Genomic DNA, 288358 nt, shown 5'->3' on the forward strand with positions numbered 1-288358 from the left:
CCCCTATTGTCCTTGATTGATCAGCATAAAATTACAGAACACTAGAACTGAATCCAGCCATGGTATTTTAGACAGGAAAACTAACAATACGATGAATTTGCATTCCCAAACAATTCTCAACTAAAATGTTAGAGGGAGGTGGTCTCAGCATTGGATGAAAAGCAAACTGAACCAGAGCATTTCTCATCACATTTAAAAAATAGCAAAGGCCCAGTGCAGTGACCATGCAATTTCCACAGGTATTGCAAACCACCCAAAAGCACATGCCATCTAACAATAAGTCACTTTACTAAAGAATAAATCTTTCACGTTGCAAGGCTGGTATCTGGGAACAAATCAGACTAGTTATAGAGAGCAAACCATCTGCTTAGCAATGCCAACTCGACTCACCTGTGTTTCCTCTTTGCTACCACTTACATGCTCCTTAAGGGTCTAATGAGATCCCTTAGTTTTCCCAGTTCTGTAGTACTGCTTCGTACAGAATGCTGCACACTTCAGTGATACACACAAACGTGGGGATTTGCTGCCAAAAAGCACATCCTGAACATGCTATCGTTCAGCCCCATTGATCGTCTCTTGCCAAAGTAAAATTACACAGCCACATCGTCACCCCGTTAGTATTCATCCTGACCCATCCCTCAATCCATATGGGAGACTTGCAGTGATTGTCTCCTGATGACCTTCCCTTACCAACATTCTTTTAATTCTATTAATTGGCGCTGGCTTTTTTTGTGTGTTGGTGCGGGAGGCGGGGACAGGTGGGAGGGAACTCAAGTTTTCCTTCACATCAGATTTAAATAACCCTGTAGGCTCATGGCAGCTATCCCCCAACCCATTCTTCACCAAGTCCAGGCCCTTGATAGGAAACAGTCTAAAGGACAAAATGTATGCACTTAAGGGTCAGAGAGCCCTGCGTGAAAATCCTAGCTACGTCACCAACTGGGTAACCACACGTTACTCAAACTCTCCAAGCCCCAGTTAGCTTCCTTATCATTAACAACCATGGGAATAGAAATAAATACTTCTCTGGGTTGTCATGAGAGCTAGTGAGAAAACACATGTGCCCAACACATGGTAAATATCTGATCAATAATACTTTGATTTCCCTTTATCTTCAAAACCTAATTCAATATACAAACTCTCTGGAAAGCACTGCTAATCCAATCCCTGGTTCTAATCATTCTATCATGCTATCCCCTCAGCATTAACAGCAGTCTGCTCCCTTTTATATTAACACACTTTTTCTAAAACATCACATGGGAACTATAGTGCAAATCAAACAAAATTTTAAATGCACTAGATGGGGAATTTCCTGGCAGCCCCAGTGGCTAGAATTCAATGCTTTTACTGCCAGGGCTGAGGTTCGGTCCCTGGTCAGGAAACTAAGATCCCACAAGCCATGCAGCGCAGCTAAAAGATAAAATGCACTGGGAAAGTCCAAAGTTGACTCTCTTTCTCTGATTCATTCACTAAAGGTGACTCTTAATAGGGGGAAAAAAAGATGATCCCCTAATGTATTTGCTTTGAGAACTTAAGTTATTTCCCAGGTGTGTTTGAAGAAGGGTTCTTGGCCAATCAATCCTTTGGAGTTTTTGAAATATTGCTTTGCAGGTATCTTGCAAGGGCATTTGCTCTCTGTTTCAGGTGGGCCTCCCCAAGGGCACAGCCACAGCTTTCCCCTATATGCCCAGATAGCGTCTAATACATGCTAGACACTAGGCAGGTGGTAAACAATGATAAAAAGACTTCCTTGCTGAAAAACAATTTGCCTCAAATGGTGGGGGGGTGGGGGCAAAGGTGAGGGTCAGGGAGTCTCTAAAATGATCTGCTCAGGAAGCTCAAGATCAGCAGCTCAAACAGGTCCAGGGCTTTGTGTCAGAAATCACTGTGTTACAGTAATATGTGGAACTCTGCACTGCCAAGAGAAAAGGGAGGCTACTTCTGAAAGTCCTGAATAACTCGCTGTATTCCAAGACTCGGTGGAGAGGCCACAGTTTCAGGACATTTATTCACTCTAAATGGAGAAATCTAAAATGATCTGAAGGGAGAGAGAGGCTGACCTACGGTGTTCCCCTATTTCTATGAAGTAATAGAAACAGCAAGAATGAAGTCCACTTACCCGCATGAATTTCATGGCAACAAGACGGAATCCCTTTTGTTCAAAACGCTTGATTATTTCTCCCATGAGGCCTCGCTGGACTCCATCGGGCTTGATGGCAATGAAGGTGCGCTCGCTGCTGGCCATGGTCCTGGGGATAGGCAGGTGGAGGGATGAAGCAACACTGAATATCCTGCCTACCTCATTATCCTTCTCAAGCAGATTATCCCACAAAGCTGCTTTAAATCTGTGACATCAATTCCAGGACTCTCTAGTAAAAACCTAATTCCACCTCAGTCCCCCCATCTATGAATTAATATCCCGGAGTGGAGAAGGGTCGAAAAGCCGGGGTTATAATTCATTTGATTGAATAAGCTTCTGTTAAGTCATATCAAGTGGATGTGACTGCCAGTTCACCCTCAATCTGGACCCAGGCGATCAGAGGCTCCTCACTCCCTCCCCTGTCCTTGGAATATACACTCTGTACACTGTTCCCATAGCAGGAGCCATTCAAGGATGCAGCTTTGAGAGAGGTAAGGTGTTACTGAGACCATCTGCACAGAACATGTGACTGAACCCAGTTAAGGCCTCTATATGATTTAAGATTCTGCTGGGTGGGTACAATGCAATCAGCCAAGATAAGCCTCATGTGTATGTTCCCTGTCTTATTAAAACTGCCACCTTCCAACCTAGAGTGGTCTGCCTCTTTGGTCTCTCCTTGCCCTCTACTCTCAGGGCCAATTTGTGAACTAATAATTGGGGAACCAGCCAAGACACTGAAGAAATGGGCCTTGAGAAAGAAGCATCCCTAGAGGAACTCCAAGCTGAATATCTACCTCTATGTGGGGAAGGTGGCCTGTATGTCTGATGCTTGTGGACCACTACAGGAGAACAGGGATGCCCCGGAAACCCTGGCTACTTTAACATGTTTGTTAGAGAAACTACACAGGCAACAATGAAGAGAAATGAATGGTTGCCACAGCGGGCAAGCCACTGGCCCCAGATGCACCAGAGGCTGAAGCTTGAGTTAGCTGGAAGAAGTGCTGAAGTCAGAGAAGAACATGCAGGTATCCACTGCTCTGCCAGCTCTGGGGCTGGGAGACAAGGTAAAAGAGCAGGCTGATAAGTTGGAGACCTTAGCTTTTATGTAGCAAAGCTAGGAGGGCACAAGCTGCTGCAGATTAACGTCCAAGTGCTGTGACAAAGCCTGATTAGCGCACTAAGAGACAGAATCCTCGGGAAAGTGAGAAGCACAAAGGGGAGGATGTTGTAGTGATTGACAGTGAAACAGATGAAGCACTCGACGTTGTCCAACCTCTAATACAAAGAAAAATTTTAATCAGTAATTACCCTAGACTTATGGAAATAGAGAAATACACCCCAAAACTTCTAAGAGAAAACTTGCATTCTTTCTCTGTCTCTTGAAATTGTAAATCTTACCATGTGTTTGAAATGTAAATATCACAGGAGATAATTAAAACATTGCCCACAGATTGAAGAAAGAGGGTGGGGAGGGGTGTGAAAACACAGTCTGCTATAGGACCGCCCTCCCACAAAATCTAGTCTTCAGTGTCCATCAAAGACAAGTACAAAAAAAAACCTTGTTGGCCACGCTGTGAGGTTTGAGTGATCTTACTTCTCCAACCAGAGACTGAACTCGTGCCCCCTGCAATGGAAGCATGGGGTCCTAACCACTGTACCGCCAGGAAATTCCCAAATTTTTAAAGTCTTCTCTACAAATATTAGTAAAAGGCTTTAGCCATGTGAGTGGATACCGGATTCATGGCTCAAGTTTTGGAGAGACAGCTATGGATTCTTTTATATCACATATATATATATATATATATATATATATATATATAGGTGATATATATATATTTCTATGGATTCTTTGTGTCTGTCTGTATTTCATATGTCTATGGATATATGATATATATATAGGTGATATATATATATTTCTATCTCCAGAGAGTATTGTCAAAATCAATTTGTAAAAAAGCTCTATTTAGTTGGCCTAAAGAAAAATAAGCTTTGATATCAATAGTGTACTTATGAAAGCTGAAACAACTTTCACGTGCTCAAAGGACAAAGTTTTGTTGGACTACTGGTCTGTTCCTTACAGGATTGTGAGAGGCTTTTCTTTACCTTTTGAGTAACTTGCCTAGAAAAAGATTCTGTGTTTTATCAAAATTTCTTGTGCTTCATGTTATCTTTCTCAGGTCTTTGATTCACAAACATTTTTTTTTTTTTTGCCTTTGATGGAAGCTGAGGACTAGATTTTGTGTGAGGGGGGGTCCTCTAGCAGACTGTTTCCACACCCCTCCCCACCCTCTTTCTTCAATCTGCGGGCAATGTTTTAGTTATCTCCTGTGATATTTACATTTCAAACACGTGGTAAGATTTACAATTTCAAGAGAGAAAGAATGAAAGTTTTGGAGTTTTGGGGTGTATTTCTCTATGAGTCTTCTCTATTAAAAGGGCTAAGTTTGGGTTGTTTTGTTTTTTTATCAATTATGTAACTTTCTGTATTTGCCTTTGGAGTCTTTGTAACTTAAGTTAAATAGAAAACTATTAATTCACAGGGACCTAAGATCCTATTTAATCGTGTTTTAAAACCTTTTGGTATTTTTGATAAGCTCTCCAAAAATTTATTCCTAAATAAAAGTTTTGTTGACCTAGAACTAACTCTCGGATTTTCCAGAGAACCTCTAGAACAATTCAAAAGATATATTCTCTTTCCTTATAAAAGAGAGATATTAAACTGATTAGCCTATTTAATATACTAAATTATATGGGAAACATTATCAAATAAGTGATGTTAAACTTTCTTTGGGGTATATTTGTATGAAATTTCTAAAAATCTGCTATGTCTTGGTATAATGTTATCAACTATAATTTGTAAATGTGTATCCAAAAAAAATCACATTTTCTTATCAATTGAATTACAATGAACTCTCATAAGATCTTTGCTACTACTAAGTCACTTCAGTCGTGTCCGACTCTGTGCGACCCCATAGACGGCAGCCCACCAGGCTCCCCCGTCCCTGGGATTCTCCAGGCAAGAACACTGGAGTGGGTTGCCATTTCCTTCTCCAATGCATGAAAGTGAAAAGTGAAAGTGAAGTTGCTCAGTCGTGTCCAACTTCGCGACCCCATGGACTGCAGCCCACCAGGCTCCTCCATCCATGGGATTTTCCAGGCAAGAGTACTGGAGTGGGTTGCCGTTGCCTTCTCCGATAAGATCTTTAGCTATAGCCATTTAAAAGGTTTTTTTTGTCATTTACAGTCATTGTTTTACTCTGATGATTTGCAAAACTGTTCCTGCAAAAGTGTTTCATCTTGGACTTCCCCGGTGGTCCAACGGTGAGGAAGCCGCCTGCCAGTGTAGGGCACACAGGTTCGATCCCTGGTCCGGATTCCATATGCCACAGGCAACTGAGCCTGCGCACCACAACTACTGATCCCACGAGTCACAAGTACTGAGCCCAGGTACCGCAACTACAGAGCCTGCATACCCTAGAGCCTATGCTCCAAAGAGAGGTCACTGCCATGCAAAGCTCAAGCACCACAACTAGAATAGCCTCCACTCACTGCAACTAGAGAAAGCCTGCACGCAGAAATGAAGACCTGGTACAGCGAGAAAGAAATTATTATTTTTTTTAATGTGCTTCAACTTCAAGGAGATTTATGGAATACTTTTTACAAGCATAAGTCACTGATAACTGAGATCAATTTGCCTTCATGTGAGAGAGGCAGAAATGGATATTTCAAGGACTTCCCCATGGCTACCTGCACAACCCCACATGCCAAAGGGTGATAGCCCAAGGCTTGTCCCTGTTTCCTTTCCCCACTTCGATAAAACAGGTCCATTACATCAATGATATGATAATGTTAACAAGTGATGACTTGCCCCTGCTGTGGGACACTCTGCAGGCTTTGTTGGAACATCCATGAGGGAGAAGGTGGGCAGTGCATTCACAGAAAATTCAAGGCCCAGACACCTTGGTAAAGTTTTTGGCAGTCCTTTGGTCACATAAATTGTCCCAGAAGTTGTCACTGTTAAGGTACAAGCTTATCCAACCCCTAAGAACGTGAAACAGGTACAAGGCTTTGTAGGAACTGGGGGGTTTTGGAGGACTTTTATTCCCCACCTGGCACAGTGCCTCCATCCCTTATATCACCTGGTAAAGACAAGGCATACGTGGGACTGGGGATTACAGCAGCAGTCTTATTAGAGCAGCAGATTATTTTGCCTTTGAGATGGAAAAGAATACCAGTGAGGCAAATTAAAGCTCTGGGCACTTCCCAAGCTGGGCTACCATTTGAGTTAGATGTACCTATAATTCCGGAAGGTCTGAGTTGGGCACTGTGGCAGAGAAGGAGAGTACCCCTAGGATTTTGGTTCCAGCTCTGGAAGAGAGCAGAAACCCAATACACCCCACAAAGCAACAGCTTCTAACACTGTACACAATGCTCCTCTGGGCAGAGCTTCTCACAAAGGAACAGCACATCATGGAAAGAACTTCCCTTCCTTTGAAGGGGTTGTTAAGAATAAGTTCCATCTACCCTCCTCTGAGTGAACTCCGGGAGTTGGACAGGGAGGCCTCTGATGGACAGGGAGGCCTGGCATGCTGTGATTCATGGGGTCGCAAAGAGTCGGACGCAACTGAGCGACTGAACCAAACTGAACCCACCTTCGCCATGGCTCAAACCCTCACAATGACTAAATGACCTGTCCATTTGTAGCAGATGAGCACCCTACCACCAGTCCACTGTCTCTAGAAATGTGGGCGCTTTAGGCCCTATCCCTGGAGGAGGAAATGGCAACCCACTTCAGTATTCTTGCCTGGAGAATCCCATGGACAGAGCCACCATCTTGGTTCCCTCCATTGGCCTGGAGGACATTAAAACATACAGACAGACCCTTACTCAGTTCATCCAGCAAGTCTTAAATGACTTGTGCAAAGCCCATCTTAACCGAATACTAAAATAATCTTTAATGAGAAAAGCTGTCCTCTAAAACAGAATAGCCTTGGACATTATTACTGCCTCTTAAGGGGACTTAGTAAATCAATGGTTCAAATTATGGGGCTCTTGATGGAGAAAAGTGTTATTTATTTTGAGAATCATCTAAATCTGTCTTTTCTCTTGCACGTGCCTTTATATTGTTGCTGTGGCATCTGCCTCCACTGCAGTCAGATAGCTGCCAAACAAGCCACCTCCACGTGGCAGAACCACTTGCTGACTTCTCAGGGCACACTTCTGACCCTGCAGAAGGAGAGGGGGTGAGACTGTAAGGGCTGGTCACAAGGGATGGAGTATTGGAGGAGGTTTTGACCATCAGTTGACACTCCAGCTGATCCCAGCAATTGCAAGCTCCTCACCCCCACCCCTGTCCTTGGGATTTACACTCTGCCTACTGTCCTCACACTAGGGGCTGATCCAAGGACAGCAGCCTTGAGAGAGTCAGGGGTTGTTGAGGCCATCTGAACTGAACCACGTGACTGTACCTAGTTAAGGCCTCTATATATAATTTTAAAATTCTGGTGGACAAGAGCAGAGATCTACTCATCTTGCAGCCACCCAAGATAGGCCTCAGACTCTGTTGCTCATTACACCTGCCACATACCAATCTGAGTGGCTGGCCTTTCTTTTGCCTTCCTTTCCTTCTGTGTACAGGAGCCAGTTTTCAAACTAACACAGTATTGTGTACCCAATACTGTGGCAGAACTAAGGCAGGAGATTTTTAAAAAGACACTATCTTTCTTAACTATCCAGATGAGGGAAACCACAGTGATAATGTAAAGAGCAGTCTGAAATGGGGTTTGACCTACTGCCACAGTCATGGTTTTAGACCTAGAAGGGGTATTAGAGATTCTTTCATTACAATCTCCTTTTACAGAGCACCAGAATGAGGACCAAAATCCAGATCACCCAACCCTATGCAACTTATGCTATGTCATGAGACATAAAGCATATTCTGACCAATAAATGGTGGATTGTGGGAACACTAAAACCATGAGTAATATCTGACATGGGACATCACGCTGGAAGGAAGCCTAGAGAGAACCGATTCTAGACTTTTCCTTTTACAGAGAAGACTGGGCTTAGAAACTGATCCTTCTCCACAAGATGAGAAAGGAGTCCTTTTATCTTGAAAGACAATCCCTCTGGCAATTTCTGGCTCTCTCTTCCTGTACTTTAGTTACCTCTTATTACAGCACTGTAACAATATATTTGAATTTTCTGTTTATCTGTCTTTCCACTGGCCTGCTGCATCTATACAGGGATGGTTTACTTCTGTGTCTGTCCTACTACCTAGCCACAGGGCCTAGCACTCGATAAGAGCAGAGAAAATCTCTTAAATGATAATCACCCTGCACCTCCAAGAAAAAAAGACAAAGCCCCAAAACTGGTGGAGAACTCCTAGTGGAAGCTTAAGGTAAGCACCGCTTCCCCAGGAGAAAATGGGACTAAAGCGCCACAAACAGTCCCTAAGGACATACACCGACACACCCAGCTGTCATTCATTCTGTGTGTACGTGTAGGTGCGTGCTCAGTCGTGTCCCACTCTTTGCGACCCTGTGGATTTTAATCCGCCAGGCTCCCCTGTCCATGGGATTTTCCAGACAAGAGTACCAGAGTGAGTCATTTATTGCTGCCCAGAAACAGGACACAACCGCTACAGTCGCGGAAAGGCAGCCACTGGCAAAGATAAGTCCACGTGGCGTTGGACGTGAGCTGACAGGTTTGGACCAGTAGTCGGGCGCTTCCCTCCGATCCGATCCCCCGGCCAGCTCTCTAAGCAGAACAAGTCCCACCTCTTCACCTCCTCCTTCCCAGACTCCACTCGTTTCCCTTTTCTCTCAGGAGCCCGAACTCTTCTTACCAGCCCTCCTGCTACCTGGCCTTCAACACCGTCTGCGGCCGCCAGCACCGGAAACGCGCCCAGGTCCTCCAGGTTCCTGGCACCCACCCGCGCGGAACGCTTCTGCCTAGATCGGCTGCAGGAGGGCCCGTTTTGCTGCACACCGCTCGCCTACGCTTCCTCCTGACAGTCCGGCGTCGTTCTAGGGAGCAGCTGCTAGTCTTGTTTTTCCCTGCACTTCCGGCAAGCCACCTTCCGCCATTTTAAAAGTTTTATTTTTTTCGTTAAGATTCTTTGATTCACTTTCTTTTTTCTCGACCAAATTGGCTCCCGAGAGGTGGCGCTCACGCGAAGTCTGAAGAGCTTCTGACCTAGAAGTAGACCGCAGCCCTGTTTTTACATTTACTCGTTCTTTCCAGCCAAGCACATTTACTTATCCAAGTAGCGTCTGTGTACCAGGCGCTGTTTCAGGGTCTGGGGTATGGCAGTAAGTTTTCTTGAAGCTGGCGATGGGATTGAGAATGGGGATAAACAATAAACAAATGAGCAAATTCGTATGCAATATATTATGTAAATGCTGTTTTTAAAAGCAGGATTGAGGGGAAGGTTGAGAAGTGAATCCGCCTGCCAGTGCAGGGGACAATGGTTTGATTCCTGGTTCAGGAAGATTTCCCCATGCCAGGAGCAACTAAGACTGGGTGAGCCGCAACTGTTGAGCCCGCCCACTGCAACTACTGAAGTCCATCCACACAGCTAGAGGCCACTGTTCCACAATAAGAGAATCTACCGCAATGAGAACCCCGGGCCCCACAACTAGAGAGTAGTTCCCCTTGATGCAACTGCAGAAAACCCAGGCAAAGCAACAAAGACCCAGCACAGCCAGAACTTAATTTTTTTTTTTTTTTAAGTAGCATGGAAGAGGTCAGATTTCTAAAACACATGCATACAAGCACACACATACACAGAACATCCTAGGAAGATCTGGTAAAACATTTAAATCCAAAAGACACAGGAATAAAAGTTTCCCAGTAGAAGGCCTTTATTTAAAAACAGAATTCTGAAGATATTTTTATCAAGCCAGCTTTATAATTTAACTTCATGTAGGATAAAAGAGTTTCCTCATTTTTAGGGCATGATTTTCTTTAATTTCCAATTAAGTAAATGCTTATAAGTTGTGTATGTACATTAGCCTGACTGGAGTATTAGATGTTTGGCAATTTATTGTTTGTTTTTTCTTTAAACCTTTATTTCTCATTCTGAAGTCGGTTTGTCAAACTAAAATTGCTAGTGATGATCGTGTATTGAGCCAATGCTCTCAATATATTGAGCCAAGCTTGAGAGCTTGACTCCTCTAGGTTTGACCCCAGAGTTGTTTGAGTCCTGTCTTACGTGTCTTGGGTTCTCCCGGTGGCACATAAGTCTACCATGGGTGATCAGATTGCAGAATTGCCGGTTCCGTTGGTTTTTATTTTGTATTGGAGTATAGCCGATTAACAATGTTGTTGTGATAGTCTCAGGTGAACAGCAAAGGGACTCAGCCATACATACACATGTATGGATTCTCTCGAAGTCCCCCTACCATCCAGGTAGGCACATAACACCGAGTAGAGTTCCATGTGCTATACAATAGTCCCTGTTGGTATCCGTTTTCAATAGTGTGTGCATGACCTTCAGAAGTCTCTAACTTTCCCGGCCCCCTGGCATCCATAAATTTATTTTCCAAATCTGTGCATCTCTTACTGTTTGTAAGTAAGTTCAGTTGTATCATTTCTTTTTAGATTCCAAATATAAGGGATGTTATACAATATTTCTCCTCTGTCTGATTTACTTCGCTCAGTATGACAATCTCTAGGTACATCTATGTTGCTGCAAATGGCATTATTTCATTCTTTTAATGGCTGAGTCATTTTCCATTGCATATACATACCACATGTCTTGGGGCTTCCTGGGTGGCCTGAGTGGTAAAGAACCCGCATACCAGTGCAGGAGACGTAAGAGATACAGGTTCCATCCCTAGGTCAGGAAGATTGCCTGGAGAAGGAAATGGCAACCCACTCCAGTATTCTCACCTGGAGAATCTCATGGACAGAGGAGCCTACCGGCTACAGTCCATGGGGTCACAAAGAGTCAGACACGACTGAAACAGCATGCGCTCATGCACACAATCCATTTTCTATCGACGGACATTTAGGTTGCTTCCGTGTCTCAGCTACTGTAAGCTGTGTTGCAATGAACATTGGGGTGCATGTATCTTTTCAGCTCATCTTTTTCTCTGGATATATGCCCAGGAATGGGATTACAGGGTCACATGGTAGCTCTGTTTTTAGTTTTTTAAGGAACCTCTATACTATTCTCCATAGTGGCTCTACCAATTTACATCCCCACCAACAATGTAGGAGGGTTCCCTTCTCTCCACACCCTCTCCAGCATTTGTTGTTTGTGGATTTTTTTGGTAACAGCCATTCTGACTAGGAATAGCTAGTGTGAGGTGATAGCTTATTGTAGTTTTGACTTGCATTTCTCTAATAACTAGTGAGGTTGAACATCTTAGTGACGTTTAACACTTTTTCGAACATCTGTTTTTCAAAATGAACATCTATTGGCCGTCTGTATTTTCTCTTTGGAGAAATGTCTATTCAGGTCCTCTGCCCATTTTTCGAGTGGGTTTTTTGGTTTGATGCTGTTAAGCATCATAAGGTGTTTGTAAGTTTTGGAGACTAATCTCTTACCGGTCACATCATTTGCAGATAGTTTCTCCCCATCTATGGGTTGTCCTTTCGTTTTGCTTCCTTTGCTGTGCAAAAGTTTTTGGATTTAAGTAGATTCCATTTGTTTATTTTTGTTTTTACTTCCATTATTCTGGGAGATGGATTGAAAAAGATGTTGCTGTGATTTATGTAGAGAGTGTTCTGCCTGTTTTTCTCTAGGAGTTTTATAGTTTCTGGCCTCACATATAGATCTTTAATCCATTTTGAGTTTGTTTTTGTGTATGGAGTTAAAGAATGATCTAATTTCACTTTTCTATGTGTGATCTAATTTCATTTTTTCCAGTTTTCCCAGCACCATTTGTTGAAGAGATTGTTTTTCCAACATTGTGCAGTCTTGCCTCCTTTGTCATAGATTAGTTGACCGTAGGTGCATGGGCTTATTTATGGGTTTTCTATCCTATTCCATGGATCTATATTTCTATTTTTGTGTCAGTACCATACTGTTTTGATGACTGTAGTATAGATATGACTGTAGTATAGCTTTGTGTTATAGTCTGAAGTCAGGGAGCCTGATTCTCCAGCTCCATTTTTCTTTTTCAAGATTGCTTTGGCTATTTGAGGTCTTTCCTGTCTCCATACAAATCTTCAGATTTTTGTTGTTGTTGTTCCAGTTCTGTGAAAAAATACCATTAGTAATCTGATAGGGATTGCACTGAATTTCTAACACAAATTCAGGGTATCTACCTGAAATGCAGGAGACCCGGATTCAATCCCTGGATCTGGAAGATCCCCAGGAGAAGAGAAGGGCCACCCACTCCAGTATTCTTGCCTGGAGAATTCCATGGACAGAGGAGCCTGGCAGGCTACAGTCCATGGGGTTGCAAAGAGCCAGACATGACCGAGTGACTAACACTTTCACTTTCACTTTAGATAGTATAGTCATTTTGCCAATATTGATTCTTCCAATCCACAAATACAGTATATCTTTGCATCAGTTTATGTCTTCTTTGATTTCTTTCATCAACAGCTTATAGTTTTTGGAGTACAGGTCTTTTGTCATCTTGAGTTGGCTTATTCCTAGATATTTTAGTTTAGTTTTTGATGTGATGGTAAATTGAATTGCTTCTTAAATTTCTCTTTGTGGACTTTCATTTTTAATGTATAGAAATGCAACAAATTTTTGTGTATTAATTTTGTATCACAGAATGACCATCTCTTATTTGTGTCCCCAGTTGAGCATATAATTAATTAATGAGTGGCTTTCCTTATAGGTACAGCTGCCTGAGATGAAGGCTTGCATTTACCACTTCAGCAAGTTTCTCAGTCACCTGAGAAAATCGTTGTGGGCCATGAGGAAAGAGTCCCTTCTTCAGAGCTCAGAAGCTCTCATAAAGTTTCAGGTTTGTTTGTTTGTTTTCAGTAACTCTATCAAGGTGCCCAGTTCAAGGAAAAATTACAAGCCAGTCTTTCCCATAGTAACTCAGTCCCGCCTTACTCAGTATTTAACTGAGCAAAATCTTTCCAGTCCTTAAGCTGAGGATTCAGTTTAGTTCAGTTGCTCAGTCATGTCCAACTCTGCAACCCCATGAATCGCAGCATGCCAGGCCTCCCTGTCCATCACCAACTCCCGGAATTCACTCAGATTCACGTCCATCGAGTCAGTGATGCCATCCAGCCATCTCATCTTCTGTCATCCCCTTCTCCTCCTGCCCCCAATCCCTCCCAGCATCAAAGTTTTTTCCAATGAGTCAACTCTTCGCATGAGGTGGCCAAAGTAACCTGAGGATAACCACTTAGTATCTAATTGAGTTTTCCTAGTGTCTTTTACATTGAGGGTAACCTACTCAATGGGTTGTTGTTCAAAGTTGTTAAGTCATGTCTTGACTGTTTGTGACCCTATGGACCGCAGCACACCAGCCCTCCCTGTCTCTCACCATCTCCCAGAGTTCGCCGACATTCATGTCCATTGAATCCAGCCATCTCATCCTCTGCCACCTTCTTCTCCTTTGCCTTCAGTCTTTCCCAGCATCAGGGTCTTTTCCAACGAGTCAGCTGTTCTCATCAGGTGGCCGAAGTATTGGGGTTTCCGTTTCAGCATCAGTCCTTCCAATGAGTATTCAGGGGAGATTTCCCCTAGGAGTGACTGGTTTGATCTCCTTGCTGTCCTAGGGACTCTCAAGAGTCTTCTCTAGTCTTTACTTGATGCATAAACTGAGCAAAATCTTCCCAACCTTTCAACTGAGGATAACCCAGGTACTTCTTGAAATTAAGTTTCAAGAATAGCCTATTCCCCTATCAAATAAAATTTAGTATTATCATCCAATGACAGAAGATCCTAGAACCAGGAAAGACTCACCTAAATTCATCTGGACTCCCTGTGGAGGCAGATGGGCACAAGAGGTCTCTGCTGGTACCAAGGTTCCACATACTTGTAGAATTCAGGCAAAGAAGAGGAATCTGCTCTGGTCTCTTTGTGGTCACCATAACTGTAAACAACCAAAGAAAAAATCCACAACCTAAAGTTGAGAGCTACATTTTATTTGGTGGGGATTTGTAGGACTCTAAGCCCAGGAGGCAGCATCTCAAATAACCCTAAGAGAACTGCTCCAAGGAAGTAAGGAGAGTGTCAGGTTATATAGAAGTTTTGCAACAAAGGGCAGGTAGTCTGAACATCAAAAAACATCAAAAGATTTGTAAATTAAGAAGATCATATATCACTGCATGGTGACTGCAGCCATGAAATCAAAAGACGCTTACTCCTTGGAAGAAAAGTGATGACCAACCTAGATAGTATATTCAAAAGCAGAGACATTACTTTGCTGACTAAGGTCCGTCTAGTCAAGGCTATGGTTTCTCCTGCGGTCATGTATGGATGTGAGAGTTGGACTGTGAAGAAGGCTGAGCGCCGAAGAATTGATGCTTTTGAACCGTGGTGTTGGAGAAGACTCTTGAGGGTCCCTTGGACTGCAAGGAGATCCAACCAGTCCACTCTGAAGGAGATCAGCCCTGGGATTTCTTTGGAGGGAATGATGCTAAAGCTGAAGCTCCAGTACTTTGGCCATCTCATGCGAAGAGCTGACTCATTGGAAAAGACTCTGATGCTGGGAGAGATTGGGGGCAGGAGGAGAAGGGGACGACCGAGGATGAGATGGCTGGATGGCATCACGGACTCGATGGACGTGAGTCTGAGTGAACTCCGGGAGATGGTGATGGACAGGGAGGCCCGGCGTGCTGCGATTCATGGGGTCGCAGAGTCAGACATGACTGAGCAACTGAACTGAACTGATATGTCCCTAGTTAAGGCATTTAGCTCTTTTCTGTATATGGGATGATACTAGAGTCTGGGTTCACAGAAATCATTACTTTGATATGCACTTCAACTATCTGGGGCCAGTATCTTGTGTTTTCACATACCAAGTTTTCTCAGGGCTCACCAGCTCACAATTGAGGGCTGCAATCGCCGATGACTGTGACATCCTTGTTTACTGATATGGCAGGTAGAGTTTCTCAAAACTCTACCTAAACCTCCACCTAAACCTCCCACCTTAAATGAAAAGTCACTCCAAATGGATCATAAATTTGTAAGTGTAAAAATATGTGAACAAAAAAAAGGGTTGGGGGGAATGTTGCCTGCCATTTCAGTAAACAAAGACTGTTGGCTGTCATCAAACCATTAACCATTGTAACCTCTCTAGTGGTGCACCATGAAGGGAAATCAAGAGAAAAACAGGATACTGGCCCTAGATAGTTAAGATGTATACCAAAGGAATAATTTTAGTGAAACTGCTTTTTTCCCCTCAATGCATCTCTTTTTTGTGATTATGAGTAATTTTTTTAAATGTTGATTTATTTTAATTAATAAGGACTGTGTTAATTTCTGCTGTACAGCGAAGTGATTCAGTTATATATGTATATATATTCATTTTCATCCTCTTTTCCATTATGTTTTGTCATAGGATATAGAATACAGTCTTCTGTGCTATACAGTAGGACCTTGTTAGTTATCCATCCTATAAATAATAATTTGCATCTGCTGATCCCAAACTCCCAGTCCTTCCCTCCTCCAACCTCCTCCCCCTTAGGAACCATAAGCCTGATTTCTAAAATTGATTAGCAGTAATCTTTTGATGCTTTTGAACTGTGGTGTTGGAGAAGACTCTTGAGAGTCCCTTTGACTTCAGGGAGATCCAACCAGTCTATCCTAAAGGAAATCAGTCCTGAATATTCTTTGGAAAGACTGATGTTGAAGTTGAAACTCCAATACTTTGGCCACCTGATTCGAAGAACTGACTCACTGGAAAAGACCCTGATGCTTGGAAAGATAGAAGGTGGGAGGAGAAGGGGATGACAGAGGATGAGATGGTTGGATGGCATCACCAACTCAATGGACAAGTGTTTGAGTAAGCTCTGGGAGTTGGTGATGGACAGGGAGGCCGGGCATGCTACAGTCCATGGGGTGGCAAAGAGTCAGACACAATTGAGCAACTGAACTGAATCTTTTGATGTTCTACTAACCTTTTTTTTTTTTTTTTAATAGCAAAAACTATATATTCTGACCTTTCCCTTACCTCTTTGGATCAGTTCCTCAGAGTTATCTGAGAGACTGTTTCCCAGCCTCAGTAAGGTCATTAAATAAACCTTAATTCATAAGTTTTAGGCTGTGTGTTTCTTTTAACTATAAAAAGCTTAGAAAAACAACATGGTAAAACATCTTTAGGACCAATGGCCAGGCAGAGTTTTCAGAATGGCCACCAAAAGCACCATCCATATAAGGAAAACACTGATAAATTGGATCTTATTGTTGCAGGTATGGGAACCCCTTCCTGTGCCCAAGAGTAGGCCTTTGTCTAACATTCAGAAATGAATTGTCCAAGGAAACACATAGGCTAACAAAGCAAGAGACTATTGGGAAGGTTTGCCCAGGTGGAGAGCAGCAGGGTAAGGGAAGCCAAGAGAACTGCTCTGCCGCGTGGCTTACAGTCTCAGTTTTATGGTGATGGGATTAGTTTCTAGGCTGTCTCTGGTTGGTCGTTTTGACTCAGGGTCCTTCCTGATAGCACACACATCACTTAGCCAAGATGGCTTCCAGCGAGAAGGATTCTGGGAGGACATATGGACTGGTTTCTCCTGTCTCTTTTTGACCTTTCCTGAATTCTTCCAGTTGGTGATGGCTTGTTAGTTCTGTGTTCCTTACGAGGATCCTCCTGTCGTAAAATTACTCATACAAATGGCTACTGTGGTGCCTGGCCAGGGTGGGCAGTTTCAGTCAGTGTTTGCCCTAACATTATAAAAATTAAAATCTTTGGCTCTTCAAAAGACCCTGAGGAGAGGGTAAAAACACAAGCTAGAGGGTTGTGCTATGTTTAGTTGCTCAGTCATGTCTGACTTTTTGTGACCCCATGGACTGCAGCCCGCCAGGCTCCTCTGTGCATGAGGATTCTCCAGGCAAGAATACTGGAGTGCGTTGCCATGCCCTCCTCCAAGGGATCTTCCCAACCCAGGGATTGAACCCAGGTCTCCCACATTTCGGGTAGATTCTTTACCAGCTGAGACACCAGGGAAACCCAAGAATACTGGAGTGGGTAGCCTATCCCTTCTCCAGGGGATCTTCCTGACCCAGGAATCAAACTGGGGTCTCCTGCATTGCAGGTGGATTCTTTACCAGCTGAGCTACCAGGGAAGACAGAGGGTGGGAAAAAATATTTGCAAGCCACATATCCAACACAGCCCTTATATCTAGATTATACAGAGAATTCTTACAACTAAACTGTTAAAAAAAAGATCAATTAGAGAATGAGCAAAAATAAGAAATAGACATTTCTCTTAAAGAATATACAGATAACAAATAAGCAACTGAAAAGATATTCATCATTAGCCATTAGGAAAATGTAAAAATCACAATAAGGACTTCCCTGGTAACCCAGTGATTAAGAATCTTCCTGCCAATACAGGGGACACGGAGTCCATCCGTGGTCTGGGAAGATTTCACATGCCATGGGGCAACCAAGCCCATGGACCACAACTACTGAACCCTGCATACCTAGCTCCACAATGAGAGGAGCCACCTCTATGAGAAGCCCATGCTCTCCACAACTGGAGAAGTACTCAACAAGGCAGACCCAGTGCAGCTAAAGACAAACAAATAAATAAAATTAGTTAAAAATTATAATGAGATATCGCTAAACACCTATGATGATGGCTAAAATTTTTGAAAAATAGTGATGGCATCCCACTCCAGTACTCTTGCCTGGAAAAACCCATGGACGGAAAAGCCTGGTAGGCCACAGTCCATGGAGTCTCAAAGAGTCGGACATGACTGAGCAACCTCACTTTCACTTTTCACTTTCATGCATTGGAGAAGGAAATGGCAACCCACTCCAGTGTTCTTGCCTGGAGAATCCCAGGGATGGGGGAGCCTGGTGGGCTGCTATCTATGGAGCCGCACAGAGTCAGACATGACTGAAGCGACTTAGCAGTAGCAGTGAAAATACCAAATACTCTCAAAGAGGTAGAGGAACTGTATCTACTCATATACATTGCTGGTAGGAGTGTAAAGTGGTACAGCTACTCTGGAAAAATTTGGCAGTTTCTTATAAATCTAAGCATATGCTTACTGTGTGATCCAGCAATCGCACTCTTGGGTGTTTATCCCAGAGAAAGTGATTTATGTTCTGTTCACACAAAAACTTGTACACAAATTATAGTGTAAGCAGATAAGGTAGGGGGTCCCCAGAGAAAGAGACCTAGCGATGGTGTTTTTGACTTTAAGAGAAGCCATTTACTTTGTGATCAAAGTCTGGCCACAAGGCTTGCCCTTGAAGAGGGCTCAGTAATTACGGATTCTGAAGGAACTAAAGAATGCCGGAACAAAGAGAAAGCAATCAAGAAGCAATAGTTTATTAATAAAAGAACCCTAGATCCTGAAGGGACATGCATAACAATGTAATGCATATCTTTGAGTTCAGCAGGAACTAAGGCCCCCACCCTTGTGGAGGATGGCTATAGGCTGAGATCCCAGACTGGTCAGAACCTAAGGACTAATAATATTGACATATTCTGAACCTCATGACTTCAGTTAACAAAAGCTTGAACTCTGTCAACCTTTGTCCCAAATCTAAGCTAAATTCTCTGTTCAAGCCCCTTCATGAAGATACATGTACCCTTAGCTTAAAGCTTTCCCAATTTTGCTGTTGGGAGACACTGTTTGGGGAAATATCCTTGGTGTTATCCTTACTAGCTGTAAGTGATAAATTCTTCCTTCTCCCACACTTTGGCTTGGATGTGTCCTTTTGCTTGACACTCACAAAGAGATGAATCCAGTTTTTTAGTAAAAATAGAAGCTTTTTTTTATAATAGCCCCAAACTGGAATCAACCCAAATGTCCATGATTCACTTTGCTGTACATCTAACACTAACACAACATTGTGAACCAATTACACTCCAGTAAAAATTAAGAGACAACAACCCCCACCCCAAGTACAGAGCACTATGTGAGTGTGAAGTCGCTCAGTCACGTCCAGCTCTTTGCGACCCCGTGGACTGTAGCCTAGCAGGCTCCTCCATCCATCGGATTTTCCAGGCAAGAGTACTGGAGTGGGTTGCCATTTCCTTCTCCAATGGAACACTCCGTTCAGTTCAGTTCAGTCGCTCAGTCGTGTCCAACTCTTCGTGACCCCATGAATTGCAGCACGCCAGGCCTCCCTGTCCATCACCAACTCCCGGAGTTCACTCAAACTCACATCCATCGAGTTGGTGATGCCATCCAGCCATCTCATCCTCGGTCATCCCCTTCTCCTCCTACCCCCAATCCCTCCCAGCATCACTCAACAATAAAAAAAGAAACTGCTGATACATGCCATAACTTGGGCAGATCTCAAGAGAATTATGCTGATTAAAAAAAGCAAGTCACAAAAAAAATTACTTTCTATATTGTTGCATTTATATAAGATTCTTGCTGGTTTTCAATTTTATTTTTTTGGCAATATCACACGGCATGCAGGATTTTAGTCCCCTGAGCAGGGATCAAATCCATGTTTCCTGCCTTGGAAGCATTGGTCTTAACCACTGGACTGCCAGGGAAGTCTCTCTTGTTTTTATTTTTTAGTATTCTTTTTAATTTTTATTTATTTATTTTATTTTTGGCCATGCTGGGTCTTTGTCGCTTTACACAGGCTTTCTGCAGTTGCACTGAGCAGGGACTACTCTTCATCCCTGCACGTGGGCTTCTCATTGCAGTGGCTTCTCTTGTTGTGGAGCACAGGTTGTAGGCACATGGGCTTCAGTAGTTGCAACACACAGGCTCAGTAGTTGAGGTACATGGGCTTAGTTCCTCCTTGGCTTGTGAAATCTTGCCAGACCAGTGATTGAACCCGTGTCCCTGCATCGGCAGGTGAATTCTTATTTACTGCACAACATTCTTGAAATAATAAAATTATAGAGATAAAGAATAGATTAGTGATTGCCAGGAATTAGTGACTAGAGAAAGGGCAGGGTACATCCTAAAAGGGTAGCAGAAGGGAATTGTGTGGTAATGGAATTGTTCTGTATATTGATTGTGGAGTGGAGACAGTTACATGAATCTACACATGTAATAAGGTTGCACAGAAGCATACACATACCAAAAAAATTAGTGCATGTAAAATGATGAGATTCGAATAAATTCTGTGGATTATATCTATGTCAATTTCAATATTGTAGTTTAGTTATACAAGATGTTACCATTCGAGGCACTGGATGAAGGATACATGGGCTTCTTCATACCTTTTTTATTTTTATTTTTGCAACTTCCCATGAGTCTAAAATTCCAAAATTAAAAAAATTTCTAAACAGAATCAGAAAAACTGATTGAGGGCTTCCCTGGTGGTCCAGTGGTTAAGAACCTGCCTTGTCATGCAAGGGACACCGGTTCCATCCCTGGTTTGGGAGTATCCCACATGCAGCAGAGCAACGAAGCCCATGTGCCACAACTACTGAAGCTCACACACCTCAACGGAGAGTCGCCCGCATTCACCGCAGCTAGACAAAAGCCTGTGTGCAGCAGTAAAGACCCACCGCAGCCAAAAAATAAAGCATAAATAAATAAACCTTTTAAGAAAACAAAAACTAATTGAGACTCTAGTAGTAGTCTAAGTGGGAGATGATGGTGGTTTGCAATGGGTGGTGACGAAAGAAATGTAGTTAGTTACAGGGTATGTATTTAAGGTTGAACCTGAAATAGGAGGGCAGGGGGCAAGGCACAACCCATAAAGAATGACATAGCTATTGACAATACAACATAAACTGGTTTGAACCAACTAGGCCCAAGATAGAGGAAGACTGGATTCCAGTAGACCTTGAGCCTTATTATATGCTCATTGAAATGCATTTGTATGCTAACGGACTCACCTGAAGGCACCATGACAGTTGAAGGCCAACTATTAAAGACCAAAAGTGACCAGTGGCTCAATTCCTAGACATCCTGCCTCTTCCCCAAAATAGTTGGAATAATACTCTCAGCTGGCCCATTAAAAACTTGGTAACCACCCTGTATTTCCAGGCTGTGCCCATCTTTTGAGATAGACTGCATTTTGTCTATTAAATGTGTATCTCCCAGGGTGTCTCACCTTCTGAGGGGCCCACACTCTGTCTATGGAGTGAGCATCTCCCTAAATAAACCTGCCTTCTCACTTGATTCTCAAGGCAGAGGGTCCTTGCCTGTGTGCTTATATCTCTCACAAGCATCCTATATTAATACATCTACTTATTGCTTATCACTTTGCCTCTCACTGAATTTCTTCTGTGTTAAGACATAAAGAATCTGAGCTTCAGTAAGTCCTGACACCAGGTGAGTGATTTTAATTAAAAGACAGTGGGTTCAAGGGACTTCCTTGTGGATCAGTGATTAAGAATTCGTGCTTCCAGTGCAGAGGGCACAGATTCGATCCCTGGTCAGGGAACTAAGATTCTGCACGATGTGTGGTGCAGCCAAAAAATAGAAAAAGACAGTGAGTCCAAGTCTGAATCTGAGTTCAAGTCCCAATCTGAGTTTTGGCTGAGTTCAAGTCCCATATGAACTGGGTGGTTTCAAGCCTATACCTAAATCTTGCTGATGGATAGGATGTGGGGCAGAGAGAAGAAAAAAGAGTTGTTGACTGACTGCTAGTTTTCTTTTCTTCTTTTTTTGTAGAAAGTGAAAGTTGCTCAGTAGGGTCCCACTCTTTGCAACCCCAAGGACTATACAGTCCACGGAATTCTCCAGGCAAGAATACTGGAGTGGGTAACCTTTCTCTCGTCCAGAGGATATTCCCAGCCCAGGGATTGAACCCAGGTCTCCCACATTGCAGGCAGATTCTTTAACAGCTGAGCCAGAAGGAAGCCCAAGAATACTGGAGTGGGTAGCCTTTCCCTTCTCCAGCAGATCTTCCCAACCCAGGAATTGAGCTGGGGTCTCCTGCATTGCAGGTGGATTCTTTAACAACTGAGCCATCATTATCAGCTCAATAGAGTTCTATATAAAGCACCTTTTTAATGTTTGGAGTCCACTCTACTAATACTTCTAAAATATCTGTGTACAAATTAATCACTGGGAATTTGTTAAAATGCAAATTCTGACTCAGTAAATTCTGGGATGGATTCTGAGAATCTGAGGATTCCATGCTATTGATTGGTAGACTGCAAGACCATGTCTTAGAGTTAAGTTCTTTTAACTTGATGATTTAAACTTTATTGGGTGGGGAGGCTCTTGCCCAGGCAAATACTGGAGAAGGGAGATGGGCAATAGAAAACAGGACGGTCTCATCTCTTCCTCAAAGCCATTCTAGTTACATGATTCACCTTAATTTTCCTTTCCTAACTTTACACAAAACCCTCCATGCTTCCATACATAAATGTTTCTGCAAACCAAATCAGAAAAAAAATACGAATTTAAAGATGAAAGTAATCTTAACTGGCAAATGCACCAATACTGTCTCCAGAAACCCTATCTACGGGTTTCAGTGTCTGCTTGAAACCTCCAAGAATGGGGAATTCACTATCTCAGACATTAGATCACTGGCTTTTCACCCACTCCTTGATAAAATCTGCCAATCAAATATATTCATCTCCCAAAATAATAATAGCAGTAATGTTTAGTGAATTGTACTAACGATATCAACTACTGTGAAAAGAGAAAGTGGGGTCACTAGACTGCTTTGATAGAGTAAAGGTTTTATAGAAGAAGTAGGATTTGTGTACACAAAAAGAAGATAGTAACTAGATAAGTTTGTAGGTACTAAGAGATTAGGAAAGCAGCAAAGAGTAAAGGTATAAGAGAAAAGCAGAAAATGTTTGAGAAACTGATTAGACATTCTTAATAAAGTGCTACAGTACAGTCGGGGATAGAACCACCAAGATTAGAGACAAATTTTAAATGCTAGGTTAAGTTAGGACCTTCGGCTATAATTAGTGGAAACCCACTGAAGCTTGGGGATAGGATAATAACATGAGAAATATCTTAATAGTCTATAACAACAACCAAAAAAAACCTATCAAGGCTGATAGGGATAGAATAGGATAGTTACACAGGTGGTTGTAGAAGTCCCAGTAGAAGATTATAGATAGAGAGGGAAACCTAGGAAAATCTGGGAGACCACTGTAAGTTAATGATCGCTCAAGAAAGCTATGGGAATTCTGTGGAATGAAGCAGGCTTACTTAACTATAAAGCACAAGATATACCTCAGGTCATTAAGTGAAAGAAAAATATTACCACCCTTCTGCTGATTTGAATAGGTGCGTGACAGTCCTAGTTTGACCCTGTAGGGTCAGACACTCTCCTGTCAGATACAAAAGCAGGAGCTAGTGATGTAAGCCTGCTGCTGCTGCTGCTGCTAAGTCGCTTCAGTGTCCGACTCTGTGCGACCCCATAGACGGCAGCCCACCAGGCTCCCCCGTCCCTGGGATTCTCCAGGCAAGAACACTGGAGTGGGTTGCCATTTCCGTCTCCAATGCATGAAAGTGAAAAGTGAAAGTGAAGTCACTCAGTGGTATCCGACTCCCCATGGACTGTAGCCTACCAGGCTCCCAGGCTCCCCCGTCCCTGGGATTCTCCAGGCAAGAACACTGGAGTGGGGTGCCATTTTCTTCTCCAATGCATGAAGGTGAAAAGAGAAAGTGAAGTCGTTCAGTAGTGTCTGACTCTTAGCTACCCCATGGACTGTAGCCTACCAGGCTCCTCCGTCCATGGGATTTTCCAGGCAAGAGTACTGGAGTGGGATGCCACTGCCTGACATCTACTCAAAGAATGAGGAAGAAGGTGTATTTTCCCCTTCCTCACTTTCCTTTGATTATAAAAATGTAGCCCACTTAATCCAGAGGGCAGAGCCCCCTCACCTGCCTGCTTACACCTCTCCCAAGTGTCCTATATTAATAAATCTACCTCTTGCCTATCACTTAGCCTCTCACTGAATTTCTTCTGTGCTGAGGCACAAAGAACCTGAGCCTCAGTAAGCCCAGACATCAGGTGAGTGATTCTAATTAGAAGACTGTGGGTTCAAGTCCCAATCTGAGATGGATGGTTTCAGTTCCATTCATTCACTTCCAGTTCAGTTCAGTCGCTCAGTCGTGTCCGACTCTTTGCAACCCCATGAATTGCAGTACGTCAGGCCTCCCTGTCCATCCCCAACTCCCGGAGTTCACCCAAACTCACGTCCATTGAGTTGGTGATGCCATCCAGCCATCTCATCCTCTGTTGTCCCCTTCTCCTCCTGCCCCTAATCCCTTCCAGCATCAGAGTCTTTTCCAATGAGTCAACTCTACAAAGATACAGATAGATCAGAAGAGATGATTCAAAATTACCCTGGTATGTAGGAAGGGCTATGTTTTAGACAGTAAAGAATCTAGCTAAAATTTGGAAGAGCAAGAAGCTGGAAGAAAAGAAACTCATTATTAGGATGCTGACATCATCAATAATCAAGGTATAAGGATTAACGTGGTAAAAGGAATGTTTATAACAGAATTTCTAGGATAAACTGACAGGAATTGATCAGATATAACTGAAAAAGCGAGAGAGGACCTGTTTAATAGTGATGATAGTGCTAAGGAGCATGGCTCTGTTTTTAAAAATGTGAGGTAGTTTTTTTTTTTTTATTTTGGCTGGGCTGGGACGTCGTTGTGGCATGAACTTCTCTAATTATGGCAGGCAGGCTTAGTTGCTCTGCAGCATGTGGGATCTTAGTTCCTCAACCAAAGATTGAACCCTGCATTGGAAGGCAGATTCTTAACTGTTGGAGCACTAGGGAAGTCCTGTCAGGGTGATTCTTGACTCAGTCGCTTATTAATTATATGAACTTGCAGAAGTTATCCAATATCACTAACCCTCAGTTTCTATATTTGATAAACCATCATAAGACTGTTTGGGGTATAAAGTAATTCAATAAAAGTTTAACACACTGTCTGGCACATAGTAAATAATAAATGTCAGCTTTTTTTTAAATATAGCTATGGGTGACAAAATTATTACACCTAAGGAACTGTGACAATAATGATATTAACAGAAATAGGGAAGACCAGAGGGAGTCAGCTAGAGGAAGATGAGTTTGATGTAATGACAAATCTGATGGAGAGGAATGCAAGAGAGAAAATATGGAGTGATCAACTGAGGACGTTTATCTGGGGTTCAGAAGAGATGCTAGGTCTAGGGAGAAACATGTAGAAATTATTTGCATAAAAGTGATCTGTAAGTCTACAAAATATTTACGAAGGGGCAATATTTACCATTCATTTAGTACACAGAAGTGAATAATGACCAATGTTTATTGAAAGCTTGCCAAGTACAAAGTGCTTTACTTACAGTAATTTTTAAAATCTGAACAACCCCTTAATAATATACATACTACTATTATCCTCAATCTATTTTTTTTTAATCTCCGTTTTTTGTTTTTTTTTTTTAAATTAAAGAATCCTGGGACTTCCCTGGTGGTTCAGTGGTTAAGAACCCTCTTTGCAATTCAGGAGATGCGGGTTTGATCCCTGGTAGGGGAAATAAGATCCCACATGCCTCAGAGCAACTAAGCCTGCATTTTGCAAATACTGAGCCCCCGTACTTCAGAGCCCTCATAGCACAACTAGAAAGTCTGTGCACTGAAAAAAAAAAAAATCCCTCGTACTGCAAGTAAGACCCAATGCAGCCAAATAAATAAGTATTAAAAAAGAAAAAAAGAATCCTAATGACTTGAGGTAGATGATGCTTTTGTCAGATAATGAAGCAATTAGGTGAAAGCAGAGACAGTACATTGCTGACTAAGGTCTGTCTAGTCAAGGCTATGGTTTTTCCAGTAGTCATGTATGGATGTGAGAGTTGGACTGTGAAGAAGGCTGAGCGGCGAAGAATTGATGCTTTTGAACCGTGGTGTTGGAGAAGACTCTTGAGAGTCCCTTGGACTGCAAGGAGATCCAACCAGTCCATTCTGAAGGAGATCAACCCTGGGATTTCTTTGGAAGGAATGATGCTCAAGCTGAAACTCCAGTACTTTGGCCACCTCATGCGAAGAGTTGACTCATTGGAAAAGACTCTGATGCTGGGAGGGATTGGGGGCAGGAAGAGAAGGGGACAACCAAGGATGAGATGGCTGGATGGCATCATGGACTTGATGGACGTGAGTCTGGATGAACTCCAGGAGATGGTGATGGACAGGGAGGCCTGGCGTGCTGCGATTCATGGGGTTGCAAAGAGTCGGACACGACTGAGCGACTGAACTGAACTGAATATATAAATAACAAAACTGAAGGAAAGAAAGCACTGATTTGAAATTTTCTTCTATGTTCAGATGGAAAATTAAGAAAACTTCCAATTCAAAGTTCTAGGCACAACATTCAGGTATGTCACATGGTGGACTTGCTTCTTCAACTGGAGATGAATTCAGCAGCCAGTTCTAAGAATCCACACTTTAACAAACAGTAAGCTACAAAATGATTGTTGGGAATTTCCTGATGGTTCAGTGATTATGTCAGGGGAAGCACACTGACTGAAACTGCTCGCCCTGGCCAGGCACCATAGTAACCATTTATGTGAGTTATTTTACGACAGGAGGTCCTGGTAAGGAACATGGAACTAACAAGTCATCACCAACCGCAAGAGTTCAGGAAAGGTCAAAAGGAGACACCACGTGTCCAACCACCTCCGAGAATCCTTCTTGCTGGCATCCATCTTGGCTGAGCAAAGCATGCACCACCAGGGGAAGGACTCTGAGTCAGAATGATTGGTGAAAGACAACCTGAAAACTAACCCCATTAACACAAAACCCGAGACTATGAACCACAAGGCAGAGCAGTTCTCCCAGGTTCCTTTACCTTCCTGCTCTCCGCCAGATGCCCCTTCCCAATAAAGTCTCTTGCTTTGTCAGCACCTGTGTCTCCTCAGACAATTCATTTCTGAGTGTTAGACAAAAGACTCCCTTTCAGGCCCTGGAAGGGGTACCGCTTCCTGCAACAGTTAGGACTCTGTGCTTCCACTGCAGTGGGCATGGGTTTGATCCCTGCTTGGGGAACTAAGATCCTGAAAGCCACATGGTGCAGCAAATTAAAAAAAAAAAATTATCCCCATGAAGAAGATAGTGATTGAATTTGATTTTTGCAGCGTGGCTCCATCCCCAAAGTTCAGGCTTTGGAGTCCTAAAGTCTTCTTTAGCATTTAACTAGTTCATTATTGATGGAAGAGGCTGGGACTATCTCTCTACAAGTAAACTGACCTTTGTCATAAATCACTTTTATAATGAGAGAGAAGCTAGATCATGTTGCCATGTCTCCCCATTCACCAAATCTTCCTGGGTGATGCAGAATTTATTCCCACGTGGGCAGGGGTAGAAGTACACCTCTGAGTTGTTTACATGTTGGAAGTCCTTGATCTCCACCTCATCATGAAACACTGCCATCATCACTGGGGCCATAGAGGTCTGCCACTTCTGTCGTCCTACCCAGGCCAAGGCCAGTCCCCATGTCCCCAACCAGGCAGGCCTATTTGTATTCTTCAGGTGAGGAAACTGAGGTCCATGGGGCTTGGGTAACTTGCTCAAGTTTAGATAGCTAAAAGAGGTAGAACCAGAATTTAAACTAATTCATGCAGTGTCGGAGCCTGGGCCGTAAACCACATATGTGCTGCTTCACTCTGCAAAAAGTTATATTCCTGGTCTCACTTCCATGGAGGGAATCACTGTGGGGTGCAGAGAAATCATTATTCTAAACCAATACTCTTAAAACTGTGGAAAGAATAGAATTGACTTAGGTCATGATTGACTTGTTATTAATGATTTAAGGAATCAGAACAACTAATGCATCATGCCTGTGTATGAAAAACAGAAAGACATCTGGGAATGCAGGGCAAAAAGAGAACATTCATAACAATATGTGGAAATGGGCCCCCAGGGCATCTTCACTGTCTGTAAGCAAGAATGAAATATGAACCCTCCCACCTTTGACTCCAGAGTCAAACTACAAATCAAACAGCAGGATCATTTGGTGAGGGTAACTGCCTGTTGCACAAAAACTATACACAGATCATCTGTCTGGCTCTAGCTACAGAGTGTGGAAGGGAAAACTACCTCCTCAGTCTTCTGAGTGATACCCTGATCACTGAGGGAGGGAGAGGGAGGGTTTTTCGGGACACCTGCATGATTTGCTGGTTGGGGAAGGAATCACTCCTCACATAGTCTGGTCCAGCAACCATATAAAAAGGGCACTATTCTAATTCCTATTTTACAGGTGGGGAAACAGAGACACAGGAATGTTAAATAACTTACCCAAGAATGCAAAACTAGTAAGTAGTAGAGCTGGGCTGTGAATCCATCTTACTCTTACTCCAGAACTCACATGCTTAACTACCATGCTATACCACATAGAATATGATGTCTTCAGAAATCACAGACTTCTCTGGACCAGTGAGACCTTAAGGTCCACAACCCAACCCAAATTACACCAGTCATCTTTGTTCTATTCAACTATATTGCCTGCTTTTGACATCCCTGAATTTTCTGCTCTTGCCTCTGAACAATAACACTAATATCACTGATCTTGTCTCCATAAACTCCTCAATACCATTTATTTTTACATTCTCTTACCACTCTCCTCTTGTCTCCACTTTGTTTCTTTCTTTTTCTCTTGTCTTCAAGTTTTAAACTTGGTATAATAAAGGTAATAGGTATATTAAAGCCTTTCGCAAAAAAAAGGACTTTGCCTATAATAGTCCATCCACTTGCCTTAACCCTGATAGTCTTTCAGGATAAAACTCTCTGGGGAAAGGATTATGTTCCTTCCAGTCCATCGACCAGAATTAGTCAAATGACCCTGCCTAACTCTAAAAGAACCCCATGAACAGTATGGAAAAGCAAAAAGATAGGACACTAAAGGTTGAACTCCCCAGGTTGGTGGGTGCCCAATATGCTACTGGAGATTAGGGAAGAAATAACTCCAGAAAGAATGAAGAGACAGAGCCAAAGCAAAAACAACACCCAGTTGTGGATGGGACTGGTGATAGAAGCAAGGTCCAATGCTGTAAAGAGCAATATTGCATAGGAACCTGGAAGGTTAGGTCCATGAATCAAGGCAAATTGGAAATGGTCAAATAGGAGATGACAAGAGTGAACGTTAACATTTTAGGAATCAGTGAACTAAAATGGACTGGAATGGGTGAATTTAACTCAGATGACCATTATATCTACTACTGTGGGTAAGAATTCCTAAGAAGAAATGGAGTAGCCATCATAACAAAAGAGTCCAGAATACAGTACTTGGATGAAATCTCAAAAATGACAGAATGATCTCTGTTCATTTCCAAGGCAAACCATTCAATATCATGGTAATCCAAGTCTATGCCCCAACCAGCAACACTGAAGAAGCTGAAGCTGAACGGTCCTATGAAGACCTACAAGACCTTCTAGAACTAACATAAAAAAAAAGATGTCCTTTTCATTATAGGGGACTGGAATGCAAAAGTAGGAAGTCAAGAAATGCCTGGAGTAACAGGCAAATTTAGCCTTGGACTACAGAATGCAGCAGGGCAAAGGCTAATAGAGTTTTGCCAAGAGAAGGCACTGGTCAGAGCAAACATCCTCTTCCAACAACATAAGACAAGACTCTACACATGGACATCACCAGATGGTCAATACCAAAATCAGATTAGTTATATTCTTTGCAGCCAAAGATGGAGAAGCTCCATACAGTCAGCAAGAACAAGATGGGGAGCTGCCTGTGGCTCAAATCATGAACTCTTTATTGCCAAATTCAGACTTAAATTGAAGAAAGTAGGAAAACCACTAGACCATCAAGTATGACCTAAATCAAATCCCTTACGATTATACAGTGGAAGTGAGAAATAGATTTAAGGGACTAAATCTGATAGACACAGTGCCTGATGAACTATGGATGGAGGTTTATGACATTGTACAGGAGACAGGGACAAGACCATCCCCAAGAAAAAGAAATGCAAAAAAGCAAAATGGTTTTCTGAGGGGGCCTTACAAATAGCTGTGAAAAAAAGAGAAGTGAAAAGCAAAGGAGAAAAGGAAACATACCTAGTTGAGTGCAGAGTTCCAAAGAATAGCAAGGAGAGATAAGAAAACCTTCCTCAGTGATTAGTGCAAGGAAATAGAGGAAAACAATAGAATGGGAAAGATTAGAGATCTCTTCAAGAAAATTAGAGATACCAAGGGAACATTTCATGCAAAGACGGGCACACTAAAGGACAGAAATGGTGCGGACCTAACAGAAGCAGAAGAGATTAAGAAGGGGTGGCAAGAATACACAGAAGAACTATTCAAAAAAACATCTTCATGATCCAGATAATCACGATGGTGTGATCACTCACCTAGAGCCAGACATCCTGGAATGTGAAGTCAAGTGGGCCTTAGGAAGCATCACTATGAACAAAGATAGTGGAGGTGATGGAATTCCAGTTGAGCTATTTCAAATCCTAAAAGATGATACTGTGAAAGTGCTTCACTCAACACGCCAGTGAATTTGGAAAGTGCAGCAGTGGCCACAGGACTGGAAAAGGGCAGTTTTCATTCCAATCTCAAAGAAAGGCAATGCCAAAGAATGCTCAAACTATCGCACAATTGCACTCATCTCACATGCTAGCAGAGTAATGCTCTAAATTCTCTAAGCCAGGCTTCAACAATACGTGAACTGTGAATTCTAGATGTTCAAGCTGGTTTTAGAAAAGACAGAGGAACCAGAGATCAAATTGCTAACATCCACTGGATCATCAATAAAGCAAGAGAGTTCCAGAAAAACATCTATTTCTGCTTTATTGACTTTGCCAAAGCCTTTGACTTTGTGGATCACCACAAACAGTGGAAAATTCTGAAAGAGATGGGAATACCAGATCACCTGATCTGCCTCTTGAGAAATCTGCATACAGGTCAGGAAGCAACAGTTAGAACTGGACATGGAACAACAGACTGGTTCCAAATCGGGAAAGGAGTACATCAAGGCTGTATATTGTCACCCTGCTTATTTAACTTCTATGCAGAGTACATCATTAGAAACGCTGGGCTGGATGAAGCACAAGCTGGAATCAAGATTGCCAGGAGAAATATCAATAACCTCAGATACGTAGATGACACCTCCCTTATGGCAGAAAGGGAAGAACTAAAGAGCCTCTTGATGAAAGTGAAAGAGGAGAGTTAAAAGTCAGCTTAAATCTCAATATTCAGAAAACTAAGATCATGGCATCTGGTTCTATCACTTCATGGCAAATAGATGGGGAAACAGTGGAGACAGTGGCAGACTTTATTTTTTTTTTTTTTGGCTCCAAAATCACTGCAGATGGTGACTGCAGCCGTGAAATTAAAAGACGCTTACTCCTTGGAAGAAAAGTTATGCTCTTTCCGCCATCTTTCCGTGCCGCCATAATGGTGCACATGAATGTTCTGGCTGATGCTCTCAAGAGTATCAACAATGCCGAGAAGAGAGGCAAACGCCAGGTCCTTATTAGGCCATGCTCCAAAGTCATCGTCAGGTTTCTAACAGTGATGATGAAGCATGGTTACATTGGCGAATTTGAAATCATTGATGATCACAGGGCTGGGAAAATTGTTGTGAACCTCACAGGCAGGCTAAATAAGTGTGGAGTGATCAGCCCCAGATTTGATGTACAACTCAAAGATCTAGAAAAATGGCAGAATAACCTGCTCCCATCCCGTCAGTTTGGTTTCATTGTACTGACAACCTCAGCTGGCATCATGGACCATGAAGAAGCAAGACGAAAACATACAGGAGGGAAAATCCTTGGATTCTTTTTCTAGGGATGTAATACATACAAATAAAATGCCTCAGAGGAAAAAAAAAAAAAAAAAAGAAAAGTTATGACCAACCTAGCTGAGAGAGTGAAAACACTCAAGTCGTGTCCGGCTCTTGGTTACCCCTTGGACTGTAGCCCATGAGGCTCTCCTCTGTCCATTGGATTCTCCAGGCAAGAATAGTGGAGTGGGTTGCCTTTCCCTTCTCCAGACCAACCTAGACAGTATATTAAAAAACAGAGACATTACTTTGCCAACAAAGGTCTGTCTAGTCAAGGCTATGGTTTTCCAGTAGTCATGTATGGATGTGAGAGTTGGACTATAAAGAAAGCTGAGCACTGAACAATTGATGCTTTTGAACTGTGGTGTTGAAGAAGACTCTTGAGAATCCCTTGGACTCCAAGGACATCCAACCAATCCATCCTAAAGGACATCAGTCCTGAATATTCATTGGAAGGACTGAAGTTGAAGCTGAAACTCCAATACTTTGGCCACCTGATGTGAAGAACTGACTCATTTGAAAAGACCCTGATGCTGGGAAAGACTGAAGCAGGAGAAGGGGAAGGCAGAGGATGAGATGGCTGGATGGCATCACTGACTCAATGGACATGAGTTTGAGTAAACCCTGGGAGTTGGTGATGGACAGGGAGCCCTGGCATGCTGTAGTCCATGGGGTCACAGAGTCGGACAGGACTGAGAGACTGAACTGAACTGAACTCTGAGGGACACAGGAAAAGGAGGATCACAGGGCATTCTATGAGCTGGAAATATCTTTGCTTTCTTATTATTGTATCGTATATGCAATCTTGTCTCTTTCCCAGTCTAGTCACAGCCCATTCACTTGTACCTTCTACCTCTAAATTCACTGCTACTGCTACTGCTAAGTCACTTCAGTTGTGTCCGACTCTGTGCGACCCCATAGACGGCAGCCCACCAGGCTCCCCTGTCCCTGGGATTCTCCAGGCAAAAACGCTGGAGTGGGTTGCCAATTCCTTCTCTGATGCATGAAAGTGAAGTCGCTCAGTTGTGTCTGACTGTTCGTGACCCTCTGGACTGGGGCCTACCAGGCTTCTCTGCCCGTGGGATTTTCCAGGCAAGAGTACTGGAGCGGGGTACCATCGCCTTCTCTGAATATGCTATCTAGGTTGGTCATAACTTTTCTTCCAAGGAGTAGGCGTCTTTTAATTTCACGGCTGCAGTCACCATCTGCAGTGATTTTTGACCCCCCCAAAATAAAGTCTGACACTGTTTCCACTGTTTTCCCATCTATTTGCCATGAAGTGATGGGACCAGATGCCATGATCTTCATTTTCTGAATGTTGAGCTTTAAGCCAACTTTTCACTCTCTTCTTTCACTTTCATCAAGAGGCTTTTTAGTTCCTCTTCACTTTCTGCCATAAGGGTGGTGTCATCTGCATATCTGAGGTTATTGATATTTCTCCTGGCAATCTTGATTCCAGCTTGTGCTTCTTCCAGCCCAGCGTTTCTCATGATGTCCTCTGCGTAGAAGTTAAATAAGCAGGGTGACAATATACAGCTTTGACATACTCCTTTTCCTATTTGGAAACATAACTTTGCCTAATTCCTCAATTGTAAAATGAGGGAATTGGACTCCATTCTACTCTAAGGGACATCCAGTGTTGAAATCTCATGTCCAAAGAAATGATTTTCTCACCAGGAATGTCCAGCACTGTGGCAGAAGGAAAGACTCTCTGGTGCCCCATGAGTCATACGTATTAAATTGAAGTGAACAAATGAGCATCTGTTGACTGTTTCTGATGTGTAAAGCTGTCAACTGGCAATAGTTACTATGCTTAGGTTTTCAAATGGCTCTGTTGCCTTTACTAAAAATAAGCCACTGGTATTAGGGCTGAGTCATCTTCATGCATGAATATGTGGAAGAAAAAAGTGACAAAGGTTATAAAGGAACCATGGGTTATTTCCCTTCCAACCAGACACCACACCTTGTCCCCACCCAGCCCCACTTTTTTTGTTTTAGTTCAGATAAGCTGTATACTTTAAATAGAGAACATATTTAACAGTACGTTGTATTTCAGTACGTTGTTGTTCATATCCTGTTCACTGCTTGTAGATTAAGCTTTTCCTTTAGAGTCGGGGTATGTACTTCTCTGAGGAGTAGAGGTTGATGTTAACATTTGCAACTATTCTTTACAGTATACAAAGTGATTACATATACAGAATTTCTCTTGAATAGTCAGCCACTGGCTGGTGATGTGGCAACTTGAGGATAGGTATCAGGCATCCTCTCCAGGTAGTAAAATCTTATGGGACAGGACAGTCTGGGCAAAATGGTAAAGTAATTTTGCCTTGTTTTAAGGTGGTGTTTCTCTTTAGGCTTTGGGGATTGTCTCTCACCTTCTAGGATCTCCATTCCCTCCATCCCTGTGGCTGGGGCCCTAATTCTGCTTTGTACTCAAAGCTTCACTCTGTCAGCCTTATTCTCCTAGCTGTAAAATGGGAGGAAAGTTGGAGGAGTGAACCACTGAAGTTCTTTCTTAATCTAGCTTCTTTTCCCAAGTATGCCTTTCTAAGAAGCAGTAAAAAAAAATTCCAAAATTATATCAGGCTTCTTTCTCTTACCCAATAAAATTCTCATTCCCTCAGGGTTGCTGATTTCAACTAGTTATTTGGTAGAAAACTGTTGACTAAGCAAAATATAAAGGGTGAATATTGAATCATGAGTTTCCTAGGAGTATTGTCCACAAACAAGACTTAACTACGTTCATAAATTAATGACCTCGAATGGTTTGTCCAGCTACTGATGCCCAGCAGTGCCCTGTGGAACTCCTGGGCATTGGAGGTCTTTTGCCCCCCATTTCTTTTAGGTGAGACTCCAGCCTCCACAACCTGAGTTCCAAAGGGCAGAACAGTTACTAATGAAAGGAGGAGCAGCCAGGAAATAACCTGAAGCAAGATTAAAGGTGCCAGAGAGGCTCAACCACCTAAGACCCTGCACACATCCTAATCTTGTCAACAACACTGCCCTTTTGAAACTTGGCAGAAGAAAAAAGAATACAAGACTGTTACTGCCTTGATTCTTGTCAGGTAGTCCTGGCTGACTATACAACCTCTTGCTACTCACCAGGGAGGGGGGCACAGTTCTGGAGGTGCTAACCTACGTGTTCCCCCTTTACCTGGCAAAGTAATAAAGCCACTCTTTCCTTCTCCCCCCAAACTCTTTATTTCTGTATTTCTGTTTGGCATTGGTGCACAGACAGCCAATTTTGGCAACACTACCATCTTTCTTTGAGATCCAGTCCAGAAGCACCTAAAACTAAAAATATTTTAAATGGACTTACTATTTTACTTTAAAAAGCTCTTTGTTGGCAGCTGCTCACCTGAGTCTGCCTGCTCTCCCCGTGACAGTGTACTATTGAAACAGGAGGGAAGGGGTCAGGGCGCAGCATTTGAAAGTCTGAGGACACAACTTAAACTGACTAGAACCAAATAAGTCCAAGAGGCAGATGAGCCAACTTCCACTAGACCTTGATTCTCAGCGTATACTCACTGTAACACTTCAACAAACTAAACAACACACCCACAGGTGCCGTGACAGTTCTGAGATTGACCATAGAGACCGAAAAGTGTGTAGTGGCCCAATTCCTGGAAATCTCTACCCCTTCTCCAAAATAGTTGGAATAATCCTCCCAGTCATTAACCTATCAAATTACTCACCCCATAAAAACTAACCATGCAATATTTCAGGGTCACTCTTGCCTTCTCCAATGGCCCACACTTTGTGGAGTGTTTTTCTCTCAATAAATCCACTTCTTACCTATTATTTTGTCTCTCACTGAATTCTTTCTGTGCTGAGACATAAAGACTCTAAGTCTCAGTATGTCCAGACAGCACGTGTGTGACCTCAGTTAAAGACTGTGGCTTTTGGCTGGGTTTCAGTCCTGGCCTCATAGGTTCAGGTCCCAGTATGAGGGACATGGTTTCACTATGTCTTAATAAATCCTTGCCTTGCTTTCTTGAGGAGGGGGGAGAAAAACTACTTTCCTTCCTGAATTAACTTTGTTTTTGGCTTCACAAGGTGGCTTGTGGGTTGTTGATTCCTGTCCAAAGGCTGAGCCAGGGCCCCTGGCAGTAAAGGGCCCATGCCCTAACCACTGGACCACCAGGGAATTCCCCTGAATTAACTCTCTTGATTGGTGGTGCTATCATTTACCCATGTGTCCAAACCAGAAACCTGTGGGTCTCTTTCTGTCATCCTCTAAAACTACCAAGTTCTGTCCGTTGGATTTCTCAAGTATTTTTCACATCCATAACGTTGTCATTACCTTAACGTAAAGGATGGGGAGGCAGGGAAGCAGATTAGGCAGATAAAAATGGAATGCAAAGAGCAAGATCTAAGTAAGGCTGAAACCATTCACCTCAGTTTGAGACTTGAACCCATGTACCTGGGACCTGAACTTGGCCAAAACCCTGCTTGGGATTTGAACTCATAAGGCTGGGACTCGAAACTAGCCAAAATCAACAGTCTTCCAACTGAGATCACACTCTTGTTTTCAGGACTTAATGAAGCTCAGGTTCTTGATGTTTCATCATAAAAAGAATTCAGTGAGAGACAAACTGATAGATTTATTTAGCGAGAAACACATTCCACAGACAAAGTGTGGGCTGTCTCATAATCCAGGAGTGACCTTGGGAGAAACATATTCCACAGACAAGAGTATGAGCCATCACAAACGGTTGAGTGCAGCCTCAAAATGTGGTTTGGTTAGCTTTTATGGGCTGGGTAATTTCATAAGCTAATGAGTGGGAGGGTTATTCCAACTATTTGGGGGAATGGGCAGAGATTTCCATGAATTGGGCTACTGTCCACTTTTTGGTCTTTGATGGTTAGCCTTGGAACTGTAATGGTGCCTCTGGGTGTGTCTTTTAGCTTGCTGATGAGTTACAGTGAGTATATACTGAATATTAAGGTCTAGTTGAAATCAATTTGTCTGCCATCTTGGACCTACTTGATTCTAGTCAGGTTATGTTTTGTCCTCGGGCTATGTCATTCTTTCCAAGTTGTGCCCTGCTCCCTTCCCTCCTGTTTCATGCACCAAGTACATGCAGCAAGACATTAGTCTGGCAAGCCAGACAAAGTTCTTGACTCCTGCCCATGGCACTTTACCTCCACCACCACCTTTTAACATATTAGTAGCCTAGCCTGCAGGGCTCCCAGAATGTAGAGAGAGTACCTCTGCTCACTATTAAGATTTAACTTGAAGTTGAAATGGAGAAAGAATATATGGGAAAAGGCCTCACTTTTCACACTGAAAAATTGGTAGGATGGAGACACTGAGCACAGGAATAAGGAGAATAAAACTATCAGATATGCATCCACATTTTTGGAAGTCCAGGCTTTGTCCCACGGAGTAGAAGTGTAGAATAAATGAAAATAACATTCAGGGCTCTACCCTTCTCTTATCTGGGGCTCAGGATGAAGCCACCTTGAAGACCACATCATATCAAGCTAGCCACAAGTACATCAAGTTGTCTATGTTGTGGATTTGGGCAGTGGGAAGCTCAGTGGTTTAGCTTTCTTAGCCTGGGAACTTGGGGTGCGGGTAGACAGTAGAGCAGGTAGCTCTGAGGTAAGGACCACAGGCAAGGCTACCATCACTGCCAAACCTCAGAGACATCTCAGTAACATCAGAGTCAAAGAAGCTCAAGTTACATGGGGCTGCTGCTGCTGCTAAGTCGCTTCAGTCATGTCCGGCTCTGTGCGACCTCATAGACGGCAGCCCACCAGGCTCCCCCGTCCCTGGGATTCTCCAGGCAAGAACACTGGAGTGGGTTGCCATTTCCTTCTCCAATGCATGAAAGTGAAAAGTGAAAGTGAAGTCGCTCAGTTGTGTCCAACTCTTCGAGACCCCATGGACTGCAGCCTACCAGGCTCCTCCGTCCATGGGATTTTCCAGACTACTCCCTCAAATTTGAAAACCTCAGGAGAAATCGTGTCCCGTTGGGGAGGGATTGGGGACCCCACACACCACAGCTCCTCCCTTGCATAAAGCCCAGACACCAAATCTAAAAAACTTCCTTGTGGTCATTGCACATTCTGGGGGAGACACCGTGCTGTGGGCAAAGAGCTGCCCAGAGAGGTGGCGGGGTCGGGGCCGAGGTGGCCGCGTGAGGTGTCCTGTGAGAGGACAGGACATGGGGAGTGATATCAAAAGAATGGACTCTGAGTTCTAGGAGCTCAAAACTCAACTTTTTTGGCTGCATCACACTGGATGCGGGATCTTAGGGCGTCAACCAGGGATGGAACCGACACTGCCTGCAGTGGAAGGGCAGAGTCTTAACCGCTGGACCACCAGGGAAGTCCCTCAAAGCTTCACCTCTGCAGGCCAGCTGGATATCTAGAGACTAGGCAAGTGAGGAACACTGCTTAGAGACTGGAAGACAATGAGTGATGTTCGCTTCATGGATCCAAAGACCCCATTCACCTGTATCCACCTTTATCAAGTGGCCAAAGAAAGATTTCTCTCCCATAATCTAAATACTCTAAAGGGGAAGATCAAGAAAGGGAGACGTTAGCTGAAAAGACTCATCATTTTTATCCAAGAGAGACTGCACATGACCTAAAGGAACTGATTCAATAATCCATTTAGACTGCGCTTTCCTTTGAACTTGGTCTGTTCTACCAGTGAGATTTCAGGAAGTAGGCCAGATCAGGTTTAGACAAACAAATAAATCATTTTTCTCTGCTTATCTGAATCTGTGAGTTAACCCCCAATCCGAACCTCTGCTGAGATTACTTTCCCTTTGGCAAAATCCTCCAGGAGGCCTTCACCTAAATAACCTCCAAACAGAGATAACTATTCTTTTCTCTTTACCATCGCACTTCATACGTATTTAGATTGTTGCACTTGCATAGCATTTAACCCTTCTAATGCTTCTGAGGCCTGCCTCCGTCACTAGTTGCTTGTCTTGGGGGAAAATATTGTGCCTGATTCATCTTTATCTTGGCCTGGCACCTTCAACTTGGGCTTCATACAGGACTAGTATCTGCTGCTGCTCCTGCTGCTAAGTCGCTTCAGTCGTGTCTGACTCTGTGTGACCCACATAGACGGTAGCTCACCAGGCTCCCCTGTCCCTGGGATTCTCCAGGCAAGAACACTGGAGTGGGTTGCCATTTCCTTCTCCAATGCATGAAAGTGAAAAGTGAAAGTGAAGTCATTCAGTCGTGTCTGACTCTTCGAGACCCAATGGACTGCAGCCTACCAGGCTCCTCTGTCCATGGGATTTTCCAGGCAAGAGTACTGGAGTGGGTTGCCATTTTCTTCTCTGGACTAGTATCTAACAGGCAACAAATCTGGTTAAATTGTATTGAGTTCTTAAAGATGGTGGATTATAGGTATGATGTTTTGGGTCATTGAGACCTTCCTCCAAAATATATACATGAACTGGTATTCAGAAAAATTAGATGATTTTCTTCTCATCTCCATTCCTTTCCCAGTGAAAGGAATGACTGTTAAGTAAAAATGTGTCAAAATTCATTTTTAATCTAGAATGGACTAACAGTGTTATCCCAGTGAAATCTCCTTAAACTCGTTTGGAAATGGGCTCTGAGTTTCTCTGATGTTTCCTAAAATTCTAATGTATACCGTTCTCATCTGTTTACTTAGGAGACTCAAGTGAGGGAGTGGGGGAACAAAACTCAAGTTTGTGGCTTGAGAGTCTCACTGGGTGCCTACTTGCTCCAGACAAAGCAAGTTCCCTTGCACTCGACTCTTCTACACGGACAATGATTTCCTGGATTACCTTACAGATTGTTGAATGTTAACTATGTGATATCATTAAAGTGGAATTTGTTGGGTGGTTTTACATTTCTTTGTGCTTTTCTGTATTTAGCAAATTTTCTATAGTGAGTATATATTTTGTCTGTAATTGGGGGGAAAAACCCAACTAACCCGCTGTTTTGAAAACATGTCTTTTATTCCTAGAGTGAACTTCAGCTATAAAAAGAATACTGAGAGGTGGGCGATGGGCCTCCTCTTCCACCAACCCAAGTCAGAAGGAGGTGGAGAGAAAATAGACCTAAATACAAATATGACTAACATAACTTGGTCCCATTTAAAACAGTCTCATATAATGGGACGGAGAAGGCAATGGCACCCCACTCCAGTACTCTTGCCTGGAAAATCCCATGGACAGAGGAGCCTGGTGGGCTGCAGTCCATGAGGTCTCGAAGAGTCGGACACGACTGAATGACTTCACTTTCACTTTTCACTTTCATGCATTGGAGAAAGAAATGGCAACCCACTCCAGTGTTCTTGCCTGGAGAATCCCAGGGACAGGGGAGCCTGGTGGGCTGCCATCTATGAGGTCGCACAGAGTTGGACCCGACTGAAGTGACTTAGCAGCAGCAGCAGCAGCATATAATGGGATTCTTGCTTCAGCCTTATGTTTAGCCTTCTCATTTTAGAGGGAATTTATGGCAGTCCGGTACTATAAGAGAATAGGCCTTCTTGCAACTTTAACCTGGATAGATTTAGCCATCTAATCCTGACACCTTAAAAGGCCATCAGGGGATTTCCCTGGTGGTCCAGAGGTTAAGACTGTACTCCCAAAGCAGGGGGCCTGGGTTCCATCTCTGATCAGGGAGCTAGATCCCAGTGCAGCCAAAAAAAGAAAAAACAGCAAATAAATAAATAAAAGGCTTTCGAAGGAAAAACTGAGGGCTCAGAAAAATTCTCTGGCACTTTCAACAGCCTGAATTCCATAGTTGGACTGCCTCACTGAGCACATTCTAGTTTATAAGGGGTGATAAATCGTGTCATTTCACACTACCATAGGTAGAGGGTCTTGTGCGCTAGGAGCCCTCTTTTCTTTTCCTCTTTCAGGGACCGACTCTCCCCATGTGGGAAAATGTAGTTTGTGAAACCAGAGAAATTGATTCACATAGAAATAACTGTAAAAGTTCTTTAAGGCCAGACAAACAACAAGACTAGCAATTTCAGTCTTCCAGTGATTACAGTAATTAAGCTTCGGAAGAAACTCCTCCCTTCCTTCCCCAGTCAACCCCACCCCCCGCCCCTGCTGCTCCCATTACTGTCCTCACTATTTGTGCAAGGCCAAAGAATTCCAAAAATGGAATTTCCTTCCTTTTAGGAACCAAAAGTAAACATTTGCTCTAAATCCACAACATAACCTGTTTTCCTGAATGACTAGTGGTCTTTAACAGTAATCTCAGCCTGTGGTGTTAGAGGTGGGAGCTGGGAATTTTTCCAGGTGGTTGAGAATAGAAAATAGTATTATCACCTACAAAATTAGGAGTTGACTAAAGGGACTCAATCTTAAGGCCCTCTCTCCTGTCTTTCATTCCCACCTACAAACCAGAATCATAGGACTTAACTGCAAGAAATCTTTCTAGTTTCTATAATACACCTCTTCATACAGATGAAGAAGTTGAGGCTCACAGTTCTTAACAGTCCTTATCTCAGCCACTGGCACCCAGTAGGTACTCAGTGACTATTAGCTTTGTGTGCGTGTTTAAGTGTTTATTTATATGACTGCATCAGGAATCTTTCATCGTGGTGCGCTAACTCTCTAGTTGTGGCAAGCGGGCTCAGTAGCTGCAGCTGCTGCTGCTGCTGCTAAGTCGCTTCAGTCGTGCCTGACTCTTTGCGACCCCATAGATGGCAGCCCACCAGGCTCCCCTGTCCCTGGGATTCTCCAGGCAAGAACACTGGAGTGGGGTGCCATTTCCTTCTCCAGCAGCTGTAGCAGGCGGTCTTAGTTTCGGCACAGTGCGTGGAATCTTAGTTCCTTCACCAGGGATTGAACTCTGCATCCCCTGCATTTCCAGGTAGATTCTTTTTTTTTTTAATCGCCAAAATGGTTTTGTTTTGGACACTGACAACATGCACAACAATGCAACTGTATCATTACTTTGTTTGGTTTCCTTAAGTATTACTTAAGTATGCATTAAAAATACATGTTTACATTTAAGAAATGTAATACATTAAAGTCCTCTGTAAACAGAACTCCTTCTCAATATATTTTCCTGCTTTGTTTCATACATAAATAACATAATCTACAAAGTTATAAATAAAACTATTAACTCTTATGACCTAAAAGTGTATACAAATTTTGGAGCTTGACAAGAGTGTGTTCTTTCTGATTTTATATAAGTAACAACATGCAGTATTTGCAGTGTTTTTGAATCATATAGATAACTTAAAATCAAAACCTTCATTGTCTCCAAACTGCTCTCCCTACAACAGATGTTCAGTGTACTTGGTAAAGATGCCACCATTCAAAAGTCAACGTGGTCAAAAGACTAGATTTTTAAAATAGAACAGTAGATTGCCATTAAATATTATTAAGCCTTATTAAAATCACTTTAGTTTGTTTGAAGAACAAAATATGCTACCAAAGAGTATATGCTTGTACTATCATTTAACTGGAAAGCTAACACAATCTTAAAAAATCAGATTCAATTTGTAGTAGTCTTGGGAAAAAATCGTTCATGGAGATTCTGTTAGAGGAACAGAAACGATATTATCCTAAGTTTTCTAAACTTTATTTTGAACCATCACTTCAGTTAGTTAAAACTTACAGGGTAAAAATTATGACGCACAAAAATGATCTTAGAAAGGCATATTCAGAATTCCTGATGCAGAAAACATGATTATTTTTTGTTTAATGACTGGAAATCTTTATTCCTTCAGAAAATAGTAACATTATTTATTGAATGTCACCACCTGTTTGGTGATTTACTAGATAACCACTCAAGGTATTTTATTAAGTAAGCACTCAAATTATTTTTATTTAACAAAAGTAAAAAGACTTTTCATGTTGGAATTGTTTCATTGTGAATTAAAAACCTAGAAAAACATTCTCAATTAATATTTTCCCTAAATTTAAATGAATCAAATGACAAATAATACTAAGCTAAGCTCTGTCATTACCTTTAAAAATCTAAGTTTTCTAAAAGTTTTACTTTTTAATCAATATTAATATGATCTGGGTCACACTATTAACTGCCACTCAAACTTTATGTTTAAAAAAAGAAATATTCTTTGTTAAAGAGCAGATTAACAACACGGTTTCCATGTTCTTATAAAAAACAAGATTCTGATATGCATAATATATCTAAATCAAAAACCCACACATGGTAGTGGAAATTCTGTCAACTTTCAGCCTAATACAACATAAATCCACAGTAATTTTGCTTCAACAATTCAAAATTTAAGTTTATAATGGAAATGTCAACAAGTCTTAACTACAACATTACTGCTGATGGGTTCCACTATAGTTCACCCAGGCACAGCAGATGTGCACATCTGATGGACTGCTTAGAAAATTAAAGCTATCAGAGCTATAAATTAGGAATACATAAATATGAACACAGCAATGCCAAAGGATTAGAGCGGTTAAAGCAAAAAAAAAAAAAAAAAAAGATGTGATGTAAACACAACTGATAGTTTTCTCTGTGAGCCACTTTCCACTGATTTATAAAGCTATGGTTTTATAATTCTTTTAAAAAGGACAATGTTTCCACATTGCTCCATGCAGTGATTTCATTGTTAGTCATATGTTCTTGACTACAATGCAATCTTCAATCCTCTTACACAGCTTGACATAGCCCATCAGGATTTCTTCAGAAAGTCAGCTTGTCATACTTTCAGCAGCCTTTAGGGCTTCTGTGGCCTTGCGAATTTCCTTAATAACTGATGATACAGCTTCTGGGTTAATTCCTTGTTCACAAAGCTGCACACATATAGACAGAGTTTCCGTATCTAATCTAGTATCCAAAACTCTTGAAATCTCAAGTAGGATGCATTCAGATTCACTGCTGCTGCTGCCGCCGACCCAGCACCATGGCTCCTAGTCATAGCGAGGGCCGAGCGAGGCGGGTGAAGGGCCTGACCTGGAACTTCCATGTGGATTCTTAACCACTAACTTTTTTGTTTCTGGCCTAAGTTCTTCAAAACGACCAGTCCATACTAAGAGTATAAGATTCCCAATTTAAAAACTGTTTTCTTTCCACTTTGTCACACTAAATTACATAATTCTATTGGGTTAGAATAAAGTTATTATAGCCATAAATTTCATTTAGTTTTAACAACTTTATTGAAATACAATTCACACACTATATAATTAAACTGGTCTTCCCTGGCGGTTCATCGGTAAAGAACATGCCTGAAATGCAGGAGCCGCAGGACACACTGGTTTGATTGCTGGGTCTGGAAGATCCCCTGGAGGACAGTATGGCAACCCACTCCAATATTGTTGCCTGGAGAATCCCATGGACAGATGAGCCTGATGGGCTACAGTCCATGGGGTTGCAAAAAGTCAGACACAACTGAAGCGAATTAGCACCCATGCACATAAATAATTAAACCATTTACAGTGTACAATTCAATGACTTAATTCAGAGTATTAGTATACTGTCCATATTATATTAGTATAGAAAGTGAAAAAAAAGTGAAAGTTGCTCAGTCATGTCCAACTCTGACTCCATGGACTATATAGTCCATGGAATTCTCCAGGCCAGAATACTGGAGTGGGTAGCCTTTCCCTTCTCCAGGGGATCTTCCCAACCCAGGGATCAAACCCAGGTCTCCCGCATTGCAGGCGGATTCTTTACCAGCTGAGCCAATAATATATATAATTAGTATCATAATATAGTATATCAGTATATTATCTATCACCATAATCAATTTTAGAACATTTTCATTAGGCCCAAAAGAAACCCATCCCCTTTAGCATTCGCTCTTATTTTCCCTTGTTCCACCAGCCAGCCTGAGGCAACCACCGACCTTTCATGTGGTCCTTTGTGAATGGCTTCTTTTTCTTAGAATATTTTCAAGGTTCAATACTTCCATGTTGTAATATGTACTTAATTTCTTTTTGTTGTTGAATAATAAATATTTAATTATATGCATATATAATATTTTAATTCAAGAATCGATAGATATTTGGCAGAATGTTGTTTCAAACAAATGTGATCACTGAGCTAGCAGAAGCTTAAAATTAGTTCATATACATGTGCGTGCTAAATCGCTTCAGTCCTGTCCAACTCTCCACAACATTACAGGCTGTAGCCTACCAGGCTCCTCTGTTCATGGGATTCTCCAGGCAAGAATACTGGAGTGGGTTGCCACTTCCTTCTCCAGGGGATCTTCCTGACCAGGGATTGAACCTGTGTCTGTTTCCTGCATTGGCGGTGGGTTCTTTACCACTAGCGCCATCTGGGAAGCAATATATAAATATATATCTCATATATTTCTATGTTGAATTTATACTTCAGCACACTTACTATTAAGACTTTGCTATAATCTTAGACCTGAATATCAGTTTTTTCCCTCTAAAGTTTCTGATGTGTATGATAGTGTGGAAAGACAAAATAAAGTCTTGCCCTAAGTTTTTCTGCTCCTCGGACTTCTAGGAAAACAGAGGCATATATATATAGGCGTATACATATATACATATATATGTGTGTATATATATATATATAGAGAGAGAGAGAGAGAGAGAGAGACATAAATATAGGTGCCCAAGTAAGAGTCCTTAGGAGAGAAAAAAGAAAAGAAAAAACAGATCCAGAGAAGATTAGTTCCTGGTTTTTAAATGCGAGCTTTAGAAAAGAAAGGGCAGTTGGGGCACATATCCAACTAGCTGATCGGCAAATCTAAGACCTACACATATACACAAACAATAAGAGGTGACTGCTTGGTGAGGGTGCGAAAGGGGGACAGTACAGGCCACAAATTCAATCACGTGTGTCCTTGTAAGGCTAAGTTTTGCACCTCCTTACTGCTTTTGTGGGTCTCTGGTTGGGTACAGATTGGGAGACTTTGGAGAACTAGTTCGTACGTACAGAACTTGAATTTGTAAATACCAAATTGAGAGTTTTTATGATCCTGGGAGGTAGCTGATTCCCCAGTGAACCATTCTTTACTCAAATCTTGCCTTCCCAGGCCCTATTCTTACAGGATTTGAGGTGACAGTACTCTTCCGTCACCTGCTGTGGAGATCACGGGCTTTGGGGTGTATTTTCTGCCCTATTTGTTCCTGGTCAGAACACCAGGAAGTGATCCTTGACTCATCCCGCCCGAGGTTTGGGTGTTGTCATTCCCCACACGTGATTTTCTACCAGCCGGCGAGAGACCTCACGTACCACCAGACTTACTCATCCTAGTGACTCCACCTCTTTCCTCCTCTACTCTCCACCCCACGTTAGCCTGTCCTGCTGAGAGATTAGAGGAAAGGAGGGTGCTTGGAGCCAGGAAATTCCACTCTCCCAAGTAGTCCGTGAGGAGAGAAACTAGTGTTTGGGAAAGTGCAAGATTATGGAGTTTGTTTTACACTTCTCCAGGATGCTTTGCACGTTCTCTGTTTAAGGCTAACCTTACTGTCTTAACCCCAAATAATTCCTTCCTATTCAAGACCACCTTATTACTGAGGCGGACCTTGTCCCCGTTAAGGTTGCTTTCCCTTTCCCTGTGTTCCACTACTCTGAGTCCGGAATTCTCAAATTCTTAGAACTGCTTTGAGCCCCTGATCGGCCTCCTTCCCGTTCTAGCCGCGTGACCTTGAGTGAACCATTAACTTCTCCAGGCCTACTTTCCGCGTCTGTGAAACGAAGGCCAAAACGTCTACCGCACCAAGCCTGTGACGAGGCCCAAATACGAAAGCCCTTTGTGCGCTGTAAAAACTAATAAAATGTTAGCTATTCTGGATTCTAAGCACTCTTCCAGAAACCCTTGGTTTCCTTTGGGGCTCGGCCCGCAAATCGCGCCTGGGGTGGGTACTTCTCACCACCCTCCTATCGCAGTCTTTCCCATTGGCTTACACGACGTCCGCGCGGCGCCCAGTATTGACGCAACGCCGCCTCCGCTGGCGCAGGGTGCTGCATTGGCCCCGCCCCCGACCGCGCCTGGCCTCCTGCGGGGTCCCGCCCTACGGGCTGACACGGGCGGATCCCGCCCCTTCAGTGACGTGTGGCGCGCGCAGCCCGGCCGCCCCGGCAGTTGGTGCAGCGGCGGTTGGGCTGAATACGCTCGCTTCACCCCTCCCCTCCTCCGGCTCGGGCCCCCACCCCGCCGGGCCCAGCCCCAGCTCCAGCCGCAGCGGCCCCGTCCCGTGCGGGCCCGTGTCGCCCCCTCAGCCGGAGACGCCCCCGGCCGGCGGGCAGCCCGCCACCATGGAGCTGGAGGACGGTGTGGTGTACCAGGAGGAGCCCGGCGGCTCCGGGGCCGTGATGTCGGAGCGGGTGTCCGGCCTGGCCGGCTCCATCTACCGCGAGTTCGAGCGGCTCATCGGGCGCTACGACGAGGAGGTGGTCAAGGAGCTGATGCCACTGGTGGTAGCCGTGCTGGAGAACCTGGACTCGGTGTTCGCGCAGGACCAAGAGCACCAGGTGGAGCTGGAGCTGCTCCGGGACGACAACGAGCAGCTCATCACCCAGTACGAGCGAGAGAAGGCGCTGCGCAAGCACGCAGAGGAGGTGAGGCCGGCCAGAGGGGAGGGTGAGGGCCGGGCCCGAGGGCCGGGGGGTCGCGCTCCGTCTCGGAGAGGAGGCGCGCCGGCCTCCTTGGGGCAGGCCTCAGTCCGAGGCTCGTCGGAATGAGCCTGGCGGCCGAGAGGCCCCAGTACCCCCGGCCAGCATTGGACGCCCAGGGAGATGGGTGAGTGAGTGTCTTGGAGAAGAGAGTGAGATGGGGGAAGAAGGCCTGGGGAGGAAGCCACAGCCTGGCCTGAGGGCACCTGGGGTTGGCTGAGAGCGGTATTTTAGGGTATCTGCCTGCTCTTGTAGTTTAGGGAAGTTTCCGACCACCGTGGGGGTAGTCAGACGGCGTTTCAAACTTTTACCTTGGGGTGGTGGGTGGAGCGCCTTTAAACAACTGTCCTGGATATGTAACTTCCGCTGGTTCCAGTACCTTTCCTGGGGGTTGCTGCTTTGGGAAGTTTGATATCTTCCTCTTTCGGTCTGTTTCTTGATATTTTAACCCTACTGAGGAAGTTTTATTTTATGTGTTACGTGCGTTGGTTGAGACTTTGTCGACACTTAGATGTATGGGAATACTCTGTAAATATGGAGAGTATACAATTTTATCGTATTGGTATACCACATCAATGCACTCTTCCTTGTCAGGTGGTAACCTTGGACAGTTCCCTTTAAAAACTATTTATAAAAAGGACGGGGAAGTGGTAGGGGGCGGGTTAAGGAGATGTGGGTGACAGTTGGCAACTCTTTTGAGAGACTGCACTTGGCCAGCTTTTAACTTTATAATACCTCAGCTTTTAACTTTAGTGACCTCGGTGCCCCAACCTTGACTTTGAGCCTTTTGGAGCTCTGGAGTGCAAGTGATAGGTGTTTTAACTTCTTGAGGTGGTCAAGGATTCTAGCTTTCAGTATATGCTGGCATTATTTCTGTGGAATTTATCTGATGTAGGTGAAGTGTCCTGTTCATCTTTGTTTCCTGAGCGTCTAGCAAACCTGGGCAAATATATGGTGATAGAAGGAAGCTAAATAACTAATTATTGAAGGAATGACATACTGTCTTTCAGAAATAATTGAAAAGTTTTAAAGATGTGCAGCTCATTTCCTGACACTAAATAGTACCACCATGTAAACTTTTACTTAATACGTTTGTATGAGGTCAAATAGTTGTTGTTTTCCTTAAGTTTGACTGCATGATGCTTTTTAGTTCTGATTTTGCGATCCATTTGTCTCAAAGGGATGCTAATCAATTTGCCAAACAAAACTGACTTTATTTCAAAAGTATTTCCAAGTATATATGGAAGGAAAGGTTGGAAAAGAAAATCTAAGGATGAATCACAATTTCCACTAGTTTACTAGCACTCTTTATGGAATGGAGCTTATGTACTACTCCTGAGATGACTTGCCATGTCTTCATGCTCAGAGAGGCCCTTGCTATTTTATGGACGTACATGGGAAGACTGTGGAATTAACCGAATATACACACAGGTGAGGAACAGGCCCGGCATGACTTTATTATCACAGGTAAAAGAAATTGTTGGACTTCCCTAGTGCTCCAGTGGTTAAGAGTCTGCCTGGAAATGCAGGGGACAGAGGTTTGATCTGTGTTCTGAAAACATTCCACATGGCATGGGGCAGCTAAGCCTGTGCACTTGACAGCTAATGAAACGCACACACCCTAGAGCCTGTGCTCTGCAACAGGAGAAGCCATGCAGGGAGAAACCTGCACACCCCAAGGAAGAGTTGTTCCCCCTCATCCAGCTCGTTGCAACTAGAGAAAGCCCATGCACAGCAGAAAAGACCCAGGATAGCCATAAGTAAATAAATACATAATTTTAAAAAGCAAGAAATTACCCCATCAGCCTTAAACTCCTGTCAGTCCATGTAAACATGGGCAAAATGCCAGGGTCATGCATGCCAGGAAAACCATCTGCCACAGGTTGCAGAATCAGAAAATACAACTAACTAAGCTGCTAGACTCTGGATTATATATTAATTTCTTAAGTAAATGACATGTAAAAAGTGGCTATCCAATGACTTCTTTTGTAATTGATGCTTCTTCAAATGTGCCGGTAAGTTCTATGTAATGAAGCATGACCTGAGATTAAGAATGTTGATGGCTAGATGACCACAAATGTAAAGTCGTCTTGTTACCAGTTTTCATGTAAGATCATAGATCAAGTTTTACCCATGTACTCAGAAATTCAGTCTCTCTTAGGTAAATTTGCAGAAATGATTCTGTGTTTAATTTTCTCTAAGTTTTGTGGCCTTTAAATAGGAAATGTAATCTTTATTATAATGATATTACTTAATTTGAATACCTTCTGTCTTTTTCTTTGCTTTAATTTGAATTTGTTGTGACGAGTTAACCTGCTGGTTTTGAGTCTATAAAAATAATCTGAAGAAGGGCTGATTTTATATAGATTTATAACCAGCTTCAAATCCTAGTCAAGAAATCTCATTTTATAGCTTACCACTCTCCCCTTTGGGCTCCCTGCTCCAGCCATATATATATGTGTAGTCAAAGCTGTGGTTTTTCCCGTAGTGATGTATGGATGTGAGAGCTGAACCATAAGGAAGGCTGAGCACTGAAGAATTGATGCTTTTAAATTGTGGTGCTGGAGAAGACTGTTGAGAGTCCCTTGGGCAGCAAGATCAAACCAGTCAGTCCTAAAGGAAATCAACCTTGAATATTCATTGGAAGGACTGATGGTGCGGCTCTAACACTTCGACCACCTGATGCAGGCATGGACTCGATAGAAAAGACCCTGATGCTGGGGAAGTATTGAGGGCTTGAGAAGGGGGCGACAGAGGATGTGCTGGTAGGATGTCAGCAATGACTCAATCAACTTGAATTTGAGCAAACTCCAGGAGATAATGAAGGGCTGGAAAACCTGGCATTCTGTGGTCCATGGGGTTGCCATGACTTAGCGACTGAACAACAACAGTATATATTTAAAATATTTATTTATGTGTGTGCCAGGTCTTAGTTGTGGCACACGAGATCTTTGACCTTATTGAGGCATGTGGGATCTAGTTCCCTGAGCAGGGATGTAACCCTGGTCCCCTGCATTGGGAGCATGAAGCTTTAGCCACTGGACCACCAGGGAAGTCCCCAACCATATATATATTTTTCCATTTAACCAAGTACTGTCTGATGCCTTCACCCCCTTGGCCTAGAATACTTTTCCCTCAGAGCTTCATCCTGACTAGCTCCTCACTTTTGACTCAGCTTAAATTTCACTTCTTCAGCTCAACATTTCCTGTCTACTCTATCCAAGGTAAACCTGTGAATCTATGAACAATCGATCTGTTAAATCATTGATTACAAAAACAGTTCACAAGTTGCGTGACACAGACCAAAAAAAAAAAAAAAAATCTAGAGAGAGATGTTATTCTTAGGAAGAATATGTTAGTGTTCTTTTATGTTTGTGTAAATTCTGGTTCTTTTAGAATAGACATGATTTGTTTTGAGTAATTAAAAAAAATTTCCTTGAAATAGGCAAATGAATTAAAGAAAACTTTTCTTAAGAAATTCGTTTTAAATTTTTTTTTCTTGATGTATAGTTGATTTGCAGTGCTGTGTTAATTTCAGATGTATAGCAAAGTGATCCAGTTATACATAGTGAATTTAGTTTTAAAGTGAGAGTTTAGCGTGATTGACTGGAAGAGATTGCACATAGAAATGAAGATGTACCCTCTTCATCCTCCTTGAGTAGTAGAAGCATATATGAAGACAGAATATCTTTGCTGGGAAGAAGATGATGTGATTATGTGGTTTTTAGGACTGCTTTTCTGTGGGTTTTTGTCTAAAATGAAGTGATTAAATGCATAGGTGAGGGATATTACTGAGAATTTTCTAATTAACTTTTTTCCAATGAATCAGCACTTAAAGCAGTAACAATTGATATTTTATATGAAGACTTACGGGCTTCCTTGGTAGCTCAGCTGGTAAAGAATCCTCCTGCAATGCAGGAGACCCCAGTTTGATTCCTGGGTCAGGAAATTCCCTGGAGAAGGGATAGGCTACCCACTCCAGTATTCATGGGCTTCCCTGGTGGCTCAGATGGTGAAGAACTCACCTGCAATGCGGGAGACCTGGATTTGATCCCTGGGTTGGGAAGATCCCCAGAGGATGGCATGGCAGTCTACGCCAGTATTCTTGCTTGGAGAATCCCCATGGACCGAGGAGCCCGGCAGGCTGCAGTCCATGGGGTTGCAGAGTGCGACACGACTGAGCCACTAAGCGCAGCACAGCATAAGAAGACTCGTTATCAGGTTGTTTTCTTTGCAAGTCTGTGCACATGAGAGTGAATGATGAGATTTGCGGGCAGGAAGGCAGGCGGGGATTTTGATGTAGTTCTCATTCTTTCATGAGAGTATATTATTTTTTAAAGTGAAAATTCATTTCTTGAGGCTGTGCCTGGCCTTAGTTGCGTCGTGCAGGATCTGTAGTTGCAGCATGTGGGGTCACACTCCCTAACGAGGGATTGAACCAAGGCCCCCGCACTGGGAGTGAGGAGCCTCAGCCGCTGGGCCACCAGGGAAGTCCCCGTAAAAATGTGTCATTCAGAAATGCTAAGGAAATTAATTTTTGTTTGTGAAATAATTTACAATGAAAGTTAACTTCTTCAATAAACCCTTAGAAAGGAATATTTGAAGTCTTTTCAGTTCAAGACAGGAATGAAGAGTAATTTTGAAGACTTTAGCTTATATTTGTTGAGGACTTAGGATCTTAAAAACAGAAATTCCATATTTGCTTCAACGTTGTTTATTTTGTTTCTTTGGCAGAGTTGTTATTTGAATTGATATTTATGATGGTTCTTTAGTTTTAATTCTATTACTCTGGTATCAAAAGGAATTTAATTTGCTATTAAGTAGGTTTTGGGGATCCCCTGGTGGTCCAGTGGTTAGAACTCTGAGCTTCCACTACAGGGGCATGGGTTTGATCCTTGGTTGTAGGGGACGGACGGACTAAGAGCCCCATACTGCACAGTGAGGCAAATAATAATAATTTTAAAAGTAGGTTTATTTCACTACAGTGGAGCAGTAGTGGAATGGTGGTTTATTTATATGCGCAGATGATCTGTTAGTACAGAGCAATTTGCTGGTCCATTGAACATTTGACATGAAGTTTTCAAACCACTTGTTCAGTGTTTTTTAATTTTAATCTTATTTATTTATGTTTGGCTGTGCTGGCGTTTGTTGCTGCATGGGCTTTCCTCTCATTGTGGTGAGCGGGGCTGTTCTCTAGTTGTGGTGTGCAGGCTTCTCATTGCCGTGGCTTCTTTTGTCATGGAACACGGGCTCTAGGGCGTGTGGACTTCAGGAGTTTCAGCTCCTGGGCTCTAGAGCACAGGCTCAGTAGTTGTGGCACACAGGCTTAGCTATTCTGTGGCATGTGGGATCTTCCTGCATCAGGGATCGAACCAGTATCTCCTTCATTGGCAGGCAGAATCTTTTCCATGGAGCCACCAAGGAAGGTAAGCTAAGGAATCCAAGAAATCCAGTGGTTTTTAAAACCAGTATCTTGTATCTTTAGGGAACTAAAGATTTTTGGTCCAAGAATAACTGAGGTGCTGACTTCATTTCTCTGTCTTGGTTTAGTTACAGCAAGGGTCAACAGCTTTTTGGACTGTTACATCTTAACTTCTTTAAACCTAAGTTTTAGAATGCTCAAAATACACTGTAGTGCTTCATTGATCTCTGTATACACAAATGAATTTATACATAAACCCAGTACATTTAAAAAATACGTATTTTCATATTTTGAAAATACCTTTTTTTTTTTTTTTCTGAACTATTGAAATAAGCTTCACACTGCCCCTTGTCAGAGTAGATATGTCCTTGCCTGTCAGTCCCTACTTCCAGGCACTTTCTGAAATGAACAGTCTGTTTGTTCTTCTTGCTTACTTTGATGAGAGGGTGTGTATGTCACCTTTTGAAATGGTAATCAGAGATAGTTATTGTTTAGCTATTAAGATAGATCTTACCATTTACCTTCAGGATTTCTTGGTGGCTCAGATGGTAAAGAATCTGCCTGCAGCAGGAGACCCAGGTTTGATCCCTGGGTCAGGAAGATCCCCTGGAGAAGGGAATCGCAACCCACTCTAGTATTCTTGCCTGGAAAATTCCATGGACAGAGGAGCCTGGCAAGCTAGTCAGTGGGGTCGCAAAGAGTCAGACACAACTGAGGAGCTAACAGTTTACCTTTTACCTTTCAGAGATTTCTGAATTTAAGTTTCTTAGTATCTATTATGTGTCCCTGGGATAGTGACATTCACATTTTACTTATTTAAAATCACAAAAGAGACTATGAAAATGGCCAAGGTACCAGGATGGATTAGTTGAGTAAAAACGACTTACTAGATTACTGTGGTATATGACACAGGTCACTGATCCAATTCTGTGCCTGTGTTTGGTGAGTGAGTTTCTTGGATTCCTTAGCTTACCTTTAACTACACACTATGTACTTAAATACTTTTGGTTCCCAGGAGAACTAGTATTAGAATAATGTAGCCAAATACATTTTCTTTTGTTCCCTTGACTAATGGTTGAGTTATTTTAAAAACACCTTTTTTTTTTTTTGCTGTGCTCAGCACTTACAAAGAATGTAGCTATTACCTAAATTTCTAGGTTGAGATAAGAAATAAAAGCATAGGAGCAGTTTAATAATGTATGTAATGTGTCTATCAAAAAAGGTGATATTTAAAAATATATGTGTATGAATTCTATACATTTTGAAATTTTGGCCAGTGATATTTAGTTATTAGCCTCAGTACAAGGCCGTGGAATTCACTCAAGACTTCTGGTGCCTACATACTGACTGAAAGTGAGGGGATAGAAAAAAGTATCCATGCAAATGGAAATAAAAGAAAGCTGGAGTAGCAGTACCCATATCAGACAAAATAGATTTCAAAATAAAGAATGTTACAGGAGACAAAGAAGGATACTATATAATGATCAAAAGATCAATACAAGAAGAAGATATAACAATTGTATATATGTATATGTGTGTATCCAACATAGGAATACCTCAATATCTGTGGCAAATACTAACAGCCATAAAAGGAAAAATCAACAGAAAAACAATAATTTTGGGGGGTTTTAATAACTCACTCTCATCAAGAGACAGATCGTCCACACAGAAAATCAGGAAACACAGGCCTTAAATGACACATTAGATCAGACGGACTTTCAGTTCAGTTCAGTTCAGTCGCCCAGTCGTGTCCGACTCTTTGTGACCCCGTGAATCGCAGCACGCCAGGCCTCCCTGTCCATCACCGTCTCCCGGAGTTCACTCAGACTCATGTCCATCGAGTCCGTGATGCCATCCAGCCATCCCATCCTCGGTTGTCCCCTTCTCCTACTGCCCCCAATCCCTCCCAGCATCAGAGTCTTTTCCAGTGAGTCAGCTCTTCGCATGAGGTGGCCAAAGTACTGGAGTTTCAGTTTCAGCATCATTCCCTCCAAAGAAATCCCAGGGTTGATCTCCTTCAGAATGGACTGGTTGGATCTCCTTGCAGTCCAAGGGACTCTCAAGAGTCTTCTCCAACACCACAGTTCAAAAGCATCAATTCTTCGGCGCTCAGCCTTCTTCACAGTCCAACTCTCACATCCGTACATGACCATAGGAAAAACCATAGCCTTGACGAGGCGGACCTTGGTCGGCAAAGTAATGTCCCTGCTGATATTTAAAGAATATTCCATCTGAAAGCTGCTAAATACACTTTCTTCTCAAGTGCACATGGAACATTGTCCAGGACAGATCATATCTTGGGCCACAAATCAAGCCTCGATAACTTTAAGAAAATTGAAATTATATCAAGTATCTTATCTGACCACAATGCTATGGGATTAGAAATCAATTACAGGGGAAGAAACTAAGAAAAACACACAAATACATGGAGGCTAAACATATGTCACTGAACAGCTAATGGATCACTAAAGAAATCAAAGAGGAAATAAAAAGATAGCTAGAGACAAATGACAATGAAAACATGATGGTCCAACACTTTGGGCATACAGCAAAAGGAGTTCTAAGGGGGACATTTATAGCAATACCATCTTACCTTAGGAAATAAGAAATATCTCAAATAAACAGACTAACCTTACCCCTAAAGCATCTAGAGAAAGAGGAACAAACAAAGCCCAAATTTAGTAGAAGGAAAAAAATTACACAAAAATCAGAGCAGAAATAAGTGAAATAAAGATGAAAACAGTAGCAAAGATCAATGAAATTAAAAGCTGATTCTTTAAGAAGATAAGCAAAATTGATAAACCTCTAGCCAGGCTTATCAAGAAAAAAGGAGAGGACTCACATCAATAAAACTAGAAATGAAAAAGGAGAAGTTTCAACTGACAACACAGAAATACAAAGGATCATAAGACACTACTACAAACAACTATGTGCCAATAAAATGGACCGCCTAGAAGAAATGGACAGATTCTTAGGTACAGCCTTCCAAGACTGAACCAAGAAGAAATAGGAAATGTCAACAGATGATTCACAAGTACTGAAATTGAAACAGTAGTTAAAAAATTTCCAGCAAACAAATGTCCAGGACCAGAAGGCTTCACAGGTGAATTCTATCAGACATTTAGAGAAGAGTTAACACTTGTCCTTCTGAAACTGTTATAAAAAAATTGCAGAGGAAGGAATACTGCCATGCTCATTTTGTGAGGCCACCATCAGCCTGATACCAACACCAAAGATATCAAAAGAAAAGATTATAGGCCAATTATACTGATGATGGAGGGTGAGATGGTTGGATGGCATCACTGACTTGATGGACATGAGCTTGAGGAGGCTCTGGGAGTTGTTGATAAACAGGGAAGCCTGGTGTGCTGCAGTCCATGGGGGTTGCAAAGAGTTGGACACGACTGAGAAACTGAACTGAACTGATACTGATGAATATAGATGCAAAAATCCTCAGCAAAATACTAGCAAACTGAATTCAACAAGACATTAAAAGAGTCATTCACTATGATCAAGTGGGATTTATCCCAGAGATGCAAGGATTCTTAAGTATCCACAAATCAGTCAGTGTGATACACCACATTAACAAAGTGAGAATAAAAAGAAAGCATATGATCATTTCAGTAGATGCAGAAAAAGCTTTTGATAAAATTCAACACCCATTTATGATAAGAGCTCTCCAGAAAGTGGGAATAGAGGCCATAATAAAGGCCATATATGACAAACCCATTGCTGACATCATTCTCAGTGATGAAAAGCTGAGTTCATTGCTTCTAAGATTGGGAGCAAGGCAAGAATGTCCATTGTCACCACTTTTATTTAACATAGTTTTGGAAGTCCTAGCCATGGCAAACAAGAGAAAGAAATAAAAGTAATATAAATTGGAAAAGAAGTAGTAAAATTGTTACTGTTTGATATACATGATACTATACATAGAACATCCTAAAGATGCTACCAGAAAAACACTAGGGCTCATTAGTGAATTTGGTAAAGTTGTAGGATTCAAAATTAATATGCAAATCTCTTGCATTTCTATATACTAACATCAAAAGATCAGAAAGAAAAATCAAGGAAGCAATCTTTTACCATCACATCAAAAAGAACGTAATACCTGGAAATAAACCTACCTTAGGAATCCAAAGACTTGTATTCTGAAAAGTATAAGACACTGATGAAAGTAGTTGGAGATAGCACAAACAGATGGAAGGATATACTGTGTTTTGGGATTGGAAGAATCAATATTGTCAAAATGGCTATACCAAAGATCCTAAGGTGATCTTTCAATTTAATGCAATTTATATCAAATTATCACTGACACTTTTCACAGAACTAGAACAACAAATTCTAAAATTTATATGGAAACACAAAAGACCCCAAATAGCCAAAGCAATCCTGAGAAAGAAAAATGAATCTGGAGAAATCAGGGTCCCGACTTCAGACTTCCCAGGTGGCATCAGTGGTAAAGAACCTGCCTGCCAATGCAGATGTGGGTTTGATCCCTGAGTCGGGAAGATTCCTGGAGGAGGGCATGGCAGCCCAATCCAGTTGTTGCCTGGAGAATGCCATGGACAGAGGAGCCTGGCAGGCTACAGCCCATGGGGTCGCAGAGAGTCGGACATGATTGAAGTGACTCAAAACGACTTCAGACTATACTGTAATGGTACAGTAATCAAGAGTATGGTACTGGAACAAAAACAAATATAGACCAGTGAAACAAGATAAAATGCCCAGAAATAAACACACACATACCCATGGTCAGTTCAGTTCAGTCGCTCAGTCGTGTCTGACTTGCGACCAGATGGGCTGCAGCACACCAGGCTTCCCTGTCCATCACCAACTCCTGGAGCCTGCTCAAGCTCATGTCCATTGAGTTGGTGATGCCATCCAACCATCTCATCCTCTGTCTTCCCCTTCTCCTCCTGCCTTCAATATTTCCCTTCTCCTGCCTTCAATCTTTCCCAGCATCAGGGTCTTTTCCGATGAGTCGATTCTTTGCATCAGGTGGCCAAAGTTTTGGAGCTTCATCTTCAGCATCAGTCCTTCCAGTGAATATTCAGGACTGATTTCCTTTAGGATGGATTGGTTGGATCTCCTTGCAGTCCAAGGGACTCCCAAGAGTCTTCTCCAACACCACAGTTCAAAAGCATCAATTCTTTGGTGCTCAGCTTACTTTATAGTCCAGCTCTCACATCCATACATGACTACTGGAAAAACCGTAGCTTTAACTAGATGGACCTTTGCTGGCAGAGTAATGTCTCTACTTTTTAATATGCTGTCTAGGTTGGTCATAGCTTTTCTTCCAAGGAGCAAGTACCTTTTAATTTCATGGCTGCAGTCACTATCTGCAGTGATTTTAGAGCTCAGAAAATAAAGTCTGTCACTGTTTCCATTGTTTTCCTATTTATTTGCCATTAAGTGATGGAACTGGATACCATGATCTTAGTTTTCTGAATGTTGGGTTTTAAGCCAACTTTTTCACTCTCCTCTTTCACTTTCATGAAGAGGCGCTTTAGTTCTTCTTCGCTTTCTGCCGTAAGGGTGGTGTCATCTGCATATCTAAGGTTATTGATATTTCTCCTGGCAATCTTGATTCCAGCTTGTGCTTCATCCAGCCTGGCATTTCACTTGATGTACTCTGCATGTAAGTTAAATAAGCAGGCTGACAATATACAGTCTTGACATAGTCCTTTCCCTATTTGGAACCAGTCTGTTGTTTCATGTCTGGTTTTAACTGTTGGTTCTTAACCTGCATACAAATTTCTCAGGAAGCAGGTCAGGTGGTCTGGTATTCCCATCTCTTGAATAATTTTCCACAGTTTGTGATTCACATAGTCAAAAGCTTTGGCCTAGTCAATAAAGCAGAAGTAGATGTTTTTCTGGAACTCTCTTGCTTTTTTCATGATCCAACGGATGTTGGCAATCTGAACTCTTGTTCCTCTACCTTTTCTAAATCCAGCTTGAACATCTGGAGGTTCACGGTTCATGTACTATTGAAGCCTGGATTGGAGAATTTTGAGCATTTCCAGTCCTGTGGCCACGCTGAGTTTTCCAAGTTTGCTTGTGTATTGAGTGCAGCACTTTCACAGCATCATCTTTTAGGATTTGAAATAGCTCAACTGGAATTCCATCACCTCCACTAACTGTTTGTAGTGATGCTTCCTGAGGCCCACTTGACTTCACACTCCAGGATGCCTGGCTCTAGGTGAGTGAGCGCACCATCATGGTTATCTGAGTCATGAAGACCTTTGTCTAGTTCTATGTATCCCTGCCACGTCTTCTTAATATCTTCAGCTTCTGTTAGGTCCACACCATTCCTGTCCTTTATTGTGCCCATATTGTCATGTAATGTTCTCTTGGTATCTCCAGTTTTCTTGAAGAGATCTTTAATTTTTCCCATTCTGTTTCCCTTTATTTCTTTCTTTGCGTTGATCACTGAAGAAGGCTTTCTTATCTCTCCTTGCTATTCAGTTAATTGTCACTTAGTGTATGACAAAGGAGGGGAGAATATACAGTGGAGAAAAGACAGTCTCTTCAATAAATGGTGGGGGTAAAACTGGACAGTTACATGTAAAATAATGAGATTAGAATGTTCTCTTAATACCATGCACAAAAATAAAATGGATCAAATTCTTAAATGTAAGGAAATCAATTGGAAGGACTGATGCTGAAGCTCCAATACTTTGGCCACCTGACATGAAGAGCTGACTCAGTGGAGAAGCCCCTGATGTTGGGAAAGATCAAAGGCCAAAGGAGAAGAGGGTGGCAGAGGATGAGATGGTTAGACAGCTCACCAATTCAACAGACATGAGTCTGAGCAAGCTCCAGGGGATATGAAGGACAGGGAAGCCTGTCTGGTGTGCTGCAGTGTGTGAGATCACTAAGAGTTGGACACAACTTGGTGACTGAACAGCAGCAACAAATTTTACACACACACACACATACACACACACACACACACATCCATACACATATTTTTACATTGTGAACCATTTCAAAGTACATTGCAGATGTTATGACATTTTGCCCTTCAGTACTTAAAAGTACTTATCCTAAAATTAATGCATTCTACCATATAGTCATAACTTTATTTACATAGGAGAACATTTTCTAATATCTAGTATTCCATTTGAGTTTGTGTTTTGCTTTTTTTTTTTTAGCTGTACTGAATAGCATATGGGATGTTAGTTTTCCAACCAGGGATTGAACCCACATCCTCTGCACTGGAATCACAGAGTCTTAACCACTGGACTACTAGGGAAGTCTGTGAATTAATTTTTTAGAGCAGAGCATGTGTTGGTTATAAAGATGAGTAAGTTAGTGTTTTTATAGTGAACTAATGGCACTCATCTGGAAAGGACGAAATTATTGCAGTTTAACTACTTTTCTATAAATAGAAATTTAAACCTGAGTTCTACAAAGCAGTTAAAATTGTCTGATTTTTTTAAAGATTATGGTATAAAAGTTTAATGGATCATTTTTCCCGTTTTAAGCTTTGAAATGCAGAGATTGAGAAACTACCCTCCATTTAATGTTTTCTCTGGCAGCTTTTCTTTAGTCTTGCATATATTTTAGGGTGCCTTGTTTCTGATTGCTTACCTGCTCCACTAGGATTATAGAGCCCTAGAAGAATTTTTTCCTTGTAATTTGCGCTCCCGCTGATTAGATCCTCTATAGGGGACGAATTTAGGATTTTTGTGTTTCTCGACTCTGTTGCTATGCTTTAAAATCTTTTTCCTTTTAAAATCTTGGTTTCTTTTAAATTTATTTTTTGGCCACACCAGGAAGCACATGGGATCTTAGTTTCTCAGCCAAGATAGAAGCCACGCCCCCTGCATTGGAAGCACGGAGTCATAATCACTGAACTGCCAGGGAAGTCCCTAAAATGTATTTTTACTTGCTTTTCTTGCAGGTATTTTTTTAAGGGCTGAGAGGAATCTCCATAATCTTTTAGTTCTTCCCTATCCCATTCCCATAGGGAGATAAACAGGACACATGAATGATCAGAAAAAAGAAATATTTATTGAGCCAGGCACTATTCTAGACTCTGGGAATGTGTCCACAGACAGATCAGACAAGAAAAGTAGCCCTTCCTTTCTTACAGTTTATATTGTAATAACAAACCAGTTAATTATAGATTGTGGTACGTGTTACACAGGAAATAGAGGTGAGGTGATACAGAGTAGAGAGGCAGGGATGTTAGATAGAACAAACAAGTTTATAAAAGGGGAAGCAGTCCATCTCATTATTTAGATATGTAGAGTCATTATTTAGATATGAAATGTTAGGCATACTAGAATTTCTCCTCCTCATATTCTTGAAAATTCACAAAGGTGATAGGAATTACCTAGCACCAAGTGGTTAGAACTCCATGTTTTCACTGCAGTGGCACAGGTTTGATCCCTAGTAGGAGGACCAAGTTCTGTGTGGCTCAACCAAAAAACAAAAACCAAAAAGAAGAAAAAAATAAGAAAATTCACAAAAGTGAATCACACTCTCAGATGTCTTTCTTCTCTTTTCTGTCTTATTCCTCATACTTCTTAGCAACATTTGTCTCTTTCGGTCACTTATTCTGTAAGAAACATATATTTTGGTTCTCTAACTTTGAAATCTCTTGGTTTTCCTCTTGCTTATCTGTGGATTATTCTTACTCTCGTTAGCATTGGTGTTCTTTGGTGCTTTTTCTAAGATCCCCTTAAGTTCTCACTCTGTACGCTGCCTAGCTCATAATCCATTCTGATCAGTTTGGTGACCATGTTGTTGACTATTGCAAAATAGTGTATTTCATTCATTCATTTAACAGATATTTATTGAAGGCCAGCTGTGTGCTTGGTACTGTGGCTATTGGGATACAGTGGTGTGTGAAACAAAATTCTTCCTTTATGGAGCTGATAGCTTACTAAGAACAGCCTTTTAAGTCCAGATCTCTCTCTCTGGAGTTTCAGATACATATTACTGTTGCTTATTGGACATGAATGTCTCCCAGCATGTCCAAAACTGAACTGAACTCACAAGCTTGCTTTGCTCATTCTCTTCCTGAGTAGATACCACTGTCTACCTAGCCAGAAGCCAGGTCATCATTCTTAACTGTTCTCTCTCCTTCATCCCCATTGCTGCCTTCTTTTGTTTTCAACTCCTAAATATATCTGGAATCTCTTTACTTTCCAAAACTATTTTTACTACTCTGAAAGTAAAGCTTACTACTATGAAGAGCTGGAGCTTCTTTCATTCAAACTGGATACCAGGTCTGGCACATAAGAAATACCCTTTGAATATTTCTGAATAAATAAATGGGCAACTCAAACTGTCCCATAAATGATCTATTTGCATCCTGTATTGCAAGCCTACACATTGTCCATCACACTGTGCCTGGTTCTCTCCAAAATGGCAGTCTGATCAGATCATTTCCACACGTAAAAGCCTTTAGTGGGTCTGTCTAAAATCTGTTTTTGAATTGACTAAAGTTCCTAACATACAAGGCCTTGTAGTCTGGCTGTTTCTGACTTTACTAGTCTAATCTTTTCCTTCTAGAGCCACACTGAACACCTTGAGTTTGTTACGTAAAAGGTAGTTTCTCCAGGCCTTCTTAAAAGCTGCCTCTGCATGCCTCTCTCTTTCTCTTCGATTGCCTGGCTACCGTTATTCATGTTTCAGGTTTCAATTCTGGAATGCCTTGTACGACACTGAAGTATGGGTTGTACCCATTTTATAGCTTCCCATAGCATGCTATCCTCCTTTCATAGTACTTTCAGTGTTGTGTTTGACTAACCTATTGCTTTAATTCTCCCACTAAATTACTGGGGTGCAGTAGGTACTAGATATTTTTTTGTTTGGTTGGATGGTGGATAAATATACTAAAGGTCAAATTGCCGAGGCTAGCTATTTGAAATTCCATTTTGTGAATTCAAGTTATTGTCCTTATTTACTGCTGGTACCAAGTTATGCTACAACTTCCAGAAAATTCTTCAGCGAGTCCTTTGACTTAGGCATATACAGAAAAACTGACTTCTCCTAAGTATAGTTATTACAGACACTGTGGCTGCATTGTCCTATACATACTAGATATTCTAGAAATATTTAGGCATTTAAAAAATTGCAATATTAAGATCATTGAAACTGTTGTCAGAATAATGTAGACTACTTAAAAATCATGTTAGCACCATGATTCTCTCTCTCTCTTTCTTTTTTTTTTGACTGTTCCACACAGCTTGAAGGATCTTAGTTTCCCAGCGAGGAATTGGATCTGTGCCCCCTGAAGTGGAACCATAAAGTCCTAACCACTGGACCACCAGGGAATTCCTTCTCTGATTGTTTTTGTGGTTGTTATTTTGTTAGGGATTTTTCTTTGTTTGTTGAAGATTTTCCTCACAGCAGGAAGTTTAGAAATAGAGGGTGCTGGCATCAAAGTCCAGGCCAAGACTCTGGACTTCTTACAATATACCTCATGGTTAAAAATTAATATTCAGAACTCTGGGCATCGAGGCTGCTTTCAAGAGAAAAAGAGAGAAGAGGTGGTGTCAGCCACTTCTGTTCTGTCTTGGTCTGCTCAGGCTGCTATAACAAAAATACCATAGGTTGAGTGCCTTTAACAACAAATATCTATTTCCACTGTTCTAAAAGCTGGGAAGTCCAAGGTCATGACGCTGACAGATTCAGGGTCTGATGAGAACCCATTGCCTGGTTCATAGATGGCTGTAGTTTTTGCACTGTATCCTCATAAGAAAGAAGGCTCTGATTGCTTTTTAATTAGTTTTAGCCACAAATATTTATTTCTAAGTTACTGATTGAAAATTTCTTCTAGCTGAATAAATTTTCCACACAAATGGTTAAGTGCCAACCCTTAATTTTAACTATTGCTTCAGTTCAGTTCAGTCACTTAGTTGTGTCCGACTCTTTGTGACCCCATGAATCGCAGCACGCCAGGCCTCCCTGTCCATCACCAACTCCTGGAGTTCACTCAAACTCATGTCCATCAAGTCGGTAATGCCATCCAGCCATCTCAGGCTTAGAATTTTTTGATAGACATTTCTAATTAGGATATAGCAGCAGTACCCTAAAGTAACAAATGAACTGTTTAGTAAAAAAAATTGATGTGTTTTGAAGAAAAGTTTAGAATTCACCTGCAATGCAGGAGCTGCGGGCTTGATCTTTGGGTTGGGAAGGTCCCCTGGAGAAGGAAATGGCAACCCACTCCAGTATTCTTGCCTGGGAAATCCTCTGAACAGAGGAGCCTGGCAGACTATGGTCCATGGGGTCCCCAAAGAGTCAAACACGATTTAGCGACTAAGCACACACTTACTATGAAGAATAGTAAACTTTTATTTCAGGAGACGGCAAGAGTGAACATAGTCATTTTAGCAGTTGATGAACTAAAATGGATGGGAATGGGCGAATTTAATTCATATGACCATTATATCTACTTCTGTGGGCAAGAGTTCCTTAGAATAAATGGAGTAGTCCTCATAGTCAATAAAAGAGTCCAAAATGCATTACTTGGGTGCAGTCTCAAAAATGACAGAATGAGCTCCGTTTGTTTCCAGGGAAACCATTCAACATGATACTAGTCCAAGACTGTGCCCCAATCACTAAAGCCAATGAAGTTGAACAGTTCTGTGAAGACCTACAAGAGCTACTAGTTGTTGTTGTTCACCCGTTCAGTTGTGTCCCAACTCTTTGTGACCCCAGGGACTGCAGCAAGCCAGGTTTGCCTGTCCTTCACCATCTCCTGGAGCTTGCTCAAACTCATGTCCATTGAGTCGCTGATGCTATCTAGCCATCTCGTCCTCTATCATCCCCTTCTCCTTCTGCCTTCAATCTTTCCCAACATCAGGGTGTTTTCTAATGAGATGGCTCTGCACACCAGATGGCCAAAGTATTGGAGTTTCAGCTTCAGCATCAGTCCTTCCAGTGAACATTCAGGGTCAGTTTCCTTTAGGATTACCTGTTTTGATCTCCTTGCAGTCCAAGGGACTCTTAAGAGTCTTCTTCAGAACCACAATTTGAAAATTTCAATTCTTCGGTCCTCAGCCTTCATTATGGTCCAACTTTCACATTTGTACATGACTGGGAAAACCATGGCTTTGACTATATGGACTTTTGTTGACAAAGTAGATGTCTCTACTTTTTAATACACTGTCTAGTTTTGTCATAGCTTTTCTTCAAAGGACCAAGTGTCTTTTAATTTCATGGCTGCAGTCACTGTCCACAGTGATTTGGGAGCCCAAGAAAATAAAATCTGTTACTGCTTCTACTTTTCCCCCACCTGTTTGCCATTAGGTAATGAGTCCAGATGCCATACTCTTAGTTTTTTGAATGTTGAATTTTAAGCCAGCATTTTCACTCTCCTTTTTCACCCTCATTAAGAGGCTCTTTGGTTACTCTTCATGTTCTGCCATTAGAGTGATATCATCTGCATATCTGAGGTTGTTGATATTTCTTGATTCCAGCTTGTGATTCATCCATCTTGACATTTTGAATGATGTACTCTGCATATAAGTTAAATAAGCAGGGTGACAATATATAGCCTTGCTGTACTCCTTTCCCAAATTTGAACCAGTCAGATGTTCCGTGTCCAGTTCTAGCTGTTGCTTCTTAACCTGCATACAGGTTTCTCAGGAGGCAGGTAAGGAGGTGTGGTATTCCCATCTCTTTCAGAATTTTCCAGTTTGTTGTGATCCACACAGTCAAAGGCTTTAGTGTAATCAATGAAGCAGAAGTAGATGTTTTTCTGGACTGTCCTTGCTTTCTCTCTGATCCAGCGAATGTTGGCAATTTGATCTCTGGTTCCTCTGCCATCTTTTACCTCTGGAAGTTCTTGATTCACGTACTATTTAAGCCTAGGTTGAAGGATTTTGAGCATCACTTACTAGCATGTGAAATGAGTGCAGTTGTATAGTAGTTTGAGCATTCTTTCTCATTGCCCTTCTTAGGGATTGGAATGAAAACTGACCTTTTCCAGTCCTGTGGCTACTGCTGAGTTTTCTAAATTTGCTGGCATATTGAGTGCAGCACTTTAACAGCATCATCTTTTAGGATTTGAAATAGCTCAGCTGGAATTTTATCACATCCACTGACTTTGTTCATAGTAGAACTTTCTAAGGCCCACTTGACTTCACACTCCAGGATGTCTGGCTCTAGATGAGTGACCACACTGTTGTGGTTATCTGGATCTTCAAGACCTGTTTTATATAGTTCTTTTGTGTATTCTTGCCACCTCTTCTTAATCTCTTCTGCTCTTCTTAGGTCCTTACCATTTCTGTCCTTTATTGTGCCCATCCTTGCATGAAATGTTCCCTTGATATTTCCAGTTTTCTTGAAGAGATTTGTAGTCTTTTCCATTCTGTTATTTTCCTCATTTTATTGGCATTGTTCATTTAAGAAGGCATGCTTATCTCACCTACAACACTGTGAGGCTCTGCATTCGGTTGGGTATATCTTTCTCTTTCTCCCTTTCCTTTCTCTGTGTCTCTTAGGCATCTCATCATCTGTAAGTGCTCTCCTCCTACCCCACACCCCCACTTTGTTATTTAGGTTTGAAGAAACTGAGTCATTTGTATTGGAAGTTTTTTCTGCATTTTGGATTGGGGAGGCTTTGGGGAATTATATTCCTCAGGCATTGCTTAATAATATGGTTTGTTCTTTTATTTCTTAAAAGATACTATATTGAAAAACAGTTACATTTAAATGAACTGAGTTTAACAATAATTATTTAAAATAATGGAAATGTTTCTTTCCCTCACTTTACAGAGTAAATGGGGGTCGTGGATAATATATTGGTAGATTCTGAGCAATAAGTCAGCCTTTTATTTGGTCCTGTTTTTTTTTTTTTTTTTAAGAAAAGTACTATGTACAAAGTTACTACTTTAAAGGTTGTAGAGGTTTTTTGCTTGTTTTTTGTCTGTTAATATCTTTCTCCCCGGCTTCCCTCATGGCTCAGTTGGTAAAGAATCCACTTGCAACGCAGGAGACCCTGATTCGATTCCTGGGTCGGGAAGATCTGCTGGAGAAGGGATAGGCTACCCACTCCAGCATTTTTGGGTTTCCCTTGTGACTCAGCTGGTAAAGAATCTACCTGCAATGCGGGAGACTTGGGTTCGATCCCTAAGTTGGGAAGATGCCCTGGAAAAGGGAAAGGCTACCCACTGTAGTATTCTGGCTGGGAGAATTCCATGGACTGTATAGTCCTTGGGGTCGCAAAGAGTCGGACACGACTGAATGGCTTTCACTTCACTTTAGTATCTTTTTCCAATAAAGCAACAGTCTCTAGGGATTTTTTATTTTTTTTTAGCTTAAGGATCATGCCTTTTCAAAGCTTTGTTTTTCTCCAGAACATTATGGCAGAATAGCTCCTATAAGCCATCTGAACTTGAAACCATTTTGCTTCATCACAAAGATTATTATTTTTGAATCCTGAGATGAATTTGTATTGTATGCCGACTTTTTTTTTTTTTTAAGTGTCTCATTGCTCCCACGAGAGTTTGTCTGGAGTCACATTTGTTGTTGGCCAATTAGTTATTGAGAGGAGAAAGGAGTATCTAATGAAGATATATTTATAACACAAGATGAAAATGCCCATTGGTGGGCTTTTATCCCAGTCCCCTAACACTTTTTAAAAAAACTGTGTGTGAGAGAGTAGCTTAGAAAAATGGATGGACAAACAGGTGGGTTGTGGAGAGGTGTACACCCTATACGAACACATCTGAAGGATCTGACAGACTCTCCTGTGTTGGGGGAAAGGAACCAGAATTCTCTAGGGATAGCACTGCTTTGTAGTTTGAGAAACTGCCTCTCTCCTGCCTTGGTTTTGATATTGCCCTAACCCTACCATTTGCCAAATGTACTGTAGGTTGGCCATTTTTATAAAGTTATGCTGCTGGCAAGAAATTGAATCACATTAAATCAATGATGAATGCTTACAGGTTTCTTATGAGCATTCATTTTACTTTTTTTTTTTTTTTAAACTGTCTCTGGCTAGGGTACAGCCTCCAAAATCCTATTTACTTTGCCTAAAAAAAACTGTTATTCTTTTTTTTTTTTTGGTGACTGTGATGCAAGGTTGGGGCATGTTAATTCCCTGACTATGGACTGAACCTGTGCCCCCGCAGGGAAAGCGTGGAGTGTTAACCACTGGACCATTAGGGAATTCCCTAAAAGTACTATTTCATGCAAGTTATAGTAATAATAAGCTTTCTGGAATGGATCCACACGTCAATATTCTAGTCCTGAAATACATCACTCTTGTATTTTAGCATTCAACTTCAGCAGATCTAATATACCGTCATGGTGTATATATAACATGTTCAGTAGTTAAGATGTGTCCAACTCTTTGTGACCCCATGGACTGTAGCATGCCAGGCTCCCCTGTCCTTTACTATCTCCATGAGTGAGTGAGTGAGTGAGTGAAAGTTGCTCAGTTGTGTCTGACTCTTTGTGACCCCATAGACTATACAGTCCATGGAATTCTCCAGGCCAGAATACTGGAGTAGGTAGCTTTTCCCTTCTCCAGGGGGCCAGTTGTATATAATTAAAAGTAAACTATCCCTTCACATTGATTTTCCTTTGTTTCAGTATTCCATTTCAGATTTTTTTGATCAACTGCATTTAAAAAAATGCTCTTAGAAACTTCCCTGATTGTCCAGTGGTTAAGCCTCCACATTCCCCATTCAGTGCACCTGGGTTCAGTCCCTGATCAGGGAACTAAGATTCTGCATACTGCAATTAAGACCTCATGCAGCCACATTAGGAAAACCAAAAATTTTTGGTCAGATAAATGACAGTATTAATGAATGCTTGATATATCAAGCTTTTTCTGAGATGAAATGCAAATGAATCAAGGTTCATCCTTAGCTCTTGAGCCACCTTTAAAGGGATATACGCCTACAGTTTGCATTTCCCCCTTTCCTTTATTAATTTTACATGTTTATTGCAAAAACAAACAAAAAACTTAGCATCTTTAGACTTCCTTCTTTTTTTGTTGTTGGCTGCACTAACCCTATATGTGATCTTAGTTTCCCAAACAGGGGTAGAACCTTGCATTGGAAGTGGGAAGTCTTAACCACTGAACTGCCAGGGAAGTCTGAAGACTACTTAAAAATAAGGCTATTAAAAAAAGATAAAGTCACCCTAAATCCCATCACTGTTAAACAGCCTTTTTAATATAGGCCACCAAAGCTTTTCTTTTGCCCATTTACTTTTCCTCCAGTTTATAATTGTAGGATCACACTATATATGAGGTAATATATCAAAGCTGTTAAAGTATGGTAAAAGTGACATTTTTTTCATTCATTCTCCAAGAACTTTGATCCACATTGCTAACTTCCATGTTGGTTGTACCAGTTAGATTCCAAATAATGAGATACTTTTACAAATAAATATTCCATATGGTACTCTTGAATACCTCTTAGGTAGTTTGCCTTGGTATTTAAAATCAATTCTATTATTCTATTCTTGTTAATGTTCTGGTTCAGATCAGTGGCATAGCCTGGAGCTTTCATCTGGAGATCCAAGAGCAACTGGATCCAGCCCAGCCAGCCCTCCCAGGTGGGATGGGTGGGAGCTTTGGGACAAAACATTGTGATTGTCTCCTCCTTGGATAAAGTATCAAGCAGCCTTATAACCAAGAGAGGGTGTGGCCCCCCAGAACCTGTGGTTTGCAGAACAGAGGGAAAGCATCCCAAAAAGGAGATGGGGCTCATCCAGCCATGAGGCTGTGAGAAGTGAGGCAAATGGCTGAACCCCAAGGGTGTGCATTCTGAGAAGGCACAGTCTACTTTCTGGTGTGTAAAGTTCTAGTTTTCCTGGTTCAGCTCTTGGATTTCACACCATTTGAACTTAAAATACCCCAAGAGAAGTCAGCAGTGAAGCCCTATCCACCACGTAAACCTCAGTGTGGATGAGTCTGTCAGTTCATTTCCTGCAAAGAGCTTCCCTGGCTTTTCTAGTGGCCCAGATGGTAAAGAATCTGTCTGCAATGCAGGAGACCCAAGTTCGATCCTTGGATGAGGAAGATCCCCTGGAGGAGGAAATGGCAACCCATTCCAGTTTCCTGCCTGGAGAATTCCATGGACAGAGGAACCTGGTGGGCCATAGACCATGGGGTCGCAAAGAGTTGGACATGACTGAGCAACCAACACTTCCTGAGAGAGCAGATTTTTCAAGGCAGAAGAGGTGAAAGGAGAAGCTTACTGAATACCAGGGAAAAGGAAGGGTTATCTATTTCTAGCCCCTCTTCCAGCTATGAGGAGGGGCAAGAAGGGGAAAAACTTGGCCTCAAAATCTTCTCCATGGTGGGTCCCCTTGAAACACAGGCCACAGGCTGGACTAAGAGGAAATTTAGTGTTAAGATCCTCTTTGCATTGCTGGAAGCCTGAAAGGGGAGGCCTGATGGGAGACTGATAAAAGCCTGACTTTTCAGTAAAAATGGAGGAAACTATCTGGGGGAAAAAAAATCTATTATATTACTTATACCACTCTCTCTTCTGTTTATACTCAACAAGTGGTACCACCATCCTCACTTTTGGTCAGTTCAGGAAGCTTGACTTTTTCCTGAGCTTTCATTCTCTTTTTCATTCAGTCACCAGTCCTGTTTATTTTATCTCCAAAATAGCTTGAATTCATTTTCATCTTTCCATCCTCACTGCTAGCATGTAATCATCTCTCATTAATATGGTTACCTTTGGTCTCCATTCAGATACTCTTGTTTCCTTCTCAGCACAACCCATTTTCCGTATCCTCAGAAACTAAGCTTTTCAAAGTATGAGTGGAGTTCGATCATCCTTAACATGACCCAGTATCCTGTAAGGCTCTATGTGATTTGTTTTTTATCTATATTCCATCCTCATCTCAGGCCATTCTCTTTCTCAAATCTCTGAGCTTGGCCATTCTGGATTTCCTTAGTTTCTTTCAGTTTGATGAACTTTTTGTTCTTTATAAACTTTTTTTTAATCCTTTAGGTCTCAGTTTAAATGTCTCAGAAATGTCTTTAGTCATACCATGTCATTTCCACATTATACACTTTTCTGATATCCTTTCTTGTGTCACATATGATTATAGTGTGGTTGCATTGTGTGTGAACTTGAACTATGATTTTTAAAGTCTTTTTTGTATTCAGAGTTTGAAATGTTAAATCCTCATTTTAGAAAGTCTTGGAGAGAATCACATCATATACAAGCCTGGGATAAAGTTATAAACCAAGGTTGTGTTATCCCATGTTGTTATCACTGAGAAAGTAACAGGCTCTATTCAATACTCTGTAATGGTCTACTGGGGAATGAATCTAAAAAAAAGAGTGGATAGATGTGTATGTGGGCTTCCCAGGTGGTGCTTGTGGTAAAGGACTGCCTGCCAGTGCAGGAGACAAGAGACGTGGGTTTGCTCCCTGGTTTGGGAAGAGCGCCTGGAGGAGGCCATGGCAACTCACTTCAGTATTCTTGCCTGGAGAATCCCATGGACAGAGGATCCTGGAGGGCTACAGTCCATGGGGTTGCAGAGTCGGACACAACTGAAGCAGCTTAGCACAGCACACACATATGTGTATGTATAACTGATTCACTTTGCTGTATACCTAAGTGAAAGTAACACAATATTGTAAATCAATTATACTCCAATTTTTTTAAAAAGTCTCTCTAAAGATAGAAGCAAAGCATTACAAAAATTTGTTTTGCAGTTTTCAACTGTTAATTGTATGAAAGAGACAATTCTGTGGATTGTGAAATGTGTAGCATAGTATAGTGTACTAATTTGACTCACCATACAAACTACAAGCCTGCTGAGAGAAAAAACAGTAAAAGAAATAACAGCCATTCCTTACTAACAGTAACCTCCAAGTAGACAACTATCCTGTTACTTATCTTTGCAAATCAGTCTTTGTCAGTTTTTTGTTTTTTGTTTTTTTTTTGACCTTGTCACATGGTTTTTGGGATCTTAGTTCCCCAACCAGGATCTAACCCAGGTCCTCTGTAGCGGAAGCAAGGAATACTGACCACTGAACTGCCAGGGAATTCCCATCAGTTACAGATGTTTAAGGTGTATTTTCCTCTGCCAGATTTCAAGCAGTGGCGCATAGGGACCAGGAGTGTCTTACAGTCGGCTACATTCTCACCACCTTAGAATACTCAAGTTGTGTGTTGAAAGGATGGATGGATGAATGGACTCTTACTTGCCCACTTACTACCTTTGTGAATCAGAGGAGAGATTTCCAACTCACTCTTTGGCTAATCGTTTACCTTTTACATTATTTACTGAAATTCCAAACCCTGAGCTTTTCTCCGTGGGCATGCCTCGGTCTTTATGCCTCTATGCATTTGCATATGCTGTTAACTCTGCCTGTAATGTTTTTACCACATTTTGTCAGATAATCTATTTCTTTCAAGGTAGCCAAAATGGCTTCTCTTTCTTTTTTACTTAAATCAGATTTAGTTACTTATTTCTCTGTTTCTATTGGCCCTTGTACTTGGTTCCATTGTAGTGCTTAACGTATTATTTTGATAGCTGTTTCTTTGGTGGCTGTCATGAAGTAAGTGCATAGATTGGTTGGACAAAGAGTCTTTACTTTTTAGTTAATGTGTCACTTGATTTAGTCTTTTGAATGGCATTACTTAGTAGTTTGTAATAAACCTCTGTGCACTACTTCACTGCCTAGTGTACTTCTCCTGGCATCTGGAAAACAGTCATTGTAAGTGTGTGGTTTTGTTTAATGGTGACAATAATTTTTCTTTGACTAGAAAGTGACAGAATGGGCTTCGTTCCAATTTTTTGTTGTCTCAGTCTGTGTGTTAATTTGAAAATACAGGAGTAGAAAGCAGACATGTTATTTTGAAGTAAGTTAAATTTTTAAAACTTGAGTCAAACATGTTTGTAGTCTACAAAGCTATGAAGAATTTTAGCAGTACTCACATATATATGCTAACTAGGCCACCTAGGCTCTCTGAGCATAGAGGAGAACTTTCTGTTAGTGTAATCCATGCCACATATTGCCTAATTATTTTCACTATAGTGAAATATATATGAATATATAGTGAAATATAGTATGAGAAGATTAAGTACAGAAAGAGACAGAAAAAGACTCCCATTAGAACCAGGAGTCTATACCTTTTTTTGCCAACACTCTTATTTTAGCAGCTGATTGAATTTCATAGAACTCTGTTTCTCATTTTTTTCTTAAATTTTTATGTTTTTTACTTGTACATTATTTCCAAGTGCCATATAGAACCAGGTCATTTTCTGAAGTTTTTTGAATTATCCTACCCTATAGGAGCTTCTTTTCCCAAGATTATCTGTGGTATCAGGGATATTTCATGAAACAATGGCTCAAAACTAATCTATTTGACAGATACAGTTTTCTTGGATAATAGTTTTGAAAATTTCAATCATTTGTTACTTTTTCTTGATTACTCTTTGAAGTCTATTACAAAGTGTTTGTCCTCCCAGGCTTTCACTGCCCTGTGTGGTCTGTTTCTGTGCCTTATCAGAACTGAGGAATATTTATTTTTGTTGTGCAGTAGTAATTAGCATTTTAAAGGAGGGCAGCAGCTGCACATTTCCAAACCAAGATTTAACACGTTTAAAATTTGGATTTTCTGGAGTACTTCTTTATGTAATCATTTTTAGATTAATACTCTACAAAAAAATAGACAATGGCTGCTTCAGGCTTCCCAGAAATCTCTGAAATATGAAATATCTTCATAGAAAAGTAGAGGGCAAGGTTTGGGAAGGGCAGACTCCCGAATGATTAAGAACCAATGTGTCAGATGTTGGATGTTTCAGGCTTCAAAGATGTGGAAATATTGACTAATAAAATGAGAAAATAAAATAACTCTTAATGGAAAGTAGATGAATATAAAGGATGCTTTCAGTTTCTTGTGGTAGAAACCAACTCAAGCCTCTATCAGTTTAGTTCAGTCGCTCAGTTGTGTCTGACTTTTTGCGACCCCATGAATTGCAGCATGCCAGGCCTCCCTGTCCATCACCAACTCCCAGAGTTCACTCAGACTCATGTCCATCGAGTCGGTGATGCCATCCAGCCATCTCATCCTGTCGTCCCCTTCTCTCCTGCCCCCAATCTCTCCCAGCATCAGAGTCTTTTCCAATGAGTCAACTCTTCGCATGAGGTGGCCAAAGTACTGGAGTTTCAGCTTCAGCATCAGTCCTTCCAAAGAACACCCAGGACTGATCTCTTTTAGAATGGACTGATTGGATCTCCTTGCAGTCCAAGGGACTCTCGAGTCTTCTCCAACACCACATTCAAAAGCATCAATTCTTCGGCGCTCAGCTTTCTTCACAGTCCAACTCTCACATCCATACATGACCACTGGAAAAGCCATAGCCTTGACTAGACCTTTGTTGTCAAAGTAATGCCTCTGCTTTTGAATATGCTGTCTAGGTTGGTCATAACTTTTCTTCCAAGGAGTAAGCGTCTTAATTTCATGGCTGCAGTCACCATCTGCAGTGATTTTGGAACCCAAAAAAATAAAGTCTGACACTGTTTCCACTGTTTCCCCGTCTATTTCCCATGAAGTGATGGGACCAGATGCCATGATCTTCGTTTTCTGAATGTTGAGCTTTAAGCCAACTTTTTCACTCTCCTCTTTCACTTTCATCAAAAAGCTTTTTAGTTCCTCTTCACTTTCTGCCATAAGGGTGGTGTCATCTGCATGTCTGAGGTTATTGAGATTTCTCCTGGCAATCTTGATTCCAACTTGTGCTTCTTCCAGTCCAGCATTTCTCATGATGTACTCTGCATAGAAGTTTAATAAGCAGGGTGACAGTATACAGCCTTGACGTACTCCTTTTCCCTCTATAAAAATAGAATTTATTGGCTAATGTAACTGAAAAAATGAAACAATTGGAAAATGCTGGCTCCAGGAAATACTGAATCTAAGACTCAAATAGTATCTCTAATTAAGGTTCCTTGCTGTCCCTGCCACATGTTGTTTGTTTTCTTTTACATTGATTTTGTTTTGAGGCATGCTTTTTCCGTCTGTTGAAAAGGATGTCTCTTCAGCTGAGAAGAGATATAATTCTTTCCAAACACTAGCACGTGCACTAGCACTAGCACTAGCACGTGTCCCAGAGAGAAGACTCTGATCAGTCGGGTTCAGGTTGTATGCCCAGACCTAGGGAGATGAAGTCCTCACTAGTCAAACTGCATGAGCTGAATAGATTTAGCATGAAACTGGGGAGAAGTTCTTCAAAGGAAGATAGTGTGTGCAGAATGTCTACTACAGTGATTGAAAAGTTCCAGGATAGGTGAAGTAGGTAATAGTAAATTTCGTATTAAAACTAGAGTGTATTTAGTGATATTTATTTCCTAACAGAATCAACCCTGTATATTCATTGGAAGGACTGATGGTGAAGCTGAATCTCCAATGTTTTGGCCACCTGATGAGAAAAGCCAGCTCATTGGAAAAGACCTGATGCTGGGAAAGATTGAAGGAGAAAGGAGAAGAGGGGGCAGAGGATGAGATGGTTAGATAGCATCAGCAACTCAATGGACATGAATCTGAGCAAACTGGGTGATAGTGAAGGACCAGGAAGCCTGGCATGCTACTGTCCGTGGGGTTGCAAAATTGGACGTAGCAACTGAACTACAAGAACAAGTTTATTTGTGAACTATACATTTTTCTATATGGGTTTTAGTTTTTTTACTCTGAAAATTTTTTCATTTATTCATTCGTTTAACAAATGTTTGAGCACCTGCTATGCACCATTGTCATTCTTTGCACTGGAAATAGAACAGCTGCTGCTGCTGCTGCTGCTAAGTCGCTTCAGTCGTGTCCGACTCTGTGCGACCCCATAGATGGCAGGCCATCAGGCTCCACCATTCCTGGGATTCTCCAGGCAAGAACACTGGAGCGGGTTGCCATTTCCTTCTCCAGTGCATGAAAGTGAAAGGTGAAAGTGAAGTTGCTCAGTTGTGTCCAACTCTTAGCGACCCCATGCACTCCAGCCTACCAGGCTCCTCTGTCCATGGGATTTTCTAGGCAAGAGTACTGGAGTGGGGTGCCATTGCCTTCTCTGAAATACAACAGCAAACAAAACAAATCCCTGCCCTCATGAAACCTACATTCTAGCGAGGCAAGACAGGTAATAAATAAGATAAATTACTGGAATATATAGGACCCAGAAACCCCACAGAGACTGAGCCAGAACTGTGTTTGAGTGTCTTCTGCAGAGGTACGGGTCAGCAGTGACCTGCTGCAGGGGCAGGGGCTCTGGGTGCAGCAGACCTGGGTATAGCATAAGCCCTCTTGGAGGAGGTTGCCATTAACCCCACCCTAGAGCCACCAGAACTTACGCAGGACTGGGGAAACAGGCTTTTGGAGGGCATGAACAAAACCTTGTGTGCTCCAGGACCCAGGAAAAAGGAGCAGTGACCTCCACAAGAGACTGACCCAGACTTGCCCGTGAGTGTCCTGAAGTCTCCAGCAGAGGCATGGGCTGTTGGTGGCCTGGTACAGGGTCGGGGGTACTGAGTGACTCCTTAGGTGAGGTGAGGTAAGGTGAAGTCACTCAGTCATGTCCAACTCTTTGTGACCCCGTGGGCTATAACTACTGGGCTTCTCCGTCCATGGGATCTCCAGGCGAGAATACTGGAGTGGATTGCCATTTCCTTCTCCAGGGGATCTTCCCGACTCAGGGATCGAACCCAGGTCTCCCGCATTGGAGGCAGACACTTTAACCTCTGAGCCACCAAGGAAGCTCCGTACATGGAGGTAATGAAGATAAGGGCATGAAGGAGGTTGCCATTATCTTCATTACCTCCACCATAGTTTGGCCTCAGGTCAAACAATAGGGAGGGAACACAGCCCTGCCCATCAACAGAAAATTGGATTGAAGATTTACTGAGCATGGCCCTGCCCATCAGAACAAGACCCGGTTTCCCCCACAGTCAGTCTCTCCCATCAGGAAGCTTCCATAAACCTCTTATCCTTATTCATCAGAGGCAGACAGAATGAAAACCACAGTCACAGAAAACTAACCACACTGATCACATGGACCACAGCCTTGTCGAATTTCATGAAACCATGAGCCATGCCATGTAGGGCCACTTAAGACAGATGGGTCATGGTAGAGAGTTCTGACAAAATGTGGTCCACTGGAGAAGGGAATGGCAAACTACTTCAGTTTTCTTGCCTTGAGAACCCCATGAACAGTATCAAAAGGCAGAAAGATTGGATAGTTAAAGATGAACTCCCTAGGTCAGTAGGTGCCCAGTATGCTGCGGGAGATCAGTGAAGAAGTAACTCCAGAAAGAATGACGAGATAGAGTTAAAGCAAAAACAGCACCCAGTTGTGGATGTGACTGGTGATGGAAGTAAAGTCTGATGCTGTTAAGAACAGTATTGCATAAGAACCTGTAATGTTAGGTCCATGAATCAAAGTAAATTGGAGGTGGTCAAACAGGAGATGGCAAGAGTGAACATCAACATTTTAGGAATCAGTGAATGAAAATGGACTGGAATGGGTGAATTTAACTCAGATGACCATTATATCTACTATTGTGGGCAAGAATCCCTTAGAAATGGAGTAGCTCATAGTCAGCAGAAGAGTCTGAAATGCAGTACTTGGGTGCAATCTCAAAAATGACAGAATGATCGTGATTCATTTTTAAGGCAAACCATTCAATATCACAGTAATCCAAGCCTGTGTCCCAACCAGTAATGCTGAAGAAGCTGAAGTTGGATGGTTCTATGAAGACCTACAAGACCTTCTAGAACATTGTCCAAAAACGATGTCCTTTTCATTATAGGGGACTGGAATGTGAAAGTAGAAAGTTAAGAGATCCCTGGAGTAACAGGCAAATTTGGCCTTGGAGCACAGATGGAAGCAGGACAAAGGCTAACGGAGATCTGCCAAGAGAACGCACTGGTCAGAGCAAACACCCTCTTCCAACAACACAAGAGATGGCTCTGCGCATGCACATCACCAGATGGCCAACACAGAATCAGATTGATTTTATTCTTTGCAGCCAAAGATGGAGAAGCTCTATACAGTCAGCAAAAAGAACAGGAGCTGACTGTGGCGCAGATCATGAACTCCTTATTGCCAAATTCAGACTTAAATTGAAGAAAGTAGGGAAAACCACTAGACCTTTCAGGTATGATCTAAATCAAATCCCTTATGATTATACAGTGAAAGTGATAGATTCAAGGGATTAGATCTGATGGAGTGCCTAAAGAACTATGGATGGAGGTTCGTGATACTGTCCAGGAGACAGGGATCAAGACCATCCCCAAGAAAAAGAAATGCAAAATGTCAAAATGGTTGTCTGAGGAGGGGTTACAAATAGCTGAGGCAAAAAACTAAAGGCAAAGGAGAAAAGGAAAGATATACTCATTTGAATGCAGAGTTCCAAAGAATAGGAAGGAGAGACGAGAAAGCCTTGCTAGTTAGTGATCAATGCAAAGAAATAGAGGAAAACAATAGAGTGGGGGAAAACTAGAGGCCTCTTCAAGAAAATTAGAGATACTAAGGGAACACTTTGTGCAAAGATAGGCACGATAAAGGACAGAAATGGTGTGGACCTAACAGAAGCAGAAGATATTAAGAAGAGGTGGCAAGAATACGCAGAAGAACTATACAAAAAAGATCTTCATGACTCAGATAACCATGATGGTGTGATCACTCACCTAGAGCCAGACATCCTGGAATGTGAAGTCAAGTGGGCCTTAGGAAGCATCACCACGAATAAAGCTAGTGGAGGTGATGGAATTCCAGTTGAGCTATTTCAAATCCTAAAAGATGATGTTGTGAAAGTGCTGCACTCAATATGCAAGCAAATTTGGAAAACTCAGCAGTGGCCACAGGACTGGAAAAGGGCAGTTTTCAGTCTAATCCTAAAGAAAGGCAATGCCAAAGAATGCTTAAACTACCGCACAATTGTGCTCATCTCACATACTAGTAAAGTAATGCTCAAAATCCTCTAAACCAGGCTTCAACAGTATGTGAACCGTGAACTTCCAGATGTTCAAGCTGGATTTAGAAAAGGCAGAGGAACCAGAGATCAAATTGCCAACATCCATTGGATCATGAGAAAAGCAAGAGAGTTCCAGAAAAACACCTGCTTCTGCTTTATTGACTATGCCAAAGCCTTTGACTGTGTGGATCACAACAAACTGTGGAAAATTCTGAAAGAGATGGGAATACCAGACCACCTGACCTACCTCTTGAGAAATCTGTATGCAGGTCAGGAAGCAACAGTTAGAACTGGACATGGAACAACAAACTGGTTCCAAATTGGGAAAGCAGTACATCAAGGCCGTATATTGTCACCATGCTTATTTAACTTACGTGCAGAATACATCATGCAAAATGCTGTGCTGAATGAAGCACACGCTGGAATCAAGATTGCTAGGAGTAATATCAATAACCTCAGATACGCAGATGACACCACCCTTATGGCAGAAAGTGAAGAAAAGCTAAAGAGCCTCTTGATGAAAGTCAAAGAGGAGAGTGAAACAGTTGGCTTAAAACTCATCATTCAAAAAACTAAGATCATGGCATCCAGTTCCATCACTTCATGGCAAATAGATGGGGAAACAATGGAAACAGTGACAGACTATATTTTGAGCTCCAGAATCACTGCAGATGGTGACTGCAGCCATGAAATTAAAAGATACTTGCTCCTTGGAAGAAAAGCTATGACCAACCTAGACAGCATATTAAAAAGCAGTGTCATTACTTTGCCAACAAAATCTGTTTAGTCAAAGCTGTGGTTTTTCCAGTAGTTATATATGGATGTGAGAGTTGGACTATAAAGAAAGTTGAGTGCCAAAGAATTGATGCTTTTGAACTGTGGTGTTGGAGAAGACTCTTGAGAGTCTCTTGGACATCAAGGGATCCAACCAGTCCATCCTAAAGGAAATCAGTCCTGAAAATTCATTGGAAGGACTGATGCTGAAGCTGAAACTCCAGTACTTTGGCCACCTCATGCGAAGAGTTGACTCATTGGAAAAGACTCTGATGCTGGGAGAGATGGGGGGCAGGAGGAGAAGGGGAAGACAGAGGATGAGATGGCTGGATGGCATCGCCGACTGAATGGACATGAGTTTGAGTAAGCTCCAGGAGGTGGTGATGGACCGGGAAGCCTGGCGTGCTGCTGCCCATGGGGTTGCAATGTGTCAGACGTGACTTAGTTACCAAATTGAACTGATGGTGTTTTAGATGAGGATAAGTGCGATAGAGGAAGAAACAAGAGAAGTAGTGAGTGGGTGTTGCAGTTTTAAATATGATGGGTAAAGAAAGTCTTAGTAAGAAGCTAACATTTGAACAAAGATATTAAGGAGGTGAGAACAGAATGAGACATCTAAATATCTGAAGGAAGAGTGTTAGAATGATGTCAAATAAGTAAGAGGAGGATTGATTACATTAGTCCTGCGGAGGCTGTGGTTAAGGACTTTGGAAGAATGAAATCAAAGTATTTTCAGCATAGGCATACGCTGATGTGATTTTTAGAAACTGTCACCCTAACTACTGTGTGGAAAATGCATTGTAAAGGGGCACAGGTGGAAGTAGGAGGCCAGTTTGGAAAAGACTGCTGCTGCACTTATCCAGGCAGTGGATAATGGTGGCACAGAGCAGGGTGGTGGTGAAGATGGAGAGAAGTGGTCAAACCTGAAGGTAGACTTGCCAAAGGATTGGATTGAAGTAGAATTTTGAGCCTGAGCAATTGACTATAGTAATTTAGTGAGCTAGGTAAGACCAGGAGGAGCAAGCTTTGACATGTCAAGTTTAAGGTTCCTTTTTTTTCTCTCTTTAATTAATTATTTATTTTTGGCTGTCTTTGTTGCTACATGCAGGCTTTCTCCAGTTGTGGAGAGTGGGAGCTATCTATAGTTGCAGTGAATGAGTTTCTCTCATTGCGGTGGCTTCTCTTGTTGTGAAGCACCAGCTCTAAGGAGCCCTCAATAGTTGTGGTTTGAGGGCTTTAGGACACTGGGCTTCGTTGCTCTGCAGCATGTGAGATCTTCCTGGAGCAGGGCTTGAACCCTGGCATTGGCAGTTGGATGCTTATCCACTAGACCACTAGGGAAGCCCTAAGGCTCTTATTAGACATTCAGATGAAGTTGTCCAGCGGGCATTTGAACATTGCAAATCTAGAATTCAGATCTGGGCTAGAGACTGAGTTAGAAATTTGGAGGTTGTTAGCATTCATTTAGCATTTAACATTACGGTCACTAGGTAACAAGAAGAAACGACGAAGAAAAAGAGTTGTGCAGAGACTGAGCTTACCGGCGTTAAGAAAGTGGGGACAAGAGGACGAATGAAGACCAAGAAGGAGCAATCAGCAAAGTGGGAGGAAAACAAGGAAAAGATCAAATTGGGGGAAATTTTTTTAAGGAGAAATGAGTAGTCAGTTGCCAGATGATGCAGATAAAACAGTTCATAAAACAAGATGAAGAGAGATTCATTGATAACTCCATAATGAGAGTGATTTTAGTAAATTTGATTAATGGAGGTATTTCTAGCACATGCTATCACGTGGTTCAGGTAATTTAGAAGACTGTTCATTATTCAGAGAATCATTTAATATATATTTATTGATATTTCATTATTCTGTACTTTTCTGTTTTACATGTTATAGGCTAAGTTAAAAGATTTATATATTTTCTTTGAAATGCATATTACAATGAAGTAGATACATTTTCATAAACATTATTTTGTCATCTTTTCCCTTCTATATTTGGAGATTTTTAAACCTTAATTTTTAAAAAAAATTTTTTTGGCTATGTTGTGAGGCATGTAGGGTCTTAGTTACCCTGACCAGGGATCAAACCCATGCTCCCTGAGTAGAAGTACAGAATCTCAAGCACTGCACTGTCAGGAAAGTCCCCTAGACCTTTCCATGAGACTGTTTTGAGTAGTTAATGCCTAATTGTGATTCTTGATACCAAGAAACATGGGAGTTTATAATGTTAATAAGTTTCATTTATCTAATGAAAATAATATATTTTTCTTCTTTATTAGAAATTCATTGAATTTGAAGACTCTCAAGAACAAGAAAAAAAAGATTTACAGACCAGAGTGGAATCTTTAGAATCTCAAACAAGACAACTTGAACTCAAGGCCAAAAACTATGCTGACCAGAGTAAGTAAAATATGTTAAAAGAGTGGAATGGTAACTCATCCTGACATTTGACTAGGAGTCCAAAAATATGCATGGAATTGTCACCCCAGACTCAAGAGAGAGATCTGAGATCTAGTTTTAGTATTTTTTGTTCACATTTTCATGGTGTCCCCATGTCTGCGGAAATGCCCCAAGTTAGATACCTACAGGACTCTCTTCTTCACTTTGCCTCTCGGGTTTTGTTTGTAGTTTACATTGAATAGTAGTTGACATTATACTGTATCCATTATACAGGATTCTCGAGTGTGTACATGTGGATCCTTTCTTCAAGTTTTAATCAGCAACACAAAGTTCTGTTGGTTTCTGTATTGCTTTGAAATTTAAAAATTAAGAGAAACTCTAGCTTCAGAGCATGTATAAAAAATTACTGAATTTTCATTCCTCTCTAATGGAAAACTGAGGGCATTTAGGGGTACAGAATGTCATTTTTCAAAATCATTTTATTTTTAATATAATTTCATATATTCTTGATTCAAAAATAATGATTGTCTGTAATTCTATAGACAAGTCCCCCCTTTTGGCTAATGAAAGTGGACCTAATTAAGTAAAAATTCAAAAAAGAAACATCATGGCATATTTTCATATTTAATTCAGGCAGGTTGCTCTCCAGTTTTTTCTCCCAGAATTGTAGACTTTTAGAATTCTAGGGAACAAGAGATGCCCAGCTGTTACTCTTCCCACATCACCCTTTATGGTCACATAGTGGCATTGCTGTAAAAGGACTGGCATATATGAAGAATAACTTTCATCAGGCTTAGAGTGTGTGTAGTAACTGCTGCTTTTAGGACTCTGGAAGAGTTCAGTAGAGCTAAACTTAGAATCATTAGAATTTTGTGTTTTAAGCATTTTAGAATTCAAGGAGAACTGGCTATTAAGCAGATGTCACAGAAGGGAGCCATGGATATTTGGTAATGGAAGGCAGACAAAATGAGACAAAATGAGTGATGTGCCATGTCTTTTAGGCTCGTAGACACCTTTGTTAACTAACCTGATTGTGTTTTCACATCAGAGACGTATTTTAGAACAAAACACTAAAGCTATGGTTGCGACAGAACTACCCTCTCATTCTTTTACCTGTACGTTTTCCTCTTAACTTCTGAGGAGTATCAAGTTTTGTGTAAAAAAATTTTCTTTTGGCTTTGAAAGGAACACCCTATCTAGAATCTTCTGATGCATTAAATAAGCTGCTTCTGTGATAGGAAATTATTAAAGGAAGAATTACCTTATACTTGATAACAGTAGCTTTTACACTTGATCTTAACCAAAAGGCCAAGAAGCAATAATACCAGTAGCTTTAAAAATTAATATTTTATCCAGTCTAGTGAGTCATACCTACCTTTTTTGGAATTGTCATATTTTTTGGTATCCATTCCCTCATTGCTCTCTCAGAAGTACTGTACTGGTTACCATGATTACCATGTGATGGACATGAACTTGGGCAATGGACATGAACTTGAGAGATGGTGAGGGACAGGGAGGCCTGTTGTGCTGCAGTCCATGGGGTCACAAAGAGTCAGACACAATTGGCTGACTGAACAACAATTTTTAAAAATACGGTGTCACTTAAAAATAATTGACAATTCTTTATGAAAGGAATGAGTAAATTATTCGCCAAATATTAGATATGGTCTTGAGCTAAATTTGACTGAAAATTCAACTTTATTTTTGTTATTAATATAATATTCTAAGAATTTCTCCCCCTGGATGTCTGTCATCCTCTGCTTTTTTCCTGCTCTTCCAATTTGAAATAAATCTTGTCTAAATAACAGTTAAAGAACTTAAAACTGTGGTTAATCAAAATTGACCATTCAGGTGCAAAACTAATAATCTCTTGGTCCATGAGTTAAGGCTATCATGAGTCTCCTTTTCTGAATGCTTTGGAACTTGTTCCCTTCTCCTTTGATACTTGGGAATCTGTTTTATCTTTTCCATGTACTTGTTTTCCTCTCTCTTCTATTTTTCTCTAAGTGAGTATGATATGAAATCTAAGAATATCCAAAATTTTTCTTCTCTTTATTTTACCACATTTTAAACATCTGAAAAAAATGGTAGGTAGGGAAACATAATTTGACCTTTTTCATTTTACTGCTTTAGCTTTTGCTCCCCCAGGTCTCCAATATGAAGCAAAAGCCCGTTTGTTTTTTAACAAAGTTGGTGGTAAGAGGTAATTTTAAAGTATCTTCAGTGCTCAATCTTATGGGAAAACTGGGACTGGGAATATGTTTTTCAAAAAGATGGAAGCATGTATAAATGGATGAGGTCAGAGTATATAAATTCTTTTTTGTATAACAGGATACAGAATATCTGGACTTTAATCTTAATTCTACTATTTTATATTTTAAGACTGGGTAGTGATTTTTATTAGAATCAGTGTAACCCAACATCTTTTTTTTAAATGTGTTTTTTAGTGTTCTGAACATCTATATTTAAGCATTTAAGGCCAAAGAAATTACCGATGATGATACCTGTAGAGAAGAAGGATGGATCGGTTTTTTCTGTACTATTTTTTGAGTCCATATGATAACAATATCGTGTTTGAGGACACATACCCCTTGTAAAAAGCAGTCTTAGTGAAAGTCCAAGTTCTGCTTTCAGACTACTGCTTATGTTAAAAGGGAAAGTTTTTATGTAGTTACTTGCTATTTGAGAAGTAAGAAAAAGTCAAGAAACAGGAACTGAATTAAAGGACATACTTGACAAATTTTAATACTGTGGAATCTATCAGGTTTTTGTGGTATGATTTTTAAATTTTTGATGATACAAAAATTTTGTTATAATTTTATGGTCATGTTTGATTTTGGAGATTTCTGGTTGCTCTCTTATAAAAAGTTTGAACTACCTAAGAAATATTCTGGCTTTTCAAACATGAATAAAGCATGTTTTAAAAGGATGCATATTATTTTATTTGAGAATAATAGTAACACTTCTTGGTAGTTAACATCTTGTGAGCCTTAAAGGAAGAATTTGAAATGATGGAGTGGTATAAGGAAGTTGTGGATTGAGGCTTTTTTGGTGCCCTTCAGCTATGAAAGGTGTTTACAGTCAACCTTGCCATTGATAGTGGTAGCAATGAATTCTTCATCAGAAAATACTTTTTGTATTATTTCTGTTATATACTGATCATTTCTATTTTTATAAACCAAATACTATCTTGATTAAGTCAAGTAAGTACAGACAGTTTAGTAAGTTAAAAAATATTAAACTACTACTGTCTGCCTAGCATTCAGCCTCGAGGTATGTTTTGGCACAGAACAGCATGGTATGGTCATTGCAGTAAAGGAAATCATAATTTTGTGGGGAGAAAAGGTTATGTGTATGACCATCCCATCTTTTCCATATGTATCATGCTTTTATATCACTACATAGTGTGTATATAATTTTGTATGTTAAACATTATCGTAAGTATTTTCCTTATTGTATAATCTTTAATCATTATTTTTAAACATTTATTTTGAATGAAACGAATATTTTTAATGGTAAAAGGTACAATTCACAAAGAAGATAGACATCATAAACCATTAGACACCTTAACAAGAAAGATACATAAAGCAAAAATCAGAAAAAATATAGGGGAAAAGAAAAAATATATAATTATGTTAACATTTGAGAATATTTTATCAACTGCAGAAAAAATAATAGAGCATCTTGAATGATGTTAATAATTTAAATATAGATTTATATTTAATATCATATCCTACACAAATATATTTAAAATTTTGTATCTTATACATTATTAGACATCCATAGGACACTTAGAAAAACTGGCAGAAAGATAAAACATTAGTAAATTTCAAAAAGTAGAATTCTTTTGTGTGTGTGTGTGATTCAGTTATACATATACACATGTTATTTTTGAAATTATTTTCATTATATGTTATTATAAAATCTTGACTATAGTTCCCTGTGCTATACAGTAGACCTTTGTTGCTTGTTGTGTATCTATTTTTTTTAATTTAGAAATCTAGCATTCTATTCATACTAAGTCAAACAAGTGGAAGCAAAATGTCATAAATTTTTCAGTTAGGCAAAAATTTGTAAGTTTTCTAAAATATATGTATATGATGCATATTTTTAAAGATATATGTATGCAAAAGCTTTTGTACTACACTAGATAAAGGCTTGAGAAAGAACATAAGAAAGAAAGATGAGAAATTGGAAAACAAACTAAATGAAATGGGAACACTGAATATGAAATGGAAAAAGTGAAACAAACTAGATAAAAGTAAAAGATCCTCATATCGTCCAGTTGTTTTTAAATATGGCTGCTCATTAAAACACATCTGGAGCTCTGAAAAAAAAGCAATACCTGGGCATTTGTATTTTTCAAAAAGTTCCAAGATAATTCTGATAGACATCTGGACTTTAAAAAGTGATTACACGTTTTTCTATTAAATGGTAGTTTTCGGATATAGAATTCTAATTCTGTTGACCAGTCATGATACAGTGATATTAAGTGATAATAGTTACATAATCACAATAGCAAAAGATGTTTATCAGTTTTCATAATCAATAACCAGACAAAGAATGAAAGATGATTGCAATTGCAAGTCATAATGGGAACATGATTAACCTAACAATAAAAAATAATTACATACAATTTGGGGGGGGTGTCAAGCAGAGTGATGTGGGAAGTGGAAGTGTGTACATGAACATGTTTTCATCTGTTCAGCCAGTCTGTGTCTTTTGATTGGTGCATTTAATCCATTTACATTTAAGGTAATTATTGATATGTATGATCCTATTACCATTTTCTTAATTGTTCTGGGTTTATTTTCTGTAGGTAGGACTTTTCCTTCTCTTGTTTTCTGCCTAGAGAAGTTCTTTAGCATTTGTGTAAAGCTGGTTTGGTGGTGCTGAATTCTGTTAACTTTTGCTTGTCTGAAAAGCTTTTGATTTGTCCATCAAATCTGAAGGAGAGTCTTGCTAGGTAGGTAGTCTTGCTAAGTAGGTATTCTTGGTTGTAGGTTCTTCCCTTTTGTCACTTTAAACATGTCATGCCATTCCCTTCTGACTTGTAGAGTTTCTGTTGAGAAATCATCTGATAGCCTGATAGGAGTTCCCTTGTAATTTGTCATTTTTCCCTTGTTGCTTTTAATATTTTATCTTTATATTTAGTTTTTGTTAGTTTGATTACTATGTGTCTCGGTGTGTTCCTTCTTGGGTTTATCCTTTCTGGGGCTCTGTGTACTTCCTGGATTTTGTTGATTATTTCTTTTTCCATGTTAGGGAAGTTTTCAGCTATTATCTCTTCAAATACTTCCTTGAGTCCTTTCTCTCTCTTTTCTCCTTCTGGGACCCCTATAATGTGAATGTTCATGCATTTAATGTTTAATAATTATTTTTTAAATGTGGGCTCTCACCCATCATCCGGAAGCTATGCCATCTATTAACAATTATTGTTTTCCCTGAGGAACTTTGCTTTCTCTTTTTCTCTGAGAATTATTTAATGGCTACTTTGGTTTTTTACCTTGGCTACTCAGAAATTCAGAATAAATTTTTGAAGTACAACCATAACAACTGGTTTGGGCCATATTACTTGAGTGGTGTATTTAAATTGTTTTTTCCTTGGTCCAAATTTTATACATATATAGTGAATTGTTGACATACCTAAAATCCTTTCTGGAAAGAAGGAATACATGAATTGGTAAAAAGTAAATATAGGTGAATTTAAAAAAAAGTAAAAAAATTTCTATTGGTTGGCTGGACATTTTTCCCTACTGTAGCAAATCATATTATAGTGAATAATTCTGTCACACCTGGATTGCCCTCTTTTGGTAATTTTCTTAGGATATAGTTGGGCTTCCCTGGTGGCTCAGAAGTAGGTCAGAGAACATGAACAAAGTTACAGAAGTGGGTCAGAATAGGAACAGAGAGTGGTTTTTGGTATTTAGTAGTGTTTGGCCATTTTTAATGTGTACAGAATTGGAGAAGTAAGAATTAGTAGCAAACTCCATTTAATTTTTTATAACTTATGAATTTGAGTCTTTATTTACAACATATTAGCCCCCAGATTTGTTACAGAACTGTTTGTTATTTATTTGATTTTTTCCTTGGGAAAATTTTGTTGCCCTCCAGTTTAAAAGAGATGGCTTTTTTCTTGAATTGTGTAGAAGATGGCAAGATTTAGTGATTTTAAGCTACCTAAGTAATCTCTGATTCTTCCTTTTCTTCCTTTGAATGAAAATCCACTTTGTAAAATTAAATGGAGGGGCGGGGATTAAAAAAAATTAAATGGAAAAATGCTTTTGACACCTGAAAACATTTTATGGTAGAGTTTTATACTCTGACCTTTCTACACTTCTGTCTCCCGTATTTGCTTTTCAAATTTGGCATTGATTTTAGTCTAATAAAATACCTTCAAGTCTTTACCTGAAACACTTATTGGAAAGAGAACTCTACTTATTGGTCATAAGAATTAGCACATCATGAGATGCAACATAATGGGAAGGCAGTAAAACCATTAACATTTTTAATTTTAAAGGAATAAATGGCTTAAAACATACTTCACATTTGAAAATTATTATTTAAAGTAAGGGCTATCTTTTAATGATATGGTTGATAAATTAGAATTTTCACAACACAGAAAAAAACAATGTTTTTCAGCTAACAGGTATAATTTCACACCAATGTTAATAGTTGAGAGGACCTAAATATTTTCTGTCACTATTTTTTAAAGTTATTAAAAAAAAAATAGCTTGAGGCCAATATAGAGCTTTATCAGCATTTTTACTGTACTTTGCAATTGGTAAAGAATGTTAATACTTTCAGAATTTCAGTAATACTCTAATAAGTTACTTCTGTTTTAATTTTATTTTGTCAGTAGGCTGTCCCTTTCTACATTATTTTTAGAATGATGTAAAGAGATATGATGATTATATTTTGTTGAAAGCATATTTGTTAAGGTAGCTTTAAAGTTTAGATTTATATTTCCTGATTTTAAAAAATTACAAAAATTTTATTGTATAGAAAGTTTTTTATAGTTCATTTAACTTGAATCTAGTTCTTTGCAATACTAAGAATTCTGTATATTTAATAGGCCTTATATAAGGATTTTTTTAAAAGAGTACATGAGAGGGAAGCAAACAATTTGGCACAAGATATACAAGATAGTATTTATGTAAATACTAACATTTTATTGCTTCTGCTTCATCAGGTAATACCTATGTGGTCTGCAGATCTGCTTTATGTTTTTTTATCTGTATTTGGAGTGTTTGGTTTCTGTAGACGTGTTGTTGATTGAGAAACTTAAGGTTGAAGTTCATAATTAATATCTAGAATAAAGTTTCATGGAAAATTAATTTTATGAGTAAGAATTAAAGAATTGATGGTGATTTAGCTTAGAGAACAGAATAAACATGAATGGTTTGGTTCTTCTTTACTAAAGAAACGAATAAGGAAGGTACCAAGTTGTTTTTCTATAAATTTGGAAGATTAAATCAGAGAAAATGAATTTGCTGTTTTTGGTTGATCATGAGGAAGTAGTTCTTGATCATGAAGATGATACATAGGAACATGTGCTGAGGGAAAACATGGATTCTCCCTACAAAGAGACTTCAGGTGGTATATAATACCTGTTTGAAAAATCTTTTGTTGAAGGTTAGGGACATGGTGAAGGACTTAATTGGCAGAGCAGAGGTTTTAATTGCTGTTTTGATGTGGTTGTGTCTGATTTGTTTGCTCTCAAGTGAGCATTTGATTCTTGCTTACCTGTTGAGACATTTAATGCTAAATTGTTCAAGGAAAGCTTCTGAAAGACCAGTGTCCGTCTTCTGAGGCCAAGTAACAGTTGGATTATCTGCCTTCCTTGAATAGTAAGAATTGATGATTCCTTTTGAGAAGGCAAATAATGAGTTGGATATGGAGTTCTAGCAGGTCTGTTTCTCTTTCTTCCCCCCATAGGCCTATCAGCAGTCTGATGGGGCAGAAGACAACAGATGGAAAAGGTGTTCCAAACTTGGCAAAGGCCACCAATCTAAGGAGGTAAGCTCTGATTTTGAGCAGGTAGAGCAGGTGGCTCTTCCTGCCTTAATCATATCCTCTTGCTCTTTGGAAAGATGAATGGAAAGAAAGAGCAATTAAAATGAGGCTAAAGTATCTTCATTAGCTATTCTAAGGGAAACATTTTGAATTAGTCTCTTGATTCTTCTCTTATCTTTCCCCCCTTACTCTTTTTTGTTTTTTGATTTTTTTGATCCCTTGATTTATTTTTTTCTCCCATTGAGTATTAACAGCTTAAAAATTGGCAGATTAGTTGTATGTTGTTTTGGGATAGGAAGGATGAACAGAATCTTGTTTATTTCAAGTTAATCTCAGCTTGTGGCTAGTTTGAGTAAAACGATATGATTTTAGGATTTTTCCTGAGATTATTTTGAAGTTTGGATTCACATGATAACTATTAGACTAGAAACAATCTTTTCTTGTTTAAGATTGTTCTTCATATCTTCAGATATGATACAATAATATAGGTATAGGTTAGCTTTATGATACTTGAGATTTTGGGGGTTGTCTACCATCTTTGCCCAGATGGGCCTTTCTTTCCCACTTTCCCATCCCTTCTACTTTTCTTTTCATTTCCTTACTGATTACTTAATGGCATTCAGGACTGTGAAGATATGGCTCTTCCCAACATTTAAATGTACTTGTCATTTAAACACTATACCATCTCATGTGACTTTGGCCTTGAGAAAACTGAGTCAGTCCAATGACTATGCTGTTGTGTTGATCTAAGTAGTATGTTGAGAAAAGAGTGAAAGATTCTTAATTTGTATATGATCTTGGTGGTTAACTCATATATCTAAAAATATAATACTGATTTTCACAATCATAGTACAGTTAAAACATGAAATGTGGGAAGCCATAGATAGTTTCTGTCAGGATACTTGCTGGAAATGTTAGGTTGGAGAAAATAATGGCCAAAATAATATTCAGAAAATCATCCAGAATAACAAAGATATAAACTATTCTTTAGCACCGTGGGGTGACACACCTTTGATAATTTAGAATGTCTTTTAAGAGATTTTTAACGCATGTTTGTGAGCTAATGTATGAATTAAGGCAACTCTAGTTAGTTGCTGTAGCAAATAAGCCACAAAAGACATATATAATGACTCAGATGTTATATGTTATTTTTTGTTCATGTGAAACTTATTTATTTGCTGTGCCGTATTACCCAAACAGAGGGTTAAACTTGGGCCATGGTACTGGAAGTGTTGAGTCCTAACTCTTGGACTGCCAAGGAATTCTTTCCCCATGTGAAATTTAAATCGATTGTTTCTAATACATGGGTGGCTCCTTTGGAGACACAGACCGTTTCCAATTTTGCTCCAAGTTTGTCATACTTACATTGAGTTGGAGGAAGAGGGAAAGAGCATGGAGGATTGTATGTGGAAGGTTTTTACTGGACCAGGCCTAGGAGTAGCACACGTAGCTTTTGCTACTGGCTGTATAACTCAGTTAGAAGCTCACTTACAGAGGCTGAAATATGTAGTCTAGCCTTGTATCCCATGAAAAGAGAGAAACTGCTTTGGGTAATAATATCTGGCTAATCTTTCCTTTAGCCTAAAAGCCTTAGTAGATGGTACATGATTTTGCTCAAGTATTGAGGCAAGGGAGGGGATGTACTTAAAAGCTAAGCAACCATCTACCTGCCTATTCCTTCTACTGTGAGTAAGTAATCTGAGGAAGAGAAGGTGAGCAAACTTTAATGAAAATAGAGCATTTATGATTTGTACTCTCATCTGATTTTTTAATAACTTTAGGGTTACTCTGGTTTAATTTTTATTATCACTTTAAAACTTTGCTGGACATTCATTTATTCAACAAACACTAAGTGTTGAGATTTTCTTTTTTGTTCGCTAACTTTTCCTTTTTAAAAAAATAAGTTACTATTAAATTGAGATATACTTTTTTGATACCTATGGTAAAGGATAAACTTTGAATGACACTCCTTGCTCCTTTAAAAAAATGTAATTTGTGTAGCATAAAATCCACCGTTTGAGTATAGAATTCAATGGTTTTAGTATAATCATAAATTGTACAACCATTGTCATATCTAATTCCCCAGAACATTTTCATCATTCCGAAAGGAACACCATACCTGATAGTACTCATTATTTCTGGCTTTCCCTAGCCTGTAGTAATGTACTGTATGGTACTGTGATCTCTATGAAGTTGCCTGTTCTGTACATTTCATATAAATGAAATCATACAGTATATGGTCTTTTATGAGTTTCTTTCACTTAGCATAAAATTCATCCACGTTGTAGTGTTATTGTTATTTAATTCCTTTTTAAGGGTGAATAATAGTCCATATGGATATAATACATTTTATGACTAGCCTCCCAGCTTTAATTGTCTGTTTATCATGCTAAACAGGCAGTTGGTTCTCAGTCTCAGAACTAGAAGCAATCAAAAGTCTTCCTTGGCTGTCTGAAGTTCTACCTAGCTTTGTAGAGTTGAAAGAAGATATTCCTTGAGATTCTCATTGGCATTCTGAGTTGTTTAGTTACTAGTTCATAAATGGCGAAGTAGATATCTTAATATTTGCACTGTCTTTGAATCATATTCTTTTGAATATGGTTGTCCAAGGTAGCAGGTAATAAATTAGTGTTCTTGTTTTGATTTGTATAATACATCTGGTTGTAACTATACAAAAGAAAAAACATATTTAATTTTAATGGGCTAGAGAAACAATTTAAGTGCCTCAAATAAGTAGAATCTTAAGTAGTTGTACTGGAGTGGAGAGGAGGATGATACTTAATGCTAGAGAAACTGATTACCATTTCATTAATTTTATTTATTTTGAAGTATAATTGACTTAAAATATTATATTAGTTACAACATAATGAATGATTTGATAATTTTTATATATCACAAAAATCTCTTCCCTCTGGCAAGCAGTAGTTTGTTCTCTGAGTCTATATATTTTGTTATATTTCTTTTTTTAATCTCACAAATAAGTGAGATCATCAGATACTTGTCTTTGTCTATTTCACTTAGGGTAATATTCTCTCAGGTTCATGCATGTTGTCTGAAAGGGCAAGATTTCATTTTTTTCTATGTCTGGACAATATTCCACTGTGTGTGTGTGTGTGTGTGTGTGTGTGTGTGTGTGTGTGTGTAAATTCACATCTTTTTTTTAAAAGATTTTATTTGTTTATGGCTGCGCTGTGTCTTTATTGCCGTGTGGGCTTTTTTCTACTTGTGGAGAGTAGAGGCTGTTCTCTAGTTATGGTGCACAGGCTCCTTTTTGTGCACCATAACATGCTCCTTGTTGTGGAGCATGGGCCCGAGGGTGTGCGGGCTTCAGTAGTCGCAGCACATCCTGTGCTCTGGAGCACAGGCTCAGGAGTTGTGGTGTGTGGGCTTAGTAGTTCTTCGGTGTGTGATATCTTTCTGGACCAAGAATCGAATCTGTGTCTCTTGCATTGGCAGGCAGATTCTTTACGATTGAGCCCCCAGGGAAGCCTCCATATCTTCTTTATCTATTCATCTGTCGATGGGCACTTAGGTTGCTTTTGTATCTTAGCTATTGTATATAATGTTGCTATGGTACGTATATATTTTTGAATTAGTGTTTTTATTTTCTTTGGATACATACCCAGAAGTGAATTCCTGGATCGTATGGTGGTTCTGTTTTTTATTTTTTAAGGAATCTCTATACTGTTTTCTATAGCGGCTGTAGCAATTTAACATTCCCACCAATAGTGTACATGTGTTCTCTTTTCTCCACATTCTTTCTAATACTTGTTATTTCTTGTCTTTTGGATAATAGTCATTCTCACAGGTATGAGATGATGTCTCATTGTGGTTTTGACTTGCATTTCTGTGATAATTAGTGATGATGAGCATCTTTTCATATGCTTGCTGGCCATCAGTATGTCTTCTTGGGAAAAATGTTCAGGTCTTCTGCTCATTTTTTAATCAGATTGTTTTTTAAAATAATTGTGTTATATGAGTTCTTTATGTGTTTTGGATATTAACCCCTATCCAACATATCATTTGCAAATATCTTCTTCCGTCTAGTAGCTTACCTTTTTGTTTTGTTGATGGCTTCGTTTGCTCTACGTGAGTTTTTTAGTTGGATATATCCCTACTCATTTATTTGTGCTTTTATTGCCTTTGCCTGAAGAGATAAATTAAAAAAAAAATTACTAAGACCAATGTCAGAGTGCATTCTACCTATGTTTTCTTCTAGGACTTCTATGGTTTCAGGTTTTGCATTTTAGTCTTTAGTCCATTTTGAGTTTATTTTTGTATATGAGGTAAGAAAATGGTCCAGTTTCATTCTTTTACATGTAGCTGTCCAGTTTTCCCAGTGTTATTTATTGAAGAGACTGTCTTTCTCGCAGTGTATATTCTTGCCTCCTTTATCATAGATTAATTAACCATTTAAGTATTGATTCATTTCTGGGCTCTTATTCTGTTCCATTGATGTATGTGTTTGTTTTTGTGGCAGTACCATACTGTTTTGATTACTGTAGCTTTGTTATATAGTTTGAAATCAGGGACCATTTTACCTTAGTGTTGTTTTGTCAAGATTGCTTTGGTTCTTTGAGATTTTCTGTGGTTCCATAAAAACTTTAGGATTATTTGTCCTAGACTGCTCAACAGGTAAAGAATCTGCCTGCAGTGCAGGAGACACAGAAAACTTGGGTTCAATTCCTGGGTTGGGAAGATCTCCTGGAGAGTAGGAAATGGCAACTCACATAAGTATTCTTGCCTGGAAAATCCCATGGACAGAGGAACCTGGCAGGCTACAGTCCATGGGGTCACAAAGAGTTGGACATGACTGAGCATGCATGCGTGTGAAAAACCCTATGGGTATTTTGATAGAAATTGAATTGAATCTGTAGACTGCTTTGGATGGTGTGGAATTTTAACCATACTAATTCTTCTAGCCCATGATAGTGTTTAGAGTACCAGTCTTTCATTTCCTTGGTTATGTTTATCCCTGGATATTTTATTCTTTTTGGTAGGATTGTTTCCTGAATTTCTCCTTCTAATAGTTCATTGTTAGTGTATAGAAATGCAACAGATTCCTGTATATTAATTTTGTGTCATACAACTTTACTGAATTCATTCATTCTCATAGTTTTGTGGTAGAGTCTTTCTTCTATGTGTAGTATTGTGCCATCTGCAAATAGCTATAGTTTTACTTCTTTTCCAGTTTGAATGCCTTTTATTTCTTGTCTGATTTGTGGCCAGGACTTCCAGTACTATGTTAAATAAAAATGGTGAAAGTAGGGACTTCCTGGCAGTCCAGTGTTTAAGACTCTGTGCTTCCACTGCAGGGGGCACAGGTTTGATCCCTGTGCAGGAAACTAGGGTCCTGCACGTTGCACAGCACAGCCCCCCACCCCCCCCTCCCCCACACACAAGTGGTGAGAGTGGATGTTCTTGTAGGAAAAGCTTTTAGGTTTTTACTGTCGAGTATGATGTTAGCAAGGAGATCCAACCAGTCAATATTAAAGGAAATCAGTCCTGAATATTCATTGGAAGGACTGAAGCTGAAACTCCAATACTTTGGCCTCCTGATGTGAAGAACTGACTCATTGGAATAGACCCTGATGCTAGGAAAGATTGAAGGTGGGAGAAGAAGGGGACGAGAGAGGATGAGATGGTTGGATGGCATCACTGACTGAATGGACATGAGGTTGAGTAAGCTCTGGGAGTTGGTGATGGACAGGGAAGCCTGGTGTGCTGCAGTCCATGGGGTCAGAGAGTTGCACGCGACTGAGCGACTGAGCTGAACTGATGATGTTGGCTGTGACTTTGTCGTATGTATCATTTGTTTTGTTGAGGTACATTTCTTCTGTTCCCATTTTGTTGAGAGGTTTTCTTTTTATCAAAACTGGATAAATTTTGTCATGCTTTTCCTGCATCTTTTGAGTTGTGTGATCATGTGTTTTTATTCTTGATTTTTGTTAACATGGTCTGTTGAATGATATACCGCACTCGCTTATATTGAACCATCCTTGTATCCCTGGGAAAAATCCCACTGGAGCATTGTGCGTCATTCTTTGGTTGTCTTGTAGAATTTTGTTCACTAATATTTTGTTGGGGATTTTTGCGTCTATTGTTCATCAGGGATATTGGCCTGTAATTTTAATATTTTGTGTGTGGTGTCTTTTGTTTTGGTATCAGAGTAACCCTGGCCTCATGGGTTTAGACACATTCCTTTCTCTTTAAATTTTTACAGTAGTTTGAGAAGGATAGGTATTAACTCTTCTTTAAATGTTGGGTGAAATTCCCCCTGGTAGTCTTCTGCTTCTGACATTTTGTTTGTTGGAAATTTTATTTATTTATTTATTTATTACTGATTCAATTTCTCTACTAGTAATCTGTTCAGATTTCCTAACTTTTCCTGATTTAGTCTTGGAAGATTGTATGTTTCTAGGAGTTTATCTGTTTCTTATAAATTGCCTAATTTGTTGGTGTATAATTGTTTGTAGTAGTCAGTTTGGACTGTTTGCCTTTCTGTGGAAACTGTTGAAACTTCTCTTTCATTTCTTATTTATTTGGACCCTCTTTTTTTTCTTGAGGAGTTTGACTAAAGATTTATTAAGTTTATCTTTTTTTGCTATTTTGTTAAGAATCTGTTTCACTTATTGCCACTCTAATCTTGATTATTTCCTTCTTTCTGTTAACATTGGGTTTTGTTTTTCTTTCTTTATGTGTAAGGTTAGAGGTTTATTTGAGATTTTTCTTGTTTCTTGAATTTCCCTCTTAGAACTGCTTTTGATGTGATCCATAGATTTTGGAGCATTATGTTTCCATTTTCATTTGTTGCAAGGTATTTTTTGACTTCCTCTTTGATTTCTTCATTTGACCCATTGGTTGCTTAGTAGCATGTTTACTTTCTATATGTCTGTTTTTTGTAGCTTTTTCATGTGGTTGATTTCAGGTCTCATAGTGTTCTTAAATTTATTGAGACTTGTTTTGTGGCCTAGCATGTGGTCTGTTTTGGAGGATGTTTCACATGCATTTGAAATGGATCATAACCCCTCCCCCAAAGAGGACTGCACAGTGTTTGCAGCTTTTGGATGGAATGTTCTTAAAAAGCATAGTTACAGATGAGAGATAAAATCCGGATACAATAGTGAATGTATCAGACTAATTGGCTGATATAAAATACAGTCAATTTACATTTTTAGGTGAATGTGTTCTACTTTTCCCCTGGATCTTTTTTCTGTCTTAAGAAATAAAATTAGTTGTATTAAATAGCGTAACAGGTAAAATAGATCTGTACAAAAAGCTGAGTGAGAGGTTTGTTTAAGTGTACTTGTGATTTATTTTGTATTAAAAACAGTGAAAATATGAAAATCATCTGTCAGCATAAAAGTCTGTAATATGCAGCAATACTAACTGAAAATATCTTTGTATTTTAAGAAAATTAACTTTTGTACTTAGGTGAGATGATGAGTATTTAAGGCTTATAGTTTTAAGATTGTAGACTTATGAAAATAATAGGAATATACTGTGGTGCGTCCATACAGTGGAATATTATTCAGTAAGCCATGAAAACACACGGAGGAACGACGAATAGACACTGCAGAGTAAACAGCCAGTCTGAGAGGCTACATACATTAAAAGGCTTGATGGATGAGGTGGATGGTGGGAGGGAGGAAGGCAGAGATGAATCGAGGATTCTTAAGGCAGTGAAACTACTCTGTGTGAAACTTTAACAATGGTGGATGTGCTTGTGTGCACTCTCAGTTGCTCAGTCATGTCTGACTCTTTGTGACCCCATGGGCTGCAGCCCGCCAGGTTCCTTTGTCCATGGGATTTTAGAGAGAAGAGTACTGGAGTGGGTTGCCATTTCTTCCTCCAGGGGATCTTCCCAAGCCAGGGATCAAACCTGCATCTCTTATGTCTCCTGCATTGGCAGGTGGATTCTTTACCACTGAGCCACCTGGGGAGCCCCATAATGGTGGGTACATGTCGTTATATATTTGTCCAAATTTGTAGAATGTTCAGTACCAAGACTTAATGCTAAGGTAAACTTTGGGGTTCTGGTGAGCTTTGGTTTGGGTAATTACGATGTGTCAGGTAGGTTCACTGACTGTCATATATGTACCACACTTGTGTGGGATGTAGCTAGTGGAGGAAGCTCTGGGTGTATGGCGGTAGGGATATGTGGAAAACTGTGCTTTTCTCTTGGTTTACTATGAGCCTAAAACTGCTCTAAAAAATAGAATCTGTTAAAAAAATAACAGAGTAAGAGGCAAATCCCTGATAGCTCAGTTGGTAAAGAATCTGCCTGCAATGCAGGAGACCCCGGATCAGTTCCTGGATTGGGAAGATCTGCTGAAGAAGGGATAGGCTACCCACTCCAATATTCTTGGGCTTCCCTTGTGGCTCAGCTGGGAAAGAATCTGCCTGCAATGCAGGAGACTTGGGTTCGATCCCTTGGTTGGGAAGATCCCCTGGAGAAGGGAAAGGCTACCCATGCCAGTATTTTGGCCTGGAGAATTCCATGGACTGTACAGTCCATGGGGTCTCAAAGAGTTGGACATGAATGAATGACTTTCACTTCACTTCACTTCAAGAAGCAAGTCACATATAAACTGTGTGTAGTTTGTATGTACTAAATGCCTTATTTTATGTCATATAGGGTTGCTAAAAAATAATATATATATATAGATAATTTCTATGAGATTAGTAAATATTATGTGAAAGGGTTGATAAGAGAATGGGTTGATAGTTTATGAAATTTATTTTTGAGTCAAAAGTAAGAATATGATGCTAAATGAAAATAAGTGAAATGTAAGTTTAATGACTTAAGAAGCAATGAGTGGAAGGTTAAGTAATTATCAATAGAAACAATCCAAAATGCTTTAATGGGACAGAGTGATTAATAGGAATTTAAGAAATTTTTGTAAATAAGCCTCAGCCATTTTGAATAATGATCACTCTCATTTAGGTAAGTATAGGAAATTTCTGGCGATTAGTGGTATTTTGGGGTTTTATGTTCCATTTCCACATTCTTGCTATTAAGTAGTACAAAGCAACCCAAACCAGTATCAGTTAGCAAGCTGCTATAAACAGGACTTGTTTCTATAAGCTGCAAGCCCAGCTCTCTGTCCCAGGTCACTTGATAAACATCTTGTATGAAAGTTCCTCTCCATGGTTATCTTAATGATATTTAGTTCTTGTATTATAATCAGCTAGGGCTGCCATAATAAAATACCACAGACTAGGTGGCTTAAATTGCAGAGTTTTTGTACACTTCTTAATAGAAGTTTTACTCTCTTCCTTTCTTTGTCTTGACTGTGTCAGGTCTCACTTGTGGCACACAAGATCTTCAGTCTTCACTGTGGCATGTGAGATAGTTGAGGCATGCAGGATGTTTAGTTGAGGCACAAGAACTCTTGGTTGCGGCATGTGGGATCCAGTTCTCTGACCAGGGATCGAACCTGGGCCCCCTGTGTTGGAAGCACAAAGTCTTAGCCACTGGACCGCTGAGGAAGTCCCCTCTGACAGTTCATTTGTTTGTCCACACTGTGTGGCTTGCAGGATCTTAGTTCTACCAGGAATTGAACCCAGGCCCCAGCAGTGAAAGTGCTGAGTCCTAGCCACTGAATCACCAGCGAATTCTCCTTAATTGCCTTTTTAAGTCCTGTGTACAGGCATAATTACATTGATTACGGGTTCAGCATATGAATTTGGGCAGGACACAATCAGTCTCTAACAGTTGGGTCAGGAGACAGTAATTCTCCATGGGAGCAAAAGTGGTATGGCTTGATATATCTGATGCTGAAGGGTCTTGCGGGCCATAATACAGGTTCCCTCCCTCTTCTTTACTTTCTTTTGTTCTGTCACAGGAAGTTGTTGAAGGGTTTTGAGCAGTCACTATCTGACTCCAGGCTACAAATTTAAGAATACAGAGGAGAAAAGACTAGAGCAGAGACACTAGTCAGAAGATAGTAGTAATAATCCAGGCGTGAGATGATGTCTTAGATCAAGGTGGAGGTAAACGAAATGGTAAAAAGTTGTCAGATTCACGATTTGTTTAAAGGCAAAATGGACAGAATTTGCTGATGGAATGTAATGTGGGAAAAGAAAAGAGCAAAAGTACAGCTGCAAGATTTTTGCCTAAGAAAATTATGGGAAAGAGCAGATTTGGGAGAGAAAAATCAGTACATTTTGACTTTGTAGACATCATACTATACATAATTTTTTGTTTCAGAATTTCAGATATAGCAATAGTATTCAACATCCGTCTTTTAAGTTCTAGGCACTATTCCATGTCAGTGCTTATGGATAATGGTGCATTCATTTTAACAGTGGTTTCCTAGGTATCGCTGCTGCTGCTGCTGCTAAGTTGCTTCAGTCGTGTCCGACTCTGTGTGACCCCATAGACGGCAGCCCAGCAGGCTCCCCCATCCCTGGGATTCTCCAGGCAAGAACACTGGAGTGGGGTGCCATTTCCTTCTCCAATGCATGAAAGAGAAAAGCAAAAGTGAAGTCGTGTCTGACTCTTCGCGACCCCATGGACTGCAGCCCACAGGCTCCTCCGTCCATGGGATTCTCCAGACAAGAGCACTGGAGCGGGGTGCCAGTGCCTTCTCCAGGTGCCGCTAGTGGTAAAAAATCTGCTTGCCAATGCACGAGACACAAGAGGAGAGGGTTTGATCCGTGGGTGGAGGGAAGATTCACTGGAGTAGAAAGTGGCAACCTGCTCCAATATTCCTTCCTGGAAAATTCCATGAACAGAAGAGCCAGTGCTTATGAATAATACTACATTCATTTTAACAGTACCTTTAATTGTTGTATTAAAAACACATATGCCAGAATACTGCAGTGATAAGGGAACACTCTGTCTGACTTCAGTACCTTTGGACTGTGAAACTGTTGCACCTTGTTTTATGTCCCTGCATATATTCCAGTGTCGGTTGCTTTATAGTCTTTGGGAACTTGAATAGAACTTGTGTCCTGCTTTTGTGTGAAAATTGTATAAGTTTTAATTATGTTGAATTGGTCCATAGTGCTTTTCAGGTCTACTGTATCCTTTTACTTTTCTATCTATTCATTCTATTAATTTTTGAAGGTTTGATATTGAAGATCCAATTTAAAATCTTAATTTATTTACTTAAGAATAATTCTAATATATAATGTAACTATGTGTAACTTTGTTCTGTAATTTTTTTTCTTGTTCTGTAATTTTTAAGTCTCCTGTAAATGTGTTATACTTTCATAATTTAAAAAATAGAAAAGAAAGAGAAAAAGCACATGTGCCAGGTTCTGTTCTATGCCCTTTTCAAATATTAGATCTTCCTTAATCCTGATAACCAACTCTGATATATTATTGTTATTCCTCAACTATAAATAAGGAATAGAGGTCCAGGGAGGTTAATATACCTGATATAACATAACTTGGAAGTAGCTTAGTTACTACATTGTAGTCTATCATATGACTGTCATAATTTACTTTTCCAACCAATTGATGACATTTGGGAAGGGAATTCCAAATTAATTAGGTAAACTAAGATTTTTACTTGGAGCTTCAATGTCAAACTCTCAAAAATTAATAGAATGAATAGACAGAAAAGTAGAAGGATATAGTGGACCTGAAAAGCACTGTGGAGAAAAGCACATAGAACATTCATTTTCATACCCTTGGGCATCAAGTGTATTTCCATAGCAGAAATAAGAGTAGTAACAGGGGGTCAGATTATACACGTTGCTTATTTTAATACCTGTCACCAACATGATGTTCAAAAGTGTAATTCCAATTTATTTTCCAATGATGGCAATCATTTTTTATTTCTTTTTATATTTTCCCAATCTGGTAATATTTCTGCTTATCTCCCTGTACATTTTAATGATGACTCAGCACAGTTTATTTGTTATGGTTCTGAGTAGTCTGTTTAAATCCTGTGCTATATATAGAATTTATAGGAGTTGTTGGAGAACATAAAGCATGAGTATTTAGCCAAGGAAAGTGCTTGTGTGAAGGAGGTACATGTTATGTTTGGAATCAGATGGGATGGAGCTGTTTACACAGTAAATTCATTAGATAATAACTCCTCCCCAAAGGGGACTGCACAGTGTTTGCAGATTTTGGATGGAATCTTCTTAAAAAGCATAGTTATAGATGAAGGACACAATCAGGACAAAAGAGGGACTGCATCAGACTAATAGACTTATGTAAAACAGTCAATTTACATTTATCCTAACTTCAAGCACATTGCTTTGCTAGAATGTGAGATAAGTGCAATTGTGAGGTAGTTTGAGCATTCTTTCGCATTGCCTTTCTTTGGGATTGGAATGTAAACTGACCTTTTCCAGTCTTTTGGCCACAGCTGAGTTTTCCAAATTTGCTTGCATATTGAGTGCAGCACTTTCACAGCATCATCTTTTAGGATTTGAAATAGCTCAACTGGAATTCCATCACTGCTAATAGCTTTGTTCATAGTGATGCTTCCTGAGGCCCACTTGACTTCGCATTCCAGGATGTCTGGTTCTAGGTGAGTGACCACACCATTGTGGTTATCTGAGTCATGAAGATCTTTTTGTATAGTTCTTCTGTGTATTCTTGCCACATCTTCTTAATATCTTCTGCTTCTGTTAGGTTCATACCATTTCTGTCCTTTCTTTGCATGAAAAGTTCCCTTGGTATCTCTAATTTTCTTGAAGAGATCTCTAGTTTTTCCCATTCTATTGTTTTCCTCTATTTCTTTGCATTGATCACTAGGAAGGCATTTTAAAAATCTCTCCTTGCTATTCTTTTGAACTGTGCATTCAAATGGGTATATCTTTCCTTTTCTCCTTTGCCTTGAGTTTCTCTTCTTTTCTCAGCTATTTATAAGGCCTCCTCAGACAACCATTTTGCTTTTTTGCATTTCTTTTTCTTTGGATAGTCTTGATCCCTGCCCCCCTGTACAATGTCATGAACCTCCGTCCATAGTTCTTCAGGCACTCTGTCTATCAGATCTAATACCGTGAATCTATTTGTCACTTCCTCAGTATAATCATAAGGGATTTGATTTCAGTCATACCTGAATGATCTAGTGGTTTTCCCTACTTTCTTCAGTTTAAGTCTGAATTTGGCAATAAGGAGTTCATAATCTGAGCCACAGTCAGTTCCCAGTCTTGTTTTTGCTGACTGTATAGAGCTTCTCCATCTTTGGCTGCAAAGAATATAATCAGTCTGATTTCAGTATTGACCATCTGGTGATGTCCATGTATAGAGTCCTCTCTTGTGTTGTTGGAAGAGGGTGTTTGCTCTGACCAGTGCATTCTCTTGGCAAAACTCTGTTAGCTTTTGTCCTGCTTCATTCCGTACTCCAAGGCCAAATTTGCCTGTTACTCCAGATATCTCTTGACTTCCTGCTTTTCCATTCCAGTCCCCTATGATGAAAAGGACATCTTTTTTTTGGTGTTAGTTCTAGAAGGTCATGTAGGTCTTCTTAGAACCATTCAACTTCAGCTTCTTCAGCATTAGTTGCTGGGGCATAGACTTGGATTGCTGTGATATTGAATGATTTGCCTTGGAAACGAACCGAGATTATTCTGTCGTTTTTGAGGTTGCATCCAAGTAATACATTCAGACTCTTCAGTTGACTGTGATAGCTACTCCATCAAAATCCTCCAAACCAGGCTTTAGGAGTATGTGAACCGTGAATTTCCAGATGTTCAAGCTGGATTTAGAAAAGGCAGAGGAACCAGAGAGCAAATTGCCAGCATCCGTTGGATCATTGAAAAATCAAGAGAGTTCCAGAAAAACATCTACTTCTGCTTTATTGAGTATACCAAAACCTCTGACTGTGTGGATCACAACAAACTGGAAAATTCTGAGAGAGATGGGAATACCAGACCACCTGACCTGCCTCCTGAGAAATCTGTTTGCAGGTCAGGAAGCAACAGTTAGAACTGGACACGGAACAAAAAACTGGTTCCAGATTGGGAAAGTAGCACGGCAAGGCTGTATATTGTCACCCTGCTTATTTAATTTATATGCAGAGTACATTATTTGAAATGCCAGGCTGGATGAAGCACAAGCTGGAATCAAGATTGCTGGAGAAATATCAATAACCTCAGATACGCAGATGACACCACCCTTATGGCAGAAAGCAAAGAAGAACTAAAGAGCCTCTTGATGAAAGTGAAACAGGAGAGTGAAAAATTTGGCTTAAAATTCAACGTTCAGAAAACTAAGATCATGGCATCTGGTCCCATCACTTCATGGCAAATAGATGGGGAAACAGCGGAAATAGTGACAGACTTTACTTTTTGGGGGGCTCCAAAATCACTGCAGATGGTGACTGCAGCCATGAAATTAAAAGACGCTTGCTCCTTGGAAGAAAAACTATGACAAACCTAGACAGCATATTAAAAAGCAGAGACCTTACTTTGCCAACAAAGTTCTGTCTAGACAAAGCTATGGTTTTTCCAGTAGTTATGTATGGATGTGAGAGTTGGACTATAAAGAAAGCTGAGTGCCAAAGAATTGATGCTTTTGAACTGTGGTGTTGGAAAAGATTCTTGAGAGTCCCTTGGACATCAAGGAGATCCAACCAGTCCATCCTAAAGGAGATCAGTCCTGAATATTCATTGGAAGGACTGATGCTGAAACTGAGACTCCAATACTTCGGCCACCTGACGCGAACTGACTCACTGGAAACGACCCTCATGCTGGGAAAAATTGAAGGTGGGAGGAGAAGGGGACAACAGAGGATGAGATGGTTGGATGGCATCACGAACTCAATTGGCACGAGTTTGAATAAACTCCGGGAGTTGGTGATGGACAGGGAGGCCTGGTGTGCTGTAGTCCATGGGGTCGCAAAGAGTCGGACATGGCTGAATGACTGAACTGAACTGAATTAACACACTAGATTAGTTTTGGATTAGTTTATGTGTTCATTTGAAGTTTGTATTCTTTTGCTTCTCTTTGTTTTCCTCAGTATCCTGTTTGTGAGATTCCTTCATGATGTGCACAGCAATAATTTCTTCATTCTCATTATTGTATAGTATTCTAGAACATGAATATTTATACATTTTGCAGTTGATGGATATTTGGGTTGATTCCATGTTGGAACACAAATAGTGCTGCTCTGGGCATTGTTTTAAAATGCCTTTTGGTGGACACATAGACATATATCATAGTAATGAGCTTGTTTTGTCATAGGAATGGCATATAATTCAACTTTATTAAATCTTGCCAAACAGTTTTCAAATTGGTATACCAGTTTATTCTCCCACAACCAGTGTATGAAAGTTGTACTTTTTAAAAAAGTCTTTATTCAATTCATTACAATATTGCTCCTGCTTTCTGATTTTGGTTTTTGGCCAGGAGGCATGTGGGACCTAAGCTCCCTGACTGGGGTTAGAAACCCTCCCACGCGCAGCCCCCCACAACCCACCCCTCCGGAGGGCGAAATCCCAACCACCGGACCACCAGGGAAGTCCGAGTGTGAAAGTTCCTTACCAGAACTTGTTCCTTACCAACACTTTTTATTTCAGCTCTTCTGACAGGTATATAGTGGATTTTTGCATGGCTTGTGGGATCTTTGTTCCCTGACCAGGGTTCAAACTCAGGCGCTTGACAGTGAGAGTGCACAGTCCTAACCACTGGATTACCAGGACTACCGCATTTTAGGTTTGATATGTATTTCATCATGATTAATTAAGTTGGTTACATATTTTACGTGGCAGTTTGATACTTTTGAATTGTAGTACCTGTGATTAGGGTCTGTCCAGAAGAGAGGGTTTTTTGTTTCAAGTAATAAAGGAGCACTCTCTATACTTTTTCCCCCCAAAATGAAAATTTAAAGTAGATTCCAATACATAAAACAAATTAAAAGAAGTACTTCTTGAGAGGCAGAATGCCGTGATAAATAAAAGCAGATTCTGGGCCTAGTCTCATCCATTAGGAGTTGTAATTCTGCCATTTACTAGTTTTGTGAATTTGGGCAAGTTACTTAACCCCTATTTACTTCAGTTTTCTTTTCCTTAAAATGAAATGTAATGAACATCATAAAGTTAATGTCAGGGTCAAGTTAGGTTTTTAATATAAAATACCTAGGACAGTGCATGGTACTTGACAAGTACTGTGTAATTCTGGCTGTTAGTGGTGGAGATGAATATAAATTTATTTATGAACTTATGCAAAGTTAGTTGACAGTGAGGCTCTACTGTTGTGCACAAATTTGAAATGAGGGTTATGGATGATCAGTTCAGTCGCTCAGTCGTCCAATTCTTTGTGACCCCATGGACTGAAACACACCAGGCTTCCCTGTCTATCACCAATTCCCAGAGCCTACTCAAACTCATGTCCATCGCATCTGTGATGCCATTCAACCATCTCATCCTCTGTTGTTCCCTTCTCCTCCTGTCTTCAATCTTTCCCAGTGTCAGGGTCTTTTCCAATGAATCAGTTCTTTGCATCAGGTGGCCAAAGTATTGGAGTTTCAGTTTCAGCATCAGTCCTTCCAATGAATATTCAGGACTGATCTCCTTTAGGATGGACTGGTTGGATCTCCTTGATGTCCAAGGGACTCTCAAGAGTCTTCTCCAACACCACAGTTCAAAAGCATCAATTCTTTGGCACTCAGCTTTCTTTATACTCCAACTCTCACATCCATACATGACTCCTGGAAAAACTATAGCTTTGACTAGATGGACCTTTGTTGGTAAAGTAATGTCTCTGCTTTTTAATATGCTGTCTAAGTTTGTCATAGTTTTTTTTTTTTCCAAGGAGCATGCGTCTTTTAATTTCATGGCTGCAGTCACCATCTGCAGTGATTTTGGAGCCCCCCCAAAAGTAAAGTCTGTCACTCTTTCTGCTGTTTCCCCATCTATTTGCCATGAAGTGATGGGACCAGATGCCATGATCTTAGTTTTCTGAACGTTGAATTTTAAGCCAAATTTTTCACTCTCCTGTTTCACTTTCATCAAGAGGCTCTTCAGTTCTTCTTTGCTTTCTGCCATAAGGGTGGTGTCATCTGCGTATCTGAGGTTATTGGTATTTTTCCTGGCAATCTTGGACTTCCCTGGTGGCTCAGATGGTAAAGTGTCTGCCTACAATGTGGGAGACCCAGGTTTAATCCCTAGGTCGGGAAGATCCCCTGGAGAAGGAAATGACAACCCACTCTATGCCTGGAAAATCCCATGGACAAAGAAGCCCGGTAGGTTACAGTCCATAGAGTTGCAAAGATTTGGACATGACTGAGCGACTTCACTTTCTTTCTTTTCTTTTCCCTGCAATCTTGATTCCAGCTTGTGCTTCATCTGGCCTGGCATTTCTCATTATGTACTCTGCATATAAGTTAAATAAGCAGGGTGACAATATATAGCCTTGACATACTCTTCTCCCGATTTGGAACCAGTCTGTTGTTCCATGTCCAGTTCTAACTGTTGCTTCTTGACCTGCATACAGATACCTCAGGAGGCAGGTCAGGTGGTCTGGTATTCCCATCTCTTCAAGAATTTTCCACGGTTTGTTGTGATCCACACAGTCAAAGGCTTTGGTGTAGTCAATAAAGCAAAAGTAAATGTTTTTCTGGAACTCTCTTGCTTTTTCAATGATCCAGCAGATGCTGGCAATTTGATCTCTGGTTCATCTGCCTTTTCTAAACCCTGCTTGAACATCTGAAAGTTCACAGTTCACATACAGTTGAAGCCTAGCATGGAGTATTTTGAGCATTACTTTGCTAGCGTGTGAGAAGAGTGCAATTGTGCGATAGTTTGAACCTTCTTTGACATTGTCTTTCTTTGAGATTGGAATGAAAACTGACCTTTTCCAGTCCTGTGACTACTGCTGAGTTTTTCAAATTTGCTTGCATATTGAGTGCAGCAGTTTCACAGCATCATCTTTTAGGATTTGAGATAGCTCACCTGGAGTTCCATCACCTCCACTAGCTTTGTTGTGGTGCTGCTTCCTAAGGCCCACTTGGCTTCGCCTTCTAGGATTTCTGGCTCTAGGTGAGTGATCACATGATTGTGGTTATCTGAGTCATGAAGATCTTTTTTGTTTCTGTCAGGTCCATACCATTTCTGTCCTTTATTGTGCTCATCTTTGCCTGAAATGTTCCCTTGGTATCTCTGATTTTCTTGAAGAGATCTCTAGTCTTTCCCCTTCTACTGTTTTCCTCTCTCTCTTTGCACTGATCGCTGAGGAAGTCTTACTTATCTATCCTTGCTGTTCTTTTCAATTTTATTTTAGCCTCAGTCTCCAGTTTTTTGTTTTGGTTGCACAATTTGAGAAAAATTTTGATGCATATAGATGAGCAATTAAAAACACTTAAGGTTCACCCAGTAATTTTAGGATTGTGCTTTTAGAACAATTTAATTGACAAAAAATAGTAGAAAATGTATTGAAATTGTTACTAAATATAATATCTACATTTGGTTGGATTTCTTATTTTTAAATAAAAATCACAGAGGCTTCAGTATCTTGTGTTATCACAGAACAGCTGCCTTACAGATTTGCTTTTTATTGCTTTCAGCCACAAGATAAGATGAGCAGCCCATGTCCTCAGGCCTTCCATGGCCCGATAAAGTGTGACTCCATAGCTACTATAGTGTATGTACTTACTGTTGCAAATTTAATGAGCCAACACATAGGCTTGATTAAAAACAAACTGAAAGAGCTACACTTTTCCTAATTCATGGCATATTTTCAAGGTACTCAAATAAAGGTGTAGAGCTACACAAATAAAAAACATGAGTTTACCAGTCAGCACAAGTTATGTGTTACGTGGTGTCTGGCATGTTAATGTTAGGCATATAAAAACATTCATGTATGTGCTGTTATAGTTCATGGTAATTAACTCTTAGAGCCAGCTGACACAGTCACCAGCTGGCTCTTATAAACAATCTTGCATGTTTGTAGCTGTCTGACCGTTAACACCAAGAGAATGTTTCCAACTATGCTCATGCTTTCAAACAGACTAACGTGAGTATCTTGACAGACTCTAAACTTTAGCACCAGCTTTACCTGGCACCAGCCGACTGTCGCCCACTGCTCCTTAGTCAGCATGAGCTCCTGCAGCCTGGCCGTCTCTCCTCTGCCTCGCCGGCTCCATGGTTCTGTGTTCCCATCTCTGTAGCAGCAGTACCTGCCTGCTATAGCCCCGTGCTGTCTAACTTGAGCACTGTAATTTCTTCCTGGTCCTGCTTGGATTCCATTTTCTCTCAGAATCATTCCTCTCTGATACCATCTTTTTCTCTGAAATCCTGTCCTGACACTGTGTATGTCGGGGTCTAAAATTTATTTTTAAAATACTGAAGTTGTGCTCTATCCCAACTCAGTGCTACTCACAAACTCCATCAGCAGAGGGAGCTAAATACAAGAAGATGAGTCCCTGAAATTAAGACCTGAAGTTAAAGAAAGTGCTTATAAAAACAGTAACATGTTCACATACTGCTCAATAATGAAAAAGAGGTGGAATACTATTAGAAATCAGTGGTTTGGGGTTCAGTTCAGTTCAGTCGCTCAGTCGTGTCTGACTCTTTGTGACCCCATGAATTGCAGCATGCCAGGCCTCCCTGTCTATCACCAACTTCCGGGGTTTACCCAGACTCATGTCCATCGAGTTGGTGATGCCATCCAGCCATTTCATCCTCTGTCATCCCCTTCTCCTCCTGCCCCCAATCCCTCCCAGCATCAGGGTCTTTTCCAATGAGTCAGCTCTTGGGGTTAGGCTCAGGTTAGGCTCAACTCTTGGGGTTAGGCTCTGTGAGGAGATTTGTATAATCTTTTTCAAAGAGGTAATTCTCTATCATGTTAAAAACCTACTTAGATAAGGATGTTTATTATATAAGCATATTGGGAGAAGCAGTAAGATGTTTAGTTTTTTAAAAAATACTGTTTATTCCCTCTCCATAGATTTTATTAAGGACATGAAGCAAGGTCACTAGCCTTGTGAAGAATTTCATATGGAGTAACGAGGCTTGAAGTTACCAAGGATTATGGATAAACCAGTCCAAGTTTAAAAGATAGAATTTTCAAGTAAATTTTTTATTTGGTTTTGATTAAGTGTATGTATCTTAATTTCAGTTAGCAGACTTGAAGAAAGAGAAGCAGAACTGAAGAAAGAATATAATGCCTTGCATCAGAGACACACTGAGGTGGGTTTCTAGGTTGGTTCTTACCATACTAACATTAAGATAAAGAAATTAACCCTAGAAAATATGTTTTAATTTTTCTTTGAAAATCAGCCAGTGTTATCCTTGGGGGTTATTATTCACGCAGACTTTAAATTTCATGTAGCATTTACTTAGTTACCAAATGCTGACTTTAATGTCTTTTATCTGGAGTTAACTTTTCATGTTATGAAAAATGTAATTATTAAGGCATTTCCAATAGTTACGTTTTTCACTGGTTGAGTAAAAACCTAACTTGTACATATTAAAAAGTATACGTGATACTAATAGAGAGAATTAATATAACTTATTGTGATACCTGTTGGGAAATGATGGATTGCTAAATTGTTGGTCAGAGTCTCTACATTTTTAATTTGTATTAAGTTCATAACAAATGGCAAACACATTATAATGTCTTAAAATGGCTCTAAATCAGGCTTTCTGCATGAGGTTTCAGTGTTTTAGTTAATAACTCTAGCACATAATCTCTTTAAAGCAACTTAGAAAATGTACTTGAGGGTCTTTTTAAACTCCTTTTAATGATTCTCTGTCAGCCTTTTCTGTGTTGCGTTTGTTTCTCTCTGTCTCCTCCATGTGAAAATTGTGAACTAGGGTTTACATACTTAAATAGAATTTTCATAGACACATGCACTGTTACATGAAGAAAATGATTGCTCTTTCTCTTTCTAGTCCAGTCTTTCCCATGATACAGATGGTTACAGTCTTTAGCTTCCATTTTCCTTTCAGTATTGGGGGTGATCTCTTATCCTGCCTCTGGTAGGGACCTATATTGTTGCTTTTAAGTAGTATAAAACCCCATTGCAGTCAGTTTCATTTGTTTTTGAGAGTATTGTGCTTTTAACACCTTCCACACCTTGTTGGAATTTCTTCCTGGCATGTGAGGTTTGTTACTGTTTTAGCTAACATAGCCATGTACCAAGCATGAAGTGTCACGGAATTGATATTGAGTGGTAAAGGAAAAAGACTGGCCACAGAGGGCTGGAACCGTAGAGCTCTGGGAAAACAGAAACAGCTTACACAGCAGCCTTTCAGTATGAGAAGATAACCACATTTTAGTAAGATGGTATTTAGTACATATTAAGACTGTTAAAAACCAATTGGTTGTTAAAGGTTTATTGTTTGTTCTTTCCACACCATTCATTTCATGCCCCAACAGTGCCCTGTACTGGTAGTTATCATCGATGCTGATAATTACAAGCAGGTTTGGGGGAATAGGTTTATGTGCCATAAATAATTGGTAGTAATGAATTATGTTTTTCTTAATTGAAGGTTTTAATTAGTCATTGTAATAATTGAGGATTGTTAAATTGAAATATGTCTAAAACATATGCTGTCTTGAAAAAGTCATTGTAAAGTGAAATAACATATTTTCTCTCATATATGTACATAGTTTTTATATTTCTATTCCTTCAGAGAAGAACGGTCTAAAAGAAAAAAAGAAGGATCTCAGGAAAATCTTAAAACCAAGGCAGAGAGTGGGGCCTGTCTAATAACTGACAGATCCTACATGTAGCATTTTCACAAGATCCCCTCCTTTAGACATAAGCAGCTTCTGTCCTCTGATAGGCTGTCTATATTTTGCTCTGCCTCAAGGAATGTTTATAAGACACAGATATGACTTCTTTAAAATGTGTTTGTGTGTTTATACATCTGTACTAGAAATACCATTCAATTAGCAATTATAAATTGCTGCTGCTGCTGCTGCTGCTAAGTTGCTTCAGTCGTGTCCGACTCTATGCGACCCCATAGATGGCAGCCCACCAGGCTCCTCTGTCCCTGGGATTCTCCAGGCAAGAGTACTGGAGTGGGTTGCCGTTGTCTTCTCCGTATAAATTGCTATCCAATGCTAAAGAACTAGGTCGTTTAAAGGTAAATTTTTAAAACCTTTAGAGAAAGGAAGTCTGAAGGGTTTAATTTTTCCACTGTTACTTCTAACTCAGTAACCTTTTTAAAGGTACACAGAAAAGTTGTTTAGACAGCACTTCTATCAAACACGTTGTTTGCTGCATAAGGAAAATCTCGGGCTCATTTCGTAATATGAATAACTGTTCTCTAATCAAATTTTGACAGAATGTGGTCCACTGGAGAAGGGAATGGCAAACCACTTCAGTATTCTTGCCTTGAGAACCCCATGAACAGTACGAAAAGGCAAAATGATAGGATACTAAAAGAGGAAGGTTGGTAGGTGCCCAATATGCTACTGGAAATCAGTGGAGAAATAACTCTAGAAAGAATGAAGGGATGGAGCCAAAGCAAAAACAATACCCAGTTGTGGATGTGACTGGTGATAGAAGCAAGGTCCAATGCTATAAAGAGCAATATTGCATAGGAACCTGGAAGGTTAGGTCCATGAATCAAGGCAAATTGGAAGTGGTCAAACAGGAGATGGTAAGAGTGAACGTCGACATTGTAGGAATCAGCGAACTAAAATGGACTGGAATGTGTGGCTTTAACTCAGATGACCATTATATCTACTACTGTGGGCAAGAATCCCTTAGAAGAAATGGAGTAGCCATCATAGTAAACAAGAGTCCGAAATGCAGTACTTGGATGAAATCTCAAAAACGACAGAATGATCTCTGTTCGTTTCCAAGGCAAACCATTCAATATCACAGTAATCCAAGCCTATGCCCCAACCAATAATGCTGAAGAAGCTGAAGTTGAACGGTTCTATGAAGACCTACAAGACCTTTTAGAACTAACACCCCAAAAAGATGTCCTTTTCTTTATAGGAGACTGAAACGCAAAAGTAGGAAGCCAAGAAACACCTGGGGTAACAGGCAAATTTGGGCTTGGAATACGGAAAGAAACAGGGCAAACGCTAATAGAGTTTTGCTAAGAGAACGCACTGGGCATAACAAACACCCTCTTCCAACAACACAAGAGAGGACTCTACACATGAACGTCACCAGATGGTCAACACTGAAATCAGATTGATTATATTCTTTGCAGCCAAAGATGGAGAAGCTCTATACAGTCAGCAAAAACAAGACTGGGAGCTGACTGTGGCTCAGATCATGAACTCCTTATTGCCAAATTCAGACTTAAAGAAAGTAGGGAAAACCACTAGACCATTCAGGTATGACCTAAATCAAATCCCTTACGATTATACAGTGGAAGTGAGAAATAGATTTAAGGGCCTAGATCTGATAGATAGAGTGCCTGATGAATTATGGACGGAGGTTTGTGACATTGTACAGGAGACAGGGATCAAGACCATCCCCAAGAAAAAGAAATGCAAAAAAGCAAAATGGCTATCTGGGGAGACCTTACAAATAGCTGTGAAAAGAAGAGAAAGGAAAAGCAAAGGAGAAAAGGAAAGATATAAGCATCTGAATGCAGAGTTCCAAAGAATAGCAAGGAGAGATAAGAAAGCCTTCCTCAGTGATCAGTCCAAAGAAATAGAGGAAAACAACAGAATGGGAAAGACTAGAGAGCTTTTCAAGAAAATTAGAGATACCAAGGGAACATTTCATGCAAAGATGGGCTTGATAAAGGACAGAAATGGTATGGACCTAACAGAAGCAGAAGATATTAAGAAGAGGTGGCAAGAATACACAGAAGAACTGTACAACAAAGATCTTCATGATCAAAATAATCATGATGGTGTGGTCACTCACCTAGAGCCAGACATTCTGGAATATGAAGTCAAGTGGGCCTTAGAAAGCATCACTACGAACAAAGCTAGTGGAGGTGATGGAATTCCAGTTGAGCTATTTCAAATCCTAAAAGATGATGCTGTGAAACTGCTGCACTCAATATGCAAGCAAATTTGGAAAACTCAGCAGTGGTCACAGGACTGGAAAAGGGCAGTTTTCATTCTAATGTCAAAGAAAGGCAATGCAAAAGAATGCTCAAACTACCGCACAGTTGTACTCATCTCACATGCTAGTAAAGTAATGCTCAAAATTCTCCAAGCCAGGCTTCAACAATACGTGAATCATGAACTTCCAGATGTTCAGGCTGGTTTTACAAAAGGCAGAGGAACCAGAGATCAAATTGCCGATCATGGAAAAAACGAGAGTTCCGGAAAAACGTCTATTTCTGCTTTATTGACTATGCCAAAGCCTTTGACTGTGTGCATCACAATAAACTGTGGAAAATTCTGAAAGAGATGGAATACCAGACCACCTGACCTGCCTCTTGAGAAACCTATAAGCAGGTCAGGAAGCAACTGGACATGGAACAACAGACTGGTTCTGTCTGTACGTCAAAGCTGTATATTGTCACCCTGCTTATTTAACTTATATGCAGAGTACATCATGAGAAATGCTGGGCGGGAAGAAGCACAAGCTGGAATCAAGATTGCCAGGAGAAATATCAATAACCTCAGATATGCAGATGACACCACCCTTATGGCAGAAAGTGAAGAGGAACTAAAAAGCTTTTTGATGAAAGTGAAAGAGGAGAGTGAAAAGTTGGCTTAAAGCTCAACATTCAGAAAACGAAGATCATGGCATCTGGTCCCATCACTTCATGGGAAATAGATGGGGAAACAGTGGAAACAGTGTCAGACTTTATTTTTGGGGGCTCCGAAATCACTGCAGATAGTGATTGCAACCATGAAATTAAAAGACTCTGACTCCTTGGAAGAAAAGCTATGACCAACCTAGGTAGTATATTGAAAAGCAGAGACATTACTTTGCCGACTAAGGTCCGTCTAGTCAAGGCTATGGTTTTTCCAGTGGTCATGTATGGATGTGAGAGTTGGACTGTGAAGAAAGCTGAGTGCCAAAGAATTGATGCTTTTGAACTGTGGTGCTGGAGAAGACTCTTGAGAGTCCCTTGGACTGCAAGGAGATCCAACCAGTCCATTCTAAAAGAGATCAGTCCTGGGTGTTCTTTGGAAGGACTGATGCTGAAGCTGAAACTCCAGTACTTTGGCCACCTCATGCGAAGAGTTGACTCATTGGAAAAGACTCTGATGCTGGGAGGGATTGGGGGCAGGAGGAGAAGGGGGCGACAGAGGATGAGATGGCTGGATGGCATCACTGACTTGATGGACAGGAGGAGTTTAGGTAAATTCTGGGAGTTGGTGATGGACAAGGAGGCCTGGCATGCTTTGATTCATGGGGTCGCGAAGAGTCGGACATGACTGAGGGACTGAACTGAACTGACTGAATCAAATTCAAAATGTTATGGACATTATTGAATTTGCTTAAAAGGACAGTGGAGAAAATTTACATACTCATTAATCACCAAAAACTTGAACCCTTGTCTTACTCTAGGGAGTGTTTAAATGCATTCTCATCTTATCCTCTGAGCAAACTCTTTATCACTCACCCCATTTTACAAACTGAAGCTTAAAAGCGAATATGGAGTGATTTGTCCCAAATGCTATGCTAGTATGTGACTGGATTTGAATCTAGGTCTCTCTGATTCCCTTTTCCTGAATTTTTGGTGCTTTTAAGCTATGAAACATATGGATGTTAAATGCACTACAAGATTTTCTGTCTCTTTGTTTCATGGTGTCTCAACCATTTTAAGAATTGTGGCCTTGTAGATATACTTACTGAGCTGCATATGGAAAGATTAAAGGCCAACAGAATTAAAAGGATTATGCTGTTTGTCTCCAAAATCTCTCTTTTTTGCCTTGTTTTTCTAATAACTATTGTCTTGCATTTCAGTTTTAGCCAAAGCTAAATCAGCCTCTGCCTGAAGATTTCTCTAGGTGGGAGGGAATTTGGGATGTTCCAAACAATGTGCTTGGGATCCTTCTCCATGACTCCAGCTACTTGTTGCTGAATTGACTCCTGAATTTATGTGCATTAATATGCATACCTGAGAGAATCGAGAGTTGCAGTTCTGAGATCAGGAGGCATGGGTCTGGTGGACCCAAAATGATTTATCTAGAATATATTCTATTTTACTTTCCTGCCTCTCTTTTCTACCTTGCAGCATTCATTGCCCAATACTCCGTTGGTTTTGTTTTGTTTCTGTTTTAATAAAAAACCAGAGCTACTCTGTGAAGCCCTGTAATTAAAATTTACATTTTTATGTATAATTTATTTTATCTACTTTTTTGTGCTTATATAGAATATAGTGCTTATATAGAATATACTTCAGATATCAGGAAATGCTTAGAATGTGGGGTTTTCTTGTGGGTGTGAGGAAAAAAGGACAATGAGCTTATTGCTTGCCTCCAGAATTGACTGAAACGGCACCTAGATATACCACAAGTCTTATAATGCTTAACTGCTCTGATGACTGAGTCAGATTTTTCTGAGTTCGAAAACAGGTAATCATTAACTAGCTGGTCAGATTGGACAAGTTATTTTAACCTCTTTAAAATAGAGTTTATCTAGAAAATCCTATTGTTGTTGTGAGGATTAACTGAAACAATAGCTCTACATGCATTAGCTGATTTGTAGATGGTGATCAATAAATATTAGCAGCCATTTTGTTGTTGTTCTTTTGTCCTATTAAGTGCTAGTTTAACTGGGTTAAAACCAGTTTCATTGTGTAGACCATTTTGGAATGTTAGAATACTGTATCTCTAGTTACTTGGGATCACTTTTTTGATTGGGAATTGGTTTGAACTTCAACATCTAAATTAAAATTTTTTAATTTATTAAGACAGTAGTCAGTATGTAGAACGGACTGTTTGGGGTAGAACCAATTCTGTATCTTTGCATTTTATTTAATCTTTTTATTTTTCTATATTGAATAAATAGATTATTATAGACTCAATTTAGGAGAGATTTCTATTCATTTCAATCTGTAAAGGAACTTAGAGTCTTCATTTGAATAAATCAAATTCATATGATTACTTTCCATTATAAAAGAATTCAACTCAGATTTTCTAAAATCTTTTGAAAATTTAAACTGATATATTTGGTCCAACCATCACTTTGTTACGCTAGTCTCATTTAAATTTCTTCCTCACTTGAAGTTTTTCCTGATACTAGAAGGAAGCAACTCAGCATTTCTGCCTCACTGACACAAACACAAAAATTGTATTTCTGCAGAACTGTTGGAAAAGACAAAATATTTAAACTTAAAATTATGTAAATTCAAAAGCTTTTAAAAATGCTTTCATATACATATCTGTGTGATTATATATTCATCTTTTTTTGCCTGATACACTTCTTATTTGTACTAATTTTAACTTTGGGAACAGCCTAGTTGATTCTTTTATATTTGATTTGATGGAATTACCCATCTTAATCCATGCCTCAGACTTCTTGTTCATCTGAAGTAAATAACACTTTCAAATTGATTTATATACGTCTTAATTTTTGTATATGCTTCCATGCCAAGTATAAATTTCACAACATACTTATTATTTATTTGGCTACACTGTGCAGCTTGTGGGATCTCACTTAGTTCCTCAACCAGGGATTGAATCCAGGCCAGAGCAGTGAAAACATGGAATCCTAATGACTAGACCACCAGGGAACTCCTGACAAAAGCATACTTCTTAAAAATAAATTTTTAAAACTTGTTTAAATTTTCTTTCAGTAGCTATCCTTTTAATATTGCTACAATGCATATTTTAAGTTATTTGAGGTTGAAACCTATCTTCATGCAGCTAAAGTTTAGCAACTTACAAAGCTATTCCATGCTGTAATTTTAAGAATTCTAGGAATATTCTCCTTTTCTTGCCTACTCTTGATATTTACATTCCTTAAATAGTGGAAATGTAAGTTGGTGTAGCCACTGTGGAAAACAGTATGGAGGTTCCCCGAAAACTAAAAATAGAATTATCATATGATCCAGCAATCCCACTTCTGGGAATATATTCAGACAAAGCTGTAATTCAAAAAGATACATGCACTCCTATGTTTATAGCAGCACTAGTCACAATAGCCACAGTATGAACAATATGAAAAGGCAAAAAGATATGACACTGGAAGATGTATTCCCCAGGTTGGTAGGTGCTTACTATGCTACTGAAGAAGAGTGGAGAAATAGCTCCAGAAATATTGAAGAGTCTGAGCCAAAGCAAAAACAAATCCAGTTGTGGATATGACTGGTGATGGAAGTAAAATCTGATGCTGTAAAGAACAATATTGCATAGGAACCTGGAATGTTAGGTCCATGAATCAAGGAAAATTGGAAGTGGTCAAACAAGAGATGGTAAGAGTGAACATTGACATTTTAGGAATCAGTGAACTAAAATGGGCTGGAATGGGTGAATTTCATTCAGATGACCTTATATCTACTACTGTAGGCAAGAATCCCTTAGAAGAAATGGAGTAGCTCTCATAGTCAAGAAAAGAGTCCAAAATACAGTAGTTGGGTGCAGTCTCAAAAATGACAGAATATTCTGTTTGTTTCCAAGGCAAACCATTCTATATCACAGTAATCCAAGTCTTTGCCCCAACCACTAATGCCAAAGAAGCTGAACGGTTCTATGAAGACCTACAAGACCTTCTAGAACTAACACCAAAAAAAGATGTCCTTTTCATCACTGGGTACTGGAATGTAGAAGTAGGAGAGATACCTGGAGTAACAGGCAAGTTTGGCCTTGGAGTACAAAAATGAAGCAGGGCAAAGGCTAACACAGAGTTTTGCCAAGAGAACGCACCGGTCATTGCAAATACCCTCTTGCAACAATACAAAAGATGGCTCTACACATAGACATTACCAGATGGTCAGTACTGAAATCAGATTAATTATATTCTTTGCAGCCAAAGATGGAGAAGCTCTTTACAACAGCAAAAACAAAACCAGGAGCTGACTATGGCTCAGATCATAAACTCCTTATTGTAAAATTCAGACCTAAATTGAAGAAAGTAGGGAAAACCATTAGACCTTTCAGGTATGACCTGAATCAGATCCCTTATGATTATACAGTGGAAGTGACAAATAGATTCAAGGGATTAGATTTAACAGAGTGCCTGAAGAACTATGGATGGATGTTTATAACATTGTACAGGAAGCAGTGATCAAGAGCATCCCCAAGAAAAAGGCAAAATGGTTGTCTGAGGAGGCCTTACAAACAGCTGAGAAAAGAAGAGAAACTAAAGGCAAAGGAGAAAAGGAAAGATATACCCATTTGAATGCAGAGTTCCAAAGAATAGGAAGGAGAGGTAAGAAAACTTTCCTAAGTGATCAGTGGAAAGAAATAGAGGAAAACAATAGAATGGGAAAGACTAGAGATCTCTTCAAGAAAATTAGAGATACTAAGGGAACATTTCATGCAAAGGTGGGCACAATAAAGGACAGAAATGGTATGGACCTAACAGAAGCAGAAGATAATAAGATGACGTGGCAAGAATACACAAGAACTATACAAAAAAGAATTCACAAGAACTATACAAAAAAGATCTTTATGACCCAGATAACCACAATGGTGTGATCCCTCACCTAGAGCCAGACATCTTGGAGTGTGAAGTCAAGTGGACCTTAGGAAGCATCACTTCGAACAAAGCTGGTGGAGGTGATGGAATTCCAGTTGAGCTATTTCATATCCTAAAAGATGATGCTGTAAAAGTACCACACTCGGTATGCCAGCAAATTCGGAAAACTCAGCAGTGGCCACCACTAGAAAAGCTCAGTTTTCATTCCATTCCCAAAGAAAGGCAATGTTCAAACTAAATGTTCAAAACGTTCAAGCTACCACGCAATTGCACTCATCTCACATGCTAGCAAAGTACTGCTCAGAATTCTCCAAGCTAAGCTTCTACACTATGTGATCTGACCAAATGTTTAAGCTGTATTTAGAAAAGGGAGAGGAACCAGATATCAAATTGCCAGTATCCACTGGATCATAGAAACAGCAAGAAAATTCCAGAAAAGGATCTACTTCTGCTTCATTGACTATGATAAAGCCTTTCAGTGTGTTGATCACAACAAACGATGGAAAATTCTTCAAGAGATGGGAATACCAGACCACCGTACCTGCCTCCTGAGAAACATGTATGCAGATCAAGAAGCAGCAGTTAGAACCGGACATGGAATAACAGACTGGTTCCAAATTTGGAAAAGAGTTCATCAAGGCTGTATATTGTCACCCTGCTTATTTGACTTATATGCAGAGTACATCATGAGAAATGCCGGACTGGATGAAGCACAGGTTGGAGTCAAAGATTTCTGGGAGAAATATCAACAACCTCAGTTAAGCAAATGACACCACCCTTATGACAGAAAGTGAAGAGGAACTGATGAAAGTGAAAGAGGAGAATGAGTGAAAATGCTGCCTTAAAACCAGCATTCTAAAAACTAAGATCATGGCATCTGGATCCAGCATGTCATGGCAAATAGAGATACAATGGAAACAGTGGCAGACTTTGTTTTCTTGGTCTCCAAACTCATTGTGGATGTTAACTGCAGCTGTGAAAATAAAAGACACTTGCTCCTTGGGAAAAAAAGCAATGACAAACCTAGACGGCATATGAAAAAGCAGAGACATTCCTTTTCCAACAAAGGTCTGTCCAGTCAAAGCTATGTTTTTTCCAGTAGTCATGTATGGATGTGAGGGTTGGACCATAGAGAAAGCTGAACGCTGAAGAATTGATGCTTTTGAACTGTGGTGTTGGAGAAGACTCTTGAGAGTCCCTTGAACTGCAGGGAGATCAAACCAGTCCATCCCAAAGGAAATCAGTCCTGAATATTCATTGGAAAGACTGCTGCTGAAGCTGAAGCGCCAATACTTTGGCTACGTGATGCAAAGAACTGACTCATTGGAAAAGACCCTGATTCTGGGAAAGATTGAAGGCAGGAGGAGAAGGGGATGACAGAGGATGAGATGGTTGGGTGGCATCACCGACTCAATGGACATGAGTTTGAGCAGGCTCTGGGAGTTGGTGATGGACAGGGGAAGCCTGGCGTGTTTCAGTCCATGTGGTCGCAAAGAGTCAGACAGGACTGAGCAACTGAACTGAACTGAAATTGCTAACGTAACTTTTCGTATTCATTTTTTTCTTATTCAAATCACGTCAATATCTAGCAAAGTCTTTTTGATTTTATGACTGAAATTGTTACATTTCAAATGTTTTAATACCAGTTTTGGGTCTCTTAAAAGTGGAACTATATCAAGAATCAAATGAGGGACTTTCCTGTTGGTCCGGTGACTAAGACTCCATGCTCCCAATGCAGCGGGCCTGAATTCGATCTCTGGTCAGGGAACTAAACCCCACGTGCTGAAACTAAGGCCCAGTGCAGCCAAAAAAAATAAAGGAGTCAGATCAGACTGTAGAATTTCTTGGCAGGTTTTACACTTGATATTCTTGAAGTTTTCACTGCCATATTCAGCTTGTGTCTTATGGTTCCTTATTAAAGAGTTAATGTGCTCTGTTTTTTTCATTTAAGTTTGCTGCCATTTTTATATGATTATATTAAGTAATGATTCCAGTAAGTTAGCAGTCTAACATAGGAGAGAATATTTTAGCATTCTTTGAACTAAATCTGTAGCAAAAATAAATAAATATCTTGGTATTAAATTGAAAATTATCTTTACTCAAGTTTCAAGTTAATTTCTTCGTTGTTTCCCACTTTAGCCATGGATTTCTCAAGTGTCATCTGTCCCCTTTAATCAGTAATCTCTTGTCACTTCCTTCCCAATGTCTATATCTAATTTGTGTTATTTATGTCAGACTTATTTAATAGCATTACGTATTGTAAAAATTTTTTGCTATGTTAAGCAAAATGTTGGCTACTTTTCTGGACTCTAGCATCCTTAAGTGTAAGCATTTGCCTATCCCTTTGAGAATAAAATAAAATTTCATTCTTAATATTCTTTTATATGGAACATGGGTAGTCCGATAAATAAGAAATTTATATGAAAAGGTTTCCCTTGTTAAAATGTTAACTTTTTTTCCAGGTATTAGTCTTAAAATTTTGTGTATTCTTTTGTTTCTTCAAAATAGATGATCCATAATTATATGGAACACTTAGAAAGAACAAAACTTCATCAGATCTCAGGGAGTGATCAACTAGAATCCACAGCTCATAGTAGAATTAGGTAAGCTTTTTTTATACATTTTTGCCTTGGGAAAAAGGAAAATAAAATAATCTGTTTCTATTTCTCTCTGTTCTTTAATCCTCAAACAATAGTTAGCTCTCTCCCTGCTGTAGTTGGAATGCTATAGGAGGGGGTAGCATAGAAAAACAAAACAGCTTTCACTAATGAAAAGGTAAATTGATAGCCATTGTTTCCTGATACTTAACAAAGATTGTAGTAGGTTTAAAATTTTCATTTGTCAGAATGCTGTAAATTTTTTCAATTCTCCTGTATAATTGGTTTAAAAGTCATTTTTGCTATAGAGAGGCATGTTTAAAAGGGTTAGCTAGACTTCTGTTTGATGTAGGAGTGTGAATAAATTATGTAGATCTCCAAGCATTGTAGCCAATGAGCTGAGCCAGGCCTGTTAGTGGGGAGGAAAATAGTTAATAGGCTGGCCTCTGCTCTGGATTGCTGCATAAATGCTAGGAGCAGCAGCTCTATGGTTATGAGGCTGTGAGAGCAGGATGACGTCAGCGCTTCGGAGCTGCAGCAGGATGGAGTGGAAAGCTGCTGCTGATGGCATTGTTTTTGTGGCAGCAGCTGAATGACAGATCCTCACTACAAAGATACCCCTTTGGCCCCCGTGTAGGCCTCCTGGTTCGGGTGTTTCACCATGCCAGCACAGCGCCATGAGTCCTGGATGCATGCTGCTGTTTGTGTTTGGCTTTGTTGGCGGGGCGGTGGTCATTAATTCTGCTATCTTAGTATCTCTCTCCGTTTTGCTGCTTGTGCACTTTTCTATTTCTACCGGAGTGCCAGCTTTGACGCAGAACCTACCAAGGATACTCAGGTACTTCAGTCTCTCTTAGAAGTCCTTTTTTAGTTGGTTTTTCTTTTATTTTTAGCTTTATGGGTCTTCTTTGTAACCATTCATGTTGCAGATTGAAACAATGGAAAATGGCCTGAAGCTAAGACTTCTATTCTTACATATAGTAATTTATAGGCTGTCGCTTAGGGATATGCTTTGTGTTTGGAAACCACCCACTTAAGAAAAGGATTTTTAGATTGTGCTTATACACAAATACAAGGTCAGAGTGGTCTTGTTTTAAGCAGAGGGTTCAACCAGTAAAGGGAAAATAGGAGTAGAGCATTGGGTCCAAATTTACACCTCTGCATCAGAGCATCTGAGCATTTAGAAGCAAATATCTTTATGGTGGGACTTGTAGTTGATTAGACACAGGCCATAGGTGTTTATTTTGTTCCAGTGATCCTTAGAGTGTTAGAGGTTCAGGCATCCTTTTTGCAGTTTTTGATAGCAGTTCATGGGAACTGACAATTTAAATATTTTCCTCCTACAGCAAAATATATTTGAAGTGAAAGGATTTCAACCTTTTAGGGCAAGGAATTCATTTTTCTCCCAATTATTTATGCATCAAAGTTGGAAAGCTTTACAAAGCCTATTCACTATTGTTTTGTCAGATGTTGCCTTTTCTTTGTAGACTTGGGTAACAGATATCCATGCCTGCTTGTGGGGATATCATTAATCTCTGTAGCGTTTCTGCTGGTCACTGTACTTGCATGCTCTAAGAACCATTTTCTATATTTTAGAGTTTTAATGTTGTGGTTTCTTTTGTTTTCTAACTCACCAAGATAAAAATTTGATTTGTTGAGATTTCTGCTTTGTGTGTGGTTTTTAAATGAAGGTTCTTAATGTATAGCTTTTATTATGTAAATGTTTAGTTAAAACTCAACTCCTAATTGTGGACTTAAAGAGAAATTAAAGTAGTAAGTTCCCTCATCCTCATGTTCAACATTAGTTTAAGGTCCAGAATTTAATTTCATCTGTGGTCTTAAAACTTGGTCATTTATTTATTTTTTTCCTGATTTTATAAAAACTGCGAGCAATCTCTTTGCTTTGTGTGCATTTTAGTACATAAAGGATTTGTGTGTATGTATATATCGGCTTTTAGGAAATTGAAACTCGAGAACATATAGACTATTAAAGTAAGATTAATTTTAAAGGGCTGTCCTAGGTTTCAGTTCCATTTATGAAGGCAGTAATATGCAGTGGATAAGAGGTTCAGAGTTGGACTACCAGGCTACAAATGCTCTGCCACACATGAGTTATGGGACTTTTGGCAAATTACTTAATCTCTGTACCCGAGTTTCCTCCTTTGAGCTTCTTACCCATTGAGTCATTTTAAAAATTCGTGAGATGATTATTTTGTATTTAATCAGTTAAAGATATATTGTAAATTAAACAAGTAAATAATTTTCATAATCATTTATATTTACTCCATTTTTAGTAAAACTATATCAGCTCTAGCTATTTTATTCATAAAATAACTTATGATTAAACTCAAAGAGTTTCTTGACATAAAAGTCGCTGTTGATCTGACTGAAGAAATATATCAAAGTCTTTAATATTAAGATTGGCTTCCCAGCTGGTGCTAGTGGTAAAGCACCCACCTGCCAGTGCAGGAGGCTTAAGAGAGAGGAGTTCAATCCCTGGGTCGGACGTATCCCCTGGAGGATGGTGTGGCAATCCAGATCTCCAGTATTTTGGCTGGGGGAATCCCATGGACAGAGGAAACTGATAGGCTACAGTCCATAGGGTTGCAAAGACTCAAACGTGACTGAAGCGCCGTTGTCAAAAAGTAATAGTTCCAGGAAATGTACATGGGTCTTGGAGTCAAAACAGGCCTGACTTTGAATCCCATTTCTTCCAATTACTAGTCCCCAAAGTCTCTGAGCATCACTTTTCCTAATCTGAAAACAGGGAAAATAATTCTTATTTCCTTGTGAGGATTAAATGAGAATATGTAAATAAATTATCCATTTCAGTGCTTGCCACATTGGTGGGTGTTGAACAAATGTAATCTTTTTACTGTTCTTTATATATATGTATAGTAGATTTTATTAATGATTATTTGTTTTAAATGGAAATAAAAATATTTAAAGACATATTTGTGAAGTTATTTATGCAAGTAGATAACATTTAAATAACCAATTTAAAAATGGATGTATGAGTTTAAAAAATAGATGTAATGAGGATTCTGATGGCTGATTCTGATAGCTTCGTTTCTTGACAGTAGTATCATTATTAAAACACCTGGTGTTTAAATCTGCCACTTGATATTTTCCCACATGTATTTTCATTCTTTGGTTTCTTATGTGAGTTTTACTGAAACATTTAATATATAGTTAAATATATAGTTAATTTATATAAATATATAATATATTTAATATAGAGAGTATCAAATATACATACCAGTATACATACAGGACCTAATGTTGTCTTTTCAGGGTTTCCTTTTGAAAATAGGACTCAAACTAACATGCATTATTATATGTCCTCCCTCCCTCCAAGTCAGTAAGAAAAGGAGGGAAGAGTGGTGTGTAGTAATACTATTTTTCCAGAGTTGAAACAGTATAACCTAGAGCATCATTGACCCTCTTGATAGCTATCAGTTTCTGAAGAAAAGTTCCCCTTCTGTAGAGCAGTTTCTGGAGGAAAATAAAAGCAATGTAAAGATTTGAATTCTACTCGTATTTTCAACTGTAGATTTTGTAGTTAACAGAAATGGAAAAGTAAAGCTTGGACTCCAAGCTGACTCCTTCCTCCAGTAGTTTTACACTTTTCCAGTGTTTGACATGTGTGAAAAATGATTGTGTTCTCATTCATAAAGGAATATAACTCTCATGACTGGCCTGTGTTTTTATTTCTGTTGGCAGTGTGATAAATTCGAATGAAGTTTGTATTACTTTTCTTTGCATTTGGGGTCAGAGAGCGTTCCATTAAATTCCATCTGATTAAATTCTTGGTCACTTTTTTTGCTTAAGTCATCAAGATATGTTAAAAAGAATAAGTAATCTAGTAAGTCTAAGATCCTTAGATTTTCAGTTCCCAAAATATGTTGCCTGTCCCGAATTTCTGGTCATTGTCACCATCGTTTGATGAAATAAAGGGCATTTTAAAATCAAGCAGAAAAGGGGTGAGTCATGCTCAAGAAAGAACAGGTTCTACAATAAGTGGAAATATTTATGTATATAATGTGTTCTGTATTATCCAGTAAGGATATAATAAATAATGCCTCTTTTTGCTCTGGACTTATGAAAGCTTTTTTCCTGAACCAGCAGTTGGGAATTAAACAGAATAGCTGACTGCTGTGTAATTTGGTGGTTCTGGCAGATAACCTAAGCTTGTCATAACAAGCTTACATTGGTTTTAAGATCTAACCTTTCATTGTGCTGCCTATGTGTGTTTGAATTTTTCTCCCAAATCAAATAGGAAAAGTACCCTAAGTGTGAAGAAGTGATGAGTAGTTAACTCTGATAGAGAAAAGTCCTGTTCTGTTTCTTTGTGCATACAACTTTAATAGAATACAATCTCTCAACCCTTTTGCTTCACCTAATCTTTAAGGTGTTTGACAGTTGTACTAATTCTTCCTGATTGTTATTAGGAATGAAAGCAATGTACCCTTTGTGTTCAATGAGGGCACATTTCAAAAGTGGCTTAAAGTTTCTTGGTATAAAGATAAGCTTACAGAATAAAGATTTATTTCGCAAAACTGAATATTTTCCAACTTTTATGTATAACCTCAGTGTTCCTGTTCTTACAGTTTTACTAGAAGCTCCAAACCTTTAGTGTCTGGTTTCTAGAGAATTTCTGTTTGAGTTAATGACCCAGGAAGAACCAGGCTTGTTTCTACTCTTTAAAAACCCTTTGTATTAACAAAGGATGTGTTTCTCGTTCAAGTTCTATTATTAAAATTGAAACCCTTATTCACTGAAATTTCCCACAAAGCATTGGAAACTCTACAGTTTTTGATAGAATCTTTGGGCATCCTTGTTTGGAAAAACTGACAGTTGGATTGTCATACATACCATGATGAAAAGGAGCTCATACAGAAAAATATGAGTTCCTGTAGAAAAATAGAGTTTTCCTACTTTAGGGGATAAAACTCTGGAGGCAAAAAAGCCCAACCTAAAAGTTGAGAATTATGCTTTACTCAGGGACGTTTCTAAGGACCATAGTCTGTCAGGGCAGCCTCTCGGATAGCTCTGAGGAACTGTTCCAAACAAGCAAGGGAGGACCTCGGGTACTCAGGACTGTTTGCTAATTACAAAAGGCAGACATCTCAAGTTAACGATTTTAGTGCTTTTCTATGCTTGGGAAGGTAGAGGAGTCTGGGCTCACTGAAATTATTTCTTTGATATGCAGCTTAACTATCTACAGTCAGTATCCCGTTTTTCTCCATCCTGAATTCCTCTCAGGGCTCTCCATCCAGACTGGCTACAGTGGTTAATGGCTGAATGGCAGACAGCATTCTGTTCTTTCTTGATTGAAATGGCAGGCAACATTTTTTTGTACGTGTTCTTTTGACTAATCAGTAGGCCTGATTTAAACCGTGTATTCATTTTCCTCAAGGCAGAAAAAACACACCCTAAAGAGACTTGGGTAAGTATTTAGGGATTAATATGAGAAATTGGAAAGCCTAGAGAAGCAGGAGTGGGGGTCATTTGCAGTTCCCTAGGGCTGACCTAAGCATGAGTGAAACTGTAGCAGCTCCCCTTGCTGTGAAACCACACCACAGACTGCTTCCTGAGCAAGGAACTCAGCAGTAACTTAAGATTTTGTAAACTATTGTTTTTACTGCCTTTCTTAATTGATTTCTTGGGGCTTAGTTTAAGTTCTGAGACTTTGTCCGTTCTCTTTGGTAAGTCTGCTTGTTCAGATAGGCACACAATATTATTTAAGAGTGACGACTCTAAAGCAGTGACAGCCTAGGCTTATTACTTACAGTCACGATGAGTAAACCTTAAAAATGAACTAATGCTTAGTTCTTCTGCCCTCTCCAAATAGAAAAGAACGTCCTATATCATTAGGGATTTTCCCTTTACCTTCTGGAGACGGATTGCTTACACCTGACACTCAGAAAGGTGGTGAGACCCCTGGATCAGAACAATGGAAATTTCAGGAATTAAGTCAACCACGTTCTCATACCAGTCTGAAGGTAAGCTTTATCCTATGAAAATCTTCAGTTTGTTTTATAAGCTTTCTTATCCAAATTGAAGTGCTAGACAACCAGAAGAGAATAAAATGAAATAGTATGTGTACATTTTTTGGTAAAACTAATGCTTTTTTTAAATTGGAAATGAGCTCTTACCAAAGAGTTTGTTTTGTATTACTCATTTTTCAAGTTTTATAGGAAAACAGAATCAAGCGTTGTTACATCTTGATTGTCATACTAATGACCAACATTTCAATTTCATTTAGGCTGTTTCTATTTGATTTACATTATATGAATTTAGGATGGGGTGATCAGTGAACCTAACTATGTTTTTAAGAATTGAAAATCATTGCCACCTGAAATCCTTAGTTCACTGCTCGAAAGCTTCACAATTTAATAGGGCTTTACTTAAAAAAAAAAAAAAAAAAACAAAAGGAAGTGGCAACCCACTCCAATATTCTTGCCTGGAAAATTCCATGGATAGAGGAGCCTGGCAGGCTGCAGTCCATGGGGTCAGTAGCAAAGAGTCGGACACGGCTGAGCAACAGCATAACAACTTCCTCAAAACCTTCATAAAGCAATATCCAAAAGTGATGTGTGTTTAGCTAAAAAGGCCTGGTGTTAGTTCATTATAAATTATATTCTTGACCAAGAACTTGTTACAAAATAAGTTGTAAATATAAATAATAATATATTCTAAGAGTGGAGATATGATAATAATTAAAAATATTTGATGTTATAGTCTATATCTTATAAAGTAGAATATTTATAAAGGGAACTGATTATAAAGGAACCTTGTTACATTAGAAAATCTACTCTGTCATAAAACAAACAGACCGCCTAAATGAATACAGTTGAGTTATTTACATCTTTATCTCTTTTTTTCTGGTCTCTTTCTCGAAATTACTTTTCATGGTTTAAATACTCAGATAACTCTTTTTTTAAAAAAATTGGTTTTTAATTTATTTGGCTGCACTGAGTCTCAGTTGTGACACACAGGATATTTAGTTGTGGCATGTGGGTCTAGTTCGCTAAGAATAAGCCCAGGTCCCCTGCACTGGAAGCTCAGATTCTTAGCCACTGGAGCATCAGGGAAGTCCCCTTAGATAGTTCTTAGGATAGCTCTAAAATATGAAGTCGTTTACTTGTTTATTTTGTTTCTCTCCACTAAGAATGTAAAATTCATGGGGTTTATTTACTGCCATGCCCCTAGCACTTAGAAAAGGTGCCTAGCACATAGTGGTCTCTCAGAACATGTTTGTCAAATGAATTATTTGTTTTAGATGTTAGATAGATTCTTTTGATATAACGTAAATGGTCTGTTTCTCAGCTCTAGTAGGTAGAGGCATTTAGAATCATTTCATTGATCTTTGAAATGTGCTCAAAACAGTAAGAAGTAAATAAATATTTTGTAGCTTTGCTCCCACTGCAAAGTATTTTTAACAGTAGGCCTAACTTTACATTTTTTCCATTCTCTGACTAGTTATAAACTGATTAACAGATGGATTTGAACAGGGGAGTTGTGTCCTCCCTAGGGATACTAAGGTAGGTGTTCCCAAGAGAGGTTTCTAAAATAAAATCCAGTTTGTTTCTACTGTGGACATGGAGCCAGTAAATGAGATAAGGGCTTAACAGGACTTCCGCTGGCGGTCCAGGGGTTAAGAATCCACCAACCAGTGCAGGGGAAATGGATTAGACTCCTGGTTTGGGAAGATTCCACATGCTGTGGGGCGGCTAAGCCTGGAGGTCATGCGCCGCAACTACTGAAGCCTGTGCGCTCTAGAGCCCATGCTCTACAACAAGAGAAGCCACCACAGCGAGACACCTGCACACTGCAATTAGGGAGTAGCCCCTGCTTGCTGCAACTGGAGAAAGCCCACGTGTAGCAGCAGAGACCCAGTGCAGCCTCTCCCCCCGACCCCAAAAGGGACAAGTTTGTGAAATATGTCTCATAGTCAGGACATATTTTACTGTTTACTCAAGTCTTTGTTATTAGTCAGATGTCTTTCTCTAACTTTGCAAAAGCCTGGGTCTGGAGCTCACGTGTGGATTGCACTGAACAAACACACTAGCCTTGGTTTCCGTGTCTGACGGCAGTGGGACTAGGCCATCTCTGTTGGCATGTGTTTTCCAACGGTCTGCTGACCTAGCTCTATTAAGAGTATGCTCGTAATATTGATTTTACTAGCACATTTTTGTGTGTGTGAAATAAGGTTAAGGTGAAAATGTTGTGTGAGAAGACCAGGGAAACCATGGCAGAAGAATGACCGTAAAGGAAATTTGCCCATGATTATAAATTTATGGACCTTTTTTGTTGCTTTATTGCAGATTTCTCACTGTGAGAGAGTTATAGTCAACAAGGTTATATCTTCAGGTATACTATACCATTTAATATAAGGAACTTGAGCATCTGTAGATTTTGGTATCCACAGGGAGTTCTGTAACAATCCCCTGCAGATAACAGGAGATAACTGTAATGGAATATCTGCCAAGACCAGTGCACCTAGAAAAAGATACATGTTGTTCTTAAAAAACTTAAACGTATTTGTACATATTTATTCCTTTTATTGTATTTTTGTTGGGAAAATCAACACAAACAAATAAATGAAAGCATGGAATTTCAGGTAGTGTTACGCACTGTTTTTATAAAACAAAGTAAGGGGCTAGAGAATAGTAGTAAGAAGGGATAGTTAAGGAATTTCTCTTGGAAGTGGTGACTTGTGCCCTGAAAAGAAGATGTTCGGGTGCATGGAAAGGTCCAGAGGAATATGTGTTTCAGGATGGTCAAATAGCATCTGTAAAGACCTCAAGGTAGGGACAGACTTTAGCATGTTTGAAGAATGTGGTTTTTTTTTTCAGTTCATCCTATTCCTCTGAGACTTTCATTCTACTTACTGCACCAGTGTGCCTTTTTTTTACAATTATCCAAAATATCCATCTTTCTAAACATGAAAAATTCCCACTCCCTTGCCACACTGTAGCAGCATTTGATACATTTGAATACTCTCTGCTTCTTGAAATGCCTTTTTTCACTTTCACTTTCACCAGGATGCTTCTCCCCACCCCCTCTCCACTCCCCTCAACCCCTCAGTCTCTGGTATTCTTCCCGGGTGCTTTTCCTTTGCTGATTTTGGACTTCTAGATGTTGGAGTTCTCCAGGGCTTAACGCTCAGCCCTCTGCTCTACTTGATCTAGGTAACTGAAGTCTCATGTCTGTACGTGCCATCCACCCAGCAGCTGTCACAGATTTTACTCTTTGGCCTTTTCCCAACTCCACACGTTTGCATCCAGTTGCTTTCTTTATAGCTTGCCCACATACACATTTGTATCCTGCTTAGGTTAACCACCAGTAGTACTCTGTCAAGGCCAATCTGAATGCCACAGCTTACATTGAAGCTTCACCTGACACCTTTTCGATGGTCCTCAAATCTAGTTTAGAGATCAGTTTAAAGCTGAAAGCAGAAGAGTATTATACTGTATCACTAACAGAAATTTTTTATTGGGGGGCTTCTGGTAAAATTGGTAAAAAGAAACTTCTTATGTTAAATGACATTTGCTGTTGAAAATGTATTATAAAAATGCTAAGGCTGGGGGCTTCCCTGGTGGCTCCGTGGTTCAGGCCTAATTGGAGATGTGGATGGAGGAGCAGATATACTAGGTAAGATAGTTTATCTGAAGTAGTATAATACTGTTTTAAAAATTGATTTTTAAAATGACTTAACCAAACATTTCTTTAGAATGTCCCTAACTGGGACTTCCCTGGTGGCTCAGTGGTAAAGAATCTGCCTGCCAATGCAGGTGACGTGGGTCTGATCCCTGATCTGGGGAGATCCCACGTGCTGTGGAGCATCTGAGCCTGTGTGCCACAACTGCTGAGCCTGTGCTCTAGAGCCCAGGAACCATAGCTGCTGAGCCCACGTGCCACAGCTTCTGATGCCCTTGCCCCCTAGAGTCCGTGCTCTACAGCAAGAGACGCCACCACAGTGAGAATCCTGCGCACTGAAACTAGAGGGTAGCCCTTGCTTGCTGCAACTGGAGAAAAGCCCGGATAGTTGTGAAGACTCAGCAAAGTCCAAAAATCATAAGTAAATAAATAAAAGTTAAAAAGCTAAGGCTGAAAATGGTCAAAAATGTTAGGGTAAGGTTGTTCCTCCAACTGAATTATATTCATGAAAAAAGGACATAGTATGTAGGTTCCTCAAGAAGTAAGTAGTTGTGGTTGGAGGAAAGTAAAAGGGTATCTTGAGTTGCAGGGTAAAGGAAAAGTACTCTTAGGGTGGGACATTCATGGTGATGCTTGATCAGGGCTCTGTCACTCAAACAGGCCTCTTGCTATAGGGTTGATGGCCAGTCCTAGTGTCTGAGTGATTTCCTGGGTCCAGCAAAGGGATCAGATTTCCAGACTCATTTTCCACTCTACCTTCATTGGCCAAGCAGCTGCCAAGAACAGAGGCCACCTCTCCTAATACCTGGCAAAATAAAGGCAGTATTGCCTCACAAATTGATTGCTTCTCTGAGGTACCCACCAGTGTATTTGGGCAGAAGCTTTGAGAACAAGTTGAGGAGGGACTGTCCTTCTGTGTATTAGACTGGAGAGATTCCACAAAAGAAATCTGCATGTCATGAAGGAAGCAATGATTCAGGTAGATGAAGTAGCTGCTGAGATTACTAGGAAGCTAGAAACAGGAGAAGAAACACTTGAATAAGGAAAAGAAAAGGCTGGCTGTGATTGCCCTGGCATCTTCAAAAAACAGTAGTGCCCCGGAGGAATGAGGAGATAAGTAAAAGACCCCAAAAGAAGAAAAAGCAAAAGCCTGAGGAGGCTCCTTGGGAGAATGGAGAATATCCATCTTATCACCTCCAAACCCAAGAAAAAGAAATCTTTTTTCCAAGGAGGAGCTAGTTAGTGGCAGTATTGAAGAGACAGCTGGCTGTAGAAGTCTTTCCAAGTTTTCCCAAAGAAGAATCAGTTAATGACCCTGAAGAGTCAGGAAACAAGAGGGTCCCCAAAGAAAAAGAGGAAATTCTCTTCCAAGGCGGACCCAGTCAGCAGTGGACTTTAAGAGGCTTCTGTTAGCAATAACAGAAAGTGAAAGTCGCTCAGTCCTGTCCAACTCTTTGCGACCCCACGGACTATACAGTCCATCAAATTCTCCAGGCCAGAATACCGGAGTGGATAGCCTTTTCCTTCTCCAGGGGATCTTCCCAACCCTGGGCCTGAACCCAGGTCTCTCCCGCATTGCAGGCAGATACTTTACCAGCTGAGCCACAAGGGAAGCCCAAGAATACTGGAGTGGGTAGCCTATCCCTTCTCCAGTAGATCGTCCTGATCCAGGAATTGAACCAGGGTCTCCTACCTTGCAGGTAGATTCTTTACCAACTGAGCTATCAGGGAAGCAAAAATGGTGGCTCCAAGAAAAAGGAAAACTCCAAAAACTATCCCAGAAAAATTAGAGTGGACATTTTCCTAGTGAGGCATAACTTGCAGAGATATTTCCCTACACATCCTCTAGAGCCCTATAAAATTAGAAACAAACCACCACCAACAAAAATGGGACAGACTGGGTTGTTTGTGTGCTTAGAAGAAGAGTCCAATGTAAAAAGAAATTGAAAACAAGGGAATGAAGGAAGATGAGTGATACATCAGAATTGCAGAGGAAGGGCCAGGGGAAAGGGATCACATATACCAACTGCCATTAAAATCTACTTTACTGATAGAACACCTCACTTTGTCCTAATCTCTTGCCATTACAAGCAATGCTGAGTTGAATAAACCTTGTACATAATTTTGTGCTGGTATTTATAGTTCCCATAAGTGGGATTGCTGAATCAAAGCCCATATTTCAGATTTTGCTAGATATCACCAAATTGCCTGCCAAAGGGATGGTAGCCATTTGTGTTCTCACAAGCTGTGTTGTGTGAGTTCTTCATTGCTTTACAAGTTTAGAGTTCAGATATCTCTCCCTTGTGCCCATATATAGAAAGAGAACAAAACGTTTTAAATATTTAAAATACGCTATACATAAAATTGTCACAGTTTTTAGACCTTGGTTGGTATCACTTTGGCAGTGATTTCATAGATTCCATCCAGTTTGACATGTACGCATATGTATGTGTATATATACAGCTGGTGTATATATATGCACCTGCACATGCCTATAGACGTGTGAATGTGCAAATATGTATATATATTCCAAAAAGGTTATTAGTTTTTCATTTTAAGAGTCTCCTAGGTTGTTGGTTATTAGTAGAATGTGACTTTTAAAACTGAGAAAAAACAATTTTAGCTAAAAGCAATTGGGTTGGTACCTACTTAGGAAAGTTTTAAAGAGTTCTTTTAAAACTGCATGACTTGAAATACTTCAGTGGAGCTGCTGTGAGAAGGTCTTGTTAGCAGGGTTTGGTATATAAAGCCAGTGGTCAATGCGTGCTGCATTCTTCAGAGGATGTGCTTAGCATGCAAAACGGAAAATGCCTGAACAGAGCCAGCATTCTTGTTTAGAAGAATTTTCCATCCTCCTCCATTTATGTTTAGTTGTTCCTATTTCTTGAGTTTTCCCAAGTTTGAATCTTTGTAGTAGTTAAACCTTACTGTGTATCTTCTGTGATTAAAGATCCTGTCGTAAAATGCATGTATGATTTTACATTTCAAAACAGTTAATACTCTTGGTTGTTTTTTGTTTCTTTAACTTTTCTTTTTGAGACATTTTAGACTTAGAGAAAAGTTGCAAAAACAGTACAGAGGGAACGATACCTATCACCTGCCATCCACCAATATTAACTAACCACAATAAGATTATTAAAACTAAAAAAATAACATTGGTACAATACTATTAGCTGAACTACAGACTTTTATTCAGATTTTGCCAATTTTCCCACCAGTGTTCTTTTTTGGTTCCAGGATCCAGTCCAGGATCCCACATTGCGTTGAGTTATGTTGCCTCAGTCCCTTCTCAGTCTTTGCTTGCCTTTCATGACCTTCAAGCTGAAAGAATACTGGTTGGTTATTTTGTAGACGGTCTCTAAATTTGGGCTTCTCTGATGGTTTCTCATGGTTAGATTGAGGCTATATATTTTTAATAAGGTTGCTACAGAAGCAGCATGCTGTAATGGTGATGTTAACCTTGATTGCTTGGTTCATCTAGTGTATGTTGGATTTCTCCACTGTAAAGTTAGTTTTTCTCTTTATAATTTGATTAATGAATATCTTGGTGGATGTGTTTTGAGACTGTGCTGATATCCTGTTTCTCAAACTTTTGTTTACTGATTTTAGTACCCATCAGTGAATCTTAGCTACAATAATCATTATTGTGGTATTCTAATGCTTATTTTCTATTTTCTTCATTCTGCATTTATTAACTGGAATTCTTTGGGAAGGGAGAGCTACTCATTCCCTCTCTTCTTTCTTTCCTTGTTTGAACTAATAGATATTATTTTTTTCTGTAGGTTATCCAACACTGTTATGGTAAGTCCCGTACATACGAACAAGTTCCGTTTTCAGAGCACGTTCCTAAGTCCAATTTGTAAGTCTGACAAAGTTAGCCTAGTTACCTAACACAACCAGTCAAATAGTACTGTGCTATAACAGGTTTATAATACTTTTCACACAAATAAAAACAAACAGAAAATAAAGAAAACTTTTTAATCTTACAGTACAGTACCTTTAAAAGTATAGTAGTACAACAGGCAAGAAGAGTTGCTGACTAGAGGAGGGAGAGAAGATGGGAGATGGTAGAGCTGAAAGATCGTCAGCAGTAGGAGACTCACAATTTCACTCATACTTGACATTGATAGAATGCACGTTCTCATTTTTGCAAGTTTGAAACTTGCAGTTTTGTGTGTAGGGTACTTACTGTATTTATTTTGTTGCTCAAATTGTTTCAGCTTAGGACATCAGGAGCTCTTTCAGGAGTCATCCTAATACCCTTTATGCCCATACTCTTCTGAGTCCTTCCTTCCTGACACCACCAGATGCTCCAGGCTCTTGTATTTTCCCTGTACCTGCTGTGCAATTGACTGCTTCTCAGAGAAACCCTGGTTCTATTTATTGGAGAAAATATTTAGGAACCAAGATCTAGGCACTAAATGTGCTTATGGATTGGAATATGATTGCTTCTAGGCCCTTTCTTCCTTTGATCCTTATGTTGGGTTTTTCCATTGGTTTATATTATACATTACTTCCTTTGGATTTTTATATTAGTATTTACAGTAGAGTAAAATAAAAATTGAGTTTTAGGAAAAATGGATTGTTATAATATTTTATGTTTTGCTTGGGGATTATTATTAATAGTAAGTAATTACTTAATACTCAAATTAAGACATTTATTAATAATTGAGGCTTATTTAATGTTATTAAATTATTGCTTATTAAATCTTATTTAATAAGTCTCTTAATCTGGCAAAGAAATCAGACAACCAAGTCCAGAAAGCAGTGAGACCCAAACAAGATGTCCCCAAAGAGACCCACACCAAGCCACAGTTAAAATGTCAGAAGATCCCACATGCCTCATGGCCAAAAGCCAGAGTATAAACAACAGAAGCAGGCTTCCTGGTGGCTCAGTGGTAAAGGATCTGCCTTCCAATGCAAGAGACACAGGTTCGATCCCTGAGCCAGGAAGATCCCACATGCTTTGGAGCAACTAAGCCCACATTCACTGGGCTTGTGCTCTAGAGCCCAGGAGCCGCAACTACTGAAGCCCGTGTGCCCTGAAGCCCATGCCCCACAACAAGGGAGGCCACTGCAGTGAGAGGGCTGAGCATGGCAGCTAGAGGGTGGCCCCGACACGCCACAGCTGGAGAAAGCCCACACTGCACTGAAGACCCAGCATAGCCCCCCAAAAGAACTGTGATAGAGGGTTATCTTTTTTGTTTTTAGGGTGCTGACAAGATTCTGATTCCTGTTCTAAGTGCAGGTTACTCAGATGTATTCAGTTTGTGAAAATTGAGCTGTACACTTGTGATATGTGAACTTATTTGTACGGGTATTATGCTTCATTTTTTTACCAAAAAAATCTCTCCTTTAGTGTCTTTCTCCTCCCTCAAGGCAACTTCTGTAACCAGTTTCTTGTGTCCTTCCTGAGTTATTTTAAGCATATAAAAGCTTACATCTTTTTTTTCCCCACAAGTACCATATGAATCACAATTCACTTTACTTTTTTTCTCCCTTTCCCTTTATATGTCTTGTGAATTGCTCAATTTCTGCTTTTTTTTTTTAATTGGTCTGAGAGCATCCTCCAAGCTCTGAATTACAAAATTGGAGGTCTAAAAGAGAAGCAGTTCTCAAAGACATGCTGAATGACAGAGGTCTTAGATAAAAGAATACATGTTCTGTGGTACCAACTCTATGAAGTTTTATATAATGGAAAATGAATGTATGGTCAGGACAAAATTAGAACAGTGGTTGTCTCAGGTGGGCTGTGAGTGGGCTGACTAAGAAAGGGCCTGAGGGAAATATCTAGGATGATGGTAATGTACTGTGTTGGTGAGGGGTTGGGTTAGACGGATGGGTGCATTTGTCAACACTCAGCAAGATACACTCGCAGTTTGTGCTTTTTATGTAAGTGTAATTCAAAAATACATGAAACAGATACTGAGCTCTAGTTGATGACGTGTGTGCTGAGATGTTTGGGGGTGAAGTGTATTGATGATGACAGTGTCTTTGAAATGCATCTTGGACTGGTAGAAAGATGGGCAGTTATGTGGTAAAGAGTAGTAAAGAATAGAATAGTGAAATGCTAATGGGTAGAAACTGGGTGATGAGTATGTGGGTGTTCACTGAAAAATTCTAAAAGTAAAATGTGGGGAGGAAAAGAGAAAGCAAGCAAGCTGGGTATTGCCTGGATAAAACGTGATTAACCATGTTAAAGTGTATAGTCAGGTGGCATTCAGAGCATTCTTAATGTTGTATAAACACCACCTCTCCCATTTCAAAGCTTCATCACCATTGAGACTTTGATTAAGGGTTACATTTATTCCTAAGTATTTTATTCTTTTTATGCTAGTGTAAATGGAGTTGTTTTCTTAATTATCTTCTTGGATTGTTCATTGCAACTGATTTTTGTGTGTTGATTTTGTATCTTGGAACTTTGCTGAATTCATTTATTAGCTTTAACTTTGTGTGTGTAATCTTCAGGGTTTTCTCGATATAAGATCATGTTGTCAGTGAATAGAGAGAATTTTACTTCTTCTTTTCTAGTCTGAACGCCTATTTCTTCTTCTTGTCTATTTGCTCTGCCTAGAACCTCTAATATAATATTTACTAGAAGTGGCAAAAGTGGACATTGTTCCTAATTCAAAGGGGAAACTTAGTCTTTCACCACTGAGTATGTTTTTAGCCGTGGGTTTTTCATATATGGCTTTCAGCATAGTGAGTTTCTTTCTGTTTCTCGTTCATTAAATGTTTTTATTGTGAAAAGATGTGGAATTTTGTCATTCTGTTATTGCATCAATTGAGATGATTTGGTTTTTTTTTCCCTTCATTCTATTAAGGTGATATATCACATTGATTAATTTTTATCTGTTGACCCATTTTAAAATTCCAAGATTAAATCCCATTTGATCATAGTGTATAAACCTTTTAATGTACTGCTTTGGTTTGCTCGTGTTTCGTTCAGTACTTCTATGTCAGTAGTTGTAAAGGATATTTGTAATTTTCTTGTAGTGTCTTTGCCTGTCTTTGGTATCAGTGTAAAAGTTTTCAAAATATATGCTCGGATGCAAAAAAAAATGGATTATATTTTGTAATATTTTATGGTTTGCTTGGGACAGAGCATAAGAAGTATTATTTCATATTAATATTAAATAATTGTCATTTAATAATTCTCAAATTAAGATTTATTTAATAATTGAGACTTATTTATAAGTCTCAAAATACATCCACCAGTAATTGAATAATATTAAATAATGATGCGCGTTTATTACTTTTAGCTGCGCTGGGTCTTTGTTGCTGCCCTGGCTTTCTGTAGTTGTGGCAGGCATGGTAGTGCACAGGCTTCTTGTTGCCGTGGCTTCTCTAGTTGCGGATCAGTGGCTGTAGAGCATGGAGGCTCCGTAGTTGCAACACGGGCTCTAGAATGTGGGCTCAGTAGTTGTGGTGCATGGACTTAAGTTTCCCCATGGCATGTGGAATCGTCCCGAGTAGGGATCAAACCCGTGGCCCTTGCAGTGGCAGGCAGATTCTTAACTACTGCACCACCAGGGGAGTCCTGTAACTTTACTTGTTATTTACCAACTTTCCCACTCAAGTGTATCCTTATTTGATAACTTCAGAAATCATCCACAGCTGACAATGGGGGTTTGAAGGGAAAACTGAATTAAGATTTAGTCTTCTTAATATTTTGGTACTTTCCCATTCATTCATTCATTTTTATTGAGGTATACTGACAAAATTATAAGATTCATACTAAAAAGGGAAGGCCCTTTTAAACTCTTGCTTAGAAAATATGCAGTAGATTAGTTCTTTTTTATTGGGTGTTTATAAATAGGATTTTTCTCCTGCTCTTTTTGGCATATTTATTATGTTGTATGTTGACCAAGATGCTTGTGTATGTTGAGAATGAAAACTGGTAAAATTTGGTTGGTTAAAAATAACACTGTTAAAAATTATGATATTTAAAGCTTATATTTCTAATGTGGCTTCTTTTGAAGTAATTGGCACATGCATTTTTATTACTATTGATATTTAATGTTTAAACAAACTCTTAGGAAAAATAGCTTCAAGTATTTTCTGTTGAAGAAAAATTACTTTGCTTTTTACATTAAAAAACTTTGATACCTACTGGGTCATAAACAATGCCAGGTGCTAGAAATGTAAAGTTGATCTAGATCACATATTTTATTAAGGTTATATTAATAAGGTTTCACAATCAAATAATATAGAATCTAGAGTAAAAACTGTAAACTCCATTCCTTCACCTCAGTTATTGGTGTATCCTCAGTTGGTATATTCTTCATGCTCGTTTCTTCACATATGTACATGAAAAGTGAAAGTAAAAGTTGCTCAGTCGTGTCCGACTCTTTGTGACCCCATGGATTATACTGGAGTGGGTAGCCTTTCCCATCTCCAGGGTATCTTCCCAACCCAGGGATCAAACCCAGGTTTCCCGCATTGCAGTCTGATTCTTTACCAGCTGAGCCACAAGGGAAGCCCAAAAATATGGGCGTGAGGAGCCTATCCCTTCTCCAGGAGATCTTCCCAGCCCAGGAATCAAACTGGGGTCTCCTGGATTGCAGGTGGATTCTTTACCCACTGACCTATGAGGGAAGTCCATATTGCACATAGATAATACATACTCATATATGTCTTTGTATGATAAATGAGTTTATACTCTTAAGTATTTCCTGCAGCTTTTTGTTTTCCATTTTGAAATACACATTCACAATCTTTTTGTTTTTATTTAGAGAGTTATTTACCTAGCTTTTGATGAAATGTTAGTTGAGAAGAGTTAAAGATGAGAATCCAAAATCAAAGCTCGTGTAAACAGATATTAAAGGAGATGCAGTCTGGTTTGTACAAAGTGAATCATGCTGTGGTGTATTAAATGGAACGTCATCCAACCTTATAAAAATCTTGCCAGTTTTGATAACATGGATGGACCTAGAGGGCATTACGCCAAGTGGGAAAAGTCAGTCCGTGAAAGACAAATGCCATGTGCCTTCTCTCATACGTGGGACCTAAAACCACGAAGCAGAATGAACAAGCGTGAAACAGAAGCAGGCTCACAGGGACGGAGGGCAGACTGAAGTTGCTGGAAGGGAGTGGGGTGTGAGGAGATGAGTGAAACAGGTGAGGGAGGTGCAAAGCTACAGTCATAGAATAAAGAAGTCAAAGGGATGTAATGAATAGCATAGGGAATACAGTCAATAATATTGCAATAACTTTGTATGGCAACAGTTGGTGCTTAGACTTGGTGGTCATTTTCTAATACCTGAAAATATCAAACCATTGTATTATACACATGAAACTAATATAATGTTGTAAGTCAGTTATGTTTCATCTAGAAAAAAAGTGAATCTTTTCTTGTTCATCTGTACTTTTTTGGGTGGGAACAAGAGAGTGCAGCACAGCTGTATTTTAGACTTTCAAAAAGACTGATGGATTTCCAGACTAAGAATATTTAAAACTTGAAGTTGCTTTCTGTTTCAGAGAAACACTGTTGTCTCAAAGAGGGCAAATGTACAAGTAGAGAATATGAGTAAATAAATGTTTTTTGAGAAAGGATTTGAATCTTGGTCACCCTTTAATTGTTAGTGTTCTCTGTCAGTTTCAGAAATGATAGGGGGTGAGGCAGGGGGAAGAAGAGTGTGTTTAGCATTTCCAAGTATGCTAAATTGGAATATTTACTACATTAATTACTCAAGATGATTAGGATAAATTTCAGGAAGATTTCTCTTTTTTTGGGATTCCCTGGTAGCTCAGCTGGTAAAGAATCCACCTGAAATGCAGGAGACCCTGGTTCGATTCCTGGGTTGGGATGATCCGCTGGAGGAGGAATAGGCTACCCACCCCAGTATTCTTGGGCTTCCCTGGTGGCTCAGCTGGTAAAGAATCCGCCTGCAGTGCAGGAGACCTGGGTTCTATCCCTGAGTTGGGAAGATCCCCTGGAGAAGGGAGCTTATACCCACTCCACTATTATGGCCAGGAGAATTCCATGGACTGTGTAGTCCATGGGGTCACAAAGAGTCCCACACAACTGAGTGACTTTTGCTTCAGTTCAGCTGGGTCTTTGTTGCTGTGTGGGCTTTGCTTTAGCTGCAGCAAGCAGGGGCTAGTCATGGTGTGTGGGCTTCTCGTTGCGATGGCTGGCAGATTCTTTACTGCTGAGCCACCAGGGAAGCCCTTATGAATAGAAAAAACGGGTAAGTGATAAACTGCTTATTGACAAAGTATAGGGTAAGATAAGACCCAGGTGGTGGCTTTTATGATATGGCTTTAAATAGAGATTTAAAGGAGGTGATTTTAAGTCAAAAGAAAACCCCCAAACCCTCATTTGAACAAAGTAGAAAATAGAGATGGACCTTGTTATCCTGAGAGGTAGCATAAGCCAAAGATACTTAGACATATGCTGACACCTAGTAAATATATGAATTTTTTTTTCTCTTTTATAATCCTTCCCTATTCCCAGGTCAGAAGTAGCCTTGAACCTCTGAAGGCTATAGAACAGGAGGTGAGAATGGGCTTTCAAAGCATTTTGCAAAAAGTAGATGAAAGTGATTAACTTTTGGTTACTTCCTCAACTGCCGCTCTCAAGATATCAAGTGCTCAGTTTGGAAGACTACTGATGTTATTCACTGAGTGAGTGAAAGTCGCTCAGTCATGTCTGATTCTTTGTGACCCCGTGGACTATACAGTCTATGGAATTCTTCAGGCCAGAATACTGGAGTGGGTAGCCTTTTCCTTTTCCAGGGGATCTTCCCCCGCAGGGATCAAACCCAGGTCTCCTGTATTGCAGGCGGATTTTTTTTTTACCAGCTGAGCCACCAAGGAAACCCACTGAAATGAAAAAAAAAAAATTATTTCTTCTATGGTGGTTGCTGGGGCTTTACTGTAATCTCTAAAGGAGAGAAAAGAATAAGTAAATCCTATGGAAGTTCAGCTTATTTCTCTTTATACAGCTCTGGGTAAGAAGACTTCTATGTTTGCACAAGTACCATCCTCGGGGCAGAATGTACACAACTTGAAAGTATCCTGGAGACAGCCTAGTAAGTCATTTTATCATGGGCTGCCTCTCTAGTTAAACAGATTTGTTTAGCGCCTGTCAGGGCACCATTCAGCAAACATCTTTTGAGAGCCTACTTCATGTCAGGCTTGATGTGCTAGGCACTAGGGATATAAGGACAAAATAAGACTGTGTCCTACCCACTAGATCAGGGTTAACCAGGGTAAGGCCATCACCTGGTTCATAATGGTGGAACCAGTATCATTTTCAGAAATATCTTCAGAAGTAGGTCATCTATGCCTCTGTTTTAATAAGCTAAATTTTTTTGAACCTGTAGTATAACTTAGAGCTAGACTTATGTCATCTCAGTGATTCTCAGTGTTTCTTTGGGTCACGGATTCCTCTAGGAGTCAGATTAAAGTTATGAAGCTCTCTAGAAAGTACATGTATACACAGAATTTTGTTATTCTGTTTATCTTTTACTTAGATTAAGCTTAAAATCTTTGACACTGAAGACAGGTTTATATAGCAGAGTTACTTGCCCTCTTTTTTAGCTTATTTCAGATGAAATCAGGCAAGCTACGTAAGAAAACACTATATTAGAACATTTCTAAATTGTCCTTAATTGACTGATTTATTTTTATAGTTGTGAACTTACTTTATAGTCTCTCTGAATATAACTAGCAATGGGACAATGGCAGATAATATGTGACATGTATATTCTATACAGTACTGGGTATGTGAGGCATTGATGAATGGAACAGTTGAAAGTATTTTGTAAAGGTGTATAGCCTTCTAGCCTGATATCTAAAACCAGTAGAAAAATAGTGCAAAGACCAGACTGTTTTCACCATGGTATCTCAAGGAAGCTAAAATTAATGCCACCTGTTCTCTCTTTTTTTCCCCATTCTCTTTTTTTGTATGTGTGATTTAAAAAAAAAAAAAAAAAGCCAAGTTTACTACTGTAACCATTTTAACTATACACTACAGTAGTGTTAAGACTAGTCATATTGTTGTGAAAATTGCTAGAGCTTTTTTATCGTGCACATCTGAAGCTGTGTACCCATTAAACTCCTCTTTCAGTCCCTCCCCTCAGCACTGTCAGCTACCACTCTACTGAGTGTTTCTATGAATGTGACCACTTTAGATACCTCATGTCAGTGAAATCGTATTGTATCTGTTTTTTTGTGATTGGCTTATTTCACTTAATGAAACAATGTCCTCAAGATTCATCCATGTTGGATCAAGGAAATCACAGGATTTCCTTCCATTTTAAAGCTGAATAATATTCCGGTGTGTGTGTGTGTGTGTGTACATATATATACATGCATATATATATATATATATTTATATACCATATTTTGTTTATACATTTCATCCCTCATTGGACATTCGGGTCACTTCCACTTGTTGATTACTATGAATAGTTCTGCTGTGAACGTGAGTGTGTAAATATCTCTTTGAATCCCTGTCTCCAGATCTTTTGGTTTTATAAGCAGGAGGGGTAGTGCTGGATCATATGGTGGTTCTATTTTTAATTTTATAAGGAAATGTTACACTGTTTTCCATAGCAGTTGCACCATCATATCACCCCACCAGCAGTACACAGGGGTCCTAGTTTCTTCACATCTAACCAGGACTTGTTATCTTGCACAGCACTTGTAGTTACAGCACTGGAACCCCAAGTCAGGTTCCTTAGTTTTGTGGGCATTGTTTAGTGACTTGAAAGCCTGTAATAGAGTTTCTTAAAGATTGAAAGACTTTGAGTGGGGTTACAAAACAAGTACATTTATTAGAAAGAGACTTGACCACCCAGTAAGTCTCTGCTTATGGCACCTATGTGTGTCATTGAAGAGGAAATCTTAATGATGTCAGGTAATTCAAATTGTTAGGCTGGTGGTCTTCAGATAGATAAAGCAGCATTTGTAGTCAAAATTGGTAGCTGAAACAGTACGGCCTGACATAGAGCAACATAAAATAGGAATTAGAGGTCTCTTGATGTCACAGATTGAATATAAAATAATAGCATGCAACTCCCCTACAGCTTCACATTAAATAATTCATATCAATGCTTCCAGGTTCCATTTAGGTCCTAGTAAAAATTTTTCCTCATTTTGTACCTGGAGTCTTATGGACTTGCTGTTGACCAGTGATACATTTTATATTTAACAACAGGCTAATATTTAGGATTGTCTTTCTTCCTTCTATCTTTAGATGGATGCATTGTTAGTGATGAAATTTCATAATTTCTTCCATAGGAGAAAAAAATACTGTGCCTTCAGTCAAACACTGTGGCAGAGACTTTTCATTCCATTTGTTTATTGTTCAGTCGCTCAGTCATGTCTCACACTTTGTGACCTCATGGACTGCAGCATGCCACGCTTCCCTGTCCTTCCCTATCTCTAGGAGTTTGCTCATACTCATGTCTGTGCAGTCAGTGATGGCATCCAGCCATCTCATACTCTGATACCCCTTTCTCTTCCTGCCCTCAATCTTTCCCGGCATCAGGATCTTTTCCAGTGAGTCGGTTCTTTGCATCACATGGCCAAAATATTGGCACTTCAGCTTCTGCATCTTTCCTTCCACTGAATATTCAGGGTTGATGTTCTTTAGGATTGACTGGTTTGATTTCCTTGCAGTCCAAGGGACTCTCAGGAATCTTCTCCAGCACCGCAGTTTGAAAGCATCAATTCTTTGGCATCAGCCTTCTTGATGGTTCAACTCTCACATCCATACATGACTGCTGGAAAAACCATAGCTTTGACCATACAGACCTTTGTTGGCAAAGTGATGACTGTGTTTTAATATGCTGTCTAGGTTTGTCGTAACTTTTCTTCCAAGGAGCAAGCATCTTTTAATTTCATGACTGCAGTCTCAGTCCCACAGTGATTGTTTGAACCCAAGAAAATAAAGTCTGTCACTGTTTCCATTTTTTCCCCATCTATTTGTCATGAAATGGTGGGACCGGATGCCGTGAACTTAGTTTTTTGAATGTTGGGTTTTAAGCCAGCTTTTTCACTCTGGTCTTTCACCTTCATCAAGAGGCTCTTTAATTGCTCTTTGTTTTCTGCCATTAGGGTGGTGTCACCTGCATAACTACCACACAGTTGGGCTCATTTCACATAATAGCAAAGTTATGCTCAAAATCTTTAAAGATAGGCTTCAGCAGTACTTGAACCAAGAACTTCCAAGTGTACAAGCTATTTCCAAGAGGGAGAAGTACCAGAGATCAAATTGCTAATATTTGTTAGATCATGGAGAAAGCAAGGGAGTTCCAGAAAAACATCTACTTCTGCTTCACTGACTATGCTAAAGCTTTTGACTGTGTGGATCACAGGTGTGGAAAATCTTCTACTGATAGGAGTACCAGACTATATTACCTGCCTCCTGAGAAACCACTATATGGGTCAAGAAGAAACAGAACCAGATACCGAACAACTGACTGGTTCAAAAGTGGGAACAATTGACTGTTCAAATATTGTCATTCTGCTTATTTAACTTACATGCAGAGTACATCATGTGAAATGCTGGGCAGGAGGAAACAGAAGCTAGAATCAAGAAATATAAACAACTTCAGATATGCAGATGATACCACTCTAATGGCAGAAAGTGAAGAGGAACTAAAGAGCCTCTTGCTGAGGATAAAAGAGGAGTAAAAAAGCTGGCTTAAAACTCAACATTCAAAAATCTAATATCATGGCATCTGGTCCCATCACTTCATGACAAATAGAAGGGGAAGAAGTGGAAGCAGTCACAGATTTTATTTTCTTGGGCTTCAGAATCAGTGTGGATGGTGACTGCAGCCATGAAATTAAAAGACAGTTGCCCTACAAGCCTAGACAGCATATTGAATAGCAGAGACATCGCTTTGCCAACAAAGGTCTGAATAGTCAAAGCTATGGTTTTTCTAGTAGTCATGTACGGATGTGACCTTAGAGTTGGACCATAAAGAAGGCTGAGCATGAATATGAATTGATGCTTTCCAATTGTGGTGCTAGAGAAGACTCTTCAGAGTCCCTTGGACGGCAAAGAGATCAAACCAGGCAATCTGAAGGAAATGAGCCCTGAATATTCATTGGAAGGACTGATGCTGAAGCTGGAGCTTCAATACTTTAGCCTCCTGATTCGAAGAGCTGACTCACTGGAAAAGACACTGATGCTGGGAAAGATTGAGGGCAGGAGGAGAAGAGGGCAACAGAGGATGAGAAGGTTAGATAGTATCACCAACTTAATGGACATGAATTTGAGCAAACTCTGGGAGATGGTGAAGGACAGGGAAGCCTGGAGTGCTGCAGTCCATGGGGTCACAAAGAGCTGGACATGACTGAGCTACCGAACAGTAACAACAGCCGCATAGTACATCTTCAAGTGTTTTGAGACAAGTCTTCATTATCAAATGATTGTGCAAATTAGAACTGCCGTTATAAACTCTGATGATGACATTAGTGTATACTTTTATTGATAATACTGCCATTCCTCCTTTATCTATACTTTTTCTATTTAGAAGAATCTCAACATATGTCTGGAAAAATATTATTACTTAACTAGTACCCAGTTACTTGAAAACAAACTACAGAGATTATTTGTTGATTACCTTTGGTAATAAGTGACTTACTAGTTTTTAACAGAATTTTCTCTCAAGTTTCTTAACCTATTTAAAAGGCCATTTAAATAAAATACTCATCAAAATGTTTTCCCTAATTATATTTGTAGGATGAACTTTCTGATGTTAGCCAGGGAGGGTCTAAAGCTACCACTCCAGCGTCAACAGCTGCTTCAGATGTGGCAGTGATACCTAGTGATACTCCCTTGCATGAGGAGAATGAAGGAATTGTGAAGGCTGCAGATACACCAGATACGTCAGAGAGAAGCAAGCACATTGAAGTACAGGTAGTCCAAGAAACTAGAAACATATCAACAGGTAAGTAGCCTTAGTGTTCTCTATACTGGCAGAGTATTCGGTGAATGCAAATGATGCAGATGTGAGAAGGGACATCTCCGGGGTTGTCGCTGCTGCAGATTCATAAAATTGTACTCAGTTGTAAATAAGCCTAAAGGATGTGATGATTCAGTTAAGTTTTAGAGAGTAAAAATGGCGTGGGTAGAGAGTGGCTGCGGTTTGGAAAGCCTGAAAGGCAGGAGGACATTCTTTATCTGCTCCCTGCCATAGGTCATTAGTCTCTGTCCTTAATCTCTTTGTATTTCACCCCTTAAATAAAATGAAAATACTGAGTTCTGGCCTGGTGTACAGTGCATTGTGTCCAAAGTAACACAAATGAAAACTTTCGTTGATTTTTTTATGAAAACTTTCGTTGATTTTTTTTTTAATTTCCATATTGACTGTTAATTGAATATATGACCTATTGTCTGTCTAACCTTGTGTTTCTCAGCTCTCTAAAAATTTTTGTGATCAAATGATGTATTTACAACCACAGAAACAATTTTCATGTCAGGGTCTGTATGTGTTATATGCGTTATTTTTGTTATCTTGTCCTTTTCTAAGGTTCTGCTGAAAATGAAGAGAAGTCAGAAGTTCAGGCAATCATTGAATCCACTCCTGAGTTGGATATGGACAAAGATCTCAGTGGATATAAAGGCTCAAGGTACTGTTCAGGTCTAATTGGGATATCTTACTTCTTTCCCTTTCCCATCTCCCCTAAGCACATTGCTGTTCCCCGGTCTCTGACCAGATAAAGTGCATTCAGATGTTTTGCTGAAGAAATGTTGATGTTATTTTTAAGTTTTCTCTTTTTGAAGCCAGACCTTGTACATAATTTACATGTTCTGTGGACTGTACCTTTGTAGCATCAGGGACTAGAAGCATGCAGAAGGATGGGGAAAAAAGACAGTGAAGGAGTATTCCATAAAGAAATATTCCATGGTTTGTGGAACTTGGGAAAACATAAAAGCAAAAGTGGGGAAAGTATGATTTGAAAAAACCTATTTCTTCCTCCAAATCAGGAAGAAGAGAATGTATTCCCTTCAAAACTATAATGGTTTCATTACTGCAAGAAATTAGCCTCATTTTAGTATCATTTTACATGGGGAGGCTGTTTAGTGATTAGAGGAGAATGGTATGTATCATCTTAATGAAGGTCGTCTGAATTGAAATTCTCCAAGCCAGAATACTGGAGTGGGTAGCTGTTCCCTTCTCCAGGGGATCTTCCCAACCCAGGGATGAAACCCAGGTCTCCTGCATTGCAGGCAGATTTTTTTTTTACCTTCTGAGCTATCAGGAAAACTCTAGGATAAGACTATATGCATTCTAATCCTGACCTGGATTTGAATCTGAAGTACGTTTCTATATCCATGAAAGAGAATTATGATAATACCTTAGATGATTGTAAGGAGTAAATGAATCAATATATGTTAAATCATTGGCAGAGTGCCCAGTTCAAAAGGTTAGCTCGAACACGACTGAGCGACTGAACCGAACTGAACTGAACATTATTGTTACCATCATATAATTTTATCTTAATTATAACCTTAGGAGATAGATGTCCTTCCCTTCACATATAAAGAAGCTCAGAGTTGTATACTACTTTGTCCAGACTAACAAGCGGTGGAACTAGCATTCAGTTTAAGACTTTGATTTCAAAGGCTGTGCCCTATTGAAATATTTTTTTCTTTATTGTTTATTTAAGAAATTAAACAATGCTGTGTATAAAAAGTGAAATTTGCTTTTCCATCCTCTCCTAAACCTACTTATTAACACTTGTGCCCACTTATCATTTTGAACCTCTTTTTAAAAATCAAAAACATATTTTTATTAGAGTAAAGCATGTATACAGTATTAAGGTTAAATGGTAATAACAAAATACTTCCCTGGTTGCTTGGATGGTAAATAATCTTTCTGCCGTGCAGGAGACCTGGGTTCAGACCCTGAGTCGGGAAGATCCCCTGGGGAAGGGAATGGCTACCCATTCCAGTATTCTTGTCTGGAGAATTCCATGGACAGCGTAGCCTGGCAGGCTATAGTCCATTGGACTGCAAAGAATTGCACACTACTAAGCAACTAACACATTTTTTTTTTCAATGTATGTATGCAGTATTAAGGTCAAATGGTAATACAAAGTAGTAGCCCCTTGCCCCTACTGACCCTTCATTTCCATTCTCAAGAGGATATCTCTCACCACCGCTTGTGTCACTTTGCGTATTTATCTTTGCATATCTTTGTGTATCTTTGCGTATTTATCACATCTTCATGTGCTATTCTTTGGTCTCTCTCTTTTTCAGTTGGGATTCTGTGAGAAAATCAAGTCCTAATGCCCTACAGCACCCCATTTGTATAGTGAATTAACTATACTCCTGTGTGTCTGGAACAGTACTAGCTATGTATTTTCTTTGAAAAAATAGAGCAAATAGTCACTCATCATTTTCTGAATTCTGTGGATCACATTAGGACCATGGGTTTAAAAAAGGCTGCATTATTAGCTATTGACTTTATAGTGAAAGATGACAAGGACATAGCTATTTAAACCATCATCTTTCCTTTCATTCTCCCAATATATTTCAGTTTCATTTAAATTAAGATTCACTGTATCATTATGATTATATAAATACTAACAACAGCCTACTCACAGATTATGCCATGATTACATTTCCTTTTCTTTTACAACTTTGATTTTCTTTAATTTTTAGTAAAGCCTCAGGGTTTTTTTGTTTTTGTTTTATTTCTTTTGCTTAGGTTTCTACATACCTATCACTATTCACTGACAGATACCCAACAAATCATAAATGTAAACATTCTCAAATGGCCAAATATAAAACCAGTTTCTTGGCAGCATCTATTTCCATTCTCCAGTGGTAGACTTTATTGTGTTTGCTCTGGTCCTGGAATTTGCTCTCATTTTCTTGCTGGGAATTCTTTTCATGTCTCTCCTCTGTTCTGTTTCCTGGGCACTATGTCATCTGTTGTTGTTGTTGTTGTTGTTGTTGTTGTTGTTGTTGTTCGGTTGCTTAGTCACGTCTGATAGTCTGCGACCCCATGGACCTGTCCTTCACCATCTCCTGGAGCTTGCTTAAACTCATGTGCGTTGAGTCAGTGATGCCATCCAACCATCTCATCCTTTGTCACCCCCTCTTCTCCTGCCTTCTGTCTTTCCCAGCATCAGGGTCTTTTTCAGTGAATTGGCTCTGCACATCAGGTAGCCAAAGTATTGGAGCTTCAGCTTCAGCATCAGTGCCTTCCAGTGAATATTCAGGGTTGATTTCCTTTAGGATTGACTGATTTGATCTACTTACAGTTCACAGGATTCTCAAGAGTCTTTTTTAGCACTACAGTTCGAAAGCATCAGTTCTGTGCTCAGCCTTCTTTATGGTCCAACTCTCACATCCATACATGATTACTGGAAAAACCATAGCTTTGACTAGATGGGCTTTTGTCCACAAAGTAATGTCTCTGCTTTTTAATACACTCTCCAGGTTTGTCATGGCTTTTCTTCCAAGGAGCAAATCCCTGGCTGCAGTCACCATCCCACAGTGATTTTGGAGCCCAAGAAGGAAAATAAAGTCTGTCACTGTTTCCATTGTTTTCCTATTTATTTGCCATTAAGTGATGGAACTGGATGCCATGATCTTAGTTTTCTGAATGTTGAGTTTTAAGCCGACTTTTTCACTCTCTTTCACTTTCATCAAGAGGCTCTTTAGTCCTCTTCGCTTTCTGCCATAAGGGCATTGTCATCAGCATATCTGAGGTTATTGATATTTCTCCCGGCAATCTTGATTCTAGTTCATGCTTCATCCAGCCCAGCATTTTGCATGATGTACTCTGCATATAAGTTAAATAAGCAGGGTGACAATATACAGCCTTAACATACTCTTTTCCCATTTGGAACCAGTCTGTTGTTCATGTCTGGTTCTAACTGTTGCTTCTTGACCTGCATACAGGTTTCTCAGGAGGCAGGTCAGGAGGTCTGATATTCCCATCTCTTGAAGAACTTTCCATAGTTTGTTGTGATCCACACAATCAAAGGCTTTAGCCTAGTCAGTGAAGCAGAAGTAGATGTTTTTCTGGAATTCTCTTGCTTTTTTGATGATCCAGTAGATGTTGGCAATTTGATCTCTGGTTCCTCTCTGCCTTTTCTAAATCTAGCTTGTACATCTGGAAGTTCTTGGTTCACATACTGTTCAAGCCTAGCTTGAAGGATTTGGAGCATGACCTTGCTAGCATGTGAAATGAGTGCTAGCATGTAGCTTGAGCATTCTTCGGCATTGTCCTTTTTTGGGATTGGAATGAAAACTGAACTTTTCCAGTCCTGTGGCCATTGCTGAGTTTCCAAATTTGCTGGCCTATCGAGTGCAGCACTTTAACAGCATCATCTTTTAGGACTTGAAATAGCTCAGCTGGAATTCCTTAACTCCACTAGCCTTGTTTTTAGTGATGCCTCCTAAGGCCCACTTGATTTTGCACTCCAGGATGTCTGGCTCTAGGTGAGTGATCACACCATCACGGTTATCCAGGTCACTGAGATCTTTTTTTTGTATGTGTATGTATTTATTTTTTTTAGTGTGTGTCTTTATTGTTATGTGTATCTTCTGTGTATTCTTGCCACCTCTTCGGATTCATGTCATCTTGCTTCTTGACTTATGCCTTTGTTTTGGCAGAACATATTCGTACTAGCCTTCCTGGAAAAGGCTGTTTGCAACTAAGATTTTTGAGAACTTGAATGTGATATATGTCATTTAAAGGGATGATTCATAGTTTGATTGAATACAGAATTCTATATTGGAAAATCTTTGTAAGTTTTCCTTCACAACTGTGAAGACATTAATTCATTATCATGGTCAGTTTGGAGTGTTGCTATGTGGACTCTTGCTTTTTTATATATATTCTTTGTAAGTTTTAGGATATTTGTCCCTATTTGTTGTTGCTTTGTTTTTTCCTTTCTAAAAATCCATGATGATGTAGGGGTCTTCTTCTGTATCTGAGGTAATGTGTTTCATCTGCAAATTTTTATTTACAGTTGAGAAATTTTTTCTTTATTTCTCTTTGTCTTCTCTCTTTCTAGAACTATTAGGTAGATACTGAACATTCTGAACTGACACTCATAAATCCCTTTTCCCTCTTTTTTTCTATCTCTTCTATTTTTGTTGTAATTACTGGATGATTTCCCCAACTTTATCTCTCAACTGTCATCATTTTTTTTTCCTTAAAAGCTTTTTCTTGGATGGTTACTTTTTATAACATCCTATAATTCTCTTGTGGATGTAGCTTTATTATGAAAATAAAATTATTGTGGGTTTGTTTTTTTTCCCAAATTTTTGCTGCTGTTTGCATTCATTGTCTCCTTTTATTCTCAGTACCCTATCACAGTCCGTGACTTTGGGGCTTTAAATTTTATAATGGAGGCTTTCTTTGGGTGTCTGGTGCTTTTTGGCTGTTTTGCTCATACTTAAGTAAAAGATTAAAAAGAGATGGCATGACTACACAGAAGAATTATATACAGAAAAGGTCTTAATGACCCAGATAACCACGATGGTGTGGTCACTCACCTAGAGCCTGACATCCTGGAGTGCAAAGTCAAGTGGGCCTTAGGAAACATTACTAAAAATAATGCTAGTGGAGGTGATGAAATTCCAGCTGAGCTGTTAAAATTGCTAAAAGATGGTGCTGATAAAATACTGTACTCAATATATCAGCAAGTCTGGAAGACTCAGCAGTGGCCACAGGACTGGAAAAGGCCAGTTTTCATTATAATCTCAAAGAAAGACAGTGCCAAAGAATGGACAAAATACCGTGCATTGGTGCTCCTTTTGCATGATAGTAAGATTATGCTCAAAATCCTTCCAGCTAGGTTTTGTTGTACATGACCTGAAAACTTCTTTAACTCAATGAAACTACGAGCCATGCCATGTAGGGCCACCCAAGACGGACAGGTCATGGTGGAGAGTGCTAACAAAACGTGGTCCACTGGAGAAGGGAATGGCAAACCACTTCAGTATTCTTGTATGGAGAACCCCATGAGCAGTATGAAAAGGCAAAAAGATAGGACAATGAAAGATGAACTCCCCAGGTCAGTAAGTTCCCAGTATGTTATGGGAGATCAGTGGAGAAATAACTCCAAAAAGATGGAAGAGATGGAGTCAAAGCATAAACAACACCCAATTGTGGATGTGACTGGTGATAGAAGTAAAGTCTGATGCTGTAAACAGCAATATTGCATAGGAACCAGGAATGTTGGGTCCATGAATCAAGGCAAATTGAAAGTGGTCAGACAGGAGATGGCAAGAGTGAGCATCAACATTTTAGGAATCGGTGAACGAAAATGGACTGGAATGGGTGAATTTAACTCAGATGACCATTATATCTACTACTGTGGGCAAGAATCCCTTAGAAGAAATGGAGTAGCCATCATAGTAAACAAAAGAGTCCGAAATGCAGTACTTGGATACAATCTCAAAAACGACAAAATGATCTCTGTTCGTTTCCGAGGCAAACCATTCAATACCACAGTAATCCAAGTCTATGCCCCAACCACTAATGCTGGAGAAGCTAAAGTTGAATAGTTGTAAGAAGACCTACAAGACCTTCTAGAACTCACGTCCTTTTCATTATAGGGGACTGGAATGCAAAAATAGGAAGTCAAGAAATACCTGGGGTAACAGGCAAATTTGGCCTTGGAGTACAGAATGAAGCAGGGCAAAGGCCAATAGAGTTTTGCCAAGAGAACGCACTGGTCAGAGCAAACACCCTCTTCCAACAACACAAGAGAAAACACTACACATGGACATCACCAGATGGTCCATACTGAAATCAGATTGATTATATTCTTTGCAGCCAAAGATGGAGAAGCTCTATATAGTCAGCAAAAACAAGACCAGGAGCTGACTGTGGCTCAGATCATGAACTCCTTATTGCCAAATTCAGACTTAAATTGAAGAAAGTAGGGAAATCCACTAGACCATTCAGGTATGACCTAAATCAAATCCCTTATGATTATACAGTGGAAGTGTGGAACAGATTCAAGGGATTAGATCTGATAGACCGAGTGCATGAAGAACTATGGATGAAGGCTCACAGTGTTGTACAGGAGACAGGGATTAAGACCATCCCCAAGAAAAAGAAATGCAAAATGGCAAAATGGCTGTCTGAGGAGGCCTTACAAATAGTTGTGAAAAGAAGAGAGACAAAAGGCAAAGGAGAAAAGGAAACAGACACCTATTTGAATGCAGAGTTCCAAAGAATAGCAAGGAGACATAGGAAAGCCTTCCTCAGTGATCAGTGCAAAGAAATAGAAGAAAACAATAGAATGGGAAAGACTAGAGATCTCTTCAAGAAAATTAGAGATACCAAGGGAACTTTTCATGCAAAGGTGGGTAAAGAAATGGTATGGACCTAACAGAAGCAGAAGATATTAAGAAGAGGTGGCAAGAATACACAGAACTGTACAGAAAAGATCTTCAAGACCCAGATAATCACAATCGTATGATCACTTACCTAGAGCAAGACATCCTGGAATGTGAAGTAAAATGGGCCTTAGGAAGCATCACTATGAACAAAGCTATGGAGGTGATGGAAGTCCTTTGAGCTATTTCAAATCCTAAAAGATGATGCTGTGAAAGTACTGCACTCAATATGCCAGCAATTTTGAAAACTCAGCTGTGGCCACAAGACTGGAAAAGGACAGCTTTTATTCCAATCCCAAAGAAAGGCAATGCCAAAGAATGCTCAAACTATCACACAATTGCACTCATCTCACACGCTAGTAAAGTAATGCTCAAAATTTCTCCAAGCCAGGCTTCAATAGTACATGAGCCTTGAACTTTCAGATGTTCAAGCTGGATTTAGAAAAGGCAGAGGAACCAGAGATCAAATTGCCAACATCTGTTGGAAAATCGAAAAAGCAAGAGAGTTCCAGAAAAATATCTGCTTTATTGACTATGCCAAAGCCTTTGACTGTCTGGATCACAACAAACTTCTGAAAATTCTTCAAGAGATGGGAATACCAGACCACCGATCTGCCTCTTGAGAAATATGTATGCAGGTCAGGAAGCAACAATTAGAACTGGACATAGAATAACAGACTGGTTCCAACATCAAGGATATATATTGTCACCCTGCTTATTTAACTTATATGCAGATTACATCATGAGAAACTCTGGGCTGGATGAAGCACAAGCTGCAATAAAGATTGCTGGGAGAAATATCAATAACCTCAGACATGCAGATGACACCACCTTAATGGCAGAAAGTGAAGAAGAACTAAAGAGCCTCTTGATGAAAGTGAAAGAGGAGAGTGAAAAAGTTGGCTTAAAGCTCAACATTCAGATAACTAAGATCATGGCATCTGGTCCCATCTCTTCATGGCAAATAGATGGGGAAACAGTGACAGCCTTTATTTTGGGGGGCTCCAGAATCACTGCAGATGGTGACTGCAGTCATGAAATAAAAAGATGCTTGCTCCCTGGAAGAAAAGTTAGGATCACCCTAGACAGCATATTAAAAGACAGAGACATTATTTTGCCAACAAAGGTCCATCTAGTCAAAGCTATGGTTTTCCCAAGTAGTCACATAAGGATGTGAGAGTTGGACGATAAAGAAACCTGAGCACTGAAGAATTGGTGCTTTTGAACTGTGGTGTTGGAGAAGACTCTTGAGAGTCCCTTGGACATCAAGCAGATCCAAACCAGTCCATCCTAAAGGAAATCAATCCTGAATATTCATTGGAAGGATTGATGCTGAAGCTGAAACTCCAGTATTTTGGTCACGTGATGCGAAGAACTGACTCAGTGGGAAAGAACCTGATGCTGGGAAAGATTGAAGGCAGGAGGAGAAGGGGGCAACAGAGGATGAGATGGTTGGATGGCATCACCAACCCAATGGACGTGAGTTTGAGTAAACTCCAGCAGTTGGTATGGACTGGGAGGCCTGGCATGCTGCAGTCCATGGGTTTGCAAGAAATTGAACACAACTGAGCGACTGAACTGAACTGAAAACTTCCAGATGTACAAACTGGGTTTAGAAAAGGCAGAGGAACCAGTGATCAAATTGCCAACATTAGCTGGATCATACAGAAAGCAAGGGAATCCCAAAAGAACATCTGTACTCCTGCTTCACTGACTACCCTAAAGCCTTTGACTGTGTGGATCATAACAAACTGTGGCAATCTTAAAGGGATGGGAGTGCCAGACCACCATACCTGTCTCCTGAGAAACCTGTAAGTGGGTCAAGAAGCAACAGCTACAGCTTTAAATGGAGCAACTGACAGGTTCAAAATTAGGAAAGGAGGACTACATTGCTATATATTGTCACCCTATTTGACTTACATGCAGAGTACATCATGCGAAATGCTGGTCTGGATGAATCACAAGCTGCAATCAAGATTGCTGGGAGAAAAAAAAAAAAAAAAGATTGCTGGGAGAAATATCAACAGCAGATATGCAGATTATATCCCTCTAATGGCAGAAAGTGAAGAGTAACTAAAGAGCCTCTTAATGAGGGTGAAAGAGGAGAGTGAAAAAGTTGAGTTGAAACTCAACATGCAACTAAGATCATGGCATGCAGTCCCATCACTTGATGGCAAACAGAAAGGGAAAAAGTGGAAGCAGTGATGGGTTTTATTTTGGGAGGCTCCAAAATTAGTGTGGATGGTTCCTGCAGTCATGAAATTAAAAGACTTTTGTTCCTTGGAAGGAAAGCTATGAGAAACCTAGACAGCAGGTGAAAAAGCAAAGACATCACTTTGCCAACAAAGATCTGTACAGTCAAAGGTTTGGTTTTTCCAGTAGTCATGTATGGATGTGAGAGTTCGCCCATAAAGAAGACTGATCCCCGAAGAACTGATGTCTTCGAATTTTGGTGCTAGAGTAGACTCTTGAAAGTCTCCTGGACTAGTAGCAGATCAAAGAAGGGAATCCTAAAGGAAATCAGTCCTGAATTTTCATTGGAAGGACTGATGCTGAAGCTGAAGCTCCAATACTTTGGCCACCTGATGTAAAGAACTGCTCATTGGAAAAGACCCTGATGCTGGAAAAGATTGAAGGCAGAAAGAGAAGCAGGCAGCAGAAGATAAAATGGTTGGATGGTATCATCAACTCAATGGATATGAGTTTGAGCAAACTCTGAGAGACAGGGAAGGAAAGGGAAGCCTCATGCCCTGCAGTCTATGGAGTTGCAAAGACTTGGACACAACTGAGCGACTGAACAACAACAAAGTTTTGGCGTTTGTTGTGAAGAATCTGCCTGCCAATGCAGGAGGCCTAAGAGACACGGGTTCTTTACCTCGGCTGGAAAGATCCTCTGGAGTAGGAAATGGCAGCCTACTCTGGTATACTAGCCTGGAAAATCCCATGTCCAGGAGTCTCGTGGCTACAGTCCTTCAGATCACCAAGAGTTAGACACGACTTTAGCGAGTGAGCAACACGTAAATGATACTGATTCTTCAGTTTTCTGCCTATAACATTTGACCTTGGCTTCTGTTGTTCAGGGAGTAATGCCAGGAAAAGGGAGGTCTCACTGCTCTGGAGGTTGGATTTAGGTTCTTATACTGCTTCTTGTACTTACTTTCATCCCATCCCTCTATCTTAATGTTTCTCTTGCATACTTCTGTCTGTAGATTGCTGGTTACGTCAATTCATAAGCTTTTCATGAATTTTGGCCACATACTGACTTTCTCTCTAAGCACTGCTGGGTTGAGTTTCAGCTTAGTCTGGTCAGTTAAATCAGTTTCTAATGTTTACCCACGTGTTTTCTATCTTGTAGAGTTTTGTTCATGTTGTGTCTGCTGTAGGTTCTTTTTCTGTTCCCTCTGTCCTTGTGGGCAGATACTTTTTAGATTCTTTCACTGTCATTTTAGTTTCATTTTTGAATTATTGTGTGATAAATTACTATCTCCACTATCTTTAACTGGAAATCTTGTGCAGGCTTTTTTCTATTAATGTAACATTAATGCTTAGACACTCACATTTCCCCATTCTCCCATACCGCTTCAAAAAGGGCTTACATGCACTGTATTGCAACTTGCTTTTTAAAAAGCACCTCTATATAATGGGTTTCTTTCATTTTTCAAGCTCTAGTTTAATGTTTTTAAAGTTAAAAATTTAAGCTTTTAGATGTACACATAACTTATTTCATCTGTGCCCTTTTAATGATCACCTGGGTTGTTTCAACTTTTGCTGCTCTGACCATCCTTTTACATACATAATTGCCTTCTTGTGACAGAGCTTTTGTAGAATTTTTTATTAAATTTTTTTTTTTTTTTTTTTTTTTTTTGCCCATAGCACACTGCTTGCAGGATCTTAATTCCATAACCTGGGCCACCACAGTTAAAGTGCCAGGTGCTAACCAGTGGACCACCAGGGAGTTCCCTGTAGGAGTATTTTAGACATCAAGTCCTTGGTCACTGGGTATTTGCATTTTAGATTTTAGTAGATCTTGCCAAGTTGCCCTTAAAAGAGAAATAAAATGGCTGTTCCAGTTTATACCCAGATAACATAGATATGGTAAAGATCATGGATTCTGAAGCCTGGCTGCCTAGGTTTGAGTTCTGCCTCCGACTCATTTGCTGGATGATTTTGGCAAATTCCATAACCTCTTTAGTTTCCTTTTCTGTAAAGTTGGGATAAGAGCAGCAGCTCTTTTGTAGAGTAGATGTAGTTTTAACAAGGTAATCTATGAAAGGACTTAGACCACCGCCCAAACAATGCAGAATAGTGCTCTCTCTTAGCTGCTGTTTTTGTTTGTGTCTGCTAGGACCTGACCACAAAAACATTCTGTATTTTCTTCACTAGTTCTCTCTGTGCAATATAATGAAAATATCTTAGGAAACCTGTGAGAAATTCTTTTAAATTATATTTTATATTAAATATTACAGGTTAAAAATTCTTATGTCACTTAGCCTTTTGTATTCATTTTGCACTGTTAAAAACATCTTTGACATATCTGTTGATTTGGTTTTGTTTTTGTTGCCTAGCACTCCCACCAAAGGCATAGAGAACAAAGCTTTTGATCGCAATACAGAATCTCTCTTTGAAGAACTGTCTTCAGCTGGTTCAGGTCTAATTGGAGATGTGGATGAAGGAGCAGATTTACTAGGTATGATAGTTTATCTGAAATAGTATCATACTGTTTTAAAAATAGATTTTTTAAATGATATAATGGAACATTTCTTAAAAATGTCCCTAACTGGGGCTTCCCTGGTGGCTCAGTGGTAAAGAATCCACCTGCCAATGCAAGAGACCCTGGTCTGATCCCTGAGCTGGGGAGAGCCCAAGTGCCACAAAGCAACTAAGCCAGTGCACCACAGCTGCTGAGCCTGTTCTAGAGCCTGGGAGCCGCAACCCCTGAGCCCCCATGCCGCAACTGCTGAAACCCGTGTGCCTTAGAGCCCGTCCTCCACGACAAGAGGAGCCACCACAGTGAGAAGCTTGTGCACAACTAGAGGATAGCCCTTGCTCGCCCCCAACTAGAGAAAAGCCTGCACATCAAGGACCCAGACAACCAGAAATAAACTTCAAACAAAACAGAAGTCCCTAACTGTCCAGTGGGGCAGAGTTATTGTGCTTTTAAGTAATTAATAGGAACATATTCTTTGAAGTCATGAAAGTTTTAAATGAAAATGTCTTCGCATATGGATACATTTAGAATTGAATTGCTTTTTAGTTTGTATTTTGAATTCACATACACAATTTATTGAACTCCTTCCTGCTACGTTCTGAGAACAGTATTACATATAAGAAACACAGTGATATATGTATACATGTGGTTATATATAGATATATAGATTTTATGGATTGATGGATAGTTACTTCCTGGCTTAAATAGTGTTCATTAAATTCACTTGACTTTTCTGAGATTTCACAGAGTATTCTGTTTTAGCTTCTTGAGAAATATGTTAGAGTTTGTGTTGTTGAAGATTGTCTGGTTTGAAAAGGATACTGTATTTGGCTCTTCTACTATTGATCTGGTTTGTTGTTGTTGTTCCACCGCTAAGTCTTGTCTGACTCTTTGTGACCCCATGGACTATAGCCTGCCAGGCTCCTCTATCCATGGGATTTCCCAGGCAAGAATATTGGAGTGGATTGCCATTTCCTTCTCCAGGGAATCTTTCTAACACATGGATTGAACCCTGGTCTCCTGCATTGGCAAGCAGATTCTTTACCGCTGAGCCACCAGGCAGTGAATGACCCTTTTGCCAAATATCTTAACCTCTCTGGGCATTAGGTTCTTTGTGTATAGAAAGAAAGACTTGTGCTCTAATTCAGGGGTTGGATAGGCTGTGACTCCTGGATTATTTTTGTGTACAAATAAAGTTTTATTGGGGCCCAGCCACACTTTTTTTTTTTAATGTTTTATCTTTGATTTTGGGGCTTCCCAGGTGGCACAGTGGTAAAGAATCTGCCTGGCAATGCAGGAGATGCAAGAGATGCGGGTTCAATCCCTGGTTCAGTAGGATCCGCTGGAGGAGGAAATGGCAACCCACTCCAGTATTCTTACCTGGAAAATCCCATGGATAGAGCAGCCTGGTGGGCTATAGTCCATAAGGTCTCAAAGAGTTGGTCAGGATGGAACAAACACACACACAACACCCACAAACACACAGACACCCACACACAGTAGTTGCTTTTGCCCCACAATAGCAGAGTTAAGTTGTCTCTAACAGGGATTATGTGGTTTACAAAGCCTAAAATATTCACCATCTGGGCCTTTACACAAAAAGTTTTCACCTGCTCTAAGTGATCTTTAAAGTTTCTTTGAACATGAATGAGATTTCCCTGAGGGTCCAGTGGCTAAGACTCTGTACTTCCACTGCAGGGGACATAGGTTTGGTCCCTAGTCAGTAAACTAAGATCTTGCAAGTTGTACCGTGAGTTTAAAAAAAAAAAAAGTTTATATGAATCTGGCCCCTGTCAATTAGCTTTGATGTGCCTTTCTTTATAACTTAAGACCTTATAGAAATTGAATACATTATAGTATTAAAAATCTGTGCCTTTGGAATGGATTCCGGTCTCCAAACATTTTTTGTATCCCTTAGTAATTCGGTATAGGTTACACTGTTCTTAAAAGGTGCTGTTTGTCAATCTTGTGGATATAGAGAAGCGTTGCTTGCATTCATTTATGTCAAATTTATTGATTACCAGTTATGTCCTCAATAAGTATTTTTTGAAGGAAACACAGTTTCTGTCTACACAGAGCCCATAGGCTTATTTAAAGTAAGAGAGATGGAAAGTACATTAATAAACTTAGTTAGGTATAGACTCCCACCACTAAGTAAAACATTGGAAGCTTTGAATGAATTTGCATTTTTCAAGGATATCTTAAGGATTCTTAAGAAGCACTCCATTTTTACATTTAAATTTATGCTCTAACTTTGTTAACATTAAATTGTACATGGAAAGTTCCTTCTAAGATTTGATATAAGAAACTGATTTTCTGCCAAAATTGAGGAACAGATGCAAAAAAATGTTAGAAAAAATAATTTTTAATGTTTAAACACATTCTCAAATTTATATATAGTAAAGCACAATTTTTTGTTTTGACTAATGAATAGAATTGTATAGCCACCACCAGAATTAACAATATATCACCTCTCAAAAAATTCCTTCATGCTTCCCCTTTGTAATTTACCAGAGTGAAGTACTTTTTAAACGTACTTTTTACCCTCTGCTTCCTTATAATCCAGTATTGAATAATATCATTATTGAGGTTGGTGGCCCTAAACTTACTTTCTTGTAAAGATGTAAGAAGCCACATAATGCTTAGAAATAATTGTCATCTTTTAAATCAAATATTTTTCCAAAAGCTTCCATTCTTTAAGTCAGAAAATTGAGCATAATAAATAGCTTAAAACAAAATCCTGATTACCTTTCCACTTTGAAAAAAAGAGATAAACTGTAAACTACTGTCTTTTCCCTTTTGCAGAATTTATATATTTACCTGGAAAATGTTCCAGATTTGAAGTTTTCATATATTACCTTAAGTGATTTTAAGCCTATATGAATACTTTTGGCCAAAAATATTAAATGAAACCTCCAACGCATGTAGTTGTTCCTTGGCTTCTCTTCTGTCTTATTCAGCAATAGTAATTGCATTGTAACACTCACTAGCTGGAACGTGGTTAAACTGGTAAAATTGTTTCCCAGAGTTCCTCAGATTGTCTTCAGTTGATGAATAAGTCCATTTCTGTAACTCATTATTCGTTTTACAATTACTGTGTTATTGTAAAACTCTTCCCTGGTCTTTGTAATCATTATGCATGTACTCAGTTTTAGATTACTTTTTTCAAATTTTAATAGTTTAAAAAAGATAATCCCCCCCAGTTTGTCCTTTATCTTGATTGATATCTCATTCTTTGACTTTATTTCCAGTGATTGTTTTCTCCGTTCACTTTTGTCACTTACCCCCCATGGCCACATTCTAGAACTTGTGAATCATACATACATTCATCCTATTCTTGAGATTTTCTTTGATTTTCTTACTATTGATTAAATTTTATTTTTTCAATTTCACTATTTTAACTAACTTCTTCCTGTTATCATTTAAACATGTTCTGGTCTTTACCATTTTAAAATAAAACTACTGCCCTCTTCTGACTCCATATCTTTAGTACCTTTCCACTAGATGACTCTCCTCCCATTTCCAGCCATGGTTTTTTGCATCAGTATCAGTGAGGCAGGTGTCTATTATGTGCCCGGCACTATTCTGGATTGATATACCAGTGAACAAAACAGACTTCTTGAAAGTATGTCTACTTTTAACAGGCAGAACTTCCCTAGCCTCACTTGCACCTCGTGTGACTGCAGTCTGTCATTCTGCCCCACACTAACCTTCCCAGAAATAGCATTGTTTGCTGTCTCCAGAAGTTCCTTCTGTTATTTCACATGACTTCTCAAATAGCATTTGTCTTTAAACAGTCTTTGCTTGAGGTTCTGTCCTATCAGAGTTCTCTGTATTCTTTCCTGCCTCTGATGATGTCTTTTCATCATGCAGGATCCTTTCTCTGCCCAACTTTCGGATGTTCCTAGTCCAGGCTTGCTTCCATGTTTGGAATGTCTTATTTGCTCTTGTTTTTTCTGGGTTTTCATGGCTCATTGCTCCAAACTTTTTCTCTCCATCTAGGATTTTTTTCTATAGCACTAGACTATCACTTCCAAACAGCACTCTAGACCACTTCTAAGATGATTTGTAGAGCTTTGTAGTTAAAACTCAGTTTGTCAACATCTTTCTTTATGTGTCCCCCAAGGCTGTTCTTATATCAACATGTATTAACTCAATGAATGACCTCACCAGCAACTCAGTTCTCCATCCTAAATCTTTCTCACTTCCCTCAAAACCAGTCATGAGGATTTTTTGCCTCCTTCCTTAAAAAAAAAAAAAAAAGTCTGTGTATCTGTTTCTATATCTCCTTCTTGCCTCTGTTATAACCTCCTCTGTGAATTCTGCCTTAATCTCCTAGTTAAAGCTCAGTTGTCTGGAAGCATTCCCATAGCACTACATTTATTATGCAACTCTTCATAATACTTTCTTGTAGTTTTTCAATGTGCCTGCCTCCCTGACTAGACTATAAGCTCAGTATGGCCTAGACAATTATATCTTTTGCTCACTGTTGAGTCTTTGGCCCATGGCACAGCAACTGAGTGAGTGGACTGTTAAATAGTTCTAACACTTTTGTTTCACCTCTAAATCTATACTTCTTTAACTGTTGAAATTGAAACTCCTTTACAGGAGAGTTTTTAAGAGAGGAGTGTACTTTTGGAGAAATGCACATACAGAAATAGATAAAATTGTGCATACTTCCTCAAGGAAGCAACAGATGATCTGGAATCCCATCTATAAACCTAACTTGTACATCAGTGCTAAAATCCAAATGAGATGTGTTTTATTTTTAAAACTGTCAGGCAGTTTTTTGCTTGTCTTAATAGGGTAAGTTTTCCAAACATGTTACACCTAAGTTTATGCTAGTTGAAGACATTTATAGAAGTATGGCCACTTCAAGTTAAATTTTTCTTACAGTCATCATTTTTATCAATACATTTCAAAGTGAAAATTTTGGACAGTGGTATTGGTTATGTGTTAAATTTATATGCTAGATTTTAGAAGAACTCTTCACTGAAAATGTGTAAACTCTAGAAACTATACAATGATTTCCATAGAACACATATTTCAAAAATATTCCTGTTTATGATATTTATACTTTGTTTGGTTTCTCTACATCTTTTCAATTTTATTGGCTCCTTTCTCTCATTTTGAAATAAATATGGATCTTGCTTTCTGAAAACAATCTAATTGAGATTCTCATTCATTTTTTTGCTTGGGCTGCTTCCCCAGGGGAATATTCTGGTGTGTATGCTTTTAAATACTTTAATGTTACAGCTTTTTAAGCTAGGTGGTCTTGGCTGCTTTTCTCATTAATGCTTTCTCATTTTTTTTCTGCTCAACTATATTTTCCCCACATATATTTTTCAGCTTTTATGCTATGTGCTTGAGAATTTAGCAGTCATTATAAAAACTTTTTCACCCAATCTCAACCCTATTTCTTTTGACTCTGGCTTTATTAACATTAGTGTTTAAAGCAAATATTTCAACATATCTTGTCAAATTCATTTTTAAATTGGAATTTGGAAACCGTTTTAGTTTGTGTTTAGTTTCAGCTTTTGGATAATATGTAGATGATTAAATAAGCTACTATTTCTGGTATTTATCCTTCATGGTGGAAGTACTTTGTTCTTTGAGAATATCTGAGATAATTATAATACAGACAATATAGGAGTCCATAAGTGAGCAGAGAACTTATAGCATTCCCAAGTTGGTTGAGTTTTAAATTATCTTTTAGTTACATGAAATATTACCTCTTTTTTAAAATAAAGAGACATGTTAGCTCTTTTAATTTTTTGTTGTTTTCTTTAGAAATATTTCCTTTTTTAGGTGGGTTATAAATATTATTTCTTCCACTGTATGTAATTTTCCAATATTAGCTTATGAAACATGAAATGGTTGGTGTTTTGTTTTGCTTTGTTTTTGTAACTTTTTGAGGTATGTTCCCTAGTGTGTTGTTTAATTTCTTCAGTTTCTTACAAGTCACAAACTGAATAGCTTTCTTCTCCCTGAAGATCACTACGTTGGATCTTGCACTGAATATTCTACCACCCACCTGACAGTACTCATTAAGTTATTAAGCAAGGTTCTATAAATTGACAAGTAAACATTGTTTCAAAGAGGGCACTTTGAAGAAACCTTTATATTATTGATCTGGAATTTTCATTCTAATTATATTTAAGTTTATTTTATGAAAGAGTTAATAACACATCTGAGCATCCTTATGAATGCAGGAAATCATCTTAATTTCTGTCTTTACCACATCATTATGCATTAAATCATAACATTGTGCTTTCAAATGTCTTTCATGTCATGCATAAAACTTGTTGGATTTAGTATCTATTTTCATGCTGTTTCTCACATGAAACATCTCTTGTTCTTTGTTTTTGCTTTACATGGAATGCATGGGCTTTAAGACCATAATTTCTTTGGTAAGGTTTCATCTGTGTTGGGGTTCTGTTTCTTGTTTCTGCCTGTTCTGTATTAATAAGACCTAATTTTTAGGCAAAAGCCTACATACAATATCAGGTGTGATTTAGAAATGATTTTTCATCCATATTAATGCTATTCTTTTTTCCCCACTAAATACTGTTACTTTTAAAAATATTTGGAAGAAAAGTCTTCACTGTTTTGGAATATTATCTAGGAGAAACAAAATACAGACTTAAGAAACCTTTAGCTATGTTCTGTGGTAGATAATTATTTATAATTTTATAATGTATGCAAGTAAACATATAAAAATGAAATTACAGACAAAAGATTATTGAGGGACAGATAAAATGTTAAAATTTATGACTATGGCTTATTTTAAGTCTACATATATAGTTTTAATAATTTTATTTTCAAAGTTTTTATCTTTTTTCTTTGATAGGAATGGGTCGTGAAGTTGAAAATCTTATATTGGAAAATACACAACTGTTGGAAACCAAGTAAGTATATACGGAATTTAACAGGGAACAAGAGATACTGAATTTTCTTCTCATCCATATCGATGTCACATCTTTAATTTAACACAGTATAAATGCAGACTTGCTCCCTGTCTCCTCCCCTGTCTCCTCCCCTGTCTCCTCCCCTGTCTCCTCCCCTTCGCTGTGTATGGCCTTGTGCATACACATGTACACAAGCAGATAGTTAATGGGACCTAATTTCACTAATAGGTAGGTTTAATTGCTCTGGGTTTTGTTTTCTTTCCCATAAACAGATTCTGATCTCCTTTTACCCTACAAGTATCCATGCTTTTCTCTTAATCTTCTGAATGTGTCCTGTGTAGTATCGTTTCATAAGTTATTAAGAATAATACCCTTATGGATGCTATAAATTTAATCTTAATTCTGACTTTTAATAATTTGTTGATCTGCCTTGCCTTATCTATTTATTCTTTGGTAAGTGGGAAAAGTAAAAACAGGCCATTACTTTGTGGGCTTTTTTTTTTAAACCTGCAGATAACATCAGGTAGAGTATCTTTGAAGCATTCAATTATTATTTAGCTTTTTGATTGTAGGTACTTTAATCTACAAGAGAAATAAGCTTAAAGATAGAATATTTATTTGTAATGGTGTTTTTAAAATATGTGTTTCTTAGAAATGCCTTGAATGTAGTGAAGAATGACTTGATAGCAAAAGTAGATGAACTTACCTGTGAGAAAGATGTGCTGCAGGGAGAGCTGGAGGCTGTGAAACAAGCCAAGCTGAAGCTGGAGGAAAAGAACAAAGAATTGGAAGAAGAGCTTAGGAAGTAAGTTTTTACCATGTTGTTCTAAACCAAATAAGCATTGCCAGTGTACCACCAGGATTATAACAAGACTGCTACCTTTAGTCCTCTCAAGTCACAAAGGGCACAGAACTGCCTGGGATAGGGTTAAGTGCCTGGCCAATTGTGTCTACTCTGAACAGACCCTCCCATTTATTGACTATTATAATTTTTTGTGTATGTCATGATCGTGAAAGAAGTTAGACTGTTCAGATGTTGCTAATCAGGAAACTGTAAACATTCATTATTTTTCTTAAATACCTAGTTTTCTGACAACAGTGCTATAATAATGTTCCCTTAAGTGAAAGCAGCTAAATACTCTGGAAAAAGAAAAATAATCATTTAACGGTAGTTAAAATTTTTGACCTATTCTCTATTCTTTAAAAAGTTGAAGTCAACTTAAATAACATGTTTTGTTTTTCCCTCCCCCCACTAGAGCTCGTGCAGAAGTTGAAGATGCAAAGCAAAAAGCAAAAGACGATGATGATGTAGGTTTATAATTTTGAACTTGTTTTTCTTACCTTGCCACATTCTGATATTTTGGGGAAATCTTGTTAATTAAGCTTTGGATATATCACTTTAAAGATGAAAGTTCAGTTCAGTCACTCAGTTGTGTCCAACTCTTTGCTACCCCATGGACTGCAGCGTGCCAGGCCTGCCTGTCCATCACCAACTCCCAGAGTTTACTCAAACTCATGTCTGTTGAGTCGGTAGTGCCATCCAACATCTCATCCTCTGTCGTCCCCTTCTCCTCCTGCCTTCAGTCTTTCCCAGCATCAGGGTCTCTACCAGTGAGTCAGTTCTTCACATCAGCTGGCCAAAGTATTCGATTTTCAGCTTGAGCATCAGTCCTTCCAATGACTATTCAGGACTGATTTCCTTTAAGATGGACTGGTTGGATCTCCTTGCAGTCCAAGGGACTCTCAAGAGTCTTCTCCAACACCATAGTTCAAAGCCATCAATTCTTTGGCGCTAAGCTTTCTTTATAGTCCAACTCTCAACATCCATACATGACTACTGGAAAAACCATAGCTTTGACTAGACAGACCTTTGTTGGCTAAATAATGTCTCTGCTTTTTAATATGCTGTCTAGAACCAATCTATGACCACATAACTTTTCTTCCAAGGAGCGAGCGTCTTTTAATTTCATGGCTGCAGTCACCATCTGCAGTGATTTTGGAGCCCCCCTAAAATAAAGGCTGTCTCTGTTTCCATTATTTCCCCATCTATTTTCCATGAAGTGATGGGACCAGGTACCATGATCTTAGTTTTTCTAAATGTTGAGTTTTAAGCCAACTTTGTCATTCGCCTCTTTCACTTTCATCAAGAGGCTCTTTAGTCTTCTTCATTTTCTGCCATAAGGGTGGTGTCAAAAAGTCAAAATCACGTTTATGATCATGAATAGGATAGCTCATGCTCCTGTGTGCTGTCCAGATGGTAAGCTTTCTAGCTCTTTACATGTTCTCAGTTTTCCTCTGTGGCTTTGTGCTCTCACTTGTGTTTGCATGTTCAAGCTCAAGCGCTAGCTGGAGAATTTTGGAGTTTTTTTTGTTTGTTGTTTGTTTTGTTTCCAGTTTTAACTTAGAAATATACAAAAGCTTTAGTAATGAAAAATTTAATGGCATTAAACATAAAAAGATGTCTATCAACTTTATAAGCAATTAGCCCATATTGTTTTCAACATATAAATATAAGAGAATAAATATGAACTTCTTGCCAGTGTTAGCATACTAGTTATTCTGTTGTTAACTGGGTTCAGTTCAGTTCAGTCGCTCAGTCGTGTCCAACTCTTTGTGACCCCATGAATCACAGCACACCAGGCCTCCCTGTTCATCACCATCTCCCGGAGTTCACTCAAACTCACGTCCATCACGTCAGTGATGCCATGCAGCCATCTCATCCTCTGTCGTCCCCTTTTCCTCCTGCCACCAATCCCTCCCAGCATCAGAGTCTTTTCCAGTGAGTCAGTTCTCCGCATGAGGTGGCCAAAGTACTGGAGTTTTCAGCTTTAGCATCATTCCTTCCAAAGAACACCCAGGGCTGATCTCCTTTAGAATGGACTCCCTATAATAGGTGTTTGCTGCTTAAGTATCAGACTTGAGATATATGAATGTCCTGGTCAGAATGATTATTTGCTGCCCTTCAACCTCTTATTTGTGCTTTTATATGATATTTGATACATTTAAAATATATGCTGTATATGTAGGTTATGAGTTATACATTATAATAAATTAACATTATGAACCCACTGTTTAAGAACTAAGACATTATCAAACATTGAAGCTATGCTATGCTCTTCCCTCTGGATGATACTACTGTCCTATACTTATCATTCTATTAACTTGAAAGAAAAATAATTTTATCATATCACACACGTATGTATCTTTATAAGCTATGGTTTAATTTTCATTGTTTTTGTGTTTTATATGTATTTAGTCTTGGAAACTTGCTTCTTTTTTCAGTATTATGTTTTTTATATTTACCCTAGTTGTATAGTGGTATATAATTCATTCATGTTCACTGCTTTAGCATCATTCCTTCCAAAGAAATCCCAGGGCTGACCTCCTTCAGAATGGACTGGTTGGATCTCCGTGCAGTCCAAGGGACTCTCAAGAGTCTTCTCCAACACCACAGTTCAAAAGCATCAATTCTTTGGTGCTCAGCCTTCTTCTCAGGCCATCTCTCACATCCATACATGACCACAGGAAAAACCATAGCCTTGGCTAGACGGACCTTAGTCAGCAAAGTAATGTCTCTGCTTTTGAATATGCTATCTAGGTTGATCAAAGCGTCTTTTAATTTCATGCCTGCAGTCACCATCTGTGGTGATTTTGGAGCCCCCCAAAATAAAGTCTGACACTGTTTCCACTGTTTCCCCATTTTGGAACTTACTTGTAACTAATTTCTGAATAACTAGCTTTTGTTATATAGAACATGAATTTAAGATGCTGTTGTGATGACAGCATTTCCAGGTGAGCATATTAAATCTATAGAGATAACAGCTTTTTTTAGTTTCCTTCAAAATCTGCACTATTCTTTGTATTTATTTCCTTTATAATATATTCAAATACTTGTATTTGTTTAGAAATTTTATCATCTACTTTTCAGTCATAAGTAATTGTTTCTCTTTATTGATTTTATTTTTGTAAGACCAGTTTTCTGTAAGTTAATATATTAAAATTAAGAAGTTAAATTAAAAATTTTACCTAAGTCTGAGCTATAGGACCAAAACAGATTGAGGCTCCCAGAGTGATCTGCAGTCTTCTTTTCATTATAGAGTGATATTCCCACAGCCCAAAGGAAGCGGTTTACTAGAGTAGAAATGGCCCGAGTTCTAATGGAGAGAAACCAATATAAAGAGAGATTGATGGAGCTTCAGGAAGCTGTTCGATGGACAGAGATGATTCGGTTTGTATGAGAAGTACCTCTGGTGTTTTTCTACTTATTGTTTACTAGGTTTCTGATTGTTTACTAATATTCATTTCTTTGTTCACAACTGGAGTCTTCCCTTGCAGATCCAAGCCCTTGCTCTGTTTACTAGGAAAGGTCTAGAGAAACACTGGCAATTAGAAATGGAATGTGATGGAAGTGGGTGCCTTTTGGGCCAGTAGAGCCTCTTGGAGGATATTCCCACAACCTCTCAAAGGCAGTTGAGTAGTCTGTCGACGAAAATAATCAATAAATGATCTATAATTGAAATGGAAGAGTTTTTTTGGTGCCAAATGGAGGACTGTAACCTGGGAGAAAGCCTCTCTAATAACTGACAGATGTGTGGTGTTCAGCTCAGTTTTATATCTTGTCAGAACAAGCAAAATCAACCAAGTCAGGGAAACATTCCTTCAGGGCTTCTAAAACACCAGATCAGCATGTACACAGTGAGGCAGTATGGCCTTGCCACCTGGAAAGGGAGTCTTATCATCAAAAGACTGAGTAGCAGCATTGGTGTCCCAGGAAGGGAGGCATTTCATCTTTTATTTTTTTTAACATAGACATTCTTTACTTCTGGTCAGTGTACCCTTTTCTTTAATAATTAAAGCATATGTATAATGTATGTTTGATAGTCCACAATTAGGCATTTAAGTTAGCATAACATTTCCATTAAACGATGTATAAGCCAGAATACTTCTCCATACCTCAATATGTGAACATTTCTTTCATCAGTCGTTTTTAAAAGAATATAGAAACTGACACTACTTTTGCAATAATGTCAGGAAGAGATAAAATTTTCATTTTCAACATAAGAAACAAAATCATTCTTACTCAGTGTTTTCCTGTAAAATAGTCCTGATTTTTTTTCTCCTTTCTGACCAGTCTTGTATAAAAGCACCTTTGTCAGTGGATCTTATTAATGCTGCCCTCTAATGGTCATATCCTCAGTAACAGTGTTTGTTACTTCAATTTTAAAGTGTTCATGAAAAGTTTGTAATCTAATTGCCTTCTGATTTGCCCATGTTTTTCAGTTTGGATGGTCACATCAGATTTACCAAGTAACAGTACACACTGACACATTGTTCATAAACTTTATGAAAGTATTTTCTAACCACCACTTTTACTTCCTTATGATTATATCCTTTACTTAATAGTAATGAATGAAACATTTTATGTAGCACTTTTACAGGTTTCAAAAGTTGTAATTGCTTATAACTGCTAAGAAGGAAGAAGATAAGTAGTGTCTTGTTTTTGTCACTGAGTCATACCTGACTCTTTTGCAGTCCAGTGGGCTGTAGCCCACCAGGCTCCTCTGTCCATGGCATTTCCCAGACAAGAACACTGGAATGGTTTGCCATTTCCTTTCCAGGGGATCTTCCCTAACCCAGGAATTGAACCCACATCTCCTGCATTGGCAAGTGGATTCTTTACCACTGAGCCACTAGGGAAGCCTGATTAGTATCTTAATCTTTATTTATTGGACGAAGAAACCAATATACTAACAGATATGTTCTTAAATACCTGCTTTGAATAAAGAGATTTTGAATAAATAATAAGTAAATAGTTAAGTGAGACATATAGTCAGGCTCCACTTTTTATTACTGTTTTTAATTTTCACAGCCAAATGGTAGTCAACAAGTGAAAAAAAATGGTAACTTTCTTCATTGAATTAAAAGATGTTTTAAAATTAGTCAAAAAAAAAAAACCAGGAAAGGGAGCTCTGACAGTGATGGCAAAATCCTTACAGCCATACTAAATCAGTTTGCAGTGCCCTTTTTTAAAAAAAAATTTTTGCCTAATTACCTAATCAATCCATTTTATTTTCTTTCCTGGTCAGCTTTTCAGCGATGAAAAAGTCAGTCCTGTGAAAAATGACCCATTAGAACAATAAAGTTACAAGCTAGTTTTTGAGAACTGGAAATATAAGACAAACAATATCTTTATGTAGAGACAGAGGTTTACAATGCAATATTTTAATGTTAGGTTGATGCAAATGTAATTACAGTTTCAGACTGTGACTTTTAAATCATTATAACTAAGCTCAAGCACATCTTTATTAATCAAAATAGGAACCATTACAGTCAACACATTTTTGCCAATGAAAAATAAGTTTGTTTATTCCTATAGTGTAAAAATCTGTACTTCGGGATTTAGTGAACTCTTGGAAAGCATTTTCTGCATCCTACTGGTTGTGGAAGCACTTTTCCTGCAAAAAGCTGTCAAGATGCGTAAAGTGGTAGTCGGTTTGCCAGAGGTCAGGTGAATATGGTGGATGACACTAAACTTCAGTTTGTTCAACTTTTGAGGCATTGGTTGTGTGACATGCCTCAAGTGTCATCATGGAAAAGAATTGGGCCCTTTCTGTTGACCAGTACTGGCTGCAGGTATTGCAGTATTCTGTGCGTCTCATTGATTTGCTGAGCATACTTCTGAGATGTAATGGTTTCACCAGGATTCAGAAAGCTGTAATGGATCACACTGGCAGCAAACCACCAAATAGTGACCATGACTTTTTCTTTTGGTGCAAGTTTGGTTTTAGGAAGTGATTTGAAGCTTCTTCTCAGTCCAATCACTGAGCTGGTCTGTTGCCACTTGTCATATAAAATCTGCTTTTCGTTGCATGTCAGTCCCATCGAGAAATAGTTCATCATTGTTGCACAGAATGAGAGAAGACAACACTTCAAAATGACCATGTTTTTGATTTTTGGCCAGATCATGTTACACCCGCTTACCGAGCTTTTTCACCTTTCCAGTTTGTGTCAAATACCAAATGCCTGTAGAATGGTTGACGTTGAGTTCTTCGGCAACTTCTCATGTACTTATAAGAGAATCAGCTCAGTGATTGCTCTCAGTTGGTCGTTGTCAGCTTCCGATGGCCAGCCACTATGCTCCTCATCTTCAAGGCTCTTGTCTCCTTTGCAAAACTTCTTGAACCACCACTGCACTGTGTGTTCATTAGCAAGCAGTTCCTGGGCCAAATACGTTGTTGATGTTACGAGTTGTTTCCGCTGCTTTACGACCCATTTTGAACTCGAATTAAAAAATCACTCGAATTTGCTTTTTGTCTAACATCATTTCCCTAGTCTAAAATAAATATAAGATAAACAGTAAAAAGTCAATAACAAAAAAGCATAAAGCAAGAAGTGCACATTAAAATGATGTATAACGTGACCATATTTATTTAAGAATGCATTCCAATATCAAACAGCAAGTTTCAGCAATGCAACCCTGCAATTACTTTTGTACCAACCTAATAAAAAGGAAAGTTGGAGGATATCTCATCAATAAAAAACTTAAACAACATTCAGGCTTGTTGGTTGTCCTGCACAGATAGCAATTTTTTCTCTATCAATAGTCTGAGCTCTTGAGGAAGGGATGGAATTTCAATATTATTAGTTGTGTTGGCCTTAACAGACTGACTGACACATATAGATCAAAGTAATTTTTTATTAAACTTGTTGATTCTCCATGTATTTCATGAGCTTCTTGGGTCCCTGGTTGTTTAGATAGAAAGCTAGACCATCTCACTGATGACACATTCATTTCATCTCTCTCCCTCCTCTTTCCTTTTCTCTTTCCATGTAGTGCGTCAAGAGAAAATCCAGCCATGCAGGAGAAGAAAAGGTCAAGCATTTGGCAGTTGTAAGTATCTAAAATCACATGAAGACGTTAGCTAGCAGCACTTTGAGACAAAGAAGATTAGAATCAATCTGTTTTCACAAATGATTTCTTTCTTCTTACTTTCCTTTTTAAATTCAGGGTATATAGCTAAACTGTACTTTTTCTTTTTGGTATGTAGTATGCCAGCTCGGTAAGGCTGTTCTTGAGGACAAAAAATTAGTATTATCGTAAGCTGCATCATGGTTGTGCATTTGGTGGCATTGTCTGCTCAATTGAATAGAATAATGGGGAATTATTTTTAGAGTTGATGATTTCCTAGATCCCCATTAAATAAGTTACTGATTCATTGATTGTGTGATTGTAAGAAAATTTAGAGAGTGAAGATCGGAAATTTAGTGTTTGTGGGGTTTGAGTAGTGTATGTATGTTTGTGCTTTGGACTTGAACTGTGTTTGTGCCAGAAGTACTATGCATTTATTGTGCTTAAAACTTACCCCTTTTTGAGGAATCTGCTATTTAATAGAAATAAGGTTTTGTTTTTGTTTTTCTTTTTGAGTGAATGTGAAAAAATAGTTACTTAAATTGAAGTTAGTAAGGAAATGTATAAGATGTGTGGTAAAATGGTGATATGTGTTCTAGTACTTTATTATTACTATTTTTAGAAGTTGCTTGCTAAGCTTCTGTTCAAACCACACAGCTGTACCTTGCTGTTTAACAACCACTGGCTGGCTAAAGGAACTGTCTTATTTCTTCATTATGAGAAGGTGTCTGTACTCAAGGGCTTCTTCCTTTCATTATGAGAGTTACTAATTAAAGAACAGGGATTTGCCATTCTAGGCAATGGTTTCTCTTTCCTGAATGTCTGAGTTTGGCTGTGAATTATTGCTAAGGCTCCAGTGTGTTACTACAAAAAGTCTTTTTGCTAGTTTCTAACTCATTGCCTTGTATAAACTCTGGAATTTGTGAAGATTGTGGATTGTTCTTAAGCATGCGTGTGATACATACACACACCGCACACACACATTCTCTCTTACTTTCCTTTTAGTTTCAGCCGACTTTTCAGCTCCTCAAGTAACACTACTAAGAAGCCCGAACCGCCAGTTAACCTGAAGTACAATGCACCAACCTCTCATGTTACGCCTTCTGTCAAGAAAAGAAGCAGCACCTTATCTCAACTCCCTGGGGATAAGTCCAGAGCCTTTGATTTCCTTAGTGAAGAGTAAGTATTTTCCAGACTAATGATTATGCTCTAAATAACAGTTTAGAATATTCTTACCTCTTATCAGATCAGCTATAAGGGTTTGGATGGCCCTATAAAGGGCTTCCCTAGTGGCTCAGAGGATTAAGAATCTGCCTACAATGCAGGAGACCCAAGTTTGTTCCCTGGGTTAGGAAGATCCCCTGGAGAAGGGAATGGCTACCCACTCCAATATTCTTACCTGGGGAATTCCATGGAAAGAGTAGCCTGGCGGGCTATAGTCCATAGGCTGCAAAGAGTCTGACATGACTGAGCAGCTAACACTTTTTGTTGTAAGAGGAAGTTGGCTTCCCATCCTGGGAAAGTTAACCTCTCATGCCTATAAATGAGCATGATAGCCTACCTCAGAAGTGTTAGGATTCAATTATATATTATCTGTGAACGGACACAAAGGTAATTTTTTCTTGTTATTTCTATTTTAGCAGAAGAAGGGAGATAAGCTATTGTTATATTCACTTAATTAAAAAAGGAAATTTCTTTTTCTTTTAGAACTGAAGCTAGTTTAGCCTCACGCAGAGAACAAAAGAGAGAACAGTATCGTCAGGTAAAGGCACATGTTCAGAAGGAAGATGGTAGAGTGCAGGCTTTTGGCTGGAGTCTGCCTCAAAAGTACAAACAGGTAATGTTTGCATATGGTGAGAGCGTCTGGTGGGAAATGCAGAGAGAGGAGTAGGCCTGGCATGAAAGATTCTAAACACACATCCCACACCTGCTGGTTTCAAGCAGCGTGCATTTGGCACATGTTTAGAGAAGCATTAAGGATTGTGATTTTGTTTTCAGGCTGTTTTCTAAAGCCCTACAGTTCAAAAGAAATGTGTCCAAGTTCTGTGAAGAGGGAGAAGGGTCAATATAGGAGGTGGTTGAGTATGGAACTTTGGGATAATGTACTCTGTTTTAATACTGAAGATTTCATTTAAAAGAAAAATAGTATCTATTGTTTAAACATTAAAAGAAGCCTTCCTCATGGAGCCTTTCAAACTGTTAGAACTCAATTCACGTCTTTTAAGAACATATTCCCTACCCCTAAAGCACACACAGAACACACACAGTCACACGCACACGTGTGTACTAACAGGGCTGTGAATTCGTGTATTTTTTCTGAGCTCCCTTATTTTCTCTAACTACCACTTGATTTTCTGCTCATTTTTCAAGTAAGAAAGACAAAGTTAACTTGAACTTGACTTCATAGAGTAAATATGTTGCAGCAGTGCTTGCCCATAAGTTCTATAAGTTCACTTTTGATGAGACTTACCCAGTGTGTCCTTCTCTCCCCTTCCCAATTATTAGATAACCAACGGACAAGGGGAGAATAAGATGAAAAACTTACCTGTGCCTGTCTATCTCAGACCTCTAGATGAAAAAGATACATCAATGAAGGTAAAGTAATCTTGAAATTAAAGGTAATATTACTTTAAGTCTTGATGCATTTTTTTCTAAAACAGGAGTTTAAATTCTACTTTTGTGGGCAAAGTTACTCATTATGTCATTTTAGACTGAAATAGTTTGAATATTAGAGCCCTCTCTTTGTAATCATTACATCTATTAAGGGAATGTGAAGAGTTCTAAACATTTTTAGAGAGAAAATGACTGAATACCATCTTTTTTTTAACCCAACAAAGCTGTGGTGTGCTGTTGGAGTCAATTTGTCCGGTGGGAAGACCAGAGATGGTGGTTCTGTTGTTGGAGCAAGTGTATTTTACAAGGATGTTGCTGGTTTGGAAGCAGAAGGCAGTAAACAGCGAAGTGCATCTCAGAATAGCTTGGACAAGTTAGATCAGGAACTTAAGGTAAGTGCTTGCACTGCATTTGCCCCCGTTTCTGAGACTAATTGTTTAGCTCTTTGGTCTCAGACTGACTTCTAGGTCCAGCTTCTAATTGGGGTTACTATGCCCTTGATTACTCCTCATCCCTGCCCTCACTCTTAAGTCAGTTTTACTAGAGTATATTTTACATTCAATAAAGTATACACTCAAAATAAGTACAAAGAGTTTTGACAAATGTGTGAACCTGTGTAACAGCTATCACAGTCAAGACAGAGAACATTTTTTGTCACTAATCTGCTTTAGCTACTAGTTTTTCATCTACTAATTATTGTTGAAAGGTGATTATACTCTCAGCCTTCCAAATAATCTGGAAGTGAACTTGGAATAGTAGTGTCCTTTAGTGTAATAGCACAGCCATATAAATATTTATGCACATGTCTCATTTTAAACATTGATTTGCTTTGCTTTGCCTGTGCAGGAACAACAGAAGGAGTTAAAAAATCAAGAAGAATTATCCAGCCTAGTCTGGATCTGTACCAGCACTCATTCAGCTACAAAAGTTATCATTATTGATGCTGTTCAACCAGGCAACATCCTAGACAGTTTCACTGTTTGTAACTCTCATGTTCTGTGTATATCAAGCGTACCAGGTAAGAGTAGTTCCTCTCTCCGCACCATCCACAGCTCCTCACTGGTAGAAACTGATTGGTTACTGGAGAGACAGTTATGCATCTCTTCTAGTTTGTGAAGGCAAAACAGAAACTGAGTTCAAATGACTAAGGAGGATATTTTCAGATACTGTGAAAAAAATAATGGAAATTTGAGAAGGGTGAAAATCAGAGGGCCTTTTAGAATTCCATATTAAATACTATGTGATATTAAAACATTGGTTTAAAAATTAAAGGAAATTCCCTGCCAGTCCAGTGGTGAAGACTTTGTGCTTCCACTGCAGGGGTATGGGTTCAATCCCTGGTTGGGGAGCTAAGATCCCACATGGCACCCAGCACAGCAAAAAAAAAAAAAAAGTTGATGTATAGCTTGAAATATTATTCAGCCATATAAAGGAATGAGACTCTGATACGTTCCATAACACAGATTAACCTTAGAAACAACTCAGATACAAATATTGTATGATTCTCCTTATCTGAGCTGTCTATTCATCCGAGCTGGCAAATTCATAAACAGAATTAAATTAGAGATTCCTGGGGTAAGGGTATGGCAATCAGAGAGTTACTTACTTGGTATAGGTATTCTATATGGAGCGACAGAAAAGTGTTGGATGTAGATAGCTGTGATGGCTGCATAATATTGTGAATATAATTAATGCCTCTGAATTATACACTTAAAATGGTTAATATGGCAGACTTTATGTAGTGGCTTAGATCATGAACTCCTTATTGCAAAATTTAGAGGTAAAGAAAGTGGGACAAACCACTAGACTGTTCAGGTATGATATAAATCAAATCCCTTATGATTATACAGTGGAGGTGACAAATGGATTCAAGGGATTAGATCTGATAGAGTGTCAGAAGAACTATGGATGGAGGTTTGTAACATTGTACAGGAGGCAGTGATCAAAACCAAAACCATCCCCAAGAAAAAGAAATGCAAAAAGGCAAAATGGTTGTCTGAGGGGGCCTTACAAATAGCTGAGAAAAGAAGAGATGTGAGAGGCAAAGGAGAAAAGGAAATACACCCATCTGAATGCAGAGTTCCAGAGAATAGCAAGGAGAGATAAGAAAGCCTTTTAAGTGAACAATGCAAAAAAAAATAGAGGAAAAAACAATAGAATGGGAAAGACTAGAGATCTCTTCAAGAAAATCAGAGATACCAAGGGAACATTTCATGCAAAGATGGACACAATAAAGGGCAGAAAAATGGTAAGGACCTAACAGAAGCAGAAGATAGGAAGAGGTGGCAGGAATAGACAGAAGAACTATACAAAAAAGGTCTTAATGATCCAGATAACCATGATGGTATGATCACTCACCTAGAGCCAGACATCCTGGAATGCAAAGTCAAGTGGGCCTTAAGAAGCATTACTCTGATCAAAGTTAGAGGAGGTGATGGAATTCCAGCTGAGCTATTTCAAATCCTAAAAGGTGATGCTGTGAAAGTACTGCACTCAATATGTCAGCAAATCTGGAAAACTCAGCAGTGGCCACAGGACTGGAAAAAGTCAGTTTTCATTCCAATCCCAGAGAAGGGCAATGCCAAAGAATGTTCAAACTATCATACAGTCGCCCTCATCTCATGTTAGCAAAGTAATGCTCAAAATCCTTCAAGTTACGCTTCAACAGTATGTGAACGGAGAAATTCCAGATGTACAAGCTGGATTTAGAAAAGGCAGAGGAACCGGAAATCAAATTGCCAACATCCATTGGATCATAGAAAAAGCAAGAGAATTCCAGAAAAACATCTACTTCTGCTTCATTGATTATGCTAAAGCCTTTGACTGTGTGAATCACAACAAACTGGAAAATCCTTCAAGAGATGGGAATATCAGACCACCTTACCTGCTTCCTAAAAACTCTGTATGCAAGTCAAGAAGCAACAGTTAGAACCAGACACAGAACCACAGACTGGTTAAAACATGGGCAAGAAGTATGTCAAGGCTGTATATTGTCACCCTGCTTATTTAACTTATATTCAGAAGATATCATGTGAAATACCAGCTAGATGAAGCTCAAGCTGGAATCAAGATTGTGGGGAGAAATACCGATAACCTTAGGTATGCAGATGACACCATCCTAATGGCAGAAAACGAAAAGGAACTAAAGAGCCTTTTGATGAAGGTGAAAGACCAGAGTGAAAAAGCTGGCTTCAAAACTCAACATTCAAGAAACTAAGCTCATGGCATCTGGTCCCATCACTTCATGGTAAATAGACAGGGGAAAAAATGTAAACCGTGACGTCTTACTTTCTAGGACTCCAAAATCACTGTGGACAGTGACTACAGCCATGAAATTAAAAGACTCCTGCTCCTGGGAAGGAAAGCCATGACAAACCTAGACAGTGTTTTAAAAAGCAGAGCCATCGCTTTGCCAACAAAAGTCCATATAGTCAAAGCTGTGGTTTTTCCAGTAGTCGTATATGGATGTGAGAGTTGGACCGTAAAAAAGGCTAAGTGCCAAAGAATTGATGCTTTCAAACTGTGGTGTTGGAGAAGACTCTTGAGAGCCCCTTGGACATCAGGGAGATGAAACCAGTCAATCCTAAAGGAAATCAACCCTGAATATTCACTGGTAGAACTGATGCTGAAGCTGAAGCTCCAATACTTTGGCCACTTGATGTAAAGAGCCGACTCATTGGAAAAGACCCTGTTACTGGGAAAGATTGAAGGCAGGAGGAGAAGGGGATGACAAAGTATGAAATGTTTCGGTGGCATCACCGATTCAATGGGCAGGAGTTTGAGCAAACTCTGGGAGTTAGTGAAGGTCAGGGAAGCCTGGTGAGCTGCAGTCATGGGGTAACAAAGAATCAGATACAGTGGAGTGACTGAGCAACAATGTATGTATATTTTACTACAATAAAATTTTTTAATGTGATATGGATAAGAATAGCTTTCTAAATAAAGAGAACTGAAAAGATTTTTTAAATGTTAAATGCTTAGTTTTTAAGTGTGTTACTAATATCTTAATGCACTGTATATACCTAGGCTGTATTAATTTTTAATAGTGGCAGAAATTCATATTTGAAATAGAAATAGTGATAATTAAAAAAATTTTTGCTGACTTGTCAGAATTATATTTTGTTGTTTTTAATCTCATTAGTTGGCTGCTTTAAGAACTCATATTAAGAACAGAAACACATTTCTGACATTTTTTTGGTTTACTTGTGCTTGCATTAGTTATTATTTATTATTGTTGCATTTATTTTCTTAATTTTTTAAACTACTTTCTCAATTTGTGAATTGAGTTTAAATTAGTTTAAATAAAATTTATTTACCATCTTGGCAGTGTATTTGCTTAGATATTTGTCTCACCTTTACTCTTATTTCAAACCTATAGTTGCTTTAATAGAGAAAATGCTACTTATAGAAGTTTACTGAGCTATTTAAAGAAAGTTTATCTTGTACTTCAGGAGCCCGAGAAACAGACTACCCTGCAGGAGAAGAGCTTTCAGAATCCGGACAAGTAGACAAAGCATCTTTATGTGGAAGCATGACAAGCAATAGCTCAGCAGAGACAGATAGCCTGTTGGGAGGCATCACAGTAGTTGGTTGTTCTGCAGAAGGTATAACAGCAGCTGCCACTTCCCCTAATACCAATGAAACTTCTCCAGTGATGGAAAAACCGCCGGGTATGTTTGTCTTCCCTAGACACCATCTGTATAGTTTCTGAGCCTGTCCCAGGTGACTCAGTATGGACTTAAGTTAGATTTTAAAGTAACAGGGATGAAAGAGCTTGAAAGAGGATGCTGTGATGATTGTTAAATGAAATCAAGAATCCTCAATTTTATTATATGGAGAAGAGGGTAAGAGTGGAATTCTGTAGAGGGGTTTTGGTAAGTGATTGGAAGAAAAGCTCAAACTTGGAATGGTTAGCATGCTTTATTTATTTTTTAGAAAAGGAGACAGAAAATAGTGAGATTGATGAAAATGTTCCAACAGCAGAAGAAGCAACTGAAGCTACAGAAGGCAATGCAGGATCAGCTGAAGATACTGTGGATGTCTCCCAGACTGGCGTGTACACAGAGCATGTGTTTACAGATCCTTTGGGGGTTCAAATCCCAGAAGACCTCTCACCAGTGTATCAGTCAAGGTATAAAAATGCGTAAACACCTGAGGAAACCAGAGTGCACATGTAAAGGAACCAAAATGATCTCAAGCAGCCAAAATATTCCTACTAACTGACATTGTTGTGGCGGATTTAGATGTTATTACTTATTCCCACTATGTCTTCATCTGTTACATTGCAGAAGAAAAATCTAGACATATTTTTCCCCTATTTGCTCTCTATTCCTTACAACTTAAAAAAATCTTGCTTATAAAGTATATTGGTCAAAATCCTTACCAGTCAGTGTGGATTAAAATAATGAGTTATTAACAGAATAGAATACAGTGAGTACAATTTTTTTTTAAAGCCATACCAAATATCTATGGATTTTTTAAAAATTGTACTGTCTTCTATTCTATTAATAACTCATTATTTTAATTCCCACTCCTACACCCACTCTATCCACAGAACTGCCCATTTAAATTTCCCATGTGGGTTTTAATGACCTTTTGAATTTAGATTTCTGGCAAGTATTTTATTAGAAAACAATTTGTTTCAGACTTTTCCTTCAAAAGAAAGAGTTGTTTAATTTCCTTTCTTGCCTTCTCTAGACCTTATAGAAAGGTGATAGGGGTATAAAGTCATCTTTTTAAACTTACTGATTCATTTGTCTGTTTTGAATTTGATAGCCCAGTTATGCTTTTTTTTTAAACTAACTGTCCTCTGACAGTCCAAAGAAATAAAGTTTGGGGATAGAATAAAAGCATGTTTCAGTTTATTTATTTTAGAACATTGTTTATAATTAACCCTCCTGTGATGTCTGTGTGTGTGTGTGTGTGTGTGTGTGTGTGTGTGTGTGTGTGTGTGTAGGTATGTATGTGTAGTTTTAAAACAAACCATCTCTCCTCCTTCTATCCGCACAGAAGAAACTCATAAAATTCAAGATAACTATAAGAGAGAATTAACTTTAGTCTGGATATTAACTGCTATATTTCGTTACTGTGTCTTATTTCCCTTTTCTGTGCCTTGAACCTCCTAGTATGTCAGTGTTACTTCTGGTACAATTGCTGCAATATATATATTTATATACCTTTCACTCCTTTCTATTCTCCCTCCCGTCCGCCTCCCATTGCCTTGCCTTGCCTAGCTGCCTGTCTGCCTGCCTGCCTTCCCTCCACCCTCCCTCCCTCCCTTTCTCACTGTCTCTGAAATGTTTAATATAATCATCTAACTTTGGCTTTACTGGAATTTATTTTTTTAACAGTACACTAAAATGTAAAAATTATCAATTCCTGAAAACTGTAGCTAAACACAATAAGATTTTTTTTTCCTTTTTTCCCACAGTAATGACTCAGATGCATATAAAGATCAAATATCAGTATTGCCAAATGAACAAGACCTGGTGAGAGAGGAAGCCCAGAAGATGAGTAGCCTTTTACCAACTATGTGGCTTGGAGCTCAAAATGGGTGGTAGGTATCAAATCTTTTTAATATTAGAAATCTTAAGTCTTTCAATTTTGCTTTAGAAATCTTAAGATAATTAAAATGTGCTACGTACAAATACAAACAAAAAGTGCCTATTAAAGTGAAGAATTTTATATACACACAATTTTGAAGTTATATTGCAACTACCTCATAACTTGGACTTGGACTTGCATTGGTTCTGAGTGGTGAACCGTATGTTTGTCATAGGATGTTTCCTTCATATAATATTCTTGGGAAAAAAGTTAAGTAAACTTAAAAATCTGGGTGATCTAAAAATAAGAGATCCTGTTGTTCAGGAAATAAAAGGGATTAAAAAAATCTCGGGCTGCAGAAAGGCCTAATTTTAAACATAACTTCTGGGAAAACAAGGACAAATCACAGTCTAAAAGCTTAGGAGTTGATAAACACTATAGGACTTTTCCACTTTGTAGTAGTGTGAAGAGTCTTACAAACTTGTGCTTTTCCTAAGGTTAAACGAAATCACTAGTGGATCTTTCCCATAAAGGACTAATACTACAAAATGAAGGTTTGACGTACGTTTCTCTATGAAGGGTCAGACAAGAAATATATCAGGTTTTGTTGCCTTATGATCTTTGTAGCAACTTATTAACTATGCTGTTGAGGTGCAAAAGCAGCCACTGCATTGACAATACCTAAGTGAACTGGTGTGGATATGTTCTAATAATAATAAAACTTATGAACACTGAATTTCATATAAGTCTTGTATGTCATGAAATACTCTCCTTTTGGTTTTTTTTTTTCCCAACCATTTAAAAAATATAAAGACCATTTTTAGCTTGAGACTGTACTAAGACAGGTAGATGGCTGGATTTGGCCTATGGGCCTTAGTTTGCCGCTCCCTGATGTAAACCGCTCTATTATCAGAAATTTATAGCTCAGTAAGAAGACTATTTTTTTAAAAGATTGATAGCCAAGGATTCTGAAGTATGTGGTAATCTGAAACCAACCATGCGTTAGTTCTGGCTTTTCCTTCTTTTTATGTTTCTGTTTGCTTAAGCAGCTTATTTCTCTGCCTTAGGCCTATCCTTTCCTTGTTTTGTCCTGAAATTTTTATGTTACTCTTCTTTTCTTTTGAAGAAACTTTGTGTCATTATTAGATATAAGCAACTACTTGATGTGTTCTCTATGCCTTACCAGTCTTGATTTTGTTCTTGCAGTTTGTATGTCCATTCATCTGTAGCCCAGTGGAGGAAATGTCTCCATTCTATTAAACTTAAAGATTCGATTCTCAGTATTGTGTAAGTTTTATTTTAGAAATTCTTCCTTTGAAAAATATGTATTTTGGTATAAACTAGATTCTAAGACTATTAAAGTTAACATGTACTTCATGACTAAATCAGTATCCATGTCTTTTTTAACCCTCTTTATGAATGAGATTAAAACTAGAAAATAAACCAAGTAATTTTAAGTAGAAGAGAAAGCTTTCTAGGTTGATTCCTCACTGTTCTGAGAGTTCTTTAGCCTGTTGGTGAGAAAACCAATTAAAACCCGTGATATTTGTTTCAGAATATTCTTTACACTTTGTGAATATGCTGATTGGGTGATTGATTTACCAGTCCTTTTCTGTATGTTGACTGTGAAAAGTCAGTTTGTCTCTTAGATCCACAGAGCTGACTCTTTCTACTCAAGGTGTGTGCCTCTGGTCTGTGGACCTTTTGTCTGCAATGAGAGGAGGTTAGAAAGTGAAACAGCTGAGTCACCACACATGCTTCCTATTGAGTCCAGCTGACATTTTCATAACGAGACTTTTCTCAATGAAGAAAAGAATCTGTTCCTTTAGATTCTCCTGTAAGCTCCTCACATCACAGATTGGTCTTCTGAGAACCTCTGAACTAGTTCAGCAGCGTGTGGTGTCTTCTGCACTCCCAAATGGAGAGTTCTAAGACCCCCTTTCCTGTTTGCAGACATGTGAAAGGAATTGTGTTGGTGGCCCTGGCTGACGGCACCCTTGCAATCTTTCACAGAGGAGTTGGTGAGTTTCATGAATATGTAACATGTGTGCTGATTCGTTGCTTTGCAAGAGCATGTTCAAACATATTGACCTCATATGTTTTAAAGAAATGATATTTCATAGAAGAAAGAATAAAGATTTAAACTGAATACTAACCATGTATGAAATGAGTAAATATGTGAGTGCCTGACTGGAGGCATACATTAATCATACACCTCAGTGAAAATTTGTTTACCATACTGAGCAAATAGTCCTTATGGTCCTCTTAAATAATGTGCAATGGAAGTATTTATTTGTTTTATTTGTTTTCTAATCATAGGCCTAATTTAGTGAGAGTACATGGTTTCTTTTGTCCAGTATTTTAAAAGTAATTTGCATTCACTTACATTTGGAATGTTCTTGAAAAGAATTTTTAATTAGCTAAAGTTTAATCATTTTCTTGTCATGTTTTTTATATTCTTCCCCTTTAAAGTAGTGTTTCTACCATCTGCAGACAGAAGGTGTCAGAAAACTGCGCTGAGTGAATTTAAGAAATTGAGTATATAATTCCTTGGTACATGTATAGTCCAAAAGTGATATTTCCTTCCTACTAGATTGGTAGATCAGGGAAATATAAAAATATAGATCCGATATGAGACTTTGGAAAAGCCTTGCAAAAATTAATTTTTTATTTTATTAATTAATTTTTGCAAGGCTTTTCCAAAGTCTCATATCTTTTTGCAGCCTCAAGAAATGTGAGGTAGATGATACTTAGGTGCCTAGAGATTTTTGGTTAATGACTCCATAATGAAAAGAGAGGCCTCTGTTTTACATTGTTCAGGGCCTTTATAGACGGTATCTGAGTTTAATCCGCACAGCAACTTATGAAGAAAATTCTATTGTCATCCTCATTTTGTAGCTGAGGAAACTGAGGCACAGTAGTTACTTGTTCCTGGTCACTCGACTAGTGAGTAGGAGAACCTAGAAAAATGGAATAATAAATGTTTTGGTAGACTGAATTGAAAACTGAGCAAGACAGAATACATTAAATAAGGATAAATGTAAAGTCCTGCATTTGGGTTCCAAAGAGTAGATGGAGATTTGTGTGAAGAGTGACAGTTACTTAAAGGGTGACATTAAACTCAGTACAAGTTAGTTAACATGCTAAACCTCATAGAAATTAGTGTCTAGAGCAGGGCTGGTGATCCTGCTCCACTCTGGTAGAAAGATAGCATGAAATGGATCTAGACAAAATGGAGTTGGGATGAAAGTTCCATAAACAAATGTGTCCAAAACACGAAGACAGGGCAGTAGCAATGAAGTGAGACTTACTCTGTGAGGTTTATTCTGTGTTTCCATTAGGCATAACTATAGATGAAAGAGTGATTATGTACAAGAAGGCAGACTTTAGCTGAGTATGGGGAATATTTTAAGATAATTACAGTTTTCTTAAAATGAAACAGCTGCTTTGTGAGGAATTATGTTTTCCTTCACTGAAATTATCAAGCAAAGCAAGCTTACAGTGGTTGGTTCTCATTTGTAATGAATTTCTTGTCATCACTAAAGTTATGCATAATTCCTAAAGCCTTAGCAGTGAGTTGCCCTTGACTTCTATCTAAGAAGATACACCAAAAATGCAAGTGAGCCAGAGCGATATTATGCCCCAAATAACCTTAAATTCATTATAATACCTAAAATACTTTTGTAAACAGGTAACTTAAAAATAACTAATCACATCACCTCTGTTGAGAGCAAGGGGGTCCAGGTAATGGGTGGCAGGTTGGACCATATGATCTTTGAGATCTCATCCAACTCTGTTTGATTTATATCTGATTTACAGATTTAATTTATAGATTAATGTCTGTAATATATACACTGTATGTATATATATCTGTAATATATACAGCTTGCCTGGGATTAATATCTGTAAATATACACTGAAATACATGATATTTGGTGATACTTCATTAATAAATTTAATTACACACCCAAATAAAATATTTTTTGAGTTAAAATTGAGTAAAAGATGGTATACATAAACTAATAATCTACTCCTTATTTTAAAGATGGACAGTGGGATTTGTCAAACTATCACCTGTTAGATCTTGGACGACCTCACCATTCCATCCGATGCATGACTGTGGTACATGACAAAGTTTGGTGTGGCTATAGGAACAAAATTTATGTGGTTCAGCCAAAGGCCATGAAAATAGAGGCAAGTTAACCCATGTTTTCTGTACTTACTGAATTTATATTACCTGAAATCCCTAAGATTCAATTATTTTCAGCTTTTTTAGAAATTGTTTTCTGAATCTGTGTATTTTGAGGTACTTCAGTGATATACTGGATGAATTCTCAGCTTTCTATGATACTTTATCTCTCTTGCTGCTTTTGACTATGAGTATGGGAAGTGATTTTTTTTTAAAGGAAGGAAGATTCACACATGAATGTCTAAATGTATGTCTGAGTATCTGTAGACCCATACGTGTACTGCTTGAATACGTGGTTCTTGAAATGTTTAGTCATGTAGAGGTGGTTTGGGAGAAGAACTCTCAAGTCTCCCCCACTACTCAGTGTGTATTCAGGCAAATCCATATGTATGTCACAGACTGAGGAATCATATTGCAGTGGGAATTCGTTGTAAAAATAAAAACCTCTTAGCATTGTTGTCTTTAAAAAGTTTTGCCACAATATATAAATTTATTCTAATTGTTTAAAGAAAGAAAAATAGTAGGAAATTTTTAAGGTGGAAGTTCTCCATTTGTCCCAAATCCTGTTTACAAACCTAGAAGTTCCATTTGGTGTTTATTTTTTAGATATATTCTTTACATGCAGGTATATGCTTACATATATAGCACAGTAGGTTCATTTTTGTTTAACTGTAAATAGGATCTTATTTGGGGTCTTGCTCTGGAGCAGTGCAAAATCCTGAGGTCCAATTCCATCTTTTTGTTGAATGCTGTTACATAGAATGAATGTGTCAAGATTGCTTTCATAAGTTGATAGTCTACACAACATCCTTTAGCTCTTTTTTTTTTTTTTTTTTTTTTTTGCAGTATGGGATAATAGCAGTTGTGTATATAAGAGTAAACAATACTTAGGCTCCTCTTTTATTAGGTGGTCTGTCAGATTATTGTGCAAATTAGCACAGTTTTTAAGCACTAACTCCTAGATAACTAAAGTAACATTGTGATTGAACAATCTGTTCTAGAAATCATTTGATGCACACCCCAGGAAGGAGAGCCAAGTGCGGCAGCTTGCCTGGGTGGGTGATGGCGTGTGGGTCTCCATCCGTTTGGATTCCACACTCCGTCTCTATCACGCACACACTTACCAACATCTGCAGGATGTGGACATTGAGCCTTATGTGAGCAAAATGCTAGGTAAGCATCCAAAGCATTTTATCTTTGTCAGTCAAAGAAAATGGTTTATTTTTAAATGATTTCAAATGCTGAGTAGAACCAATGAGTAAGTTGCCTCAGGAATAGTGATCTCTTATCACTGAAACTGTTGGCAAATGATCCATCTACCCTGTGATTCTTGACAAAAACTTAAGATCATTTTTTACTCTTCCTTTCTTGTTCCCCCCCAGAATATCTTAAACCAGTAATACCTTTTTTTGGCCCCACCACAAGACTTTTGGGATCTTAGTTCCCCAGCCTGGGATTGAACCCATGGCCCACAGTGAAATTGCCAAGGCCTAACCACTGAACCACTAGGGAATTCCCTTAAATGAGTTACATCTTTATCTCTACCACTATTCCCATAGGCCAGGTCACTATCTTTTCCTTCTCAGACGACCAGCAGCCTCTGATCTTCCTGTCTCTAGTCCAGTCAGTTTTCTATGTAGTAACCAGTGTGCACATATCACCGTGACATACCTCCATTTATGTAATGCCAGCCGTGCAGAATATTCTTGTCTGTAGGTGAGATTTTTTTTTGTGAGATTATTAGAAGAACTTAAATGGTATGGACAGCTCTCCTTGCTCACTCTGGTCTATCCACACTGACCTAAATTCAGCAGGTTCCTTTCCATTTCAAGGCCTTCACATGGTGCTATATCTTCTGTCTGAGAAGTTTTTCTTAGTCCCTTTTTATTTGGCTTTCAGGTCATGTCTTATAGGTCACATCCATAAAAGACCTTTCCTCATCTTTATTTCCAGCTTTATTTAGGCCCTCTTATACTTTTTATTCATGGACTTATCATTACTGTGATTGTACCAGTATCATCATACTGTCTCTCCCCCTGCAGAACTAAAGCCCCATGAAAAGGGGGCTCTAGACTATCTCTGCTTATTCCTTGCAGTATCCTTAGCACCAAATCCAGTGCTGTTAGCAACATCATAGATGATTTCTTTATGAAGGGAGGTTGAACTACATCAGTGGTTTTTAACTTTTTTTAGAATCATTGCCCTCAGGAAACCTGATGATTGCTGTGTGCCCTCTTCCTAGAATCACACATACATAAACATAGACACAAACCAATTTCAGGAATATACTTTGACCATAGGTTAAAGATCTCTAGCTTAGACTGTTCAAGATTCCTTCAAACACTGCGATTCTATGGTCATACTCTCATTTCTAGTAAGTAGAACTTATGACTAAATGTTGTTTGTCTTAAATGTATTAATATTACCTGTTTAATAATTTTGCTTCTCAAATCCCTAAAAATAAGATCAGTTTAAAATTTCCTTGAAATTAAAAAGTGCATTAATTCTCCCTAAATTGCACGCATATGGTACCCTAAAATTTCTAAGTTACTTTAGACCCAAATATATAAAAAGCAAAGAGTATAGGTTTTGTTAGCAAAGATTTCTTAACCTATGCAAAGAAATTTAAGGCAAGCAAGAACTCTGTCAGCTTATAAAACGGAAGAACATTTAATTTCCCCAATCTAGTAAACTGTTTTTGTTGAGCTTTTTTTTGGTTTTGTTTTGTGTTCTGGTTTATTTGGCTTGGTTTTGCAGGTCCTTAAGTAAATTCTGCATCATATTTCCTAATCCACATTATCTTCCTTCTGAATGATGATATAATGCTAGCCACTTTTAGAGATTTCTTTTTCTATTAGCCATGAATTGTCAGATGATATTGATTGATAGATGTTAGCCATGAATTGTCAGATGAATTGATAGATAATAAAGTCAAATGAGAGTTGATCTTGATTGATGTGACTTCTGGAAATATCCAACCAGCTCTGGTCACAATCCTCTCTATTATATTAGTCCAGCTGTTCTGAGGGACTTGGAACCTAAAACGTCATCTGCTCTGTCTTTTCAATAAAATGTTTTCCCTCCTTCCATACAGGTACTGGAAAACTGGGCTTCTCTTTTGTGAGGATCACAGCGCTTATGGTGTCTTGTAATCGTTTGTGGGTGGGAACAGGAAATGGTGTCATTATCTCCATCCCATTGACAGAAAGTAAGTACGTTTTTAGGGAACTGTCACAGAAGAGTTGTGGGGAATAGCCTTGTCTGAAATCCAAGTGGAAGGAATTGAGCTAAATAATAGAACTAAATTGTCAAACCTGTGGTAATTCAGAAAGTCAAGCTGATGGCAAAGCTCTAACTATTGTTCTTCACTCTTTCTGTGAAACTTACAAACTCTAGCAAATGTATCAGGACTAATATTTACAGTTAAAAGTTTTTCATTTTGATAAACTGTTTTTCTCACTTTGGGAATCACAGTCCTATTTCCTTAAATAATAGTCATAGTCCGTTTTTCTTTCAACCTTATTGTATATACTAGTATCCAGAAACATTTCCTAACTAGCTAATATCCTAGTTTTTCATACCGTTGTGGCAATTCGTTTAGAATATCCCGTTTAGCTTATGAGTTGTGGGAGACATTCTTCCTTAGGACGTCATCAAACACTGACTTTAAGATAAGCTATCTTGTATTTGAAAAGAATGTGAACAAAATGTACTTCGTATGTTTTTTTCATACTGTGTTCCATTACATTGATCACTCATTATATAAGTGATTTTGTGTTGCAGAATTCATGGGCAGGATTTGAGAAAATTGCCATAAAGTAATTTAATAAACACATCAGAATTTAAAACAATTTGAAAATACTACCATAAAATAACGTAATAAACACACCAGAATTTTTAGGAGAAAGGAGGAAGACTGGATGGTGTTACATTTTGAGCCTTTAAAGAACCTAAACTTTTTTTTTTCTCCCCGACACTGTGTGGCTTGCAGGATCTTAGTTCCCCAGCTAGAGTTAGAGCCTGGGTCCTCAGCAGTGGAAGCATGGAACCCTAACCATTGGACTGCCAGGGAACTCCTGAAAGAACCTAAATTCTTGGTCCCAGCTGTATTTTCTTTGCCATTTTTTAAGTCTAATCGCTCTCTGTATTTGGGGGCCTCCGCTGGGTCTTCGTTGCAGCCTGCGGGCTTTTCCAGCTGCAACAAACTGCTCTGCAGTTGCAGCACTCAGGCTTCTCGCTGCAGTGACTCCTCTTGCGGCAGAGCGCAGGCTTTAGAGTGTCCGGCTTCAGTAGTTCCAGGAATGGGCTCCGTAGTTGTGGCACAGGGCTTAGTCGCCCCATGGCATGTGGAGTCTTCTCAACTTGGAATCAAACCCATGTTCCCTGCATTGGCAGGCATATTCTTAACCAGTGGACCACCAGGGGAGTCCCCCCATACTTTTTTTAAAAAATTAAAAAAAAAAAAAAACTGGGGCTGTGCGAGGTCTTCATTGCAACATGCAGGCTTCTTTAGTTGCCCCACAGAATGTGGGATCTTAGTTCCCTAACCAAAGATTGAACCTGTGTCCCCTGCATTGAAAGGCAGATTCTTAACCACTGGACAGCTATTTATAAATCTACGTGTTTAGACCACTTCTTATATCTTAAGAGATTCTAGGATCCCCAGAGTTCATTTCAGTTCTTTATAGATGAGAGTTCCATTTTGGCATAGTCATTTGCACAGGATTTCTTCAAGAAAAGAAGAGAATATTTGCGGTTAGGAAATGCTCTCTAGTAAGTTCTTATTCATTAAAATTGCTTTATAATTAAGAAAAGCAAAATCATAGTAAATAAAATTGTCCTTTTTGAGCAGCGATGTTCTTCAGAGGCTTTGGTAAGATCTTTGTATGTTTCTTGGTATTAAACCAAGTTGGATTTTGTGTATTTAATTAGGAGCTTTGAGCTCCTGAGTTGCCAGATAGAATATGCGAAGAGTGGCAGCTCGTAGTAACCCTTCTCCTCCCTGTCATGCGCCTCTCCATGTCCCCTTTCCTCCTTTCTCACTGTAGCCGTAATCCTCCACCAGGGACGCTTACTGGGGCTGAGGGGTAAGTTCAGATCCTGAGCCACACTCTTCTTCCTGGCTTCTCGTGGCCGCGAGAGGCCGTTCTCACGTCTCTAGACACCCTCTCGAATGTTCCTAAATGTCATCCACTTGCAGTCACTGCATTGCAGCAGGTGTTCTTTTGTTTTTTAATATTTGTGACATGGCCACCAAACTACTGCTCAGCAGCTTAGTCTATTTATCATCTTTTGTTGCAGCTGAAATTTCTGTCAGACTTTGTTTTCCCTCCAATAAAAACACAAACCTCTCTGAAAACTGTCATTAATCTACATTGTTTACTCTTGTTACCAATCATGTTTCTTTCATTCACTTACTGGCGCATGGAATGGGGTGTTTTGTGAGTCTGGTCATTCTAAAATAATTTAACCAACCATCAGTCTGGTGTAAATAAAAGCTATTTTATTGTACTAGATGGATCCTTTTAAGCTCAGCTTTGTACTGTCACACAAAGGAAATATACTTAGCACAGGGAGAAAAATGAAAAGATAAAGTATAAAAATTCTGGTTAAAAGTATACCTGTTTACTTTAAGCTATATAACTGGTTAGTTGTCTAAAATGAGGATTAAAAAACAAAATGGATATACCTGAGAAAGCTGTTTTAACTAAAATGATTTTTTAATTAATAGATGTGTTTAGAAAGTAAACTTAGTGCTAGACTGGCAAAATCCCCTACTCCATTTTACTAAGATACTTAAAAATAACTAGCATGCTATATATCTCTTTTTTTCCAGCTTTGTCTTGAATTGGTATTGCTGCTCTTGTTTTATCTCAACTGGCTGTAGCTTTTAGATAATATAAGGATTAACCAGTAACCTCTTGCATCATTACTATTTTCTAGGGGAAAATATTTGGTGTTTGGTTTTTCTGTTGCAGCGAATAAAACATCAGGAGCATCGGGAAATCGTCCTGGAAGTGTCATTCGAGTATATGGTGATGAGAACAGTGATAAAGTGACACCAGGGACATTCATACCCTATTGTTCAATGGCACACGCTCAGCTTTGCTTCCATGGGCACAGGGATGCTGTGAAATTTTTTGTGGCAGTCCCAGGTGAGTTAGAGTATTCTGTTGAGAAACTGCATGTCCAGTTGAACAATGTGCATTTGAACTGCATGGGTTTATTTATACAGATTCTTTTCAGTAGTGAACACCACAGTACTGTATCATTTCCATGGCTGGTTGAATCTTTGGATACAGATTGTAGTCATGTAAGAACCGTGAATATGGAAGGCTGACTATTAATTTTACTCAGATTTTTGACTACACAGAGAGTCAGTGCCCCAACTCCTGCATGGTTCAAGGACCAACTATAATTGTCTGTCCCTCTATCCAGTCTAATACTAAGTACTGGAATTACAGATAATTCCAGCATAATCCTCGAAATGGTCAATAATGGAAATATGAATAAAGTGCTATAGAGATACTTGATAGAAGCTATCTTAGAATCTCTCTTCCACCCCAAAAACAAACTTGATTTTATTTAAGAGATTTCTTTCACTTTTGAAAAGCAGTACTATTGTTTTGTCACTGCAGAATACGAAGAGTAGTTTTGACCTCATAAAGGAGATTTCTAAGAAGCCCTGTCATCAAGGCTCTATTTAGTAAGAGATGGAAAATGTGCTCTAATACCTTTATCAGTGTTGTGGCAAAGAACAGAAGTAGTCTGGGGGTCTGGGCCTTTGCCGCTTGGTTGGTGTGTCAAGCAAGTTGCTTAACCTCTGATACTCATTTATATTTCCTAAGTGGGTGTGATTAATAGCTGTTCAACCAGCCTTATTTGTTGTAAAGATTAATGAAAGGGCTTTGGGAACTATAAAGTACCATCCAGATGAAGAGTGGCAGTTATGATGTCCAATGGGAAATGTCCCTTGAGAATAGTAAATGATGTTACTGATCAGCTGTAAGCAGGACCTGTGTTTGGATATTTTCCCCCCGTACGACGCAAGTTTAGGAGTTAGACAAAGTTTAAATCTGGCTGTGCCACAGCAACTATGTGATGTTGGACATGGTGTTATCTCAGTGTATTAGTCAGGGTTCTGCAGAGGAACAGAACCAAAAGGGTGTGGGGTAGGGAGGGAAAGAGGAAGAAAAAGGAGGAGGCTGTGGGGAGAGAGATTGATTTAATTTAAGGAGTTGGTTCTTGTGATTTTGGGGGCAGGTAAGACTGAAATCTGCAGGGCAGGCTGAAGACCTAGGAAAGAGGTAAATGTTTGCAGTTTAAGTCTCCCTTCTCTTTGGGAGACATATCTTTTTCTCTTAAGGCCATCAAGTGATTGACCCACCCACATCTGGTAATTGATCTGCTCTACTCAAAAGTCCACTGATTTAAGTGTTCATTATATCTAAAAAATACCTTCATAGTATCTACGCTGGAGTTTGACCAAAATGTATGGAGCCGAGCCAAGCTGACAACATAAGATGAGCCACCACACTTTTTCCTGAGGATGGTCCAAAGATTAAATGATTAAGTGTACCTAGTTGGCACATGGTACCCTAACCAGTTATTCAGTATTCTTAACAACATGCTAATGAGCTTCCTGAAGTGTATGTGTAATATTTTTGTGTAGTTATTTCCTCAAAATAAACTTTTAGAAGTGGTATTGCTGGTTACAGGCCTTTCTTGCTTTAAAGAAAAAAATGCCATAGAGACTCATTTGAGTCTCCTTTATGTTCTTCTAATCTTACTCCCTTCCCTCTTTTCTGTTCATCTATAATCACTATCCTGAAGTTGACATGTATCCTTCTGCCCATGTTTTTGTATTTTTACCACATTGGGACATATCTATAAATAATATATAGTATTTTTTATATTTTTGAACTTAAGTCTTATGTTGCACATATATTATTCTGCAACTTGCTTCTCATTTTTGAGATTTGTTAATATTTATACATAAAAATCTAGTTCATTAAAACTATCCTGTCCATGTCCAACATAAAGTAATTTTTTATAAAGTGTATCATATGTCCTGGTAGCACCTCGAGGGATGGTCTGTGTAGTTTGACCAGAAGATACCAGATCTGTCAAGAAATTACTCCGTGCTCATAGAGATTAGAGTGTGAATAATATTTCGAGATTTCTGTCATTTCATACTTAAAGATTCTATCTTAAAATGTAAATGTTAGAATTATATATTAACCAGTCATTTTATTTGCATCATCTAAATTTAAAATAATATGTACTATTTTTAAATACGAGAAAACGTTTGGATTTGAGTTTTCACATGGTGGCTCAGATGGTAAAGAATCTCCCTGCAATGCAGGAGACATGAGTTCATTCCCTGGGTCGGGAAGATCCCCTGGAGGAGGGAATGACTACCCATTCCAGTATTCCTGCCTGGAGAATCCCATGGACAGAAGAGCCTGGCGGGCTACAGTCCATGGGGTTGCAAAGAGTCAGACACAACTGAGCAGCTAATAACTTACGGATTTGAAATTAATTCAGATATTAATTATGAATATCCACATTTATAAAGCTTAAGTTGAAGACTTTTCCCAATCTCTTATGTAAATGCATATGTACCCTGCCAGAGGAGAGATGTTTTCACAGTGAAAAGATGTAGGTTATAATAGTCTGAAGCAGACAGCTAAGACTAGCTAAGCAATATACAGTTCTCATACTGGATTCTGGATGTGTTTGTGCTTTGGGACAAAATAGCTTTACTTTAATTTCAAATTGGGCTTTCATGGCCTTATAGATGTTTTCTCGTCATGCAGAGGCTTTTATTAGAATGTACTTATTATGTTGTTCAGTTTTCTGAGAATACTCAGGAGAAAATTAGTCTCTCCCATTCTAATCCTTGATAAATAATATTTGCTTACATTCTTCTATAAATAGGTCAAGTCATCAGCCCACAAAGTGGCAGCAGTGGTACAGATCTGACAGTTGACAAAGCAGGACCATCTGCACAGGAGCCTGGCATCCAGACACCCTTGAAGTCTGTGCTTGTCATTAGTGGAGGAGAGGGCTACATTGACTTCCGAATGGGTAGGTCATGGGTTCTGTGGGCTCCGTTTCTCCTGTTCTGTGATGTGGATTTTCACTCACGTAAACAAGGAACTCAGATACGGGATTTCTAAGGTTTTCTTTGAACCCTTTACTTGGATTTTATATTTCTTTCTTTTTTTTGCTACTTTCATAATGTTTTTTCTTTTTATACCAAGATGTGTTTGTTTGAAGGAGCATTAGGAAATAGCAGGGTTTGGTAGTATATTGAAGTGTATGTGAAGAGCTTATGGAATCAGAAGGCCTTAGGGAAATCATTCAATCTCCCAGAACCTTAGTTTCCTCACCTGCAAAGTGGAGAAATAACAGTATCTCATAAAGGGTTGTTTATAATCCAATTCATTTCATTTGTTTGTTCTCTCATCTTTTAAACATTAATTATCTGCTATGTGCATGACATACAAAAACAAAGTCTCCCTCCAGTGAATTACAGAACATGTCAATAAATTACAGTGTTACCGATGCTCTGATAGAGAGTAGTCAGTTCTTTCTAGGAGCAGGGGAAGAGGGAAGTCAAGAAATGATGCTTGAGATGACTCAGCACTGAAGGACGTGAGTCTGAACAATTGAGTTGGGGATGATATGGGGAAGGCTGGGGAGATTGGCACGTCAAGGTAAGAGAGCTTGAAACGTGAAACTGCCTTTTTTAAATGACTGGAGCATGGAGTAGAAGCAAATATAAATCTGACCACTGATCAATCCAGAAAGGGAAGGGAGGGTCTGGATTGTGAAAGGCCTTTATATATCTAATTAAGGAGTTTGTACTTTAAAGCAAAGGAAAATTATTGGAGAACTTTAGAGGAGCAATATGATTATGTTTGGGTATAAATGGACTGGAGATATAAGGCTAGAGGTAGGAAAATGGGTCAGGAAAAAACAAGTGACTGAGGTAGCAACAGTAGGAGCAGACGAGCACTGTGATGGGGAATTGGTAGCTAACGGTGTGAAGAAAGAGGGAGTGATCTCTTCACTTAGCAGTAAGGACGCTTAGAACAAAAGCAGCAGGTCTGGCGGAGGGAGAGGAATGAGGACAGGTGCTGGACATGTTGACCTTGGAGCACATGGAAGTTTGTACTAGACACGGAGTTGTCTAGATGGAAGAAGTCCATGGGACCTTTTAGATATAAGAGTTTTATATCTCAGGAGGAAGGAATATGGGGACTCTTGGCATACAGTGGTGCTAAAAATCACAGGGGTTGATTAGTTCACCCAAGAATATGTAGGGGCCAGAAGAAAAGATTCTAAGATAGAACCCTGTTTTAATACTCCACTTAAAGAATCAGTAGAATTTATGAAGGAATCTAAGAAGAAATGGCCAGAGAAGTTTAAAAGAAAATACAGAGAATTGATGGTTGTGAAAGTGTTGTGCTTTGTAAACTATAAAGCACTGATATATATTTATTTGCTATAAAGAAACCCTTTGGACTGGCCTAAAATCACAGTGATTGAAAAAGTTTCTAAACATAAGGCTTTAGGGAATACAATGTTGTAGACTGGTGACAAGTACTTGTTATAAATCCTGTTAAAAAAAAAAAAAGGAATATGAAATTTAAGGTCACATTAGGACTTCCCTTGTGGTCCAGTAGCTAAGAATCCAGCTTGCAATGCTGGGGATGTGGGTTCAGTCCCTGGTGGGAGAAGTAAGATCCCACATGCTAAGGAACAGCTCCTGAACCTGTGAGCCACAGCTGGAGAGTTGATGTAAAAGGCTTATTGACACATTTTAAAGGCAGGATTTTTAATGTTATGTTTAGCAACAGTGGTGTCAGTAGGAATGGCGAATACCTTTATAGAGATGGGCTTCATTTGGCTGGGTGGTTTTTAGAACTTTTTCTTCCATTGCAACATGGTAGTTGGAATGTAAAAATTGCTTAACTATGTTGGTCAATATCTCTAGGCAATCCCGCCTGAAAAGCAGAATTTGTTTTAAAGCATGTGAAGTGTGCGTGTATATCTGACTCTTTGTGACACTATAGGCTGTAACCTGCCAGACTTCTCTGTCCCTGGGATTCTCCGGGCAAGAATACTGGAGTGGGTTGCCACTGCTTCCTCCAGGGGATCTTCCCCACCCAGGGACTGAACCCTTGACTCCTGCATTCAAGCAGACTCTTTATCCCTGAGCCACCTGGGAAGCCTCTCGTAAAGCATAGGTCGGTTTTAATAGTAAATATGCTTTTTAAAGGGTTTCCTAGGCGGTGCTAGTGGTAAAGGACCAGATGCCAATGCAGGAGACATAGGAACTGTGGGTGTGATCCCTGGGTTGGGAAGATCCCCTGGAGGAGGACCTGGCAACCCACTCCAGTGTTCTTGTCTGGAGAATCGCATGGACAGGGGAACCTGGCGGGCTACAGTCCACAGGGTCACCAAGTTTTCGGATACGATTGAAGCAGCTTAGCACATGCACACACTTGCTTTTTTAAAATTGAATTTGATATTTTTTGTTCCATTTCTTTTTTCATATCCTGTAATATTTTAACAACGAGAAATTGATCTCAGCAGTCCTTTGCAAGACTCTGACTCGTGGCATTTCTTTTACTGTGTTCTCTGAAATGGGCGTCAGGCAAGTTTCACGTATGCTGCAAATGTACTTGCCATGAATCTGATGCACGTCAGCCTACACCTTCGGTCTTGTCCTTAATCTGAGTCTCCTTATCATCCACCAGGTGATGAAGGTGGAGAATCAGAGCTTCTGGGAGAGGATCTTCCACTGGAACCTTCTGTCGCCAAAGCAGAAAGGAGTCACTTGATAGTGTGGCAAGTGATGTGTGGTAGTGAGTGAGCCCATAGGAAACAGATGGCGACAGGGGAGCCATCTCTTCTGCATGGTTTATTTTCCCTTTATTTAATGGTCTCTTTGTGAAATAAGTTTCACCACATAATATGTGAGCATTTTTTTCTGTTAGCTTTATACTATAAAACCTGTCCTACTGTAACAATACAGGAGCTAGCTGTTTTACTGCACCAGTGTTATAGGCAATTTCAGTATCTTATGATCAAATCAAAGAATGTTTACTTTCTGCAAACTGACGAATTTTAGAAAGCAATCCAGATGTGGTTTACTCTTGCACAGTAAATGTCACTTACTTCATTTGATGGGGTCACTTTTTAGCTGTCACTAATAATGGAATTAACGGAAATACTTGATGTATGAAACTGTACCATTAAGTACAATAGTGTTTCTCCCAATGTATTATAAAATTGACACAAACTAATGTTAGGTGGATTATCAGGATTTATCTAAATGTCCCTAGAGGGCTAAAAGCTAACTGTAAATTACTCTAACTTTCACTTTCAAATCTGACAAATCTTGTTTATATGGTATATAAAACTTTGTTTTCATCAGATTTTGCGGGGGGGGGGGTGATTTTATATTAAAGAAATTAAGACTACACTATTTAAATAAAAATTTCTTGTTTCTGACTTATTAGAGCTCTAAAGTTTATGAGGCCTGCTTTTCTGAATATTCTACTTGATTTTTTGTCTTTGAGACTGGTGTCACTCATTTTCATACTGACATATTTGAAAGGTTTATTATTTAAAAGGCTTAGAAGATGCACTTCAGCAATGGAGGATTTTTTTTTTTTTTTTTTTAAGGAAATTGTGGTTTGTATTTCTTACACCAATGGATGGTGGTGGTTGGATGAGTTTTTTTCCATGTGAAAAATTCACTTACCAGTTGTTCTTTGACTGCTCTTACCAGTTAATAAGAGTAAAGCTTTAGTGGCGATGGAGTATGGCCTAATGAACTGAATGAGTGATTTGATTAGCAGTGGTATTTTCTGTTGTTCTGTATAAAACTATATAACTGCCCATACTTGATATTCTGTACATAAATGACATTTAAGCTTTTATGCCCTTTTGAGATTAAAATGCCATCTTCAAAGAAGAAAACTGAAAGAGAAGCCAAAATAGCATAAAGCAAAAGTTGACATTCCATCGTTTCACTCACAATAGAGTGAAAAATAGAGTCTGGGTTTACCTGACTTTCTTGTTTAATAAGTTTTAAAAACCATTAAGCTGTAGTTTTTCTTCCCCTCTCAGCCTTCTTGAAAATGTATGATTTACCATTCTTAATCCATCACTTTAAGCAAAACTAAATATAAGTTTAAGTACTAATTTAAAATAGAAACTTAAAGGACAAAGGTGCCGCCCCCGCCCCACCCCGCCTCAAGTCAGAAGGACTGCTTCAGGAAAAGGCAGCAACAAAGGTCTCAGATTGTCTCAGCATCCTTAAGGACCAAGTACTTTACTTCTGAACTACAGTGGAAAGATATTTGTGAAAAGTACCACCAGTATGTTTTAAGCATATAGATGATTAGCCTAGATTATAAAGTACATAGGATTTAATACATCCGAGGGGCCTTTGGATACATGTGGTCATATGTGTCTGGAAGCACATTTTATACACAGTACAATTTTCCCACTTTAGATGACTAGGAGGAAAAAAATTCTTGGTAAAAGCTTTAGGAAAAGGTTAATTTTTTAACTTAAACTACTTGGTCACTTTTTCCAAGCCGCCAAACTTAGGTCACTTTTCCATAGCTTAAAAGTTATGTTTTTACTGATACTTTATTTTAAATCTGAGCCGTTGTTGGCAGTACCTTAAAATAAAAAATCACATCATTAAATGTTGGGAGAATGTTGTATAAAATTCACAAAAAAAAAGAGACAGCCAAATGTCTGAGAATTTTAACCCCAAGAAGTGAACATCCTAGAGTCAGACCCCATGTGCTGTTCAGTCTTTTACATGTTTCTATGACTGAATGTAATTTAGGGAATCAGGAGTTAAAAATGAAAAATGCAAACATGTTACAGTGGTTGTTTATTATTGCTCTTTATAAACTTATTGGCTTTAACTTAAGGAATATAGGTGTGTAGTTATTTTATCTAAAGTTGTCAGATGTCTGTGGCCCTGTTAAACTTCAGGGACTAGAGAGAGTACAAAAATGCCTATACAATTTGTTTTAAGAGCTTCTCTTTATATTTGTAATTTCAGTTCTATATTTTCTACAGATTGCTTTATTTCCACCTTTTCTCCAACAATAGGTTTATATTCTTGTAGTGTTCACTTTGGTCAAGGTGGTAACCTTTGGTAGAAAATGCCCAAATCTAAGTTTCTGCAAGCAGCAAGCGGTTGGTTTAAACTGCCTATAGCTACTACATCAATGGTAGAGAAGAGGCTTGAGTACCTTGGGTTGGTCTCTCCATGTAAGAAGAAATTACCCCCATTGGAAGAAATAAGGAATGCCTGAGAATTTTCTCATTTTGTTATATTTGGCTTATGTATGTCATTGAACCATGTAAAATTGCTGATATTCAATCATTGCCCATCTACAAAAATGACAGTATCATATACATCAACCTAATACTTACTGCTCAATGCAGGTTAAAATCCCTATGAGGCAAAGGGAGAATATTCTTCAGGAACTCAGTTTTGAATGTTTTTCTCTTAACTCATGTGGATCTAAAATTTAGAAATAGGAATGAATGTCTTAATAACTACAGCTTGTTGAGAGTGTGAAACATTTTGAGCACAAAATATGCAGCACATAACTTCTCACATGAAGTGTGTTGCATAGAAAAGGTTAAAATGCATTCTCTGAGTTGCTGTGTTGCCCATTTCTTGTAAAGGTCTTCCTTCATTTGAGAATAGAACCTTTAAATGGCTGCCTTAGTGACAAAACAAAGCAAAACCCTTGTCTCATAACGAGTACCTGTCCTAAAGAGCGTGTGTCTTGCAAGTGCTGTAGAACTGGCTACTTACTTCCTTGTGAGTATTATGACCGTTACCAAAGGGTTCAGTCAGACTTCGGGCTCTTCTTAATTGATCATGTTGAGAAAGGGACTCGTTTTGGTCCCAGTTTGTAAAGGGAAGAGAAGAGAGAATTAAATGTGGAAATCATAAGTGCTTTTCTAACAGGGTTATGCTATTTTGTAACACTAAATGTCTTTTCCTTTTTAAAAAAAATAAGTTTTTATTATTAATTTTGTCATATATTTCTCAACATTATTTTAACTGTTTTATGGTCTGAATTTGTCTTTTGTCCTAGACATTTTATTTGGAATTTTATTTGCCTCTATAATCTTAAAAATGGGTTCTAGAGTATCCCACTTGCTATTTCTTTAGAGGCTGATGCTTCATTTCTATGAGCAAAAAGCTCATTTGGCAATGTAGTTATTTCAGTATTTATTTCTATTATGGAATCCCTGGGGTTCGGAATGTAACTTTGTATATGAAATATATATATAAATATGTATATGAAACATGTATGAGGAGTGTGTTTTGTTTTGTTTTGTTTTTGCTTTTCCCAGGGGTCTGACCTTGATTTATATTTGAAACGCCCCATCATCCCCCATCAAACATGTCCTTCCAAGGGTCAGGCTTGTCCCCATTTGGCGCTGGCTGAAAGTGAGCAGTGAGGGATACATGACGAGCATGTTTGCTTAGCTCACGTGTTTAAGTGACAGTGTGAATAGTAGACAGTAAGGCTTTCTAGACGTGTGGGCATGCTGAGTAACAACCCACACGATGATACTGAGGCATACCATTTGCCAGACCACTCAGTAATAGGAGGGAGGCTGTAACACAGATGTTAATACAGTGTGCTTATTGTGATCCGTTTGCTAGAGAGAGACTCTGGAACGAAGGGGATTATAAAACTAATCATGTGGTAGCAGTGTGAACCCAGCGCAGTGGTATGTAGTCTAATGCCGTGTTCTTTGTTTATAAGAATGTGGGATTCTAACAGGGTAGTAAGAGTAGTCCTGATTGCCATGTTACTAGAACAGTTCACAGTTGGCGGCACAGCCCTCTGGCCAGTGAGGCTGGATGCTCTAGAATAGAACGAACAGCCTGTCTCGTTCCTGCTCTACAGGGCCTTGCCTGACTGCCCCTGGGTACTTTGGGGCCTGCCCAGTCATTGTTTTGGAAGCTGATTTTTTTGAGCCTCATTTAGTCATATTCCTTATTCAGCCAGTCTCTAGTGAGAGACTGGAATAGCTCAGTGCAGGATAACACATGTTCATAAGAATTTTGTTGGAGGAACAGGACAGGAGCCTGGAACTGTAGCCTTCAGTCCCACACAGTGCTGAGACTGTCTTTCAAAACTTAATGAAAAGATACTGCCTAAACCTCCAAGCTCTACCTCACTAGCCCCAAGGCCTCTCACACTTAGTGTGGGCAGGAGAGCCTTGGTGATGACAAAAGCATGAACTTCATCCTCAGCTCTGAAGAAGGTCCCGGGTTTCGGCCAAACATGCACCTCACTGGGCTTCACTGGCTCAGCTGGTGAAACATCTGCCTGCAGTGAGGGAGACCTGGTTTGATCCCTGAGTTGGGAAGATCCCCTGGAGAAAGGAACAGCTACCCACTCCAGTATTCTGGCCTGGAGAATTCCAAGGACTAACATCCATGGGGTAGAAAGGAGTTGGACACGAGTGATCAACTTTCACTTTCATCTTCAGTTGTAGCCAGTATGTTAGGAAAGATAGAGAACTTCTCAGAATGCCTTAAATATTTGGTAATTAATACAGTTCAAGTTTACAACTCATTTCCTTTAAAGACAGTGGTATAGGGAAAGAAGGCAGTAGACCTGAGCAGGCCCTACCCCTACTGTGGCCCTTGGCCTCTCACTCCAACATAGTACTCCACAGCCAGCCACGAAGCTACTCCAGACCCAAGGAACTGACTATCCTATGGGACCTGGGCCCAGGCGTCTACTGTTTTAACATCTTTGGTTTGGACCTTAGTTCTCATGTGTTAAAGGAGTGTTGGTTTATCCAGGTGATCGTAAAAAAAATCCTAGCTCTAACCTTTCTGGTTCTGTGACCCTGGCTCTAATTTGTCTTGGTATATTATGTACAGATACTAACCATACCTGCTTGCAGGTCCAAGGTTGCCCAATCTCAGTAGAATTCAATTGTTATGAAAATCCAGTTTATTAGATCATCACTATACAAAAGGAGGCAGTTTTAGCTCCTTACTTTTATGTCCAAGCAGAACACTGGCTCCCACCCACAGACAGAAAGTAACTATGCTTTGATTTGAGGCCTCAAGGCAGAAGGTAGACCAGCTCTGCAGGCAGCAGCTTCACAGAAAAGCTGCAGTTCACAACCAGGCCAGGAGAGGGAAGTGTGGCCAGAATCATCCAGGAGCTAGTTAGTTCCAGAAGTGAATTAGTGAATATTTCCTCTTCCTCTAATCTCCAGAGTATCAGAGTACCGATGTGTTTGGTAAAACAGTTACCTGGGTGATTCTGATCCTTTTAATTGGGATTAGCTGTTAACTCAAGCAGCCCAGCTAGATTCACAAACAGCTTCTTCATTCTCAGCATATGGTGACTTGCTAGCAGGCTCACCCCAGACTCAACCCATTGCTCTTTTCGTTTTTGATTTATGGATAACTGATTGATTTATGGATAACTGAAGTTCAGGGCACTTTGCTACATTAAAAGCATAAAGGGAATATTTCACTCCATTCATTTGGTAAGGCTATTCTTTTTTTCATAGGGAAAAAGGCTATAACCCTTTGGTTGTTATGGCTAGCTTACATAAGCATAGCATCTAGTAGTTTTCTGAAGGTGTTCACTCCATACATTCCCAGGTGAGCCGCAGAGCCACCTTTGGAGTATTATACTTTGTCCTCAGGTGATCCAGAGGCCTGGCCAAAGGAGACAGCTTACCCATTGGTGAAAGGTCTAAACTGAGATGAGTAAACGCCTAGGGTCCTCGTAGGGAGGCATACAAACCAGATTAAACTCTACGCTGTAGGCGACCACAGTGTGTTGGGAAAGTACCGGATCTCAGGTCGGGAGCTTTGGGTTCGAGTCCTGAGTCTGTCGTTCCCTAGTTTTGCAGCCCTCCGCCACTAGCTCCTTTAGTATAGAAGAAGAGTGGAATCTCAGGTCTCTCGTGACGGCTTAATGAGGCAGCGATGCGATGGTAGCTGACACATTATACGCCCCCACGAGGCACTCAGCAACAGGCTTTGGTGGTCCCTACGTGTCAGGCGTGTGAAGGTAAGTAAGACACCCTTGAGAAGATGAGGGTAAGAGAGGAGAACAGAACGAAATGGTGAAGTGGAGTCAGGTATTAAACGACTGTCCGTTGGGGCATTATCTGAAAATGATACTGGTATGGTGTCTGCTTTGGCTATTTTCTAATGTGGTAAGAAGAAGAGAAAAACTGTCTTCAGTGCTTACATAGTACAGAATACTCTTATTTACAGTCTTTTTATCAGTGTTCTAGACCTTGGCTGTCCTAAGAGAACTGTGTTAGGAAACCTTGGGCCTACTGAACCTTTCAAGGAATGCCTTTTCTCTTGCCCCAACACCCCACAATTTAAGGAAAAGGAGTGTTCCATAAAAACTAAACATAGGAGGAGACCTGTATTCTCTTTTTCACGGAAGAGTTCATTTCATTCCTTTGCAGGCACACTGAGGAACATGTTGAAGTATGAAAACAGTGGTAAGTTTGACATTTTTAGATGCTATTGGAATGTGTTTTTTCAGTATCTGTTGCTCATATGTTTTATTAAACTCCTAGTCACTGCACATAAACAGGTGGAAGGCATACAGAACTAAATAAAATGCTAACATCTGAGGCGCAGTAGGGTGTGGTGTAGTGGCGAGCATGATTATGTGCTTTCTACATGATTAAGAAGGTTCACAGTACTCTGCCCAAGCAAGAACGCAAACCCCCATCTGTTAAGATTTTTGCAGGCCATCTCCAGTGCAAAAACCTCCAAAAAGAGTGGAGCAGTCTTTCAAAAACTTGAATTTGGTCATCAGGAGTATTGTACTAATGATTCAGATGATTACTGGAAAGATTAAATGAGATAATGTACTACTTAACAGTAAACAGACATTGTGTCCTTAACCCCCACTGAGGCTTCAATTTCTTTTCCTATTGACCTTTCTCATTATGCTTACTTTTTTTTTCCTCTTAACTTTTGACTAGCCCAGACAAAGTGACAAACCCTAGAGTGGATTTTTAGCTGCTGGCCTTTTGATGCATTTTGGCCTGTTTCGAGTCTGTTGAAACAAGCTTTTATTCTGTAGAAAATCTATATTTCTATCTTGGAGAGTATGCCTGGGGCAGTAAATACGGAACTGGAAGCTAAAGTTTGACCTGTTCTTCACCAGAAAAGATTCCAATTTTGATTCTTAGAGTCATCTCACACATTCTTCCTTCCCAAAAGACCCTGACGGAGATGAGCGGAAACTGGGCAGATGCCTCAAGGCAAACCTTGGCTGATTTAGAGACCCATTCCTACGCTTCTACCCAAATGAAGGTTTATCAGACTATTCTGCCCCGTATTCAGTTCGGTTCAGTCACTCAGTCTTGTCTGACTCTTTGCAACCACATGGACTGCAGCGCACCAGGCTTCCCTGTCCATCACCAACCCCGGAGCCTGATCAAACTCATGTCCATTGAGTCAGTGATGCCATCCAACCATCTCATCTTCTGTCATCCCCTTTTCCTCCTGCCTTCAGTCTTTCCCAGCATCAAGGTCTTTTCCAGTGAGTCAGTTCTTCACATCAGTTGGCCAATATTGAAGCTTCAGCATCAGCATCAGTCCTTCCAATGACTATTCAGGACTGGTTTGATCTCCTTGCAGTCCAAGGAACTCTCAAGAGTCTTCTCAACACCACAGTTCAAAAGCATCAGTTCTTCGGTGCTCAGTTTTCTTTATAGTCCAACTATCACATCCATACATGACTACTGGATAGACCATAGCTTTGACTAGACGGACCACTGTCAGCAAAGTAATGACTCTGCTTTTCAATATGCTATCTAGGTATTAGGGCTTCCCTTGTGGCTCAGCTGGTAAAGAATCTACCTGCCATGTGGGAGACCTGGGTTCGATCCCTGGGTTGGGAAGATCCCCTGAAGCAGAGGAAGGTTACCCACTCCAGTATTCTGGCCTGGTGAATTCCATGGACTACAGTCCATGGGGTTGCAAAGAAGGGCTTACCTGATAGATCAGTTGGTAAAGAACCACCTGCAGTACAGGAGACCCCGGTTCAATTACTGGGTTGGGAAGATCTGCTGGAAAAGGGATAGGCTACCTACTCTAGTATTCTTGGGCTTCCCTTGTGGCTCAGCTGGTGAAGAATCCGCCTGTAATGCGAGTGAGCTGGGTTCAATCCCTGGTTTGGGAAGATCCCCTGGAGCAGGGAAAGGCTACCCACTCCAGTATTCTGGCCTGGAGAATTCCATGGACTCTATAGTCCATAAAGAACGTTTCCCTGCCACTGATCCATCAGGAGTCATCACTCTTTGTGGACCTTCAACTTTCCTTATCTTTAAAAGTTGGGACTTGGCTCAGATGAGCTCTAAAGCTTCTTCTAAGGTGACATTCTTGGAGGCTTGGTCATCTGTGCCATGTATAGTTTGAGTTGCATGGACTGGGCCTTCATGCCCAGCAGGTCCTTAATGGAGGGAATTCATGTAGCTTACGCCAACTGCTTTGATACACCAGTTTGTCCTTGAGGCACCAAAGAATGGAAGAAATGTCTTAATTAGGTCTTTTCTCAAAAAAAAAAAAGTTACTTATTTTTAATTGGAGTTTCTTTACAATATCGTGTTGATTTCTGCCATACATCAGCGTGAATCAGCCATAGATAAATGTTTATCTTAAGTGAGTCTTGCTCTTCCCTTGGGTGTCAGTCTTTCCCTTCCTGAACCTGGGAACAGGTCTCCAAAAGTCTACTTTAGAATGGCATCTGAGCCTTCACATTTTCCTCCTAGTGCCCTTTGGTGTCATCACTAGAGGGAAAAAGAGAAGGGCTAAACAATGAAGCTGAATTAAGGAGGATCCTTGGTTTCCCAATACCACCTCCTCCCATAGCAAAAAAGGCTTTGGGGGAACAGGAAATGAACTTGTTTGGGAAAGTGGCCTTGCTCCAGAGAGGCTGGGCTCTGCTCCCTTTTGAACACATGGTGATGCTGTGGTGGTATTAGCCTTCCAAAGACAGTCTGCCCTTCACCCCTCCTGTTCATCCTCACCAGGCTAGCGAGGGCAGGCCAGCCCAGATCAAGGAGGGCGCCTACTGAAGGCCAGACTGCAGACGGGTAATCCGGCTCACTTTGCTGCTGGGCTTCCCTGGCGGCTCAGATAGTAAACGATCTGTCTGCAGTGAGGGAGACCCGGGTTCAATTCCTGGGTTGGAAAGATCCCCTGGAGAAGGGATTGGCAACCACTCCAGTGTTCTTGCCTGGAGAATCCCATGGACAGAGGAGCCTGGTGGCCTACAGTCCACAAGGTCACAAAGAGTCATCTAACAAGCAAGCAGAGGCCCAGAGTGGCTGTTATCCAGCAGCAGAGATTGACTCTTTCTTTCAGCTAGACTGCCTCTAGACTCTCATAGCCCAGAGTTCTCACTCCTTTCATTCACCAGGGACAGGGAAGACACCCTTTCTGAGCCTCCCCAGCCAAGGCAGCCTGTAACCTAGGCCGGTGGTCTAGAGCCTGGAACCCTGCTGAGGTGAGCAGGGGTTGCCATGGGTAAGAGAGAAACATTGACCCAAAGGATTAAAGAAGGGGATTTTTGAAAGTGTCCACACCACCAATTCTGTTCTTTGAAGCTGCAAAGGAATTTCTGCTACTGCCACCTCTGAATGAGGTTAAAAGAAATGTCATGGAATCAGCTTAGTGAGTTGCTTCAATAGAAACTTCATCCAAGGCCGATAATAAATAGGAGTTACATAATTCAGTAGGTCAGGGCACTAACTAAGCCCTTTATAGGCCATCAATCCACATTTATTTCCTGGATTTTATAACCACTGCTGAAAAGGGAGAAGGGGAGGGGGTAAGGATTAGAGGGAGAGAATCTGTGACTGGAATAAATCTCCAAGCGCACCCTCCAGTCTCCTCTCCTGCAGATGAGGCAGGTGAGGAGGGAGATAAGGCCAGCCAGCCCTGGGGCAGGGAATGAACAGGAATTCACAGGGAGTGCCTCCCCCTTGGCCTTTAAGTGCTGTAGACCAGTCAAAATATACAAACACACACACACACACACACACACACACACACACAGGCGAGATGGGAACAGGGGCACAGACACAGACCTAGGGAATACACACACACACACAGGTGAGATGGGAACAGGGGCACAGACCTAGGGAATACACACACACACACACACACACACACAGGCGAGATGGGAACGGGCACAGACACAGACCTAGGAAATATACACAGACACACACACACGTGAGATGGGAACAGGGCACAGAGACCTAGGGAATACACACACACACACAGGCGAGATGGGAACAGGGGCACAGACACAGACCTAGGGAATACACACACACACACATACACACACACACACGAGATGGGAACAGGGCACAGAGACCTAGGGAATACACACACACACACACACACACACACACAGGCGAGATGGGAACTGGGGCACAGGCACAGACCTAGGGAACAGGGATTTTTGCCACTCTCATACCTGGGGAGTTCAATGCCTGAGAGGGGTCAGGGCTGCTCCAGGGCCCGCAGGTGGCTATGATGGGTGGGAGAGGCCCCCTACACAGCTTCCTGTCGCTCACCACCACTATTACTCCGGGGTCAGAGAGACAGACCCTGTGACAACAGGGTACTCGGAGCCTGTCCACCCTTGCCCAGCCACCTGTGCTCCCAGACAGATCCCACTGTCTGGGAGTGTGCAAGATAAAAGCCAGTTGAGGAAGGGGAAAGCTAGGGGAGGATGTCAGAAAGTTTGTGGTGTTAAAAAGTGACAAGAAAGCTGGGAGTTGGAACAGCCAGATGGTTGAGGGTCCTTGGAAGGAACTTTTGGTGAGCAGTCTGGGCCCAGAGCTTTTATGATGGGATGATTCCTTGGACAGGAAGCCCATAAATGTTCCCCAAAGGGAATTCCCTGGCAGTCCAGCGGTAAGGACTCCATGCTTTCATTGTCTTGGGCCCGAGGGTGAACCCACAAGCCACACTGCGAGGCCAAAAAAAACCAACCAGTATTTCCCCAGAAAAGGGATCCCGGTGGTGGGAGGCAGCTCCAACCTGAAGATTCAGAACAGATCCTTTTATTAGGCCCTTTCAATGGTACTCAGTGAGTCTCAAGTCCTTGGGTGGTCTCTTTCCCCAGCTCTTGGTGCCTTGCCCTTCTCCCATGGCAGGTGCTTCCTTTTTGAGAACAGCTGTATGTCTGAGTGTGTCCTGGAGTCTGGGTTTCCAGACTCAGAAACCCACCCATGTCTTGTCTCACGGCATCAGTGAGGTTTGGAAGGTGGCGGTGTCCCCACTGAACAGTGCCTTAAACTGAGATGCAGAGAGAGGGTGTGATTTTAATCCCCCAGGTCCCCAGACCACACAAATGAGCAATGTTAGAAAGGTTCTCAGGGTCTCGTCTCTATCAGCCGGCCTGACCCTTCCTGTCTTCTGTCAAGGCCATAGTCCAATAATCTATTACATTAATACTTGCTGGGTAGACCAGCAAAACAGAGCTCAGAGACCAGGCTATGGGGATTCTGATCTGGGTTCATCAGTCCCATCCCAGAGGAGAAAGTAATCGCTTACTTGGGACGGATTTTTGTAGAGAAGACACGACCCCACAGCTGCTGAGGCTGAAGGAGAGCCTGGTGCCAACTGAGGTGAGTGGCAGGGAGGGCCTGCTCAATCCTTGGCTTGGCTTCACACCAGCCTTTGTGCAGGGCTTCTTCTAAACACGTCTTCCTCCTGGGCTATCTACTAGGTCTGAGGACAGCTTGGAGGACGTGGGGTTTTCTTTGGGGATTTTTTGCCTCCTATCCTCTCCCCACTCTTTGTCTCACAGTCTCAAGTGAAAGGGGTAGGTCGGTGGGTCATAGGGAGACCTCACGAGCCCACAAGCGGAATGGCGAGTGCCCATTTCCCACAGAACTCACCTGCTGAGACAGTAGGCTTCTGCCGGAGCCTGCGTTTTCCTTGTTGAAAGGGTTTGCAGGTGAGCACCAGACTGTCCAGAAAGATCTCATGTGAGGGACAGAATATGTGCCCACTCTACCTCCGCCCACCGTCAGGTATATCCCAGACCAGGAAAAGGCCTCAGCAGAGAAAGGTTCCTTGCAACATGCATGAACTAGGCCCAGTCCTGGGATCTTCAAATGCATTGCTTCCCTCAATATTTAGGACAGCTCTGAGGCAAGGGTTCCCCTCTTTGGACAAAGGCTCTTTGTCCAGGGCTTCTATCAACCTGGGCACTGGTGACTCTGGGTTGAAGAATTCTCTGTCGTGTGGTCGTTCTGTGCATCGTGGGATATTTAGTAGCAATCCTTGGCCTCTACCCACTAAATGCCAGGAGAAGATGCACACGCCCCCTCCCAAGTTATAACAACCAAAACTGTCTCCGGGCATTGCCAGATGTCCCTGGGAACAAAACTATCCCTGTTCCAGAGCCACTGTCTTAGACAGTAAGTGTCCAGGGGCCCTAGGATAGGCCTATGTTTGAACCTGGATCATCTGCTTTTCTTACAGCTGCTGCTTTGTGCAGAAAAGTCCCTTTTAAAACTTCCCAGAACAAGGCTCTCACCTTTCATTTCAATGAGGTTGTGGACTTCAGGTGCTCATTTGTGCCTTAATGGGAAGCCAGCTGAATTAGCTTGCCCCCTCCCTCTGACCCCCAAACCAAGGTCGCTGGGGACTAGAGGTGGGGTGAGCATGAGTTGGGAGAGGGATGTGAGGGCAGGGTTGCAAGAGGAAGAGCTTGCCCTCCTTGGACCTCTGCTGTGTGCCTAGCGGCCCCAGGGAGGCAGCTAGGCCAGGCCAACCCGACCAGCCTTACTCAGCCACTGGACGTGACCTGTAGTTGTCTCATCCCAGAGAATATTTGCTGTGGCTGCATGACCTCAACACTTACCAGGAATACCTGCCCCTAAAGAAGGTGAACTCAGAAGGTGGCCTTTGGTTCTGGGTTTAGAACATGGTGATGGGTGCAATGGAAGAACTTCAAGACTTCAGGAACTTCTACTCAGCCTGCACTGTAGCAAGCTGTGAAGACGCCTAGAACTCAATTGCAGACATCAGCTCTCATTTCAGCCTCTGACCTCAGTTTACTTGTTTACCCTGGAGAAATTGGACTGGATGGATGATCTCTCATAATTCACATGCATTGAGCATTTCCTATGTGACAGATTCTTTATGTATATTCTGTCATTTAATTTCTGCAATGCTCTTTGAGGTGGAAACTGTAATTATTATCCTCATTTTACAACTGAGGAAGCTGAGCTCAGAGAAGATAAGTAACTTGCTCAAGGTCACACAGCGAGTAAGTGGAGGACCAGTCATGTACCCAGGTCTGGCCCAGAGGCATGTTGAGAATGGTGGTTGCTCAGGTGAGAGGCCCACTCATTGGGGCAGTGGCCATAAGTACCAGGGAGAGGGTTGTTAGAGTGACCTGCAGAGCAAGGAGGGGCAGGACCAGGTACCCAGCCCAGTGTGGGGAGCCGTGGAAGATGACTCGGAGGTTTGAGGTTCAGAGCCTGAAGGACTGGGAGGGTGATGATGCTTTTAATAGAAACAGGGAAGTCAGGAGGAGGAACAGGTTCAGGGCTAGCAGATGAGCACATTCTTAGACATGTTGGAGCTGATTTGCCAACAGTAGGACCTTCTAGGCCAAGATCCAGCCACAGTTCAATCAGGAAAAATCAGCACATCCAAAAATACTTCAAAATGCCAACAGCCCTCTTGCCAAAATCAAATCCCTAAACCTTGCACACCCTGGAGCTCCCCAGCCACTGCTCCGGGCTGAGCTCAGCGTCAGCTCTGCAGTAACCCAAGTCCCACGCTGGCCACTGGGGGTCACCACTGGTGCACAGACCACAGTGCAGTTGCCCAGGGCTTGCCTGCTATAGGGGCAACCTTGGGGGGCAGACATCGGGTTTTAGGGAGCCAGCCCCCTGGAAGGGAGGGCAGAGTTCTCTTCCTCCTTTTTAGGTGTGGGAAGGAGAGGGGCTCACAAGATACTGAGCTGCTGCTTCTCCCCAATTCCCCAGGCATTGGCAATGCCATGTCACAGAAATTTCTGATTAACCTCCAACCAGATACAGTTCATCTTAGAACCGGGAAGAGGGGGAGGCAGTGGACCCCCTTCCCTGTATGGACACCGGGCTCTTGGAGCCTGGCCCGGAAGACGCCATGTCCAAGGCGCCAGAGCGGCAGAGCCCAGGGAACAGGATCCCAGCTGATCCAAAGTGCCTGTCTCCCCTGACATTTGCGTCAGCAGCTCTGCCCTTTGACTTTTAATTCCTGGGAGTGAAGGGTGGAGGCAACCTTGGCGATCAGGACTAATTATATGCAGTCCGATTGAACCAGTGGTTTATTGGGGTTTGGCATGGTTACCTGTACTCTTCTTTGCCTCCAACCCCCAGGTTTATGGCCTTGGTCTCCTTCAGAAGCTGGGAAGAAAGGAAGGCAAGAGTGCTTCTGCCTGGGAGGCACCTAATTCCCCTGTCTCCTGAGCCTCCTGATCTCAGTGCAACTTGTGGGAAGTGACGCCTATAAAACCACTGAGAGACCCCCAGATGGAGGCGGTGTCCCCATGCTCACACCCAGCCCAGGCCCTGCACCCCCTTAGCCCGCCTCCAGCTCTAATCAGGACTTGTTAAGACATGTTCCAGGGCCATGGCCAGGCCAGGAGGCACTGCCTCCCAGCTGCTCTGGGGCTCGGGGCTCAGAAGAGGAGGGGGTAGGGTAGGCATCTTGAAGCTGACATGGTTCCTCAAGCCCCAAGCCCCCTCTGGTGTCCTGTGTCCCTCTATATTTGGCCTTGGCATTACCAACGTGCCCTCTCTGAGGGGCAGGCAGCCAGCCTAACCCATGACGTCTCCTCCAGGGCCTGGGCTATTTTGGAACCAGCCTTGAGAGGGCTGGGGAAGGCAGGGGTGAAGTTTAAGGGAATATTTGCACCTGTCTCTGGATCACAGAAGAGGCTGAGGGTGTGTGGCATAGAGAACTGGCCCTGAGGCCTTTCTCAGAATTCCCTGTACAGTTACTCAAATACTCCTTTTGCTCAAGTTTCCTGGGGATGCCTGGGCTGTGGGGCTGAATCTGGGCAGGAACCCCACCCGTTCCCTTTTCCCCCTGAGTTTTTCCAGCTGTTCAGATATTATCCCTCAATTAAAAAACAACTTCTATGTCTGGTCCCACCAAGAACTAAGAGCTAGCTCAGTGGTTCCCAGTCTTCAGATTTCTCAGGTCAGTAATATTTCCAAAACAACAATTTAGGATCTGATCTGGTCACCAGTTTTTCATTTTGCTGAGTTAAGGACTTTAAAAGGAAATGTCAAAGGAAAAGTCCTTTAAGACACACACATACACACAGGAAAATACACAACTCAGGTAAGAGGACAGTCCTTCAGACTGATGAAAATCTTTATGAAAACCTCATTATATTGTCCTTATTTTTCTCATTTTCCCACAGGCAGATGAGAACACGGCAACAGCTGGCATTGGGCTCATGTTCTAGGAACTTCTGCTCCCTTCCACTCCTCTGCTGGGCCCAATGCCAAGGGCAGCAGCGACCCCTCCCAGCACCTCTCTCCAGCACTCTCCAGCAGCCCTTTTGCTTCTTTACATCTTCCCCCCACCCCATCCCAGCCCCCAATATTTGCAGGAGGGGAGGATGGGGAACAGTCTTCACTCAGCTCCAGGTGAAGAGAACAGATTGCCTGGTCTCACTGTGGGGAATGATGGAGGCTTGCCTCTAGAGAAAACGGACGATCGCCATGCTCCTCTGCAAAGAGCTGCTGTGGAAGCCGGTCTGAAGGGGGGTCAGGAAGGCTGGGTGACTGCCAGTTCCTGGTCATGAGATCCGAGACTAGTTCCAGAACCTCCCTCATGCACTTCAGCTTCTGGTTTCATAAAATGGGTGTATTAACTCCTCCTCCCAGGGCAGGTGTAAGGATTAGATGAGAACGTTTGTGAAAGTATTTTGTGAACAATAAAACTTAGGCAGGGGTAGTTATTATTATGAGAAACCAGTAAATGACTAAAGAAACAACACGAAAAGGTGATCTCAGCTTCTGGATGTAAAGATGGCACTCACATGCGCCACTGGGTTTGTGATCTTGGAGGCCCTCTAATCCCACAAAGGAGCAATAAAAGCCCGATCCCTGTGAGTCAAGGCAGCCTGGACTGGACCAAGGCTTTGTGTTCAGAACAGGGCCCAGCCTCTGGATTGTGCTTAGAGTGAGACTTCTGATAATTTGTGGTGGCCGCATTGCATGGCCAGGGATGTCTACTGATGTGAGAGTTGGATCATAAGAAGGCTGAACATCGAAGAATTGGTGCTTTCAAACTGGTGCTGGCGAAGACTCTAGAGAGTCCCTTGGACAGCAAGGAGATTAAACCAGTCAATCCTAAAGGAAATCATCCCTGAATATTCATTAGAAGGACTGATGCTGAAGCTCTAATACTTTGGCTACTCACTAGAAAAGGCCCTGATGCTAGGAAGGATTGAGGGCAGGAGGAGAAAGGGGCAGCAGAGGATGAGATGGCTGGATGGCATCACTGACTCAATGGGAACTCCAGGAGATAGTGAAAGACGGGGAGGCCTGGCGTGCAGCAGTCCTTGGATTCACAAAGAGTGGACACAAATTACTCACTCAACAACAACAGTTGCGCCCCAGGTCTGAGTATCCAGAGAAGGTCCAACACCTAAACTGCAAGATCTTCAGAGAGGAGCTACCATCCCATTGTCATAGGGGATGGAGTAGGACACACATCAACCCACATTTCTGGGCCAATGCTACCACTTACTCTAGCTGCATAGTTTCAAACACTTCCATTCCCTTGCCTCCTTGAACCTGTTTGCTCATCTGCAGAACAGGAATGGGTCCTTACCTCATGGGGTTGCTTTGAACTCATGGGATGGCTTGTAAAAGCCCCTGGAGGGTGCTTGGTGCTCCAGAGCACTCCTCCTCACCTTCCTGGGAGACCCTCGCATAACCATGGCCCCCACAAAAGGAACCAAGGGGTCCTCAAGAAGCGTGAGCCTGGGGCTGGGCTGCTGCTCCCACTCAGAGTGGGTCTCTGGGCCTTGCTCCAAATAGGGGCCAATGGGCCAGGACTCCTTACTCCAGCCAGGCCCAGCTCCCTACCCCCTCCCCAGCAGCCAGTTGTCATGAAGTCATTGCCACTTTCCCCAGCTTGCATTCCCGCCCCTGCTTCTGTGCTGACATCTCATTTGGCAAAGAGGTTGGAAAAGCCGCTGACTCTTCCAGACCTTGAGTTCATTGACTGGTCAGGGCCCATCGGCCACAGGCTGACCATGTGGGCAGAGGGGGTTTGCAGAGTGAGGGAGCGCCCTCCTGGCTTTCATCCTATGCCTTAAGCTAAGCTCAGCCAAGACCCTCCTCCAACACACATCAGCCTCCATATCTGGACCTACACTTGACCCCACACACTCCACACTTGGCACACACACTATCTCCTGTCCACCCCTATGTGAATAGTCCTACACACACGCCAGGACGTACACATCCTTTCTGTGCACATGGTTCATAGAGCCACCGGCCCGCCAGGTATACTCCCACACACAGCTGCAGACATACCTGCATGCTCGCACAGGCAGTGTGCGCACGGCACTTCCACACACGTGGCCTGCATGTCTGGCCAGCACTGGCTACCCATGGCCACTAAGCCTTGCCCGACTCCACCAGCCTCCACTCTGGGTTTCATGGGGCAAGGGGACACTCTCAGGCTGAGCCCAACCCAGAATGGAGGAGCTCTGTCCCTAGAACATGAACCCAGATAGCCAGACCCCTTCATTTTCACTTGTGAAAATTGTGATCCAGAAAGGGCAAGGAAGAGTGAAGTCACACAGCCAAATTTCTTCCAGGTGCTTCCATGTGTGTGTGAGCATGGCAGCAAAGGAAGGAGGCGTCCAAACCCTGCTTGGGATGCTACACTCACCTGGCCTTGGTCACCTGCAGCAAATGCTCAGCCTCAGGCCACAGTCCCCGAGCGCCCTCAGCCTGGCGCTCTCACTCCCTGACCCAGTCACCCGCTCTGAGACCCAAGAGCCTCAGCAGTTGCCTGGACTATGGCTCCATCAAGGGACCCCAGGCTCCAGGGAGTCAGTGACTCTGTTCCCTAGAGTACTGCTCCAAAAGGGGTAAGGGTTTCTGCCTGGAATGGTGCCTGGCACCTAACAAGTGCTCAGCCAGCACGTGTTGAATGCGAAGGCCAGTCTCCCCGTCCCCAGCCTCCTTTTCCAGTGGCTCCTCAGGGTCAAAATTAGGAGGTCTGACGTCCAGGTGCTTCCCTGTCAGCCAAGAGCAGGGAATCTTCCATGAATGGCTGTGTGACTGGAATCCCTCTGAGCTTCAGCTGCCATCTAGGAAGGAGAGGCCTCTGCTAAGGAAAATGCTGTTTGTCTTGTGTGATTCCAGAAACCATTTGGCCGGGGTGGGGGTGGGGTGGGGGTGCGGATCCCATCACCCGTGCTGCCTCCTTCCCACTGACTTTGAAGAGGGCACTCCTGTGGGCAGATCCAAGCCCGCAAAAGGGAGCCTTACAATACAGGAGAGTCCTATATTGTAAATAAAACTACCACCCAGAAGAGACCAACATTTTCAACCTTGGAAGCAAGGGAACAGACGTCGTTGAGCCTTTCTCCCACCTTCCCCTCAATTCATGCCTGGCTGGGTCTACCCAAGGGAGCCTGGGGCTCCTAACTCAGGGCCAACATCCTGCTTCCTGCAGCCCTGAGGTGAGGCCTGGGCACACAGAAGGTATTTGTTCACAGTGCAAGGTGAGGAGATACTAATCGCTGAATCGCTGGGCTCCAGCTGGAGGTCAGGAGGTAAGGCAACCCGTGGTTATAAATAACCTCACTGGCCAGCTGCGGAGGGCCGCACTGGACCCGCACCTCGCCCCAGCCTGCCACAAGGCTGTGATTGATTGCTGTCCCCATCCCGGCTATGGTGACCTGAGCCCCTAGAGCCCTGGTGCAGTGACCTCTGGGGGCTAAGTACAGGTCACTGAGGCCCCTAGGCTTCCCTTGACCTTGAGTGAAGGCCGAGCAGACGTCCTGCGCCTTGTTCTCTGCTGGAAGCTGGGACAGAGGTAGTGAAGTGTGAGACCCGCCTGCTAGGCTGCCCTCTGCAGGAATGGGAGGGCGCCAAGAGGCTGCCAGACAGGACTCGGGGACCTAGCGGCCTGTGCTGCTGAGCTCTGCCCTCCCACATCAAGCCTGCCTCCTCCCCACAGCCCTCAGCCCCAGCCCTGCTTCATAGCTGGTGGCCGGTAGCAGGGAGGCCCAGAGTAAGCCAGCCAGGGGGGCACATCCTGTAACCGCCCCCAGACTCCTGCTTCTAGGTCCTAAACAGTGATGATGAGATTTACTCTGGGAATTGATCCCAGAGCTCTAGGCTTGATGGAAACAGAATCTCCAAGCCTGGGGGTTGAGTGTCTCCAAGACTGGGGAAGAACTCTGGAACTCACGAGGGACCCTAGACACTTGTACTCCAGCCTCCCTTTGGACAAAAAGGAGAGTTGGATTTAACTCACTCCAGGATGCATGCCTTCCCCCCCACCCCCAACCCCTTAATACTTTTATTGGAGTTAAACATACACACAGAATATTGTAAAATTCGAAAGTGTACAACTGGTTAAATTTGCACAAACTGAGCATGCCTATGGAACCAGCACTCGGGTCAAAAAATAGCTTCTCACCAGAAGCCCCTTCTGGACAACTTCACTTACTACCCGAGGTTAGACTAACCCCCAAGCTCTGCTTCTAAACTGTACAGGTTGCCTGTAAATGGAGCCATATAGCATGAGCTCTCTTGTGTCTAGTTTCTTTTGCCTGATATTATATTTTATTTAAGTCTATTTAAGTCCTTGTGGGTGGTAGCATGACACCACCGAGTGACTCCATCTTAGGTTTTCACCCATTCTACGGTTGGGGAACGTTTAGCTAGGTTCCAGCTTCTGGCTGCCATGAACACTCTCGTCTTGATCTATTGTGACTACAGGGCCGCATCTCTTGTTGGCTGTGTGTCCCTAGCAGAGATTGCAGGCGAAGGGATGTGTGTCCCCTCAGCTTTGGAAGACACAGAAAGTGTTTACTTTTTATTTAACATTTTAATAATGATTTTTCAAGGTTAGTCTTTGGTTTTCGTTTTAAATATTGAGGGATATACCTTATATTTTAAAATTGGAAAATACAGAAATGTAGAAAAGAAAATATCATTCAGGGCTACTACTTAGAGTCAACCATTCAACCAATAGTCCGTGTATGTTCCCTAAGAACCTCTTCTCTGCCAGGCCCTAGAGCAGGGACCTAGGTCTTCTCAATGGAGCTTAGGGTCTGGGACCAGGTCAGCAGTAGTGCTTCCAGGGGAGAGACCAGGGGCCTCAGTAGGCTCGCTGGTCTCCTCTTTCCATGGTCTTCCCCCTCCACAACCATCCTTCACCTATCACGGCCACTCTTGGTTATCATCCAAACAGACCAGCCAGCTTGCTGTGCAAACAGGACTCCAGATGGAACCCTGAGAGCTCATAGTGGGAAGTCAGGATGGCAGTTACACAGTTAATTGTAGTCATGCAAGAAGAGGAGAGGGCTGTGGAGAGAAGCCGGGGATTTGAGGGCATCCTGGGCTGACTCGCCCAGGATCTCAAAGAAAGAGCCTTGGGGGATCCTGGAGAGGAAGTGGGGCCAGAGGAGACACATCCAGACTTCGGGCTTTATCCTGAGGACGACAGAAAGAACTTAAACAGGGGCGGGGAGCAGGCCTGATGTGCTTGTTAGCAACCACTCTGGATTCCTGTGGAAGTTTTGAGGCTTTGAGCTGATGAGCAAGCAGACAGTTGAGCTGGACAAGAAGGGGACTGAGAAGATGTTTCAGAGGTGACCTGAAGGATCTGAGGCCTGGCTGGCTCTAAGGCTTGGGGGAGGAGGAATTTTCAGCATCAAGGTGGAATTTTACATTTGCAAGAGGGTGTGACTGGCTCTTTTGAAGTTTTGATCAATTTCCCATCTTTAGCAGGTTCTACTTTGGTCTAAGAACTTCTGAGAGCCAAGTGGTTGAACCTGATGAGGAAGACGGCCTGAGCCAGCTCTAAGGGACTCTGAGGTGAGAGATCACTATTAGTTTATTTGACAAATATTACAAAGTACCTACCAGTCTGGGAGTTGTTCCAGATGCTGGAGATACATTGGCGGCAAAGTAATTCTCATGGGAAAGTCTTATATTTAAATATATATATGAACCAGTAAAAAGTACTAAGAAAAACTAAGCTGGGTAAGGGGGTAGTGAGTGGCGGTGGTAGAGGGTGGTTGGGGAAGGCCTGCCTGAGGTGACATCCTAACTGAGACCTGAAGAGAATGAGGGGGTATGGTGGAGGAAAGTGGTCGGCAGGTGGAGGCCACGGCAGATGCAGAGGCCCGAGGCAGTCATAACCTGCTGAGTCGGGGGGCACAGAGGAGGCCCGTGTGAGTGGCCCAGAGCAAGGATGAGAGCGGGAGGCAGGCTGAACAGGACTGAGGGAAGGCCTTTGCGTTCTAGGGTTTGTGACGGGATGGCTTGATGTGTTTTAGAAGCGTTGATCTGGCTGTTCTGAAGAGAACAGACAGTAGAGGCAAGAGTGGGAGGAAGTGACGGCCTGGACCCGGGGGAGGGAAGGGTGGTCCGTGTGTCCATCATGAGGGTGAATGGGCCCCAGCGTTTGCTGATGGGCAGGAGAGGCGGTGAGAGGAAGCGGGGAAGCAAGGCGGGCTCCTGGAGCTGCCCGCTCACCAAGCTGCGGAGTCTGGAGAGGGCTGCTGTGTCCCCGCTCCTCCCCTCCCCCCACGCCTCCCTGTGTCTTGACCCTCCTCACCTCTCCCCTTGTCTCCTACCCCCTCACCTCTTCCCTCCTCTAGTGCCTTCTCTGCCCCCTCTCCTCCACCCCTCCCCTTTCAGGAGCCCAGTGGCCTCCGGCCCACAGGCCAGAGACACCGCCCTGCAGAAGTCGCCCTTCATTCACTCCGCGGACCTGACGACCAGCTCGGGGCCCAGAGGCTGAGAGTTGAGGAAAAAGTAGATATGGCTCCCAAGTCCCACCCGGGGGGGGGCACCCCGCAAACTAGCACATCCAAAGGGCGAGCTCCTGCACTCCACCAAACCTGCGGCTCTTCCAGTCTTCCCACAACAGGGCTAGTTACATCAGCCTCCTTCCATATGATCAGGCTGCCAGCTCTCACCCAACATCCAGTCTATCAGAAAATGCCATCAGCTCTGCCTCAGAATCTCAGCCCCCCAGCTCATTGCTTCAACCCAATCTAAGCCAAAGTCATCGCTCTTTGGATTCTTATAATGGTATCTACTCATCCCCTTCATTCTATTCCTGATATAATGATTTTTTGTGGAGGGGCAAAAATGTGTATTTTAAATCTTACAATAAACAAACATACTTCTTAAGTGAAGATTTCCCCATATTTCCAAGTAAGGTAATGTTGAACATACCTTATAATGAATTTTACATTTGGCTTCATTTTTTGGTAAATACAGTTGTGAAAATTGAGTCAGATTCTTTCTTTTAAAAATTTCTCCCTTTAACATGCACCCCTTGCTCAAGACAAAATTGAACACTAAGAAGACATCAACATCCAGGAAGATAACCTGCATTTGTTTCTTTCGTTTGAAGTTCTAATGTCAAGATAAGGTCTTAAAATAATCCTTTCACAAGAATGAGGCAGCTTTACGCTGTAAAAATGTGAGCTATTTGTCAAAGGTTATGCTCTTCTGTCCTCATCTGCTGTGACCACCTGTCAGCATCTTCTTTAAAGATCATTTTTTTCTTCCTGGTGACACCTACATGCGGCTCACTGGCTGTTCAGCTCAGCTTACAGCCCAAATGTAAGCTTACATTCCCGAGCAAGAGCTCCGCGGTGGTTTCACAGGCCTGCACGGTGCTGAGCTAGCCCTAGTGTTTTCTGTGCATCTCTGCAAATCTTGGAGGGGCAACACTGAAACTCATCTCAGTCGTTTTTGTGTTTACCGCAGGTCTCACAGCACCCACCAGGCTGGTTGCAGCGCTTTTTCAAGGAAGGGATGCTGAGGTTAACATGAACACCAAACCGTAGGAGGCAGAGGGGAGGGTCTATATCCATAGCATGGTAAAAGCTTAGATCCATCATTGCACTTACACTGGCAGAGCCTGTCCTTGCCTCCCGGGAAGTCCAAGGCAGAATTCAGGTATGAGTCTACCGTGTGAATGCCCTTCCAGATGGCCTTCAGGGTGACCCTTCCGTCGGCGGTCTGGGCCTGCTCCTGGCACGTGAAAGTGGCAGCCAGGGGGAGGAGGAGGAGGACATGCACTGGGCTGTGCTGGGCTGACCCCCACGAGCCACTGTGGGTGCCCTCGGCAGTCTCTCTGGCTGGCTCCGTGGTGGCCCACCCCATGCCCAGACACACACACACCTCCCCAACTCCCCCACCCTCCCCACTCTGGGCTGATGGCTGATTCCAGAACTGGGGCAGGAAGTACACAAGATGAGTCTGGAGCATCTTGTACCAGAGACAAAGGCAGTGCTAAAAAAAAATGATGCGGGTATGTCAAAGGGCCACAGGAGTCAGTGAGGGAGCTCCCCATTTTAGCAACAGAATAAAATATTATTGGATTATAACCCAAATGTAAAATAAATATCTGTGAGTCCATTATAAATGTGTTGAGTAAATCAATAAATGGGGGAAAAGAAATCAATCTTTCATGCAGAAGAATTCCAAATAATGTTGATACTTCACCCTAAATGGGGGAGGGGGAGCATCACTTTCACCCAAATGTGGGCAGCACACACTTCAAGAAGGGAAGTGGGAGTAGCTTTCCAGTAGAGAAACCTAACAAATACTGCCTCGGCCAGGTGATCAAGATCAACATCCAGAGCCATAACTCATGCTAATAAAATGTACCCTCGAGATGATCTGTGATGAAAATTGCACTTTATCTCTGTGATCTTGCTCCTGAAAACCCACAGCTCCAGACTGATCATGAGAAAATATTAGGCAAATTCCAACCCAATATACTTGACTGACCAGGACCTCCTAGTTTTGTAAAGGTCATCAAAAACAAAGAAAATCTAAGAAACTGTCACAGCCAAGAGAAGCCTAAGGAGACAAGCACAAATGTGGCATCCTGGAGCAGAAAGTGAAACTTAGGTAAACTAAGGAAATCTGAATAAACAGTAGACTTTAGTTAACAATAACATTGGTTCATTAATCAAGGGTTGCAAATGCACCATTCTAATCTAAGACATCAAATCTAACCACGATGGTATGATCACTCATCTAGAGCCAGACATCCTGGAGTGCAAAGTCAAGTGGGACTTAGGAAGTATCACTACAAACAAAGCTAATAGAGGTAATCAAATTCCAGCTGGGCTATTTCAAATCCTTAAAAATGATGCTGTTAAGGTGCTGCACTCAATATGCTAACAAATGTGAAAAACTCAGCAGTGGCCACAGGACTGAAAAGTCAGTTTTCATTCCAATCCCAAAGAAAGGCAATGCCAAAGAATGTTCGAACTACCACACAATTGTACTCATCTCATATGCTAGCAGAGTAATGCTCAAAATTCTCCAAAGTAGGCTTCAATAGTACATGAACTGAGAACTTCCAGATGTTCAAGTTAGATTTAGAAAAGACAGAGGAACCAGAGGTCAAATTGCCAACATCCATTGGATCATAGAAAAAGCAAGAGAATTCCAGAAAAACATCTACTTCTACTTCATTGACCATGCTAAAGCCTTTGACTGTGTGGATCACAACAATCTGTGAAAAGTTCTTAAAGAGATGGGAATACCAGATCACCTTAGCTGCCTCCTGAGAAATCTGTATGTAGGTCAAGAAGCAACAGTTAGAACTGGACATGGAACAACAGACCAATTCCAAATGGGGAAAGGAGTACGTCAAGGCTGTATATGGTCACCTTGTTTATTTAACTTATATGCAGAGTACATCATGAGAAATGCTGGACTGGCTGAAGCACAAGCTGGAATCAAGATTGCTGGGAGAAACATCAATAACCTCAGATATGCAGATGACGTCACCCTTATGGCAGAAAGTGAAGAACTAAAGAGCCTCTTGATGAGAGTGAAAGAGGAGAGTGAAAAAGCTGGCTTAAAACTCAACATTCAAAAAACTAAGATTATGGCATCTGGTCCCATCACTTCATGGTGAATAGATAGGCGTGCTGCAGTCCATGGGGTTGCAAAGAGTCAGACATGACTGAGTGACTGAACTGAACTGAATCTAAGACATTAATAACAGGAGAAATTGTGTATGGGGTGGAGCATGGGATTTGGGGGAACTCTCTGTACTATTTTAATTTTTCTATAAATCTAAAACTGCTCTAAAAATAAAATCTATGAATAATTACAGCTCCTGAGACTTCCCTGGTGGTCCAGTGGTTAAGACTTTGCCTTCCAATGTAGGAGATGTGGGTTCAGTTCCTTGGCAGGGAGCAGAGATCCCATATGCCTCGTGGCCAAAACTCCCAGAAAGATAAAACAGAAGCAGTATTGTAACAAATTCAATAAAGGTTTTAGAAATGGTCCACATCAAAAAAAAAAAAAAAAATTACAGCTCTCCAGTGCCCTGTATCTCTTCTCCTTGCCCTCTCCCCATCACGCTTATCAACATTTAACATGCTACAAGTTGAACTTAGGTGTTTGTTATTGTCTGTTAACTCTCAAGAATCTAAGATCCCTAAGCATTTTGTCACTTCACTATTATAATCCCAGCACCCCGAGCAATCTGACAAACACAGATACTAGGTGTTCAACAAGTATTTGCTGAATGATAAATTTCTAAATATAATCACCGTTAGTTTTTCCAGTGTTTTCTCTGCCTAAATACACTTAGTATTGTTCAAAATAAACACAAGGTCATAATGGTTTGCTCGTCTGCTACCTTCCCTGAATAGCTCCTGATTACTTTTCCTTGCTATTTTTCTTTTACAGCATCATTTTTTAGAAGGTGCTGATGTGTGCAGGCCTAGCGTGAAGCAAATGGCTGTGATTCACGAGGCAAGTCTTTGGGGCTCCTCTTTCTGTCAGCTCCACCATGCTCATGTGGGCAGGAAGGATGGAGCTGCGCCAGGGCCGCCCTCTGACATCAGATCCGTGGGCACTAGATACTGCTTGATGGTAAACTGGGCACGTCAGAACCCAAGGATTAAACAGCTTCCAAAATCCACTGGCTTGTCTGTGACCAACCAGAGGACTGGGGCACATGCCTAGAACTTTTGCCAGCTCAGGAATAGTGGAAAACACTATCCATGCATACATTTGGGAGAACTGGAGCCAGGCCTCCCACAATCAGCCACAACCCACACCCAGGGCTGATGGTTACAGCCTCAAGTGCTCTGGAGAGCTGAGCTCCTGAGGGGTGGGCATGGGACTGGCAGACCTGCTCTCCAGGCACCTGGGTGGGGGCTCGGGAACCTGCCCCGCTGGCTGTTTTCCTAGTGGGAAGAGGGCAGCCTGGGCATGCTTCTGGGGAACCCAGTCGGTTGGGGGAGGAAACACTATGGTGTGGGGGGAGGGTGGGAGGGTGACAAGGAGCAAGGGGTACCCTTTCTCTGCACCTAGAGGCCATATGCCACTTGTCCTCCTTCCTGGCAGCAATACTGAGCCACCCAGACTTTGCTAGACATATAAGAGTGCTAAAGATAAAAATACTCAAGGACATATGCCTCTGTGAACTGCTTTGCTAAATGCGTTTTAGGAGTCCTTCAGCTTCCCTCTAAACCACAATTTCGCTCCATCCCCGCTGGCTCCACTTACAAGAAGAAGAAGGGAGACTGTTATGGCCTTAGAAACCACCGTGTGATGAGGGTATGCGGATGCAAACGTGTCCTCAGTGTGCCCGCCAGAGCAGCTCCAGTAGACCAGCGTCCACCTGCACGTACGCGTACATGCGTGGCTGCTAGCGTGTGTGTGGACCTGGGTGCCCCATTTGTGCTTTGGTGTCTTGCATGCTTGCCTTCTTCTGCGTGAGCACCAGTGGGTTTGCCTGGGCACCAGGGTTTGTGTGGGTGTGTCCTTGAATGTGCATGGATCTGTGCTCTTCTCCTGAGTGGTGTGCCTCTCGTGTGAGGGCGTACGTGGGGGTGTGCACGAGCGGATGTGCTCAGATTGTGAGGAGCTGAACGCTGCATGCCTTCTGTGTGAGTTCATGCTTGTGATGTGCATGTGCAGGGGGCAAGCTTTGAGGAAAAAAGATTACCCTTGGTCCCCCGCACCTGCCCTGGCAGACATTAGCAGGACTGTTTGTTTTTATCTCTCACAGATGAGGTGCCCCTTTCTCCCCCCGACATCTTCATCTGAAGTTTCTCCAAACTGCGCCAGTTCCATTCACCTCCCATCCATCTCTTGCCTTCACTAGCTCACCAGTTTGTAGCACTCTGGACCCCTGAGAGGCTCAGGAAGGAAAGGGCCCCTGAGTCACCTATTTTTGGTAAAAGCTGCATTCAGTACATCTCATGGAGCTTCTCCGTGTGCCTGAGCGACGAAAGGCCCCAAGAAGTCATGAAGTAAAGGCACCTAAGGCAGTCCCGCGCTGGGCTTCCTGGTTTGGAATGATGAGTGCACACTGTGGGCACGGGCAGCATGCTGTAGGGACGCCCTGTTTAGTGTGGGCAGCTGCCTCTCTTCTCCTCCAGTGACAGTGTAGATGCCTCCACCATCCGACTGGTTGGCACTGTGTGGATGCAGACTGGGCCTGTCATAGGCTTGGGAAACACGTCCTGCCCTCTGCATCTGGGGCCTCAGGGAGTCCTGGTCTTGCCCCAAGAAGTGGCTGAGGTCTCACAGTAGGCCTCAGGCTTAGAGCTGGTGGCCAGGTCACCACACCTTCTCACCCAGCCCTGGTCTGGCCATCAGGGCAAAGGGTGCTAAAGCAGTGGGCATGAGGGACACCGGCCCTCAACCCAGTCCTCCAGGACGGGAAGCAGAGTTTCTGATTCCAGGTCTGGTGCTCTGCCCCTCAGCATTTGCCCTGCCAGGCCAGGTGCCTATCCAGTCTTCAACTCCAAGAAGTCTGGCAGCAAGACCTCAAAGCACAGTGGTCCTGCATCTTGATACCCAGCCAGGAGCGGGTAGAGAGCGGATACCTTCCTGCCAGTCCCACTCCTGATCTGATCACTGGTTCCAGAAACTAGGACAGAGTCAGGGAAGCTCTCTGCTCTTCTCTCCAGCTCCCCTGTAACACTGAAAACAAAGTGCGCCAGTAATATGCAAACACAGCCTCTTTGTATGTTTCAAAAAAAAAATTGCAGAAGTAGGATAAAACCCGAGACTCTTCCACCCTCCCCGACCCCCAATCTCAGTCTGTGGACCAGAGGTGACCCCCTAGAGTTCAATGTCGCCTTCCGAGTTCACACTGGTGTTTTTTTTAAAAACAAAGTAGAATTCTACTCTATTTTTTGTGATTTGCCCTTATTTTAATTTAATCAAATCCACATCAAGCCAGCTTGATCAACCCATTATTTGTTATCAGCTGCACTGACCCTAGTGTGTTGAAGTTCCCCTCATTTGCTAGATGGATCCCCACTGATAGAAGTGCTGTCTCCAAGTTTTCGCTATTTCAGAGTCAAGAATGGTGCGGCAAATACCTTTCCACAAATCTCTGGGTGAGGGCACACGCGGAAAAGATGGATTCCTGCGCCTGGCACAGAGGAATCAGAGCGGGAGAATAAAAGAAAAGGAAGGAGGGTGAGGTTCTGAGAGGACCCCAGGTGCCGGAGACCAGAACGCCCCCCACTCCAAGTCCCCATCCAATTCCCCCCCCGCGCGGCGCGTCTGCCGCCACCCCAGACTAGCCCTGGCGGGGATGCACTCTTTCCTCCCCGGAGCCCCGGCCCTCCGCGTTCCCGAGGTCCGGCGGCCTCTAGCCCTTGCGGCCCCCACCGGCGCAGAGCTGCTTGAGCCTCGGAGGAACCAAAAAAAGCCGGCGCGTGGTGTGCGCGCGAGCAGCGTGGGGCCCTGGCGCTGCCGTTTTTAGCGTGCCTGGAGCCCAGAATACAGACTTAGTCACCCCCAGGAAACGCGGCCATAATATTTTTGGTTGCATAAGCAAACTAAATTAGAAATCTGGAGCACGTTCAAGACCCTTAGATGCCAGCGCTCGGCGAGTGTGGGGGACCAGGGGAAAGACAGATGGGGATTAGGCGAATTGAGCATCCGGAGAATAATTTCCTCTTTTAATTTGGGTTCTACCGACCATGTAAGCAGCATTAGCCGTCCAGTTACATAACCACACTAGAACCCGGCTGGGGAGCGCCGCAGCGCGCAGACCGGCCATCCTGCCTCTGCGCCTGCCTGCCTGCCTGCCTGGAGGAGGTGGGGGCCGTATTCCACTGGCGCCTCTGCCAGTTCTCAGAGAACCTAAGTGAGGCGTCCCAGGCCACACAGTTCCGGACTTGCGCTCAGAATTTGAACTGGAGAGAGCAAACTCAGGTTTGCCTGGAGAGAGCTTCTCCATATCACTGGGCAGAGATGCAATGTGGTGCAGCCTTCCAAGCCCGGGGGCCTCTGAACACAGCTTGGGAACGTCCACGATTGCATGGAATCATGGAAAACTGGAAATCTACCCATGTTTGACAATCAGGAGAATGGGCAAATGAACCACGTGGAGTATTCAGTGCTGTGGCATAGCCTAGAGGACAACAAAAGCCTTGGGGGTGATCCCTATTCAGACATGTTAGCGATCCAGCATTAAGGGGAGAAGGGTAAGTTGCAGAACAACGTGAACAGTATGGTCTCATTTGTGTTAAAAGAAAAAGAAAACCACAAATCCCCAGCAAAGCTATCCCTGCATCTACAATGTTCAGAAAAGCAGATGCTATTAAAGGGGCCACGAGGGTGGCCTCATGGGGCTGCTCTCCTTTGAAAAGAGGCAGAGCCTAAAGAGAGGTCAGAGGGAAGCTCATATTTTACTCTGTATACTTCTGTACTATTTGAATTTCTCACACCAGAAGGTATTGTTTGTGCTTGTGTCATTTAGAAGCAAATCCTCAAAGACATAAAGGCTGGGAGCAGCCTTGCAGATGGAGGTTGGACTCCACCTCCAGCCACCTTCTCAGAAAGCAAGAAGGGAGGTCTGAATGTACTCAGAGGAGAGGGGGTCTTAAAGAGATGTGGCCTAGCACTCTGCTATCTGAACAGGGAAACTGAAGTCCAGGACTTGACAGGGACTGGCCCCACCATGTCCCAGCAGCCGACAGCAGGCTGTGGGTTGTTAGCCTGATGGCTCTTCCACCACCAGCTGCTCTGCCTTGCCCATTCTCAGATAGCTGGGGCCACGGTGGGGCAGGAGAACGAAGCAGGAAAGAAAGAACTAGGTGCCCGCAGGGCAGATTAGGCGGGGAGCAGTTTCCATCCACCCAGCCATCCACCCGACAAATGTGTTGAGGGTGATGGAGGATTTAAAGCATGTCTGCAAATTCTTCAAAACTCTTCTCTTTAGTTAGTGGATCCCTGTCTCTTCCCCTTGATTCTAGGCTTTCCTCAGTGACTCACTTATAGCCCATAGAATACAGTGGAAGTGACACTGCCTGACTCCAAGACTGGATCAGAAAAGGTCACACAGCTTTCTTCTGGCTCTCTTAGGACGCTTGCTCTGGGGAATTAAGCTACGTAAGATGTTGACTGGGCTTCCCTGGTGGTTCAGATGGTAAAGAATCTGCCTGCAATGCAGGAGACACCAGGTTCAATCCCTGGGTTGGGAAGATCCGCTGGAGAAGGGAATGGCTACCCACTCCAGTATTCTTGCCTGGAGAATCCCATGGACAGAGCCTGGTGGGCTACAGTCCATAGTGTCACAAGGAGTCGGACACAACTGAGTGGCTAACAAGGCAAGGTGTTGACTTTGACTACCCCTAGACTGCCATGCTGGAGAAGCTACATTGTAGCATTTTAATCAAAAGCCCTTCAAGCCCCCAGCCAAGTGCCAGCATCAGCTGCAGCCATGAGCATACACTATCCAGTCCGGGGGAACCTCTGCATGACTGCAGCCCATGGCAGACCCCAAGTGAGAACTACTTGGCTGAGACCTTCCCAAACTCCAGATCCAAAAACTCATGAGCAAAATAAGTCACTAAATTGTGGGGTGATTTGTTACGAAGTGATAGGATGTGAAAAGGGGGTTACTCTGTACACAGAGTAGAATGATGAATAAGCTTGGTCTCTGCCCCCAACATAATAGCAATTTAATGGCAAAGCTGAACACACAGGCAGATAATTACAAAATAATGTGGTAAGCACACCGGTGGAGTCATGCGCTGGTAATATGGGAACAGAGCAGGAGTCTGTAATCTAGGCTGGGTGGGGTCTGAAAAGTTTTCCTGGAGGAGGTGACATCGAGCTGGCTCTGAAAAGTGAGTAAGGGTTGTCTGGGTTAAGGGATGAGGTAAGAAAGGAAAGTCAGTCCAGGCAGAAGAAGTAAGCATGAGCAAGCCCCAGAGGTGAGAAACAGAAAAGTCAGCCAGCAGGGAAGCCCCTTATGAAACAGGAGACAGGGAGGGAACAAGATGAGGCTGGGTAGGTGGCAGGGACCCCAGCCTTGAAGGACAGGAGAGCAGCTGGGAGGTGAGGGCAGGAGGTGGAGCCTCTGGGGCAGCAGGCAGGAGGGTGGAGAAGAGGAGAGGGAGCAGGGGAGTGGAGACAGACCGGTGAGGAGGCAAAAACCTAGGAACAGGAAAGAGAACATGAGGATCTCAAAGCTAGAAAAGGCCAGGGTGCATGAGGTGTAAGAAATATTTGGGAGATAAATTGTCAGGCCTGGGTGCCTGGCTGAGAGTGTCAGGGGCAGCTCCTGGGTTTCTGTCTTGGGGACCCAGTGGGCAGTGGCGCCAGCAGCTGGGAGAGCCCTGAAGGAGGAGTGTGATCTGGCCTTTTTGCTGCATTTTGGCAGGTCCAAGGTGGGATGTTCAACAACTCATTAGGTGTTTAATCCAAAATTTGGGGGAGAGGTTTGGGGAGGTGTGGTGACCACAGACTCCATGAAGTGGAGACTGAGTGAGTGACTGATGAATGAGTGAAGGGATAAATGTGTATGTACCAGGAGGAAAGTGAGGGCAGCGGGTTAGCTGAGGTACTGGGAGGGTGTGGGACGGGCCCTGCGTACTGACTTTACTGCTGAAACTGCCTGAGGGGGTATACAGGTGGGAAGATGTGATCCTGGACGAGCCCACTCCCTTTCCGACTTCTTAGGTGGCACTAGTGGTAAATAACCCGCCTGCCTTTGCAGGAGACATAAGAGATGCAGGTTTGACCCCTAGGTTGGGGTCCCCTGGAGGAGGGCATGGCAATCCACTTTATTCTTGCCTGGAGAATCCCATGGACAGAGGAGCCTGGAGGGCTGCAGTCCATAGGGTCGCACGGAGTTGGACATGACTGGAGCAATTTAGCAGCGGCAGATCTGATACCCAATGGCCTGGAGATCCATGGTCAAATTTCCTGGAATGTGTCCCCATGGGTAGGCCACAAGAAGAGACAAGGAAGAAAATACGGAAGTCCAAGGAGTCAGGAGACTCAGATCCAAGAAGCATGTTAATGCAGCAACTGTTGTGTGCCTGGTATGTTCCATGTATGTTATTCAATTTGATCCTTAAGTCGATCTGTTTATGGATTCAACAAATATTTGTTGAGCACCTACTATGTGCCAGGCACTGGACTAGGTGCTGGGTATATACCAGTGAATAAAACACTGTCCCAGCCCTCGTGGAGCTTAGGGTATATACAGGGGAGGTTATTATTCCCATTTGACAAAGCTCAGAGAGATCCAAGGTCACATAGCTGTTGAGAGGTGGGCTGTCTGGCTCCATGTCCAGAATGCTTCAGGGCACCAAGGCATGGCACCTGGCAGAGGGTGGAGCAGGGCTAAGGCTTGAGACTGTCTGCCCAGCCCACAGCCGGGGCCCTGTTGTCTCTCCTCCCCAGGCCACCTCCTCCCTTCCTGTCAGCTCATGGCTGTAGGACTTGGGCCCTCTTCTCTCAGCTCCTAGAGTGGGAAGGACCCAGCAGGTGGACAGGTTTCACGCTCCCATCTTTCAAGTGAGGAAACTGAGGCATAGGAAGAGGTTGTAAGGTCACCCTGCAAACTGGTGACAGAGCTGAGATTAAAACCTGGATCTCAAGCCCCCCACCACCGTGACTGCCCAGGGTAAGAGCAGAACCTAACCTCACTCTCCGACACCCAACACGTACCCAACATGCACCCACCACGCACGCACACACACTGCCACAGTCCTTTCCCCAGGCCACCTGTCTTCAGTTGAAGGTACCACTTTGGATTCCCACAGCTAGATCACCTGTCCACTCATACCTATGCACTAAATGGGGAGGCATGTAAATGGCTCTAAGGAGCTCAGATTAATGGGTGTCTCAGGCCCAGGGAAGCTAATACACTGGGAAGTGATGGGAACTGTGGCAAGCTGGCAAGTGGTGCCTGTCTGAAAGGGTGGCCATCCTCAGCTCCAGTCAGACACTGCACGTGCCCAAATGCTTGCTGAGAGGAACAAGAAGGCTTGGTTTTATGACATCGCCTGGTTTACACATGAGTAATAGAATTACAGGGCTTCCCTGGTGGCTCAGTGGTAAAGAATCTACCTGCCAATGCAGGGGACGCAGGTTTGATGCCGAGGTCGGGAAGATCCCCTGGAGAAGGAAATAGAATCCACTCCAGGATTCTTGCCTGAGAGATCCTGTGGACAGAGGAGCCTGGCGGGCTAGAGTCCATGGGGTCATAAAAGAGCTGGACATGACTGAGCAGTTAAACAGCAGCAACATTAGGCTTACACATTTTTTCCAGCATTGGCAAATGGTGTTTTTTTTGTTTTTTTTTTTGGCTTCAAAGAAACAGGTATGGAAGTATGGCTTGCAATGAGAAACTTCCCTTTGACCCTCAGGGGCCCTGCCAATCTAGGAAGACTGACCAGTTTGTCCATGAAATCCAAGGAGCCCTCCAGGTCTGAGGAGACTGAATTGTGTCTGGTGGCTTTTGTCATAAACCCCGGTGGCTCTCAGTCTTGTCAGTGCGCTAGAATCATGGGGGACCTTTGCTAATCCTGCTGCCCAGGCTGTACCCAGCATCCTCGGAGAGGGCCCGGGCACCAGCTGAAAAGCCCCTCAGGTCATCCTCAGGCACACCAGGCAGCCCCGGCATCATGGGTTGCTTGTTAGAAATGCAAAATCTCAAGCCTCACCCTAGACCAACTGACTCAGCACCTCTGAGCTGGAGCCTAGCAATTTGTGGTTTAACCTACCCTCCAGGTGATCCTGATTCTCAATAAACTTTGAGGCTCATCATTTAAGACTGAGGTGAGAGGTACAGGTGGTGGCTGCCCGTAACTTGACATCTGAAAGCAGGCAGCTTAACAAGACACCTTCAATGTAAAGATGCTTTTTTAAAAATTTACTCTGGTTTATTAATCCCAAGGGTCAGGGGACACTACAGGTTGGACTACTCTCCCTTGGACACCTTCCCCACCCTGACCTTGAAATTGTTAAACACCTTTCCTTTACAATCTGAGGCCAGAAGCCGTCCTCATTCCTGAAATTCCCCAACACAAGGCTGGCGCATAATAGGTATGCACCTAAATGTCAGTTTCTTTCCTTTCTGTTTCCTCTTAGAATTTATAAGCAGTGGCTTACATACGTCCTACTGCTGTTTTGATTTGTATTGAAGTTAGTCACATTACCAGAGTGCTCTGTGTGGCCAGCCAGGGATTATGAAATACTGGGTCTCATCCAGTAGGGGCTGCTTGTCTTTAAGACTTTTGCTGATGCAGAGAGCTCTACAGAGAAGTGGAGATGAGGGCAAGTCACACTGATGGTCTTATATCCCTACAAAAGGACCTATCCTATTTCTTTGATTCTATGACACAAGAGATTTACCAAGAGCTTTTCTGGGGAAAAAACAAAAAACAAAAAACAAAAAAACAAACCACAGGCACATTATGTGTGTATATCAATTATAAAATCATTTATATTTATATTTTAGAAAAGTGAAAAACTCATATCTCAGAGGCAATGAAATAGGATTTTCCTGTGAAAAATGGTTGGAAGGAAATATGTGGAAATACAACAGATGTTGGTTACAGATTATCTTTTGGTCTTTCGGGGTTCTTGTAATGGGTATTAACATGGGGGTTGTGATTACAAAATGAAATCTACAAAGAAACCACAGTCTCCTCGGAAAGATATGACAGCAAAAAGCTTTGGGGAAATCTGCTGTAGCATGGTCCTAGTTCTTAAGGCTTGGATTTTATCCCCACACAACCTCTCAAAAATCACCCTTTGGGCCTCAATGTCTTCCCTTGCAATGAGAATCATAGTCTTGTGCATGGTTGGTTAGAGAATCAAATGCAGGGATTACTGAAGGACGAGCAGATACAAATCCTTATATACTTAGTGTGGGAAGGGGGTGTTTCTGGGACCCCCCCGCCAAGAGTCCCAAGCCCAGCCTTGCAGTGGACCTCCTCTCAGCAAATGTAGGGAACAGTTCATATCCTGCACTTCCACAGAGGCCCCCACCTTATTTGCTGGGAAACTTCAATGCCTTGGACTGTCGCCAAAATCTCAGATCCACTGGAGCCTGAAAACCCATTGTGCTTAGACGGCACACGGATGCCTGGTATGACCCCGGGACAGTCAAATGGCCTGTGATTCCCTCACTGTGGTCTCTTTTTTTGGAGGAAAGGCCTTGATAAAATACAAAGGTGCTATTTTAGCAAGATTAATGCTGAGATTTAGAACATGGATTGTAACCTACAGATGGACAGTTTTTGGCCTTCACGGGGTTTTTAAATATTTGCATTTCCCACAAGACAGTCATAACCCCTTTCATTCCTGCGGTTGCTGCTTGGGGTGTGCTGGAGCTGGGTATGGCAGTCCTGATGGGGTCACCTGGGCCCCAGGGCATTGGGGAACTTCCAGAGAGCTGGACACGAGGGCATCATCAGCCCTGGGCTTTCTGCTGCAGCCTGTGCTCAAGAATGCGAGGAGTAGAAAGGGCTTCTCATCCAGATTATAAAAGTTTCACAACTTCGAGGTCAAAGTGGGGAGGTTCCATCCAGTAAGGGAGAACAGCCAGCCTGTGGTTCTTCCACTCACTCAGCAGGAGCCCCCTCAGTGCCCATGAGCCAGTTTTCACATTGAATTCCCCCAACAGTGCAAGAGGTGTTGTCTTCATTTACAGATGACTAAACTGAGACTGGGAGAGGCCAGGTCTCACTGATGCCTCTCCCCTTCAGGAAAGCTGTACCTGCCTCTCTCCCCTCTGTTCCCCAAGGCTGGCAGGCCTAGGGAGGAGGTTAAGAGGACTGTGGGAGGAGTTCTCCTCTGTGCCTCGATTGTTCTGCGCTCTCTGCTTGGGCTGGGGGTCTCCAGGGCCCTGTGGCCAGATCTCTCAGCCCCAGCAGCCTCACCCTCCCGGTAGGGGTGGGGCTGGGAAAACTCACCAACGTGTCTGGGCATGGGGAAGGGAATGGCTAACCTCACCTCTGACTTGTCCTCCAGGCCCAGAGGCTGTAAATAGTGAGTTCTTTTTTTTTTTTAAAAGATCTTTTCAAAAATTTATTTTGCTTTTGGCTGTGCTGGGTCTTGGTTGCCGTGTGGGCTTTGCTTTCCTTGTGACAGGTGGGAGTGAGTCTCCAGTTGCGGTGCGCAGGCTTCTCACTGCAGAGTACAGGCTCCAGGGCCTGAGGGCTTCAGTGGTTGCAGCCTGTGGACTCGATAGTTGCAATTCCCAGGCTCTAGAGCGCAGGCTCGATAGGGGCTTAGTTGCTCCACGGCATGTGGGATCTTTCTGGACCAGGGATCAAACCCATGTCTCCTGCATTAGCAGGCAGATTTTTTTTTACCACTGAGCCACCAGGCAACCCCCTGTATATTCTTAATAGGATTTCAAGAAACACTTGTGTTTACTAGGGCAGCTCTTCTTATGTAATATATCTTACAGCATTCAGAAAATATGGCAAAGGCGTTAAACATCCCCCACGATGCAACCAGCTAAAGATGACCTTTCTGAGTATTTGGAGGTACCTTTTCTTTCTGTCCAAAGTGATATTAAACATTCTTCTAAGGGGCAGGGATCACAGGTATTTAGTTGTTTGGAGTTTTTATCCATTTCATTTTTTTTGGCTTTTTGGGAAATTTTTTTTTTAATCCTTCCTATGAGCACAAAGAATGCATAGCACAGTCTTCAGGAAATACTTGTTCAATGAAAGAAGACAAGCAGAGCCAGGCAATGATTGGAGCCAGAATGCTGACTGACTTTGACGCGCCCAGCACAGGGCTGAGTGTCCCATCACCATTCACCATCCAACACTTTTTGGCATCCCTGCTGTGTGTTCAGCCCTCATCCAACATCACTGACGTTTGTTGACCTTTAATGTGAGAGATGCATGTAGGGAGGAACCCAGTAGCCCTGGAGCCAGCCAGGGTCTCAGCCTCCCCCGACAGTTGCCAGCAGAAAAGAACCCCAGGACTAAAGTCCCTTGAATACCCTGAAGGGTTAAGAAAGGAGACTGTGCTAGAGGAGCCAATATTCAAAGAAAGCAGGGGGGCTGAAGCTGGACAAAGGAAGGCTGTGGGCTATCAGCACAGAGGCAAAGGTCACAGTGTTTCTCTTCCTGGAGACTTCCAAGAAGGTGGTATCTCTGTGGACTAGGTCAGTGGCCACCCATCAGGGCAGGCTAAGGGACCAGGGACTTCAGGAGACCTTCAAGAAAGCAAGGATGCCAGGACAGACCGGCAGAGGACGGTGTTGTGGGACTTAGTGGGGGATGATGATTTTCCTCACCAGGTGGAGCAGGCTGCAGACACGGGTAGGAAGGCGCAGGCTTTGTGGTTCTCTGTTGGCTCAAGGTCCTTTTAGATCTGGGAGCATATGGGAGGCTCAGGACAGAGCTGGCCCACTCTACAAAGGTACTTAAGGATTCTTCCTGGAAAACCAACAGGAGGAAGCTAACAATGCCAGGCTCCTGGCCCATGCCAGTGGAGAGGCCGCAGGGCAAGGCTTTGAACCCCTGGGTTTGAATCCACACTCTGCCACCTTCAAGCTGGGTGACAGTAGGCAGGAAAGAGATTTGAGCTCTCTGAGTTTTACTGTCTTCCATTATGAAATGGGGATTAGAAAGACCCACCAAAAACCTAGTTCCCCTGTTCACCCTCTCCTCTCAGTGTTGGGAATAGGACTATGCAAGATAAACTGGGCCAAAGGGCCTAACACATCTAGGTGCTCAGTAAATCTAATCTCCCATAAACGATGGTTCTCAGAATAGACAATTCTTGGGGACAAGATTAAACTGAGGTTCTTCCTCACCCCCTGATGAGCAGGTCTGCAGTGACCTCGGGATTTGCCTTTATCACAAGACTCTGGCCCAGGTGATTCTGAGATGGCAACACCCCAAGGGAGCACTAAATATGCCAAAAGGCCATTGCCAGGCTGGGGCTCTGACCAGGGTCTCCCTCAAAACCTTCATGGCCTTGGCCACTAGCCTAGGGCCCTAGACCACAGCCCCTCCCTCCAGAGAGCAATGGACTCTCCCAACACGTGGGCCGTGTTGCTGGGATGCAGTGTGAGTTTGTCTGCCTTCTCCACCCCATGCCAACCTGCCCAGCAGGCCCCACTGCCTTGGCAACGCATTGCAAAGTCCACACAAAGGAAAACTGCACGAGGGAGGTTGGTCCTGCCCAATGCCAGGGGAAGGGTTTCCATGGCAATGCTGACATCACTAGGTTCAGCTGGCGGCAGAGCCAAGCCCTGAATGGAGGCACCTGGGTGTTTGCACTACAGCCCCACAGAGGAAGGTGACCCATGGGCTCTGCTGGGCCCAGGTGTGGGCCCCATACAGATCTGGGTTCAAAACCAAGCCCTGCCCCTGACTGGCTTGGCAGTTTTGAGCAAAGCCACAAGGCCTGAGACTCGGTCATCTCATTGTTAGTAAAATAGAACTAACAATATTTGCCTTGAAATGAAGGTGAAAGGGAATAATGAATAATAGACAGGTGCGTGGTAAATTGTCAAAACCTAGTCCAGCGGTGAGAGGCAGCTTCAGGTGTTTGCAAGGGGGCCCCTGACTGTTGGGCCCCTGGATGTGGGGTCCAGGAGAGATGCCTCACGGTTGAGGAGGAGAAGGCACAGTTATTTGCCAGCTCTCCGTGGATGAGTGGGCAGGAAAAGGATGGTACTGGTGAGGAAAGGCATGGGATGGGAGACTGTACGGTCTGGATGGCAGCTCAAGGGAGTTCTGGTCTCACGCCGTCAGTCGGCAGGAAGCGGGTCCAGAAAGCGGATGTGCCTGCCCCAGTCGTACCCTGCATTAGGAAGGAGCCAGGCTGTCAGCTAGGGCCCCTGTGCCCAGTGAGCGGGCCCTGGGCGAGGAGCCGTCTTTGCTCTTCACGCTGTGAGAACAACAGACTGCTCTGCAGGAAATCAGCAGAAAGTCGGGAGCACACAGCGGGAGAGGATGTGGCCTTCTGATCTCGGTGGAGTTGCGGGTTGGAGTTCACCCCAAGGAGCCTGGCAGCAGGGAAGCCAGGCAGCAGAGGGCTGACAGAGGCCGCTGGGGTTCCCTCTTTGCCACCTCCTCCTCCTCAGAGGAAGAGGCCGGGCAGCACTTTCAGAAGGTGTCCTTGGCCGTTTTCATCCCTAAGCTCTGGCCAGGGAGCCCAGTCTGTATCTAGCAGTGCCGCCTTTACCCCACCCCACCCTGGCCTGCTCTGCGCACAGGGTGAGGGCCTCCCGGGCCTCAGCGCATGGCTGAGGGCGATTCCAGGAAGAAGCCTTGGGCTGCCTGTCCAGCTGCTCCCTCCAGCATTTCCATCCCAGACTGGAATGTACACTGTACGAGCCCTGTCAGGCTCTCCAATTTTGAGGAAATTGCTAGGGCCTGTTCCCCTACGGTGGCTCAGCCTGTGCTCTGGTTCCTATTCTGCCAGGCTCTGCTCAACGTCCACCCAAATGCCCATCCTGGGGCTATCCTCTGATCCATGAGACCTCTAAGGGCCCTCAGCTCCCTTGGGGGGAGGACAGACCTCCCATGGAGACTTGTCAACCTCTCAGGATATTTCTGTAAGTTCTAGATAGCAGACTGGACCTAAATGCTCCTCTCATGTTAGGAAGGCCATAGCCCTTCAATCTGTTCCCCCTCCTTTGCCACCCAGGGTGAGGGATCGGGCCTGCTGCTGAGGAGAGCAAGGCGTGTGCTGCCCAGCAGCCCTGATAGGGTCCCAAGGAAGAGAAGGGAACCTCGGGTTACTTTGCAAGGCCATGTAGTCCCTGCTGATCAGAGGAGCAAAGAGTCGAGGGAGAGCGTTCTGTGAGTGTTGACCGCCATACCACTTGTTACTAAGATTAGTTGAAACTGTACTTTTCAGGTATCTTCCCAGCAAGAAGAGCCAAGCAGCCTATTTCTTTCAGAAAACTCAAAAACTAGACCAAAACTGTTGCTGTCATGAAGAGAAAATGAACCGGTGTGTTTTGCTGTGGTCTGCCTTTGGGTCCCTATGGATCTTTTGCCTTTCTTGACCTTGAACTGACTTGTGCTCACCCCACTGTAGCCTCCTGCTCAGTTGAACTGGGATATGTCACTGTCTGGCTTCAAACTGGTTCTGTAAGGGCGGCCACGTCTATTGTCCTAGGGGCGGGAGAGTCACTCACTGGGGTGCCCTGGAGGAAGCAAGTGTGTAGCAGCAGGAGGTCCCAAGGTGCAGGGAAAAGGAGCGCCCTTTCTAAGATAGAGGGCCCAGTGCCTTGGAAGCAAAACTGGGTGCCCACTTGAGACACACTCTCTCAGCAGATGGGAGCTGCCTGACTCACCCTTTCCCTGTGTGGGCCTCTTGAAGGAGGGAGAAATTGGGTCAAAGTTTGAAAGGACCTGGCAAGAGGGTCCCTCTTCCCAAACCAGCTGATGGGCTTTTCAAGGCTGCATCCTTCAGCCTTCTCGCTGGAGGAGGATGGGCCCAGCATCAGGGCTGGAGGCCTAGTGTACCCTCCCAGGACACACTGAGGAGGAGCCCAGCTCCTTGGGCCACTTGCTCTGACCTTAGAGGGGCTAAGTGATGACTCACCCTGGGCCAGGCCTTTAAACACACTGGGGGTTCAATTCTCAACTCTAGCTTGTGTGTGCTCAACCTAGGACCTATTTGCATAAGATGGTTTGGCAGCAGGAAATAAGCCAGCATTCAGCTTGGGGGAAGCCCCAGCTGTGGCCTGCCATGGGGAGCTGTCCTTAGCCCACCTGCCTTGTGACCTTGGCTCCTGACTCCCATTGAACTCTACAGATTCCTCAGCAAAAATATCTGGCCCCTGCTTGGCAGCAAGTGGCCTCAATGAAGAGCCAGCTGCTGAGGATCAGGACAGCATGCGCCCTCCTGGTGAAACCCTGAGGCTTCCCACTCCTCTGAGGCTGGAATCACCGCAGAGATGCCCGGGGAGCCATGGGGGGTGAGGCTGCTGGGCCCACATTTTGTGCTAGCCCCTGCCTGAGACTCTTCCACACACATTACGTCATTGTACCTTCACAAGACCTGCTGAAGAAGGCAGTATCTTTTCCAGGGAACCAGGGAGGAAATTCAGCAGTCACAGCTCATGCCCCAAGAAGCCAGGATGACCCAGGCCTGTCCTGTATTGCACATAATCTTTGACTGGGAGAAGGTGGGTGGGTGTCTGTCTCCCCAAGGTTCTCCAAAAGCTGGAAAGAACTCCCTTTGCCCACTTTGAATTGTGGGCCAGGAGTCGGGGGGTGCTGCTTCTTCCTTCTTCTCACTAGAATGTTGATACCAGGTGAGCATACAGTGACAGGTGGGACCCTACTTGAGAAATGGCCAAACTAATGCTGGAATCAAGATTGCTGGGAGAAATATCAATAACCTCAGATATGATGCTTTTGAACTGTGGTATTGGAGAAGACTCTTGAGTCCCTTGGACTGCAAGGAGATCCAACCAGTCCATTCTGAAGGAGATCAGCCCTGGGATTTCTTTGGAGGGAATGATGTTGAAGCTGAAACTCCAGTACTTTGGCCAGCTCATGTGAAGAGTTGACTCACTGGAAAAGACTCTGATTCTGGGAGGGATTGGGGGCAGGAGGAGAAGGGGACGACAGAGGATGAGAAGGCTGGATGGCATCACTGACTCGATGGACATGAGTCTGAGTGAACTCCAGGAGTTGGTGATGGACAGGGAGGCCTGGCGTGCTGCGATTCATGGGGTCGCAAAGAGTCGGACACGACTGAGCGAACTGAACTGAATGCCAGTAAGCATGGCACTGATGCTCTGGGAGTGAGCTGACAGACTCTCAAGGCTAAGACAGGCTAACGCAGCAGGAAGGTGAAAATGGAGGGCTGGTCTGAAGCCTCGCTCTCAAACTGACTGTCCACTCCAAGATGGACCTCTGTACATCCCCAACCCTTATCCTTCCCTCATTCAGACCAGAAACATCGTGTTCCGGGGTCCTGCCTCTGGAAACAGAGGCAGGTCTGGCATTAGCCTGGGAGCCTCAGACAAGCCCGCATCCCAAGCTGGTGCCTGGAGGCCTGGTTTCCTTCGGGCTGATCAGCAGCAATACTCTGAACAAGGGCCTTAATCTCTCTGGCCCTAATTCTCTCATCTGCAAAAGCAGCCCTGCCTGAAAAGGCTGTTGTGGAAGCAGATGAGATCCGTGTGTCCAGCTCTATAATCAGGCAGGTGCTAAACAAAGGGAGGATGGTGACCCTTCCCCCAAGCACACAATGGAGGGGTGAAAAACCAGGAGGGACAGTCTGTGGGAAGAAGGAGAGGCCCCACCCCCACCTAGAGTGCTCAGCTGCTTGGCCCGGGAATGTTGAGCCAGGAAGACTAGTGACTCATAGTGACCTCACTCTAATTGGCCTTTGTTGTTCTTGCTGTCAAATGGACACAGGGCTCTTGATTAAGCATGAAGTGTCCCCATGAAGGGTCTTGGGTGACTGTGGAACTCTGTTAATACCATCACCACTCCTCCTTGCTCTTACTCATCTAGGAAGTCATGTGAAGGAGGGAGATCCCAGAAAAGAGTAAGAAACAAGCAAAATAAGCTTCGCTTTCAGTCCAGCACCTGGAGCTAGCTGGACCTCACCTTGCTCCTCATCAGAGCTGGCGGCTCCTTCTCTGTCACTTTTCCACAAACAACCAAAGGCAAGTTACCATTTAACCAGCCCCTGGGAACTGGGGCCGAACTCTCCAAATGGCAAACCAGCAGGACCTGTTTTCTGGAATGAAATAAACCGACCAGACCTAATTCATGGCTGTCGTCAAACAACCCTCCACCTCCCCCTTGCCCAGACCAGAAAAATGACCTTTGTGAGCTTCCAGGACTCAAGAGCCAAGGGGAGAGAAGAGGCTACTGGGAGGAGCCAGAGCCAGTCCTCAGGGGAGAAGACACAGATAGTCAAATGAGCGAGCAAGCACTGTCGCGCCCAGAGCTGGCTAGATGAGTCCAGAGCAATCCATAGTGCACTGGAGAGGCAGGCTGGGATTGGAGGGGGTTCCCCAAAACCTGCAGACTGGGAGCTCTGGGAGCCAGGGAGGCAGCAGAGCCCAGCCTCCCACTCCAGCTCCAGAGGCCAGAGGCCTCTTCTCTCAAGCTCTTCTTGAACCAGGTTAGCTCTTAGTCACGTGAGGGGGGCGCACATGTCTGGTAGCCATAGATGCAGTCAACTCTCACTGAAGAACTACTTGACTCTAGTCCTTTTCTCCAGGACCCCAAGCCTTGGTCAACTGAGCCTCTGGATTCCTGGGCTATCAGAACAGGAAGGGTGGAAAGCATCTTAGGGATAATGTGGGGGTGGGGGATTGTAGTTGGGATGGGAGGGGGCTTACATTTTACTTTACTATTAATTTTTTTTTGCTTTAGGTGACATTGGGTTATATATTTTTACCCTTATTAAAGTTTTACATACATTTTACATTATAAAATATCTCAATCATACAGAGAAGTACAGAGTAATATTTTAGATAGCCACATACCCACCACTAAACTTGAACAAATGTTAACATTTTACTCATTGTCTTTAGCCTTCTTGATCAGAAAGTTAAATGTTGGCCGTAGAACAGAAGCGCCATTCCTAACTCATCCTTCTTCCTCCTTCTTCGGAGGCCACTAACTTGAGACAGATGCATTTCCTGTGTGTGTTTTCATACTTTTACTATATATATGGGGTGTTGTTTTGCATACTGATAACATGGTGTGAGGAATGTGAGCTGCAGACTAATGCTTGGTACAGGGTTTTCCTCCTTGGTACTCTGGAACCTGGCTAATCAGTTACCTCCAGGGTAGGGCCTGAAGGAAGCAGGGCCCATGACCCTCATCTTTTTCAAACAAACAGCAGCAACTCTTTCCTCTGAGGTATGCATGGGGCTTCTGCATAAAAGCTCATTTGAAAAACAGGTTCCATTGCTTGAAAGTTACAAATCTAATGGGAATCCCCTGTCTGACAGAGAGGGGAGGTGACAGCTTCCCCATGGGCCTCCTTGCTCAACAAAAGAAAGATAGATAGGCACCCAGACCCAAAGGCTGGCTTGCTTCTGGGTCAGAGAAAGACAAAAGCCTGGGGTCTCTGAGGAGGCCAAAGGCTGGGCCCTTTGAGGGGTGGCGGGGCCCTTTGAGGGGTGGCGGGGCCCTTTGAGGGGTGGCGGGGCACAGGGAAAGCCCTTTGTGTGGCATCCATGAGCGCCCTGTGGCTACTGAGCCCTGGAATAGAGCTAGCTCAGGCTGAGAGGTGCTGTAAGAGTGAACATCACACCTGATTCTGAAGATTTAGTCCAAAAAAAAAATGTATAAGATCTCATAAATTTTTATACTGATTACATAGTAGAATGATAATATTTTGGATATGTGGGGCTAAGCAAAAATATATTCCTAAAATTAATTGCACTTATTTCTTTCACACTTTAAAAATGTGGCCATAGCAAACCTTAAGTCATATATGTGCCGGCGTGTTTCTGCTGAACAGAGTTGCCCTGGGCCTTATGCTCAGGCCAAAGGCAAAGCAGCCAGGCCACAAGAGTGAGACCAGGGCTGGAGTAAGACGGTCTCCAGGAGCCCTGAGCTGGAGGTTTCTTTCATGGGCCACATCTGGGCACTGGATTCAGATGAGGACAGGGTGGAACTGGTAAGTACCTCCTGCGCCTCACTGCGAGGGGCTCCTCTCTCTGAGGCCCTCCCACCCTGGTCCTCCAGGATCCCAATTTGCCCTTGTCTCAGGCCTTGAGAGCTGAGCTGGAATCAGAGTAAGCATCACCATCTGATATTTCATCCTCCCCTGCAGGCCCCTATGTGCATAGACCCCAGGGAGTCAGAACAGCAGGACAGTACCCTCTCCTGGATCTCTGGCCTCCCTTCCTGCAATAAAGTCGGGATTGCTGACCCACCCCACTTTCCCCCCTGCACTGGACTTGAGTGCTGGCGCTGAACCCCCCCACCACAGACATACAACTGGACCTTGGAAAGAGGGTCCTTGGAGTCTGTTGTGGGCTTCAGAGACTCTTCCCATATGTCAACAGCACACACCAGGGGTCCCTGGAGGTGAGAGGGGCTGCTGAAGGGCCTGAGCCTCCGGACACAATGCCTCTAGTCTGGCATCATGGAAGATGCCCAGTCTCTGGGGGACCTTCCCCCAACCAGCTCTGTCTTCTCATGTGCCCAGGTCTGTGATTCCAGCCAATTACTCTATCTTCCCCAGAGCTGGCCAAGCATGACACTTCCTTATTGAAAATTCTCAGCTATCACCCTGTGTAGAAGGGAGCTGTGTAGAACAGAGCTCTTCTCTGTTAAGGTAGGGGTGAGGAGAAGGGGGAGGGGGCTGTACTGCCTATCAGAAAATGAGAAAAATATCAGGTGCTTAAGCTCCTATGACAGAGAGCAACCTTTCCTCCCCATGAGGGAAAGAGAATCCAGAATGTAACAACTTTTGAGTTTCCAACATATCTGGGAAAAAAAATAGCATCCTCCACTACTTACAAAATAATACAAATGGACACAGTAAAATAGTCAAATAATATAAAAGTCACCCCCCACTCCCCGCAGATTTTAAAAACATTGACACATAATTCACCTTTCATCATTGGCCTTTGCAAATTTCAAGGTGGACACTGACGAAAGTTCTGAGACTTTCCCTCCACCCTTCTCCACTTCACTTTGGGAAATCAAAATAACTGAATTTTACAAGTCTCTGGCGTGAAAATATGCCTTCTAATGTAGCAAAGGCTGTCAGCAGAGGACTGTGCCCCAGAAACTACAGACTATAAAGAATGAGTGTGTACGTTGAGCGTTCACTGTTTTAATCAAATAAAGCCTACAGTAAAGTTAATCTGACACGTAGTTAATGAGATAATCATCGTTGCACTTCATGGGAATTAGGCATTAATGGAAAGTAGTTTTATAAATGATAGTAATTATACTGTTGCCTTTACTCAGCCAGATTTTTGAAGTTTTTTTTTTCTTGTTTTGTTCCTTCCCTTGCACAGGCTGTCAGTCTCTGTAATGAAGTTTCCTGTGGTTTTCTGCGCCATTTCATCACCATCCCCTCCTCACCCTGCCTCCACTCAGGTGACTGCCAGTCAGAAAGGTTTTCTTGAGCACCCACCCAGGGCCATTGTGCCAAGAACTTGGCTCAAACTCTCTTATTTAATCCTCAGAAGAATCCCCAGAAATAGATTCACGAAAGTGAAAACTGAGGTTCAGGTTGGTCATCAGAGTAGGATGCGCTAAGCCAGGCCGTCTGCCCCTGCCCTGAGTGAAGCCGCAGAGCTGGGCAGTCCGTCTCCCTCGTTCCCGGCTGGCCTCTGCTCACTGGGAACATCAGGGTTGGGCAGTTAAGGGCAGCAGAAGCGTCAGGCTCTGTGCTTGCCCAGGGGAACAGAGCCAGATCTCCAGGCTACAGTAGGTGGAAAGGGGGTCAAAGTGGATTGGCTTTGTAGCCACCTGGGCCAAAGTTCAAATCCCAGCAGCCTGTCAAATCCTTCTGAGCCTGGGCGCTTCATCCATCAAATGGGGTGGAGAGTTCAGGGCTCTAATGTTGATCAAGTGAGCTGATGTCTGAAGGCTGAGTGCAGGCCTGACACACAGAAGGGCTAAGCATGAGTAGGTCCCGCGTGTTGTGGGGCAGGGGCACAGGGGCAGCAGCAGGAACAGGAGACGGTGCAGGCCCCATATCTGGGGACCTTGGCACAGGGACTTGGATCTAGCGAGGGAAACAAAAGCGAGAGCGAACGTCCCCACTGAGCTTTGTGACTAGGGACCACTCAGTCTAGTTCAGTTCAGTCGCTCAGTCATGTCCGAGTCTTTGTGACCCCATGGGCTGCAGCACGCCATGCTTTCCTGTCCATCACCAACTCCTGGAGCTTGCTCAAACTCATGTCCATCAAGTTGATGATGCCATCTAACCATCTCATCCTCTGTTGTCCCCTTCTCCTCCTGCCTTCAATCTCTCCCAGCATTAGAGTCTTTTCCAGTGAGTCATTTCTTCACATCAGGCGGCCAAAGTATTGGAGTTTCAGCTTCAGCATCAGTCTCTCCAATGAATATTCAGGACTGATTTCCTTTAGGACTGACTGGTTGGATGTCCTTGTAGTCCAAGGAACTCTCAAGAGTCTTCTCCAGCACCACAGTTCAAAAGCATCAATTCTTCGGCACTCAGCTTTCTTTATAGTCTAACTCTCACATCCATTTTAGGAATCAGTGAACTAAAATGGACTGGAATGGGCGAATTTATTTCAGATGACCATTATATCTACTACTGTGGGCAAGAATCCCTTAGAAGAAATGGAGTAGCCATCATAGTCAACAAAAGAGTCTGAAATGCAGTACTTGGGTGCAATCTCAAAAATGACAGAGTAACCTCTGTTTGTTTCCAAGGCAAACCATTCAGTATCACAGTAATCTAAGTCTATGCCCCAACCAGTAATGCTGGAAAGCTGAAATTGAACAGTTCTATGAAGACCTACAAGACCTTCTAGAACTAACACCCCCAAAAATGTCCTTTTTAACATAAGAGACTGGAATGCAAACGTAGGAAGTCAAGAGATACCTGTAGTAACAGGCAAATTTGGTCTTGGAGTACAAAATGAAGCAGGACAAAGGCTAACAGAGTTCTGCCAAGAGAACGCACTGGTCATAGCAAACACTCTCTTCCAATAACACAAGAGAAGACTCTACACATGGACATCACCAGATGGTCAATACTGAAATCACATTGATTATATTCTTTGCAGCCAAAGATGGAGAAGCTCTATATAGTTAGCAAAAACAAGACCAGGAGCTAACTGTGGCTCAGATCATGAACTCCTTGTTGCCGAATTCAGACTTAAATTGAAGAAAGTAGGGAAAAACCACTAGACCATTCCGGTGTGACCTAAATGAAATCCCTTACGATTATACAGTGGAAGTGAGGAATAGAGTCAAGGGATTAGATCTGATAGAATGCCTGAAGAACTATGGATGGAGGTTCGTGACATTGTACAGGAGGTAGTGATCAAGACCATCCCCAAGAAAAAGAAATGCAAAAAGGCAAAATGGTTGTCTGAGGAGGCCTTACAAATAGCTGAGAAAAGAAGAGACTCTAAAGGGGCCACTCAAGGGGCAGAACAATCATAGGCTTTCTTTGGGACCAGCTGTAGGTTGGTCCAAGTTCCATGAGGGAGGAGAAAGCCACCCCCCGCCCCTGCATCGTAAATCTCCTCCAAAGCCTTAGGTTCCCTCAGCAGTCTTTTCATAGCACTCTGGGTTATAAACAGGTTAAACTTCAGCTTGCAATCTGCAGCAAGGGGAGGGGGCAGCCAGCAGGAAACTCCAAGTAGGAAGAGAACAGAACAGAAAGGCTGCAAACACCGTCCAAGACAAACTTCTGCCACCTTACCTTTTTGGCCTTAGGCCTGCCCTATTTGCCATCACCAACAAGGAAAGGTTGTGTGCAAAGGTACTTTGTGTTCCTGTTGCATGGGGCCAGTGGGGAACTCTTGTCACCTTGCTGGGCTGAGGATTCTAGGACGGGATCTAAACCACCAGGGTCATCTACAAAACAGACCTGAGTGGAGACTGTGTCACCACAGCTAGAAAGGCCATCTGGGTCCCACAAAGTCCTTGGGCCCTCACCAGCTTCCCACCTGGCCCAGGTGTATTGTCATCTGGGCTGCAGACGAGCGCAGAGATCAAGAGTCACAGGACTACATCTAGGCTTTAAAATCAGCTTCCCTTGGGGCCGAGTTCCAATTCTGCTGCCTTCTAGCAGTGAGACCCAGGACAAATGACCTGTTTCCTCTGAGTCTTAGTCTTCCCACCTGAGAAATGGGGCTGATTGTTGGTGCTAATCATTGTGAAGACACCTGTGCTCTGACTTGCATGCCGAGTCCAGTGACTTATTCAAAAAAGGACTCTGGCAACACCAGCCATTTATAATGACAATATAAATACAATGATAATTCATTCTAGAAATAGTTGTTGAACACCTATGATAGGCCAGGCACTGTGCAGGGTGCTCTTGGAGAAATGAAGGTAAGATGAGTCCCATCCCTCCTAGGGGACATGCCCAGGAATGATTCTAACCTAAATCTGAGAGTGTTGAGTGATGTGGAGAGAGGTGTGCCATGACAGGCATGAGGACAAGCTCCCTGGAGGAGGCAGAATTTCAGCTAAGCTTGGGCAGCTGGCCAACTGTAAGTAGGGGAAGAGAGGAAGGACATTGCTACATGAAGAAGAAAGCAGAGGTGTGAAAGAGTGTGCAAGAATAGGGTACATGAAATCTCCAGTATCCAGTGGGTGATGGGGTGGGGAAGGGTGGTCCGTTCTCCTGGTGAGAGAGTGTGACTCTCCCCCAGAGACGCCATCTACTTCTGCCTTGCTGGGTGACCTTGAGCCAGGCACTGAGTCTGATGAATGGTTCCCCATCTTGTCCTCCAAGAACTTCAGGTATTCCTTTCATTTCTCCCCATTCTGCCTCCTGCACTTATGCTGAATCTTTGTACAATGAAGTCTCTCAAGGTTTTGACCAAGGTTGTGAGTGATCAGTCAGAGGTGAAGAAAACAGATCGTAGGAGTGGGTGGGAGCCTGGGCAGACCACCACTGTGGTCTAGGAGAGCTAGGATGAGGCCTGGGTTGAGAGGAATGAAGGGCTGGTGGGTTCCCTGGGTCAGAAGGCAGAGCCTGGGTGATTGGTGGCTGGGTGCAAAGCTGTGAAACCCAGCCAGAGAGGCAACTCCTCCACCAAAGAGGGAAAGTGGGTTGGTGTGAGCACCAACTGAGGCACCTCTAAGATATCATGTGGAGTGTCTAGTAGACCATGGAGTTAGGGGCAGGGGCTGCAGACCTGCGAATCACTAGATGGGGACCAGGCCAGAACCCCGATTAACCCATCCACCCAGCACCCTTGACCTATTCCTGAGATGCAGGGGCAGGAGGGACAAAGACGATGGCGAGGAAGTGACACTGCTGGGCCTCAGTTTCCCCACCTGCGGAATGAGAGGAGACGTTGGCAGCAGGTGGACAGGGGAGAGGGGTGCCGAGGGGACCAGTTCTTCTTTCACCTTTGCTTTAAAGCCCTCAAGATGGTCTGGGAACAGCCTCTGTTCCCAAGTGTGGTCTTCTTGCCAGTGCGTCTGGCCTCTTTCCCTTAGGAGAATCCTGAGGCACTTCTGACAACCGTGGCTTCTTCTTGCTTCCACTGTCTCTAGCTCTGGATTCTGGGGTTACTTAGGTGTTAGGTTGGCAGGTACGGAGCAAAAGGGCTTGTGCCAGGTGGTGGTGGTGGTGTGCGTGTCTTAGTACCCAGCCCCTAGCCTGCTGGCCCTTTACTTTGTTATCTGATGGGAGGCCAGGCATTGGTGGGCATGATCATTGATACTGGTGCCTAATGAGTGTCCAACATGATAGTTAGTGAGATACACTGGGCCTACGACTCCAGGAATACACAGGGTCTTAACGATCACCTGTCCTTGGCTCTCCACTTCACACCTCAGATCAGAAAAGAGGAGGGAAGAGGAGGCCTGGAGCTGATTTCTGTCTTTCCAAAAGCCTAGCAGAAATAGAGCATTTATCTGTGTGAAGTCTTCCCAGGCTTGACTAAAATGTCAAGTTTCTTTGTTGAAGAACATGATAATGCACATTTATTCAGTAATTACCAATATGAAACAAAACTATGGCATGCTCAGAAGCTTCGGTTGGTTTTATTTCATACAAAATTGCTTCCTGAATGAATAATTACTGAAAAATGTAGTTTGATAGCACAAGGTTCATTTATTTTAAAGCATGAAGCATTGTGTATGCTGGGGGCTAGTGCAGAGCTGTGATAGTAAAAAGCTAAGATGCTCTCATTTTACAGATGGTAAAACTGAGGTGCAGGGGCAAGGGCCGAGCTCATGGCACAGGATGAGGGTGGGGTCACACAGCAGGGAAGACCAGACCCCAATCTTCCTGAGCTCTAACCCTGGCTGCCCTTGAGGCTCTGCTGCTGATAGTTCTCTGGAAATACAGTGGATGGGAGGAGAGAGAGTTAACTAATTCTGTACCTCTGGGCCAAGGCCATCTGCTGCCAGGAAGATCAGGAAAGGAGACCCCTGGGAATGAACAGTCCATTGATTGGAGAGACTGAGCAAGGCAGGAGAAACAGTGGAGGTGACAACAGAGAGCGGGGGAGGGGAGGCTAAGACAGAGAAAAGCAGAGCGACAGAGGCAGAGACACATGGAACCAGACGGCGCAGAGGAGGCGGAGCTCCGGGACCCCTGAGAATCGGGTGGCCCAGAAAGCCAGGTCCCATGGTGAGCAGAGTCTGCTCTGGGCCCGCCCTCTCTGTAACACCACAGAGGATTAGGCCCGCAAGGGCCCTGAGCTGCAGAAACGGAGGAATCTGAAGGCAGCACCTCCGCCTAAGCCGCTGTGCAGAGGCAGTGTGCCCACCTGGGGACCATCTGCCCTTTGACAAACCAGCAGCCACAGCCCCCACTCCCCGAAGGCCACCAGCTACTGCCAGAGACGGTCCCTTTGTTTCATGGGCCTTGCTCTGGAGAACTCTTAACCCCCATGAAAAACTCACCCCCAGAAAGTAACTGGGAGCCCAGTCTGAGGCAGGGGAAAGGGCATCAGGCTAAGAGTTCAGAGTCCATGGCTTCAGGCCCTGTCCTGTCACTCCCTGGCTCTCTGAGGGCTGTTAAAACCACCTGCACTGAGAGTAAAGGTCTGGGTGACTCTGGGCTCCCTGGCCCAGAACTTGTTTGGGGAAGCAGGGTGAGTCCTGAGACCTTGCTTCCTTCCCCTGCCAGCTTGCTCTCTAGGCAGAAGCCCTGCCACCGTGTGTGTGTGGGGCAGGGGGGCGGTGGGGGGGGGATGGGGGGGCGGGAAGGGGCAGCGGATGGGCTGGGCATTAAGCGACCTCCCTCCTCTGTCCCCTGGGGGACCTGTCAGGGCCCTCGGGTACTGTGTTTGAACAGCAAGCCAGCACCTGCATGAGGAGTGGCTGGGCACCCTGCCTGAAGCCGAAGACAAGTTGCCCGGGGACTGGGCCCAGGCCTTCTTGTTCACCCAGAAATTCCAGCCTTTTAAGGATCAAGGGCCAGAGAGGAGCCTTTTCCAGGGCACCAGGGAGCTGTTTTTCCAGCTTGGCAGTATCACCAAGCCTGGAGGGAGACTTCCCTGATCTTTGCTTGGGCATTCTGGAAAGACATTTGTCTGCTTGTGGTAAGATTCTTGTAGGACAAGCTGGCAGGCTTGGGGTCACTCTGATAAGATGGAGGCTCCAGCCCCTCATCAAGGCTGTTGGGAAGGAATTCTTTTCCTAATCAACTTTATTTGAGGTCAATTCACACACAATAAAGTGTACCTTACATACAATAAGATGTACTCATTTTAGAGGTGCCGGTCAATGCGCTGATGAACGCACGTGCTTACATAACCCCCGCAATAACCAGCGTGGGCAGGCCTTCATGACCCGTTCAGTCATGCTCATCTCTTTGCGACCCCATGGACTGTGGCCCACCAGGCTCCCCTGTCCACGGAGTTCTCCAGACAAGAATTCTGGAGTGGGTTGCCATTCCCTTCTCCAATCAAGGTATAGAACGTCTCTTGATTAGGAAAATAATTCCTTCCCAAGAGCCTTGATGAGGGGCTGGAGCCTCCATCTTATCAGAGTGACCTTGCCAAGCCTGCCAGCTTGTCCTATAACAATCTTACCACAATGACTAATAAAGATTCCCTCCAGCCCCCTTCCCAGTTAATCACCACCCCCTACTCTGGCCCCAGGTGCCCACTGACCGGCTTTCTGTCCCTATACATTATTATTATTATTATTATTATTATTATTATTATTATCATTATTTTTTGTTGCACTGTATGGCATGTGGGATCTTAGTTTCCTGACCAGAAATTGAACCTGCGCCCCCTGCTTTGGAAGCACGGAATCTTAACCGCTGGATCACCAGGGAAGTCCCCTGGCCCTATAGATTAGACTTCCCTGTTTCATATATATTACCATATTGCTTGTACTCTTGTGTCTGACTTTTTTCACTCAGCATAATAATTTTGAAATTCACCTGTCTCATTGTGTCTATTGATGGCTCTTTCCTTTATATTGGTGACTAATATTCCATTATATGGATATATCATAGATTGCTTATCTATCCCCTTGTTTTTGAACATTCGCGTTGCTTACAGATTGCAGCTTTTATGAATAAAGTGGATACGAACATGTGTATATGTGTCTTTATGTGTATGTATGTTTTCATTTCTCTTGCGTTAGTACCTAGAAGTGGGATCACTGGGTCGTATGATAAGCATATGTTTAACTCTCTAAGAAACCACCAAACTGTTTCCCAAAATGACTGTATCTTTTTACAGTGTATGAGTGGGGGAAGTTTTTGAATGCAGCCCTTCCCTGTTGTACATTTTGACCTTTTCTCCTCCCCAGGGACTGAACTGGTTTTATAAGGTGGTTTGGTGCTTCAAGGTGGGAAGAGAGCCCCTTTGCCTCACCAAAAAACATTCCCCTGCTCCCCTCAGAGAGACTGCTCAAGGTTGAGATTAATGAACTGTGCCGAGTAGGGGAGGCTTAAGGATCTATTTATACCTGAGTTTAAGCAGATGCATTGTTAGCTAAAAAGCTGTAATTATTTTCCTTTTGCTAGTTCTTACCATCCCATGAGAGTGTTTTTAAACAGAGATATTGCCACATTGGCAGTCTCACCCTGGTTTCTCTGCCTGCCTTCCCCCAAGGTAAAACCATTTCCTCCCGAGGCTGGGGGCGGTGGGTGCTTCTGTTCCCAAGCCCTTCCTCTTCACTAGCGTGGGCTGATAGCTGAAGCAGGCAGCCTGTAGCTAGAGAACTCCGCTTTTTTTGCTGTCAGCCCCACCCCAGCTCTCACCTCCCTGTCACATTGCTCTACTTTGCCATCAGTCACCAGAGAGCTTTGGACACCCCTAACTCTGAACAAGGCAGCTGTCCACAGAGAAAGGATGAAGCCTTCTGAGTTCAGACTCTTTGCTAACTGCCAAGAGGTGGGGAAAGTAAAAGAAAGATCTTCCGCTGGAGCAAGAGTTTAAAGAAACCTATAAGCCTGGCACTGCACATCTGCTGGCTGGGCTTATTCTACCCCTGCTGTAATGTTTTTAGGCCCTGGTCGATAACTGGCTCCTTCAGGGTAAATTAAGATCTTCATTATAAGACTCTCTGGGCTTTCTGGGTGGTGCATTTGGTAAAGAGTACACCCGCTAATGCAGGAGACACCAAAAGATGAGGGTTCGATCTCTGGGTCGGGAAGATCCCCGGGATTAGGAAATGGCAACCCATTCCAGTAATCTTGCCTGGAAAATTTCATGGACAGAGGAGCCTAACGGGCTACAGTCTCTGGGGTCCCAAGAGTTGGACATGGCTGAGCATACACGCATAAGACTCTCAGGCTGTAATATCTCTCAGACCTCAGAACACTATCCTAAGAAACCTTTCTCCCTGCTTGAAAGCACATCACTACCCATTTTAGGAGTCACTCACTTAGCTCCTTTCAAGCTCTGACTCTTTAGAAGACACTTACTGGCAAGATCCTGCCAGTCCCTGTTATGTTTTAACCAAGTCCACAGATGATATGGCCTCAGACTCTCAAAAGTTTGACTGGGAAGATGATTGTGATATCACCCCAGATTAAGCTATCAAAATACCATTCAAGGACTTCCTTGGTGGTCTAGTGGTTAACAATCCACCTGCCAATGCAGGGGCCACGAGTTTGATCCCTGGACCTGGAAAGTCCCATATGTTGCAAGGCAGCTAAGCCTGTGCTCCACACTGAACCCACATGCCCTTGAGCCTGTATTCTGCAACAAGAGAAGCCATGGCAATGAGAAACCTGTGCACCACAGCTAGAGAGTAGCCCCCACTTCCCACAGCTTGAGAAAGCCGGAGAGCAGCAAAGAAGACCCAGTGCAGCCAAAAGAGAAAAAAAAATCGACCCCTTATCATTATTACTGTTAGCATTTATTTTATTCAAAGGTTGCAATACAGCTATTAATATGAAGTGCTGAATCTAATACAGGTAGGTTGCCTCTTTGGCTAAATTTTATTCTAAACTGTTGTTGTTCAGTTATTCAGTTGTGTCCGACTCTTTGTGACCCCATAGACTGCAGCACACCAGGCTTCCCTGTCCTTCACCATCTTCACCAATTTATTCTGAATGAGCTTAATCCAAGTCTGTACTTAATCCAAGAGCGTTCCAGAAAAACATCTACTTCTGCTTTATTGACTACGCCAAAGCCTTTGACTGTGTGGACCACAACATATTATGGAAAATTCTTAAAGAGTTGGGAATACCAGACCGCCTGACCCACCTCTTGAGAAATCTGTATGCAGGTCAAGAAGCAACAGTTAGAACTAGACATGGAACAACAGACTGGTTCCAAATAGGGAAAGGAGTACATCAAGGCTGTATGTTGTCACCCTGCATAACTTATATGCAGAGTACATCATGAGAAACTCTGGGCTGGATGAAGCACAAGTTGGAATCAAGACTGCCAGGAGAGAACCTCAGATATGCAGATGACACCACCCTTATGGCAGAAAATGAAGAACTAAAGAGCCTCTTGATGAAAGTGAAAGAGGATAGTGAAAAAGTTGGCTTAAAACTCAACATTCAGAAAACAAAGATCATGGCATCTGGTCCCATCACTTCATGGCAAATAGATGGGGAAACAGTGGAAACAGTGGCAGACTTTATTTTGGGGGGCTCCAAAATCACTGCAGATGGTGACTGCAGCCATGAAATTAAAAGACACTTGCTCCTTGGAAGAGAAGTTATGACCAATCTAGACAGCATACTAAAAAGCAGAGACATTACTTTGCCAGCAAAGGTCTGTCTAGTCAAAGCTATGGTTTTTCCAAATCATGTATGGATGTGAGAGTTGGACTATAAAGAAAGTTGAGTGGCGAAGAATTGATGCTTTTGAACTGTGGTGTTGGAAAAGACTCTTGAGAGCCCCTTGGACTGCAAGGAGATCCAACCAGTCCATCCTAAAGGAAATTAGTCCTGAATATTCATTGGAAGGACTGATGCTGAAGCTGAAACTCCAGTACTGTGGCCACCTGATGTGAAGAACTGACTCATATGAACAGATCCTGATGCTGGGAAAGATTGAAGGCAGGAGGAGAAGGGGACGACAGAGGATGAGATAGTTGGATGGCATTACCGAATCAATAGACATGAGTTTGAGTAAACTCTGGGAGTTGGTGATGGACAGGGAGGCCTGGTGTGCTACAGTCCATGGGGTTGCAAAGAGTCGGACACGACTGAGCAACTGAACTGAAGTCTGTACTATCTACTATGGTAGCCACTAGCCACATGTGGCTGTTTAAATTTAAATTAATTAAGGTAAATTAAACAAAATTAAGTTTTTATTTCCTCGACTGTATCAGTCACATTTCAAGTGTTCAATAGACACAAGTGGTTTAGTAGCTAACATGTTGGAGAATGTAGATGTAGGGCATTTCCAACATCACCAAAAATTCTAGTGGACAGCAGTGGTTTAAACACTTAGCAGCACCAGCTTTATCACATAGAACATTCCTGCATCATCTACCAGGATGCTTATGGGCAGGGCCTTAAGGAAAAAAAAAAGACCTCAAAGGTACAATCCTTGCCCAAAATGCATCTGCATTTCCAGAATGATACAATGACACACAAGATTTAAGATGCCAGAGGACAAATATTAGACCAAGCATGACGAATATGTACAAGAAAGAGAGCGCGCGCTGAGAAATGAATTTAAAGTCCTGTGGAAGCTCCAAGGAAGGGCATCTTTTGGAAGGAATTCAACAAGACTCATTTTGAGGAGAAGGTATTTGGACCAGGCCTTGAAGGGTAGATAGAAGTTTTCCATATGAAAGAGGCAGAAGGATATTCAAAGAAAAGGGATTACACGTGCAAAGGCCCAGGGGTGTGAGGGGTGGGTGTGTTTGGGATTGTCTTCGAATGGTAAGGCAGGAATGTGGGGGTCAGACAGGCCAGATTATGAAAGGCTCTGTGCTCTGCTAAGGGGAGTCTAGTTTATCCCGGAAGGCAGGCAAGACATCGAGAGATTTGCATTTTGGGAAGATTACCTTAGAGAAAGTGAGATGCATAACATGGAGAGACTAGCCAGGAGGACTATGGAGCAACCTAGGTGCAAAAGCCTTGTCCTGAACAATAGGCACGGAGGAAAGGGACAGCTGGTCTAACCTGGGTAAGGCAGGTGGGAAGGGAATTTTCATATGGTGCCCAGGGAGGTTTCCTGTAGGAGACTTCAGGAGTCACAGACTTCTGGAATTGATTTCCTGCTGTGGCCTCTAAATCCAAAAGGCTGTTACAATAAATACCCAAGCTAGTTAGTCTGTGGAACATCAACCTTGATTCCTTCCAAACAGTGAAGTGTGAGGCTTCTCTGAGACCTCAGCTTTCCATTGGAGCTAACAAAGCAACAAATCCATTGTTGGAAAATGATTTCTCTGGGGTGGGGGTGAGGGTAGGAGGGGGCCCCCAGGCTCATTACAACACAGAATGCACGGCTGTTGGTCGTCCAAACTCTCCATTTGGCTTTATTTATAATCCTAATTATACCCTCCAGGAAGAACAACTGCTGATCAACCCAGTTAGGAATTAAAGTTAATAAAATGAAGAGACAGCAACAAATAATCAATGCAAATGCTGCCAAAAGCCATGGTCAACGGCAGAGGAGCCTGCAGCGATCGCGGGCCCCTGGTTTTCATCATGCCCTGCCCCCTCTCCTGCTTCCTGCCCCCTCATGACTCAGTCGACCTGCTATCATTGCCTATCGGTGGCTGTCAGGCTTCAAGAGCCCTAGGTGGGTTCCCTAGTCAGCTGGCTCTCTCTCCGCATGTCCCCGACCCCTCCCTTGCCAAGGGGCCATGTAGTGTGGAATGAGGTCACTGTATGCAGACCTGCAAGAATCAGAGACAGGAAACAGGGCCTTGGTGGCTATCTTTCTTCCCAGATCTCCTGGGTTCTCCTTTGCTTCTCCCTTTCCTGACCTCCCTACCTCCCTTTCCGCTCATTCCCCACTATCTTCTTCTCTACCTGCCTCCATATGCCCTGAATGTTCTGAACAGAGCCTAGATTCTTGGGACATCCCAAATGAGTGAGTGGGCACTGCTGGCTTTCCTTGACAACACTGGCAGCTCAACAGCCTCCAGCTTTTGTGGACCTCATTCGAGGGAACTGGAGAGGGAAACAAGTCTTCCCACAGGCCCTGTTGTCGAATCAGTGGGCTCCTGACTCTGCTTCCTTTGGTCCCAGGCAGCCTGCCACCTGCTCTTCAGTGTACAGCAGGCCCAGATGAATCAGCATGGGTTACCTGGGAGGCCAACGGCAGGTGGGGACCAGGCCATTCTCTGCAGCAGGTAGGAAAGGCACACTGGTTCGTGTCCTACCTCTGACCCTTTTGCCAGCTCCCAGAACCCGTGTACCATGTGCTTACCAGCTCACTGGGGAAAAGAACAAATCTCCCCAGGGTTTGTGGCAGTCATCCTGGGGGTTCTGGCTTCTTCTGGCCTGGTGTTTGCCCAACTCCAAACTCTTGGCTCTGCCTCCCCATTCCTGGCCCTTCGGACTTCGTGTTTCTGTCTAGTCTTCTTGGCATTCTGAGATGGGCATTGACTCGGCTCACATGTTGGGATGCCCAGTTTCTGCATCACCTTAGTAGGAGCTATGCCTTGACTCCAGTCCTGCCAGCCCCAAATATCTACACCAGATTCTTGGCCTTTGCCCCAGGGAAGCCAGGCTGGACAACTCGAGTGACAGGGAAATAGAGAGCCCAGCAAAGGAACGGAGAAGAAATTAGTGCTGCCTCTGGGGTGGGTCATGCCAGTGAGGGCTGATGGAAAGACTTCGTCATCAGACTTCAAGGACTCAACTCCATGGGTGGTTCACTCATCCCTCCTATTGTAATCAGTCTGTTTACCTGTCTGCCTCACCCACTAAACTGTGAGCTCTGCAAGGGTGGATTTATGTCTGATTGGCTGCTGGATCTCCACTTCCTGGTGTAGGTCCTGGCTCTCTGATCAGGTGTGTACTGAATGAAAAAAGCAGACAGATGAGTGAGTTCTTTGTCCTTTATTCCTGCCATAGTTAATGTCATCCTATCCACATAAGGCTCAAGCAAGAAGCTTAAGGTCAGCAGGTTCTGTTGATGCTGCTTAAAATACTTTTGCAAGCAATGCCTTCTTTGGGGGACTCTGTGTTTCTTGTATGGGTAATTCCAGCCAGGAATTGGTGGACTAATTTCCTGGCTTCTTCTTTTCTTTTTTGACTCTTCCACTTGTCAACGTCCCCTATTGCTTACACGTATAACACAAATATAATCATGCCACTCTTTTGTTAAAATGCCTTCCACAAATCTTCATTTCTCACAAAACAAAGTACAGTGTCTCTAGACTCTCCATGAGTTTGGTTCAACCTACTCTTCTAGCTCATTTCTCTTCAAATTTCCCTGTGGATCCTGTGAGCCAACCCCATGGAGCTTCTTACTGTCTTCAAGAAAGTTATTCTTCCATCCCACTCTTTGTTGCTTCTATCTCCACTGCAAAGTTTGTTCTCTGCAACAATCCCTAGCCTTCCCGATCTCCTTAACTTGTATTAGTCCTTTAAAACTCAGCTGAAATGTCACCTCCTCTGTGGCTCCTCTGACGTCATCAACTAGCCACGAAGCATCCCTTTCTTATGCTTCTTTTCATCTTGCACATGGATCACAGAGTATCACAGCTATAGGTTTCATATCTTCTATGCATGAACACAAAAGTTCCTTGAGGGTAGGGCCTCACACTCACCTCCATGTACCCAAAGACAGCAGAGAACATTGTGTGTGGCAGGAGAGTCATATACCATAGGCTGTGTGGCCTTGGAAAAGTTACGTAGCCTCTCTGTCTCTCATTTTGTTCACTTATAAAACTATCAAAATAATAGTTCCTGCCTGAAGGAATCTTCTACCAATGAGAATTAAATGAGTTACTACATGTGAAGGGCATGGAGCACATATTAAGCCCTCAGTGAATGTTAGCTGGGGCTTTCCAGGTGGTGGGGTGGAAAAGAATCTGCCTGCCAATGCAGGAGACACAGCTTCAATCCCTGAGTTGGGAAGATCCCCTGGAGGAGGAAATAGAAAACCACTCCAATATTCTTGCCTTGAAAATTCCATAGACAGGGGATCCTCGTGGGCTACAGTCCTAAGGGGTCACAAAGGGTCGGACAAAACTGAGCGGCTGAATACACACACACACACAAATGTTAGCTACTGTTATTAACTGTGATTATTAGGCCCTCTGTAAATGTTTTTCGAATGAATGAGAGTCTACAGAGTCTAACAAGACCCTTTTCTACCCATAAGGAATACTCAGTATCAGAATCCTTCTATTCAGATCTTAAAGGCAGGTCAGAGTACCATCTATGTCACCTATATGGGTGATAATTCATGGTGGGTAACCATTTGCCCCTTCTTCAACTGGAGCAGAAAATGTCGGTTTAAAGAGAGATGACTGAAAAAAGCTTTCACATGCTTAAGAGAAGAAGGACAGGAAGGGACAGGGTTTGAGCAACTCGATGGTAGTGGCAATACTGAACGCGCCAGAGCCAGCCGTCAACCCATGAGTTAGCCGCAGATTCCTTCACTGCCTCTGAGGCTGAATTACAAAGAACCAGGTGAGGAAACAAATTTCTACATCCAAATGAACCTTAATTGAATATCGATCATTTCTTCAGAGGATGGTGATTATTTTGGTGTTAGTTCAAATTCTGGTTCACCTTACTATTTGCAAGATGCTGATATATCCCTGAGTCTTGCTGATCTATAACATGGAAATAATTATTATCTCATATGGTTTTTGTGAGGTTAAAATAATATTAAATGGGATAATTTATATATAACATAAAGCATTGTGATCATCAGTTCAGTTCAGTCGCTCAGTCGTGTCCGACTCTTTGCGACCCCATGAATCGCAGCACGCCAGGCCTCCCTGTCCATCACCAACTCCCGGAGTTCACTCAGACTCACGTCCATCGAGTCAGTGATGCCATCCAGCCATCTCATCCTCTGTCGTCCCCTTCTTTTCCTGCCCCCAATCCCTCCCAGCATCAAAGTCTTTTCCAATGAGTCAACTCTTCCCATGAGGTGGCCAAAGTATTGTGATCATAGGTGTGTACAAAATTAGAATCTGAAATAATTTTGAAATGTATGCTGTACCTGGATTAAAAAAAAAATGCTTACTTCCTAAGCAAGAGTAACATTGGGCAGTTACAGGTATATATCTCATTCTTATATTCTAGTAAGAATAAAAGACCCATTGAGCTGTGATCCAAACATTTTGTTAATGACTAGAAAAAACAGTTTAAAAAAACACAGTCCTTGCCCTCATTAATTCATGATCTAGTGAGGGAAATAAACAAGACAGCAGATTTTCTGTCATGAGTCAAGTTCACAGGTAACACGATGTGTCCTCACAGAGAGGAAGCACTGAACTGAGGTGGGACAAGACTGGAGGGGAGGTGGTTAGAGAAGGCTTCTGGAGGAGATGGTACTTGAACTAGGTCTTAAAGAAATCATCCAGAGGAGGGGGAAGGGAAGCTCATTCAAGGCAGAGATGGCAGTGAACACAAAGATCCTGGAGCACAAAATGCCATCCCACTCTAGGAAGAGCAAACTGCCTGACAAGGGTAGAGAACCAATACCTTAGTGGGGAGGCAAGTGAAGCAACAGAAAAGCAAGCCAGCCTCATGTCATGAGAAGCCACTGATTCTAGGCTAAGGAGTCCTGATTCCATCCTGAAGGAGATGGAAAGCTGCTGAAAGCTGCAAACAGAAGGACTTGGTGGCATTAGTGTCTTGGCTGGCTCACTTTGGAGATCTTATGGGGGACAGGCCAAAGGACAGGAGACCAGGAGTCCAGGAGGAGGTTATTGCAGTCAAGACATTCCCACCTGGAGCTGTTCCCAGACAATGAGGAAGCTGACTCCACAATGCCAATCCATGTACAAGCTGACAAATATATCCTGTCCTGCAGTAGATGCTTGTGAAGAAATGGCATCTGTATGCTTTCAGGACACAGGCTGGGGGACCAGTCAGAGGTGCCCCTACCAGGAAGGGCACAGAGGCAATTTTGTGGCGAGGTAGGTCTAACAGGAAATTGGAAATATCAAGGGGACATTTCACCCAAAGATGGGGACAGTAAAGGACAGAAAAGGTAGAGACCTAGTAGATGCAGAAGAGACCAAGAAGAGATGGAAAGAATACACAGAAGAGCCGTACAAAAAAGATCTTCATGAACCAGATTACTGCAGTGATGTGGTCAGTCACACAGAGCCAGACATTCTGGAGTAGGAAGTCACGTGGGCCTTAGGAAGCACTGCTGTGAATAAAGCTAGTGGATGCAATGGAATTCCAGTAGAGCTATTCAAAACCCTAAAGGACGATGCTATCGAAGTTGCAATCAGTACGTCAGCAATCTGGAAGACTCAGCAGTAGCCACAGGACTGGAAAAGGTCAATCCTCATCCCAATTCCCAAGAACGCTAGTACTAAAGATGTTCTAACCAACAGACAGTTGCACTCATCTCCCATGCTAGTAAGGGAGCATGACTGAAAATCTTGCATGCTAGGCTTCAACATTAAACAAACCAAGAACTTCTGGATATCCAAACTGGGTTTAGAAAAGGCAGAGGAATCTGAGATCAGATAGCCAACATTCGCTGGATCATAGAGAAACCTAGGGAACTCCAGAAAAACATTTACCTCTGTTTCGTTGATGTTAAAGCCTTTGACTATGTGGATCATAACAAACTGTGGAAAGCTCTTAGAGAGATGGGAATATCAGACCATCTAACCTATTTCCTGAGAAACCTGTATGTGTGTCGAGAGGAAACAATTAGAACACTGTATGGAACAACTGATTATTTCAGGACTGAGAAAGGAGTATGAAAGGGCTGTCTGCTGTCACCCTATTTATTTAATTTATATGCTGAGCACATCATAAGAAATGCCGGACTGGATGAGTTACAAACTGGAATCAAGATAGGCAGGAGAAACATCAACAACCTCAGATACTGCTCTAATGGCAGAAAGCAAAGAGAAACTTAAAAGGCTCTTGATGAGGGTGAAGGAGGACAGTGAAATAGCCAGCTGAAGACTAAATATTAAAAAACTAAGATAATGCATCCAGCCCCATTACTGCATGGAAAATAGAAGAGGAAAAGTTGGAAGTAGCAACAGATTTCCTCTCCTTGGGCTCCAAAATCACTGCAGACGATGACTGCAGCCATGAAATTAAAGGATGCTTGCTCCTTGGAAGAAAAGCTATGACAAACCTAGACAGTGTGTTGAAAAGCAGAGACATTACTCTGCCAACAAAGAACTCTATAGTCAAGGCTTTGGTCTTCCCAGTGGTCACTTACATTGTGAGAGCTGGACTGTAAAGAAGGCAGAGTGCCAAAGAATTGATGCCTTCGAACTGTGGTGCTGGAAAAGACTCCTGAGAGTCCCTTGGACAGCAAGGAGATCAAACCAGTTAATCTTAAAGGAAATCAACCCTATATACTCATTAGAAGAACTGATGCTGAAACTGAAACTCCAGTACTTTGGTCACCTGATGGGAATAGCCGACTCATTGGAAAAGTCCCTGATGCTGGGAAAGATTGAGGGCAGAAGGAGAAGAGGGCGTCAGAGGATGAGATGGCTGGATGGCATCACCAGTGCAATGGACATGAACTTGGGAAAACTTTGGGAGATGGTGAGGGACAGAGGGACCTGACGTGCTGCAGTCTGTGGGGTCACAAAGAATTGGACACAACTGGGCAAGTGAACAACAAAGGTCTAAAAGGATGTACTCCCCAAAATATTTATAGAGGTTATTTCTAGGTGGCAGAATGATGGGAGATTTGTATTATTCTTTTTTCCTACAATAAACATGAAGTATTTACATATTTTAAAAAATAATTAAACAATTTAAATACATCAACCCTAGATCCAGGACATTCATTAGGCACTAGAAGGTAGATAACTTCAGAAGCCTACATACAGTTTAGAGTCTATGAAGGAGAGAAAATTTAAGACGGAAAGAACAAAATCTGTTCAAGCAAGAGAATAAGCATCTCCACTGTAGAGGGATCCTAGTGAGCAGAGTCAAGCTCAGCAAGAAGGCAGTGAGCTGCCCATCAAAGGCAGATGACACACCAGTCAGTCATCTGGTGGAGGGCTGGGGAGCGCGCACGCTCAGCACAGGCAGATTTTCAGTAGGAGGCTGAAAAACTCGAGGGGAGAGATTGCGTAACTGAGTTGTAGGGAAGAATAGTGGCTTATTGTTGGAGACCCGGTAAACAAATTAAGAATGTTCATCCTGGGGGTGTGGGCCTGAAATAAGTTCCAAGACAACTTAATGATCCATCACAGGTCTTCTGGGATGAGTCACTGGAGAATTATATTAACCTGTTCAGTCTTCATTGCCCCAGCACCTGCAACAAAGTCACTGAGATATGGCAGCTAAGCTGCTCTCAGGACAGAGCCTCCACCCAGTACAATAGGGGAGATGACACCAGCCAGCCCCGGGCAGGCCACAATCTCAACTTCATCGTGAATGTTCAGCCCCTGATGGAGGTAAATGCTCCTCCCCACTGCCTGCCAGCACTCTGGTGACAAAGTGTAGGTGGACAGCTGCTGAGTCTGCCCAGGTCTGCTCTGAACAGTAGCGATGCCCTTTTGCAGGAGCTGATGAATGAGGTAGAAACTGGTGGCTTAGGAATCAGGGCCAGTTGCAGGTGTATCAGAAATGAAAATAGGAAACTACGGGAAGGAATGAAGGCACTCGCAAGTCTTCCACCAGAGGCTCCGAACTTCTATTCTGGGTCCACCTCACAAAAGCCGTGTGATATTGTGCATTTCACTCAACTCCTTGGAGTCTCAGTTTCCTTAAAGGTGAAGTGGTGGTAACATCCCAGTTCTCTTAGCCTAGAGGCTAACAGCAGTGCATGCTCGTGTTGAGCTTGTGTGTGTCTAGCACTATGCTAAGGGCTTCACACGTAGATAAGTGATAGATAGCAGCAACCCTACACGTGCTCATGTTTAGTTGCTCAGTCATGCCCGACTCTTTGCAACCCCACCCACCAGGCTCCTCCGTCCATGGGGTTTTGCAGGCAAGATACTGAAGTGGATATCCTCCTACAGGGGAGCTTCCCAACAGGGATCGGATCCACATCTCCTGTGTCTCTTGCATTGTGGGTGGATTCTTTACCTGCTGAGCCATCGGGTATTATTATGATTGTCATTCCCCTTAAAGAGGAGATAACTGAAGCTTGGAGAAAAGTGCCCAAAGTCAGACATTATTGTGGAATCCAGACTTAAACCTGGGCAGCCAGACTCCAGGGTCCATGCTTCAAATCTCCATTCATCTGCATCAGCTGCAAAACGCTTTACAATAGCTGCAAAGCTGGGCGGCGGGTGGCTCTCCTTCCAGCGTTGGGGCTCAGTATTCAGAGAGTCTGAGTGTCTGGTAGGAGCCCAACCACAGTCAGTATGGCCAGGATTTGGCAGCAGGGAGTAGAGACACAACCAGTGGCTAGGAATTTTGAGACAGAAGTTTACTTTCTAGGTGGCCAGGGGTCAGGGAAAAGATTGTGAAATCTATAGTAGGGAAGCCATCAGAACTGGGGTTCAGTTGACAGTGGCTTGGTCACAGTAGGAGAAAGTGAAATCGCTCAGTCGTGTCCGACTCTTTGCAACCCCATGGACTGTAGCCTACTGGGCTCCTCCTTCCATGGGATTTTCCGGGCAAAGGTACTGGAGTGAGGTGCCATTTCCTTCTCCAGAGGATCCTCCTGACCCAGGGATCGAACCCAGGTCTCCTGCACTGTAGGCAGATGCTTTACCCTCTGAGCCACTAGAGAAGCTCACACAGTAGGGATAGCCATACACAAGAGGCAGGTGGGCATGACGTCAAACAAGGGGAGGAGTTAGTTAGCATATGCAAAGGTTTAGGACAGTGCTTTACACAAACAGCGGTGGTAGTGGTGATGGTGATGATGACGATGATGATGATGGTGTTTTGGTAGCCAGGATCTGGGGTTCAGGAACAGGATTTCAGTTTCTCAGAGCAGAAGTAATCAGAGTGGGCTTTGATGCGTTATAATTTTTTTCCCCCCATAAGGCTGGGACCAGTATTGCCAACTTGTAAATTTACCCAAGTGAGGCCATTCAAACAACCAAAAACTTATCACCCACCATCACTGTGGTTTCATAAAAGAAAGGCTTTTTACCAAAAGTAAGACAGACATAAATTCAAAATAGCCATTTAAATTGGAAACAAAAATTAACTTAACAAAGTGCTCGTTTACTTTGTCTTTTTCTCAGAGGGCAGCTGACAGAGCCCAGAGCATGGGTGGTGGGCAGGGGAGAATTTAGAACATACTCACGTCCAGGGCTCCCCTGCCTAGGGCCAGGACTGTCTTGGGGGCGTGGTTACAAGGAACATGACGAAGACTCTATGGCCACGAGCAAGTTGTCTGCACTGGCCCTGAGCTGTCACGCTGCCTGAAGCCGTCCGCATCTTCACCTGGCATCTCTGAAGTCCTGTGCAGACACTCCAGGACACTTACTTCCTGCCCAGCCTGCTCCCACTCCATTCCAGGGCCACCTGGGTCCCTTCCCACTTACAACCTTCCTCCTGCCCTTTGGAACTGACTCTTGAATTCTCGTTCTTCAGTTTGACCTTTGGAACTCTCTAAGGGCCTTGGCTGGAACCTACCTCCTGGCTCCTCCTGCTCCCACTGGTCTTTGAGTAGATACCCTGCCCTATCCCTACCCCTTGGACCTCAGCCTTGGCCCTTGTCCTCAGTTGCTGAGGACCTTCATGGAATACTGGAGCTCAGATCAGCCTCTGCATCCCCTGATCCAGCACTTCTTCCGCCACATTCTTCTGTTCTGTGTTTGGTCCGGAGAGGCCCTGTTGGCATGAGGAACAGAGACGCCTGAGTGTCAAGTCTGGTCACAATCTGTAGAAACTAATAGACTCCGGAGCAAGAAGCTACATGAGTAATTAACCCACATCCGTGTCGAAGACTGTCTCTTGGATTTGTCTGGAAACTCTGAGGCAGACACAGATCCTGATCACATTTCATATTTTATTTTCTACTGACCCCCAACCCCCCATGCCCAATACTTCCCCCAAAACTAACTAGCCAAGTCCATTTGCAATATATTTGTTGCCTTGAATTTGATTCCTTCATTTAACATACATTTACTGATCACTTGCCAAGAATGAGCTACCCTGATAGGCACTTGGAGAGATACTAAGAGCTAAGACATGGACACTGCCCTCAAGGAGCCTTCCACCCAGTAGGGAGGAGGGTGCACACCCACAGAACTAAGAATGAAGTAGGAAATACATGATGTTTCCAAAAGAGCAGGAAGGCTGAGCTGAACTGGTTTTACCTCCAAGTGCTTGGATGGTTTGGCCCTCTGCATCAGCCCAGCCAGGAAAAAGAAATCTCCCTACTGGGGCTCCGACCACATCCCAGTGGCACATGCATGCAGCTCTGAGCTGAGAGCCTGCATTGCAGTGATTTGTTTTGTTTCCAGAGAGGTTTTTCCCCTTCAGCTCCTCATTTGCCTGGGTCAGCTAGCACTCCTTCTCCCTGACCTTACTCCCACATTCATCCTGAATAAGACAAGACCTCTTCTTAAAAGCAATCGCAAGATAAGGGTGCCCTTTACGTCTTATTTTCCTTAATTTATTGGTGCTTATTTTTTATACTGCATTTGATTGGCCTTGTACTTACTTTGTTGAAGCCCGAAGCTTGTTTAAGCAAATGAGCACAAAAAAAGGGGGAAACAAATCAAACAAACACTAAACTCTCCGAAAACAAAACAAAAAAATCAGCTGATTTATTACCAGTGATGAAGTTTCCCAAGAAGAGAATCCAGAGCAGTTTGGGTAGGAGTATCTATCTTTCAGGCCAGTGATCAGGGATTGCCATAACTTGCTGGATACCTCACTGTTCAATGACACTGGCAGTCAGTCAGACTTCTGGTGGGGCCACAGGGTATGTCCATCCCCAGGGGGGTTTGTGCTGTTGCCCTTTGGTGGTCTGCCAAGCCGGGAACCTACTCCTAGTGGGCTGCCTTCCAAGCTGCGCACAGTCTTTCAGAGTAAAGCTCTTCAAACTTCCACACCCTTTCGGTGGTAGCATTATCACTTTCTTACTCATTTATAGCTGTATTGAGTGGAGGCAGACTGGGCTGAGAGAAAGAATTGAATTCCCAAGTCAGAAGACCTGGGTTCTAGTCTTAACCATGACAAATACCCTAACTTCTCTGGGATTATGTTTCCCTGAATCAAAGTTCAATGACACTATCTATGCTTATTTTATTTTAACAATTTAATTATAAATTAATGCAATTCATTGTAAAAAAGTGAAGATGGTACTGAAATATATCAAGATAGGTCCCTCACCTCCACCTACCATCACCTCCAGAAATAACCACTCTAGTTGCATGAGCAACCTTCCAGAAATTGTCTATGCCCATACAAAGTTATCACTAGGTATGTTTTGATCTCATCTATTATAGTCTCCAAGGCTGCTATTGTTGTCTTAGTCGCTCAGTCGTGTACAGCTCTTTGCTACTCCATGGACTGTAGCCCTCTAGGCTCCTCTGTCTGTGGAATTTTCCAGGCAAGAATACAGGAGTGGGTTGCCATTACAGGCTGCTAATAGCTGTGTAATTTCTCAGTCTCCAAGATAAGATGCTGTCTTCTTAACACATTTTATTATTTTGGCCTCAAGAAAGGTTTATGGTTTTTTTGGTTTTCTGTGGTTTTAAAAAATTCATTTTTTTCTAGAAAATTCCAGAGATAAGGAACAGGTACACAGCTGGCTTGTACAGAGCTGACAATTAATTATGCATATCTTTTCCAAACTCTTCACTTAGTAATGTCACATTAGCAGCTTGAAATCAGCCATGGTAGGAATGTTTAAACCACAGAAACTCGTGTACCTGCTAATCAGGTGGCCTACGTGCTCAGTTGCTCTAGCCGTTTCAAACTCTTTGTGACCCTATGGACTGTAGCTTGCCAGACTCCTCTGTCCATGGGATTCTCCAGGCAAGAATACTGGAGTGGTTGCCATTTCCTCCTCCAGGGGATCTTCCCCACCCAGCACCTCCCATTGCACCATTGCGGGTGAATTCTTTACCACGGAGCCACTAGAGAGGCCCAGAAACTGGCAAATGCTACAAATCAGGGCTCCCAGACCCCATCCCGTTTACCAGCATATTGCTGAGCAGTGTGAAGAACATGCTTTAGCAACCCACGAGGGTCAAATAGTGCTGTAGTTTGACAGGCTTTGTGGAGTCAAGAGAACTGGATTTGTAGGTTATATTCTTGCTGGCAAAAGATACTGGAATCTTAGACAAGACCATGGAAAGAAAAGAACGGAAGACTTGCAGCTCTTCTACCCTGCTGTCCTGAAGCGGGCATTCCACACCCTTTAGGCCTCTGTGATAGAGGTTAGGATAACGGCCTTCACGAGTCATACCCCACATGTCTATACCCCTGCGGAGTGTGATGTTGCTGCTCCCCCACCTAGAGTTCAAGTCTGTCTTTTTAAACTCACTTTTATTGGAGTGTAGTCGAATTACAATGTTGTGTTAATTACTGCTGTACAGCAAAGTGACTCAGTTATACGCATATACATTCTGCTTTGTGTTCTTTCCCATTATGGTTTATCACAGAATATTGGATGTGGCTCCCTGTGCCGCACAGTAGGGCCTTGTTCTTTATCAGCATCAAATCTGCTTTTACATCTCCTTGAATATGAACTGGCTTCATGACTCTTTTGGACCAACAGAAGATGGCAGAAGTGATGCACAAATCCTGGATCTTCAGCCTAAGGGGTCTTCTAGCTTCTACTGTCACCTTCTCATAACCTTGCAACCACCATACCTTGAGGAAGTTCAGTTAGTCTCCTGAAGGATGAAAGGCCATTTGGAGGACTGACAACCAGCATCAACTGCCAGAGAGGTGAGTAAGGCCATGTTGAAGCCCCCAGCCCAAGTCAGATGTCTGAAGCCACATGAATGATCACAGGTGAGAGTAATAGAACCACCCAAGTAGCCAATTCACAGAATGTGAGATACAACAAACCAGCGTGTTAAGCCACCAAGCTTTGCTGCGGGTTGTTAGCTACCTGAAACAATCTCAAAGTCTGGAGAATGCAGAGAGCCTGGAAAGCTGGATGCCTCTCTCTGCTGTGGACACATCCCCTCTGCTGCTGCTGCTGCTGCTGCTGCTTCTGCTGCTGCTGCTGCTGCTGCTGCTGCTGCTGCTGCTGCTGCTGCTGTTAAGTCGCTTCAGTCGTGTCTGACTCTGTGCGACCCCAGAGACGGCAGCCCACCAGGCTCCCCCATCCCTGGGCTTCTCCAGGCAAGAACACTGGAGTGGGTTGCCATTTCCTTCTCCAATGCATGAAAGTGAAAAGTGAAAGTGAAGTCACTCAGTCGTGTCCGACTCTTCGCGACCCCATGGACTGCAGCCTACCAGGCTCCTCCATCCATGGGATTTTCCAGGCAAGAGTACTGGAGTGGGGTGCCATTGCCTTCTCCAACATCCCCTCTAGCACTGATAAATCCAAGAGGTTTCCCAGGTGGCTAAGTGGATAAAGAATCCACCTGCAATGCAAGAGACTTAGGAGACTTGGGTTCGCTCCCTGGGATGGGAAGATCCCTTGGAGGAGGGCATGGCAACCCACTCCAGTAACCTTGCCTGGAGAATCCCATGGACAGAGGAGCCTGGTGGGTTATAGTCCATAATGTTGCAAAGAGTTGGACCCAACTGAAGTGACTGAGCATGCACGCACAGTCAAGACTAATTTAAGGCGTCATTCCTCCCAGATCTCTTCCATCTTCAAAGGCATAAAGTTCTAAAAGTGAAACCTTAGGACACTATCAAGTCTTATTTATGGCCAGGACCCTCCTGCCTGCTCTTCTTCTTTTTTTAACTGAAGTATAGTCGATTTACAGTGTTGTGTTGATTTCTGCTGTACAGCAAACTAATTTATATACATCTATATATAGATATTGGAGTCAGAAAAGGCAACCCACTCCAGGGTTCTTGCCTGGAAAATTCCATGGACAGAGAAACCTGGCAGGTTACAGTCCATGGGGTTGCAAAGAGTCAGCCATGACTGAGCATGAGCACAATATATAGATATGGATATATATCCTGGAGGAGGAAATGGCAGCCCACTCCAGTATTCTTGCCCGGAGAATCCCCATGGACAGAGGGGCCCTATACATATGTATGTATGCATATATAATATATGTATATGTATACTCTCTTTCATATATTCCTTTCCAATATGGCTTATCACAGGATATTTAGTGTATTTCCTTAGGCTATCCACTAGGACCTTGTTGTTTATCCATTCTAAACATTATAGTTTGCATCTGCTAACCCCAAACTCCCAATCTATCCCTCCCCCACCCCCACTCACCTTGTCCTGCCTGATCTTCAGAAGCGGCTACTTCCTTAAGCAGCATCCACCCTACCTGTTAAAGGCCTGCCTTTCTCAGGTGAGAAGGGGATGGGGCACACCCTGACTCACAAGAGACTGACCTGGTCAATGATGCAGAGGAAATTTTGAGGAGACGCTAGGACATATCTAATCTTCTTTGTAGTGAAACAAAGCAAAATGATCTCAAGCCACAAATGAGGCACTGAAGGGGAAGTAAGTAAAAATTGCAAAGATGATAAAATGTTGGGTCATACCTCTAGGTCATGCGTTATATATGGCAGTTACGTAAAGATAGTAAAAAGTCATGTGGATTCCATAGTGTTTGACTTCTTTTGAGATCTTTACATTGCTCTGAAGGTTTCTGTTTCCCTCACTAGACTGGAAGCCTCTTGAGAGCAAGGATCATGAGTTATTCATCTGCATGACTGAGAGCCTAGAAGGGCTTTGCACAGAACAGGCATTCAATTAATGCTGTTGAAGAAAAATTCAAACCCTTTATCGAAGGGTTTGAAATGTCTGCAGAGGTGCCAGGAGAGCATGGATCTGAACCTCTAAAAATGACTGCAGACTTGACCCTCCAGACACTTGTCTCCCCAACCCCACCTCAGGCAGGAGCTCATGCCCTCACCTGGGATACTGGTAACTTCAAGGTGAGGCTAACTTCAAGGTGAGGGTAACACCTTGAGCTCCCTTACTCACCAACCCTATTCAGAGAAGCACATGGTGAAACTTGTTTGTGCCCCAGAGCCCGGGAGCTGTGGCTTTCAACCCCTCAGCCGTTTTGAAGCAAAGTCTAGAGTGCAGGAGACACACTGCATGGTGGCACATCCTCAGGACCTTCCCCACACACTTGGCAGTGCCTGCATCAATTTGCTATCCTCACCGATGGGCACCTGCCCTCTCAACTCCTCCCTCTAGCCTCCACTCTTGGGCCTCAGGGCCCTGGGTGCTTCAGAGGCTCCTAGGCACCTCTCTGTGTGAATATGGTTGCCCTGTGAAATGACTTTGCCTTTTCCTACTACTCTAGTTCTGCTTTGTACATCTGGAGATAGGGCCAAAAACAGTGGTCCATTGAGCCAAATTGCTTGACAACCGCTTGTCACTTTATTCTCATCAAAAGGCTTACTATCTGGCATTGGGAGGTGCCCCGTCTCCAGAAGGAAGAGCAGGAAAGGACAGATGGGAAAAGAAAGGGAGTAGGGGAAACACTGCCTACCAACCTTCCCAGTTCCCCATTACCTGCAGAATAAAGGCCAAGTCCTTTTTTGTCATGCAAAGCCCTCCCCAGGCTGAGCTCACCCATATTTTCAGCCTTATCTCTGCCTCTCCCCTCTCTGACTTGACAACCACAGTGGAATCTACATCAGGCTTCTGCAGCTTATAAGTTGAAATATCCTTTTCCCTTCCCTGCCCATAAAATGATATCTACCCTTCAAGGCCTCCTTCTTCTCTGTGATACCTTCCCCTCCTCCCAAGCAAAGACAGTCTAGCCAGGCGCCAACAGCCCCACACTCTGTCTGGTAAGGGAGCGAAATCACTCATTCGCTCATTCATTCACTCAAGCGCTCACTGAGAGTCAGGTTTTGTGCTTGTTTCCAGGGATACCAGAGGGAGCAAAATAGACACAGTTCCTACCCTTACAGACCTTACAGACAGCAGTTGAGTAATTAGCTACACAGGAGTTATGAGGGTAAAGAGGAGGGCTTTGCTCTAATAGTGAGGGCTGGGACAGCTTCCCTGGAAGAAGAGAAATAACAGCTGGAAGCTAAGTAGAGGTTAATGAGCTAGGGAAAGCAGCAGAGGGGGCTGTGGGGGTGTGGTGAGAGACCCCAGGCGGAAGGACTAGTACTGAGCAAAGTGGGAGGGAACCTGGCATATTTGAGGAAGTAAAAGAGGGTGTAGGAAGGTTGTGCAAGCTCTGGGCTATGGCTGGGTGTGGCTGGGTCCTCCAAGGGCCTTGCAGACTGCAGTGAGTGTTTTGGTTCTCTTCCTGAGAGAAATGGGAAACAATGCTGGATTTACTCTGCTGTGGGTAGGAGGTGGGAACATGGCCACTTTGCTTTTTACGAAGATCTCTCAGCTGTGCAGTGGAGAATGGGTTAACACTGGGGACAGGAGTGAAGGCGGGAGGGTCAGCAAAATCCTGAAGTAGTTCAGGGAAGGGGTGCTCAGTGGCCTGAAAAGTGATAGTTGAGCTAGATTGGCTCAGCAGCAGGTTGGAAATAAAGGCAAGGTGAGCAAAGAGGGTGTCCAAGATGGTGCCTCAGTTTCTAGCTTGGGAAATATCTGTAGCTCCCACTAGCCTGGGGCTTGCTCAGTACTATGGCCCCTGTACCCAGCATGGCATCTGACAAATAACTTGTGGGAGGGAAATACAGATTCGAGGAACAAAAAGGCAAGCTGTCTTCGGGAGGATGTTAAATTTTAGCCAGACCATTTATAAAATTCTTGCAACAAATAGATATTTAAAAGTGCACAAAACCAAATCTCTTCCAAAGTGATAAATTAATACTTTTGGAATGAAGGCAGATAGATGAGGTGTGGACATTCGGTTTCCATTTTTAAGATAAGAGTTTGAACTGAAGGAAGCTTCTGGAAACCAGCACAATATAAACAAAGAAGTAAGCCACAAATGTAAAAATAATTCAAATATAAATCATATATAATCTATAATAAATATTAAAATATGTTTAATGTATATTTTAATTGCAAAAGTAACTGCTCACTGTGAAAAATGCAAGCAATATGTAAAGAATGAAATTAAAGTGAAGTGTTCCTTCACCCAATTCCAATTTTAACCACTTTTTCCTCTGCACCAAAATGTTTTCCAGTTTTAATAGAGATGAAATTATTCAATATTCTTCCATGCTTGGTTATCTTCTCAGTCATAGTCATAATGATTTAGGGTCAAGGTCAATCCACAGGCTCTGGGGCCAAATCACAAGGGTTCAAATCCAGCTCTGCCACTTACCAGCTGTTTGATGTTGGTGGTTTAGCTGCTAAGTCGTGTCCAACCCTCACAACCCCATGGGCTGTAGCCTGCCAGGCTCCTCTGTCCATGGGATTCTCCAGGCGAGAATACTGGAATGGGTTGCCATTTCCCTCTCCAGAGGATCTTCCTGACCCAGGGATTGAACCCGGGTCTCCTGCATTGTAGGCAGATTCTTTACCCACTGAGCTACGAGTTTGATCTTAGATGATCTATCCCACTGCGGCCTCAGCCTCCTTATCTGTGAAACAGCACAAACTATGGTATCTTCCTCAGAGGATTCTGTGAGGATTAAATGGATGTAAAGCACAGAAACCAATACTTAGCACATACTATCTTTCCCCCATCTGTACGATTCCATCTCATCAACAACTTCAAAGTACAAGATTTATCAACATTATTCAACTGTCCTTTACTGATGTTCATTTAAGCTGCTTCCGCTTTCTTTGCAATTCTAAATGGTATCTTTAAAGATATATCTATCTGCACACACGTGGGCATTTTTGTTCTCACTATAAAATGGCATCAATTTTCACCCCCACTCTCATACTGAATTTGAATTTCCATTAGAGTGCCCTTTCCTCACTTCTTTGGCCAACAATTAGCAATTTTTAGTAAGTTCTATTAAACCAATGGACAAGATAAAATATCTCACTGTCTTCATTTTCGTTTTCCATTTATTAGTGAGAGTGAATGCCATTTTATGTGTTTATTAATAAGCTGTATTTTTTTCCTTCAGTGAATTGGTTCTATTTTACTGTGGTCAATTTCCACTGAGTTTATATATCTTTCTATTGTTGATTTGTAGAAGTTCTTTACATATTATAAATATTAATCATTCGTTCTCTGGTTAAGGTGCAAACAATTTCTCTCAGTTGGCCATCTGTCTTTTAGCATTGTTTATGAAACTTAGTTATACCAAAGATTTAAGTGCTTATTGGTTAATCTTTTTGTTAAGAGATAAATCTGTCTATCCATAGTCTCTCTATGAATCTTTCCTTTGTGGTTTTTAGGATCTGCACCTTCCTTAGGCCTACCCAAATTGAGATTTCCAAAAAGTTTGCATGTTTCTTTCTCATTGAGTTTTAGGCTTTAAAAATATTTTAATCTTTAAACTAACTGGAATTTTTGTGTATGATGTATTATAACTTCTTCCCTCTAAATTTGATAGCCAGTTGTCCTAACACCATTTTCCCTCACAAATTACTATATTTATAAATTATCATATTTATTATTATACTAAATCATTATTATCAACCAAGTTCCTATTTAGATAGGATATATTTCAGGACTCTGTTTTGTTCTCATCCATTTGGTTTTTCCTACATCAATACCACAGTTTTTATTAATAGATTTTTTATATCTTTGTTGTATGTCTTGATATATAACAGGAGGTGCTCCTCTCAACATTCTTCTGTTTCAAAGTGTTCTTGGCAATTCTTGTGTGTTTCTCTTCCACATGAATGTTGGAATCGGTATATCCATAAAAAGTCCTGGCAGTGTGTCAATAGGGATTAATTTGAAGAAGAATTAATGTCTTTTAAATACTGAACTTTTCATCCAGGAATATACTGTTTCTCCATATTCAATACTTGCATGTCCTTCAATAAAGTTTCATAGCTTTCTTCATTATAGGCTGCGTACGTGCTCAAGCACTGTCATATGCCGCTCTTTGGGACCCTGCGGACTCTAGCTGACCAAAGTCCTGTTGTATATTATGATATTTCATCATTTATTCCTAACTGCCTTATAGATTTTTTATTAATGTAAATTACATCCTTTTTCTATTATATTTCCTAATTTATTATTGTTTTTGTACAGAATAACTATCAAATTTTTCGTGTATTTATGGGGTTGCAAAGAGTCCAACGTGACTGAGCGACTGAACGACAATATTTCCTAATTACTATATTTATCTTTCATAAGCCACAATCATATTTTAAGGTGTTGGTATTAGATGTTTTGGATAAATATTCATATCACTGGTATTCATCCCTTCACATGTTGATGTACATCTCTTATTTCCTTCTCTTTATTTTTTTCGGAATTATCTTTTTTCTTTCTTTATATCTGGCTATGCTGGGTTGTCGACGCTTTGTTTGGGCTTTCTCTAGTCGCGGTGAGCAAGGGCTACTGTTCATGGAGGCATGCGGGTTTTTCATTGTGGTGGCTCCCCTCCTGGTGGACCACAGGCTCTAGGCACGGGGTTTCAATAGTTGGGGCACATGGGCTTAGTTGCTCCTGAGGCATGTGGAATCTTCTGGGACCAAAGATTGAACCTATGTCCCCTGCACTGGCAGGCGAATTCTTATCCACTACGCCACCAGGGAAGTCCTCCTTTTCTTTCTTATGATAGTGACTGGGTAGAACAGGCTTGTTTAACGATAATAATAGTATCAACTTGATTTATCTCAATCCTAACTTTAAAGAAAATGTTTTTAATACTTCAGTGTTAAGTAATACTTAACTAATACTACTGTAGGTTTCTGATGGAGACTTTATCAAGTTAAGGATGTTTCCTTTTCTACTTCACTTAAAAGAAGTAGTTGTTGCTGTCTCCAGTCGTGAAAAGGTATTGGATTTTATCAAAGGCTTTTTTTTTTTTTAGTATCCATTGAAATGATCGTTTCCCTCTTTGGTGTATCAGTGTGATGAAATGCATCAACAAATATCCTTGCATTACTGATATTTGAATCATCTTTGCATCACTTTTAGTACACTCATTCAATTTGCTATTTCATTTAGAATTTTTAAAACGTATGTTTCTTAGCAAATTTAGCCTTTGGTTTTCTTTTTCTTTGTTATTGTCCTATGCTTGTTTACCGTAGTATCAGCATTATGTCAGCATTATGGCATGAGTTTGTTAGATCTTACCACAAAACCACCCTGGTCTCTTTTCTGCAGGTAGACCTTAAGCTACTCTTTCTCCAACTTTTTTTCATGGATGGTGGTCTATTTAGGTTTGATACTATTTTTAAGTCAATTAAGATAATTTATATACTCCCTGAAAATTCTGTTTAATCCAGATTTAATCCAGTTGTACATAATATTATCTTAATTTTTTAATAACCTCTGGTTCTATTTTTTCTAATATTGTCAGTTTGAGTCCTCTTCCCTTGAATAGACAGTAAAATCAGCATTTGATTTTGGACATCTTGATGTTTATTTTTTATTTTATCCACTTCTGTTGTATCTATAAAGAATGAGTAGCAATTCTTATATTCTACTTAGGTCTGTTTTGCATCTCTTTTTCTAGCATCCTTAGTTTTATGCTCCAATAACTTCAGTTTCAGTTTTTCTTATTTTCTAATAAATGTGTTTAAGTTAATAAATTTCCCTCCACTTATCATATTTTTGCTTATATAGGATTTGGTATGTAGCATCCACATTGTCATTACTCTAAAATAATCTGTTGTTTCAGTTTTACTTTCCCTTTTGTTGTTCAGTCACCAAGTCGTGTCTGACTCCTCAGGACCTCATGGAAAGCAGCATGCCAGGCTTCCCTGTTCCTCACCGTATCCCGGAGTTTGCCCAAGTTCATGTCCATTGAATCAGTGATGCCCTTGATTACTTTCCTATTTAAATACAAACTATGAAATTTCAGGTTTGACTTCCTCTTTAATGTAAAAGCTATTTCAAAAAGTGTTTTTAAATCACTTTTAAAGTGAATAGAATTTTTTGCTATATCTGTTGTTAATTTCTAGGGGTAATGTTCTACAGACATTTAGGTCATAAAATTTCTATTTTGGCATATTTATGAAAATTTCTTTGCAATACATAACCCAGGCAATTTAAAATTATTCCATGGACATTTGAAAAGAATGTCTATTCTTGGAAAATCCTATAAGAACACAGATATTTAATCAATATATAAAGTAAATAAATATTATACTTTTTCTATAATTCAGTTATTCCCTTCTGGTTCTTCTCTCCATTCATAACTTCTGGAATTCCTATTTAGGTCAACATCAAAATTAATAGAGCTATTTTACATGTCATTTAGTATTTTTTCATATTAACCACCATGAGAACAGAAGCACAGATTTAACTTTAGAATCCAGATGCTACTGAGCATGTGAAATCATCTGTGATTTATTGTGTAAGTACTGACCACATGATAAAATTTAATAGGTTAAAAGAATAGCATATATTGGGATGCAAATTACCAAATAGCAGAATACTGAATTTTGAGAACTTGTAAATTCAACTTAGCCAAATATTTATTAAGCACCCTGTGAATGGCAAAGGCACAGATAGTAGAAGCTATTTCCCTGCTCTCATGGCAACACAGATCTCTTACAGAGATAGGACACACACCAACGCAAGATAGCTAAGTAACAAAAAAAGGCAGCACACACTTTCATGCCAAAATAAATGGCCTAGACAATACGCACTACTGCAGTCCAGGGAGTGGGCAGATGGGGGCTGTGGACACAAGATTGCTTATGTAGAAACCTAACTCCAGCTGGTTTTAGCCAAAAAGGAACTTATTATTAGTTCATGAGTATTTGATACCTCTTAGGCACAACCTCAGGTCCGCTTAGCCTCACCTACTCTCCTTCCAGCTGTCACTGCTGTGACTAGATCTGCACAGGCTCTGATTAACAGCACACAGATACAATCTGACGTCTCACCTCACACTATGTCCCTTGCCTCCTGCCTAGGGACCTCCCAGTTTCCACTGAAGTGCATGGCTTCCAACGTCTAAGACCAGAAATATGGGAGAGCTAATGTGCCATGATACGAATCTTGATCAGTGGGAGATAGCAAGCAGCGTATAAATTCTTCACCTTTTCCTTCCTCAAATAGATTGTCCTGGAATGCAATTTCTGTAGCTTCTTGGAGGCCTGGCTGGCTCAACAATGCAAAATGTTATTTGTTCTCCCTCCTCCCCTGTCTGATTTCCCTTGTTCCTCCTTCCTGCTCCTTGAGCTTTCATTCCCAATTAAAGTGGTAACACAAAGCTTTTTAGCTCTGCTCTTTGGGAGAACCCTGCTTTGACACGCTGAAGCTGAAAGTCCAGATAGGGGTAATTCAGGGCCGTAAAGCTTGTTTCCAGGACTTGGTTTTTCTGCATGTTTTGCCTAGGTTACTGGCATCCTCTGACAGCTCTCTCCTAATGGCAGTAAGATGGCCTCAGGAACCTCAGATGTGAACCTTATAGGTTCATATTTCATGAGAAAGAGTCCTTATCCCTCATACCTCAGACAGAAATCACAGAACTGAAGGTTATTGGTTTTGATTGGCCTAATAGGTCAGTGGCCATCCCTGAACCCATCACAGTGGCCAGGAGAAGGCCATATCCTATTTTTAAACTAAATAGTGAGTCTACAAGGATAGAGAGTGGGAGAGGGATGGATGCTCAAACAGAAATCAGGGCTATGGCAGGAGGAATCGAAATGAGCGTTGTTTAAAGTAACAACGAACATGCAGCACAGACAGGAAAGGTAGCGATACAGGAAGTGAGCCTTCCTGAAGCTCCAGTAGAATTCTCCACAGAGTTTCTAAAAAAGATCATATATATATATATATATATATATATATATATATATACATACACACACACACACACACACACACATATATACACCATGCCACAGAACTCTTTTGTTTCAAGGTGGATAGAAATGCTGGTCTACAGGCAGGGCCTATTATTTCTTTCCTAAAAGACAAAGTATTTCATCTTCAGAATAACCAAACAATTGAAGAGCATCCTACTCTGTGGAGTGATCAAAGCAACTGCTTACCTACTGACAAGACAGTCCTGTGTGACAGGCACTATACTGGGCTCTGGGATTCAGGGCTTAATAAGACAGGTTCCAAACAGATTTCCCAGCTGAAAAAGTAATCAATATCTTCCCATCCATTAAAGCAAAATCTCAACTTTCTAACCCAAGGCCCTCAGTTACCAGTCTTCTGCCTACCCAGCCTTCTCTCTAGATTCTCACCTTCTGAACTTAAACACCAGCCACTCTGAACCTCGTACCCTTTCTCTAATATTCCTTGTAGGCGACCGCAGAGCAAAGCCATCAATCAGTCTATGTCAACTGACTATAAGGCACTATAGGGCTTATGTGCCAAGATACAAAAAAAGTGTAAGACATGGTACCTGCCCTAAAAAAATAAAAACTTGGGATTAATCTAACATAGGAGACAGGACATAAATCATGGGAAGTTACATAACCTAAGAATTACGTAACACCAAGGCATGAGATTCGAGGGACATTTTGAAGGTGGGAATGACAGGTAGGGGTGACTGTATGAGAGAAGAGTGTGTTAATAATATTTGTTTATAGCTTAAAAGTAGTTTCACATATTTTCTTACTTGAGCGGAATCAAATTTTTAATCAGCTGTAAGAATCAAAGTAAGAGGAGGAGGAGAGGTGAAAGGTCAGGAAAGGAGGGGAAAGGAGAGAGGAAAGGAAGAAGCAAGACAATGTGAACATCTATGTACGGTGTTACTGTTCACAAAGAATTTTCACCACACCGATGAGGCATCATTTCATTTGATTCTCACACAGATCAGAGGGTAATTATTGCATCTATTTATTACAAGAAGGCTAAGACTCAGCACAATCATCAGTTCAGTTCAGTTCAGTCACTCTTTGTGACCCCATGAATCGCAGCACGCCAGGCCTCCCTGTCCATCACCAACTCCCAGAGTTCACTCAGACTCACATCCATCGAGTCAGTAATGCCATCCAGCCGTCTCATCCTCTGTTGTCCCCTTCTCCTCCTGCCCCCAATCCCTCCCAGCATTAGAGTCTTTTCCAATGAGTCAACTCTTCGCATGAGGTGGCCAAAGTACTGGAGTTTCAGCTTCAGCATCATTCCTTCCAAAGAAATCCCAGGGCTGATCTCCTTCAGAATGGACTGGTTGGATCTCCTTGCAGTCCAAGGGACTCTCAAGAGTCTTCTCCAACACCACAGTTCAAACGCATCAATTCTTCGGCGCTCAGCCTTCTTCACAGTCCAACTCTCACATCCATACGTGACCACAGGAAAAACCATAGTCTTGACTAGACGGACCTTTGTTGGCAAAGTAATGTCTCTGCTTTTGAATATGCTATCTAGGTTGGTCATAACTTTTCTTCCAAGGAGTAAGCGCCTTTTAATTTCATGGCTGCAGTCACCATCCGCAGTGATTTTGGAGCCCCCAAAAATAAAGTCTGACCCTGTTTCCACTGTTTCCCCATCTACTTCCCATGAAGTGATGGGACCAGATGCCATGATCTTAGTTTTCTGAATGTCGAGCTGTTAATAATATCTGACAGAACAGGAGGCAAATACAAATCCTCTGGTCTCAAGTTCATAATTTTTCACTACACTCAACGAAAGCTGAGATAGGAAGTTGAGTACATTCTATGTCAATGAAAGACCATGAAAAGTCAAAAGGGAATATTCCAAGTAGCTATCAGTGAACAATGTGAAAAGTGACAGATCAAGGAGAAGGTAAGCACTAAGATGGTTGGAACCGTTTTGCTTTGCTTTTATTTTTTAAGCATTTGAGTCAGACTGAATTGTTAAGAAAATTAAGCAATAGATTGGAAATCAAAGTTGTAGGCATCAAAATAAATCACCTGTTTAAAACATTTGGGCAATTTCTAGACTGAAATTTAAGACAGAATCATGTTCAGCCATGTATTTGGCACACAGTATGTGAGATGCTCGTACAAATTAGAGAGAAAAACAAAGACCTCTCATGGAAACACAGAGCAAAGGCATGAATAGAAAATTCACTGAAAGAGTAATACAGGCTCTGATAAAATGTGAAAATATGTGCATCCTACATATGTTCAAAGAAATGCAAATTAGAACAAAGAGACGCCATTTTATTTATCAAATTATCCAAGAATAGAAAAACATGTATGAAACAGGCAAAATTGTACATTGGGAGTATTAAGTAATATAATCTTTCCTGAAAGTGGAGAACTATGTATTAAGAGCCTTAAAAAAAAAATCCCTTCTCTCTGACCCAGTAAATTCACTTGTAGAACTATCCCAAGGAAATAATCAGGGATGTAGTTAAAGACATATATAAAAATGTTTGATTAAATATGATTATTTTTAATACAGAAAAATTCTCAACATCCAAATTCTGAGCAATGATTGAATTATCCTAAATCATGGAATGCAGTCATTAACAATGATGACCATGACAATGCTTAATGTCAGGAGAAATTAGAAACAGTGTAATGCTAAATGAACTGCAGATATGAAACTGCATATGCAGTAGAAACTCATTCAGAAAGAAATGGAGCAGAATGCTTACAATGGTTATCGCTGTATGGTGAGATGAGAGATGATTACTATTTTCTTATTTCTGTTTTCCAAATTTTCTACAATGAGCATTTCAAGGTTTTATAATGAGAAAGAAACCCTGATACTTTAGACTTGCAAACATTTGGTTTTTTAAGAATCAAGTTCAGGTTTCCTTAAAAGATGTTAAATTGGTATTTTTGTTGAGAATATGCTCAGCTGTAAATCATGGAGCATTTACTGTGGATTAAAAAGTAGACCTAACCCAGGCAGTTACTAGGTATGGTTGGAGCCTTTATCTCTGTGATTATCTTGCATTCTCTTCACAGTTTTATAAGAAGGCTGTTGCAGTGCCTTAACATCAGACTCATGTTAAGGTAGGGAGAAGGTAGACAGTGTCCCAGCTGTGATTTAAAAAAAGATCCCAATTATTTGTCATTTCCCCCTTGAAAGGTAAGGGTCTATGTGCTTTCTTCTTGGATCTAGGCAGGCTTATGATTACTTCAACCAATAGACTATAGCAAAAGTGGTACTTTATGACTTCTGAGGCTGGTTGATAAAAGGCCTTGCAGCTTCCAACAGGCTCTCTTAGAATGTTCATTGTCCAGAAACTCTCTCTTAGGATACTTTTTCTCACAACCGGCTGCCAGGCTGTGAGAAGCCCAAGCTACAGGGAGAATTCAGAGGCCATGTGTACATGCTCGAATCAACAGTGCCAACTGAGCCTAGGCTTTGGGTCATCCCAGCCCAAACGCTAGACATGTAAGTGAAGAAGCCTCCAGATCCATACTGTCCAATTCGGAAGCTACTGGTCACATGTGGTTATTTATATTTACGTTTAATTAAAACTAAATAAAATAAAAGCTTCATCTCCTCAGTCACACTGAACACATTTCAATTGCTCAACAGCTTCATGGGAATAGGGGCTACCATAGTGCACAGCACAGATACAGCATCTTTCCATCATTGGAGAAGGCTTCCCAGGTGGTGCTAGTGATTAAAACACACACACACACACACACACCCTCTGCCAGGGCAGGAGACGTAAGAGACATGGATTCAATCCCTGAGTCGGGAAGATCCTCTGGAGGAGGGGATGGCAACCTACTCCAGTATTCTTGCCTGGAGAACCCCATGGATGGGGGAGCCTGGTGGGCTATGGTTCAGAGCAACACAAAGAGTCAGACAAGACTGAAGTGACCTAGCAGGTACACATGCACCACTGGAGAAAGTTCTATTAGACTATCCCTCTCCAAATGATTCCTGATTAAGTTTTCCCAGGTGATGCCGGTTTATGTCTCATTGGCAGAACAGTGTCACTCTTACTGCAGTGAAGGCTGGGAAGATAACATATTTAGCTCTAATAGCCTCTTCAGTCAGACAGACAAGAGGAAGAAGGGGAGAGGGCATGGGAAACGGGTTACATAGCAACAATGTCTGCTACCACTGTGTGTGTGTGTGTATGTGTGCGGTGTGTGGTGTGTGTGTGTGTGTGTGTGTGGTGTGTGTGTGTGTGTGTGTGTGTGTGTGCTGTGCTTAGTCACTCAGTAGTGTCTGACTCTTTGGGACCCCATGGACTGAAGTCTGCCAAGCTCCTCTGTCCATGGGGATTCTCCAGGCAAGAATACTGGAGTGGGTAGCCTTTCCCTTCTCCAGAGATATATATATATATATATCCAGAATTGCAGGGTCATGTTATCTATTTCATAAAATAGAATTATGTATATATTTCTATTTTAAGCAGCACTGCATAACAGTAGATGCAATCTATGCTTTAAATTTATATATTATTATAATATTTTCAATTTTCCTTAACTTAGTGTGCCATGGATGAAATCTATAATTCATAAAGTAATAACATTGGCTTATGGAGACTAAACAAATGTGCTTTTTACTTAGAAATGTTGTGAACACTGTGTCACTCCTAGAATTTGCAACTATAATCTCTTGCTAAGATCAAAATCCTCATTCTTGGCTAATAAAAAGAAATTTCAAACTTTTATTTGGGTTTTTGTTCATCAAGATCCTATCAGACCAAGTTGCCTGTTCCAAAGATAAATGGGTTTGTTCAATGTTATCTAGTTATAATTATAAACGTGTGTGTTCCCATCTCTTGGAGAAAGTATGGCCCTCCTCTACTAATCCATATGAGAAATCATAGGAAACCACACCGAGGTTCCCATACCTTCCTTTGGGAAATGTTCAGGAAAGAACTGGTATACCTGGCTTTTAATAACACAATGATTAGCTTAATATTGTTCCTTATTAACAATTTTTTTAAATGTGCATGCTATGGTCTATGTTGCATGACTGTCTAAAAGAAATGAATAACCATAATGATATGAACACTGTTACATTTGCATATTGCCTAATTTTCAAGAAAACATAAAAGTTGATTCCCTAGACTCAGAAATGAGCCTTAGTAAATACAGATCACGTGATGGTGATTTGTCCATAATCTTGTCTCAGTTTGCAGGAAAGCACAATGAGAATTAGAAAGTTTAGGACACATCTCTCTCAGAAATCAGGTGAGGTGTGTGTATGTGTGTTTATATGTGTGAATGAGATAATAATTCAGAGCACTTTCAAGAACCATTGGAACTTTGTCTGTCTGTCTCTCGCTTTTTTTTTTAAGCTGCACCAGGGGCCTTGCTGAATCTTAGATCCCCCAGAAGGGATTGAACCCAGGCCTGGTAGTGAAAGCACCAAGTCCTAACCACTAGACCACCAGGGAATTCCTTGGAATTTGCCAAACAATCACTTTATTGTAAGGCATTGCTCCAGGAGTTGTGTGGAATGCAGTGATGCGAAAGGGAAGGGCTGTGATTTTCAGTCACTATCACTTGCCCAGAGAGAGGAATATCTGTTGGTTGTGATATCACCTGAAGTTTAATAATATCAAATTCCTTTTTTCTCCGTAAATTTAAATACCTATTTAGCAGTCTACTCCCCTACACAATTCCAAAGTAAGTGTTAAATAGCAATAATCTGTATGTAGGATCCTTTAAAGGGCAAAACTTGAAAAAAGGGAATTTTATACTTTGTGACTGGCAATATTGGAAGGCTATGAATCTGGTTTTCTTTGTATTTGCAATATATATTTGGAAAAGAACTGCATTAAATACTTTAGGGACACTGAGTTTTAAATGTGGATTTTTTTAATTGAAAGAGTTAAGAGATTAGTTAATCCAAAAATATGTATAGATGAGAGAACTACAAGTTGATAAAAATGGGTGAAATTCAGATTTCCCAGTATCTGCTCTTCAGTACTTTATCTTGTGTGCCATTGGTATTTATTTGTGTTTTTATTTATGTTTGGTTTGAAACATTCTCATACCCTTGAGCGGCAATAACATGTTGTAAATATAAATTTCTGACTTAAAAATTCTATTTACCACTAGTAATATTTAATTAATACCTATCAGATGGCTGCTCTCAAATTTTAAACCTGGGATTATAGATTTGGAGCATTCAGAAAAGAGAATCTGTGTCTCCCCTTTAGAGAATTCTTGAAAAGTATAAATAACTTGAATAAAATTATAATTCATCTATCTCTAGTTAGATATATTAATCTCAGCCAAGCATAATATGCTCCTCTAATATAGTGATGTATTTCCAAATTACAAACCAAAACACATGGCTAATTCATAGTCCTGCAATTCTGGATATTTGGTACAATATTACTGGTCTAACGTAAGGGAAATTAGGCTCTGGGGAACACGAAAAATCAACTGTTTCTCTGGATAAACTGTTTCCCAGATATCCTATATTCTTGTAATTTCTGTGCTCAATTAAATATAAAATTAAAATAACATTTAAAAAACAAATAGAATTAATATTCACTATAGAAAAAAATACAAGTGAGCAAAAGGAAGACAACACTGAACGAATAATATAAATTTTTTTGATGGAGAGGAAGGGATGTTTTAATTTAAAATGCTTTCATACTGTCACAACCAAATCTCTTCCTCGTTAACAACTGAAAAACCCAAACTAGAACTTGAGTAAAACTATTTTTAAAAAATGTTGCCCAAGTTTTAGAAATCCATACAATAAACAAGAAATCGGTCACCGGACCACTCCCACCCGCAGCCTATTTCACAAACCCATCTTCCCTCCTCCTCTTCCACACTTTGAGGCTTTAGAAATACCCCTTTTCAATTCTGTTCCTTCTAAAAGGTGAGCAGAGCGGGGCAATAAAGTCAGGTTGGAGGGTAAAAAAGCCACGACGAGATTTTGCGTCCATAAAGCGAGTTTGTCCCCGAACAGCGCAGCTGGTCTACATAGCTGGTTGAGCCAACACCCCACTGTTCGGTGAACTGCGATTTAACTTCCTTGTGGTAGTTTCAGAGTGCCGGCCTCTCCGTTTTGAGGGGAAGGCGGAGACCCAGTTGTTTTCCCAGGAAGCACTTCTTGAAGTGCACAGGAATGGGGCGACGGGAAGGCCAGGTGACCGGCGTTTCATTCCTTGCTTCTCTTTCTCCTAGCCTTCTCTCCGCGTAGACTTTTCTCTCCGCCTTTCCCTGTGCAAATTTGACGTCGGTCTCCTGGATACCAGACAGCCAATAGCCTGGTTGCTAAGGAGAAGGGTGGCCAATCAGGCGTCGTTGCTACCCGTGAGTAATATTTTTAGCCGGAGAGGGACTCTCGGTTCCATTCCCAGTGTAACTTCGCGTATTTCTCTGCTGCAGGTTGTGAAAAGAGAGCTTGCCCGCCCCCTTTGAGGCCCTCTCTTTCCCCAGTTCCTATGTACTCGCCCAGATTTCAACTGAAAATTATCTTAAACGCAAAACACAAGGCGGCACCGTGTTTATTATGTGTATTTACGTTAAGGTAGGCACTAGAAATACACGCATGCGTATATATACACATATACGTACACAATTTGGCATGGAGGCCTGGATTGGGACATTCGGAATAAAATGTGGTTCTTCTTAGTCGCAAGCCACCCCCACATCCGAGTTGCTGCCGGGTCGCACGGGGAGGTCTGATGTGGGATGCGGAGGCAGTTAAACTGTCACCTAGGCGGGAGGTGTGGCCAGGCGGTCTCCCTTCCCCACCCCCAGCCTGGCACGGCAACTTTGGGTTCTGCAGTTG

The 288358-nt window shown here is 41.6% G+C and overlaps 4 protein-coding genes, 1 non-coding gene and 2 pseudogenes across 23 annotated transcripts in view; 3 read left to right on the forward strand and 4 right to left on the reverse strand.

The window, feature by feature from the left end:
- The window catches only part of LOC101102072 (nucleoside diphosphate kinase A 1), an 11278-nt gene extending 2234 nt beyond the window's left edge, over positions 1 to 9044 (reverse strand). The window contains exons 1-3 of one of the 5 annotated variants that reach the window (XM_027974744.3): positions 8988 to 9044; positions 7257 to 7366; positions 2120 to 2249 (exon numbers count right to left, since the gene is read on the reverse strand). In XM_027974744.3, coding sequence (XP_027830545.1) covers positions 2120 to 2245 — 126 coding nt within the window. In that variant the 5' untranslated portion in view covers positions 2246 to 2249; positions 7257 to 7366; positions 8988 to 9044. Of the gene's footprint in view, positions 1 to 2119; positions 2250 to 7256; positions 7367 to 8919 lie in introns of all 5 variants that reach the window. The other 4 variants (XM_042255783.2, XM_004012749.6, XM_012185859.4 and 1 more) reach the window with 4 other exon arrangements.
- An 18267-nt stretch (positions 9045 to 27311) lies between these two features.
- LOC114116977 (diphthamide biosynthesis protein 3-like) lies at positions 27312 to 27624 on the reverse strand. Its single transcript, XM_042256809.2, has 2 exons — positions 27443 to 27624; positions 27312 to 27371 (listed from the first exon to the last, which is right to left on the reverse strand). Exons 1-2 carry the CDS (start codon positions 27572 to 27574, stop codon positions 27312 to 27314), a joined length of 192 nt encoding a protein of 63 aa, XP_042112743.2. The 5' UTR covers positions 27575 to 27624.
- A 3879-nt stretch (positions 27625 to 31503) lies between these two features.
- On the forward strand, positions 31504 to 31984 carry LOC114116976 (small ribosomal subunit protein uS8-like). Its single transcript, XM_042255784.2, has one exon. It carries the CDS (start codon positions 31535 to 31537, stop codon positions 31925 to 31927), a length of 393 nt encoding a protein of 130 aa, XP_042111718.1. The 5' UTR covers positions 31504 to 31534; the 3' UTR covers positions 31928 to 31984.
- Positions 31985 to 42926: 10942 nt separating this feature from the next.
- On the reverse strand, positions 42927 to 43782 carry LOC114109410 (mitotic-spindle organizing protein 1-like; annotated as a pseudogene).
- Positions 43783 to 46918: 3136 nt separating this feature from the next.
- On the forward strand, positions 46919 to 203262 carry SPAG9 (sperm associated antigen 9). 15 transcript variants are annotated; one of them, XM_004012755.5, is made up of 30 exons: positions 46919 to 47399; positions 81838 to 81958; positions 110001 to 110071; positions 121921 to 122015; positions 127864 to 128014; positions 147382 to 147589; positions 148172 to 148271; positions 159582 to 159703; positions 166575 to 166632; positions 167285 to 167437; positions 167889 to 167940; positions 170730 to 170860; positions 174467 to 174523; positions 175547 to 175720; positions 176249 to 176378; positions 177047 to 177136; positions 177379 to 177546; positions 178001 to 178172; positions 181606 to 181824; positions 182090 to 182285; positions 183585 to 183710; positions 184904 to 184984; positions 185651 to 185718; positions 187743 to 187891; positions 188888 to 189059; positions 190981 to 191094; positions 192935 to 192973; positions 193865 to 194041; positions 196827 to 196976; positions 199658 to 203262. In XM_004012755.5, exons 1-30 carry the CDS (start codon positions 47097 to 47099, stop codon positions 199771 to 199773), a joined length of 3963 nt encoding a protein of 1320 aa, XP_004012804.3. In that variant the 5' UTR covers positions 46919 to 47096; the 3' UTR covers positions 199774 to 203262. The 15 variants fall into 15 exon arrangements, with proteins under 15 accessions (XP_004012804.3, XP_042111720.1, XP_042111721.1 ...); XM_042255786.1 differs by having other exon boundaries at positions 182135 to 182285; XM_042255787.1 differs by having other exon boundaries at positions 182138 to 182285.
- LOC114117090 (small nucleolar RNA SNORD86) lies at positions 132295 to 132381 on the forward strand. Its single transcript, XR_003590881.1, has one exon. It is a non-coding gene; the product is annotated as a small nucleolar RNA SNORD86 (small nucleolar RNA).
- Positions 203263 to 222769: 19507 nt separating the features above from the next.
- LOC105616352 (group XIIA secretory phospholipase A2-like) lies at positions 222770 to 223391 on the reverse strand (annotated as a pseudogene).
- Between the last annotated feature and the right edge of the window lie 64967 nt (positions 223392 to 288358).

Source organism: Ovis aries, chromosome 11 (assembly GCF_016772045.2).
Source record: "Ovis aries strain OAR_USU_Benz2616 breed Rambouillet chromosome 11, ARS-UI_Ramb_v3.0, whole genome shotgun sequence".
NCBI classification, from domain to species: Eukaryota; Metazoa; Chordata; class Mammalia; order Artiodactyla; family Bovidae; genus Ovis; species Ovis aries.

What these genes read in the sequence shown, in the direction of transcription:
- LOC114116977 (XM_042256809.2), bottom strand. Translation starts at nt 27,574, where the DNA reads ATGGCCCCAGTGATGATGGCAGTGTTTCATGATGAGGTGGAGATCAAG. An exon ending in GCATCACCCAGGAAGATTTG is followed by an intron (nt 27,372 to 27,442) that starts GTGAATGGGGAG and finishes GACAAAGGTCAG; the next exon opens with TTTACTTGTAGAGAGATAGT.
- LOC114116976 (XM_042255784.2), top strand. Translation starts at nt 31,535, where the DNA reads ATGGTGCACATGAATGTTCTGGCTGATGCTCTCAAGAGTATCAACAAT.
- SPAG9 (XM_004012755.5), top strand. Translation starts at nt 47,097, where the DNA reads ATGGAGCTGGAGGACGGTGTGGTGTACCAGGAGGAGCCCGGCGGCTCC. An exon ending in ACACAACTGTTGGAAACCAA is followed by an intron (nt 166,633 to 167,284) that starts GTAAGTATATAC and finishes TGTGTTTCTTAG; the next exon opens with AAATGCCTTGAATGTAGTGA. An exon ending in AGTGATGGAAAAACCGCCGG is followed by an intron (nt 181,825 to 182,089) that starts GTATGTTTGTCT and finishes TTTATTTTTTAG; the next exon opens with AAAAGGAGACAGAAAATAGT.